Genomic DNA, 288,358 nt, shown 5'->3' on the forward strand with positions numbered 1-288,358 from the left:
TGTTGTATAACGCTGACAGCAGATACGTAGAAATCCAAGAGTCAGTAGGAAATTAAAACATTAATGAAAACACTGATAAAAACATTCAGACTTGGAAAAACTTGGAGAAGCGGCGAAACATACCACCCCAGCGTCCTCTCCTCTTTCTCGGTTTCAGGTCTGAGTTTTAGATATCTTGATGAAAGTACAAAGCCGATGGCGGCTCGGGAGAGGAAAATCGGAGTGTAAGCAGTACCATAGCTGAATATTGTAGTCCAGTCATCACCGTTTCAGGATGTGAAGAAAAGAAACCAGATGAAAAACCGACCACAGATCACAGACACAAAAGTAAAAAAAATACAAAATAAAAAAAAAATAAAAAAAATATGAAGGGAGAGCAATGGCAGCCAAACGTACCAGCGTCCGCATCTTTTAAAATTGTCCAACACACTCCATAGTCATTTAGTATCAACAGTCGCCAAGATTATCTGATGAAAAAGAAATAGAGCAACAGGAGCGATAGTGATAACAGGAGTGTATAAAAAGATGAAAAATAAAAGAAAATATTATATAAATATAATTAAATATGATAACGGTAGCAGCAGCCAAATGTGCCAGCGTCCACCATCACCATGACAACTCCCAATATCCTAATACATTTTGACCAACTTATGCTCCCATATAGATTTTTATGGACATCTTTGCTACTTTCTGCAAAATAATGTCACATTCTACATGTGTTACATAACGTATCTTCTTAATAAGAGGTGCAGGTGCTAGACTTGCCTGCCTGTAGTTAATTAATTTATTTATTCATTCATTGTTTTATCACCGCTTTATCATGGTAGGGCTGCAGAATGCAACAGAAGGTTGGAAGATGTTTTTAACATGAAAAATTAGGATGTCATGTTTCCACAGCTTCCTTCAGCAACAAGAGGTGCAATTCGACACCTTGTAGTCTTAAATAAACTACATTCCCAACAGGCTACCACACTCATAAGCGGCACTATATTAGTGTGAACTTGGATCAACACAGTGCTGAGTCTTTGTCTCACTTTTATGCAGCCGGTAAGACACACAGCAGGTTTGAAATGATCTTATAAATACTGCTAAGTGAAGTACAAAATTGAACCATTCAGAGCTGTCGTAGCACCGAGGGCTGACTGTGTTCACTGGTGTAAATAATTATATCCTTTTATTCACAAATCAATTAGTGTTGTTGGCTTCCCAAGGGCTGAGCATGTTCTTCAAAATAAAGAGTTTTAATTCTTTTCTTTCCTGCGATGGACTGGCACCATGTCCAGGGTGTTACTGTGTGCCTTGCACCCATTAATAAGCGGTTAAGACAGTGAGTGAGTGAGTGAGTTCTTTTCTTTTCTGCACCAGTGACCCAGTGGTTTAGCACAGTCACTAGAGCGTTAGTGCTGGTTTGATCCCCACTCTGGCTGATTGAATTCACATTTTCAGGTCTTGTGGCTGGCAATGGGTTTCTGCAATTGGGTTCTACTAATTTGGGTGGTGAACAAGCAGTCTATATTTATCAAACACATTCCCATACTTACAGAAGCCCTCTGGAGGATGTTATTGAGGAATCATTGTCAGACAGCTGAAACATCCATCATCTTGAAGCACATTACTAAGTACTTAAAGTGGCCTGATGATTTATACATGTCCTTCATCCCCACAAAAAAAAAAAATCCCACCAGCAAGTCGGAGCACTGTAGGAACCCAAGCGCCAAATAATTCTGAATATTTTTCTCCAGAAAGACAAAAAATGTCGGCCACAGGGTAAAGTAGTGCCACAGAGCAAGTAAATTTCAGTTGTTGTGCCTGTGGGGAGGAAGACGTTGCACCTTACATTTATTAAATACCTTCCAAAGGTCATGGACATCCGGTGGAGAGAGAGAGAGAGTGTTCACAACTATTAGCAGAGGCTGTGGGAGTAGCCATGGGCACTGGGGAAGCTTTGAAACAAATCCCCTGCAAGATAATAGCAAGCCAGTCAGTATAATGGTTGAGAGGTTGTAGCCATGGGAACCCCGAGCCAAGTGATAGCTATTAAACCTGCATAGAGAGAAACAACATTCACTTAGTATGCTGACCTATAGGCAAAGTGTTGGGACTATAGCCCTGGAGGTTACAGAACAGCCATCAAAGTACATAATATGCTACAACTGCACAAGATTGGTAACTGAAGTGCCTTAACTAAAATGTGTCGATAAAATGTATCTTGGCTTTGAAGTCCACAAAGCCTCATTATTGTACATTGGCAGTCCTAGAAAAAACTAGCCGTGAAGCTTGGGGGAAATATTTCAGGTTGCATTGCAGGCTGCAGGCTGAGGAAAAAGGACCTGTGACAGACCTAAGCTTTACTAGCAAGACAGAACAACCAGAATGAAAATGCCCTGAACATCTGCAATTCAAACATCTGCCCTCTCACATGCACAATAGGCTGCTTGAGACTCAGGGGGATTTATGGGTGATGGAGGAACTACTCATGTTGGCCCAGGCCATAGGATTACAGACCCTTGCCACTCACAAAGACTGTCAAGTCCATTAAAGCTCCTGAGTCACAACCAATCTTTGCCCAAGTGTGCAAAACCTTTCACAGTCTGCCAAACAATTGAATATAAATACTCATGGTTTTGGAATGGGATGTCCAATAAGCTCATGGTCAGGGGTCCCAATACTTTTGTCCTTTTAGGGTATTTTCCCTACTGCAGTAATAGTCATCTGTTGTGTAATTAAATGTCAGAATACTTTATTACAAATTACAATTGTTATTTTTTACAATTACAATTTTACCACTTAAAAAAAGCAGAATTATAAACAAAAAAAGCAAATAAAGCAAACAGATATAAAAAAGACATTTGGTTAATAATCTCAAATCTTTAAAAATCTTTATTTAAAAGTATAAAATGTACAGAAACAAGCAACACATGAAAAAATAAATATTTATGTTGTTTGCCTGCCTGCATTTTGAACCTAATATACTGTATATACACACACACACACTGATCAGCCATAACATTAAAACCAGCTCCTTGTTTCTACACTCACTGTCCATTTTATCAGCTCCACTTACCATATAGAAGCACTTTGCAGTTCTACAATTACTGACTGTAGTCCATATATTTCTCTACATGCTTTGTTAGCCCCCTTTCAGCCTGCTCTTCAATGGTTAGGACCCCCACAGGACCACCACAGAGCAGGTATTATTTAGGTGGTGGATGATTCTCAGCACTGCAGTGACACTGACATAGTGGTGGTGTGTTAGTGTGTGTTGTGCTGGTATAAGTGGATCAGACACAGCAGCGCTACTGAAGTTTTTAAATACTGTGTCCACTCACTGTCCGCTCTATTAGACACTCCTACCTAGTTGGTCCACCTTGTAGATGTAAAGTCAGAGACGATCGATCATCTATTGCTGCTGTTTGAGTTGGTCATCGTCTAGACCTTCATCAGTGGACACAGAACGCTGCCCACAGAATGCTGTTGGGTGGATGTTTTTGGTTGGTGGACTATTCTCATTCAGAACTGACAGTGAGGTGTTTAAAAATTCTAGCAGCGCTGCTGTGTCTTATCCACTCATACCAGCACAACACACACTAACACACCACCACCATAACAGTGTCACTGCAGTGCTGAGAATCATCCCCCACCTAAATAATACCTGCTCTGTAGTGATCCTGGAAGAGTCCTGACCATTGAAGGACCTGGGTTCGATCCCCAGGTGAGGTGGTCCAGGTGCTTTCTGTATAAAGTTTGCATGTTCACACCATGTCCACAAGGGTTTCCTCCAGTTTCCTCCCACAGTCCAAAGACATGCAAGTGAGGTGAATTGGAGATACAAAATTGTCCAAGACTGTGATTGATATAACCTTGTGAACTGATAAATCTTGTGTAATGAGTAACTACGTTCCTGTCATGAATGAACCAAAGTGTAAAACATGACATTAAAATCCTAATAAACAAACAAACAAACTATATGGTAAGTGGAGCTGATAAAATGGACAGTGAGTGTAGAAACAAGGAGGTGGTTTTAATGTTATGGCTGATCAGTGTATATAGTATACTCTGAAACAAAATAAGAACTAAAAACATAAGTAATTAAATAAACGTGATGTTGCACTAACAGAAAATGCAGGTCAAAGGATTAGAAAAATAATTTCTTATCATGAATTTTCAATGTTTACAATGTTAAGAAGCAGATTAAGTTATACTGCTGTATGTTACACATTTTGCTTATCATTACATGACCTCGTTGTATGGTGGAGGAGCACTGGGTGTAACCTGCATTGTACTCGGCATATACTGCACTGTACTCGGCATATACTGCACTGTACTCGGCATATACTGCACTGTACTCGGCATGTACCGCACTGTGTTCGGTATAGACTGCACTGTGGTACCCGCGTACTGATTACGAACAACGCACACAACCTGAAACAAGAGAAAAATCTAGATGAACTAAAATATCAGATTTTTGAGATATTTTTTCAGTATAGTTTGTGGAGATGCACAAAAACATGAAGACAAAAGAAAATCATAACACCTCACCCGTGCGGGACTGTTGCTGTCACACGTGGCTTTGCAGGCGAATGCTGAGATACAGATGGACAGAATGAACTGCATCACGGACAAAATCAGCAGCACTGCACTGATCCCTTGGGACAGGTGCTAAAAACACATCATTTGGATTTTAGAAACTAGAGTAACTAAATGGAATCAACACATACATAAACCTTTTTGTTCATTTGTTTCTTGCATTTTTGACTTATTGTCTAAATTTATTTCTCGTTTCCTGTTGTTCTGGTGACCTGCTGCTTGCATCCAAGCTGGCATAATGTTACACAGTTGTTATTATTAATTGGTAATATTTTAAATGAATAAAACACAATGTTAACATGTCGCAAAAATGTCTCTGAAACATCTTAGGATGCTTTTCATTTTATTTATTATTATTTTAAAATTATTTTTAGTGTGAAATTAAAATAGAGCTTCTGGTGGACATGAATGTCATAAACAATTTATTCACATTAAGTGAATTTGATGTTGATAGTTTTGTGCAAAGATTGAGATGTTTGGAGACAATGCCTGGAAATATTGTCCAAATGGCCATTTCAAATATCTACGCTTAGCAGTCCTACTAAGCATAACAACAAATCAGAAAAAAAGTTGGGACAGCATGAACACAAGATACTTCTTATTTTGTTGAGTCAACCTTATTTCATTTGTTAATATACATCTATCACTGTATTTCAGGCCTGCAACACATTCTAAATAAAGTTAAGATGAAGGCAATTTAGAGCCAGTAATCAGGTTAAAAAACACCTAAATAATGATGAGATTTCAGACAGGTGAGTGTAATAATTGTTTGGAACAAAAGCAGCATCCACAAAAGGAGGTGTGTTTGAGGAGCCCAGATGGCTAATATCAACAATTGTCAACATACAGTGTATAACAAAAGTGAGTACACCCCTCACATTTCTGCAGATATTTAAGTATATCTTTTCATGGGACAACACTGACAAAATGACACTTTGACACAATGAAAAGTAGTCTGTGTGCAGCTTATATAACAGTGTAAATTTATTCTTCCCTCAAAATAACTCAATATACAGCCATTAATGTCTAAACCACCGGCAACAAAAGTGAGTACACCCCTAAGAGACTACACCCCTAAATGTCCAAATTGAGCACTGCTTGTCATTTTCCCTCCAAAATGTCATGTGACTCGTTAGTGTTACTAGGTTTCAGGTGTGCATAGGGAGCAGGTGTGTTCAATTTAGTAGTACAGCTCTCACACTCTCTCATACTGGTCACTGAAAGTTCCAACATGGCACCTCATGGCAAAGAACTCTCTGAGGATCTTAAAAGACGAATTGTTACGCTACATGAAGATGGCCAAGGCTACAAGAAGATTGCCAACACCCTGAAACTGAGCTGCAGCACAGTGGCCAAGATCATCCAGCGTTTTAAAAGAGCAGGGTCCACTCAGAACAGACCTCGCGTTGGTCGTCCAAAGAAGCTGAGTGCACGTGCTCAGCGTCACATCCAACTGCTGTCTTTGAAAGATAGGCGCAGGAGTGCTGTCAGCATTGCTGCAGAGAGTGAAAAGGTGGGGGGTCAGCCTATCAGTGCTCGGACCATACGCCGCACACTACATCAAATTGGTCTGCATGGCTGTCACCCCAGAAGGAAGCCTCTTCTGAAGTCTCTACACAAGAAAGCCAGCAAACAGTTTGCTGAAGACATGTCAACAAAGGACATGGATTACTGGAACTATGTCCTATGGTCTGATGAGACCAAGATTAATTTGTTTGGTTCAGATGGTCTGAAGCATGTGTGGCGGCAATCAGGTGAGGAGTACAAAGATAAGTGTGTCATGCCTACAGTCAAGCATGGTGGTGGGAATGCCATGGTCTGGGGCTGCATGAGTGCAGCAGGTGTTGGGGAGTTACATTTCATTGAGGGACACATGAACTCCAATATGTACTGTGAAATACTGAAGCAGAGCATGATCCCCTCTGTCTGGAAACTGGGTGTTCCAGCATGATAATGACCCCAAACACACCTCTAAGACGACCACTGCTTTATTGAAGAGGCTGAGGGTAAAGGTGATGGACTGGCCAAGCATGTCTCCAGACCTAAACCCAATAGAACATCTTTGGGGCATCCTCAAGCGGAAGGTGGAGGAGCGCAAAGTCTCGAATATCCACCAGCTCCGTGATGTCGTCATGGAAAAGTGGAAAAGCATTCCAGTGGCAACCTGTGAAGCTCTGGTAAACTCCATGCCCATGAGAGTTAAGGCAGTTCTGGGAAATAATGGTGGCCACACAAAATATTGACACTTCAGGAACTTTCACTAAGGGGTGTACTCACTTTTGTTGCCGGTGGTTTAGACATTAATGGCTGTATATTGAGTTATTTTGAGGGAAGAATAAATTGACACTGTTATATAAGCTGCACACAGACTACTTTTCATTGTGTCAAAGTGTCATTTTGTCAGTGTTGTCCCATGAAAAGATATACTTAAATATCTGCAGAAATGTGAGGGGTGTACTCACTTTTGTGATACACTGTATATGTGGAAAAATGTTCTTAAAAGAAAAACTAAAAAGGAGTTGCATATTTGTCCCTCTACAGTGCATAAAAATATTGAACAATTTAAAGAATCTGGAGAAAATTTAATGCATAAAAGGCAGGGAAGCAAGCCTGAGCTGAACACTTGTGATCCCTCAGATGGCACAACAATAAGAACCATCATTAGCTGATATAACCACATGGGCAAGGGATTACTCTGACAAACCTTTGTCAAGCACAAATGCCACTTAAAACTTTACCGTTCAAAAAAGAAGCGTTATGTTAACTATGTCCAAAAGTTGCGTCAAGTTTTCTGGGTTCAAAGGCATCTTGAATGGACCATCACACAGGGAAAATTTTAGATCTTTTTTGGAAGAAAAGGAGCCTGTGTGCTCTGGACCGAAGACAGAAGCATGTCTTTTGGCTCTCAGAGAAATCCCTTGTGTAGCCTAGTGGTTAAGGTACTGGACCAGTGAACAGAGGGTTCCTGGTTCAAGCCCCACCACTGCCAAGTTGGTGCTGTTGGGCCCTTGAGCAAGGCCCTTAACCCTCACTTGCTCAAACTGTATATTGTAACTGCAATGTAAGTCGCTTTGGATAAAGGCGTCTGCTAAATGCTGAAAATGTAAAAAAAAAAAAATGTAAAAATGTAGGAAGAAGAGTAAGGAAGAACTTTAGCATGGATCCTGGTTGCCTGGCTAGGGAATCAAACTCAGGCCCTACTTGCTGTGAGCCACTACCGTGCCACCATGAGAAGTACAGTGACTCATTTGAAACATTGTCAGGAGTTAGTAATATGATACAAATAGGATACAAACCTTGTAATACTTGTAGTTATAAAAACGGTAGTCTACAGTAAACACTTCCAAGGAGAGCAGAATAATGGCTATACCAGCAACTATAGCACTGATCACGTTCATTTTCAATGAGCTATTAACCTAACAAAAGAAGAAAAGTACAAAGTACAGTAGCAGTTACAAAAAACATAGTTAACACAACTTACACTGTAAATCTTTTTTAAACTTTTTGTTAAACTTATTTTGTTAAAGTTAAACATTTTTGTTTAACTTATCTATTCAGTATATCATTTGAATTAACCTTATGTTTACGTACCAAGCAGTAACTGGCATTGTTTGATGCTGCAACAGCCACAGCGCCAGTGCTAATATACTGTGGGGTGACAAAAATTACAAACAGATTAGTTAAGCATAAAAAGATGATGATGATAAGATGATAAGAAAATGATAAGATTAGAAATGCAGCCCAAATAAAACATACGATCAGTGATCCCCAGATGGTAATTCCAGTTGAAGCAATAAAGGATTCTCCCTTGATAGATAAAACAATGCCAAACATCAGCGTCACAACCCCAATCATGATCTGCACAGTCTGTATAGGAAAAGACAAAAGTGTAGAAATCAGCCAGTGTTAAAATTAAAAGGTTTTTAATTGTATCTCAGGTGTCTAGCTGTATATAAGTGAATCAATGGATTTTTTGTGACAAATATTGACCAAGTATACACTAATTATGTACACTATGGTGTAAACGACATAAATGTAAGGTACAGTAGACCCTTAGTTACGAACCGTTTACCATACCAACATTTGGGGTTATGAACGATCTTTTGAAACTTAATGTATGAACAAATTTCGGATTACGAACCGAAATACGCGAAACACGTGACGTCACGAACAAGTTCACTCAGACCTTCTCTCTCTCTATATATATATACAGTGAGTGAACATTCGGACAGAGGACGATGTTTTTTTCGGTGTTTTTTTTTATATTTTGTAAAATTCAATATTAAAATGTCCTCAAACAAGGTGCAGAGAAAGCCTATAGTGTTGAAAAAATGAAAAAATCTATTACATTTGTTGTTGTATAATTACTCCTGCCAGTAGCTGTCACTGTGTATCAGACAGAGGGGACAGTGAGTGAGAGAGAAGAAGGAAGTCGCTGAGTAAAGTATTCTTTCTTTCATGCAATTACACCTAAAAAATACAACATTATTGAAATAAAGAAGGAAATAATAGAGAAATATGAGAGTTATTGTTGTTTTTATAAAAAAAAGAGAAGGAAATGTATTATGGTGTATGGTACAGCACACGTACCGTACTGAAATGTGATGTGTGTTTTTTTTGTACAGTACTACTGTGTATTGCTGTTTATTATAGGAATGTCTATTCTATAATTTAAGATTTAGGGGGAAAATATACTTGTATTTATAACAAAAAAGACCATTTAAGACATTAGAAAGGTTAGGTAAGGGTCATGTGGGACAGATCAATTCTATTTATATTATCTCGTATGGGAAGGAAGATCAACCCTTCAGTACCAATTAAATTTGTATGTCAAGGGTGTACTGTACATTCAAAAGTGATATTCCTGTGTCCACATACTTTTGGCAATGCAGTGTATCTTACCCCCAGTGCTTTGGGCTCTCCTTTCAGAAACTTTGTGTGAAAGGACAGTTGATGTTGGGGATCTGGTGCAGGGTTCATGGGTACAAAGCCTTGAGCTGTGTTAGAAACAGGTGTAGCAAAGCTTGACATTCCTAATAGTTCCTGTTGAGCTGTAAGCAAAAAATATAATGATATATTTCTAATACCCATCAGTCTACAGTTGCACTGCAAACTGTGGTCAGGTGCATCATGTATGCTATAATTATCCCAGAGACATATCTTGCAATTTGAGTTGATTGCACATAGGCACACCGGGGTCTACAAAATCCTAAATTTATACCGTACCGTATCAAAATTTATACTGGCTAGTTACATCCTGACTGTGAAACATGGTGGTGGTAGCTTTGTGCTATGGAGGTTCATCTCAGGAGCCGTGACAGAAAGTCTGGGGAGTCTGAGGGGAGTGGGGGATAAATGCAGCCAAACACAGGTATATTCTTAAAGAAAAACTAGAGCGGAGACATTAGTTTATCTTTCAACATGACAATGACCTGAAGCATACAGCCATAACAACACTGGAGTGAATCTGGGACAAGTTTAGCCTTACATTCACAACACACTCAACAGGAGATTTCCCAAACCTCACATTCATGGGTCCTACTACTACAATAACAACTACTACTTGTACTACTAATAATTATAATCATAATGATAATAATAATACTGTAATAAAATACCAGTAATAATAATAATAATACAAGCAACAACAACTATAATAAAACATAACACCTCTAACAATGATGATAATAATAAAAAACTAAGTAACATTAGCAGTGATAACAACAATAGTGATAATAATCGCATAATAATAATAATAATAATAATAATAATAATAATAATAATAATAATGATAATAATAATACCAAAAGGAATACCAATAACAACAAAACTACTTCTAATACGACAACTACTTCTACTACTACTACTACTGCTTCTCCTACCATTAATGCTACTATTACTACTACTACTAATAATAATCATAATACAAAAAATACCAATAATAACAACTAAACTACAACTACTACTTATACTACTTCTAGTACTAATGCTAATACTACTAATACTACTAATACTTTTAGTACTAATGCAAATACTACTACTACTTCTAGTACTAATGATAATACTACAATTAATTCTACTATGGCTTCTCCTACTATTCATACTACTACTAATGCTAATAATAATATCAAAAATAATACCAATAACAACAGAACTACAACTACTACTGATACTACAGCTAATACTACTACTACTACTGCTACTACTAGTGATACTACTACTACTACTAGCGATACTACTACTACTGATACTACTACTACTAGTGATACTACAACTAATACTACTACTACTGCTACTACTAGTGATACTACTACTACTACTAGCGATACTACTACTACTGATACTACTACTACTAGTGATACTACAACTAATACTACTACTACTGCTACTACTAGTGATACTACTACTACTAGCGATACTACTACTACTGATACTACTACTACTACTGCTACTACTATTGCTACTACTGCTACTACTAGTGATACTACTGTGATACTACTACTACTGCTACTACTAGTGGTACTACTACTACTGCTACTACTAGTGATACTACTACTACTGCTACTATTGTAATACTACTACTACTGCTACCACTAGTGATACTACAACTACTGCTACTACTAGTAATACTACTACTACTGCTACTATTGTGATACTACTACTACTGCTACTACTAGTGATACTACTACTACTGCTACTACCACTGATACTACTAGTGATGCTTCTACTACTGCTACTACTACTGATACTACTACTACTGCTACAACTAGTGATACTACTACTACTGCTACTACTAGTGATACTACTACTACTGCTACTACTGTGATACTACTACTACTGCTACTACTGTGATACTACTACTACTGCTACTACTAGTGATACTACTACTACTGCTACTACTGTGATACTACTACTACTACTACTACTGCTACTACTAGTTATACTACTACTACTGCTACTACAACTGATACTACTACTACTACTGCTACTACTAGTGATACTACTACTACTGCTACTACTAGTGATACTACTACTACTGATACTACTACTACTGCTACTACTAGTGATACTACTACTACTGCTACTACTACTGCTACTACTAGTGATACTACTACTACTGCTACTACTAGTGATACTACTACTGCTACTACTAGTGATACTACTGTGATACTACTACTACTGCTACTACTAGTGGTACTACTACTACTGCTACTACTAGTGATACTACTACTACTACTAGCGATACTACTACTACTGATACTACTACTACTAGTGATACTACAACTAATACTACTACTACTGCTACTACTAGTGATACTACTACTACTGATACTACTACTACTGATACTACTATTGCTACTACTGCTACTACTAGTGATACTACTGTGATACTACTACTACTGCTACTACTAGTGATACTACTACTACTACTAGCGATACTACTACTACTGCTACTACTACTACTGCTACTACTAGTGATACTACTGTGATAATACTACTACTGCTACTACTACTACTAGTGATTCTACTACTACTGCTACTACTAGTGATACTACTACTACTACTAGTGATACTACTACTACTGCTACTACCACTGATACTACTACTACTGCTACTACCAGTGATACTACTACTACTGCTACTACTAGTGATACTACTACTACTGCTACTACTACTACTGCTACTACTACTACTACTACTGCTACTACTGTGATACTACTACTACTGCTACTACTAGTGATACTACTACTACTACAACTGATACTACTACTACTGCTACTACTAGTGATACTACTACTACTGCTACTACTAGTGCTACTACTGTGATACTACTACTGCTACTACTAGTGATACTACTACTACTGCTACTACTAGTGATACTACTACTACTGCTACTACTAGTGATACTACTACTACTGCTACTACTAGTGATACTACTGCTACTACTAGTGATACTACTACTTTTGCTACTACTAGTGATACTACTACTACTACCAGTGATACTACAACTAATATTACTGCTACTACTAGTGATGATACTACTAATACTACTATTGCTACTACTGCTACTACTAGTGATACAACTAATACTACTACTGCTATTCCTATTACTAATGCTACTATTACTACTACTACTATAACAACAACTACTACTACTAACAGTAATCAGCCTTTATTCTGCATCCTCACCAGTACTCAGTACTGATTACATCATAAAATGCTGTTTCTGTCTTTTCATCTCAAGTCAAGTAAAAAAATACTGGCACTGGATTTTATTCCAAAATATATTTAACCAGCGTCATTTAACTGAAAAGAAGTAAATAAAAATAAATTACCTGATAATGTAATTATAATCTTGGGCACGTCGTGCAGCTTGGCTGCTGCTCTTTGCCTACAGTTGGAGGATTGTATGCGAGTACACACTCTTTATTTAGATTATGCATGTTTTGTGGTGTGATGACCTGATTATGCTAAGATCACCAACAATCTGTTTCCTGTTGTGGTGGGCTAACCTAATTACGGTACGACTGCTAAAGTTTCTCTGCTCCTGCCTTTTTACTACATATGTGTCACTAGCTTATTGTTACACAAGATGAGTAAAATACACAACAAGATTTATTTAATACCCAAATATACAGCCAAAAAAAGGATTAAACCTCTAAAGTTAATACCTGTGTGCACCAGCTGGTAGCACAACATCATTTAAACACTAAAATCATGTATTAGCTTTTTACAGCACTGTGGAGACATTTTAGCTAAACCCTTTGTTAGATGTTAGTTACACTTATGCCCATATACTGATGTCCATCCATAGTATTATTTTACTTCGCACAGCTTACAAGCTGAGCATGCGGTTCTGAACATTGTTTTGGTGAGTTCTTGTTTATTCAAACTCTTCTCCTCTTTGAAACTTTCTCATGTAGTTTAGCCATCACTACACACACACACACACACACACACACATACTCACACACACTCACCCACACACATACTCAGACTCACACACAGACACACACATACACTCACCCACACACATACTCACACATACTCACCCACACACATACTCAGACTCACATACACACACAGACACACATACTCAGACTCACACACATACTCAGACTCTCTCACACTTATACTCAGACTCACACACACACACACACACACACTCACACACACATATACTCAGATTCACATACACACAGACACACATACTCAGACTCACACACACACATACTCAGACTCTCTCACACATATACTCAGACTCACACACACACATACTCAGACTCACACACACATACTCAGACTCTCTCACACATACTCAGACTCACACACATATACACAGACTCACACACTCATATACACATACACACACACACACATACAGACTCACATACATACACACATACACATACTCAGACTCTCTCACACATACTCAGACTCACACACACACACATACTCAGACTCACACACACATATACACTTCTTGTGTTTAAAAAACTCTTTTAACAAACTAAAGCATTCATATATATACATCGAATAAAAGAAACTATACAATTATATAACATTTTAAAGGATTAAAAAAACCCTTTATTTAAAATTATTTTAAAATCTAAAAAAACAAGACACGTTATAAAAAGTTACAAGTTATAAAAAATATTGTCTGATGTCTAGAAATTACAGTTGTTTATCTTTTTCATTTAATAATATTGAAACATAACTGTATGCATTATTAATCTATAAACGTAATTAAATAAATGTGGTCACATACTAATGGAAAATGCAGGTCAAACTATTGTTACAAATATTTTTATTATAAATTTCAGACAATGTTTACAAAGAAGCAGATGAAATAATAAAGCTGTTTTTTCCCCATGTTTTGCTTATCATTACATGACTGTAAACTAATCAGATTGTGCAGCAGAACAGATTTGTAGATCTTTATGGATAGAACTGAGGTTTGACATCGCTGTATGGTGGCGGAGCGCTTGGTGTAGGCTGTACTGCGCTCGGCATGTACTGCACCGCACTTGGTGTAGCCTGCATTGTACACGGTGTAGCCCGCACTTCAGTTGGCATGTACTGCACTGCACTCTGCGTATACTGCATCGCACTCGGTGGAGCCTGCACTGAACTCTGCGTATACTGCATCATACTCTGTGGAGCCTGCACTGTGTTACTCGTGTACTGATTAGGAACAACGTACACAACCTAAAAAAAAAGGAAAAATCTGTTTTGATTGTACAATTTAAACACACATTTTTACAAAATTTTACATTTGACATACTTTGTGTTTTCTAATGTTTTTAATCTAAATAGGTTTAATTAATAAAAACATAATACATAATAATTACAACAGTGCATATACACTGATCAGACATAACATTAAAACCACCTCCTTGTTTCTACACTCACTGTCCATTTTATCAGCTCTACAGTTCTACAATTACTGACTGTAGTCCATCTGTTTCTCTACATACTTTTTTAACCTACTTTCACCCTGTCCTTTAATGGTCAGGACCCCCACAGGACCACCACAGAGCAGGTATTATTTAGGTGGTGGATCACTCTCAGAACTGCAGTGACACTGACATGGTGGTGGTGTGTTAGTGTGTGTTGTGCTGGTATGAGTGAATCAGACACAGCAGCACTGCTGGAGTTTTTAAATACCATGTCCACTCACTGTCCACTCTATTAGACACTCCTACCTAGTTGGTCCACCTTGTAGATATAAAGTCAGAGACGGTCACTCATCTATTGCTGTTGTTTGAGTCTTCTAGACCTTCATCAGTGGTCACAGGACTCACGGGGTGCTGTTGGCTGGATATTTTTGGTTGGTAAACTATTCTCAGTCCAGCAGGGACAGTGAGGTGTTTAAAAACTCCATCAGGATTGCTGTGTCTGATCCACTCATACCAGCACAACACACACTAACACACCACCACCATGTCAGTGTCACTACAGTGCTGAGAATCATCCACCACCCAAATAACACCTGCTCTGTAGTGGTCCTGTGGGGGTCCTGACCATTGAAGAACAGGGTGAAAGCAGGCTAAAAAAGCATGCAGAGAAACAGATGGACTACAGTCAGTAATTGTAGAACTACAAAGTGCTTCTATATGGTAAGTGGAGCTGATAAAATGGACAGTGAGTGTAGAATCAAGGAGGTGGTTTTAATGTTATGCCTGATCGGTGTATTTGCCTATTCATTACAATTATGGCATTTAGCAGACACTTTTATCCAAAGTGACTTACAATTAGGACTGAACTAATTTCAAACAATTGAGAGTTAAGGGCCTTGCTCAGGGACCCAACAGTGGCAAACGGACAATGGTGGGGCTTTAAACCAGCAACCATCTGATTACTAGTACTAGTAACCACTGCCTATGTCATGTTAATGTTAACAATAATAATAAATTAAAATATAGTGACTGAATTATAATAAAACATTTCTATTATAAGTACAGTAAATTTCTTCAACAAAAACAGTGCTACTGTAGCCAGCCTAAACACACACACACACACACACGCACACGCACACACATAAACACACTTAGGGTACTTTGTAATAGCTCCAACTGGCCTGACTGCATGTATTTGGACTTGTGGGAGGAAACCAGGAGAAAACCTTTGCAGACACAGGGAGAACATGCAAACTCCACACAGAAAGGACCATCAAACACACACTTCTCACTCAGAGGCAACAGTGCTACACACTGCACTACCATGTTTCCTACACATGCTTCCTTCTGACATGTATCCAATCTACAGCTGCTTCTTATCACCTGACAGCGTTGGGATCCCACACAGAGCCAGATTGTGTAAGAACAGTTGTGCAAAATTCCATGTACCCCCAACCCCTCTTCCCCCACAGCCAGTTGTGTTTGAGTGGATGCCGGGCAAAGTCGATGGCTCTGAGATTCAAACTTGCAAGTTCAAACATTCCTTAGTGGTGAGTTAGGGCATTGCTGCACCACTTAAATGCCCATTATTGTTATTATTATTAAATATTTCCATGATTATTCAATATATGGTCTGATCTGAAAGGCAGCTGTAAATGTATGTGTTAAGTCACCACTAAGAAGGTATATAATCTGTATGTACGCTTGCACGCCTGGGTAATTACAGTCTTTAGAAGCAGACAGAAACCAAGAAGACAATAGAAAATCATGCAGTCTGTATTAAGTAAAAAACACCTCACCCTTGTGTTGTTGTTGCTGTTGCACGTGGCTTTGCAAGCAAATGCTGAGATACAGATGGACAGAATAAACTGCAGCAGAGTAAAAACCAGCAGCAGTCCAGTAATTCCCCGGGATAACTGCAGAAAATGGACACCATTAAGAGTTTAAAAGCCAGAGTAACTACAGGTAATCAATGCACACAAACATAAAATAATTAGCTTTTTTGTCTATTTAGTCACACAATGAAAATGAAAGTAAATCTGAGGGCCATTTCATTAATAAAATATGATAACGCTATGTGTTGAGTCCTATTCTGGCAAGGAAGCCATAGTATTGCCAAAGCCTGGCATATACTGGAATGTCACAATAAAGACACCTTTTGACAAAGAAATTGAATCTTTTGCCAGCCTTCAACTGGCACAGCATCAAGCCCCCTTGACCGCTGTAGTGCTGATAAAGAACTCATACACTCACTAAGCACTTTATTAGGTACCTAATAAACCCATCTGGTATGTACATTGATTACTTAATTTATAAGGACTTTACAGGATATTACATTTGGAGTTTAGATGGTGGACCATTATTAGCACTGTAACAACACTAACATGATAATAACATGGTAATGTGTGTGTGTGTGAGTGTGTGTGTGTGTGTGTGTGTTGTAGGAGTGCAGGTGCAGCAGGGATTTTTACTGTTAAAGAATACAGCTGCACAGTTAGAGAATATATCTTTAAAGTTAGAGAATGTTAGAGAATATAGCTGTAAAGTTAGATAATATAGCTGTACAGTTAGAGAATAGAGCTGTACAGTTAGATAACATCGATGTACAGTTAGAGAATAGAGCTGTACAGTTAGATAATATAGCTGTACAGTTAGAGAATGTAGCTGTACAGTTAGAGAATATAACTTTACAGTTAGAGAATAGAGCTGTACAGTTAGATAATATAGCTGTACAGTTAGGGAACAGAGCTGTACAGTTAGATAATATAGCTGAACAGTTAGAGAATAGAGCTGTACAGTTAGAGAATAGAGCTGTACAGTTAGATAATAGAGCTGTACAGTTAGGGAATAGAGCTGTACAGTTAGATAATATAGCTGTACAGTTATCGAACAGAGCTGTACAATTAGATAATATAGCTGTACAGTTAGAGAATACAGCTGTACAGTTAGATAATATAGCTGTACAGTTAGATAATATAGCTGTACAGTAAGAGAATACAGCTGTACAGTTAGATAATATAGCTGTACAGTTAGATAATATAGCTGTACAGTTAGATAATATAGCTGTACAGTTAGAGAATAGAGCTGTACAGTTAGAGAATAGAGCTGTACAGTTAGATAATATAGCTGTACAGTTAGATAATATAGCTGTACAGTTAGAGAATAGAGCTGTACAGTTAGAGAATAGAGCTGTACAGTTAGATAATATAGCTGTACAGTTATCGAACAGAGCTGTACAGTTAGATAATATAGCTGTACAGTTAGAGAATAGAGCTGTACAGTTAGAGAATAGAGCTGTACAGTTAGAGAAGAGACAGTTACGTAGATAATATATCAGTACAGTTAGAGAATAAAGCTGTACAGTTAGATAATATAGCTGCACAGTTAGAGAATATAGCTGTACAGTTAGAGATTATAGTTGTACAGTTAGGGAATATAACTTTACAGTTAGAGAATGTAGCTGTACAGTTAAAGAATGTAGCTGTAGAATTAGAGAATATAGCTGTACAGTTAGAGAATGTAGCTGTACAGTTAAATAGTATAGCTGCACAGTTAAAGAATATAGCTGCACAGTTAGATAATATAGCTGTACAGTTAGAGATTATAGCTGTACGATTAGAGAATATAACTTTACAGTTAGAGAATGTAGCTGTACAGTTAGAGAATATATCTGTACAGTTAGAGAACATAGCTGTACAATTAGAGAATATAGCTGTACAGTTAAATAATGTAGCTGTACAGTTAGATAATATAGCTGTACAGTACAGTTAGAGAATATAGCTGTACAGTTAGAGATTGTAGCTGTACACTTAGAGAATGTAGCTGTACAGTTGGAGAATATAGCTGTACAGTTAGAGAATATAGCTGTACAGTTAGAGAATACATCTTTAGAGTTGGAGAATACAGCTGTACAGTTAGATAATATAGCTGTACTGTAAATAATATAACTGTAATTAGAGAATATAGCTGTACAGTTAGATACTATAGCAGTACAGTTAGAGAGTATAGCTGTAGTTAGAGAATATAGATGTACAGTTAGATAATATAGCTGTACTGTTAAAGAATATAACTGTAATTAGAGAATATAGCTGTACAGTTATATAATATAGCTGTACTGTTAAAGAATATAACTGTAATTAGAGAATATAGCTGTACAGTTAGATACTATAGCAGTACAGTTAGATACTATAGCTGTACAGTTAGAGAGTATAGCTGTAGTTAGAGAATATAGATGTACAGTTAGAGAATATATGTGTACAGTTAGAAAATACATCTGTAGAGTTAGATAATATAGCTGTTCAGTTAGAGAATATATTTGTACAGTTAGAGAATTAATCTGTAGAGTTAGATAATATAGCTGTACAGTTAGAGAATATAGATGTGCAGTTAGAGAATATAGCTGTACAGTTATATAATATAGCTGTACTGTTAAAGAATATAACTGTAATTAGAGAATATGGCTGTACAGTTAGAGAATATAGTTGTACAGTTATATAATATAGCTGTACTGTTAAAGAATATAACTGTAATTAGAGAATATGGCTGTACAGTTAGAGAATATAGATGTACAGTTAGATAATATAGCTGTACTGTTAAAGAATATAACTGTAATTAGAGAATATAGCTGTACAGTTAGAGAATATATTTGTACAGTTAGAAAATACATCTGTAGAGTTAGATAATAGCTGTACAGTTAGAGAATATATTTGTACAGTTAGAGAATTCATCTGTAGAGTTAGATAATATAGCTGTACAGTTAGAGAATATAGCTTTACAGTAAGAGAATATAGTTGTACAGTTAGAGAATATAGATGTGCAGTTAGAGAATATAGCTGTACAGTTAGAGAATATGGCTGTACAGTTAGAGAATATAGTTGTACAGTTATATAATATAGCTGTACAGTTAGATAATATAGCTGTACAGTTAGAGAAAATAGTTGTACAGTTAGAGAATACAGCTGTACAGTTAGAGAGTACAGCTGTACAGTTAGATAATATAGCTGCACAGTTAGAGAATATAGTTGTATAGTTAGAGAATACAGCTGTATAGTTAGATAATATAGCTGTACAGTTAGATAATACAGCTGTAGAGTTATAGAGTACAACTGTACAGTTAGATAATATATCTGTGCAGTTAGAGAATATAGTTTTATAGTTATATTATACAGCTGTAGAGTTAGAGAATACAGCTTTACAGTTAGAGAATATAGTTGTACAGTTAGAAAATATAGCTGTACAGTTAGAGAATCTAGCTGTAGAGTCAGATAATATAGCTGTATAGTTAGAGAATATATCTGTACAGTTAGAGAATGTAGTTTTACAGTTGGAGAATATAGCTGTACAGTTAGAGAATATAGTTTTACAGTTAGAAAATATAGCTGTACAGTTAGAGAGTACAGCTGTACAGTTAGATAATATAGTTGTACAGTTAGAGAATATAGCTGTAAAGTTCAAGAATATAGCTGTAGAGTTAGAGAGTACAGCTGTACAGTTAGATAATACAGATGTACAGTTAGAGAATATAGCGGTACAGTTAGAGAATATAGTTTTACAGTTAGAAAATATAGCTGTACAGTTAGAGAATATAGCTGTACAGTTAGAGAGTACAGCTGTACAGTTAGATAATATAGTTGTACAGTTAGAGAATATAGCTGTAAAGTTCAAGAATATAGCTGTAGAGTTAGAGAGTACAGCTGTACAGTTAGATAATACAGATGTACAGTTAGAGAATATAGCGGTACAGTTAGAGAGTACAGATTTACAGTAAGATAATATACCTGTACAGTTAGAGAATATAGATGTACAGTTAGAGAATATAGCTGTATAGTTACATAATCTAGTTTTACATTTAGAGAATATAGCTGTACAGTTAGAAAATATAGCTGTACAGTTAGAGAATCTAGCTGTAGAGTCAGATAATATAGTTGTATAGTTAGAGAATATATCTGTACAGTTAGAGAATGTAGTTTTACAGTTGGAGAATATAGCTGTACAGTTAGAGAATATAGTTTTACAGTTAGAAAATATAGCTGTACAGTTAGAGAATATAGCTGTACAGTTAGAGAGTACAGCTGTACAGTTAGATAATATAGTTGTACAGTTAGAGAATATAGCTGTAAAGTTCAAGAATATAGCTGTAGAGTTAGAGAGTACAGCTGTACAGTTAGATAATACAGATGTACAGTTAGAGAATATAGCGGTACAGTTAGAGAATATAGTTTTACAGTTAGAAAATATAGCTGTAGAGTTAGAGAGTACAACTGTACAGTTAGATAATATATCTGTGCAGTTAGAGAATATAGTTTTATAGTTATATAATACAGCTGTAGAGTTAGAGAATACAGCTGTACAGTTAGAGAATATAGTTGTACAGTTAGAGAATATAGTTGTACAATTAGAGAGTACAGCTGTACAGTTAGAGAATAGATCTGTAGTTAGAGAGTACAGCTGTACAGTTAGATAATATATCTGTACATTTAGATAATATAGCTGTGGAGTTAGAATATATAGCTGTACAGTTAGAGAATATAGCTGTAGAGTTAGAATATATAGCTGTACAGTTAGAGAATATAGCTGTAGAGTTAGAATATATAGCTGTACAGTTAGAGAATACAGCTGTAGAGTTAGAAAATATAGCTGTACAGTTAGAGAATATAGCTGTAGAGTTAGAATATATAGCTGTACAGTTAGATAATATAGCTGTAGAGTTAGAATATATAGCTGTACAGTTAGAGAATACAGCTGTAGAGTTAGAATATATAGCTGTACAGTTAGAGAATATAGCTGTTCAGTTAGATAATATAGCTGTTCAGTTAGAGAATATAGCTGTACAGTTAGAGAATATAGCTGTACAGTTATATAATACAGCTGTAGAGTTAGATAATATAGCTGTACAGTTAGAAAATACAGTTGTAGAGTTAGATAATATAGCTGTACAGTTAGAGAATATAGCTGTAGAGTTAGAGAATATAGCTGTACAGTTAGAGAATATAGTTGTACAGTTAGATAATATAGCTGTACAGTTAGAGAATACAGCTGGACAGTTAGAGAATACATCTGTAGAGTTTGAGAATATAACTGTAATTAGAGAATATAGCTGTACTTTTAGAGAATATAACTGTAATTAGAGAATATAGCTGTACAGTTAGATACTATAGCAGTACAGTTAGATACTACAGCTGTACAGTTAGAGAGTATAGCTGTAGTTAGAAAATATAGATGTACAGTTAGAGAATATATTTGTACAGTTAGAAAATACATCTGTAGAGTTAGATAATATAGTTGTAGAGTTAGATAATATAGCTGTACAGTTAGATAATATATCTGTACAGTTAGAGAATATAGCTGTACAGTTAGAGAATATAGCTGTACAGTTAGAGAATATATTTGTACAGTTTGAGAATATAGATGTGCAGTTAGAAAATATAGCTGTACAGTTAGAGAATATAGCTTTACAGTTAGAGAATATAGTTGTACAGTTAGATAATATAGCTGTATACAGTTAGAGAGTACAACTGTACAGTTAGATAATATAGCTGTACAGTTAGAGAATATACTGTAGTTGTACAGTTAGAGAATACAGCTGTATAGTTAGAGAATACAGCTATAGAGATAGAGAATACATCTGTATAGTTAGATAATATAGCTGCACAGTTAGAAAATATAGCTGTACAGTTAGAGAATCTAACTGTAGAGTCAGATAATATAGCTGTATAGTTAGAGAATATAGCTGTACAGTTAGAGAATATAGTTTTACAGGTCGAGAATACAGCTGTTCAGTTAGACAATATAGCTGTACAGTTAGATAATAGAGCTGTACCGTTAGAGAATATAGTTTTACAGTTAGAGAATATAGCTGTACAGTTAGAGAGTACAGCTGTACAGTTAGAGAATATAGCTGTACAGTTAGAGAGTACAGCTGTACAGTTAGATAATATAGTTGTACAGTTGGAGAATATAGCTTTACAGTTCGAGAATATAGCTGTAGAGTTAGAGAGTACAGCTTTACAGTTAGATAATACAGATGTACAGTTAGAAAATATAGCGGTACTGTTAGAGAGTACAGATGTACAGTTAGATAATGTAGCTGTACAGTTAGAGAATATAGATGTACAGTTAGAGAATATAGCTGTACAGTTAGATAATATAGTTGTACAGTTAGAGAATATGGCTGTACAGTTAGATAATACAGCTGTAGAGTTTGAGAGTACAGCTGTACAGTTAGATAATATATCTGTACAGTTAGAGAATATAGTTGTATAGTTAGAGAATACAGCTGTACAGTTAGAGAATATAGCTGTTCAGTTAGAGAATATAGCTGTACAGTTAGATAATATAGTTGTACAGTTAGAATACAGCTGTAGAGTTTGAGAGTACAGCTGTACAGTTAGATAATATATCTGTACAGTTAGAGAATATAGTTGTATAGTTAGAGATTACAGCTGTACAGTTAGAGAATATAGCTGTACAGTTAGAGAGTACAGCTGTACAGTTAGATAATATAGTTGTACAGTTGGAGAATATAGCTTTACAGTTCGAGAATATAGCTGTAGAGTTAGAGAGTACAGCTTTACAGTTAGATAATACAGATGTACAGTTAGAAAATATAGCGGTACTGTTAGAGAGTACAGATGTACAGTTAGATAATATAGCTGTACAGTTAGAGAATATAGATGTACAGTTAGAGAATATAGCTGTACAGTTAGATAATATAGTTGTACAGTTAGAGAATATGGCTGTACAGTTAGATAATACAGCTGTAGAGTTTGAGAGTACAGCTGTACAGTTAGATAATATATCTGTACAGTTAGAGAATATAGTTGTATAGTTAGAGAATACAGCTGTACAGTTAGAGAATATAGTTGTACATTTAGAGAATATAGTTGTAGTTAGAGAATACAGCTGTACAGTTAGAGAATATAGCTGTACAGTTAGAAAATATAGTTGTACAGTTAGAGATTATAGCTGTACAGTTAGAGAATTTAGTTGTACAGTTAGATAATATAGTTGTACAGTTAGAGAGTACAGCTGTACAGTTAGATATTATATCTGTACAGTTAGAGATTATAGTTGTACAGTTAGAGAATACAGTTGTATAGTTAGATAATATAGCTATTCAGTGAGATAGTATAGCTAATCTATCTTTAGTTTTTTTTATTAGTGGATGCTTTTGATAACGATGCTGTTGGCTTTATAATTTTGGTTGAAGTGCTACCCTCCTCCCAGCACAGAGGTGTTTACAATCCCAACAACACTGGAGCATTGGTGTTAATTATCAAAAGAGCTTTGACTGAAATTTAAGTTAGCAATCAGATACTAACCTGAGAAAGTTCACAATGATAACATTCATAATCATTATAGCAATAACAGTGAACATTAAAAGCCATATCCATGGAGAGCAGAATCAGGGCTATAGGTGAAACAACAGCACTGATAATGTTCATTGTCATTGAACCTTTAACCTAATAAAAAGAAGAAAAAAAGATGAAAACAGAGCAAACAGTTACAAATAAAATGGTAACAACAAGCATCATTAAATCAGTATTAAGACTTTTCTCTTACAGCTTTTATAATTCAGCTCAGGGTTTATGGTTCCATTTGGCTCCTTGTCGCAAGGCGCTAATCACCCTGCCCCAACTCTAATAACTTAAGAATTTTCTTAGCAAATTTAGATGCAGCTGTGGAATTTTCTAAAATCAGGGGTGAGAAAAGGGCCAAGATGTAAGGTACCAGAGAATAAATATATTTTGTAAATAGTTGAGTAGAGCCTCTTTAAGTTCAAGCAAAAAGTCTGGACAGGAAAACAATAGCGCCTGACAGCACACAGAGCTGAATAAAGTATTTTTATTCCTTTCTTTGAAGCAATGTGTTACATTACGGGGCACTTTAGGAGCCAATCAGATTTCAGATGGGGAAATCTAATTTTACATATAAATTAAATATGATTTATTTATCTTAGGTCATGTCTACATACCAAGCAGGTGGAATTGTTGTTTGCTGCTGCAACTGACACAGCACCAGTACTTATATACTGTAAAAAGAATATTACATTAATGAATCAATTAATCAGTTATTTTTGTGAACTGTAATTTTATTACTTGTATTATAATGTTTAAATAGGACAGGAAATGAGATTATAAATGCAGTTTAAAGAAGACTTACAATCAATGATCCCCAGATGGTAATTCCAGTATATGCAATGAATGACATTCCTTGGATGGACAAAACGGTGCCAATCAGCAGGATTACGAACCCAGTCATGATCTGGACAGTCTGTTAAGAAAGAGACATGAAGTGTGAAAAACACCCAGTGTGACTATGAACCACCTATATTTCTCATGTTTTATCATGTTCCACCTGGAACTGCAATAACACATTTAAAAGCTTAAAATTCTTTATATTGTTCAAAACAAAAACTGTAATATTTTAAGTTCTATTAGCTGTGAATATATAGGGTGGTTCTGTTCACATGGGCATTGACAAGACTGAGACATTGGGAACTCAGGAATTCAGCCGTTGGCTTGATGACTTTTGAAATGGTATGCTTATTTATTTAGTTATTATTTATCTATTTCTTTTCATGACTCCTCAGTCACCATTGTTAAATATCCTGCAGTTCATTTCTTCCACCCTCACAAACTACGTATATAATTAATTGCATTTTTATATCATAACATTTTATAATAACAAAAGTAACATTTACAAGTATACCTGCTTATTGTAATAATTACACATTAGCATGGCTATGTTTAGTGCAGCAAATTAATTTAGAATTGTAAATAATCTAAATACCAAACCTACATTAAATTGTTTTAATATTTTGTACAGCATTACAGTGAGCAAAGAGTATTCAAATCCAAAGTTTACATATACACAAATCACATGTAATATTTTGGTGTCCACATACATTTGGCCATGTAATGTATCTTACCCCCAGTACTTTGGGCTCTCTTTGTACAAACTTTGTTAGAAGAGGCCCTTGGTTTTGAGGAGCTGGTGCAGGGCTCATCGGTATGAAGCCCTGGGTCATGTTAGAAACAGGTACAGCGGTTGCCATCCTAAACAGTTGCTGTTGACCTGTAAGGAAATAATAATAATAATAATAATAATAATAAAAATATAATAATTATAATAATAAAAATATAATAATAATAATAATAATAATATAATAATTTAATAAAAATAATATAATAATAAAATAACAATTATAATAATTATAAGCATAATAATAATAATAATAATAATGAAAAGAAAATAATAATAATTTAATTACTATTCAATTTTTACACTGAACCTACACCTCATGCATAATTATTAGTTACCAGTTATTCATTTTATGTAAATTACAAGAAATACTCAGTTCTAGTTTTTCTGTTTGCTTTTATTTTGCTTTGTATTGTTAATTATCTGTTGTATTATGCTACTGGGGCTTTAATTTCCTTTGGGATCAATACAGTATCTATATATAATCTATCTATAATAATAATAATTATAGCAATAATAATAATAAAAACAAAAATTAAAAATAAGAAAATAAAAGAACATTACCTGATAATACTCTTGTTTTCTTGGCTTTGTCCTGCGTTGCTTCGGTACCTTTACTTCCTGAAAGCCATATAGCTGTTTGCTTAAACACTGTCCCTACATAAACTGAAAATAATTTTGTGGGTTGACCTGATTGTGGTAAGAGAACATCAAGCCTTTCCTTCTTGGTCTTTTAACTTATTTAGGTTTATATTTTTGTCACATCATTTAAACAAAACAATAACTAAACTAACAATTCCAAACAAACATTACTACTGTTATTGTTAACGTTTATTTTTAATAATATTATTATAAATATTATGTCTGTGAAATTGCTAACCACTACACAGAGTAAAAATAAAGCATCAGGTGTAATAAATCAAATATATAAAGAAAATTTAATTCTATTTTAATTATACATAGAATTCAATAAAGAAAGAAAATGCTCTTTACTGTTTCAGTATGACTGTGCCACTGTGCACAAAGTAAACTCTACAAAGACATGAAGAAAAGCTCAGTTTAAAGATCAACATCAGTGTCCAGCCATACAAATGCTCTATTGACTTAATGGGCACAAATTCCCACAGACATACCTAAAAGCCTCATGAGAAGCCTTCTCAAATATGTGGCTGTTGGTTATTTTAGGTAGCCAAATACTTTTGGTCATATGTCCCAAGGGGGTTTTCCAGGACCTGTCCTAGATTTTAGGACCTGTTCTTATATCGTCATCTGGTTAAATTTGTGTCAAATAATGTGACAAATCAGATTATTGCTCTGTATTGTGGTGTGGTACATAATGTTTTGATTTGTGGTATACTTTGTACGCTGTGTTGTTATAGTGCTGTATTATTAATGTTAATATTATTAAAAGTATGTATTTTTTATTGCCACCACTGCTTACCTGGTAAACAGGAAATTAATACCAGTATTCTAGTAGAGTGGAGGCTAAGATGTGACCCATATGTGTTGTGTGTTTTTCTTTTACTGATATACAGTTAATAATTGTTTAAAGTATAAAGTTATGTTTGTTATTACCTAAGTTTTCATTGTTTTCTCCTTATTTATTTACGCTATTTTTTTAAAAATTATTTGATATGTTATGGTACATGTGTGCATTTTCCCTTCTGTCTTTTAAGTTAATACAGTTAATTAAATGATCTGGGTAAGAAATGCTTGAGTATATGTTTGAAGCTTCAGTACTTAAGCCTGAGAAACATTTTGCTACTTCACCCACCAGCTATTATTATTTTATAGTTAAAATTGTTTATATGCAGAAAACACATCATAGCCATCTGTAGGTACTGAAGGTGTTTAGCTGCAGGCATGATGTGGGTAACCACATAGTATTCAACTTTGCTCACACTACAGCTTTACAATGTGGTTTACCACCTTTTCCATCCCCACATGTCCTGACAGAATCTTCCTCATTGCTGACAAATGTTCTGCATGTAGCTGCAAAAGTCTTAATTAAGTGGTTCATTTATTTTATTGTTTATTAGTGGTGATTATTTATAAAATAAAATGTATAATGATACCACCCACAATTTGTGGTGCTGACATACAATATACATACAGGCATATACATTATATTATATACATAGGGTTAAAGTTGGGTGAAAATTAGGGTTAGTATAGAGTTAGGGGTTAAAGTTAGATTTGGGTGAGGGTTAGTGGTTAATCTTAGGATTTGGTGAGGGTTAAGTATGAATTGGGTTGAGTGAGGGTTAGGGTAATGTTAGGGTTATTTAAAGGTCATGGTTGAGTGAGGGTTAGGGTTGGGTGAGGGTTAGGATTGAGTTAGGGTTGAGTGAGGGTTAGGGATGGGTGAGGGTTAGGATTGGGTGAGGGTTAGTATTGAGTTAGGGTTGGGTGAGGGTTAGGGTTGAGTTAGGGTTGAGTGAGCATTAGGGTTGGGTGAGGGTTGGGTAGGGTTAGGTTTAAGTGAGGAATAGGGTTGGGTGAGGATAGGGTTAGGGCTGGGTGAGGGTTAGGATTGAGTCAGGGTTAGGGTTGGGTGAGAGTTAGCATTAAGTTAGGGTTGAGTGAGCATTAGGGTTGGGTGAGGGTTGGGTAGGGTTAGGTTTAAGTGAGGAATAGGGTTGGGTGAGGATAGGGTTGGGTGAGGGTTAGGATTGAGTCAGGGTTAGGGTTGGGTGAGGGTTAGGATTGAGTTAAGGTTGAGTGAGCATTAGGGTTGGGTGAGGGTTGGGTAGGGTTAGGTTTAAGTGAGGAATAGGGTTGGGTGAGGATAGGGTTGGGTGAGGGTTAGGATTGAGTCAGGGTTAGGGTTGGGTGAGGGTTAGGATTGAGTTAGGGTTGAGTGAGCATTAGGGTTGGGTAGGGTTAGGTTTAAGTGAGGGTTAGGGTTGGGTGAGGGTTAGGATTGAGTCAGGGTTAGGGTTGGGTGAGGGTTAGGGTTGAGTTAGCATTAGGGTTGAGTAAGGGTTAGGGTTGTGTGTGGGTTAGGGTAAGTGAGGGTTAGGGTTGGGTGAGGGTTAGGGTAAGTGAGGGTTAGGGTTGAGTTGGGGTAAGGTGAGGGTAGGGTTGGGTGAGGGTTATGCCAAATTCACACTACACAACAATTTAGGGTTGTGTGAGGTTAGGTGAGGGGTAGGGTTAAGTGAGCATTAGGGTTGGGTAAAAGTTAGGTGAAGGGTAGGGTTGGGTGAGGGTAGGGCAGGGTTAAATGAGGGTAGGGTTAAGATTAGGGTTTGGTTAAGGTAGGGTTATGTAATGTTAGGTAAAGTAGTGCTAGTGCCTCATAGCAAGTAGGGCCTGGGTTTGATTTCCAGACTGGATAAGCAGGATCCTTTGTGGAATTTGCATGTTCTCCCTGTGTCAGCATGGGTTTCCTTCCACAGTTCAAAGACAAGCAGTCAGTACAAGTGGAACCACTAACATTGTGTGTGTGTTTGGCATGAGATGGACTAGCAGTTTATCTGGGGTGTTTCCTGCTTTTCGTTCTCCCTCCGACGCGTGCACAGTCCACCGACCCATTCTCATTCCCCCATACTTGCACATAAGACCAGTCTTTGGGTAGCAGAGCCACTTTAGCACATCCAATTTCTACCCGTCAATCATCCTCTCACTAATGCTGGTCCCTGCTCCTGATTGGGGAGGACGAGGCTGCTCCACGCCCGCTCCCCACACACGTGCACAGCAATCGAACATCTTATCACCTACACTTGGCGAGAACAGCGCGGCAGAGCATTGCGCACGGAGGGCCACACTCTCTACCGAACTCCTATCCATCTCCATGCAGGCGCCACCAACCAGCCAGCAGAGGGCATAATTGCACTGGTCTGAGAGAGAGTCCCCATCTGGCTTAGTCCCGCCCCTTATCTGAACAACAGGCCAATCGCTGTTCATGTAGCCACTCACCATCAGCCGGCAAGGCAGAGCCGAGATTCGATACGATGTATTTAAGATCTCAGCTCTGGTGAACAGCGTGTGTAAATACTACATGTGCAACAGACGCAACCATCAGCGTGTTTTTGTGACCAATACCAAGAACTGCATGTGAACGCAGCATAATCCGCTACAATTACCATGAGGAAAAGGATCAGCGGTGGGTAAAAATAATCATTACAGTTATTACAGCTGGAAAATTACCAGTTCAAGTAAGGCAGTCAAGTAGCAACTCCCCTCACACACACATACACATACACATACACACACACACACACACACACACACACACACACACAGCAGTACTGTGTTAAAGATGAATGATGGAGCTCTGGCTGAACTCTCTGTTGAAAGCATCCTGCAGAAACAGATTCATCTCAATTCCAGCTGTTAGGATTTTTAGTGAAGCATTTTTTATTCACGAACAGTTGGTGCGGTGCTACCCAAAAACCCTGGGCACGAGGCGGGAATGCGCCCTGCACTGCGGCCAATCCACTGCAGGGCAACACACACATTTATTGTGTGTAACACTCATTCATGCTTGAGGAAATTTGTATGCTTTTGTAATCCATGCCACAATGATTTAATGCTAGTTTGAGATAAATGTGGTTCCTACCCAGTATTAGTGTGGTGTTCCTAATATACACCGATCAGCCATAACATTAAAACCACCTCCTTGTTTCTACACTCCCTGTCAATTTTATCAGCTCCACTTACCATATAGAAGCACTTTGTTGTTCTACAATTACTGACTGTACCATTTGTTTCTCTACATGCTTTGTTAGCTCCCTTTCATGCTGTTCTTCAATGGTCAGGACCCCTACAGGACCACTACAGAACAAGTATTATTTGGGTGGTGGATCATTCTCAGCACTGCAGTGACACTGACATAGTGGTGGTGTGTTAGTGTGTGCTGTGCTGGTATGAGTGGATCAGACACAGCAGCGCTGATTGAGTTCTTAAACACTTCACTGTCACTGCTGAACTGAGAATAGTCCACCAACCAAAAAATATCCAGCCAACAGAACCCTGTGAGCAGCATCCTGTGACCACTGATGAAGGTCTAGAAGATGACCAACTCAAACAGCAGCAACAGATGAACGATCGTCTCTGACTTTACATCTACAAGGTGGACCAACTAGGTAGGAGTGTCTAATAGAGTGGACAGTGAGTGGACACGATATTTAAAAACTCCAGCAGCACTGCTGTGTCTGATCCACTCATACCAGCACAACATACACTAACACACCACCACCATGTCAGTGTCACTGCAGTGCTGAGAATGACCCACCACCTAAATAATACCTGCCCTGTGGGGGTCCTGACCATTTATGAACAGGGTGAAAGCAGGTTAAAAAAGTATCTACAGAAACATATGGACCACAGTCAGTAATTGTAGAACTTCAAAGTGCTTCTATATGGTAAGTGGAGCTGATAAAATGGACAGTGAGTGTAGAAACAACACGCCTGACCTTGAGCATGTAGGACAACACATAGTATGTGATCTTTTGAGAAGGTTTCTAACAAGACTTTAAAGTATGTCTGTAGGAATTTATGCCCATTCAGTCAAAAGAGCATTACTGTGGTTGGTTTAGAAAGCCTCAGTTGATGTTCCAGTTCATTCCAAAGCTGTTCAGTGGGGCCGAGGTCAGGGCTCTGTGCAGGCCACTGGAGTTTCCTTAAACCAAGCTTTTTTTAATGGCTTGATAGAACAGGGGCACAGTCATGCTGAAACAGGAAAAGACCTTCCTTAAACTGTTGCTTTAAAGTTGGATACATATAATGTCCTTTATGTAATTAATTTTTTACACCTGTTAGAAACTGTTGTGGCTGAAAAAATGTAAAAAATTAGAACTGTTTATTGCGATAGATTTGACAAGACTGGTGCAGATTGTGTTGATTCCGGTTTGTTATTCAGCTGAGCGCTGGCTGGAGATCCACTGAATAAATGGTGTGTTTAATCTGAGGCTCCTTCCAAAACGTTCCACTTTTAAATCAATCACAGCACCCAGTGTGAGGTTCAGTCCAAAGTAATAAAGAACTCCAATTCATCTCCACCCTACATCTTATTCCTGCTGCTTATCTGTCCCACTCTGTCCTCATCTTCATCCTGCTCCATCATGGTCACCACTTTAAGATCAGAGTGTGTTCTGTGTTACAAACTTACCTTCTCTAGGAAGAAAATCTCTCTGCTACAGCTTGTCAAAGCCAGCTGTGATATTTTTGAAGCAGATGTATTAGTCACATCATAAATATAACACAGGAGGTACATCCTGAGGATCTGGTTTATACTTTTCATCTTCATACTCAGATGTTTGTACACTGATCAGCCATAACATTAAAACCACCTCCTTGTTTCTACACTCACTGTCCATTTTATCAGCTCCACTTACCATATAGGAGCACTTTGTAGTTCTACATTTACTGACTGTAGTCCATCTATTTCTCTACATAAATTTCTAGCCTGCTTTCACCCTGTTCTTCAATGGTCAGGAGCCCCACAGGACCACTACAGAGCAGGTATTATTTGGGTGTTGGATCATTCTCAGCCCTGAAGTAACACTGACATGGTGGTGGTGTGTAGATCCACCTTTTAGATGTAAAGTCAGAGACGATCGCTCATCTTTGCTGCTGTTTGAGTTGGTCATCTTCTAGACCTTCATCAGTGGTCACAGGACGCTGCCCACGGGGTGCTGTTGGCTGAATATTTTTGGTTGGTGGACTATTCTCAGTCCAGCAGTGACAGTGAGGTGTTTAAAAACTCCATCAGTACTGCTGTGTCACTCATACCAGCACAACACACACCAACACACCACCACCATGTCAGTGTCACTGCAGTGCTGAGAATGATCCACCACCCAAATAATACCTACTCTGTGGTGGTCCTGTGGGGGGTCCTGACCATTGAAGAACAGCATGAAAGGGAGCTAACAAAGCATGCAGAAAAACAGATGGACTACAGTCAGTAATTGTACAACCACAAAGTGCTTCTATATGGTAAGTGGAGCTGATAAAATGGACAGTGAGTGTAGAAACAAGGAGGTGGTTTTAATGTTATGGCTGATCAGTGTATGTCTGCTACATAATGTGAGTCAGATGAGGTAAATAAAGCCCAGACTATTTCTTTTTACCCATATCAGCCACATTGTACCCACATGTACAGACTACATAGCCAAAAGTATGAGGCCACTTGATCAAGAGCTTGTCTGAAATCCCATTCCATAACCATTGGAATTAATACAAAATTAATAAAATGGTTTACCTTTATGGCTATAACAGCCTCCACCAACATTTTGGAGGAATATCTGTAGAGACTAGTGGCCATTCAGGTAAAAACAGCATCCATGAGGTCAGGAACTGATCTTAGTTGAGCACGTAATCAATATTCCAGTTCATTCTGAGCCTATTTATTAGGGTTAAAGTCAGGGCTCTGTGCAGGGCTATGGAATTTTGCCTGCTAAAGTCAAGCCATGTCTTTATGGATCTTGCTTTGTGCACAGGGGTACAAGCATGCTGTAATAGAAAAAGGGCTTCCCTAAACAGTTGCTACATAGTATATAGTTTTTAATTAATTTTATACACATGCTAACAATTGGTGTGAACTTGGTGTGAATTTGGATAATTTGAAGGGGTGTCCACATACTTTTGTCTATAAGTCAACTCACCATGACTGGTGTAATACAGCAATCCCTCTCACTCACTGACTAACTTAAATTTAGAGCTTATTACCCGATTTGCAAACAGGCTCTGTTAAAGTTTTTCAATCCCATGGCTCAATGGGTTTTCCACCACCGGTCCACTCCAATATATTTAAAGTAATCAAGCTCTACCCAGGTGAAACCTGCTCAAATATTGAAACTGACTGTAACTTTGCTCAGGTTGTGCAGCAGTAAAATACTCCAGCTCACTACTGCTGGGATCTAGGGTTTGAATCTCAGTGGTACTATTGGCCGGCAGGGTGATTCTAGGCCATTCTAGGCATGATTGGCAATGTCTGATGGGGATGAATGGCCGAACAGCCTAGTCATTAGGAGGTGCCGATCCCAAGCCCAGATGAAAAAAAATAAAGAGGTTTGTGTCAGGAAGGGCATCTGGTCAAAACATGAATACCCAGGACAGAACTCCATTCCCCCACTCACACTTTACGGCAGTTTATGGCAGACAATCCACCATCTGCATGTGTTCGAAAAGCCAAAGGAATCCAAAGTACCCAGTGGCAAGTTCTTAAAGACACTGTCCAAAGGTAAGAGTTGAATTCGGGTCTTTGGGGATTTGGTTCGTGCTATTTATTAACATGAAATCCAAATATACCAATCTCACTGGCCACTTTATTGGGAACACTACCACTGTGCATGGTCTTGAAAGCATCCTGTTAAGAATCATGCATTTGCTGCATTGTCAGCTACACAATTTTTCATGATTGAAGCCTTGTTGATGAGCAGTCTGCGATTGTAGCACATTCATGCTACCAGCCTGCTTTCCACATGCAGTCATTATCAGAAATAGTTTGGATGTGAAAGTAAATTAAAGTGGTTAGCCAGTCTGGGACAACATGATTGTAACCAGCCTCATTTCAACAGACTGGCCTGGGTTGATGGTTTAAGACCGGTCTTAAAGACTGGTTAGTCTTGTTCTAGCTGGTCAGGTTGAGGGATGAATTTAGCCTGCTTTCACCCTGTTCTTCAATGGTCAGGACCCCCACAGGACCACCACAGAGCAGGTATTATTTGGGTGGTGGATCATTCTTAGCACTGCAGTGACACTGACATGGTGGTGGTGTGTTAGTGTGTGTTGTGCTGGTATGAGTGGATCAGACACAGCAGCGCTGCTGGAGTTTTTAAATACAGTGTCCACTCACTGTCCATTCTATTAGACACTCCTACCTAGTTGGTCCACTTTGTACATGTAAAGTCAGAGGCAATCGCTCATCTATTGCTGCTGTTTGACTTGGTCATCTTCTAGACCTTCATCAGTAGTCACAGGATGCCACCCATGGGGCACCGTTGGCTGGATATTTTTGGTTGGTGGACTATTCTCAGTCCAGCAGTGACAGTGAGGTGATAAAAACTCCAGCAGCGCTGCTGTGTCTTATCTACTTATACCATCACAACACACACTAACACACCACCACTATGTCAGTGTCACTGCAGTGCTGAGAATGATCCACCACCCAAATAATACCTGCTCTGTAGTGGTCCTGATCATTAAAGAACAGCATGAAAGGGGGCTAAAAAAGCATGCAGAGAAACAGATGGACAACAGTCAGTAATTGTAGAACTACAAAGTGCTTCTATATGGTAAATGAAGCCGATAAAATGGATAGTGATTGTAGAAACAAGGAGGTGGTTTTATTGTTATGGGTGATCGGTGTATTACTATATATATATAATTGGCCACATTTTTGAAGTTTTGGAATTCGGACCCCTTAAATTGTCACTCTTTTGGCCACCCCGTTTAGTTGGTTTGCTATTTCAATATCACTTCTGATTCAGAGCCAGGATGATTAATGATCTAGATTTAATGATGAAGTTACTTCATTACTATCTCCATAATGTCATTAGTGAGAGCTAGTTATAAAAGATACACACATCATTAATCAGTTTATTCACAATATTAACATTTAATAAAGGTCAGGACAGGGATCATTTGCCATTCAAATAAATCTGTAAGGTCAGTGACTAAGTAAGAACATAATGATGTAAATGATTGAATTGAGGGTTTATGCTGATGAACAGTGAACTCTTATTAATCCGGTGTACAGGAACATCAGTCCAATCAAACCTTCAGTTCATCAAACAAGACAAAAATTAGAAATTTATGTCTACATTTTTACTTCCACTTTTTTAACAGGATTTCACTGCTATCCGACAGTAGTGTTCCTATAGAACCTTTCATAAGCCTAAATGGCATTAAGCAAAACAAACAAACAAAAAACCATTACCAAACATCTATATAAAATTGACTGGTTTAGAACCCCCCAAACCCCCCAAAAACATTCCAAATAACACACGAAACTGAAAATACCACTAAGATACATGTAGTAAACACAGGAATAAATACACTGATAAATTCACCGCCTTTGTAAAGTACAAACAAAGGGATAAACTGGTTGAGGCTGAATGGTCAGGGATAAACTGGTGTGAGCTAAATTGGCAGGAATAAACTGGTGTAGTTTGAATAGGCAGGGATAAACTGGTGTAGGCTGTATAGGCAGGGATAAACTGGTGTAGGCTGTATAGGCAGGGATAAACTGGTGTAGGCTGTATGGGCAGGGATAAACTGGTGTAGTTTGAATAAGCAGGGATAAACTGGTGTAGGCTGTATGGGCAGGAATAAACTGGTGTAGTTTGAATAAGCAGGGATAAACTGGTGTAGGCTGTATAGGCAGGGATAAACTGGTGTAGGCTGTATAGGCAGGGATAAACTGGTGTAGGCTGTATGGGCAGGGATAAACTGGTGTAGTTTGAATAAGCAGGGATAAACTGGTGTAGGCTGTATGGGCAGGGATAAACTGGTGTAGTTTGAATAGGCAGGGATAAACTGGTGTAGGCTGTATGGGCAGGGATAAACTGGTGTAGGCTGTATGGGCAGGGATAAACTGGTGTAGGCTGTATGGGCAGGGATAAACTGTTGTAGGCAGAATGGGCAGGGATAAACTGGTTTTGGCATGATGGCCAAAGATAAACTGGTGTAGGCTGAATGTGTAGATCTGAAGAGGAAATAGGGAGATTGGGTAAGGATAAACTGGTGTTGGCATGATGGTCAAAGATAAACTGGTGTAGGCAGAATGGGCAGGGATAAACTGGTGTTGGCAGAATGTGCAGGGATAAACTGGTATAGGCAGAATGGGCAGGGATAAACTGGAGTACTTTGAAAGCATAGATAAACTGGTGTAGGATAAATGGTTAATGATAAATTGGTGTAGGCTTGATGGGCAGTGATAAACAGGTGTAGGTTGAATGTGTAGATCTGAAGAGGAAATAGGGAGATTGGGTAAGGATAAACTGGTGTTGGCATGATGGTCAAAGATAAACTGGTGTAGGCAGAATGGGCAGGGATAAACTGGTGTTGGCAGATTGGGCAGGGATAAACTGGTGTTGGCAGATTGGGCATGGATGAACTGGTGTAGGCTAAATGGGCAGAGATAAACTGGTGTAGGCAAAATGTGTAGATATGAAGAGGAGTAGACAGTTGGGCAGAGATAAACTGGTTTAGTTTGATTGGGCAGGAGTAAAAAGGTGTGGGCTGAATGGGCATGGATAAACTGGTGTACTTTGAATTAGCATAGATAAACTGTTGGTAGAATGGGCATGGATAAACTGGTATAGATTTGAATTGGCAGGGATAAACTGGTGTAGGCTGAATGGGCAAGGATAAACTGGAGTAGGTTGAACGGGCAGAGATAAACTGGTATAGATTTGAATGGGCAGGGATAAACTGGTGTTGGCAGAATGGGCAGGAATAAACTGGTGTAGGTTGAATGGGTAGGGATAAACTGGTGTAGGCAGAAGGGGCAGGGATAAACTGGTATAGATTTGAATGGGCAGGGATAAACTGGTGTAGGCCAATGGGCAGGGATAAACTGGTGTAGGCTGAATGGGCAGGGATAAACTGGTATAGGCTGAATTGGCAGGGATAAACTGGTGTTGGCAGAATGGGCAGGGATAAACTGGTATAGATTTGAATTGGCATGGATAAACTGGTGTAGGATGAATGGGCAGGGATAAACTGGTGTAGGCTGAATGGGCAGGGATAAACTGGTGTAGGCTGAATGGGCAGGGATAAACTGGTGTAGGCTGAATGGGCAGGGATAAACTGGTGTAGGCTGAATGGGCAGGTATAAACTGGTGTAGGATGAATGGGCAGGGATAAACTGGTGTAGGCTGAATGGGCAGGGATAAACTGGTGTAGGATGAATGGGCAGGCATAAACTGGTGTAGGCTGAATGGGCAGGTATAAACTGGTGTAGGCTGAATGGGCAGGGATAAACTGGTGTAGGCTGAATTGGCAGGGATAAACTGGTGTAGGCTGAATGTGTAGATCTGAAGAGGAATAGGCAGATTGGGCATGGATAAACTGTGTAGGCTGAATGGGCAGGAATGTCCGTGATGTGTCACCTCTAGGAGGAAACTAGTATTCGGGTCCTGCTAGAAAGAGGACTGGCACTATACTGGTATTGCATGTCGGTTGTTTGTCAGAGACACACAGGAAGCTAATCACAGTTAGCAAAGATTTATGTTTAAAGTATCGACTCCTGTCTCTTGTCTTATAGTGACTGAGAGAACTGATCAGCCATTTAGATAATAGTCTCTCTCTCAGGGAGTGGGTCTTACAAAGCTATCTTACCTCATTAAGTTCTCTTTGTGTGCAGTGAGACCATTCTAGATTACCTATTGTCCAAACCTGTCCATCAAACTGTGTTTCCTGTTCTTATTGAAATGAAACGTTCTCCACGCTGCGTATTTACTGTTGAGGAAAAGAGTGTTTGCTTTATTTGACATTTTAAAAAGCAAAGCAAGGAATAATTTATAATGTAATAGTTTAGAAAAGTGTTTATTTTAAGCACCAGTGAGAGAAGGTGAATTTTAATAATCACTTAATGTGCAGTCTACATTTTGCATGAGGAATAGCAGTGCTGAGCAGAACTGACATTTGAAGAAAAGAGCTCAGGAACCTAATGCAAACTAAAATATTAAGTGAAGCTCGACTGAAACTTAACTTTCCAGTTTGGTTTGTATCAGCATGTGTTTTCAAGCCTGGTTGCTCTTCCAGGGACCAACATCTGGTGAATGTGGGGTTCTCTTTAAAAAGTGAAATCTGCTCCAAATCATTCTGTTCTTCAATGGTCAGGACTCACACAGGACCCAGGACCACTACAGAGTAGGTATTATTTGGGTGGTGGATCATTCTCAGCACTGCAGTGACACTGACATGGTGGTGGTGTGTTAGTGTGTGTTGTGCTGGTATGAGTGGATAAGACACAGCAGCGCTGCTGGAGTTTTTAAACACCTCACTGTCACTGCTGGACTGAGAATAGTCCACCCACCAAAAATAGCCAGCCAACAGTGTCTTGTGGGCAGCGTCCTGTGACCACTGATGAAGGTCTAGAAGATGACCAACTCAAACAGCAGCAATAGATGAGCGATTGTCTCATCTCGACTTTACATCTACAAGGTGGACCATTTAGGTAGGAGTGTCTAATAGAGTGGACAGTGAGTGGACACGGTATGCAAAACTCCAGCAGCGCTGCTGTGTCTGATCCACTTGGACTACAGTCAGTAACTGGTTCAGCTGAATCCAATAACATAAGACCATAAATCCTTTTTGGGTCACCTATGGTCACCAATTGTGATAGTCCTCTTTGTATATAGTGTGTAACTTAGGACATGTTTGCTTTTGTCTTGGATAAACCCAATTCTAAAATGTTGGGCCAATGACATTTTTAGCTCTGTGTTAGTTACATCATCTATTCCTTTTACAATGTTGGGATTTGGAAACTAAAAACAACAATAATTGTTGCTGTAATACTTTCCCCATTCTTGCTTAATACAACACTTTAAATGCTCAATGGTCCTCATATTCTGCGCCTCATAATGGGCCACACATTTTAATGGGAGAAGTTTCCAGACCAGTCTAGCACCTGCACTCTTTTACAGGGAGCTCCTGTTTCCACCCACAGTCCAAAGACATGAAGTCTGATAAACTGGAGCTACTGGGACAGTGGTAGCCTAGTAAGTAGAGCTTTGGGCTATCAACCGGAAGATTGGCGGTTCAAATCCAGGCTCTGCTATGCAGCCACTGTTGGCTCTCTGAGCAAGGTTCACCACAACCCTAAATAAGAGAACACGGTGGTAAAACACACAATGGGCTTGAACTAACAACCTTCCAATTATTAGTCCAGTATCCTAACCCCTGAGCTAGCACTGCTCTATGACCCCACTCCGGTCCACTCTGCACATTACTTTCCTGCAGTCCTTACAGAGGTAACAACAGAACACGCTCTCGAACCACAGCTCGGAAATAAAAGACCTCAAGGTCGCTGCAGCCACCGAACTCTTATTACCTTCCTTATACGAGAGTCCTTTAAATTTCTCATCCAGAAAATGCCTTTGACGATGACAGCAAATGATGTAGCAAAAGTCAAGTACTATTTAACATCCAGAAGGTTGTGAAAATCAACACACTTGCAGTAAGTTTAAAAATGGCTTCTCTTTTTTAATAAGAGCATCAATAAACAAGGCATGCTAGGATGTTCTTCACCTCACCTCACATTATTGTATTTTAGTGACAGTGTATCTTTTCTATTTAATTTAACATCAGACAACTGGTCTTGCAGTTCCAAAAATCAGTTTTGTTTAAAAGTCAGTCGTGTGAAGTAGAAATTGTGATTTTACAATGTCAGTGTAGAAGTAAGGTTTGCATACACATGCTGATTATGGTATACTTTTGATTTCAGTAATATTTGCAACTGATTTGTTATTGTTTGTATTTGAAACAAACCTTTTTGTCAACCTTGTATTCATTATAGCTTTTTTTTTAATGCATTATATGGCTAAAATATGTGGAAACCCTTCCTTCCTTGCGTGTAGGCTTCTGGATGCGTTTGTATTCTGGCCTCTGGGACAGGAGCTGCCCACCCCGAATATAGACAAAGGCGCAGAGCTTAAGGGTTCTTGGTCATAGAAATTTATGGTGATCAGGGATGTTGGGTTGCTGTCGTTCTCTCTCTGCTGTCCGATCACTCAGGTTTGATGATGGTAGGGAGGTTGGCGCTGATGTCCTGTGAAAGCCTTCATGACCTTGTTACCTGCTCGCTCTTTCTTTTAGATATGATGTAATAATTAGAGCTGTCGGAGTCTAACACTACTCTCTGCAGAACTTTCATCTTACTCAATTCACATTTTAAACTACATTTTCTGTTGTTTTACCCCGAGGTGGTTCTGATGGAAACCTGTTTACCTACCCGAGGTTAAGGAATGAAGTTGAGACTGCCATGCAAACAATGCTGCTCCTGCCAGATGTGACGGGAACCTGGCATGTTTGCACCAAAAATGTCAAGAACTCACTCCAGACTTTATCACAGACTGGACTGAAAAATAACTCTTTTTTTTTGCTAGTTATACTTTTAGTTTAATTTAATTTTGTGTGTGTATGATATTTATTCTAATTATTCTCCAGGCCACCCAAAGTATGGGTCCTTGCTGAGTCTGGTTCCTCTCAAGGTTTCTTCTTGTATTTTTAAGGGAGTTTTTCCTTGCCACTGTTGCCCTCGGCTTGCTCAACAGGGGTTTTTGGTCTGTTGGTCCTGGATTCTGTGAAGTGGCTTTGAGAGATGTTTATTGTAAAAAGCGCTATATAAATACATTTGACTTGACTTGACTTGACCTTCCTGGCTACTGAATTCAGGTGTTTTAAACACACCAATGTGTATAAAATAAATGACGTTGATAGATGATATCAAATAGAAATAGATGAAGTTTTTTTTTTTTTTTTTTTAATCTTTTTTGCCTATTCCCCTGTGCACATAGTAAGGACATTACAGACATGCTTGGACAAGTTTGGTGTGAAGAAACTCTGGTGACCTGCACAAAGCCCTAATCTGAACCCCACCGAACCCCTTTGGGATGAAGTTCCACACATTGATAGTCAAGCTCCAATTTCCTCCCACCATCCTTAAGCATGTAGAATGTGGATTTTTGGTAATGTAAATAGGTGAGTGAGTGAATGAGTGAGTGAGTGAGTAAATGAGTGAGTGAGTGAGTGAGTAAATGAGTGAGTGAGAGTAAGTAAGTAAGTGAGTGAGTGTGTGAGTAAGTAAGTAACAGTGAGTATGAGTGAGTGAGTGAGAGAGTAAATGAGTGAATGAGTGGCACGGTGGCTTGGTGGGTAGCACTGTCGCCTCACAGCAAGAAGGTCCTGGGTTCGATTGCCAGGCGGGACGGTCCAGGTCTTTTCTGTGTGGAGCTTGCATGTTCTTTCTGTGTCTGCATGGGTTTCCTCTGGGAGCTCCGGTTTCCTCCCACAGTCTAAAAACATGCAGTCAGGTTAATTGGAGACACTGATTGCCCTATAGGTGAATGGGTGTGTGTGTGTCTGCCCTGCGATGGACTGGTGCCCTGTCCAGGGTGTTAGTGTGTGCCTTGCGCCCATTGAAAAGCTGGGATAGGCTCCAGCACTCCCCCCCCCCCCAAACCCTAATTGGATAAGCGGTTAAGAAAGTGAGTAAGCGAGTGAGTAAATGAGTGAGTGAGTGATATCTTGAACCGGTACCCTGCCCTGTCCAGGTGGCTCCAGACTCACCATGCCTGATTAAACTGAAGCAGTTATTACATGAGGAATGAATCGTTATAAGGTACGGATGGACGTGAACTGGTCTCATGCTGGTTCTTTCGTCTACAGCACCGCTGTGTGTTGGACAGTTCTGGTCTAATTAAAGTCTATCACGTTGGCAGGGTGACGGTGTGAATGGGCATCACATCGACCGCGTTAGAATCACGCTGTTCAGCTTACACCTGTACGACTGATCCAGAAAACCCCAGAGCAGCGTGAAATGTTTTCATTAATGCCAGGATGATCACAGGAGTTTATAGGATGGTTGGAAGAGTGGAGGGTAAACTTACAGCATGATCCTGCAAGGAAAAACTCCTAACAGTCATTAAGATGAAGCTTTAGGAGAACTATTTTCAGAAAGTTTATGCATCACATCAGCACGGTTATAAAGGTTAAGTATGAAACACTCATGGCTGGTGAGTTTTTGCACATTATTAGTTTTTAAGAGCAACGACTTGAGAAGAATCCACGTAATGACTGGTTTACATCGGCGTGGATCAGTGGTGCTCAGTCAGCAGTTCCTGCAAGAAACTGCAGACCAAAGATTAAAGATCTAACAGTGCAGACTGGTATTGAAACACTGACTACAGTTGTTTTCTGCGGACATGCAGTCAGGTTAATTGGAGACACTGAATTGCCCTATAGGTGAATGGGTGTGTGTGTGTCTGCCCTGCGATGGACTGGCGCCCCGTCCAGGGAGTTACTGTGTGCCTTGCGCCCATTGAAAAGCTGGGCTAGGCTCCAGCACCCCCTCACTAGTGCAGGGATCCAGATCTAGGCTTTAAATCCCCAATGGTACTATCAGTCGGTGAAGCACCTACATACAGATGATTGGTCTGAAGTGGAGGAGGTGGCTGATGTTTGTCATCCTGTCCAGGGTGTGTTACTGCATTGCGTCCAGTGCTTCCGAGAAAGAACTGTCCCACCGTGACCTGGAGAAGGAACATAGTTATTCATCACCAATTACCTACAGTCTTTTTATTATTATTTTATTTATGCATTTTCTCTTTACTTATGCATTTAGTGTAGTCAATTTGTCTTCCGCTGCTGGGGGATCCCTCACTGCAGTCGAGGTGGGTATATTGCTGCTCATGCCTCCTCCGACCTGTGCACAGCCCTTAGCGGAACCCTTTTCACCCATGCATTCTGCACAGATACCTCGCTATCTGCTAATCAGGGTCCTTACACGGTGTTTGAAGACCCCATCCACATAGTCTGGTCATCCTGCCCTAGCATAAACGTGTCTGCTGCAGGCACTGCCAATTATGCCCGCTAGATGGTGCCCAGCAGACCGGTGGCAATGCCAAGTTTCAAACCGAGGAGTTCAGAATCTCAGCGCTGGTGTGCTGCGCCACCTGGGCGCCCCTACAGTCTGTTTGTAAAACAGTTTTCGGAGAGATTTGAGAATATGCAAGGTGACATTACTTTTTTGACTTTTTTTTGTTTGCTAGTGGTCCCTTACAACTTTCTGAATGAGTTATTATCAAGACCTTCAGCTCTAAAACTAAAAAAAAAGACAGTAAAAGTGATGAGAATGTGCTGGCTGTACTGTGTTGATAGAAAGACGACTATTAGTGTTTTTCCTCTGTTAGTTTTTCTCACACCGTTTTTACTGTGATTCGTTTTGAGAAATGAGAGAGCTTGAACAGAGAGAGAATGAGACCAGCAGTAGTATAATGCAGCGAAAGACCGATGGCTGTTTGAGAGCTCGAGTGTTGACAGAAACATGATTTTCTGTCATTTGTGTTATTTCTTTACCATTCGTACCCACCGCCTGCAGCTCCGACATGCACTCAGTCAGTGTTAAACACAAATCTGACTAGCACTTCACACTCTGTAAAACACACTGTGGAAAACGGCGTATGAGTCACGACAGATCATCTGCTCTTTCAATGGGTTTGGAAAATACACAAACATTAAAGCTGCCAGAATGCACACACTAAACACAAACACAGCACAGGCGACGTAGGCAGCGGCACGGGGAGGGGGGGGCAAACAAAACCTTAAAAAAATTCAGACATATTCATGAGGTTCATGTTGCCCAAGGACTGCCAACTGTCTGTAAACAAATGTATTTAACCAACAGACCAAAACCTAATTACACCTTAACTTCAGCTCACAGACAGATGACCTCACATTTTACTACAGCATGGAATTCAGAACACGGAATTTTTCACTAATAGCACTTATAGCAGATGCTGGTACAGCACCTTTAGAATATTACAGTACCTCCACTATGTTTGACGGTTGATATAATGTTCATACTATTAATAAAATAAACTATAATAATAAAATATTAACTATCAAAATGTGCCCATATTCTTTTTGCTTTAATAAGTGCAATTATTTTGTATTATAGAAAAGAATGGTTATGTTATCAAACACAACCAGAAATAAAGGTTATAGAGTATTTTCATGCACTAGTATGGGGCAGGTAAACACAACAAGCCACAAAAAATGATCATATGGCATCAATAAACGTCAAACTACAGTCTGTATTTATTAAATGCTGTTCCATACAAACAACTACCAACATAGGAACACCTTCTGAGTACAGTATATGACCAAAAGTATTTGGACACCTGACCATGAGTTTGATGAACCTTTCCAAACTTCCAGTAACCCCTTTAACAGATTTAAATTTACATTCATGGCATTTAGCAGGCACCTTTATCCAATGTGACTTACAACTGTGACCCATACAGTGCAAGCAATTGAGGGTTAATGGCCTTGCTCAGGGGCCCAACGTTGGAAACTTAGGGGTTGTTTGGCCTGAATCAGCAACCTTCAGATCACTAGTCTAGTACCTTAACCACTAAACTACTATTTTCCTAATAATCCAGCTGTATTAAATGTTCTCAGTACCACAATGACATCGATAATTTTGAATAGAAGAAGATTGGCACAACCTTGAAATTCTTAGGGTTGGCTGACTGGGCCATATAGGGAATCCAGACAGGAAAAAAAATACACATCACCAAGCCTATACCATCACTACAGTGAAACATGGTGGTGGCAGCATCTTGCTATAGGGGTACTACTCAGACACAGGGACAGAGAGGCTGGTAAGAATTAAGAGGTGACTCCATGCAACCAAATAAAGGAACATCCTTGGAGATCCTCTAGACTGCACTCAAACCCAGACTGGGGTAACAGAACAAAGCATACAGCCAAAATAACAGTTGGGGAAAGTCTCCAGGTGTACGTGATTGGTCCAAACTCAAACCCCATCAAACATCTTTTGAGAGAGCATCAAATCTGATGAAGGTTACATTTACACTTTTGTGCTTTTATCCAAAGTGACATACAGCACTGTACCAGTATATTGTCTAAGCAATTGAAGGTTAAGAGCCTTGCTCAAGGGGCCTGGCAGTGGTGGGGCTTGAACCAGCAACCTTTTTAAATACTAGTCCAGTACCTTAACCGCTAGGCTACAACTGATTAATAGAATCTACTATGATGAATTGAGATAAATTGCCTAAATTCATATCTTGGATTTTTGAAGTGGGTTTTCTGAAAGTCATCTGAAGAAGTCTTCTTGTATCTGGCACTAGGATGTTACCAGCAGTCCTTTATCTTCTGTACATCATGAGGTAGATCATCCTACAGTGCTTCTAGGGGAAAATAATACACATGTGCATGGTCATGGAAAACAACAGGCTTATCTGATCAGTAGACCTTCAATGGTGCTTTCAATGGTGGACCAGAATTAGCATGGGTATTCTGACTGGTCTGTGACTACGCAACTCCATTTACAAAAGGGTTTGATGCACTGTGTGTTGAGATTCATTCACATCATCCACCGAGATTGATTTGTGCCCAGAACTATAGTCATGCTGAAACCGGTGAGTGCCAATTTAACGTGATTGATTTTATACAACAGTTAGCAGTGGGAGTAGCTGGAACACACAACTCAGTAATTAGGAGAGGGGTCTACATACTTTTAGCCATACAGTGCAGATCATTTTCTCATCTGCAGGCAGGGACCGCGGCCAAAGTCATCAAGAACATCCATTAGTTCTAAATTATAGCTCCATCCGTTTCTCCCCTACCTTTGTCCTCTGCTCTACCAGCTCTCCTTTTGTTTTGTGCTGGATGATGGATGGATGAGGGTTCAAGGTTGATACAGATGTCAGTGTACGAGAGGGTGAATAAAGTGAAAGTGACACACATTTCTCAGCATCGCAGCAGCTTTTTATCTTCTCTCTCTATGAGCGCTGTGTTCTCGTCCACAATTTATAACTTTCATTCACGGCAATAAATTCACACAGCACATTTATCCTGTAGAGATAAAGATGCTGCGGTAATGTCAGGACTGTCAGAATGAACTGTGAGGCAGCTGGAGGAATGGGTGCTGCACTGCAACATGCTTCCTGAGGTCCTGGGTTGATCCTTATATTTGGTAACTGTCTGTGAATGTGTGAGTTTTACCCATTATTCCTTATTAACCAGGGGAAGAGATGGCATCAGGTACTGTAGGATGGCTTCGGTGGCTCCAGATCCTGAGGGGTCTGTGGTCTGGTGCTCTTATGTTTGTCAGATTTGCTGGCCGATACGTGTTGGCTTCTGGCTGCACCGGATCTATCTATCTATCTATCTATCTATCTATCTGTCTATCATCTATCTAGCTATCTGTCTATCTATCTGTCTGAGTTGAAGGACCTTTGGTGGCTCCTGATCCTGAGGGGTCTGAGCAGTCTGATGCTCTTATGTTTGTCGAATTTGTGTGGGGACACTTTCTTTATTTGTATTATTCATTTATTTATTTAATGTGGGATTTGTTTTAAAATTTCATTTCAGTTTTTTTTACACAAAAAGGGAAATGTGCAGCATTGTTTTGCATAGTTTGCACCTACCTCAAAAATAAAAGTGCATTCATTATTTAGATAAATAGAAGATAAGCACAAATACAATATTTTATAAAAAAAATAATAATAAAAGGAAACTGTCATAATTTGTCTTCAATTTTGTTTAAAAAATCGGGAAAAAATCGTATCGTAAACCCAGTATTGTGAATTGCATTGCATCGTGGGTAGAGTTTATTGTCACATTCTTAGTAAAGAGAACTATACAAATAAATTTGACTTGACTTGACCCTTATTGACCGGGTCAGGGAAATGGCAGCAACAAGAGAAAGTTAAGCTCCAATGAATTAATCATTTTTATTAAATGCAACGAAATGCAGTTTAGCATCTAACCAGAAGTGCAATAAGCAGCAAGTGCAGGATAAATTGTATCTATGATATACATTATATACAGGATATGGGCAGTGTTCTGAACAAGATACAGTATGTTGGTGAATATATTATTGAATGTACTATAAACAAGCTAAAGACATAATATACAGATTAAGGTGCAGATTCAGATTAAGATGCAGATTAAGATTAAGATGTTATGAACATAATAGAGGAATGTACTGTATATATAAAACAGATACAGTATAAAGTAAACAGATGTATACAGTATAGATTGAAATCATGTACAAATGAGGTATGAGGTATATACCAATGATATATTATACTAAGCAGAAAAAGGATTGTAGTGCAACCTTTGCCAGGAGGAGAGATGTGGGGGGTTAACGGGGGACAGAGTTCAGTATGGAGACAGCTCTGGGAAAAAAGCTGTTCCTCAATCTGCTGGTTTTGGTCCGGAGGCTCCTGAAGCACCTGCCAGAGGGCAAAAGGGCAAACAGTCCTAATAGCAATGGATGTGGTAGAAACAACTGAATTTAATTATTAGGAGGGTGTCCACATACTTTTGGCCATATAGTAATATTTATTTTCCAATAAAAAAAGTGCATGACAGTTGTACTGAACTATTTTGCATTTGTGCATTTATCACTATTGACTGTAATTAAATGAAATAATAGCTCATCATGGTGACGGCTCATCAGAATGACTGATCATTTGGTTAATTTGTCTGAAAAATAGCAGCATATTTATCACATTTTCACTGCTTTTTAAAGGCCAAATCAGAATAGCCAGACGGCTGAGTGTATCAAACTGCAGATCATTTTAATCCTGGTGATGATTTGAATGTGTTACAACACAGAGGACCCATGTAACTCCTGTCCACTGCCAAAAGCACCTACAATGGGCATACAGGCATCTGAAATGGGCATCGAAGCGATGGAAGAAAGTCGACTGTTTTGATGAATCTTGTTGGCATTTGTGCATTGTTTACTTGCAGAAGAGATGGCCAGGATGAGCCAGGAAATGTTTTCCCTCATTTTGGCCAAATATGAGTGCCATTTTAGGTGTAAATGTGTAGATAATATCAATCAGATTTGGATGGGAAGCAATCAGACTTTCCAGCTTGTGGCTGGTGCATAAATGGCTTTTGAGATTTAGGAAGAACAACAGGCACATTAGAAGTCATGCAGTGTGTCCCTCGATTGATTTCCTTCCTTTCTGGAATATCTCCAGGCTCGGTGATAGGTCCGTCTTGTTTACACAGTTTTATGTATTTCGGTGGCTCGGTGATAAGCACCTATTGCTCGTGTTTTATTCAACATGGCCTTTTCAAAATGCAGCCTGCATTAAAAGTCCATTCTGCTGCTGGCATACACACTCATGGTGAAAACAATGAGTGTGTGTGTGAGCGTTTGTGTGCATTTGTGTGTGTTAATCTTCACATTGTGCTGTGGAGCTTACAGTTGGTTCAGCCATGTAGAACATTAATAATGATAGAAATGGCATTTTGGGACATAGATAACTGGGGTTGCTGGCACACACACACAAACACTCAAACGTACACACTCTTCTCATACACAAACATTGTTTTCACATTTTTTGTTAAGAATTACATAATGGTCATCATTAAACAATGTTTTATAGGGACAAATCAAGACATAACTGTATAAAAATTAGATTGTGGTTTCTTTATTCATCTATAACTTGGCTGTAACAAATCCACACACCTGCAGGGATGGAAATAGAACCCATGTGCAGATATTTAATCAAGGTAGAACAGTATTGTAGCTTAAAAGCTACTAACAAATAAATAAGGTGGCCAAAATAACAGAAACAAAGTAATACATGAAAGATGCAACACATCAGCAGCCTGCAACGGAGAAAGTGGATAGAACAGGGATAGCACAGAACTGAGAACCTGCTAGTACAGCAAATGCACAGGTGGCAGCACCACCCCACAAACTGGTGCACCCCGCACATGTTTATATATTTAAGTTTTTGGCATTTAGCAGACGCTTTTATCCAAAGCAACTTACAGTACTGTGACAGTGTACACCAACCAGGCATAACATTATGACCACTGACAGGTGAAGTGAATAACACTGGTTATCTCTTAATCACGGCACCTTTTAGTGGGTTTTGGGTTAGTGGGTTTTGAGCGAGTTTGACCGGTCTGCAGTGGTCAGTATCTATCAAAAGTGTTCCGGCCAAGGCTCATTGATGCACATTGGGAGCGAAGGCTGGCCTGTGTGGTCCAATCCAACAGACAAGCTACTGTAGCTGAAATTGCTGAAGAAGTTAATGCTGGTTCTGATAGAAAGGTGTCAGAATACACAGTGCATCACAGTTTGTTGCATATGAGGCAACAAAAGGGGGACCAACACAATATTAGGAAGGTGGTCATAATGTTATGCCTGATCGGTGTATATTGTCTAAGCAATTGAAGGTTAAGGGCACAACAGTCCCACATACTAGTCCAGTATCTTAACTGCTAGGCTACAACTGCCCATAAAGCGTGATTGTCTGTTCCAGAAATGGTACACTTCTTCTGGGACACTAAGATCTTCCAGGGTGGTTCTATCGTGCAACCTAAAAGGCTGCGACACTGGTGTAAGTTCCCAGAAAGATACAGAATGCTGGCATCACGCACAAGCAGAAACCCAGACTGGACTGATCAGCCCAGCAGTACAGTTTCAGAAAAAAGCAGGTTTGCCAGACAAGGGAGCTGGTGAAACTGAGAGAGAGAAACCGTGACATATAGAAAAACTTCCACCTGGAGCCATCCACCATCAATCGTCTCTGCCTACGTGCCCACTGTGCCAGCCAAAATAGCAACGCAGGAGAACACAACTATTAATATTGCATTGCATTTATCTGTTCAACTTTGCTTCATCAGTTCAACCAAACATCTGGATTAAGTATTTACATTTTTGGCATTTAGCAGACGCTTTTGTCCAAAGTGACTTACAATTATGACTTAATGCAATTTGGAGCAGTTGCAATTTAAGGGCCTTGTTTACCAGTGGCAACTTGGCGTAACGGGGCTTGAACCAGCAATCTTCTAATTATTAGTCCAGTACCTTAACCACTGAGCAATCACTGCCCTAAGAGTGCACTCTAATTAAAACCTTTTTTTGGTGGCGTGGTGGGTCAGAAGGACCTGAGTTCCATACTCATCTTTGGTTTAAAATTCTAACCTCTCCAAAACATGAAGTAGGTGTATTGGCTGCTCTGAAGCACCCCTATTTCTGTGTAAACATCCTGTGATACACTGGGGGCCTGTCAATGGTGAATTCCCATCCTGCACCCAGTATGTCTGAGTGGAATGAAACACTGATTCATTCAGGGATCAAGGTTATATTAAAGAAATGTATAGGGAAAAAGTGTTTCGTCTTTGGTGAATCATAATCTGTTGGTTTTGTTTTTCTTTTCTATTTATAACACACACACACACACACACACACACACTTTAACAATCATTTAGAGTAGGTTAGCAGCTCTGATTCTCCCACACGTTAACAGCAATAAACAGTTGTGAAAATCTCATTTTGAAAAACTACAGGCCTTAGTGTTTTTTTTTTACCCAGCATGCAGTGCATCTTGGCAGGTTTATTCCCAGTTCAGATTACAATAATTACACCCCCGGCTACTGATATACACAAACAGCCACGGATATTAAAAATCGTACACCAGTACACACTAGAGGAAGGTTTCAAGATTAGTTACAGCAAAGAGGAAACCCAGCAGAAACCAAACTGAATATTTACACCCTAAATGTTCCCTGTAAAGCTCCTGCTTATGATTAAAACGTCTGTAAAAATCCTCCAGAATTTATTTCTTTGCATGTGCACTGACACTATGTGAGCAAAAGTACACTATATTACCAAAAGTATTCACTCGTCTGCCTTCATACGCATATGAATTTGAGTGATATCCCATTCTTAATCCATAGGGTTTAACATGCAGTCAGAGAAGTACTGTTCTCCTGGCAACCGCCAAACCCAGACTCGTCCATCGGATTGCCAGACAGAGAACATTCATCATTCCAGAGAACACATCTCCACTTCTCTAGAGTCCAGTGGCGGCATGCTTTACACCACTGCATCCGACGTTTGCATTGCGCTTGGTGATGTAAGGCTTGGATGGAATGTCTCCATGGAAACCCATTCCATGAAGCTCTCTACGCACTGTTCTTGAGCTAATCTAAAGGCCACATGAAGTTTGGAGGTCTGTAGTGAGTTGGAGACCTCTGCGCACTATGCGCCTCAGCATCCGCTGACCCCGCTCTGTCTTTTTACGTGGCTACCACTTCATGGCTGAGTTGCTGTTGTTCCCAGTCGCTTCCATTTTGTTATAATACCACTGACAGTTGACTGTGGAATATTTAGTATCGAGGAAATTTCACAGGTGGCATTCTATCACGACTCCTGAGAGCGACCCACAAATGTTTGTAGAAGCAGTCTGCATGCCCAGGTGCTTGGTTTTATACACCTGTGGTCATGGAAGTGATTGGAACACCTGAATTCAATGATTTGGGTGGGTGAGTGAATACTTTTGGCAATATAGTGTATGTAGACAATAGAGTGTATGTAGGGTGGCCACCACCATAACCCCAAAAAGAAGGGCATGACAAGGTAGTCAGTACAAAAAATTAAAACCTTAATTGATATAACAATCAAATGAACAATCAAATGAACTAGAAAATTGCCATATTAATTTACATTTTCTGCATTTAGCAGATGATCTTATCCAGAGCAACTTACAGAAGTGCTTCCACAGTAGACATTACCCTACCCTAGTTTAATTAGAAAACAGTCCAAGAACACAAATCTGCTGAAACCCTGTTAGAACAATTTTTAAAGAAATAAATAAGTGTTAGTAGGTAGATGTTAGTTCTCAGCTCAAGTAAAGATGGTGATGAAGGTTTTTAATCGTCTTTTGAAGACAGTGAGAGACTCGGATGTTCGGACAAACAGAGGAAGTTTGTTCTACCACTTGGGTGCGAGTACAGAAAAAAAAAAGCTTACAGCACTCAGTATTCCCAGGCAGACTCCCACCTAGGTACTGACTGAGCCCAACACTGCTTAGCTTCAGAGATCGTACAAGGTCAGGCATTCTCAGGGTGGTGTGCTCAGCAGTGAACATGAAGCTCAGGTCAAACCTCCGGTTAACTGTGGGGACTTACACTATTAACTATCTAGCTTCTTCCCGGCGGGTAGCACTGTCACCTAGGGTGGCCAGCCGTCCGGCTTTAGGTCGGACAGTCCGTTTTTTCAGCTGCCAGTCCTCCGCCCATGCAATGCTAGGACGGACACTTAAAAATCCTCCTTTTGGAGTGAACTGGTTACATTTTTGATCAATATTATCTGTCATTGGCTCAGGTACATGTCAAAACAAATGCTTTGTATTTACAGCCTTATTTGACTCCTTATAGTGCTACCTATAGTGCTACGATTCGTGGCTCGCCCACCACTGGCCAATCGCAGAAGGTCCGCCCTCTGAACGGTAGTCTGTGATTGGGTGGTTGAATTTCGTCCGCTCGCTCTGTTCTGCATAAACCTCTACTCAGTCAATTAGTCAGCTCTCATGCTCAGGAACGCTGTGAAAATGCCAAAAAGAACTTAAATATCAAAAGTAGACACAACATTTTGTGAGTAAAACAGTAATTTGTCATAGAATTCTTGCTTAAATTGGTAAAAAACTTATAAGGGTTATGGTTTCATTCTGTGTGTTGCAGTATCATGTCCCCCTGTTCCTGGTATGGCGTCCTCCTTTTGAGGGGGAATGTCCTCCTTTTTGTGACTATGAATGTGGCCACCCTACTGTCGCCTCACAGCAAGGTTTGATCCCCAGACAGGGTGGTCCGGGTCCTTTCTGTGTGGAGTTTGCATGTTCTCCCTGTGTCTGCGTGGGTTTCCTCCGGGAGCTCCGGTTTCCTCCCACAGTCCAAAAACATGCAGTGAGGTTAATTGGAGACACTGAATTGCCCTATAGGTGAATGGGTGTGTGTATGTGTCTCTGCCCTGTGATGGACTGTCACCCCGTCCAGGGTGTTACTGTGTGCCTTGCACCGATTGAAAAGCTGGGATAGGCTCCAGAACCCCCATGCAACCCAAATTGGGGTGCTGGAGTCTATCCAGCACCCCAAGGACTAAGGAGCTGCCCTAGCATAGATGTCCCCAGGACCTTTGGTGGGTGCTGGGCTTCGAACCCGAGATGCTGTGTGCAATCACTGCTTCAAGCGATAGCGACTTATCCGACTAAGCCATCAGGGAGTATTAATGAATGTTCTACTCACCACATTGTGATACTGTAGTACAAAAAGCATGATATTCATCTTTCATACTCTTTAAAATAAAAGGGTTGTGAGTCGACCAATCAGAGCTGTGCATTGTTTTTCGTTTTGGCAGGTTGACAGCATGAACAGTTTTTAAAAGTTAGTAATTAAATAGCATTTCAGTGCTGGATGTTCTGCTGGATGTTCTGTGGTGGCTTTAAACCAATGCAATACAAGTAATTCCTTTGGACATGTCTGTAAGCCAATGGCAGGCAAATTAATTGATTGTTACAAGAATCCAGTTAGCTTCCCAAGGAGAACAAATACGTGTTCATACAGGCATTGCCCAAGACTGTCCACCCTAAAACTGGACCCTGGATGGTGTATGGGCACCCTTGTAGACACCTTGGACAACAAGGACCAGGCACCATGCTCTTAATCAAAGTAGACATATCAAGAATCTGCCTGACTAGGAGCTCAGTGGTGCAGCTGTGTAATACACCAACCCACCACTGCCAAGGCCAAATTTGAAGCCTTGATGTAAAAACAGATTTGGCCGGGCATTTACTAGCAGTTAACTATGTCCGAGGAAGGGGAGTTACCTCCATGATGCTGCAACAGCCACTCGAATTGTGTGGTTAAGGCACCTGCACCAGCAGTGGAGCAATATAGGGTGAATAATGTGGTCCTATATATGTGGACTAATTTCTCAATATGAGTCTATGTGTGTATGCATGTGCACAAAAGTATATGAATGCCAAGCCTGGCCATAAGCTTGTTGGAAATTCCATTCCCAGACCATGAACAAAGCGATGACGTACTTGTTTGTTAAGTGACCATAACTGGCATAGCCGATGAAGCAAGATTCTGCAACGAGCCCAGCTTGACCTCACGTCTTGCCACCAGTTAAACACATTGCTGGAGCGTTACTGGTGTGTTTGTGGGCAGAGTTTTCCCCTCACATATCCAGAAAAATTGCATCTTCAACCCCATACAATGTGCTTAAGGTCAATATGGAGCTGTCCTGCCTGTAACCGTCTCCACTCTTGTGAAGTCCTGTAAAGCAGCAACCTCCAATCTTTTTTGCACCACGGATCGGTTTCATATAAGATCAAATTTCACGGACCGGCGGGGGTGGGAGGATTTAAAATAGAATAACTATACTACTCACAAATTAGCTTTTTCGCTGCAATGAGACGCTGCTTCCACCTGGGGGTGATATGAGACGATAAACACCCGCGTGTTGGAAATGGAAGCAGTGTTTTCATTGCTGATGTAGCGATCTCTAATTATTTATTATTATTATTATTTATTATATTATTTACTGTTTCTGTGCGGCCCGGTAATAAATGACCCACGGACCGGTACTGGTCCACGGCCCAGTGGTTGGGGACCACTGCCACACTAAATTTTCATGTGTGTCTGTGGGAATTTGTGACAATTCTACCAAAAGATCATTTGTTTGGTAAATTTAAATGACATCTGTTCCGATTTATCTAAAATTCAGTAAACTGTGTATAATGAGCATTGCTTTGTGCACAGGGACTGGAACAGCTCCTCTACAAACTGTTGCCACTACAGGCTGGGAGTATGCAAGGTGTTTTAAATTATTAATTTTATTTCTGTTGGCAACAGGTGTAGAACAGAACAGATGAAATTAGCACCTTAAATCCTAAACAAATGTGCTGCCAATAGCATGAACAATACAAAGCAAAACAAAAACTTCTTTTCTGTGTTTGTATGAAACTTTTTTTTAACTTTAGTCATACATGGTTACATCAGCTCTTTTCTTTCTGAAGGTTATAATAAGCAGTAGGTGCTCAGTAAGTAAAATGGCCTGTTTTATGATTTCATCAGATTGTGGTTCCAATTTGATTTCAGCTGCCCAGTGATGATGCTGATGAAACGGAACACAATCCCCAACGCTACAGCTAGGAAAGTTACAACATCCACACAAATCCACACAGAGCAGCCGGCAGGTCCAGTGTTTTATCACCAGCATGTCTGAAGCGGTACACCACTTACTGACTTTTCCTAACCATCTGCACTATTTATGCACGGTTATTTGATTAACATTACGGGGCGGCACGCAGTGGCGGAGCCAGACAATTTTCATAGGGGTGGCCAGACTGAGACCATTGCTCACATAAGGGTGGCACAGAAACTGATACCTTATTTTTTTTCTATGTGGCAAGTTGCTGTGGATCAAGTAGTGTTTCTTGGTCACTTACTCATTTGCCTATACAGACAGTGAGTGCCATGTAGAATTACTTCACAAGACCTGCTTAATAAGCTTTTTAATGTATTCCTAAACTAATAAAAAAAAGATCTGAAACAGTTGAAATGAGAGCGTTTTTAAATGGTGATACATCTCACAAGATAATTACAATTTACAACACCAGAATATTACAGAAGGCACTTTTATTCTCAAACTGATTTACAAATTTCATTTACAGTATCACAGAACACACTCATGCCAGATTTACAGACATCGTATTCTTCGGTTGCTATGGTTTAAAGCAAACCGATTTATAAATTCATTCATATCAAGTGAAGTTGCTCGTTTAGACTCCACACTCAAAACACCCTGGTTACTTAATCTCTCATCATCCATGGCTGATCTTAGGTCATTTTTAATCAGCTTCAGCACTGAAAAGCTCCTTACACAAGCGGCTGTACTCACAGGCATGGTAACTACCACCATCTGTTTTGGTGAAGAACTACTTGTTTGAGATTGAGCTGTTGAATTGTGTCTCTGTGGGAACACCTGCATACAGAAATGGTTCCCCAAAAAAGTTGCCAGCAAAGCGGTGGTGGGGGGGGGGCCCTGGCGGCACGGTGGCTAAGTGGGTAGCACTGTCGCCTCACAGCAAGAAGGTCCTGGGTATGATCCTCTGGTGGGTTCGAGTCCTTCATGTGCAGAGTTTGCATGTTCTCCTCGTCTCTGCGTGGGTTTCCTCCGGGAGCTCTGGTTTCCTCCCACAGACCAAAAACATGCAGCCAGGCTAATTGGAGACACTGAATTGCCTTATAGGTGAATGGGTGCGTGTATGTGTGTGTGTCTGCCCTGCGATGGTCTGGCATTCCGTCCAGGGTGTTACTGTGTGCCTTGCACCCATTGAAAAGCTGGGATAGGCTCCAGCAACCCCCTGTGACCCTAACTGGATAAGCGGATAAGAAAATGAGTGAATGAATGAATGAATTGTAGTATCGGTTCCAAGCCCGGATAAATAGGGAGGGTTGTGTCAGGAAGGGCATCCGGCGTAAAAAGTGTGCCAAATCAATAATGCAGATCACGATCTGCAGGTGACCTCTAATGTGAGCAGCCGAGGAAATAGAGATTTGATTAACATTATAAAGAGTAGGCAAAATTATTTGGACACCTGCTCATGAACTTGCTGGACATTCCATTTAAAAAACAAATGGTATTAAAATCGTATGATCGTTAAGTGATCTTTCATGCTATTAACAACAGCCACTCTTCTGAGAATGCTTCTTACTTTGAAGTTTGTTTGTGGGAATCAGTCAAAAAAGCATTTATATAGCTGGACACTAATTGATTGATGTTCCAATTCATTTCAGAACTGTTCAGTGGGGCTGAGCTCAGGGCTCTGTGCAGGTCACTGGAGTTTCTTTAAATCAAGCTTTACTTCATGTCTTTATAGAGCTTGCTTTGTGCACAGAGATACAGTAACGTTGGAACAGGAAAAGACCCTCCCTAAACTGTTGCTGATGATAATAAATGTAGTAATTGTTGCAGCTGATTTAAAAAATCAGAAGGGGTGTCCTAATACTTTTGTCTGTTTAGTGTAGTTCTGCAGATGTTTTGTTGCTACATCCGCTGATGTAAGCTCTTAATACGCGCTCAATGGGAAGGCTAATATGTGACCTAAAATCTCAGGAGTAAACCACATGATTATAATAATTCTATTATCACAGTCTCCCCAGCTCTCAACGTGACGCCATCTATCATCCCTACTAAAGTATTCATTTGATACCCGTGATGGATGGCGGTTAGCTTTACCATTAGCACCTCCAGTAGAGATTTTCAAGCTCAAGGACATTTTTCTCTGCAATAGCTTTCACTCTCGCAGTAATTATGTGCTACAGATCATTTCTCAGCATCCTCCTGGGTCAGAGAGAGCAAGAGCGGGCTCAGAGCTCCAGCGTCCAGCGGGGCAAACTTATTACCTGTCCGTCTGACCCGACAAAGTCTTTAATCTCCCTGGAGGGCAAAAGTGGGGCGCTTTTAAAGTGACACATGAGAAATTCAGAGCTGAAAATAGTCACAAATAAAAACACACCAACACCTGAATTTCATGCTGTGTTCTCGACTCTGGTGGTTGTGTGGATTTGATGGGTTGGAAAATTGATTCACACCTTGAGGTCTGAAAGCGCAGCGACCTTGGCCAGGTTATAAAGAAAAGATTGATCAGACCAAGCCCAGCATCACGGCTCCATAGAAAAGCAGGTTTGCCAGTAGAGGAACTAGTGAATGTGTGAGAAATAAACCATGATATATAGGAACACATCCACCTGGAGTGAATTCAAACTCAACAAGGCGACAATAGTTGCCTGTTAGTTAGGAGGCCATAACTGGCATGCATGGCTGATGAAGTAAGCTGGACCTGTTACATCTTGGAACCTGGTAAACACATTACTGAAGTGTTACTGGTGTGTTTTTCCTCACATCACTGGGGAAATTTAATTATATACCCCATACAATGTTCTAATTGGTATTAAAATAGTAATGACTCTAATGACTGTGGACTTGTCATGTATTTATTACAGTAGAATGTAAATTGGGACACAGCCATGAATGCTTGTAAGCTCTGTTTTTTTTCATTTCTTAGGAAATGAATGATAAATAAAATTATGTTTAAGGTAAATAAATGTACGTAAATAAAGTGGTACCTTGAAACTCAATGTCAATTGGTTCTGGGAGTGGTGTTGAGTTTAAAAGGCGTTTCAAGGTAACTTCAAGGTATCTTCTCCCATAAAGATGTTTGGGAAACCTGTTGATGCATTCCATGGCCCCGTGGACTTGCATATATTTTGAGCTTGTGTTAAATAATGGTGTTGTTTTGACACTTACACACTGAAAATAACACAAATATAATATAAAAACACTGAAATAAAAGCTGATTCTTACAATTGCTTAGAACCCCGAGCTGTAACACAAGTTTAAAAGTGAAACAGTGAGGAAAATTCAGCTAAACACAGATACATGTGGAACTCTTAGAGTGAATTTGAGGGTTATTCCACACAAATGCAGATTCGTCTCATATGCACACTTTGATGATGTTTTACTGCAGTGCTCAAGCCGAGCGCTGAAGCAACTGTTCAATGTTAATTTGAAATTAAATAAATACATTAAAAAAAAAAAAAAACTGAAGACGTTGAGTTTAAGGGTACAAATTTCTCGCCGAAGTGTGTTGAGTTTCAAAGATTTTGAGTACCACTATACTACAATTGGGCAGTTTTAAATAAGATCATAATGACAAGGTGTGTTTCATTAAATATTCAAACATGTCACAAATCACAACTTGTTCTTTTGATTGACTTTGCTAAAATCATTAGCAACCAAGTTCATTTAAATGCGGATCTATACAAAGCACAACTGTTTGTATTAACTAAAAGATATGGCTTAAACAAGTAGTAAACAAGGGTGTGAATAATTATGCCGTGTATTAGGAGGTCTTCTGGTTATAATGTAAGCAACTTCAGCTATAACATGGTGGCTCGGTGGCTTGGTCACCTCACAGCAAGAAGGCCCTGGGTTCGATTCCCAGGTGGAGCGATTCCCGTGTCTGTGTGGGTTTCCTTCGGAAGGTTTGGTTTCCTCCCACAGTCCAAAGTAAAGTGTGTGTGTTCACCCTGTAATTGACTGGCGACCTGTCCAGGGTGTTTCCTACCTTTTTCCCAGTTAACTGGACCCCGACCCTGAATAAAATAAAGCAGTGGTAAAACACACAATGATAAATGATGAATATCTAAACAAGTGCTCAGCTTTCATTTTTATTAGTTACATAAGTTACATCACAAACCTACTTTCATAAAAATGTACAATCTGCCTTCAGGTCACTTTGAATAAAAATATTCTTTTGCTTGTCCACGTTGTGCAGATAGTTGCATTTCTCTGTAAGAAAATTTTATTTTTGTCTTGTAAGTGAATGCACGTTACTTTTTACCCATCACTGTTCAACCATGTTGAAGTCCTGGCTGCCATACGATTTCACAAAGGTTGCCAGATCCTTTCTTTTTCACTATAAGAACTCACACGAGTAAAGCCCTGATCTCACCAGAAACTTGCTGCTCGTAAATAGGACATGATAAGGCTGAACATTTTAGCTATGACAAGTTTTTGTAAATCCATTCTGGTATTACAGGTTTTAATAATGCACTTTTATTTCCTTCAGCTGCTCCTGTATATACACTGATCAGCCATAACATTAAAACCACCTCCATGTTTTTACACTCACTGTCCACTTTATCAGTTCCACTTACCATATAGAAGCACTGACTGTATTCCATGTTTGTGTTTAGTTTAGGTTAGCATAGGTCTTGTTAGTTTGTCTGGTCTTCTTCCAACCTGTCTTGTGAACTTCTAGTCTTGTCTTTAGTTATTAATAAAAGTTTTGTTTGACATTGCGTGTGTGCCCCCCCCCGCCCCCTTTTTTGTCTCGTCATAGCCCATAAAGCATTACACTGAGATTTAAAAATTGGGAGTTTGTTGGTAATCCACCTGCTCATGTTGCTGTTAGCAAGCTAACCTAACTTGGCCCTCAATAAAAAGCACAATCATTTAATACAAACATTAACACAATTTATTCTGTTTAACACAGTGTTGTGAACCTTGTTGCTACATTTTATTAAACATTTGAAGATGATTGGGTAATATTGCAGCAGTAGGAGCTTCTGTCAGTCTGGATCGAGAGTTTAACTAATTAAATCTGCTGGTTTCTTGGGTGATTTTTTTTGTTTTTGCATTGGATGTAAATGTGGAAATTGGATTACAAATATCTAGTGTGATCAAGGATTTTCGGTGCATCCAGATCTCCAAGCTGTTCGTGGAGTAGGAAGCGGTCATAACAACTAGACTAAATGTCTTCTCTGAGACTTCACCCATGTATGTCCTGAACATGGACCACAGAAAGACCTGCAGCCTTGTGAAGTAAAAATGTGCTCCCACAGAAAGAACCCCAAAAGGAACGAATCCGTTTGAGTCCTGTACTGTCATAAGCAGTCCCGGCACAGCGCCACCTGGCCTTTGCGGAAGTCCCTGCAGGGGCAAATGCGCCTGTATTTAGGGCTGTGCCCGGCACAGCTAAAAAGCAGAGGTTCCTTTTGTAGTCCACATTCTTGACCTGCCACAGAAAAGGCAGGAAATATGTGGTTCATCTCCAGCTCCACCACCTCGCACTGCACCTCCAACCTGAGCGGAAATCAGAGAAGTGAGACAGAGAAGATTAAAAGCTGGAAAAACAAGAGAAAGGAGCGGAGTGGCAGGGCTGAGAGGAGAAATCGAGATTGGATTAAATGAAGAGAGATGGAGGCTGAGAGGAGGTGAGATATTAAAGGTTAGAAGGGAAGCGAGGGGATAATAAAGAGAAAAACACTTTTGTCTGTTCCTCACCGCTGCTGTCATTCAGGAAACTAGCTACACTACAGAGTCCTGACACCATCGTTTCTTCAAGCTCATATAAAATGATACACAATTTTATTTATGCTTCCTGGAAGATACAGGCTCAGATATGAATTGCTCTTGACGACTGATATAATTTTATTATTTACTAGAAAAGTGTGTTATCTGCAGAAAATGTAATGTGACTGCACAGCTCTGGTATTGCTAGGGTAGCGCTAGACGTTTGCTTGGGTTTTGGTATCTGTTTTGGTTTGGTTTTCTATGTGGTTTTACATTAAATCTCAATTGGTTGCTTAGATGTTGCTATGTGGTTGCTATGGTGTTGCAGTTGCTTACTAGGGTGATGCTGAAATGTATTGGGACACAATTTCTAATGATTGTATCTGTGTGTTTTACATACAGCAGTTGCTAAGAGGTGTAATAAATCAATTATATAAAGGAAATTATATACCTCCAACATGTGCAACAGTTTAGGGAAGGTCTTTTCCTGTTTTAGCATGATTGTGCCCTTGTTTTTTTGTTGTTGTTCGGTTTAAAGAAACTTCACTGAACAGCTTTGGAATGAACTAGAACATCAACTGAGGCTTTCTTGACCAACATCAGTTCCTAGTCTTTTTTGACTAAATGGGCACAAATTCCAACAGACATACTCCAAATTCTGGTGAGAAGCCTTCTCAGAAGAGTGGCTGTTATTATAACTGACAAGATCACATAAAGGTCATTCAATTTTAATTCCATTTGTTTTTGAAATGTAATGTCCAACAAGCTCATGGTTAGGTGTCCAAATACTTTTGGCCATATAGTGTATCTTGTTGTGTATTGTATTTTATGTGGAAAGAAGGTTGTTGCCAAGCAGTTCCTATATTATTTCTAGTGGTCACTTAGTTATTGCTAAGCAATCGCAAGTGGTTAATTAATTGTTACTAGTGTTGTTTATAGATTTCCGGTGGTTAACAGGGTGTTGCTAGTTGGCTGCTACAGTATTACAGCTGGTTATTATGGTGTTGTGGTTGCCTTTGTATCCCAGGTGGTTAATAGGGTGTTGCTAGTTGGTTGCTACAGTATTACAGCTGGTTATTATGGTGTTGTGGTTGCCTTTGTGTCCCAGGTGGTTAACAGGGTGTTGCTAGTTGGCTGCTACAGTATTACAGCTGGTTATTATGGTGTTGTGGTTGCCTTTGTATCCCAGGTGGTTAATAGGGTGTTGCTAGTTGGTTCCTACAGTATTACAGCTGATTCTTGTTAAATCTGTTTATTTAAATCACAAACCCCTCTAATGGGGTGTACAGTGGACACTCACGTGCTTAGCGCCTCTTTGTTATTGATGAAGCCGAAGTAGGCGGGTTCACAAACCAGCTCCAATGTCCTGCAGGCTTCCACACACGACTGCCCCGCCACGGACTCCATGAGTCTGAGAGAGCTCAGCGGTGGCCAGCAGGGTGGCGCCGTCGCGTTTGCAGCCCATGTAACCAGTTCAGAGTCGGGCACCATTCTGAATGGACCTCTGGGCCAGATTTTAGAGGCGTTAGCAGGTGGGAACACAGCCTCTGGGCGGCAAAAGTCCTACACAAAGTAAATATAAATTAACAAATTACAAAGGATCTTGTCTGGTGCCAGCTGAAAACTGTGTGTGTGTGTGTGTGTGTGTGTGGTGTGTGAGTGTGTGTGTGTGTGTGTGTACCCACCTGATTTTGAATGTACACATGAACTCTTTCAAGCATTCCTTCACAGGTGTACTCATAGGGCAAATATGGTTCTACCTGAAATACACACACACACACACACACACACACACACACACACACACATTATACCTTGTAGGTTCACCTATATGACATCACAGCGTAAAAAACCTCAAAACTCATAAGTACTCAAGTCATTTAACCCAAGTTAGAGAAAATACATCCACTATATGGCTAAAAGTATGTGGACACCCTTCCTAATTATTACATTCTGATGTTTTGATCATCATGGATTGCTAACAGGTGTACAAAACTAACTATCTAAAATAATTGTATACTTTTTGGGGCACTTAGGCCCACAACCACTGGGATTCGAACCCCCAGTGGTGCTATCGGCCAGTCTATGAGCGTCCACATACAGACTTGAGTCCTGACCTTGACCCTAAACCCTATTCAATACCAGTGTCCATCATCAGTGACTGACTTCACAAATGCTATTAGACTGAATGGGCACAAATTCTTACAGCCACACTTCAAATTATTGTGAAAAGCCTTCACAGACAATTGGGGGCATCCATGTATGGGCACAAATTCTTACAGCCACACTTCAAAGTATTGTGCAAAGCTTTTCCACACAAGTGGGGAGCTGCTATGGCCACAAAAAGTGGGCAAGTTCATTTTAGAGCCCATATTTTTGGAATAGGTTCTCCAACAAATTCATGGTCAGGTGTTCACATGCTTGTATGTACACCGATCAGGCATAACATTATGACCACTGACAGGTGAATTTAATAACACTGATTATCTCTTCATCCCGGCACCTGTTAGTGGGTGGGATATATTACGCAGCAAGTGAACATTTTATCCTTAATGTTGTATTATGTATCTATTAAAAGTGGTCCAAGGAAGGAACAGTGGTAAACCGGCGACAGAGTCATGGGCGGCCAAGGCTCATTGATGCACGTGGGAAGCGAAGGCTGGTCCGTGTGGTCTGATCTAACAGACGAGCTACTGTAGCTTAAATTACTGAAGAAGTTAATGCTGGTTCTGATAGAAAGGTGTCAGAATACACAGTGCATCGCAGTTTGTTGTGTATGGGGCAGCAAAAGGGGGACCAACACATTATTAGGAAGGTGGTCATAATGTTATGTCTAATCGATGTATGTGTGTGTGTGTGTGTGTGTGTGTGATTGATTTCTGTAATTTATTTCTGTAAAACATTCTCTCATTTCTGAGCTCGTCAGGCCTAATTGCGTTTGGATTTGTGACAGTCAGATTCACTGAGTTGATAAATTACATTTTTCGTTTTCACTGTTCACAGATGTGACTGATCCGTTACCTCAATGCTGCTCTTCAATAAACTCTACACTCAAGTGAACTAATTCTATTTCGCTCTGTCCCCGAATCCAAAGCACAGGAGATAAAAAGCACTCGATCGATGTGACTGAATAATATAGAAACGCTACAGTAGATTCATTAGATTGTGTTCATAAATATTCTAAAAAACTAACAGATATTCAAAAAGGCCAAACAGTGAGCGTCCGCACTGCAGATGCATCGATTTATTAAAAAGATTTATTGATTCATTGTACTTTACAGAACTGCAGAGAATAAACTCCAAACTATCCGCAGAACTGAATCATTTTAATCATCTCTTATCAAAACAGGTACACGAAGATGCTTAGGGGCTGTTTTTCTCTCAAAAACCAACAGACTCTACAAAGAACCAGAAGATTATTAGTAAAAATCAGTCAAACTCTGCAAAAAACTTTAAAATGTGTCGTTGTTGAGTTTTCCAGTAGAACACAGGAATGAATTTCCAAGGCTACAGGACTCCACCGAACCACTATGTGAGCCATGCTGACAAGTGTTAAAAAACCATTTACAAAACTACAGGACTCCACCAAACCACTGACAGCCATTCTGACAAGTGTTACAAAGTCATTTCCAAGGCTCCACCAAGGTCATTTCCAAGGCTACAGGACTCCACCGAACCACTGAGAGCCATGCTGACAAGTGTTACAAAGCCATTTGCAGGACTAGAGGACTCCACCGAACCACTATGTGAGTCATGCTGACAAGTTTACAAAGCCATTTTCAAGGCTACAGGACTCCACCGAACCACTGTAAAACAATCTGACAAGTGTCACAAAACCATAATCTCTTTCAGAAGGGTCAAATTATTGGCATGCATCAAGCAGAGAAAACATCTAAGGAGATTGCTGAAACTACTCAAATCGGGTTAAGAACTGTCCAACGCATTATTAAAAAGTGGAAGGACAGTGGGGAAACATCTTCGAAGAAGGAATGTGGTAAGAAAAAAATCTTGAATGATCGTGATCGGCAATCACTTAAACGTTTGGTGAAATCAAATGGTAGAAAAACTCCAGTAGAACTCAGGGATGTTTAATAGTGAAAGTAAGAGCATTTCCACACGCACAATGCGAAGGGAACTCAAGGGATTGGGACTAAACAGCTGTGTAGCCTTAAGAAAACCACTTGTCAGTGAGGCTAACCGGCAAAAACGGATTCAATTTGCTAGGGACATAAAGATTGGACTCTGGAGCAATGGAAGAAGGTCATGTGGTCTGATGAGTCCAGATGTACCCTGTTCCAGAGTGATGGGCGCATCAGGGTAAGAAGAGAGGCGGCTGAAGTGATGCACCCATCATGCCTAGTGCCTACCGTACAAGCCTGTGGGGGCAGTGCTATGATCTGGGGTTGCTGCAGTTGGTCAAGTCTAGGTTCAGCAACGTTATGTGCCCAAAGAATGAGATCAGCTGACTTCCTGAATATACTGAATGACCAGGTTATTCCATCAATGGATTTTTTCTTCCCTGATGGCACAGGCATATTCCAAGATGACAATGCCAGGATTCATCGGGCTCAAATTGTGAAAGAGTGGTTCAGGGAGCATGAGACATCATTTTTACACATGGATTGGCCACCACAGAGTCCAGACCTGAACCCCATGGACCAACACAATATTAAGAAGGTGGTCATAATGTTATGCCTAATGTGTGTATATATATATTTTTTATTTTATAGTTTATTGATCTGAATCGTACTGTAAACATATGCAATAACAGTGGCAATAACAAAGGGGGCAATTACTTTTTCACACCACTTTCCACATCTTACTGGGTGTTACCATTAGCATCCTGGTTAACCTGGCTCAGTAACAGCTGGCGACATTTCAGTTGACTGGCCCAATCCGAACCCTCTTCAGCATCCCAAACTTTTCACTTCTTCATTTTCATCTCCATCTGTTGCAGTTCTCTGACTCATTCAGCCTCTACAGCACTCAAATCAATGCTCATTTCCTGCAGCTAGCGGGAGCCCAGAGGGGTTCACGGATCGATTGACTCTCCACGCCGGCTGCGAGCCGAGCCGTCCGATTCCAGAGCGGCTAATTAATACGTTCCACCTCCTGATCCGTTTTTCTACCACAGGGGATTGCTAAAGCGGTTTGATTGAGATCTGCGGTTAACTGCTATTTGATCGTGGAAACCACAGAAGAAAGTTGCTGGTAGAAAGCTGGTAAATATTTTAGTCTGAGTGCAACTTCAGTTTGGCTCGCTGTATCTACAGAACGTTCATGAATTTAACATATTAAATATTGTAACCTTAGGCTGCTCAGGTGGTGCAGCGGTAAAAACACACGAGGGAACCAGAGCTGGGATCTCGAATACATCTTATCAAAACTCAGCTCTGCCTGCCGGCTAAGGCTGAGCGTCCACATGAACAATGATTGGCCTGTTGTTCAGATATGGGCGGGACTAAGCCAGATGGAGTCTCTCTCCCATGACTAGTGCAATTACGACCTCTGCTGGCTGATTAATGGCACCTGCATAGAGATTAGAAAAGAGTGCTCTCAGGGTGTGTCTCTCCGTACACAACGCTGAGCTGCACTGTACTCGTCAAAGTGCAGGTGATAAGATGCGTACGGCATGCTGCCCACGTGTCGGAGGGGGCGTGGGTTAGCTTCGTTCTCCTCAATCAGAGCAGGGATCGGTATTGGTGGAGAGGAAGCATGACGCAATCGGGCAATTGGACGCGCTAAAAAGGGATAAAAAGGGGAGAAAACGCATAAAACAATATATATATATATATATATATATATAGTAACTTTAAGGTTTAAGAGTCTTCAAAACATTCACAAAGCCCTAAACTTATTAACCTTGATAGTTCACCTATGTAAAACTGGCAACTTTAATCTACAGCATCTCTCAAAGTGCTTCTCTGTACTTGCACGCAAGTGGTGGAACGGACTTCCCCTGTCTGTCTGAACATCTGAGTTGCTTGCAGTCTTTAAAAAGCGATTAAAAACCTTTATCACCTCTTTACCAAGCACTTAAGCTGATTTGTACTAGAGTAAGGTAATGTTTACTATGGAAGCACTTCTGTAAGTCGCTCTGGATAGAAGCACCTGCTAAATGCCGAAAATGTAAATGTAAACTTTAGAATGGGGGGAAATGTAATCTGATAATGCAAAAACAAACAAACAAACAAATAAAAACAGTAAGCAGAAGTTCTGTGGGTGGAAACACCTTGTCAGTTTAAGAGATCAGAAGAGAAGAGTACGGTAACTCAACCACTCAAGTGAGCAGATACATGAACAGCACATAAACCCTTGAGGCAGATGAACTACCACAGCAGGAGATCACACCAGGTTTCATTCCTGTCAGCCAGGAACAGACAGGGTTACAGAAAACCTATCTACAGAATGTACAGAATCTTGATTTCTGTGATGACATTCAGATTTAGATATGAACACCCTAAATTAATGGAGGTCAACATTCAGGCTGCTGCTGGTGATGTAATAGTGGTGTGGATGTTTGTTTGACATAAAAGGCAACCACACTGGGTACCTTAATACACAATAAAATACTTGTGTACGGTTTAAATGCAGCAGCTTCTGTGGGAGAGTAGTTGGTAACCATGTGCATCCCTTTATGACCATAATTTTCCCTCAGAAAAGGTACAAGTCATCCCAAACTGGTCCCATGAACAATCCAATAAGTTTACTGTACTGTAATGGCATTACAAATTCCTACAGACACATTCAAAATCCTCATGGACAGTTGTTCCAAAAAAGTAAAGACTGTGTTGGAGCAGGGCCATAATTTATGTTGAGTGTTTATGGATCATATTAATGGCTAGAGTTTTAAAATAGGACTTCTAACAGACTCATGGTCAGATGTCCACATAGAGTGTACACTGATCAGCCATAACATTAAAACCACCTCCTTGTTTCTACACTTACTGTCCATTTTATCAGCTCCACCTACCATATAGAAGCACTTTGTAGTTCTACAATTACTGACTGTAGTCCATCTGCTTCACTACATACTGTTTTAGCCTGCTTTCACCCTGTTCTTCAATGGTCAGGACCCCTACAGGACCACTACAGAGCAGGTGTTATTTGGGTGGTGGATCATTCTCAGCACTGCAGTGACACTGACATGGTGGTGGTGTGTTGGTGTGTGTTGTGCTGGTATGAGTGGATAAGATACAGCAGCACTGCTGGAGTTTTTAAACACCTCACTGTCCCTGCTGGACTGAGAATAGTCCACCAACCAAAAATATCCAGCCAACAGCACCCTGTGGGCAGCATCCTGTGACCACTGATGAAGGTCTTGAAGATGACCAACTCAAACAGCAATAGATGAGCGATCGTCTCTGACTTTACATCTACAAGGTGGACCAACTAGGTAGGAGTGTCTAATAGAGTGGACAGTGAGTGGACACAGCATTTAAAAACTCCAGCAGCACTGCTGTGTCTGATCCACTCATAACAGCACAACACACACTAACACACCACCACCATGTCAGTGTCACTGCAGTGCTGAGAATGATTCACCATCTAAATAATACCTGCTCTGTGGTGGTCCTGTAGGGGTCCTGACCATTAAAGAACAGAGTGAAAGCAGGTTAAAAAGGAATGTAGAGAAACAGATGGACTACAGTCAGTAACTGTAGAACTACAAAGTGCTTCTATATGGTAAGTGGAGCTGATGAAATGGACAGTGAGTGTAGAAACAAGGAGGTGGTTTTAATGTTATAGCTGATCAGTGTATACTGGCCAATTTCTCATCCTTATCAAGCCAATAAAAGTCTGATATGTGATTGGTTTAATTCAAGACTGCAATACTATCAATTTTGTGATGCTTAGTGTGTAATTTTGTCCCTGCTGCTGATTTTATGTCTGATTTTATTTTAGTAGCAAATAAAAAACTAAAAAAGTATTTGAGTTTAATGGTTTTTTTCATTGCTGTTTAAATTAGCTGATATTTTTTGAACAGTGTGGCTTAAATTGTACATCCACAAAATACAATAAAAAATAAACAGACAAAAATGAAACCCTTATTTTTAACACATTGATAATTTTTGACCTCACCTTAGTTCTCATAATTTCTCGGACTGCAGTCTCGAATTCCTGGGAGTTGTTGTAGTCAACGGTCATGACGTGAGGACGTCCAATGTACTGCTCAGCATACGGGTGCTGAGACGACACCTGGTTCAGGTAAAATAAATAAATAAATAAATACATCTGGGCTAAATTCAGCTAATCAATCATATCTCGTATGTGTACAAATGTGGTTCATGAATTACAAAGTGGCATTTTTGGAGTGGCATTGTCTTCCTCTTTGTGCACAGAATCGCTTATTGAGGACGGCTGTGGGCTGGCACACGCCACATCTTTACTCTAGCCAGCAGTGGATTCTCAAAGAGAGGCTTAGCAGATATGGAGAACCAAATTTTTCTTCAAACATTCTTTCTCGGTTTGTGCTGGCACCTTGACCAGAAAGTAGGAATTGTGGTTATAATTGTTGCAAGAAAAGGGTTTACCCAATTCGGCCTTTCTCCCTTCAGACATGGCCTGTTGTGTCCACTGACAGGTGAATTGAATAACACTGATTATCTCTTCATCACGGCACCTGTTAGTGGGTGGGATATATTAGGCAGCAAGTGAACATTTTATCCTCAAAGTTGATGTGTCAGAAGCAGGAAAAATGGGTGAGCGTACGGATTTGAGCGAGTTTGACAAGGGCCAAATTGTGATGGCTAGATGAGTGGGTCAAAGCATCTCCAAAATTGCAGCTCTTGTGTGGTGTTCCCGGTCTGCAGTGGTCAGTATCTATCAAAAGTGGTCCAAAGAAGAAACAATGGTAAACCTGGGACAGGGTCATGGGCGGCCAAGGCTCATTGATGCTCGCATCCAACAGACGAGCTACTGTAGCTGAAATTGCTGAAGAAGTTAATGCTGGTTCTGATATAAAGGTGTCAGAATACACAGTGCATCACAGTTTGTTGTGTATGGGGCAGTAAAAGGGTGACCAACACATTATTAGGAAGGTGCTCATAATGTTATGCCTCATCAGTGTAGGTGCTGCACCAAGACTTGAAACAAAGTACAATTTTCTGTTTCTTTGAGCTTTGACACTTCCAACTGAGCAGCAGGAAGAAAGCTAATGGTTTAGCTGAGCATCACTTAAGTTTTTCTGACAAAAACAATTATCTGCAGAACAGCAAAGCATTTCAGAGTAATTTAATGACGTCCCCTTCTCCCCTTTGCAATTTAACTGAGTGAATTAGCCCATTTTCCATTTAATGGAAATCTCATTTAATTCAAATTTGGATAAAATGAAAGTTAACAGGTGCCAATTAGAAAAGACTCATTAGCATAATGCTTCTACTAAGCATTTAAAAACGGTGCTAAACTTTAATTTTGTTTGTCACAGGTGCCCCCCACCTCACCTTACATTAGTAAGGTTGTGCACTGATGTTGGACAAGAAGGGCTGACTCACAGCTGACACTTGTCCCTAATTTGTCCCAAAGGTAGTTAATATGGTTGAGGTCAGGGCTCTGTGCAGACCACTGCTGTTCCTCCACACCAAACTTATCAAACCATGTGTTTATGGACCTCCCTTTGTGTATAGATTTTTACCTAAACTGTGATAGATGATAGTTGTCATTTGTTATATTGTTTAATATAGCTCGTCTGTTGGATCGGACCAAGCAGGCCAGCCTTCACTTCCCATGTGCATCAATGAGCCTTGGCTGCCCATGACCCTGTCACCGGTTTACCACTGTTCCTTCCTTGGACCACTTTTGATAGATACTTTCTTATAAAGTTCGGCACACAGTGCTAAGCCATAACCCATCTTTGCTTGTAAAGTGGTCAGCCAACTGCACCTCTTAAGATTCGAACCCTGGATCCCTGAAGTTATGTTTTCCAACTGAATATTGATCAAAAAAGTTAAGAAGATGGTCCTTTATAGGTGGGTCCAACCCAAGTGTCAAACTCTTTTACTGTAGCACCTTTTTCTTTAAGAATGTTGCACTTACAGCAACCAGGCATAACAAAGCATCTCCAAAACTGCAGCTCTTGTTCCTGGTCTGCAGTGGTCATTATCTATCAAAAGTGGTCCAAGGGAGGAACAGTGGTAAACCGGTGACAGGGTCATGGGTGACCAAGGCTCACTGATGCACATTGGGAGCGAAGGCTGGCCCGTGTGGTCCGATCCAACAGACAAGCTACTGTAGCTCAGATTGCTGAAGAAGTTAATGATGGTTCTGATAGATAGTTCTGATAGTGTCAGAATACACAGTGCATCACTATTTGTTGTGTATGGGGCAGCAAAAGGGGGACCAACACAATATTAGGAGGGTGGTCATAATATTATGCCTGATCATTGTATATCCTTTTGAACCCTTATGTTTAAATAATATAATAGAAGAATTTCTCACCTGTCTGGACGTCGGCTTCCCTCTGAAGAACTCGTGATTGAGTGAACTGTGAGGAGGATGAAACTTGGGTTGCAGATAAATACATCCATTGGCTATTGCTTCTAAAGGGGCGGGTCCTTCATAGGGAAAACCAAAGCCAATGAAGAGCTGTTGTGAAACAACACAAATAAAGTTTGGATAATCAGGATGGACGATCAAGAAGGAACTACAACCAATTACTGGATTACAATGTGCTGTAATCTTCCTTTGGTTATGATGTAATAACTAGGGGTGTAAGAAGTGGCGTGCAGGTTTCATATCACATTTTAACTTCATCTTCTGTTTTTTACACTGAGGTGGTTATGATGGGAACCTGTTTACTTATCGAAGGTTGAAGGCTGCCAGTTTGAGACTGCCGTGCCAACAATGCAGCTCCTGCTAGATGTGATGGACACCTGACATGTTTGCACTGAAATTGTCCAGAACTCACTATTGACTTTATAACAGACTGGACTGAATAATGAACAACTGTTTTTTTCCCCAATAACTTCAAACATACACAATTTTTGTGTATGTTTGGTTTGTTTAAACCCACTTGATTCAAAACTTTCTCCAGGCCACCCAAGGAGGATGGAAGTCCCTGCTGAGTCTAGTTCCTCTCAGTGTTTCTTCCTATAATTTTAAAGGTGTTTTCCTTGCCACTATTGCCCCTGGCTTGCCCAGCAGGGTTTTTTTGGACTGTCGGTCCTGGATGCTGTAAAGTTGCTTTGAGATAATGTCCACTGTAAAAAGCACTATAGAAATAAATTTGATTGACTTCAAATTGTTGACTGAGAGACTTGTGAATCCACCTTGGCTTTGCGCAGAAGCTGTTGTAGCTCCTCTTGGGGCAGTAATCCATGGTTCTTAACGAAAGCAGGAACCTCTGGGGGGCGCTGTGTTTCATAGTACACTGTACCATGGACCTCCATGTAGCGGTTCAGAATCTGCAGGAACTTCTCTTTACCCTAGAGAGATTAAAAGCAAACATCATTTTAAGGGTGCATTGAGTAGAATTATGTGGTTACAAGATGGACATTTTTTTTCTACATGCTAATTGACCTCGTGACACTTGCTATTTAGCGCCAGAGTCTATTTGCATTTAGGTAATTAAGGCTTATTGGCAGCATGTTTATAGAGTGACTGACAGGAGGTTAATGACACATTACCCCTACATCCTGCCCAAAACATCCTGTAAACTAAATGTGTGTATACAGACCCCGCTCCTGACCCCAAACAGATTACTGGGTAATTAGCTAATCTAGGCTAGTTTAATTTTTTAATCATGCATAAATTGCTGATGGCACCAAAACCTAAGAGTCAAAATCCCAGAGACAAACTGTTACATTTTATTCTCGCTAATGCACATTGTTGTTACACCTAAAAGTAAGGTTTACTTTATCAGGAACCATATTTTAACATCCATACTGTATTTTTATGTATTGAAAGCAGAAAGAGATCAGATTAGTTCAATTTAATTCAATTCCATTGTACAGTATAACAAAACACTGTCAGACGGCCTCTTTGGTGGAGATATAAAATACAATAGTGCATAAACAATAGACAATAGACAAAAACATAAGACAAATATGCATATACAGTCAATACAGAATATTTGTGAGGTCTGAGGTAGTATTAAAGTGTAAACTACACCGACTAGGCATAACATTATGACCGCTAACAACGCTAATAACACTGATTATCTCTTCATCACGGCACTTGTTAGTGGGTGGGATATATTACGCAGCAAGTGAAAATTTTATCCTCAAAGTTGATGTGTTACAGGCAGGAAAAATTACCGAGCGTAAGGATTTGAGTGAGTTTGACAAGGACCAAATTGTGATGGCTAGACGACTGGGTCAGAGCATCTCCAAAACTGCAGCTCTTGTGGGGTGTTCCTGGTCTGCAGTGGTCAGTATCTATTAAAAGTGGTTCAAGGAAGGATCAGTGGTAAACCAGCGACAGGGTCATGAGCGGCCAAGGCTCATTGATGCACGTGGGGAGCGAAGGCTGGCCTGTGTGGTCTGATCCAACAGACGAGCTCCTGTAGCTCAAATTGCTGAAAAAGTTAATGCTGGTTCTGATAGAAAGGTGTCAGACTCTGTGCCTCGATGGGTCAGGGCTGTTTTGGCAGCAAAAGGGGGACCAACACAATATTAGGTGGTCATAATGTTATGCCTGACCGGTGTATATCGGAAATAATTATGTAGTCTGAGCAACTGCAGCTTAGGTGTTAGTAGTCCAAGAGAAGGGTAAAAGTTGCAAATGCAGGTCAAGTGCAGGCCTTTCTATTGTAATTTAGTCGTATAGTGTACATTTTTGAAGCTGTAGCTCATCAGACAACCAGCTCCTGGTACCTTCTACTAACTGTCTCTGAAATGAAAAGCTGCTATAAATCAGAGAACCACATGCTGACAAACACTCAAAACAATGAGGGAACCCCTGTGTCCTGTTTTTTTAGTCAAAATTCCCACAGAAATGTAGACATCTAGTGGAAAGCCGTCCTCAAAGAGTAGAGGCTGTTACAGTCGCAAGTGGTTAAGGTACCGGACTAGTAATTGGAAGGTCGCTGGTATAAGCCAGCCATCTGCCAAGTTGCAACTGTTGGGCACTTGAGCAAAGCCCATACCTCTTAACCACATGGATTTAAAAAATTTTTTTTAAATAATTATTAGGATTTTAATGTTTTACACTAGCACTTTCGCCTCACAGCAAGAAGGTCCTGGGTTCGATCCCCAGGCTGGGCGGTCCAGGTCCTTTCTGTACAGAGTTTGCATGTTCTCCCTGTGTCTGCATGGGTTTTCTCTGAGAGTCCAAAAACATGCAGTCAGGTTAATTGGAGACACTGAATTGCCCTATAGGTGAATGTGTGTGTGTGTGTGTGTGTGTGTGTATGTGTATCTGCCCCCCGCAACCCTAATTGGATAAGCGGTTAAGAGAGTGAGTAAATGAGTGAGTTAATTTATTAAAGCTGCAGCTTATCAGACAACCAGCTCCTGATACCTGCTACTAACTGTGCTATGAGAAAAGCTGCTATAAATTGATTGATTGATTGATTGATAAATTGTAAGGTTGCAACTGTTGGGCCCTTGAGTAAGGCCCTTACCTTTTAACTGTGTACATTTATTTATTTATTAGGATTATTAATGCCATGTTTTACACACTTTGGTTACATTCATTCTCCAGTTCACCCATCTGCATGTTTTTGTACTGTGGGAGAGAAAACCCATGCAAACAGGGGGAGAACATGTAAACTCCACACAGAAAGGACCCAGACCGCTCCACCTGGGAATCGAATTCATGACCTTCTTGCTGTGAGGCGACAGTGCTACCCACTGAGCCACCCAGATTGGATTGTATACAGTTATTATAAGTCACTTTGGATAAAAGCGTCTGCTCAATGCTATAAAAGTAAATAATAATGCGCATAGCATATGTCATATATAAAAGTGTAAGATGTCTGAAATCGCAGCGTATGCGCTACAGTGTTATCGATTTCCATTTGCGTCATCAAATATAGAGACACTAACATCTGTCACTGAAATTTAGAAATCATGTCATTTCCACCAGCCACTGAACCACCGGCCGTTCTCCTCCTAATCTGTATTCCCAACTGAAGCTCAGACCACCCACTTAGCCCGTGGGTTAAGTTTCCAAACCCTCTAAATGTCACCTGGCACCACATCAAAGAGACGGCTGCCCCCTTTTACTAAAAGCGCTCACTGTGACAAGCCTCACGGCAGCCTGGGGATCACGGCCGGAATGTTAAGCAGGAGAGAGTTTCTGGATCTGAGGAGTGGTGCCAGGCTCACTTACTTTTTAATAGTTTTATGAAGCAAATACACTAAATGATCAAAAAATATTGGGACACCTCGCATTTTTCTTATCCCTTTTTCCACCGATTTTTAGCGTGTCCAATTTATACCCAATTGCTTTATGCTCTCTACTGGAGCTGACCCCCCACCCCGACTGAGGAGAGCGAGACTGTCACATGCCCCCCTCCGACACGTGTGCAGTAGCCGACTGCATCTTTTCACCCACACAACACGAGTTCATATGCCGTTCATATGTACACCTTGATCAACGCATTATCCCTTGAGTCTGTGCAGACACCATCAATCAGCCAGCAGAGGTCGTAATTCGCTCAGTTATGAGGTCCCTATCCGGCTTTATCCTACCCCTATCCTGCTGTTCATGCAGCATACGATGTATTCAAAATCTCAGCTCTGGTGTGCTAGTGTGTTTTACCACTGCGCCACCTGAGCGGCTCACCTCTTGTAATTTTTGAATTCATGAGTTTCAGCCACAGCAATTGCTAGCAAGTGTATTCAATCAATTATATAAATAACATTAAATGCTTCAGACTTTGCAACAACAGTTTAGGGAAGGCCCTTTCCTGTTTCAGCATGACTGTGCCCCTGTGCATGAAGCAAGCTCTATAAATGCTTGTATAAATGCTTTGGGCAGTTGTAGCCTACTGGTTAAGGTGCTGTAATCAGAAGGTTGTTGGTTCAAGCCCCACCACTGCCAGTTTGCCACTGTTGGGCCCTTGAGCGAGGCCCTTAACCCTCAATTGCTTAGATTTTATACTGTCACAACTGTAAGTCACTTTGGATAATGAAAAGAAGCTTGGTTTAAAGCTTGGCCTGTACAGAGCCCTGACCTCAGCCCCACTGAACAGTTTCTGAATGAACTGGAACATCAAATGAGGCTTTCTGTGCCCAACCATACAAATGTTTATTTGACTGAATGGGCACAAATTCCCACAGATATTGTAAGATACTGTCTTGTAAGAAGACCTCTCAAAAGGCTGAAAAAAAATCACATCTCTGTTTTAATACCATTTGTTTTTGATGAGATAAGATGTCCAACAAGCTCATAATCACATGTCCAGATACTTTTGGTCATATAGTGTATCTCAAGCAATCCACTGGTGTTTCTTTGCCTCTTTTTGGATAAATTAGGATGTGCATTAGCATGATTAGGTAAAGCAGGAGAAAGCTTGTGGTGTAGCCCACCAGATTATTCACAAGCATGATTGATTTATCTTGATCTTTACTGAGACAAGTGAGACTCTTAAGTGTGTCAGCACTCCAGCTCGCCATAATGAGGCTGATCAATGTGTTTACTGAGCTCAAACCAGGCCGAAAAAGCAGCCTGCCAATACTAGCAGTGATTGGCTGCTCTAAATTGTACCTAGGTTTGAATAAGTGGCCACCTATGATGCACTGGTGTCCTAACCATAGTGTTTTTTTCTTTTTTCAGAATAGGCTTTTGACCAACCATAACCCAGATCATTTATTTATTTATTTATTAGAATTTTAACGTCATGTTTTACACACTTTGGTTACATTCATGACAGGACAGGTAGTTACTGGTTACACAAGATTCATCAGTTCAAGTCTTTAATGTCAAACACAGTCATGGGCAATTTTGTATCTCCAGTTCATCTCAATTGCATGTGTTTGGACTGTGGGAGGAAGCCGGAGCTCCCGACACAGGGAGAACATGCAAATTCCACACATAAAGGACCCAGACCATTCCACCTTCTTGCTGTGAGGTGATAGTGCTACCCACTGACCCACCGCTTAATCCAGATCAGAATCAACAGTAGCTGGTAGTGAAGATGAATAAATACAGAGTACAGTATTTGACTAGGGGTGGCAAGGGTGTGTAGCACAGTTCTAGGGTGTATGGTTCAAACCTAAACGCTAAACACAGATAATCCAGACTCCTCGGGTTGTTGACTGTTCGATGTCCTTAGGTTTAAATGATTGAGGGTGTGATAGACTGTAATGGAGGGACATCCTGTCCAGGGTGCGTTCCCACAAATGTAACCCACAGTTCCCTAGACAGGCTGCAAAGTCACCTTGGCCCAAAATAAAATAGTTACTGCAGATCAAAGAATTCAAAGTATGAGCCTACAAAATTACTTAAAATATTAGATATCCAGGATGAGACACGTCTATTGTAACATCTCCTAAACGAAGGCTTTTTTCTCTGGTTCTATTTTTAATTCCCTCCTGTTTTCTGCTATTAGCACTGGAGGGTAATCCCCTAATTGGCTTGGAAAATCTCAGCAGATGATACGATCGATCCCCGCGGCTTCCAATTACAGCTGCGGGCCGTACAATAGATGAAGCTGTAAGCTGCTTAGTACCAACATGGAAGTCAATAACAAGACTTTGATGATAATTTTAAGGATCTTAGTCTTGACTTGATCCAGCAATCCACCCAAAGTCAGCCTTAAGCTAAAACATTTGCATGTGTTTGACCTTCGGCGACTGTTTTTGAGACTGATTGTTTGGAAAGCACACAGAAAAAGTTTCTATACAATACTAAAACACATTTTTACATGCTCCAGTGGTGCAGAATGGGTGCGCTGAAGCATGTATCAAGAAAGACAAAGAAAAGTTAAAAGATATTTGAAGTTTAAAGCTAAAAGTTGCTTTATGCTATGAAAAGAAGAGATATAAGATTCCTCCAGAGGGTCGGAAATGTGTTTTGTACAGCATGAGGGGGCCACGAATGAAGACTGAAGGTACAAGAAGAGAATGTTTGAAGCTCAGAGCAGAACAGCAACTCCATTTTTTTTATTTATTCCTTGGTACTGGTAGAAGGAGTTAGCACACACACACACACACATATATACACCGACTAGGATTAACATTCTGACCACTGACAGGTGAAGTGAATAGCAATGATTATCTCTTCATCACGGCACCTGTTAATGGGTGGGATATATTACGCAGCAAGTGAACATTTTATCCTCGAAGTTGATGTGTTAGAAGCAGGAAAAATTGGCGAGCGTGAAGATTTGAGCGAGTTTGACAAGGGCCAGATTGTGATGGCTAGAAGAGTGGGTCAGAGCATCTCCAAAACTGCAGCTCTTGTGGGGTGTTCCCGGTCTGCAGTGGTCAGTATCCATCAAAAGTGGTCCAAGGAAAGAACAGTGGTAAACCGGTGACAGGGTCATGGGCAGCCAAGGCTCATTGATGCACATGGGGAGCGAAGGTGGTCATAATGTTATGCCTGATCACTGTATATATACACCGACCAGCCATAACATTAAAACCACCAGTGATGGCATAGTTACCTTGAAAAAGTAATCTGATTACTGATTACTCCTTTAAAAAGTAACTTAGTTACTTCATGGATTACTTGATTTTAAAAGTAACTAAATTAGATTACAAGTTACTTTATTAGTTATATAATGCGGTCCGCTAATGTATCCCATAATGCAACTGGAGCTGCGATTGAAGCGGAATAAGAAACAAGAAAGACGCGGAAAACGGAGTCCTCTGTTCACAAGTGTAAGTAAGATAAATAAAATAAAACATTTTTAAAGACAAATAAATAACAAAAAGACAATAAATATCCTATATTTTGGCGAGTGGGATTTGTAATGAGTCTGTAACCATGGTGATATTACGTCATCACGTCCCCACGTCATCACTCGGCGTTGGCCGAGTAGTGCACACTTCCTCCAATCTAGTGCACAATCTGTAAGTAACCGATTCCGGACGCAGCCCGTGACTTAACTGTCGCATAGGCCAGACGTCACTCCCCGAGACGCAAGAAGAAAGCAAAAATATATCTTTTTACTAAGGAAAATGACAAAAATAGTAACGCACAGTAACTTGGATAAGTAACTTTAATCTGATTACTGGATTGGAAATAGTAACGCGTTAGATTACTCGTTACTGAAAAATGCGGTCAGATTAGAGTAACGCATTACTGACCTTCATCAGCTCCACCTACCATATAAAAGCCCTTTGTAGTTCTACAATTACTGACTGTAGTCCATCTGTTTCTCTACATACTGTTTTAGCCTGCTTTCACCCTGTTCTTCAATGGTCAGGACCCCCACAGGACCACCACAGAGCAGGTATTATTTGGGTGGTGGATCATTCCCAGCACTGCAGTGACACTGACATGGTGGTGGTGTGTTAGTGTGTGTTGTGCTGGTATGAGTGGATCAGACACAGCAGCGCTGCTGGAGTTTTTAAATACCGTGTCCACTCACTGTCCACTCTATTAGACACTCCTACCTAGTTGGTTCACCTTGTAGATGTAAACTCAGAGACGATCGCTCATCTATTGCTGCTGTTTGAGTTGGTCATCTTCTAGACCTTCATCAGTGGTCACAGGACGCTGCCCACGGGGCGCTGTTGGCTGGATATATTTTTGGTTGGTGGACTATTCTCAGTCCAGCAGTGACAGTGACAAACTCCATCAGCACTGCTGTGTCTTATCCACTCATACCAGCACAACACACACTAACACACCACCACCATGTCAGTGTCACTGCAGTGCTGTGAATGACCCACCACCCAAATAATACCTGCTCTGTAGTGGTCCTGACCATTAAAAAGCAAGATAAAAGCAGACTAAAAAAGTATGCAGAGAAACAGATGGACTACAGTCAGTAATTGTAGAACTAAAAAGTGCTTCTATATGGGAAGTGGAGCTGATAAAATGGACAGTGAGGTGGTTTTAATGCTATGGCTGATCAGTGTATATGCAATATTAAATTAATAATAAAAAATATTAGTAGTGATATAAATATATGAATAAAACAGCTTTTTCTTTATTATCAGTAATGTTATTCTGCATTTAGTATTAAAGGGAAAACAATTCTCAGACAGACAATTCAACACAGAGAAACATTACAGCTTTAATTGAGGGGCTGAAATGAACAACATAGAACTCAATCTTGTTTCACCTGATATCCAACGAACTCTCTGATCTGTGTCACTGAGAACGCCCCACCGACAGAGATTATTGATTAAGCTAAATTGCACTAAAAGGAGGCAACATCTTAAAGTATTGCAAAATAACGTTTGAAAAAATCAAGCTCAAAAAACCTCTCAAGAAAACGAGATCTATTAAACATTTTACAGGAGATCAATTAAGGTTTTAATACCCAAAGACCACGACGAAGCCTGACAATCAAGAACAAAAAGTGCTAGGCAGGAAAAACATCATGATGTGGATGGAAAAGCTCACTCTACACAGTGAATTGAAACATCTCATGGGTTTAAATAGGTGCTAGACAGCAATTTTCAGCTTTAAGTAGGGATGCCATAAAGTGGGTGAAGGTGGAGTCTATTCCAAGAAATGCAACTAGCCCCGAGCGCCCGGAATTACCCCAGGGAACAAAAACTGTCCAGGAGAACGAAATTCGTCTGAGACGGGATTCAAGCAGCTCTGTCACTGGTGTACCTAGCTGCCAGGATTTATATTCTGAGCCCTGCTGTTTGTATTTGTGGGGACAAAACCTTAATTGCTCTTAGCCAGGCAATTTAACATGAGGATAAATAGAATGCCTGGAGTAAACAGGGCAGAACTCGAGTCTTGTTCCACCTAAAATCCGGCAAACAAACAGAACCAAGCATGGAAATGGATGGATGGATAGATACACCAATCAGACATAACATTAAAACCACCTCCTTGTTTCTACACTGTCTATTTTATCAGCTCCACTTACCATATAGAAGCACTTTGTAGTTCTACAATTACTGACTGTAGTATGTCTGTTTCTCTGCATGCTTTGTTAGCCCCTTTTCATGCTATTCTTCAATGGTCAGGACTCTCCCAGGACCACTACAGTGTAGGTATTATTTAGGTGGTGAATCATTCTCATCACTGAAGTGACACTGACATGGTGGTGGTGTGTTAGTGTGTGTTGTGCTGGTATGAGTGGATAAGACACAGCAGCAATGCTGATGGAGTTTTTAAACACCTCACTGTCACTGCTGGACTGAGAATAGTCCACCAACCAAAAATATCCAGCCAACAGTGCCCCATGTGCAGCGTCCTGTGACCACTGATGAAGGTCCAGAAGATGATCAACTCAAACAGCAGCAATATATGAGCGATCGTCTCTGACTTTACATCTACAAAGTGGACCAACTAGGTAGGAGTGTCTAATAGAGTGGCCAGTGAGTGGACACGGTATTTAAAAACTCCAGCAGCGCTGCTGTGCCTGATGCACTCATACCAGCACAACACACACTAACACACCACCACCATGTCAGTGTCACTGCAGTGCCGAGAATGATCCACCACCTAAATAATACCTGCTCTGTGGTGGTCATGTGGGGGTCCTGACCGTTGAAGAACAGCAGGTGAAAGCAGGCTAATAAGGTATGTAGGGAAATAGATGGACTACAGTCAGTAATTGTAGAACTACAAAGTGCTTCTATATGGTAAGTGGAGGTAATAAAATGGACAGTGAGTGTAGAAACAAAGAGGTGGTTTTAATGTTATGGCTGATCAGTATAGATATACTGTTATATTATAAATATACTTTTGTATTTTTTTATACTAATGTACTTTTAAAATAACAAGATCTGTGTTCTTAACGATTTACAGATATGTCATATGTACAGTATATGGCCAAAAGTATCTGGACATCCATCTGAATCATTGAATTTAACCCTAGTTTCTGCCACATCCATTGCTAACAGGTGTATGCAGATGATATAAGGTAAATTACAGTGTATCACAAAAGTGAGTACACCCCTCACATTTCTGCAGATATTTAAGTATATCTTTTCATGGGACAACACTGACAAAATGACACTTTGACACAATGAAAAGTAGTCTGTGTGCAGCTTATATAACAGTGTAAATTTATTCATCCCTCAAAATAACTCAATATACAGCCATTAATGTCTAAACCACCGGCAACAAAAGTGAGTACACCCCTTAGTGAAACTTCCTGAAGTGTCAATATTTTGTGTGGCCACCATTATTTCCCAGAACTGCCTTAACTCTCCTGGGCATGGAGTTTACCAGAGCTTCACAGGTTGCCACTGGAATGCTTTTCCACTCCTCCATGACGACATCACGGAGCTGGCGGATATTCGAGACTTTGCGCTCCTCCACCTTCCGCTTGAGGATGCCCCAAAGATGTTCTATTGGGTTTAGGTCTGGAGACATGCTTGGCCAGTCCATCACCTTTACCCTCAGCCTCTTCAATAAAGCAGTGGTCGTCTTAGAGGTGTGTTTGGGGTCATTATCATGCTGGAACACTGCCCTGCGACCCAGTTTCCGGAGGGAGGGGATCATGCTCTGCTTCAGTATTTCACAGTACATATTGGAGTTCATGTGTCCCTCAATGAAATGTAACTCCCCAACACCTGCTGCACTCATGCAGCCCCAGACCATGGCATTCCCACCACCATGCTTGACTGTAGGCATGACACACTTATCTTTGTACTCCTCACCTGATTGCCGCCACACATGCTTGAGACCATCTGAACCAAACAAATTAATCTTGGTCTCATCAGACCATAGAACATGGTTCCAGTAATCCATGTCCTTTGTTGACATGTCTTCAGCAAACTGTTTGTGGGCTTTCTTGTGTAGAGACTTCAGAAGAGGCTTCCTTCTGGGGTGACAGCCATGCTGACCAATTTGATGTAGTGTGCTGCGTATGGTCTGAGCACTGACAGGCTGACCCCCCACCTTTTCAATCTCTGCAGCAATGCTGACAGCACTCCTGCGCCTATCTTTCAAAGACAGCAGTTGGATGTGACGCTGAGCACGTGCACTCAGCTTCTTTGGACGACCAACGCGAGGTCTGTTCTGAGTGGACCCTGCTCTTTGAAAACAGCTGGATGATCTTGGCCACTGTGCTGCAGCTCAGTTTCAGGGTGTTGGCAATCTTCTTGTAGCCTTGGCCATCTTCATGTAGCGCAACAATTCGTCTTTTAAGATCCTCAGAGAGTTCTTTGCCATGAGGTGCCATGTTGGAACTTTCAGTGACCAGTATGAGAGAGTGTGAGAGCTGTACTACTAAATTGAACACACCTGCTTCCTATGCACACCTGAGACCTAGTAACACTAACAAATCACATGACATTTTGGAGGGAAAATGACAAGCAGTGCTCAATTTGGACATTTAGGGGTGTAGTCTCTTAGGGGTGTACTCACTTTTGTTGCCGGTGGTTTAGACATTAATGGCTGTATATTGAGTTATTTTGAGGGATGAATAAATTTACACTGTTATATAAGCTGCACACAGACTACTTTTCATTGTGTCAAAGTGTCATTTTGTCAGTGTTGTCCCATGAATAGATATACTTAAATATCTGCAGAAATGTGAGGGGTGTACTCACTTTTGTGATACACTGTATATGTTTTTACCTTTGTGGCAACATTTTGGAAAATGTACTCTCTGATTACATCCCTGAGCACAAAGCAAGGTCTATAAAGACTTGGTTCGACTAGGTAGGTGCAAAGGAGCTCCAGTTTCCTACACAGAGCCCGATCTCAACCTGACTAAACACTTTTAGGTTGAATTAAACTTGGATTGCAAGTCAGGCCTTCTCTTACACAGTCTGACCTCACTGAGTCTATTGACTGAATGGGCACAAATTCCCACAGTCTTGTAAACTGGATTTCCAGAAAAGTGGATTTTACCATTACTAGGGAAAGAGGGAGAAGTTCATGACCAAGTGGCCCAATACTTTTGTCCATATAGTGTACTTTCTGCCTCTGGAAAATCCTTTATAATAAAATGAAAGCTTATTAGACATGGGAACCTCTCAAAGTTCTTTCTTTCATAGCAAACTTTCCTTTGGGTGGTTTGATATTGGGGATTAAAGTCACGTTACAAAACAATAACTGGTCAGTAAGGATAATCACAATGCCCTGCTGTATACTTGAATCTAACCCAAGACCACCAATTTCAGAGGCTCTAAAGACTGTTTTTAAGGACTGCACCTGTGCTTGAAAACTGTTTTTACACTTGCCTGAACATACTGTGGTTTAAATTGTCCCAGATCTGGAATTAAGGAGCAACTGTGAATGTGTCATTGGCTGTGTTACAGACCAAACAGATATAGGATTATGGAATATTGAAATCACTTAAATAAATGAAGTGGAAGCCTTTAAATCGGACTGTTTGATATAAAAGTGCTACTATTAAGCTCGTTACACACAGTAAGTAGTAGACAGGGTCTCACAAAGGAGAACAAAAATTGTCTACTGCTTATTATTTAGATAGATAGACAGACAGATAGACAGTTTCAAATGAATAAATGTGCAGGAAGATGCAGTTTCAAGTATACAGTTGAAAATACAGTTCGAAGTATAACGTTTCGGACCACTGACAGGTGAAGTGAATAACACTGATCATCTCTAAATCACGGCACATATTAGTAGGTGGGATATATTAGGCAGCAAGTGAACATTTTATCCTCAAAGTTGATGTGTTAGAAGCAGGAAAAATGGGCGAGCGTAAGGATTTGAGCGAGTTTGACAAGGGCCAGATTGTGATGGCTAGACGACTGGGTCAGCGCATCTCCAAAACTGCAGCTCTTGTGGGGTGTTCCCAGTCTGCAGTGGTCAGTATCTATCAAAAGTGGTCCAAGGAAGGAACTGTGGTAAACCAGCGACAGGGTCATGGGTGGTCAAGGCTCATTGATACACGTGGGGAGTGAACGCTGGCCCGTGTGGTCCGATCCAACAGACGAGCTACTGTAGCTCAAATTGCTGAAGAAGTTAATGCTGGTTCTGATAGAAAGGTGTCAGAATACACAGTGCATCACAGTTTGTTGCGTATGGGGCAGTAAAAGGAGGGATCAACACAATATTAGGAAGGTGATCATAATGTTATGCCTGATCGGTGTAATGTGCTGTGTTTGTCTATTTTTGAGGTGTTATGACTGGGGATATCAACATTCTAAATTAGTGTTTTAATAAAAAAATACTTTGCTTTGCCGCTCTCAATTTACCGGTCGATCTATGTCCCTATCCTCACCTATGGTCAGGAGCTTTGGGTAACGATCAAAAGAACGAGGTCGCGGATACAAGCGGCCGAAATGAGCTTTCTCCGGTTGGTTGCTGGGCATGAGGAGCTCAGCAATAAGGGAGGAGCTCGGAGTAGAACCGCTGCTCCTTCGTGTGGAGAGGAGCCAGTTGAGGTGGTTCGGACATCTGATAAGGATGCCTCCTGGACGCCTCCCTTTGGAGGTATACCAGGCAAGGCTGACTGGGAGGAGGCCCCGGGGCCGACCCAGGACCCGCTGGAGGGATTACCCACCAGAGAAGCTGGTAGGACTCTTTGCTTGCACTGTTGCCACCGCGACCCTGAATGGATAGGCGGAACAGATGATGATGATGATAAAAAAATACATTTTTTCTGTGAGAGGAAATTTCAGCCTGAGGTAATTATTTGTAAATATTCTGGACCAGGTTTTAATTTGAGAGCCAAATTTAAAGACCCCTGATTTTATCATTTCATTTCATCAGCTAACATTTGATGTTTCTAAAAAATCTTTTTTTTTTTTTTTTTCAAGCATCCCAGCTTTTTCCAAAAAAAAAAAAAAAATTGTTATATGCACCACCCCCATGATGGCTGAGTAGCGCTGTAGTCCAACACAGCACATCCCTGGTCCTGGAGGAACGTTTCATTTCAATATGTACTTGTAGATAGCTGAAATGACAATAAAGCCTCTCTCTCTCTCTCTCTCTCTCTCTCTCTCTCTCTTGATATGATTTCTGTACCTCTGTGAAACTTGTTTTGGTGCCTCATTAAACAGTAGGAGTCGCTGTTGCAATGGCAAGATGTCACGAGACAGTAGTAGCCTAGTGGGTGAAGCTTTGGCCTATCAACTCAAAGGTTGAGAGTTCGAATACCAGCTCTGCCATGCAGCCACTGTTGGGACCTTGAGCAAGGCCCTTAACCCTCTCTGCTCCAGGGGTGCCGTACGATGGTTTACACTGTGCTCTGACCCCAGCTTCCAAAACAAGCTGGGATACGCGAATAAAATAATTCTGTTGTACTGTCCGTCTGTATGTGTATATATGACAAAGCCTTTCTATGCATCCTATGTAAGAAGGTAGATTCCCAACCGGTAGTCCCTTCTCAAATGATCTCTTTCTCTTACGGATGGCCTAATAGATCTGTTTGAATTATAACTGATTAAATGAATTCGACAGCACACAGACATTACAGCTGTTTCTTTAAAATCTTAATAAATCAGAGACTGAGTTATCATTTTTAGCCACACAGACCTGAGATAAAGGGTTTTTGAACCTTGTTTAAATGCTCTGCTTCCAAAATATGCCTGCTTGTGTGGCAGCATTTGTGTACGCTAATGAAAATGGCTTGAAGAAGTAAGTGGAATTAAGTAATACAGCACACTAGCCGACTGCAATCACTGCCAATGTTGAGAAAAGGCTGAAATGACACCAATAATAAAATATCAAACGTGTAGATTGGCACTTACCTGAAGCTGTAATGAAGTCGGCATGAGGAGGGAGGACAAGAAAGGAAAAGAAAAAAAGAATTCAGCTTAGACAACCTTCATTTTTCTCAATGTTTAAAGCTGCAAACAATTAAACAGCACCTGAGAAACAGAACCATCAATCTGCTTGACAATAATAAGCGAGACTCATGCCAACTCGTTTCCACCAAATAATGAGTTTGCTCAGAGAGTTTGGCGGCTTGAACAGTCAGGTAGAGGCTTTGCAAGTTTTTGTCATAACAAGATGTGTTTCTTCAAATCAAACATCAGTCTGAACTAGAATGAGGATTTATTTTTATCTTCGTGAACAAATGAAATTATGTAGCAGACAGATTATTAAAGCTCTAACAGAAGTCTAATGAAAGGTGGCTGTGTTGTTTACTGCTTTTAAACTGGACCAATACCATATCACAACTATTAGCTTGGTCTCCTGTCACATGGTACACTATATGGACAAAGTATTACTGCATTCAAATGTTTCAGCCACACACTTTCTATCAGGTGTAACAAATCAAATCTAATACAAAATAACGTCATGCTTCCAACTTTCTGGGCACAGTTTGGAAAAGGACATGATTTGACCAGTTAGATGTGCAGGAGATGCAGTTATCTGTACAGAGCATTGACCTCAACTATACTGAACATATTTGGAATGATTTGGAACGTTGATTGCAAGCCAGGTTTTCTCGTCTAATATATCACTCAAATGCTCTTCAGAGTAAATGAGCACAAATTCCAACATACATTCCAAAATCATGTAAAAGCTTTTCCAGAAGAGCAGAGGTGGTTATAGCTGTGTTAAAGCTCGTGGTTTTGGAATAGGACGTCCAAAAGGCTTATGATCAGGTGCTTGCAGATCATTGGCCATATAACATATAATAATCAGGGTGGGTAGGGATTTAAACATGCAATTTACTATTAATTCTGTCTGTCTGTCTTTCTGTCTGTCTTTCTGTCTGTATATATGTCTGTCTGTCTATCTATCTATCTGGACAGAAAGGCAGACAAACAAACGGATAGAAATATAGACAGTCAGATAAATAGACAGACAGACAGACAGACAGACAGATAGACAGACAGATAAATAGAAAAACAGACAGACAGACAGAAAGATAGACAGACAGACAGTCAGATGGATGGATGGATGGATGGATAGACAGACAGACAGACAGACAGACAGACAGATATACATATAGAACAGGATTAAATAAAGCTGGATTTGTTTGTAGCATTTTGCAGTGAGGTTCTCACCTTCCACATGCTGGCCTCTTTACCGTACACAACCGCCATGGTTTTCACTTTATTCTGCTGAATGCTGCGCTTCTCCGTCTCATTTAGCTCTTCTGATACAAACCCCATAAACGAGTTGTCTGGAGTGTGAGCTACAAAAAGGAAAAACAGAAAAGAAGAGCAGAACACAAACAAACAATCAAAATCTTCCTTTTATTGAGTTGATTTGTTATATGGACAAAAAATTATAGCTACACTTCAGATCAAGTTTTAGCCCCTTTAAATTACTGAATGTATGTGTTTAAGATGTTTTAGTTTTGGCCACTTGCTGTACACTGTTTTCATTAATGTTATACACCTGTTATACACCGCATTGTGTGAGGCTGAAACACATATACTCAATAATTAGAAAGGGTGTCCACACACTTTTGGCTGTATAGTGTAGTTATTAATAATCAACACAGTAACTACTCTGCTCTCTCTGGCTACTGTTACTTACGGAACATGGTCATATATTGTCTGGAGTTGAGGTTCCAGTATCCCCAGTTGGTCCTGTAACCGTGTAGAGTAGCATACTCCTCATGGTTATACGCCGGCTCTGTCCCAAACGTGTCTATAACCCGAATGTGGCACCTAACAAAACGACAAAAGAGAAATGGTCACATTTTAAAAGAAAATATAAATGTACAACAATAATAATAATTATTATTATTATTGTCTTAGGAAATCAGCAAGACAAACAGGAGCAAAACATTAGCTGTACTTTGTGGTCATGTGGAATTTAACAGGCAGCCATTAACTAAATTAGACTGGGTTTATACTGTATGAGCAGACTTTTTTCCTTTAATAGCAAATCAAAATACCAGACCATGTTCTAAAGTCTCGGCCTGGATGTCGGGTGTTTCATCTAGATGCATTTTCTTTTGTGATTTGAAATGTTAGGTTTTTTGTTTGATTGTTTGTTGGTTTTGGTGACCAGAATCTTCTTGTAGATTGCCTTGGCTGTAATCATGTGGACAGAGACAACATTGAGGATTAAATACTACAAAGGTTTTTTTGAAAGCAGTATGACCAAAGCTATAAAAACAAACAGTTATCACCTTGAAAACACACACTTGTGTCATGTCTTTTGTGTGGAGAAACCCGAGCTGTGATTTCTTGAGTACACTCACTCATCCCGAAGCTGGAATTACAGGTTAGCACCGAGCATCTCGGTCTCAGACGATCACACAATCACACCTTTATTCGTGCCTCGTAAACTCACTCATTCATTCGGTCAGCATGGCGACGCGAGCACACAATAGCGGCGAGCGTACAGCAATACTGCCAGGCTTTCCAATCACCTTCATCTCAGCGCAGGGATTCAACCAGCCATCAAAACAAAAGAACAGAAATGATTTCTCGGGGAGCTTTCTGACAGAGCTGATAGCACTCCATCTGACTTTTATACAGCACTGCTGAGAGATCAGGAACAAGTGCATACTGGCATGCAGCCACCTCATATCCTGCAAACGAGATTTCATATGTCCACAGGCCCAAAACAAGTGTGTGCTTTGTAACTATCCTATATGACCTATTACATACACCGACTAGGCATTACATTATCACCACTGACAGGTGAAGTGAATAACACTGATTATCTCTTCATCACGTCACCTGTTAGTGGGTGGGATATATTAGGCAGCAAGTGATTTGAGCGAGTTTGACAAGGGCCAAATTGTGATGGCAAGACGACTGGGTCAGAGCATCTCCAAAACTGCAGCTCTTGTGGGGTGTTCCCAGTCTGCAGTGGTCAGTATCAAAAGTGGTCCAATGAAGGAACAATGGTAAACCGGCGACAGGGTCATGGGCGGCCAAGGCTCACTGATGCACGTGGGGAGCAAATGCTGGTCTGTGTGGTCCGATCCAACAGACGAGCTACTGTAGCTCAAACTGCTGAAGAAGTTAATGCTGGTTCTGATAGAAAGGTGTCAGAATACACAGTGCATCACAGTTTGTTGTGTATGGGGCAGCAAAAGGGGGGCCAACACAATATTATGAAGGTGGTCATAATGTTATCAACAGGAGAAGCATATTACAGTATGCACTACATACCCAACTGTATGTGGATATGTGTCCAAGATTCTTCCTCATTAGCAATTCATGTGCACTCCTTGCGTACACAGCATAAAATATTTTCTTGACGCAGAATGTGCACTATATGGATCAACGTATTAAAAACACCACCCTAATTACTGTGTTCAGATATTTCAAACACACACATTCCTATCAGATGTGTAAAGTCAATTATGCTAAATAAATTATATGCCTCAGAATATGTGGCAACCCTTTGGGAAAGTCTATTTCTTCTTCTAGTATCCAGTATGAGTTGAGCTTAATCCAGTTGAAAACCACTGAAATTATTTGGAACAACTGCGAGCATGAGTGCCTGACCTGACAAGTGTTACTTTGACTGCGTAGGTGTCAATTCCCACATGCACACTCCAAAATCTTGTGGAAAGCCTGTTCAAAAAAGTGAAGGCTGTCACCAACTTAAAAGAAACCCTTAGATTTGATCCCATTATTTACTCTGTAAACCCGACAGCACAATTAGAATCTGTTCACAACAAATGAAACGTGTGTGTGTGTGTGTGTGTTTACATATAAATCTATTGTATTTGTGTGTACCTGTGTGCTTATATAAATGTATCTTTCTATGTATGTATGTGTGTGTGTGCTTAATGTGTGTATTTGTGCTAATACAAATGTGTTAGTGTGTATATATGTTTATATGTATACATGTGTATGTTTGTGTGTACCTGTGTGCTTATATAAATGTATCTTTCTATGTATGTATGTATGTATGTATGTATGTATGTATGTGTGTATGTATGTGCTTAGTGTGTGTATTTGTGTTCATACAAATGTGTGTGTGTATATACTGTATGTTTATATGTATACATGTGTGTATGTTTGTGTGTACCTGTGTGCTTATATAAATGTATCTTTCTATGTATGTATGTATGTGTGTGTGTATGTATGTATGTATGTGTGTATGTATGTGCTTAGTGTGTGTATTTGTGTTCATACAAATGTGTGTGTATATATGTTTATATGTATACATGTGTGTATGTTTGTGTGTACCTGTGTGCTTATATAAATGTATCTTTCTATGTATGTATGTATGTGTGTGTGTATGTATGTATGTATGTGTGTATGTATGTGCTTAGTGTGTGTATTTGTGTTCATACAAATGTGTGTGTGTATATACTGTATGTTTATATGTATACATGTGTGTATGTTTGTGTGTACCTGTGTGCTTATATAAATGTATCTTTCTATGTATGTATGTATGTGTGTGTGTATGTATGTATGTGTGTATGTATGTGCTTAGTGTGTGTATTTGTGTTCATACAAATGTGTGTGTATATATGTTTATATGTATACATGTGTGTATGTTTGTGTGTACCTGTGTGCTTATATAAATGTATCTTTCTATGTATGTATGTATGTGTGTGTGTATGTATGTATGTATGTGTGTATGTATGTGCTTAGTGTGTGTATTTGTGTTCATACAAATGTGTGTGTATATATGTTTATATGTATACATGTGTGTATGTTTGTGTGTACCTGTGTGCTTATATAAATGTATCTTTCTATGTATGTATGTATGTGTGTGTGTATGTATGTATGTATGTGTGTATGTATGTGCTTAGTGTGTGTATTTGTGTTCATACAAATGTGTGTGTATATATGTTTATATGTATACATGTGTGTATGTTTGTGTGTACCTGTGTGCTTATATAAATGTATCTTTCTATGTATGTATGTATGTATGTGTGTGTGTATGTATGTATGTATGTGTGTATGTATGTGCTTAGTGTGTGTATTTGTGTTCATACAAATGTGTGTGTGTATATACTGTATGTTTATATGTATACATGTGTGTATGTTTGTGTGTACCTGTGTGCTTATATAAATGTATCTTTCTATGTATGTATGTATGTGTGTGTGTATGTATGTATGTGTGTATGTATGTGCTTAGTGTGTGTATTTGTGTTCATACAAATGTGTGTGTATATATGTTTATATGTATACATGTGTGTATGTTTGTGTGTACCTGTGTGCTTATATAAATGTATCTTTCTATGTATGTATGTATGTGTGTGTGTATGTATGTATGTATGTGTGTATGTATGTGCTTAGTGTGTGTATTTGTGTTCATACAAATGTGTGTGTGTATATACTGTATGTTTATATGTATACATGTGTGTATGTTTGTGTGTACCTGTGTGCTTATATAAATGTATCTTTCTATGTATGTATGTATGTGTGTGTGTATGTATGTATGTGTGTATGTATGTGCTTAGTGTGTGTATTTGTGTTCATACAAATGTGTGTGTATATATGTTTATATGTATACATGTGTGTATGTTTGTGTGTACCTGTGTGCTTATATAAATGTATATTTCTATGTATGTATGTGTGTGTGTATGTATGTATGTACAGTGTATCACAAAAGTGAGTACACCCCTCACATTTCTGCAAATATTTCATTATATCTTTTCATGGGACAACACTATAGACATGAAACTTGGATATAACTTAGAGTAGTCAGTGTACAGCTTGTATAGCAGTGTAGATTTACTGTCTTCTGAAAATAACTCAACACACAGCCATTAATGTCTAAATAGCTGGCAACATAAGTGAGTACACCCCACAGTGAACATGTCCAAATTGTGCCCAAATGTGTCGTTGTCCCTCCCTGGTGTCATGTGTCAAGGACCCAGGTGTAAATGGGGAGCAGGGCTGTTAAATTTGGTGTTTTGGGTACAATTTTCTCATACTGGCCACTGGATATTCAACATGGCAACTCATGGCAAAGAACTCTCTGAGGATGTGAGAAATAGAATTGTTGCTCTCCACAAAGATGGCCTGGGCTATAAGAAGATTGCTAACACCCTGAAACTGAGCTACAGCATGGTGGCCAAGGTCATACAGCGGTTTTCCAGGACAGGTTCCACTCGGAACAGGCTTCGCCAGGGTCGACCAAAGAAGTTGAGTCCACGTGTTCGGTGTCATATCCAGAGGTTGGCTTTAAAAAATAGACACATGAGTGCTGCCAGCATTGCTGAAGAGGTTGAACACGTGGGAGGTCAGCCTGTCAGTGCTCAGACCATACGCCGCACACTGCATCAACTCGGTCTGCATGGTCGTCATCCCAGAAGGAAGCTGACGTACAAGAAAGCCCGCAAACAGTTTGCTGAAGACAAGCAGTCCAACAACATGGATTACTGGAATGCCCTGTGGTCTGACGAGACCAAGATAAACTTGTTTGGCTCAGATGGTGTCCAGCATGTGTGGCGGCGCCCTGGTGAGAAGTACCAAGACAACTGTATCTTGCCTACAGTCAAGCATGGTGGTGGTAGCATCATGGTCTTGGGCTGCATGAGTGTTGCTGGCACTGGGGAGCTGCGGTTCACTGAGGGAAACATGAATTCCAACATGTACTGTGACATTCTGAAACAGAGCATGATCCCCTCCCTTCGAAAACTGGGCCTCATGGCAGTTTTCCAACAGGATAACGACCCCAAACACAACCTCCAAGATGACAACTGCCTTGCTGAGGAAGCTGAAGGTAAAGGTGATGGACTAAACCCAATTGAGCACCTGTGGCGCATCCTCAAGTGGAAGGTGGAGGAGTTCAAGGTGTCTAACATCCACCAGCTCCGTGATGTCATTATGGAGGAGTGGAAGAGGATTCCAGTAGCAACCTGTGCAGCTCTGGTGAATTCCATGCCCAGGAGGGTTAAGGCAGTGCTGGATAATAATGGTGGTCACACAAAATATTGACACTTTGGGCACAATTTGGACATGTTCACTGTGGGGTGTACTCACTTATGTTGCCAGCCATTTAGACATTAATGGCTGTGTGTTGAGTTATTTTCAGAAGACAGTAAATCTACACTGCTATACAAGTTGTACACTGACTACTCTTAAGTTATATCCAAGTTTCATGTCTATAGTGTTGTCCCATGAAAAGATATAATGAAATATTTGCAGAAATGTGAGGGGTGTACTCACTTTTGTGATACACTGTATGTGTGTATGTACAGTGTATCACAAAAGTGAGTACACACCTCACATTTCTGCAAATATTTCATTATATCTTTTCATGGGACAACACTATAGACATGAAACTTGGATATAACTTAGAGTAGTCAGTGTACAGCTTGTATAGCAGTGTAGATTTACTGTCTTCTGAAAATAACTCAGCACACAGCCATTAATGTCTAAATAGCTGGCAACATAAGTGAGTACACCCCACAGTGAACATGTCCAAATTGTGCCCAAATGTGTCGTTGTCCCTCCCTGGTGTCATGTGTCAAGGTCCCAGGTGTAAATGGGGAGCAGGGCTGTTAAATTTGGTGTTTTGGGTACAATTCTCTCATACTGGCCACTGGATATTCAACATGGCACCTCATGGCAAAGAACTCTCTGAGGATGTGAGAAATAGAATTGTTGCTCTCCACAAAGATGGCCTGGGCTATAAGAAGATTGCTAACACCCTGAAACTGAGCTACAGCATGGTGGCCAAGGTCATACAGCGGTTTTCCAGGACAGGTTCCACTCGGAACAGGCTTCGCCAGGGTCGACCAAAGAAGTTGAGTCCACGTGTTCGGCGTCATATCCAGAGGTTGGCTTTAAAAAATAGACACATGAGTGCTGCCAGCATTGCTGCAGAGGTTGAAGACGTGGGATGTCAGCCTGTCAGTGCTCAGACCATACGCCGCACACTGCATCAACTCGGCCTGCATGGTCGTCATCCCAGAAGGAAGCTGACGCACAAGAAAGTCAGCAAACAGTTTGCAGAAAACAAGCAGTCCAATAACATGGATTACTGGAATGCCCTGTGGTCTGACGAGACCAAGATAAACTTGTTTGACTCAGATGGTGTCCAGCATGTGTGGCGGCGCCCTGGTGAGAAGTACCAAGACAACTGTATCTTGCCTACAGTCAAGCATGGTGGTGGTAGCATCATGGTCTTGGGCTGCATGAGTGTTGCCGGCACTGGGGAGCTGCGGTTCATTGAGGGAAACATGAATTCCAACATGTACTGTGACATTCTGAAACAGAGCATGATCCCCTCCCTTCGAAAACTGGGCCTCATGGCAGTTTTCCAACAGGATAACGACCCCAAACACAACCTCCAAGATGACAACTGCCTTGCTGAGGAAGCTGAAGGTAAAGGTGATGGACTAAACCCAATTGAGCACCTGTGGCGCATCCTCAAGTGGAAGGTGGAGGAGTTCAAGGTGTCTAACATCCACCAGCTCCGTGATGTCATCATGGAGGAGTGGAAGAGGATTCCAGTAGCAACCTGTGCAGCTCTGGTGAATTCCATGCCCAGGAGGGTTAAGGCAGTGCTGGATAATAATGGTGGTCACACAAAATATTGACACTTTGGGCACAATTTGGACATGTTCACTGTGGGGTGCACTCACTTATGTTGCCAGCCATTTAGACATTAATGGCTGTGTGTTGAGTTATTTTCAGAAGACAGTAAATCTACACTGCTATACAAGTTGTACACTGACTACTCTAAGTTATATCCAAGTTTTATTTCTATAGTGTTGTCCCATGCAAAGATATAATAAAATATTTGCAGAAATGTGAGGGGTGTACTCACTTTTGTGATACACTGTATGTGCTTAGTGTGTGTATTTGTGTTCATACAAATGTGTGTGTGTATATATGTTTATATGTATACATGTGTGTGTTTGTGTGTACCTGTGTGCTAATATAAATGTATCTTTCTATGTATGTATGTATGTGTCTGATTATATATATATAATCATATATATATATAATATATATATACTGTATATATATATGTGTATACTTGTATATGTGTGTGTGTGTGTTTCAATAAAGATTGTATGTTCTCCATGTGTCCATCTGCGTTTTCTTTGGGTGCTTCAATTTCCTCCCACAAGTCCAAAGACATGCAGTCAGGCTTTATATGTATAGTATGTGTATGTGTGTTTGAATGTGTGAGTGTGCATGTGTGTGTGTGTGTGTATGTGTGTTTATATCTGCATGTCTATCTGTGTCTGAGTCTATGTATATATCTTATATGTACAGTATGTCTGTATGTGTGTGTGTGTGTGTGTGTAAAGTGAATGAGTAAAATTGGTGGTGTGATTAAGCAGTGCAGTAATTAAAGTGATTCAGAATAATCATTGTGAAACTGAAGCTGCTCTCAAAAGCGACCGAGTCTATAAGCAGCAATCAGCCAGGAAAAAAAAAAAGAAAGAAAGAAAAGTAGAAGAGAAAAAGAAAAAAAAATCACGGCTCTCCAAAAACTTTCTGTTCTAATTTGTCTGTGCTTTCATAAACGAGTCATAAACACTGAACTTAACTGAGGTTTAAACCCATGTCAGGCTTGACTTTTGAAACACATTCTATGTGTGTTTTAATGTATATATCTATGCACACTATATGACCAAAAGTATTTGGACACCTGTTGAACACTCCATTAAAAAAACAAATTCTATTAGAATAGAGTGATCTCTATGTGATCTCTTCTGAGAAGGCTTCTTACAAAACTTTAGAGTATGTCTTTGGGAATTTGTGCCCATTCAGTCAAAGGAGCATTTGTACGGCTGGGCACTGAGGTTGGTCGAGAAAGTCTGAAGTGATGTTCCAGTTTATTCCAAGGCTGTTCAGTGGGGCTGAGGTCAGGGCTCTGTACAGGTCACTGGAGTTTCTTTACACCAAGCTTTTCTTTATGTCTTTATAGACCTTGCTTTGTGCACAGGGACACAGTCATGCAGGAAGAGGAAAGGGCCTTCCCTAAACTGTTGCTTGTTTATTACCTTGTTCTTATAACAATTTAGTAATTAGAAGGTGTGTCCCATTACTTTTGTTTATATATTATATACACTTACACTGTACATCCCATTTCAATCCCCATTTAGCAGATGTCACAGCTTACACTCTTCTGGAAAGGTTTCCCACAACATTTTCAAAATGTGTCTGCAGGAATTTGTGTCCTTTAGGTTAAAGCATTTGTAAAGTTAGGCAAAAAATTTTGGCCTGCAGTTGATGCTCTGATTTGTTCCTATGGTGTTCAGTAGGGTTGAGGTCAGGGCTTTGTGCAAGCCAATGAATAATAATGAATAATGTCTTTAGTAATTCTGCTTTATGCAAACGGGCACAATCAAAGTGGAGCAATAAAGGGCCTTCCCCAAACTGTTGCCACAAAGCTGAAAGCATAATAAAAGTCTGTAAATAATTGTATACATCTTTTATATACTATAAGCAAGGAATGTGGCTTATACTCAATAATTAGGAGGTGTGTCCACATACTTCTGGCCAATTAGAAACATAATATAGAATATAATATATACTGTATCTATAAATATAATATAGAATTTTACTGACTTGTGTTTCTTTAATGAAAGTCCCATGTGCTGCTTCATCTGCTGTAAGCCGTGGTAGTCCGTGTAGATCAGATCGAAGGGCAGAGGTCCTGTAAGGGGGCAGCTTCCTCTTCCTGGAGGAACTCCCAAAAACCTGCAGGAACAAAAGCAGAGCAGGACGCTGTAGCATGTGATCTGTTTTATCTTGTATATACACTGATCAGCCATAACATTAAAACCACCTCCTCTATGTCCATTTTATCAGCTCCACTTACCATATAGAAGCACTTTGTAGTTCTACAAAGTCTATATGTATATATACACGACCAGGCATAACATTATGACCACTGACAGATGAAGTAAATAACACTGATTATCTCTTTATCATGGCATCTGTTAGTAGGTGGGATATATAAGAGGCAGCAGGTGAACATTATATCCTCAAAGTTGATGTTAGAAGCAGGAAAAATGGGCAAGCGTGAAGATTTGAGTGAGTTTGACGAGGGCCAGATTGTGATGGCTAGACAACTAGGTCAGAGCATCTCCAAAACTGAAGCCTGTGTGTTTACATATATATCTTTTTACTATGTATGTGTGTGATTAGTGTGTGTATTTGTGCTTATACAAATATGTTAGTGTGTATATATGTTTATATGTATACATGTGTGTATGTTTGTGTGTACATGTGTGCTTATATAAATGTATCTTTTTATGTATGTATGTGTGTGATTAGTGTGTGTATTTGTGCTTATACAAATGCTGTAGCATGTGATCTGTTTTATCTTGTATATACACTGATCAGCCATAACATTAAAACCACCTCCATGGCAAGCGTAAGGATTTGAGCGAGTTTGACAAGAGCCAGATTGTGATGGCTAGATGACTGGGTCAGAGCATCTCCAAAACTGCAGCTCTTGTGGGGTGTTCCCGATCTGCAGTGGTCAGTATCTATCAAAAGTGGTCCAAGGAAGGAACAGTGGTAAACCGGCCACAGGGTCATGGGCGGCCAAGGCTCATTGATGCACATGGGGAGCGAAGGCTGGCCTGTGTGGTCCGATCTTTCTTGCTCACATCTAGAGACGTGTAGATTGTGGAGAGATGGCGGAAAGCAGCCAATCATTTTACAGAACAGCGGATGTTGTGATGTACTCTACCCTGTGGCTTCTAAATTAAGACCTGCTAAAAGCTTGAATTGTTCATGTTTTTTTTTACGTAACAGGTTGGTATGATGGCTGCATGCTGCCCATCGAACAAGTGGTATGGTGACTCACTGTAAAATTTCTAACTGGCTGATGGCATCATGTAATTACTTTGGATTTTACAGCGTTTTGTCAATAGGCTTATCTGGCTTTACCTGACCAAACAAATCCTCCCTCTTACATGGCGAGAGTGGAAGAACTATAGTGAGTGTTTAGCAGTAGGATTTACACACAGTAGTACAGAATTTATGTTTGGTTTATTGGCTCAGAGACACATTTTACAAGCTCAAATGTATCAATTAAAGTTAACCAATGACTATATCACATGATTCACCATTCTAATGGCTCCATGTGACAATCAATACCTATAAAAAAAAATCCCAGTATAATATCTGGGTAATATATAATAAGTGTAATAAAACAGGCACAAAAATGTTTCATGTTTTTGGTGGAAGTGGTTCTGTTTAGCCCTGGGCTGACCAGGCGCTCGGGTGGTGCAGAGGTCCAAGTGTCACACGATTTGAGCCTCTGTGTGTGCTCCTGAGGTGCCACGCCCCCCTCTCCATGAGCACACTCTGTCTCCAGCCAGCCTCCCTCTCCTGATTGGTTAGCTGGGGCTAATTAGCCCCAGCTGCTACTATTTAGGAGAGGCTCAGAGAAAGGCTGGTTGGAGACTATTTTCATTGTAACTCTGTTTGCTCTGGTGACTCCTTGCTCCTTGCTCCTTGCTCCTTGCTCCTTGCTCCTTGCTCCTTGCTCCTTGCTCCTTGCCCCTTGCCGTTTCATCCGGTCTGTTTAGCCTGTCCGTTAGCCTGTTTAGTCTGTTTGGTCTGTTTAGTCTGTTTAGTCCTGTTTAGTCTTTGTTTAGCCTGTCCGTTAGCCCTGTTAGTCTGTTTAGTCTGTTTAGTCTGTTTAGTCCTGTTTAGTCTTTGTTTAGCCTGTCCGTTAGCCCTGTTAGTCTGTTTAGTCCTGTTTAGTCTTTGTTTAGCCTGTCCGTTAGCCTGTTTAGTCTGTTTAGCCTGTTTAGTCTTGTTTAGCCTGTTTAGTCTTGGTTTAGCCTGTCCGTTAGCCTGTTTAGTCTTGGTTTAGCCCGTCCATTAGCCTTTTGTTTGTTTAACCTCCATGTGTTAGCTCTGTGTTATCTTGTATTGGTGTGCTTGTCTTTTGTTTATTAATAAATATAGTTTAGTTTATTACATCTCTGCGTGTGTGTCCGCCCCTCCTGTCCGTCTAGCCCACATAACCGTTACAGAATAGTCTCCCATAGAGGACACAGCGAGATGTTTTTTGTCCATGTTTTTCCGGACTTCGGCTCCATGAGGTTTCCTCAAACCTTCCCGCTTAGTAGGCCAGCTCCATATGATGGAAGCGACTCAGGTGTCGAAGGCTTCCTTCTACAGAGCCAGCTCTACCTGCAGAACCTTCTGGACCCCCAGCCAGCTGAAATCGACAGGGTGCGATTTATGATGTCTCGGCTGAGGGGTGCTGCTCGTGAGTGGGCTAAGCAGCTTTGGTCTGACAGGGGAGTTGAGCTGAACTCGGTTAAGGTGTTTAAGGGCCTCATGAGAGCAAAATTTTCCTGCAGCAAAGCGCCCACTGCTAATGTGGTCCGGACTCCAGTGTCTCCAGGGTCCAAACAGCTGACTTCTGACGCATATCCAGGGTCCAAGCAGCTGATTTCGGACGCCTCTCCAGTGTTTTCGCAGCTGAGTCCAGTTTCTCCAGGGTCCAAACAGCTGACTGTTGACGCATATCCAGGGTCCAAGCAGCTGATTTCGGATGCCTCTCCAGTGTTTTCGCAGCTGAGTCCAGTTTCTCCAGGGTCCAAACAGCTGACTTTTGACGCCTCTCCAGGGTCCAAGCAGCTGATTTCGGATGCCTCTCCAGTGTTTTCACAGCTGAGTCCGGTCTTTCCAGGGTCCAAACAGCTGACTTTTGACGCATATCCAGGGTCCAAGCAGCTGATTTCGGATGCCTCTCCAGTGTTTTCACAGCTGAGTGCTGTTTCTCCAGTGTTTTCGCAAGTGACTTCGGACGCCTCTCCAGGGTCCTCACTGTTCTTTCAAGGAATTTCTCAAGGATTTTTGCAGCTGACTTCGGACGCCTCTCCAGGGTCCTCGCAGCTCAGTGACGTTTCTCCAGTGTTTTCGCAAGTGACTTCGGACGCCTCTCCAGGGTCCTCACAGCTGAGTGCTGTTCCTCCAGTGTTTTCGCAGCTGACTTCGGACGCCTCTCCAGGGTCCTCGCAGCTGAATGACGTTTCTCCAGTGTTCTCCCAAGTGACTTCGGACGCCTCTCCAGGGTCCTCACAGCTGAGTGATGTTTCTCTAGTGTTTTCGCAGCTGGTTTCGGACGCCTCTCCAGGGTCCTCACAGCTGAATGACATTTCTCCAGTGTTTTCCCAAGTGACTTCGGACGCCTCTCCAGGGTCCTCACAGCTGAGTGATGTTTCTCTAGTGTTTTCGCAGCTAACCCCGGACGCCTCTCCAGGGTCCTCACAGCTGAGTGACGTTTCTCTAGTGTTTTCGCAGCTGACTTCGGACGCCTCTCCAGGGTCCTCGCAGCTGAATGACGTTTCTCCAGTGTTTTCGCAGCTGACTTCGGACGCCTCTCCAGGGTCCTCGCAGCTGAATGACGTTTCTCCAGTGTTTTCTCAAGTGACATCGGACGCTTCTCAAGGGTCCTCGCAGCTGACTCCGGACGCCTCTTCGCCAGGGTCTTCGCAGCTGACTCCGGACGCCTCTTCGCCAGGGTCCTCGCAGCTGACTCCGGACGCCTCTTCGCCAGGGTCCTCGCAGCTGACTCCGGACGCCTCTTGGCCAGGGTCCTCGCAGCTGACTCCGGACGCCTCTTCGCCAGGGTCCTCGCAGCTGACTCCGGACGCCTCTTCGCCAGGGTCCTCGCAGCTGACTCCGGACGCCTCTTCTCAAGGATCCACGCAGCTGACTCCGGATGCCTCTTCTCAAGGGTCAACGCAGCTGACTCCCGAAGCCTCTTCGCCAGGCTCACCGCAGCTGACTCCCGAAGCCTCTTCGCCAGGCTCACCGCAGCTGACTCCCGAAGCCTCTTCGCCAGGCTCATTGCAGCTGACTCCCGAAGCCTCTTCGCCAGGCTCATTGCAGCTGACTCCCGAAGCCTCTTCGCCAGGCTCACCGCAGCTGACTCCCGAAGCCTCTTCGCCAGGCTCACCGCAGCTGACTCCCGAAGCCTCTTCGCCAGGCTCACCGCAGCTGACTCCCGAAGCCTCTTCGCCAGGCTCACCGCAGCTGACTCCCGAAGCCTCTTCGCCAGGCTCACCGCAGCTGACTCCCGAAACCTCTTCGCCAGGCTCCACGCAGCTGGCTTCTGTTCCCGAGTTGGCGCAGCCCGATGGCGCTCCTGTTCCTGAGTTGGCGCATCCCGATGGCGCTCCTGTTCCTGAGTTGGCGCATCCCGATGGCGCTCCTGTTCCTGAGTTGGCGCATCCCGATGGCGCTCCTGTTCCCGAGTTGGCGCATCCCGATGGCGCTCCTGTTCCCGAGTTGGCGCATCCCGATGGCGCTCCTGTTCCCGAGTTGGCGCATCCCGATGGCGCTCCTGTTCCCGAGTTGGCGCATCCCGATGGCGCTCCTGTTCCCGAGTTGGCGCAGCCCGATGCCGCTCCTGTTCCCGAGTTGGTGCCCCCGGATGGCACTCCTGTTCCTGAATGGGCGTCCCTCGGCGACGCTCCTGTTCCAGAGTTGGTGTCCTCCGACGGCACTTCTGTTCCTGAGTTGGTGTCCTCCGACGGCACTTCTGTTCCTGAGTTGGTGTCCTCCGACGGCACTTCTGTTCCTGAGTTGGTGTCCTCCGACGGCACTTCTGTTCCCGAGTTGGTGTCCTCCGACGGCACTTCTGTTCCCGAGTTGGTGTCCTCCGACGGCACTTCTGTTCCCGAGTTGGTGTCCTCCGACGGCACTTCTGTTCCCGAGTTGGTGTCCTCCGACGGCACTTCTGTTCCCGAGTTGGTGTCCTCCGACGGCACTTCTGTTCCCGAGTTGGTGTCCTCCGACGGCACTTCTGTTCCCGAGTTGGTGTCCTCCGACGGCACTTCTGTTCCCGAGTTGGTGTCCTCCGACGGCACTTCTGTTCCCGAGTTGGTGTCCTCCGACGGCACTTCTGTTCCTGAGTTGGTGTCCTCCGACGGCACTTCTGTTCCCGAGTTGGTGTCTTCCGACGGCACTTCTGTTCCCGAGTTGGTGTCTTCCGACGGCACTTCTGTTCCTGAGTGGGTGTCCTCCGACGGCACTTCTGTTCCGGAGTTGGCGCCCCCTGATGGCGCTCCTGTTTCCGAGATGACGCCCCCAGATGGCGCTTCTGTTCCCACATTGGCGCCCCCCGACGGCGCTTTTGAACTCTCGTCGGCGCTCCCCGACTGCGCCTCTGGATTTCTGTCGGCAGCCTGCGTCCCACCATTTTTATCACGCCTGCCTGAGGACATTTTTAATGACTTCAAATTTACCCCGCAGGGCCCAGGACCTCCTTGTTTTTGTTTTTTTAGGCACTCCAGGTGTAGTGCCTTTGGGAGGGGCATCTGTCACACGATTTGAGCCTCTGTGTGTGCTCCTGAGGTGCCACGCCCCCCTCTCCATGAGCACACTCTGTCTCCAGCCTCCCTCTCCTGATTGGTTAGCTGGGGCTAATTAGCCCCAGCTGCTACTATTTAGGAGAGGCTCAGAGAAAGGCTGGTTGGAGACTATTTTCATTGTAACTCTGTTTGCTCTGGTGACTCCTTGCTCCTTGCTCCTTGCTCCTTGCTCCTTGCTCCTTGCTCCTTGCTCCTTGCCGTTTCATCCGGTCTGTTTAGCCTGTCCGTTAGCCTGTTTAGTCTGTTTGGTCTGTTTGGTCTGTTTAGTCTGTTTAGTCCTGTTTAGTCTTTGTTTAGCCTGTCCGTTAGCCCTGTTAGTTTGTTTAGTCTGTTTAGTCCTGTTTAGTCTTTGTTTAGCCTGTCCGTTAGCCCTGTTAGTCTGTTTAGTCTGTTTAGTCCTGTTTAGTCTTTGTTTAGCCTGTCCGTTAGCCTGTTTAGTCTGTTTAGCCTGTTTAGTCTTGTTTAGCCTGTTTAGTCTTGGTTTAGCCTGTCCGTTAGCCTGTTTAGTCTTGGTTTAGCCCGTCCATTAGCCTTTTGTTTGTTTAACCTCCATGTGTTAGCTCTGTGTTATCTTGTCTTGGTGTGCCTGTCTTTTGTTTATTAATAAATATAGTTTAGTTTATTACATCTCTGCGTGTGTGTCCACCCCTCCTGTCCGTCTAGCCCACATAACCGTTACACCAAGGTGTTGGCACACCACTACAGAGAGTTTGAACTTGCAACAGTGTGACCTGGCTGGGCATCCTCACAAACACAATTGACCATGTTTGATGAAGGGAAAGATGTATGTGGTCTCCACCTAATGTGATCTTTGGGACTGAGAGCTTGCATGCAGCAGTAGGTGTAGGTCACATGGAGCTTAGCATGACTCTCCATAAGTTATATGGCTCTGTATTGGAAGCCAAGACTGACAGGTGATAAGAAGCGGCCGCAAATTGGACTCATGTCAGAGGGGGTGTGTGGTGAGCCGACTCTCCTTTTTTTTATACATATATATTGTTTATGCATTTTCTCCCTTTTTTCTCCCTTTTAGCCAGATTGCGTCATGCTTCCTCTCCACCAATTCCGATCCTCGCTCTGATTGAGGAGAACAAAGCTAACCCATGCCCCCTCCGACACGTGGGCAGCAACCGTATGCATTTTGTCACCCACATTTGACGAGTGCAATGCGGATCAGCACTGTGTACGGAGAGACACACCCTGACAGAACTGATTTCCTGTCTCTGTGCAGGCACCATCAATCAGCCAGCAGAGGTCGTAATTGCATTAGTTATGAGAGAGTCCCTATCCGGCTTTAATATCCCACCCCTATCTGAACAACACGGCAATCGTTGTTCATGTGGCCGCTCAGCCCAGCCGGCAGGCAGAGCTGAGACTCGATACGATGTATTTGAGATCCCAGCTCTGGGATTCAGCGTGTGTTTTACCGCTGTGCCACCTGAGCAGCCCTGTGATCCCACTCTCCTTGATCAGGTGAAGGTTGTGCAAATGGCAGATGATTTACAATCGGGAATTGGAAATGACCAGATTAGGAGATTAAGCAATTTGCGGAAATTAGTAAGTAAAATAGGTAGATAATGGAGAACGAAAACAAAGTCTAAATACAGATCAGATCAGAACTGGTCCAGTGATTTAATATGGTTGGTATGATTAATAATTCCTTAAATGTTTGAACTGTGCATCGAATTCTAGCAAAACCTGAGCCTGTCGTATTATTTTCACTCTGCATTTCTTCCCTGTGAACCCACGATGCACAGAACACCAGTCAGCAATCCAGACTTTGACTGAAGCATCACACAAAATAATGAATGGAAGTGTGAAATCCCACAGAGAATAGAAGTTTTGGGAGAAGGAGATGAAGTGCATGTATTATTGAGCAGGAGCCGAGAGGTTCCCCAAACCTTCCCACTATTCTTATTCCTCTCTTATCCCTCTGTAGTCTTGTTTGAATAGACCAGCCGTCAGCTCTTTTTCTGCTCTGGCAAAAAAAATAATCATTGAGAAACGCACCAGTCAAATACAAAGGTATCAGCAACCACCAGTCATCAAACAGCATCCATATACAGAGAAATCTGACCAGAGGGTGTTTTATACTTTTGTGTTTTAGGGGTTCTGGATGAATGGAAAGACAACACTATGTGGATTCTGGTCCAGTCTCAACCTAAGGCTAACGAATATAAAGTAAAATAATGTACCCTTGCAAACATTCCAGACTGGGAAGTTTGGTCTTAGACTTGCACTCTTATTTTTGGAGTCTTGGTCTTAGCTGGTTGATCGAAGATGGTATCTGGGTTGTTCTTGACCTTGTCTTGGTCTTAGTTAGTATGTGTCTTGATCTTATCATGATCTGGGTTAGTATATGTCTTGATCTTGTCCTGGTCTGGGCTAGTATAGGTATTGATTTTGCCCTGGTCTCTGTTGGTATGTGTCTTGATCTTTTCCTGGTCTCAGTTGGTATAGGTCATAATCTTGTTCTGGTCTGGGCTAGTATGTGTCTTGAGCTTGACCTGGTCTCTGTTGGTATGTGTCTTGATCTTAACTGGTAGAGGTCTTGATTTTGCCCTGTTGGTATGTGTCTTGATCTTGTCGTGGTCTGGGCTGGTATAGGTCGTGATTTTATCCTGGTCTCAGCTGGTATGTGTCTTGATTTTCTCCTGGCCTTGGCTGGTATGGGTCATGATATTGTGATCTTGTCCTGGTCTGGGTTGGTATAGGTCTTGATCTTGTCCTGGTGTCAGTTAGTATAGATCTTGATTTTGTCCTGGTCTCAGTTGGTATGTGTCTTGATCTTGTCCTGGTCTGGGCTAGTATAGATCTTGATCTTGTCCTGGTCTCAGTTGGTACGTGTCTTGATCTTGTCCTGGTCTGGGCTAGTATAGATCTTGATCTTTCCTGGTCTCAGTTGGTATGCGTCTTGATCTTGTCCTGGTCTGGCCTGGTATAAGTCTTGATTTTGTCCTGGTCTCAGTTGGTATGTGTCTTGATCTTGTCCTGGTCTCAGGTGGTATAGGTCATGATTTTGTTTTGATCTTATCCTGGTCTGGGCTAGTATAGGTCTTGATTTTGTCCTGGTCTCTGTTGGTATGTGTCTTGATATTTTCCTGGTCTCAGTTGGTATAGGTCTTGATCTTGTCCTGGTCTCAGCTGGTATGGGTCATGATATTGTTTTGGTCTTAGTTGGTATAGGTCTTTATCTTGTCTTGGTCCCAGTTGGTATAGGTCTTGATTTTGTTCTGGCCTTAGCTGGTATGTGTCTTGATCTTGTCCTGGTGTCAGTTAGTATAGGTCTTGATCTTGTCCTGGTGTCAGTTAGTATAGGTCTTGATCTTGTCCTGGTCTCAGTTGGTATAGGTCTTGATCTTGTCCTGGTCTGGGCTAATATAGGTCTTGATTTTGTCCTGGTCTCAGTTGGTATAGGTCTTGATCTTGTAATATTGTCCTGGTCTGGGCTAATATAGGTCTTGATTTTGTCCTGGTCTCAGTTGGTATAGGTCTTGGTCTTGTAATATTGTCCTGGTCTGGGCTAATATAGGTCTTGATTTTGTCCTGGTCTCAGTTGGTATAGGTCTTGATCTTGTAATATTGTCCTGGTCTGGGCTAGTATAGGTCTTGATTTTGTCCTGGTCCCAGGTTATATAAGCCTTGATCTTGTTTTGGTCTTAGCTGATATCGGTCTTGGTCTCAAAGAGGAAAAAGGGGGTGAAATTTATATTAATGCCCATTTTGGAATAGGATGTTTATCAAGCTTGTGATCAGGTGTTTGCACATTTTGCCATATAGTGTAGATAAAACACCACAATATGAATCCATAAACACTCTAGGGTAGCCTAGGGCTCCATTAAAGTGCCACTGGATATTTGTGTGCCTGTGTGGGAAGTACAAACAGCTTTTAACTTAGCTTGTACCATATTCCCATTAGAAAACACTACACGGTGGTAACGACTTTAGCGATGTTAAGTGTATGAGTGTTGTACATTAATAATAATGCCTTTGGTAGCGTTCCAAAAGTCTGAGTTATTTTGAATGCATCTATTTGAAGGCCTGTGGAGTGTTTGGGTGTTTTGATTATTGTGTGTGGTGTGTGGTCTGAATCCGTTCCGATACACAGCCGGAATAAATCAGTCAGGAAGAGTGTAAGACTGCCTCCAGCAGCACTGCTTAAAAAACATACACAGTCAGAACGGTGCAGCAAACACCACAAATCAATGAAACTGGCTTCATAGTTCAACACACACTAACACGACTAGAAAAGCTATCATGTACAGCTGCAGTCGAAAGTGTACAGTGCACGGCCAAAAGTATGTGGACACCCCGCTTGATTTTTATTATTAAAGTTCAGGTGTTTCGGGTACACTGCTTACTAATACGGATGTAAAAATAATATATACATTAAAATATAAGCTTCCAGCTTTGGGGCAACAGTTTGAGGAAGGGCCAAACTCCTTTCTTATTTTAGCATGACTCTTAAAGGGTAGGTTTGACAGGTTTGGTGCATATGAAGGTCTTTATTTGTCATATATAGACATACACATACACTCACTCACTCACTTTCTTAACTGCTTATCCAATTAGGGTTGCAGGAGGGTGCTGGAGCCTATCCCAGCTTTTCAATGGGTGCAAGGCACACAGTAACAGCCTGGATGGGGCACCAGTCCTTCGCAGGGCAGACACACATACACACACACCCATTCACCTATAGGACAATTCAGTGTCTCCAATTAACCTGACCATGTTTTCGGACTGTAGAAGGAAGACACGGGGAGAACATGCAAACTCCACACAGAAAGGATCTGGACCGTACTGCCTGGGGATCGAACCCAGGACCTTCTTGCTGTGAGGCGACAGTGCTACCCACCGAGCCACCGTGTTGTCCGTCACACAAATACAGTATGACGAAATTATTTTTTCACATATTCCAGCTTCTTGGTAATGCTTGGGTCAGAGCACAGGGTCAGCCATTGTACAGCACTCCTGGAACAGACAGGGTTAAGGGCCTTGCTCAAGGGCCCAACAGTGGCTGAGTGAAAGAGCCAGGATTTGAACCCACAGCCTTTTGGTTGACTTAAAACTATTGAGGATTCTAACACTTTTGTGATGTATTGGAATGCCCATTATAAGCCAGTGCCTGATTTTCCAATGCAGTCCCTCATTGTTCAGTCAGATTATCACTTAGAATTAAGGCACCTCAGTAGGCAGCATTTTAATGCATCTAAGAATTTAGACAGCCTTCCTCTCGGGAGCAAATAGGATGACCTTAAATGCGTCCATGTAGAGAGATCACCAGGTTTTCAGACAGACCCATAGAGTATACACAGCAAATTTAGATCCATCTGTTACTGGTGTAAAAAGTTGGGTCAAAAAATCTTTAAAAAATGTTGATTAATGCTAATGTTGACTCGTCCTATCTTTTTTTTTTTGTGATTTTGAGTGACTACAGTGAGATTATGTTGTGCCATTTAAATAGGGCTAGTTAGTCTGCAGCAGGCACATAGTGCCTAAAAGCAAAACCGTTGTAACATAATGGTGTAGCTATTTAGTCTACTGTTGAATATTTAGAGCCACTGAGGAGCGTTGCTCAGCTATGCTAATAAGAGATAGGTTAGAATAGCCTTTTATTATCCCACAGGGGAAAATTTGCAGCTTACTAGAATATAAAAATATACATAAAATGTTTGTACAGTACACATATTAAAAATAGAAATGTAAAGATATATATACACCAATCAGCCATAACATTAAAACCACCTCCTTGTTTCTACACTGTCCATTTTATTAGCTCCACTTACCATATAGAAGCACTTTGTAGTTCTACAATTACTGACTGTAGTCCATCTGTTTCTCTACATACCTTTTTAGCCTGCTTTCACCCTGTTCTTCAATGGTCAGGGCCACAACAGGGCAGATATTATTTGGGTGGTGGATCATTCTCAGCACTGCAGTGACAATGACATGGTGTGGTGTGTTAGCGTGTGTTGTGCTGGTATGAGTGGATCAGACACAGCAGTGCTGCTGGAGTTTTTAAATGCCGTGTCCACTCACTGTCCACTCTATTAGACCCTCCTACCTAGTTGGTCCACCTTGTAGAAGTAAAGTCAGAGACGATCGCTCATCTATTGCTGCTGTTTGAGTTGGCCAGCCATGGGGCGCTGTTGGCTGGATATTTTTGGTTGGTGGACTATTTTTAGTCCAGCAGTGATAGTGAGGTGTTTAAAAACTCCATCAGCACTGCTGTGTCTTATCCACTCATACCAGCACAACACACACTAACACACCACCACCATGTCAGTGTCAATGCAGTGCTGAGAATCATCCACCACCCAAATAATACCTGCTCTGTGGTGATCCTGGGAGAGTCCTGACCATTGAAGAACAGCATGAAAGGGGGCTAACAAAGCATGTAGAGAAACAGATGTATTGCACATGGTTCAGGTTCACTTTAAATGAGTGCAGATATAAATCCATATAATTATTGTGATGGTGATTGTGCTTGGGGCGGTGCTGATTATAAAGTATATGCTATAAAAGCAGCCTCTTTTTAAATGATGCTTTAATGATATAATTGTACTTTAATGAACCAGTGCTGTGGCTCTCTGGCAGACCTGAGATTTAAACTCATGCTCTTCCGGTGACTAACAGTCAACTCACAGCGGGTATCTTCACTTCTCCTCAGAATTTCTCTTCCCCTGTGCTATAAGATTAGGAAGCTAGACCCGATAAGGCATGAAAAGCCCTCCCTTTCTCACACTAAAGTGTCTTATTTCTCCTCCGCCGTGCTTCAATCAGACACCCTTCTCTTCATCTCCTGTTATTCACACTAATCACAGCTTTACTGTCTCTGAAACCAAATTCCCCTTCTCATCCTGAGGAGCACAATTACCACCTCCTCCACCACCACCCGGCTCTCACTCTGTTATCCCAGCAGCCTTATTGGCTGTCGTTTTATGTGAGCAGTTTCCATCCCTCTCCTACTCTCGGGGTAATGAATGGTTTCAGGTTAATGCCTTTCTGCCCTCTCGCGCCCCGTGTCCGTCTCTGTTCGGTGAGGAATTTAAAAGCTAGCCCGGGTTATAGGACCTGCTCCACACAATGCCGCTCATGACTTATGAGGCAATTTTCTTTCCAGCGCCGTTCACATATGGCTTTTTAAAGCATACTGTTTGTTTAGGAGGTCTAAAAAAACCCTTCAAAACATATTAATAATTCATACCTTAGAAGGGTGTTTGAGGACCGAAATGTGGCAAAAACTGCAGCGTGGACAGACAAAGTGTGCAAGCTGGTAAAAAAAAAAAAGTGAGATATAAACAGGCGAGACGAGCAGAAACGACCGCCGCCCGTCCTCTAGGTTTTATTAATCACGTCTACAATACAACTCTGATTTAGTTTACTCATCATTTTGACATCCAAGTAAGAAAACACATCTTTACAGTCCTGACCTGGGTGTAAATTCTCACAAAGAAACAGCAGTTAACAGGGAGCTACCGTGTATCACTATAACAACGTCTTCTTTTCTGGAGAGGTTTTTTACTACATTTTGGAGTGTGTCTGTGGAAATTTGTGCAATAAAGTCAAAAGAGCTTTAAAAAAGTCCAGGTTTGCAATCAACGTTCCAATTCATTACAAGGGTGTACTATAATGTTGTGGTCTAAATTAGGCCTCGGTCAAACTAAAACAACATTATGCAAAATAGAAGCCATATATTAACTAGTGCTGGCACCGATCCGATACTCTGTCCGATATTGGCCCAAATCACTGGATCGGATATCGGAAGGAAAAAAATGTGTAATCCGAACCGATACTGTTGCTTAATGTAAATAACACTTAATGTAAATAACACTTAATGTAAATAAGACCATTGTTTGTGTGTATAGCAAATAACACACAAAGATACGTTCCAACAGAGCGCCGTTTATTGCCAGCTCACTCAGCAACTGCCGTAACAAGGTGCATCTTGATGACATCATTAACATCTTGTCCCGGCTTGGAGATCTCTCACATCCTCAACGATTAATCCATCAGTGTTATGAAATAAAACAAACTACACCGTTTCCCGTTTAGCCACAGACGTCCTCTTCAAAATCCAGCAGGGTTTAAAAACGTGACAGAACTTCTAACGGAACTAATGGAAAATCTCAACTCTGCATCAATTCTAATTGGTCCATCACGTTTGATTAACATCCACATCTTCCAGTTGTAGACACTTTGGATGACACGCCGTAAAGCGAGATGTGTCACGTGAACAACAGCTCAAAAACAGTCTGAGCATTGTTATTTAGATAGCTATTTTAGATAGCTATTATTACTGCTTAGTTGTTTGAGAGGAGAAATGACGGTATCGGATTGGTATCGGCAGATACTCAATTTTGCAGTAATTTGTGGTATCGAGCCAGCCCTAAAATTAACTGTTAACAATATTAACAAGAAAAGCTCATTAAGACATGGTTTGACTAGGTGTGTGCAAAGAAGCTCCAGTTATCTACACAAAGCCCTTGTCTCCACCCAACTCAACACTTAATTAAAATTAATTAAAATTGGATTGCAAGTCTGACCTTCTCTTCCGACATCAGAGCCCGACTTCACTGACTCTCCTGACTGAATAGGCACAAATTCCCACAGACATACTTCAGCATCTTATAAAAAGCTACAAAGGAAAGAGCAAATAATTCAGTATAAATGCCCATGGTTTTGGAAGGGGATATTTAACAAGCTCAGGGTCCGATGTCCCAATACTTTTGTCTATATGACGTATCTGCAATGATATGAGTATATTCAGAAACACAGAATGGTTTTAACATTGCTTTTCAATTGGTTTGCGTTGTGTGACCCTATGACAGAGTATATCTGGCAACCCAGATCATAGAACACTTAAAGACTATAAAGATGAGTTATAATGTTGCTACAACACTATATAAACAAAAGTATTGGGTCAACTCTTCTAATGATTAAATCCATCTGCTTCAGCCACAACAATTGATAACAGGTGTAATAAATTCATTATATAAAGACAATTATATAATGCAACAGTTTAAGGAAGGCCCTTTCCTTTTCCAGAATGACTGTGCCTCTGTAAAAAAAGCAAGATCTGTAAAGCCATAAAGAAAGGTTTGCTTTATAGAAACTCCAGCACAAAGCCCTGACCTCAGCCCACTGAACAGCTGTGGAATGAACCGGAACATTAATTGAGGCTTTATTGACCAACATCAGTGCCCAGCCATACAAATGCTCTTTTGACTGGGTGCACACAAATTCCCACATGCATGCTTCAAAGTGAGAGAAGCCTTCTCAAAAGAGTGGCTGTTGTTATAGCTACAAATATAACATAGAGGTCATTTTATTTTAATAGCATTTGTTTTTAAAGTGGGATGTCCAAGCTTATGATCAGATGTCCAAATACTTTTGGCCATTTAGTGAATAAAAAAGTTCAGTTTTTTACATTTTTTATCAATTCTGTTTTATATGTTTTTCTTATGTACTATATTAAAGTAATTTATTTGGGGGTGGGATGTCCTTGGCTTTATGGCTGGAATTGTATTTAATGGTAAGTCAAGCAAAGCGCAACTGGCGGAAGTTGCAGGCATAATTTGCATGTTAATACCACAGCTTTAGTAAATTGAACGCTAATACCAGACACAAAATGACTGTGGATTGTGATGTCATAATGGCAGTCCCACCTTTGAACATCTATGGCTCTCCATCAACACAGCTAATTCAGGTTCTTTTAAGTATTGCTCCTTGCTGAATTAGTCTTATCTTACATCCCACTTTCGCCTAACCCTGGGTCTCAGAGGGCAAGGCATTGTGGGTATTTACTACAGTTTCGGATGTGCTCAGAAGAAAGTAATGACGACTGTACTTAACACCCGAGCGGATGATAGCATCCATTAAAAATGTCTCTTTTTTGATTTTAGGTTCTCATGAATGCTCTTCGAGCTGATAATGGACGCCCTCTCCAGCCTTTCTCCTCGTAATGTGTCCAAGCTGATGGCTCTGAAGAGCACTCCTGAGTGCTAATGAGTCACAGGAACGAGAGGAATGGCTGCATCTACTAACACATCAAACAGAACCGACTGTTTTAGTGCCAGCTAACACTCCCCAGCCCTTGGAGACCTGTTTAAAAGCTAATGGAGCTTGTGTGCAGCCTGGGTCACTAATGCCAATGGATGAGGTGATTCAGAGTCCGGCGTTAGAAGTTTACACACACTATAAAGTCCTCTGTGGGATCTGTAACTCCTTTGCTTTATTTGTCAGAATAACTGGCACCACTGGTAAATTTGGGCCCTTATTTTAAACAGATAAGAATGTATTGTTATTGTACCTATACAAAACTAGTCACTGGTCTGGTAGGGCACTATTGAGACATAAAGGGCCGTGTCTGAGGGAGGAAAGGTCATAATGAAAATGACCTCCTTGCTCCGGCAACATTCAAAAAGAATGGTGTGTTTTTCCACATAATTCATGTTCCATACATGCCAATGGCTGCTTAGCAACATGTGTATGTGTGTGTGTGTGTGTTTGGTCGCTAAGCTAAATGGTTGCCAAGCTAAAGTAGGGTAGGGTAGGGTAAGGTATAGTAAGGTAATGCATGCATCTTACTCTTTCTGTTTACCTCTGTACAATCTGATCCTCAGGCGAGGCGGTTCGGGTCCTTTCTGTGTGGAGTTTGCATGTTCTCCCCGTGTCTGTGTGGGTTTCCTCCGGGAGCTTCGGTTTCCTCCCACAGTCCAAAAACATGCAGCCAGGTTAATTGGAGACACTGAATTGCCCTATAGGTGAATGGATGTGTGTGCATGTATGTACAGTGTATCACAAAAGTGAGTACACCCCTCACATTTCTGCAAATATTTCATTATATCTTTTCATGGGACAACACTATAGACATGAAACTTGGATATAACTTAGAGTAGTCAGTGTACAGCTTGTATAGCAGTGTAGATTTACTGTCTTCTGAAAATAACTCAACACACAGCCATTAATGTCTAAATAGCTGGCAACATAAATGAGTACACCCCACAGTGAACATGTCCAAATTGTGCCCAAATGTGTCGTTGTCCCTCCCTGGTGTCATGTGTCAAGGTCCCAGGTGTAAATGGGGAGCAGGGCTGTTAAATTTGGTGTTTTGGGTACAATTCTCTCATACTGGCCACTGGATATTCAACATGGCACCTCATGGCAAAGAACTCTCTGAGGATGTGAGAAATAGAATTGTTGCTCTCCACAAAGATGGCCTGGGCTATAAGAAGATTGCTAACACCCTGAAACTGAGCTACAGCATGGTGGCCAAGGTCATACAGCGGTTTTCCAGGACAGGTTCCACTCGGAACAGGCTTCGCCAGGGTCGACCAATGAAGTTGAGTCCACGTGTTCGGCGTCATATCCAGAGGTTGGCTTTAAAAAATAGACACATGAGTGCTGCTAGCATTGCTGCAGAGGTTGAAGACGTGGGAGGTCAGCCTGTCAGTGCTCAGACCATACGCCGCACACTGCATCAACTCGGTCTGCATGGTCGTCATCCCAGAAGGAAGCTGACGCACAAGAAAGCCAGCAAACAGTTTGCTGAAGACAAGCAGTCCAAGAACATGGATTACTGGAATGCCCTGTGGTCTGACGAGACCAAGATTAACTTGTTTGGCTCAGATGGTGTCCAGCATGTGTGGCGGCGCCCTGGTGAGAAGTACCAAGACAACTGTATCTTGCCTACAGTCAAGCATGGTGGTGGTAGCATCATGGTCTTGGGCTGCATGAGTGCTGCTGGCACTGGGGAGCTGCGGTTCATTGAGGGAAACATGAATTCCAACATGTACTGTGACATTCTGAAACAGAGCATGATCCCCTCCCTTCGAAAACTGGGCCTCATGGCAGTTTTCCAACAGGATAACGACCCCAAACACAACCTCCAAGATGACAACTGCCTTGCTGAGGAAGCTGAAGGTAAAAGTGATGGACTAAACCCAATTGAGCACCTGTGGCGCATCCTCAAGTGGAAGGTGGAGGAGTTCAAGGTGTCTAACATCCACCAGCTCCGTGATGTCATCATGGAGGAGTGGAAGAGGATTCCAGTAGCAACCTGTGCAGCTCTGGTGAATTCCATGCCCAGGAGGGTTAAGGCAGTGCTGGATAATAATGGTGGTCACACAAAATATTGACACTTTGGGCACAATTTGGACATGTTCACTGTGGGGTGTACTCACTTATGTTGCCAGCCATTTAGACATTAATGGCTGTGTGTTGAGTTATTTTCAGAAGACAGTAAATCTACACTGCTATACAAGCTGTACACTGACTACTCTAAGTTATATCCAAGTTTCATGTCTATAGTGTTGTCCCATGAAAAGATATAATGAAATATTTGCAGAAATGTGAGGGGTGTACTCACTTTTGTGATACACTGTATGTATGTGTGTCTGCCCTGCGATGGACTGACGCCCCGTCCAGGGTGTTACTGTGTGCCTTGCGCCCATTGAAAAGCTGGGATAGGCTCCAGCACATCGCATGGATAAGTGGTTAAGACATTGAGTGAGTGAGCAATCTGGTCCCACTTTGGTTTACAAGATGAAACATAAAGTTTCCACAAGGAGGCGATCACGATTAATGTTTTTGTGCTGTTAAAATTCATTTATTTAATAATTTTCTTAATTATTATTATTATTTTTTAATTATTATCATTTTTTGGATCATGGGTCATGACACAGGGTTTGAAAATCCCTTGGGTAAGGTACTGTACGATAAGGTAAAGTAGGGTAACATATAAAACAGATATAGAACATATACAATTCTCAGTGTATTATTGTAACTTCATCTACTTATTGCTATTCCATGTTTATTACATGTACAGTATTTTGTGTAGGGCGGCATGGTGTCTAAGTGGGTAGCACTGTTGCCTCACAGCAAGAAGGTCCTGGGTTCGATCCCCAAGTGGGGCGGTCCGGGTCCTTTCTGTGCAGAGTTTGCATGTTCTTCCAGTGTCTGCCTGGGTTTACTCAGGGAGCTCCGGTTTTCTCCCACAGTCCAAAAACATGCAGTCAGTTTAATTGGAGACACTGAATTGCCCTACAGGTGAATGGGTGTGTGTATGTGTGTGTATGTCTGTGTGTCTGACCTGCAATGGACTGGCGTCCAGGGTGTTAGTGTGTGCTTTGCGTCCATTGAAAAACTGTGACCCTGACTGGATAAGCGGTTAAGACAGTGAGTGATTGAGTGAGCAATCTGCTCCCACTTTGGTTTACAAGATGTAACATAAAGCATCCACAAGAAGGCGATCATGGTTCGTGTTTCTGTGCTGTTAAAGTTTGATCCCCAGGCAGGGCGGTCCGGGTCCTTTCGGTGCAGAGTTTGCATGTTCTCCCCGTGTCTGCGGGGTTTCCTCTGGGAGCTTCGATTTCCTCCCACAGTCCAAAAACATGCAGCCAGGTTAATTGGAGACACTGAATTGCCCTATAGGTGAATGGGTGTGTGTGCGTGTATGTATGTGTGTCTGCCCTGCGATGGACTGACGCCCCGTCATGTGTGTCTGCCCTGCGATGGACTGACGCCCGCCCCCAAAAAAAAATTTCTGCTCGGAAAATCTCAGCTCCACCACTTCTACTAATAGAAAACTAAAAGTACACATGGTTTTCTACTTATTGTGTCTTTTACCAACTTGGAGGTGTTTTTCAGCTCGACCTCTGCAGGATCACATCCAGCTTAATGCATTCGATTGGTCTGAAAGCGTTTTCTCTGTTTCCCTGCTTCTCATTACGCTGGTGAAATAAGTCTGTAGGTTTTGAATTGCATTAGCGGCTGTATAATTGAGTCACCGTGTCTGAGCCGAGAGATTTACGAAGCCCTCGGCATTCATTCCTAAAAATGTGCCATGTTCTGTAGCGCAGAATAGCTCCGAAAGAATGATGGGGCTCTTTTAATTGTATTATATCACACAGATCCTGAGAGCGAAGTGAGAAAAACTGAATATTATTGTGTATAAGTGGAAATAAAGATGTGAGATGATAAAGTCGCTGTGTAATCTGATCATAAATCACTTTCAAGAACTCGGTGTAAAAAATCCCATTAAAAATAATGAATGTCTGGCAGATGGAGTTTCCACCAGATTACAGTTAAATTAAGGTGAACTGTCATACTTATTAACATATTACAAATCTGCACATACACACCGAATATTATTATTAAAGATTATCAAACCGGAACTTTCCATTTGGAGAAACAGTCCAACCAAAATGACCATGTGTTCTATTTTCCAGTGTGATGTTTTCTACAAATGGGGTCCAGGGATTTTCTAAAGAAAAAGAATGCCTTAATTTGTCATATGTACATATACTGTACACCGATCAGGCATAACATTAAAACTACCTCCTTGTTTCTACACTCACTGTCTATTTATCAGCTCCACTTACCATATAGAAGCACTTTGTAGCTCTACAATTACTGACTGTAGTCCATCTGTTTCTCTACATACTTTTATAGCCTGCTATTACCCTGTTCCTCAATGGTCAGGACCCCCACCGAACCGCTACAGAGCAGGTATTACTTGGGTGGTGGATTATTCTTAGCACTGCAGTGACACTGACATGGTGGTGATGTGTTAGTGTGTGTTGTGCTGGTATGACTGGATAAGACACAGCAGCGCTGATGGAGTTTTCAAACACCTCACTGTCACTGCTGGGACGACTGAGAATAGTCCACCAACCAAAAATATCCAGCCAACAGCTCCCCTGGGCAGCGTCCTGTGACCACTGATGAAGCAATAGATGATGAGCGATCGTCTCTGACTTTACATCTACAAGGTGGACCAACTAGGTAGGAGTGTCTAATAGAGTGGACAGTGAGTGGACATGGTATTTGAAAAGTCCAGCAGCGCTGCTGTGTCTGATCCACTCATACCAGCACAACACACACTAACACACCACCACCATGTCAGTGTCACTGCAGTGCTGAAAATAATCCACCACCTAAATAATACCTGCTCTGTTGTGGTCCTGTGGGGGTCCTGACCATTGAAGAACAGGGTAAAAGCAGTCTAAAAAGTATGTAGAGGAAGAGATGGCCTACAATCAGTAATTGTAGAACTACAAAGTGCTTCTTTATGGTAAGTGGAGCTGATAAAATGGACAGTTGTGTAGAAACAAGGAGGTGGTCATAATGTTATGGCTGATTGGTGTATACATGAACAGTACAATAAAATTATTTTTCCGCATTTTCCAGCTTGTTTGGAAGCTGGGGTCAGAGCGCAGGGTCAGCCATTGTACGGAGCAGCCCCTGGAGCAGACAGGGTTAAGGACCTTGCTCAAGGACCCAACAGTGGCTGCATTGTAAAGGCTGGATTTGAACCGACAATCTTCGGATTGATATCCCAAAGTTCTACCAACTAGGCTACCACTGTCTATATTATGCATGAGAACGATCATATTCCATTGCTTGATGTTTCTGAAAGGGCTTTAGCAAGATTTCAGAGTGTATTCTATTATTTATTTTATTTATTAGGATTTTAACGTCATGTTTTACACACTTTGGTTACTCACAATAGATGTCAGCTCATCTAAAACTTAATCCCAGCAAGACAGAGTTGTTACTTACTCCTGGAGATCAATCTCCAACCCAGGACCTAGTCATCTCTTATGATGGCTCCCAGATCAGATCATCTGATAATGTAAGAAGCCTTGATGTTGTCCTGGATAACCAGCTGACCTTCTCTTCTCATGTAGCCAGCATGAGAAGAGCGTGCCGGTTCCTCCTCTACAACATCAAGAAGATTCGGCCATTTCTCTCCATGAAGCCACTCAGATCCTTGTGCAGTCACTTGTAATCTTACAGCAGGACTACAGCACCTCCCTCCTGGCAGGTTCTCCTATGTTCACTATTAAACCCTTGCAGCTCATTCAAAATGCAGCTGCTCGCCTGGTTTTTAACCAACTTAAACACTGCCACATCACCCCACTGCTGCGTTCTCTTCACTGGCTTCCTGTAGCTGCACGCATTCAGCTTAAAACACTGATGCTCGCCTACAAAGCCAAAAATGGACTAGCCCCGAGCTACCTTCAAGGTCTAATCAAACCGCGCTCTGTACCACGCAACCTCCGAGCCACTAGTCTTGCTCGACTTGATCCTCCACCAGAACTCGAGAAGGACAAGCATCAAGGCTCTTCTCTGTACTTGCACCCAAGTCGTGGAATGAGCTTCCCTTGTCTGTCCGAACATCTGAGTCTCTTGCTGTCTTTAAAAAACGAATAAAAACCTTCATCACCTCTTTAATAAGCACTTACGCTGACTTGTACTTACTAACTTACTAATGCTCTTATTCATTTCTTGAAGAGAAAGAGAAAAAAACAAAACACTTTGATTCTAACAAGGTTTCAGCAGATTTGTGTTCTTGGACTGTTGTTTACTTAAACTAGAGTAAGGTAATGTTTACTACACTTCTGTATGTCGCTCTGGATAAGAGCGTCTGCTATATGCCAAAAGTGTAAATGTAAATTCATACATACATACATGACAGAACAGGTAGTTACTGGTTCAACAAGGGTTAAACACAGTCATATAAAATTTTTTATCTCCAGTTCACCTCACTTGCTTGTCTTTGGACTGTGGGAGGAAACACTGGGAAAACATGCAAACGCCACACAGAAAGGACCCGGACTGGTTCACCTGGGAGTCGAACCCAGGACCTTCTTGCTGTGAGGCGACAGTGCTACCCACTGAGCCACCATGACACCTGATTTTGGAGTGGGTCCTTTTAGTCCAGAGGACACTGGTGTTGGACGAGAAGGACTGATGCACAATTGACGTCCCAGTTAATCCCAAAGGTGTTTAATGGAGTTGTAGTTAGGGCTCTGTGAAGGACACTGGACTTCCTGTACATCAAATTCATTAAACCATGTTCTTATGGAGCTGGTGCAAAGGATTAGGACAGGGCCATGATTCAGTAACAGAGCTAGTAAACTATTTAAGCTGCCCATACTGTCCTCTTCCTTCAAAATGCTGCACTCGTGGTGAATGGCTGTGTTTCAATCAACACTCACACTATCTGTCGCATAATCATTAAGTACAACAGATCAGCAGCTTTTCTTAGTTTAATTCACTCTGACTATCTTGCACACTGAACGGATCCAGCTAAGTTTAGACTGCACATGATACAAACGCTGATAATTAGCACACTGATTAAAAATGCAGGAGTTCGGATTTAACGTAGTGTCACATTAGTGTAAGGGAAGAGGATATTTACCTTGGACCAAGGCTCTTTAGTAAAGGTTGTACATTTTTCACACAGGTGGATGCTGAATCAATATTTTACTAATTCTAGTGATTAAGAAAAAAGGGTCAGGAGCTCCACTCTAATACTGAGTAGAATCCTATTTGCTGTCATAACAGCTTCAATTGTCTATAGCATGAATTTCCTTTGTGAAAATGTCCTTTGCAAATTCGGGTCCATGCTGACATGACTGACATCACACAGTTGTTACCGATTGTCAGCTGCACCTTCATGCAGTAAATCTCCCAGTCTAGCATCTACTAAATGTTTAAAATGTAAAGGTAAAATTTGGACAGTAAGATATAGTTTAACAAATCCAAACCTTTACATAAATAAATAAATAAATAAAAAATCTAGCACCCAGGTGTAGCAGCGGGATAGTCCACTAGCACACCAGCACCGATATTCTGAACTCTTCGGTTCGAAACTCGCCGCTGTCACCGGTCGGCTGGGCGCCATCTAGCAGGCATAATTGGCAGTGCCTGCAGCAGTGGGATCCCTGATTGCAGTTGAGGTGGGTATATTGCTGCTCACGCCTCCTCCGACCCGCGCGCAGCCAGGGTTTAAAATAATTTTTTTCTCAAAGTGCTAATGCTATTTTGGTTGGAGTCTAATGACCTCATTTGCTGTTTTTCAGTCCTTGTTAGATATTTTTTGGATATCACAAAGCTGCAGCAGACATGGTTCTGCTAGGGCGGGATGACCGGACTATGTGGGTGGGGTCTTCAAACGCTGTGGAAGGACCCTGATCGGCAGGTAGAGAGTGCCTGTGCGGAGTGCATAGGTGAAAAACGGTTCTGCTAAGGGCTGCGCGCGGGTCGGAAGAGGCGTGAGCAGCAATATACCCACCTCAACTGCAATTAGGGATCCCACAGCAGCGGAAGACAAATTGACTACACTAAATTGGGTAAAAATGGGAGAAAATGCATCAATAACATAGAAAAAAAAAATCTTCTTTTGTTTTTTTGGCTGTTCTTGTTATCTGTTAGTTTAGTCATTCTCCCTCTGTTGCCCCAAATACCTGAATATCCTCCCTCACCGTATCCATAAATCCATAACTCAACACTCCTCTTTTCTCCTCCTCCGGCCTGGCGGCTCCATCCTCAGCACCCTTCTCCTGATATAACGCTCATCCCTCATCTGCACCTGCCCAGATCATCTCACCAGATCATCTAACCTCTGTAACTTTGTCTCCAAAGCATCCTACCTGTGCTGTTCTCTGTATATTAAACACTCTTTCTAAAATGAATGGCTGCAACACTTTCTATAAAGGTTAAAACAGGGCATGTGTACAACTGTGATATATCAACCTTCCTCCAAACAACATTCTGTTATAGTTTGGAAGGTAAGGTCAGTTAAAATATTTGCTAGTCTGGAGTCTGTGCATATTGTGTTCATAATATCACCACACATTTTAACAGCAGACAGCTCAGAATTGCAGCCAGTCTGTTGTAACACATGCAAACTGTAGCTTGGCATTGTCCCACAAAAACAAGCAGGGACGTCCCTGAAAAATACGTCGTCTCGATGGCACCATATGTTGCTCCAAAATGTGCATGTACCCCTCAGCGTTATTGGTGCTTTCAGATGTAAAAGTTACCCATGGCACTAACAAGCAACCGTAACGTACCAGATGCTAGATTTTAATCTTTGTGACAGGGTCGTTTTCCTTTGTCTCATAGAACATAAAGTCCAAATTTCCACTTTTCATCAGTCTGTATCAGATGACTAGTGGCGTTTCTGGATGTTGTTGATATGTGGCTTATGGAATCTTGATTTGTGTTTGTAGATGCAGAAATGAACTGGGTTTACTGGGTTTTTTAGACCAGGGGTAATTCAATTTAGCAAGGGGCCAGATGAGAAACTGGGACTGTATTGGAGGGCTGAACAAATAGGCTAAATTTTATTCTGATTAATACTTATTTTCTATTTAAAAAGCAGAAAATTGTATGTTATCATATTGTATGATAAGCTTTTAATGAGAGTAGGCAGATTGAAAACATCATTATTTTACAATTTTATCAACTTTTTAGAAAACAATCGTGAACAAAATGTTCAGGTTTTTAAATTCATTGTACTTAAAGTGCTGTTGCTATTTTGGTTGGAGTAAAATGACCTAATTTGTCAGATATTTTTTGGATATCACAAAGCTGATATTGACATCTTGACTGTTCCAGTAGTGGGGGATTAAAACTTTTTATACAGTCATGTGAAAAAATTAGGACACCCTATGAAAGCCTGTATATTTTTTTACATTTTTGGACATTTGGATATTTAATATCAATTTGAACAATACTGAGGGATCCAAGTAATATGACTAAACAATTAAAAATTAAGAAAGGCCTTTTTATAACTTTCTGTAAAATGTTATTTAAAAAGAATGCAATTTCTGGTGAGGAATAAATTAGGACACCCCTACATATTGTCCCACTTAAAATAGTTAAGATCACACACAGGTGTATCACACATCAGGTGCACATGATCAGAACATCGTTACCCAGAATTTTGAATGAGGCTTGCCCTATTTAAACCTCAGAAAATTAGTTTGGTGTGTCCCTGACTGTTGAAGTGAGAGTGAGCACCATGGTGAGATCCAAAGAGCTGTCTGAGGCCCTCAGAAAGAAGATTGTGGCTGCTTATGAGTCTGGTAAGGGATTTAAAAAGATCTCAATAGAATTTGACATCAGCCATTCCACCATCCGGAAAATTGTTTACAAGTGGAGGACATTCAAAACAACTGCGACCATGCCCAGGTCTGGCCGTCCAAGCAAGTTCACCCCCAGAGCAGACCGTAAGATGTTAAAAGAAGTCATGAAAAATCCAAAAATTTCATCACAGGACCTACAGCAGGCTCTTGCTACTGTCGATGTGAAAGTGCATGACTCAACTATCAGAAAGAGACTACACAAGTTTAATTTTCATGGGAGGTGTGACCCAAACCTTTGCTCTCTAAGAAAAACATTAAGGCCAGACTGAAGTTTGCCAGAGAGAACGCAGACAAAGACCATGACTTCTGGAATAATGTTCTTTGGACAGATGAGTCTAAAATTGAATTATTTGGACACCAGAACAGAAGACATGTTTGCATTCCAAGAAAAGAACCTCATACCAACTGTGAAGCATGGAGGTGGAAGTGTCATGGTTTGGGGATGCTTTGCTGCAGCAGGACCTGGCCAGCTCACCATCATTGAATCCACCATGAATTCTACTGTGTATCAGAGGGTGCTTGAGGAACATGTGAAACCATCTGTAAAAAAATTAAAGCTGAAGCGGAACTGGACCCTGCAACATGACAATGACCCAAAACATACCAGTAAATCCACCAAGGACTGGCTGAAAACTAAGAAGTGGAGAGTCCTGGAATGGCCAAGTCAAAGTCCGGATCTTAATCCCATTGAGATGCTGTGGAGTGACTTAAAACGGGCTGTACATGCAAGAAACCCCTCAAACATCTCACAGCTGAAAGAATTCTGCAATGAGGAGTGGGGCAAACTTTCTTCAGATTGATGTCAGATAATGGTAGATGGCTACAAGAAGTGTCTCACTGAAGTTATTTCAGCCAAAGGGGGCAACACTAGTTATTAGAGGGTAGGGTGTCCTATAATATGCATTTTTGTTCATATCTTTTGTTTCATGAGTAAATTGCAATTAAATCACTTTCTTTTCCAGAAATAAACAAAAACAAGATTGGACATTGATATGTGAACATTTCTTAATAAAGAGCTGCCTATTTATTGGGGTGTCCTAATTTTTTCACATGACTGTATGTATATATATAATGGCAAGCCAAACAGGAAATATATAGCAAACACTGATATATATGGAATGAAAACTGATATATATACATTTATTTCTCTCAGCTGCATCCTAAATTGCATACTAATATACTGAACAGTACGCGGGAGCGGCGAAGATGTCAAAATACGTAGTATTCATTAAACTGTACGCAAAAAGTACTGTTACTGTTTATGTATGTGATTTCGGACACAGCCCTCGGCTTCTTCACGTCACCTGCTCACAGCGTGAATGCGTTGTGCAAAAGTAAAAGTCGTCCGTGCGAAACACCGTGAGCTCAGCTGTATATAGTTGTATGGATTAAACGCTTCGATGCAAAAAAAAAATTGCATCGATGATTTTTAGTAATCGAATTACTTGAGGAATCGTTTCATCCCTATCCTAAACTCTTTTACTATTTTACTCATAAAGATTTAGCTAAGTGCCAAACCATGACTTTTTTTCACCCAATCATAACAGCCTTACCTGCTACATATTTCTCTCTTTATCTGTGGAAATGCCTCAAACAGGTGTTTGTATTTTATTACTTTATATTGCCCATGTCTCAACTCATTTCTAATTATATTTTAAAGAGATTACAAACACACAGAAAACAGAAATGGATAAACAGAACAGATAGAAAGGACGTAATAATTTAGGAGTTTGATTTGCTCAGTGAAATCAGAAGTAAAGACGATGCGCTTAGTTTAATTTCACACTCGGGTGCACTACACTGGTGCTCTTCACCTGAGGTACACGCCGACCTACAGGTACTTCAGCGCAACTCAATCACACCATCCTACTACTAAAAAAATACTCATCCATGAAGTGTTTACTGAAGAGGGGTGGTGAGCGCATATTGCTAATTAGAGCGATTAGAGCACAGCCACTTAATGAGAGCTGAGTAGTTTACAAGTGAGTTTCTTTTTTAATAAACCCCAGATTCAAGTGGAATTTCAGCTTCTTCATAAATTGAACATAATCACAGTTTAGAAATGTGTTGCTGTACTTTCTAGAAAGAAATAGGGTCCAGAGTGTAACCAATTCCTTACTTGAGGAGTTGAGGAGGGGACAAACACTTCCAGATCATTTGCTCTGTCCGTCTGTCGGGTGGCCTGACTCTGTCCGTTGTTCCTGACAAATGCTTGTTTGCCTTGTTTTGATTTGAATTTGACTTTGCTTTTGTCCTGCCTTTGTCTTTGCTTGCTCGTCTTTTCCTTTCCTCTGCACGTGTGTCCGCCCTCTTGCCTGGTTATAGCCAGTGATGGGACGTACTGTGCCGAGGCTTCAGAGCGTGTATGAAGAAATCCAGCAAGTTTTTTTATGAATTGTGTATCGAGGCTTGTGTCTTTAAGGGTGAGTGATGTCACCGATGACGTGTGAAGCCTTGCTGTTTCTGTTTGTGTTGGATGATAATAATGACATTGACAATACTGATACTATATTCATCACACACATATCAAAAAATAAAAAAAAAATTGTGCATGTGCACATGTTAATGTAATCACTTCTGACATGCAAATACTGTAATTAAACCATAACCTAATTTTATTTTTGCACTGTTAACATTATTATGCACATGTATATAAAATGTGTATATATTGTATACACATTTATATATTGCATTATTCTCTGCACCTTACATGCTTTTTGTAATTCAGATTGGATGCTAAAGTGAATTTCATTGGTGAGTACTGTACTTTTCAATGACAATAAAGTTGAATCTAATCTATGATTGTTAGAGACACATAGCCATTCAGCATAGTTCAAGAACAGTGGAAAAAATACTGTTTCTTAATTAAAGTGAATGAAGTAAACATCACCCCAGTATGCATAAGCACAATCACTGTCCCATCTTTGGAAAGCACTGCAATCAGTTTTGTGTGCACATGAAGCAATTGGATTTTCTTGAACCAATTGGATGGAAAGCTTCAAGCCTTTATGAGGCTTCATCTGGCCATCACTAGTTATAGTCCATATTGTTACACTTTTACGCAATGAGTCACAATCATGATACAGGTAAAGTAGCTTTCTAAAGCTACTGAGCCACAGCAAACACCTTAAACATCTCTGTTAGTACAGCTGGTTCAACAATCCTCAAGTGAAACATTAATGAAACCACATAGCTAGAAGAAACACACACACACATACACACACACACACACACACACACCATCATGTCTGCTGTGCTATAATTGGAATCTGGCAACCATGCTCATAAAGTCAAACATTCCGTGTTTAAATATTAGTCAGAAACATCCTCTAGTGACCAGCAACCAGGTGAATAATCACTGCTAGTGTGAAGGTTGGCTGATTGGTGTTTATTTTGTGCTAGTTGGTGAGTGTTCTGTACTTTTTTTAATAGAGTGAGTTTGATGGCATTGCGGTTCCCGATTCAACCCCAGTCCTTTCTTTGAAGTTAATTTTGACCTACCACAGAAAGAAAAGAGAGATGCCAGGCTCAGTAAAGCTCAGTAAAGCGTAATTCTGTATTTTCATGCAGATATAATCACAGATGTTGAACCTCTGATTACTGCTGCTTCATCTGTCTGATTGCGATGCCCCAGTAAAGAATTGTCATCTCTGTCTCTGTCTGAGTGCAAACATGAAAATTAAAAAGCATCAGCAGCTTTTTTTTAAACTGCAATTCAAAAAGATCTGCTGTTCTGTCACTCCACTGCTCCAGTAAACAATTTTATACATGCTATTTCAGGCTCGAGCATCTGTTCTGTATTATATAGCGCTTCCCTAAAGTTACATACAGATGCTGGGAGGGGATGCAGTAGTGCGTGATGAACCCGAGAAGTCGGGAGTGATAAGGTGGCAGGAAAGCATTTATTTGCTCACCTGGGGCAACAGCAACATTGAAGATTCACGATGAAATATTGTTGAGTCAGACCAAAACTGATTTGTGGCTTTTATTTGTAACACAGCTTGCTACATGCCAGGACATGTCCAAGCAGGACAAAATAGGACATATGGTGAGCAAAAAGAGAAAGAAATGGCACAGACATTAAGAGAAAATGATTAGATAAGAGATATAAAGATAAAAAAGCTGCGAAACATAAAAGTAAAAGAGAATTGAAGGTGATGTAAGGGGAAGGAAAGGACATAAATAAGAAAAAGGAAGGAAGGAAAAAGGAAATAAAAGGAATAACATGAAGGAAAGAAATGGGAAGTGATGGAGAGACTGGGAATGAAAGGGAATGGAGTTTTGATGCCATGTTTCACACTTCGGTTACATGACAGAAACAGTAGCTACTCACTACACAATATTTATCAGTTCACAAGGTTATATCAAACACAGTCCTGGACAATTTTGTATTTCCAATTCACCTCACTTTGCACGGACTGCCCCACCTGGGAATTGAACCCAGGACCTTCTTGCTGTGAGGCGACAGTGCTACCCACTTAGCAACCGTGCCGCCCAAAGGGAATAAAGTAGATGGAAAGTGGTGGAAATGGATTTGATTAAAGACCCACCTATTAACTAAGCAGTTAGGCTTTGAACTAACATGCACCTAGTAATCCTCTAAAGCGTCTATAAAGATTAAATGGCTGCTCAGGTTGCGCAGCGGTAAAATATGCTAGCACATCAGAGCTGGGATTTCTAATACATCATATCAAATCTCAGCTCTGCCATCCAGGCTGCGCTGGGCAACTGCATGAACAACAATTGGATGTTGTTCTCAGGGTGGGAAAAGCCGGACCAGGGTTCCTCATAACTGATGCAATTATGCCCACTGTTGGCTGCGCAGAGTTGGGGAATAATACTGATCAGGGTGTGGCTCTCCGTACACAAGGCTGATCCACACATGAACACGCCTCGTGCAGGTGGAAGGACGCAGTCGGTACTGCACACATGTCGGAGGGGGCGTGTGTCAGTTGCAAGGCTCCTCAGTCAGCAGTGGAGTGTTGTATCAGTAGAAGTGAAGCGTAACTCAACCAGGGTAATTGGATACGATTAGATTAAGGGAGAAAATTGGGGGAGAAATAAAAGAAAAAGAGGAAATTAAAAAATATATATATAAAAAATCTGTAGATTTGTATCCTTGGATGATTGTCTACTGTTTACTGAGGAAGCATCTGGGTACGAGCGTCTCTTGTGTAAATGATGGAACAAAAGCGAGAAGAAAGAAAAAGGATCAGGGTGGAGAAAAAGGATTGTTGCAATGGGATGCGGTCAAGTGAAAACGAACAAAACAAGTAAAGTATAGAAAGAAAAGCACAAAAAAGATATGGCTTGCTGTTTTGTAAGCGTTGTGGTAACATGATGCATAAATATTCGTAAAATGATCTTCCAATCACCCCCCCCCCCCCCCCACACACACACATCTGTTCAGAATGAGAAAAACATTATAATTATGTAGAATCCAGGACTAAATAATTTCAGTTCTTTTCGTATGGTCACACAAATACGGGTGCATAATGTCATTCTGCAATCAGAACAGCGTGATTGTAAGTTAAATGTCAGTTATAAACATCCAGCCTCTGGTGCAAGATTACGGTACGATCTCGCTTGGTTTAATTAACCCCCATAACCCTTCGAAAGAATCCAATTAAAGAAAATTTATAACACTTAGAAATATGATGCAAAACATTTACAGCTTATAATGAGTCCAGTGGCTTGATCCAATTCCTAGTATACACTGATCAGCCATAACATTAAAACCACCTCCTTGTTTCTACACTCACTGTCCATTTCAGCAGCTCCACTTACCATATAGAAGCACTTTGTAGTTCTACAATTACTGACTGTAGTCCATCTGTTTCTCTGCATGTTTTTGAGCCTGCTTTCACCCTGTTCTTCAATGGTCAGGACTCTCCCAGGACCACAACAGAGCAGGTATTATTTAGGTGGTGGATCATTCTCAGCACTGCAGTGACACTGACATGGTGGTGGTGTGTTAGTGTGTGTTGTGCTGGTATGAGTGGATCAGACACAGCAGCGCTGCTGGAGTTTTTAAATACAGTGTCCACTTACTGTCCACTCTATTAGATACTCCTACCTAGTTGGTCCACCTTGTAGAAGTGAAGTCAGAGACAATCGCTCATCTATTGCTGCTGTTTGAGAAGGTCATCTTCTACACCTTCATCAGTGGTCACAGGACGCTGCTCACAGGGTGCCGTTGGCTGGATATTTTTGGTTGGTGGACTATTCTCAGTCCAGCAGTGACAGTGAGGTGTTTAAAAACTCCATCAGCATTGCTGAATGGAATGGCATCCTGTCCGGGGTGTGTACCTGCATTCCACCCAATGATTCCAGGGACACCAGATTTATTGTGACCCTGATTAGAAAAATGTAAATCAGGAAAATAAAATATTAATAAATTAATAAAGAAAATTAATTTGTGCTTTGATAGAGCTTTAAATAGTGTAATTAGTGTCCAAAATCTCTTGCAGAACACAGTCTGGGTTAAAATTAGATTTTTGTCCTCATGGCTTAGGGGTCGCCACAGTGGATCTGGTCTGCATTCCAGACCTGGTACAATTCTTATGTTAGATGCCCTTTCTGACACAAACCTCCCATTTTATCCTGGCCTGGAACCAGCATTAAGAGCACACTGACAAGTTCACCTCCCAGTAGTTACAGTGTTTTGACCTTCCCTTTTAGACACTAGCCAATTAGTCTAGACAAAAGCTTGAACGGTCGATAGTACCACTGAGATTCAAGTCACAGATCCCTGGATCATAGCAGTAGTGTTCTGGGGCCTGGATTAAAACTAGAATTATAATTTTATGCTTTTATAGCCTTTACATCTCAGTGGGGTGGCATAATGGCTAAGTGGGTAGCACTGTCTGGATTCGATCAGGTGGGGCGGTCCGGGATTTTTCTGTGTGGAGTTTGCATGTTCTCCTTGTGTCCGTGTGGGTTTCCTCTGGGTGCTCCGGTTTCCTCCCACAGTTCAAAGACAAGCAAGTGAGGTAAATTGGAGATATTAAATTGTTTATGACTGTTTGATAAATCCTTGTGAACTGATGAATCTTGTGTAATGAGTAACTACCGTTCTTGTCATGAATGTAACCAAAGTGTAAAACATGACGTTAAAATCCTAATAAACAAACAAACATCTCAGTGCTTCAGGTATGAGTAAGAAACTTAAAAGAAGCAGAATTGTGTCAGTCCTCGTTCGTTTATCACAGAGCAGTATGAGCGTCTGTTTATATTGTACACATTCTATATTTAGCAGCACAAATATATCAGACTCAGATCCTAGGAGACAGGCGATACACACCAGCTCCCCCTGGGAAACCACAAATCAGGCTTTATTTAGATGATACAGTTTTATTATTCACACAGGCGCCTGTTCAGCACAAACCGAGAGAGTTTCTTCATTCTGAGAGTGTGATCTAAAATAAAGCTCCTCTAAATGAACTGTTTTACACACACAGCATCAGCAAAAACAAGAACAGTGGTCACAAGTTGAAGCTCAGTGATGGGAACTGATGCCACTTTACAGCACTGGTACTAAAAACTCTAAAAGAGCCAAAGCCACAAAAATACCCACAGATTTAAATGAGAACATCCACAATTATGTCCCAAAAAGCTTTACAAAGCTGGAATTCAGGGCAGAGCCACCATTAAGAAATGTCTTTAATATTTTTTTTAATCAAACCTACACTAGAAGAAGCCAGCAAACCTGACCAGACCAGTGACCGCACATTATATTAAATTTATTAGTATTAAAAAGGGTGCATCATTTTATTGTGTTTATGTTCACCAAAGACCGTTCATAATGGTTAGACAAATAAATGTCATGTTTTATTGGTTTATTTATTTTATATATAAATATCACATTTTAGTTGTATTAATAATTGAATTTCCACCTACTGCTGTTAGACTTTATAACCAGCACCGTCCCAAACACAGACAATCACCATCACAATAACCTTTCAAAAATAGTACAATGTTTGGTAAAGACTGTTATTCTTTGTAATTTGATTAGATTTTTATATATACTTACATCTGTATTGTTTTAATATATGAATAACACTCATATCTCTATATTGTTGAAAGCTGCTGTAACAATGCAAATTCCCCCCTGTGGGATAATAAAAAGCTAACTTATCTATCTATCTATCTATCTATCTATCTATCTATCTATCTATCTATCTATCTATCTATCTATCTATCTATCTATCTATCTATCTATCTATCTATCTATCTTATATAGATATGTTTCTCTGCATGCTTTGTTAGCCCCCTTTTATGCTGTTCTTCAATGGTCAGGAACCCCACAGGACCACTACAAAGCAGGTATTATTTAGGTGGTGGATGATTCTCAGCTCTGCAGTGACACTGACATGGTGGTGGTGTGTTAGTGTGTGTTGTGCTGGAATGAGTGGATCAGTCAACGCAGCGCTGCTGGAGTTTTTAAATACCGTGTCCACTCACTGTCCACTCTATTACATACTCCTACCTAGCTGGTTAACCTTGTAGATGTAAAGTCAGAGATGACTGCTTATGTATTGCTTCTGTTTGAATTGGTCATCTTCAAGACCTTCATCAGTGGTCACAGTTTGCTACCCACAGGGCGCTGTTGGTTGGATATATTTTTGGCTGTGGACTATTCTCAGTCCAGCAGTGACAGTGAGGTGTTTAAAAACTCCATCATCATTGCTGTGTCTTATCCAGTCATACCAGCACAACACACACTAACACACCACCACCGTCATAGTGCAGTGCTGAGAATGATCCACCACCCAAATAATACCTACTCTGTGGTGGTCCTGACCATTAAAGAACAGAATGAAAGGGGGCTAACAAAGCATGCATATACAGTATATTAGCTAAACAGAATCTAGTGGCTCAGTGCCATCCAATATAGTAAAATAAACAACAAAGCATGACTGCTCATTCTTTATAAACCTAAAAATGATGGTAATCGAATGTAGCACATTAAGCCGCTCCTAATAATGATAAAGGCTAGAATGAAGAATGCTTGCTGTTAATCCCATAGAGAGAATCCATCATGCAGATCTTATTTTGGTTCCTCATTTTAATTCTACTCCATTTTCATCTCATTAATGATATTACATCTGCTGAATGGAGCTCTTAATTGTTTTTGACTCTTCAAAGCGATGGTTATGTAATAGCCGCAATCCGCCCAGCGGCGATTGATAGTGTGTATCAGTGTTGTGTGGGTTGATAGTGGGATTTAATTTCTGGTGTTCAGATTGGGTGATAGATAAAAGATTCAGTCTTTTTTCTTCTTTCTTAATTTCTCACCTCACTAAGAGTCGCTCTGTCTTTTTTTTTAGAATATAAAATGTGTTAATGCACGCTTTCATGCTACATCAGGCTCATGATTGAATGTTAAAACAGCAGCGGCGTCTAATTGGTCACCAAGGGGCCGATTAACTGATTAAACCAAGCAGCTAGAGAACATTGCCTTATTTAACTGATGGTTGGAAACACTGTCTGTGCAACCTCTTTACCAAGGGCTGCCAACCGGAGATTTGTGGGCTACGTGTGGTCTACGATACATAGAAAAACAATTCTATTATTTTAATCCAATAAGGTGTAAAGTCCCCTTAACATACACTGATCAACCATAACATTAAAACCACCTCCTTGTTTCTACACTCACTGTCCAACCAAAAATATCCAGCCAACAGTGCCCCGTGGGCAGCGTCCTGTGACCACTGATGAGGGTCTAGAAGATGACCAACTCAAACAGCAGCAATAGATGAGCGATCGTCTCTGACTTTACATCTACAGGGTGGACCAACTAGGTAGGAGTGTCTAATAGAGTGGACAGTGTGTGGACACGGTATTTAAAAACTCCAGCAGCGCTGCTGTGTCTGATCCACTCATACCAGCACAACACACACTAACACACCACCACCATGTCATTGAAACATCACTGAAGTTCCACGCCATGAAATAACCATCAAATCCACTCTAAAAGCTCCACATGTATCTGTGTTTAGCTGGATTTACTTCATGTGTGGTGTTTATGCAGCTCGGGGTCCTGAATCTACAAAAAGCTTCACCTAAATAAAGCGTAACGTGTCTAAATGTACTAAAAGTACGACACAGAAACACTCAATTTCTTTCCGTTATTACTGGTTATAAGTGCTCTGTACTGGTTATAAGTACTCTGTGCTGCCCAAATTCATAGGTCGTTGTTTAAGTACAACAAGCCACATTACGCTTTATTTTTCATGTTAAGCGTTGTTCGTACTGTCCGGGTCACTTTTACCACGCTATATCACACAGTACATCACTTTGAAAATCAGGTGAATTTAAAAAAATGAAAGTGCAGAGCAACTTTCTCATGTAAAAGCACCCAAACCGCTACACTTTGACACGCCCACAGATGACGTCAAGGTTCGCACTGAAAACCAAGTATTCTCTGGTGCCAGATTAGAACGTAGTTCACTCTCTGGAACCTCTTTTTTTGGTGAAAACACGCGGAACTGGTTCAAAATCAAGTTCCCGAACCGGAACGGAGCCGGATCCGCGTCGGTGGAAAAGGGGTAACACTGGACGCTTATCTTTTTTTTAACCAATGAAGTAATTTTCTATTTTTTATCCTTTTCTTTGCTGGTTTTGCCACATTTAGCTGGCTGCTCCTCCTGAGAACCAAACAGAGAATATAACAGAGAATGCTCAGTCCAATGTGGGTACAAACCAGCTGAATCTCCACTAGCAGTCCAGCGCCTTAGAAAAGTGCAGACTGTGGCTATCAGAGACCTCCTCAACCTCACATTTTTGCTGATTTATGCTGTTTGAGCTTATCAAAAAATAATATATCTATACTCTCAGCATGCGTTGGTCTTGAATATTAGAAGTTTCTCTTGATTTTGCTTCGTAGGCGCTGATATATTACCCATGATCCCCCATAACTCGAGCTAAGGGTCGGCAAAGGGCTGCCATTCATCTCCGGAGAATGAGCCTGTCAGCCGCTACACTGCACCATGAATAACTAATGCCATCAACATCCTGTACGCTGCCATATCAGCCTCCATAAAGCAATGCCAGTGTTCACTGGGCCTCTTAGCCGTGACTTATGCTAGCAATCGAAAGCCAGAGCCCACCCACCCCAATGATTCATTTTATCGGCTAAAGCCAGCACCCACGCTAACTGATGCTAGCACTAAAAATGGCCAACTGAGTGGGTTCAGAGAGTCTTGATAATTGCTCCTGCAGATATGAAGCATCACAGTTTTGCTTTGACAGCATGAGAATGCTAACATCTGGTAGTTTCATCAACCCAGACTAGCAAGCTTTGATAGGTTAGCGTCAGTTGGTTAGCACTGGTATTGCTGTGATGCTAAATAAAGTGCTACTGAAGAACAGACCTATAAGCTGACTTTTTTACAACACTGCTGAAGCCTTAACACAATTTTAGAAAGTGTTGCTAGATCTAAAAGTTTCTGTTGTGTCCAAATCCTTCTGATCATCTGCAACAAAAGATTCAGAGGCTTTTTAAAGGCTACAAAAGCACGAAGGTTCCTTTAAAAAGATCAAACAGAAACTAGCCGGCAGAAAGGAGCCAAGTACTGCCTGTAGTCAGCAAAATGAAAAAACAACAACACATAAAAAGAAACAGGAAACAAAAGAAAAGCAATTTCAGAAAAGGTCTTTTGTTGGTAAAAAGACAACTGTACAGAAAATGCACTATATGGACAAAAGTATTGGGACACCACTTGAATTAATGTGTTTCAGCCACAACAATTGCTAACAGGTGTAATTAATCAGTTATATCAAGGAAATTATATACCTCCAACCAGAGATCGAGTCCGAGTTGCACGTAAGTCGCACACACAGCGACTTCAGACTCGTCTCGGACTCGTCCCATGACTTGCAAAAAAATGACTCATAAACAACAAGAGTCCCTAGCGTCAGCAGGTGTTAACATTAGTTACGTGTGACAATTATATTTAAAGTTCACTTTATTTGAACATTTTCGCTACCTTTAGATTGGAATCTCACTTAAAATGGTGGAATACCCTACTTAGTGCACTTCACAGGCACTAATGGTTGAAAGAGCGCTTTCTGAACCAATCAGACCTTCTGATTTTAATTTTTAATAAGAAATGCTGTTATCTGCATTTATTCAGTTTGTGTCACACAGATGATGTGTGACGAGTTCGTGTTTTACTTCACAACCGGGAAAATTTGGGAGGTTTTTAATTATAAGCACATTTACAAAATAACGAATTATATTCCTAATGAGACACACGGTTATACATTTAATAGCATCTGAAAGATTGTAAGCTAAGGTAAGCAGTGGTTATAATTTTTTTGCTGTGTTTTGGATTTTGGCCGCTGTGCTGTGATTTATCGCACACTTTTGTTTTGCAGTGAAAACAAAACGTATCAGTTGAAGCTTTTAACTGGTACCTTCTTTTTACATGAATTACATTAATTTGTACAATGACTAGGAAAGTAAAGGCATTAAAGTAAAACGGCAAAATACAGTCGCTAATCTGTTGTTTTTTATCTGAACTTACAGGTTATTTGTTTATTTCTATGCTACATTTCCAGTATATGTTTTGTGTAGATTATATTGACTCATGACTTGACTCTGACTCTAGCCCAAAGACTCGTGACCTGACTTGGACTCTAGCCTAAAGACTCGTGACTTGACTCGGACTTGTATTTTGTGACTTGTGAACATCTCTGCCTTCAACTTTGCAGCAACAGTTTAGGGAAGGATCTTTCCTGTTTTAGCATGACTGTGCCTCTGTTCACAAAGCAAGATCTATATAAGAAACTCCAGTGTCCTGTACAGAGTCCTGACCTCAGCCCCACTGAACAGCTTTGGAATGAACTGGAACATCAGTTGAGGCTTTCTTGACCAACATTAGTGTACAGCCATACAAATACTCTTTTGACTGAATGGGCACAAATTCCCACAGACATACTTCAAAGACTTGTAAGAATTCCTCTTAGAAGAGTGGCTGTTGTTATAGCTAAAAAAATCACATAGTGGTCACTGTACAGTGGTACCTTGTAACTCAACGTCCCCTAAACTCAAAATCTTTGAAACTCAGCGCCCTTCATCGAAAAATTTGTACCCTTAAACTCAACGTTTCCCTTAAACTCAACATGCTCAGTTTGTTTTTTAAAAACGTATTTATTTAATTTCAAATTAACAATGAACAGTCGCTTTGAATATGAGACGAAACTGCATTTGTGTGGAATAACCATCAGATTAACTCTGAAAGCTCCACATGTATCTGTGTTTATTTGGATTTTCCTCCTGTTTCACTTTTAAACTTGTGTTACAGCTCGAGGTTCTGAGAAATTGTAAGAATCAGCTTTTTATTTCAGTGTTTTATATTATATTTGTGTTATTGTCAGTGTATAAGTGTCAAAAACAACCCTATTATTTTACATAAGCCGAAAATATATGCAAGTCCACAGGACCATGGAACACATTAACAGGCTTCCCAAACATCCTTATGGGGAAAAAATACCTTGAAACTCAATGCCTTTTAAATGCCAGTCCCAGAACCAATAGACGTTGAGTTTCAAGGTACCACTGTATTTTAAAAGCATTTTTAATGGGATGTCCAAAGGCTCATGGTCAGGCGTCCAAATAATTTTGGCCATATAGTGTTTAAAATGTCCAAAGGATCAACATATCTGTTAGATCTATCAGTTTCACCAGCCAGCAGATGAATTACAAGAATAAACTCACCCCTGCAGCTCTTTGACTGACACAGATATCTTGAGGTTGTGTCCTAGGACGTACAGGGCGGTGAGGATGTCGGCCCATTGCACCATCTCCCCTAGAGGACCTCCTTTCAGCACTTTAGGACTGAACACGTCACCAGATTCCTCCGTCAGGAAGCCCACGTGTACCAGAATCTGCAGAATGACAATTTTGGTTCATATTTAAAACAGAAAAGTACACAAAACATTTGGGACACATTCTGTCTTATAAATTCTTGATGAGAACGTAAGGTCATCTGTCTGTGAGGCTAGCCTGAGGTGTAATTAGGTTAAGCAGCAGGTCAAAGATCCAAAATCTAAAACCAGACTCATATCTGAACGGCTTTGAAGAAACAGAATGACAGTTTTGCAGAGACCCTGTGGAGATGCTGTGGAGACCTGAAACAAACCCCTGATGACTGTAAACCAGCAGTGTGTCTGGTTTACAACAGAAAGAAGCTAAAATGTCTTCACAGTGAAAAAAAAAATATATAAAATTATAGAAATTATTTCAATGCAGTTAGAACAAATATACAATAACAAAGGCTGCTGAAAGGGGGGCATTAACTTATTTACACCACCACACTCTATCCTCGCTCTGCAGAACTGAAGATAAAACAGAATTAACCTGAAGGTCAAGTTCAGTGACAGCTCTAATCAGCTGTGTGTGAACATATGTGTGTGTGTGTGTGTGTAAGTGCATGTGTTCATGAGTATGTCTGTGTGTGTATATATACAGGCATGTGTTATTGTGTGTGTGTCTGGGTTTGTATACGTTATTGTGTGTGTATGTGTTTGTATACATATGGTATTGTGTGTATGTGTTTCTGTATGTGTTATTGTGTGTATGTTTCTGTATGTGCTGTGTGGATGTGTTTCTGTATGTATGTTACTGTGTGTGGATGTGTTACTTTATGTATGTTATTGTGTGTGTTTGTGTGCAAATGTGTGTGTGTGTGCATGTGTATATGTGTATGTGTGTGTATGTGTGCAAGTGTGTGTGTGTGTGTGTATGTGTTCATGTTTAGGTCTGTGTGTGTATATACAGGCATGTGTTATTGTGTATGTACAGGTTCATGCATGTACTGTATGTTATTGTGTGTGTTTGTGTTTCTACATATGTGTGTGTATGTGTTTGTGTATGCATGTGATTGTGTGTATGTTTGTGCAAGTATGGGTATGTGTGTGTTTCTATACAAGTGTAATTGTGTGTGTTCATATGTTTATGTGCATGTGTATGTAAATGTGTATGTATATGTGTGTTATTGTGTACAGTACAGGCCAAAAGTTTGGACACACCTTCTCATTCCTGTGGTTTTTCTTAATTTTTTTAAATGTTCTACATTGTAGATTAATACTAAAGACATCCAAACTATGAAGGAACACATATGGAATTATGTAGTAAACAAAAAAGTGTTAAACAAACCAGAATATGTTTTATATTTTAGATTCTTCAAAGTAGCCATCTTTTGCTTTAATGACAGATTTGCACACTCTTTGAAATTTTCTCAAACAGCTTTATTAGGTTTCCACCTGGAACGGTTTTCAATGAATGTTTGTGCCTTGTCTAGAGTGAATTTTTGGAATTTGTTGCTTTTTTAATGTGTTTGAGACCATCAGTTGGGTTGTGCAGATGGTTTGTTTAACACTTTTTGGTTCACTACATAATTCTTCAGAGTTTGGATGTCTTCAGTATTAATCTACAATGTAGAAAATAAAAATAATCAAGAAAAAACATTGAAGAGAAGGTGTGTCCAAACTTTTGGCTGGTGTGTCCAAACTTTTGGCCTGTACTGTATGTGTTTGTATACATGTGTTATTGGGTGTGTGTACATATGTGTATGTGTGTGTATGTGTGTGTGAGCATGTGTTCATGATTATGTATGTATGTGTGTATATACCGCTATGTGGTATTGTATGTAAAAATGTGTATGTGTTTGTACATGTGTGTTATTGGGTGTATGTGTATGTAGTATGTGTGTTACTGTGTTTATGTCTGTCTGTCTGTATGTTTGTGTGTGTGTGTTTGAGTATGTATGAGTGTGTATGTTTGTGGATGTGTGTGTGTGTATAGCTATGTGTTATTGTGTTTCTATGTGTTACATGTGTGTGTGTGTGTTTGAGAGTGTTATTCTGTGTGTGTGTGTGTGTGTATGTTTGTGTATGCATATTATTGTGTGCGTATATTTGTGTGAAAGTGTGTGTATGTATGTGTATGTATGTTTGTTTGTGTGTTTGTGGATGTGTGTATATATAGGTATGTGTTACTGTGTTTCTATGTGTTACATATGTGTGGGTGTATTTGTGAGTGTTATTGTGTGTTAGTGTGTATGTGTGTGTATATGTTCGTGTATGTGTATTATTGGGTGTGTGTATTTGTGTGAAAGTGTATGTTTGCTGTTTCTGTGGGTTTTTTTCAGAGCGGCATACAACTAACCAAATACAATGCAAGCAACTGAGAGTGCTCAGGGGCCCAACAGTGGCAACTTGGCAGTGGTGGGACTTGTACCAGTAAGTATTTATCCATTCAATACCTTAAACTACCACTGCCATTTGTTTGTGTGTGTGTGTGTTTGTGCACATGATTATATGAGGTGGGTGTATGTGTGTGTGTGCGCACTGTGCTGTGTTCGCTGAATCTGCAGTAAATCTGGGTAATGAGTGAATGTAGCTGTCGTATTGAGGTGAAGTTATTCCACTGAGGTGATTTAAATCTTTCCACTCCACAGAACATTTACGTCCTGTATGTTTATCTGAATAGTTTTATTATTTAATTTCTATATTTTACCTCAGCTTGCTTTGAACGTTAATTTTAAAACTTTACACATCATTAAACTACCAATACAAAAGCTGCCTGCTAATAACAAAACCTCATATACGATCATCGTTGATGGTCGGATCAGTAATTACAGTCATTTTAATACAATCTGGGATAATAACATCCATAAGAATAAGACAAAAAATTCATAATTCACTGCTGATGCAGTTACACTATGTTGCCAAAAGTATGTGGACACTCATTCTGCTACATCCATTGCTACCAGGTATGTAAAACATTCATTCATTCATTCATTTTCTTATCCGCTTATCCAATTAGGGTCGCGGGTGCTGGAGCCTATCCCAGCTTTTCAATGGGCGCAAGGCACACAGTAACACCCTGGACGGGACGCCAGTCCATCACAGGGCAGACACACACACACCCACTCATACACACACCCAGTAAATAAAACAATATAAGGTAAATGATGCACTTTAACATTGTGCCAACAGTCAGCATGATTATGCCCCTAAGCACAAAGCAAGGTCTCCAATGACATGGTTTAAAAAGTTGTGAGCAAAGAAGCTCCGATTGCCTATACACAGAGCCCTGGTCACAACCCAACTCAACATTTTTGGGGTGAATAAAACTCAGCTTGCAAGCCAGGCCTCATCCTCCGACATCAGTGCCTGATCTCAGTGATACTATTGACTGAATGGGCACAAATTCCTACAGACACGGTATTGTAGAAAGCCTTCCCCAAAGAGTGGATGATATTAAAGCTACAAATGAAAGAGAAAGCAATTCAATACAGATGTCCATGGTTTTGAAATGGGATGTCCATCAAGCTCATGGTCAGGTGTCCCAATACCTGTCCCACTATTTTTGCTCATATAGTGTAGTTCATTATACTCTCAGACATGGAACCACTAAAGATGTGTTTGGTGTAGACGCAATCTAGTGGTCTGCACAGAGCCCTGTAACATATAATGCACACCAAGCCTTCTCACCTAAATGCTCCTTTGACTCTTTTGGCACAAATTCCCACAGACAATCTACAATGTCACTCTCTTTATTCAATATTACTGCAAGATCATATTATTGCCCATGGTTTTAATATATGTTGACTTATAAGCATATGTTCAGGTATCTACCTACACATACATGTACAGTCACCTGATTTCGAGAAACTTCCTGTCAGCCAGAAGAGTGTCTGAGTTTACTTCTTGACCTTGACAAGAAACTAGTTTTCCATGTATTTTTTTTTATTTAACACCACCAGATTATGCGTCAAATTTGTTGTACCTCTTTGGTGGAGAAACTTGAGTGTACCTAAAGTACCAGAGAGCGATACCATCTAAAGATGTTCTCCTGGCATAGTCACCCATGATGTAAAGTTTAAAGATAAGGTCCCAGACAATGAGCAATCACAACCCCACCCATGAGGAACTAGAACTGTGGATTGCAGAGCAGTTCTTGAAAACTTTTGGTGTGAGTTTTGACAACAAGGCTCACGCTGGATCAATCTAGCACAATGTTGAGTGGGCTGCAGGGCTGACAAGAGATTGGGATGCTCAGTCAGTCTGATCCCACAGAGCACAAATGAGCAGTCGCAGAAACAATGCCATACTGGCTCGGACGTCACCCAGGATAAAAAGATCAGCGGTACCCACTGTGAGAAGTCGACTGCTGGCGCTGGATTGACGGCATCACAACATGGATTGCATTATTAGGGGCTAGTCTGCTACAAGCAACATGAGAGAGAAGGCACTGGGGAAAGCAGAGCCATCTGTGCAGCCAACCATTGCAAAGTGCAGTGGTGTGACAAAAACAATTATATTACTAGATTAGACTTATTATTAGTAGTAGTAGTATTGTTATTATTATTACTATTAGTATTATTGTCATATTATTATAACTAATTTTATTAATATTATCACTGTTATAGTTATAACTTTATTATAACTATTATTATTATTATTATTATTATTATATCATCAATTTTATTATTATTATTATTATTATTGTTTTGTTGTTGTTATTATCATCATCATTATTATTAATATTAGTAGTAGTATCAGTTTTAGTATTACTATTGTTATTATGATTATAAGTATTATTATTATTATTATTACTATTAATAGTAGTAGTATCAATTTTATTATTATTATTATTATAAATTTTATTATTAGTATTATTGTTGTTATTAATATTATTTTTTTATTATCAGTATTATTATTATTATTAGTAGTAGTAGTACTAGTAGTAATAGTATCAGTTTTATTATGATTGCTCTTAGTAGCAGTAGTAGTATGATTATTATTATTGTTATTATTATTATTATTATTGTAATAGTATCAGTTTTATTATTGTTGTTATTATTATTAGTAGTAATAGTACCAGTTTTATTATTATTGTTATTATTATTATTAATAGTAGTAATAGTATCAGTTTTATTATTATTGCTAGTAGTAGCAGTAGTAGTATGAGTATTATTATAGTTGTTATTATTATTGTTGTTGTTATTAATATTATTATTATTATTTTAACTCTGTATATAATTTTTAACTGTATACATTTTTCAGGAAAAGGTGCACAGGCAATTGGCTGGTCAGGCATCTACACTGACTTGATTGGCTGAGGGGGACAGATGGAAAACATTACAGTATATAAAATAATACTCAGACAGATTTGCTAGTCTGAGTCCACTGAGGCCCATCCTCAACAACTGTAAGGAATATTTTTAAAAATGTAATAGTAAGCCAGCTTCATGATTATTTAACTTCCATGTTTTCTTTAAATAAATCTCCACCCCATAAATAACAGATTCTGTGTACAAACGCCTTCATTTGTCTGAGTCACTGTGTTCTCCAGAGAGAACTGGGAGAAAAAGCAAACCAGAAAGCAAGGACATGAGAGCGTACTCACAGATTCGTCTGATTCTTTATTCGTTTGTTTTTGTTCAGTTGTTTCAGATTATTGGACTCTCATGGTCTCACTCTCACACCTCTTTTTCTGTTTGCTCAGTGGGAAAGAAACCTGACCTTTCTCCTCTCAGGTGGAAACACATGCCGTGAGCTACGCTCGCTTTCTGATTCACTTTTCCACTCTGTGCACCACGTCCTGGTAATTAAACAAACTGCACTTTCTAACTTTCTTCATAAGAAATGATGAACTGTAGTCTCGTTGTTTAATTCAGTCTGAGGCAGATGGTCTGAATCTCTACCATCTGTTACCACAGGGCTGATACCACACAGAACCACCAGCAACAGAAATGAATCATCAGTCACTGCTCGCATTCTCCAGAATTTACACTTTATTTTAGGAACAAATCTCCATCCATCATCAGAACACTGCAGGTTCAAATCACTTGTAACAATGTGACAAGCTTCCATCAACAGAAGTCTGTGAGAGCATAAGTGGCTCCGCTAGCTGGTTCTATTTTCCTGACGTTTGCACATAAGCCACACCTCCTTTACTGAAACTGATCAACCATGCACATAAACCACGCCTTCTTTACAAAAACTGATCAATCATGCCCATAAGCCCCACCTTCCTTACCAAAACTGATTGATCATGACATAAACAATTAACAGATCCTGCACATAAGCCGTGCCTTCTTTACCAAAACTGATCAATTATTCCTACAGGACACGCCACCTATGCTAAAACCGATGATCATGCACATAAGCCACACCGTTCCTTACAAAATCTGATCAATCATGCACATAAACCACGCCCCTTTACTAAAACTGACGATCATACACATGAGCCACACCCCTTTATCAAAACTAATTGATCATGCACATAAACCACGCCCCTTTACTAAAACTGATCAATTATGCTCATAATCCTTTATCAAACTGGTAATCATGCACATAAGTCACGCCTCCTTTATGAAACTGATGGATTATGCTCATAAGCCACTTCTCCTTTCCTGAACCTAATGATCATGCACATAAGCCACACCTCCTTTACTGAAACTGATGAATAATGCTTATAAGTCACGCCTCCTTTATGAAACTGATGGATTAGACTTATAAGTCCCGGCTTCTTTATTAATACTGATTGATCATACACATAAGCCACACCCCTTTATTGATTATGCTCATAAGCCACACCCCTTTATTGAAACTGATGGATTATGCTCATAAGTCACACCCCTTTGTTGAAACTGATTGATTATGCTCATAAGCCACACTCCTTTATTGAAACTGATTGATTATGCTCATAAGCCACACCCCTTTATTGAAACTGATGGATTATGCTCATAAGCCACACCCCTTTATTGAAACTGATGGATTATGCTCATAAGCCACACCCCTTTATTGAAACTGATGGATTATGCTCATAAGCCACACTCCTTCATTGAAACTGATAGATTATGCTCATAAGCCACACCCCTTTATTGAAACTGATGGATTATGCTCATAAGCCACACCCCTTCATTGAAACTGATAGATTATGCTCATAAGCCACACCCCTTTATTGAAACTGATGGATTATGCTCATAAACCACACTCCTTCATTGAAACTGATAGATTATGCTCATAAGCCACACTCCTTTATTGAAACTGACTGATTATGCTCATAAACCACACTCCTTTATTGAAACTGATTGATTATGCTCATAAGCCACACCCCTTTATTGAAACTGATGGATTATGCTCATAAGCCACGCCTCCTTTACTGAAACTGATCATGCAAATAAGCCACACCTTCATTACCAAAACTGATCAATCAGCCACGCCTCCTTTATTGAAACTAATGATCATACACATAAGCCACGCCTCCTTTATTGAAATTGATAATCATACACATAAACCACACCCCTTTATTAAAACTGATTGATTATGCACATAAGCCACACCCCTTTATTGAAACTGATGGATTATGCTCATAAGCCACGCCTCCTTTACTGAAACTAAAGATCATGCAAATAAGCCACACCTTCATTACCAAAACTAATCAATTAGCCACGCCTCCTTTACTAAAACTGATGATCATACACATAATCCACGCCTCCTTTATCAAAAATGATTGATCACGCACATAAGCCACACCCCTTTATCGAAACTGATTGATCATGCTCATAAGTCTCAACTCCTTTTTTAAACGATTGAAGGATCATACAAATAAGCCACACCTTCTTTATTAAAACTGATTGATCATGCACATAAGCCACACCTCCTTTATCAAAACTGTTTGATCATGCACATAAACCACGCCTTACTTATCAAAACGGATGATCATACATATAGGCCACACCCCCTTTATCAAAACTGACTGATCATGCACATACTCCACATAATTCGCTCCTTACTGAGAATGATCAACTGTGCACATAAGCCACATCTTCTTTATTTTAAGTGATAATTATATAAAACTATCATAATCCTTCCTTATTGAAACTGATTGAACACTCACACGCCACGCCTCAGTGTATAGTGTTTATGTTAATCACTGGAACCCCTCGTGCATTAATCACCACTTCTAATGGTGTTCTAATCAGTTGTGTTGGAACAGCGGTGGCAGTGAGAACAGAACGAGGCCGGTGTTTTTCTCCTCGCCTGTAGAGCTCAGGTGCTCGTGTATTCCCTCAGTCATATTCCAGGCTGAATCGATGATCGCCAGCGTGAGTACAGCTGAGACCTATTGAATGATGTAAAATCAATGCTAGATGTTCCACCACAGTGCTCCCTTTGCTGTCAGACACCAGCTTTTTATTTCTGAATTCCTTATTCAGATGTTGCAGAACCCGCAGGAGTTCAGCGCCACGGTGCTTCATGTGGGTGAGGAGCACAATGAGTGAAACTTTTATTTCCTCTACATAACCTTCTGAAGTGGAAAACACAGATCTGCTGATTTCCTCCACACTTTCTCTGAGGTGTGAAAGGAAACGTGGATGACTTTACTGTACACTGGAAGTTCTCACCCATGAATTGTTGTGGGATAAAAATAACTGAATGCTGTGAAGTTCTGACATCACACATAAAGATTTTTCAACCAGTTCCTTCGAGAAACACAACACAGACGGATCTGCCAACGTTTGCGAGGGAGCGGTTTGCAGCTGGATGAAGATGTGTATCTTTACAACTGATCGCTGAAACATTTGCTGAAAACTAGGGTTGCTGTGGGGACAGTGGCACTTGGAAACACTGAACCCAGGGCAGAAGTACATCCTACAAAGCAACACACACAGGGTCTGTCTAAAAACTTAGTGAGCTCTCTACATAGACAACATTTTACATCATCCTACGTGCTCCAGAGTAGAAGGCTACACAGAGGTAGATGTTAGCTGGCATGCTAGAGGGTTGTGCCACCTCAGCCCATTGGGTTTTTTTTCTATTTATTTCTGCATTTTTTTTAGCTGCTGGGAATCTCAATTGCATCTGAGGAAGGTGTATTTGCCTGCTCCACACGTAGTCCAACCCCTTCTTTTTCACCCGTGCTTACGTATATTTGTACATGCGGATCATCCAATTCTGCACAGGCGCCTTGGTCTGCTAACCAGGGTCCCTGCTCAGCGTTTGAAGACCCCACCCACTTATTCTGACCTTTTCCCACCCAGCAGACTCGGTGGCCAATTTTGTCTGCTTTAGGCACTGCCAACTGTGCCCGCTAGATGGCGCCCAGCCGACCGGTAGCAGAGCCGAGATTTGAACTGGGGTGTTCAGAATCTCAGCTCTGGTGTGCTATCAGAATATCCCACTGCACCACCTGGGCCCATAGCCCATTGGTTTGAATGACCTGTGAGTTTGGTGTTTTATTAGAATCCTCTCTACTTAGGCAGCTACATAGGTAGGCAGTAGGAGTAGGGAGCAAGGCAGCTCACTAGGTTTTCAGACAGACCCACACTCTCTCATTACATTTACAGCATTGTGACCGTCTGTATACAGTCCAAGCAATTGAGGTCCAAGCAATTGCTCAAAAGCCCAAAGGTTTGAACCAGCAACCTTTCGATTACTAGTCCATTAGCTTAACCTCTGAGCTACCACTGCTGAGCTACTTACTCACCCACATCTAGAAGCAATTTAGAGCAGCAAATCCACCTTTGGCACAGTGTGAGGGATGCAGAGTAGGTACAGAAAAGTCACACGGACATGCAAAACCTTCCACAAATATTCATCAGAGATCAGGACCAATACCTGTTGGTGCTGCTCAGTAACATGGGTTCTGAGAATCTGGGTTCAATCCTTGCCCTCAGGCCCTACTGTACACCTGAACTGGTGTATAGTAAGTAGGTGAGTTAATGTGTGTGTGTGTGTGTGTGTGTGTGTGTGTGTGTGTGTGTGTGTACTTTACTTTTCTATCACCAGTCATGTAGAAGGTGGATTGGCTGGTCTAATTTTTCCCTAGGTGTAAGCAAATGTGTGCATGTGTATTGCCTTCAATGGACTGCCATCCTGTCCAGGGTTTTTCTATCAAGATAAAGCAGTTAGTAAATATAAATGAATGAATGAAGACTTATTTCACCTTTTGTTCTGACCTCAGTGCCCACCATGGTGAGTTTTCATCATTTGTAACAACTCATACAATAATACAAGTGCTGATCTTTGTCCATTTCTATCAAAAACCTTTCTGGACTAGCAGTCTCACCATCGTAAGATCAATAATGCCAAGCCTGAGTGCCTGAGTGCTGTGGAAGACCAGCGGAGCAGTCATATAAGAACGCTGTATGAAGAAGATAAGTTATCGAGAACACCACAAGAATCATCTGAGCTGATCAGCAACCAGCTCGATACACCTCGGCACTCCTGCCCACCGCTGACCTTTCATATTTCTGACAGTTTGCTTGAGCTGGATGAGGAATATTTTCTGGTGAAGAGTGTGTTATGAACTGTAATAGCTCAGAAACCCACAGGTCAGTGTTGCTTGTTGTAGATAATGATCTGGACCAGATCGAGCCTGGTGTCACGGTTTCAGAGAAAACATAGGTTGCCAACAGGGGAGCCTGCAAATCTGTAAGGAAGCAACAATAATAAATAGAAACACTTCCACCTGAAGCAAATTAACGACAACAGGTGACTGACAGCTAACTCCCTCTGACAGCCATATTTAACAAGACAGAAGGACATGATTTCCTAACCGATCCCCCCAGACAGTCTCCACAGCAGGTGGTCCCATTACAAGCTGTCTATGTTAAATATTGCAAGAGGTGGGCAGGCACAGCATCTGCTGCAACCTCCAGAGAAACGTGGCACATCAAACAGGAAATGATGTCTCAAAACTTCACTTGGTGCTCATGAATTCTCCACATGTGACCTGAGTCTGACTGATTGCATGACAAATCAACCTTGAATACTTGCACAGAGAATTCCTGTCGTCAGAGTGTTTTTTTTAATTATTATTTATTAGATCACGTATCTGGAGGTCGTGTCAGTATGCAAGTAGACTAACCTCAATCAAAAACTCATTAGCAGCTTGTCAACAGGATTTGGCGGTTCAGAAATGTGTGTTCTTATTAACGCCATGGATTTGATTAACTAAGATCTTAAACAAACACTGCTAATTTGCCTACACAGTCTAACAGCTTGAATGTCAACAGTAGGGCGTTGTAGTTATTTACTTAGAATGACTGTGCAGTTACAAATAACTCAACACTTCATATTATTCATATTATTTATTTATAAATATTTAACATCAACTTGAGTTAAAATTTTCTGTACAGGTTTGTTTAAGCACGCAACATTAATGATTTCTGGACATTACCTGCTTGTTTCAGGTTATATAAAAGCATCTCTATTTGGCTCAGGTCAAAAATTTGGCCAATCTAAGACTTTAATTGTGTTTATGCCTTTTAGATGTGCTGTTTTTACATTTTGGATCATTATCCTGGTCATGATTGATTTATAACCATCCTTGTAATCAGAGATGGGTAAGTAAGTCGCACACACAGCGACTTCAGACTCGACTCGGACTCATTTTGAATGACTCAGACTCGACTCTGTCCCTAGCGTCAGCATGTGCTAACATGAGTAACGTGTGACAATTTTATTTATATAAACACATGCATCTCCGCACATATTTTGATATTTTGATTTGGGACACAGCCTCTTCTTTTCACGCATCATAAAATGGTGGAATACCCTACGTAGTGCACTTCACAGAAACAGCTGGGGTGAATGGAACGCTCCTACAGAATTGGCACTAATGGTTGAAAGAGCGCTTTCTGAACCAATCAGACCTTTTGATTTTAATTTTTAGTAAGCAATGCTGTATTTGCATTTATTCCGTTTGCGTCAGACAGATGATGTGTTAATGAAACGCTTGATTGGCTTTCTAACGAGTTCGTGTTTTACTTCACAACCGGGAAAAGTTTGGAGGTTTTTAATTATAAGCACATTTACAAAATAATGGATTATATTCCTAATAGGACACACGGTTATAAATTTAATAGCATCTGGAGGAACATAAGCTAAGGTAAGCAGTGGTTATGATTATTTTTTGCTGTGTTTTAGATTTTGGCCGCTGTGCCGTGATTTATTGTGGGCTTTTGTTTTGCAATGAAAACAAAACGTATCAGTTGAAGCTTTAACTGGTACCTTCTTGTTACGGAAATTACATTCATTTGTACAATGACTAAAAAAGTAAAGGCACTAAGTAAAACGGCAAAATACAGTCGCTAATCTGTTGTTGTTTTTTATCTGAACTTACTTATTTGTTTATTTCTACACTACATTTCCAATATATGTTTTGTGTGGATTATATTGACTCGTGACTTGACTTGGACTCTAGTCTAAAGACTTGTGACTTGACTCAGACTCTAGTCCAAAGACTTGTGACTTGACTCGGACTCATATTTTGTTACTAGTGAACATCTCTGCTTGTAACAGGGCGGGTAACGCCTCGGCACCGTCAAAAATAAAATGAACCCAAGTGTTAATGTTTAACCAAAGTAGAAGAAACTGTAGCTAAAAAGTCACTAACACAAAACAGAATGATCTGAAATAAATTAGGTGGAGAAATTAATAAAAACCAAGTAACAAATGACAGATACAAAAACATCTGCAGCTGCAACTGGGAAAATGGATAGAACAGAGATAGTGCAGAAGTGAGATATAACAATCACAATATGCTCCATCTCCAAGAAAGAGAAGTTTCAGAACTTGCTGATGTAGCCATGCAAGAGTAGAACTCAAACCCAACCATCTGACACATGAGATGGATATACAGTGGGATCTGCTCCAGAAAAGGGACATCACGTCACCTCTGGGGCTATCCGCTCTACCAGGGCAGTTCCATCAAGATGCCCAAAATGCAGTGACACCAAGGTGAGTGCTGTATCTTTAGATATAGAATGCTGGCCTCGCACACCAACAGAAAACAAGACTAGACCAAGCAGCCCGGTGCCACTGTTTCAAAGAAAAGCAGGTTTACCAGACAAGGGAGCTGGTAAAACTGAGAGGGAGAAACCGTGATACACACCGATCAGCCATAACAATAAAACCACCTCGTTGTTCCTACACACTTTGTCCATTTTATCAGCTCCATTTTCCATATAGAAGCACTTTGTAGTTCTACAATTACTGACTGTAGTCCATCTGTTTCTCTGCATGCTCTGTTAGCCCCCTTTCATGCTGTTCTTCAATTGTCCGGACTCTCCCAGGACCACAACAGAGCAGGTATTTGGGTGGTGGATCATTCTCAGCACTGCAGTGACACTGACATGGTGGTGGTGTGTTAGTGTGTGTTGTGCTGGTATGAGTGGGTAAGACACAGCAGTGCTGATGGAGTTTTTAAACACCTCACTGTCACTGCTGGACTGAGAATAGTCCACCAACCAAAAACATCCAGCCAATAGCGCCCCGTGGGCAGCGTTCTGTGACCACTGATGAAGGTCTAGAAGATGACCAACTCAAACAGCAATAGATGAGCGATCGTCTCTGACTTTACATCTACAAGGTGGACAAACTAGGTAGGAGTGTCTAATAGAGAGTGGACAGTGTGTGGACACGGTATTTAAAAACTCCAGCAGCGCTGATGTGTCTGATCCACTCATACCAGCATGACACACACTAACACACCACCACCATGTCATTGTCACTGCAGTGTTGAGAATCATCCACCACCTAAATAATACCTGCCCTGTGGGGGTCCTGATAATTGAAGAACAGGGTGAAGGCAGGTTAAACAGGTATGTAGAGAAAAAAATAGACTACAGTCAGTAATTGTAGTACTACAAAGTGCTTCTATATGGTAAGTGGAGCTGATAAAATGGACAGTGAGTGTAGAAACAAGGAGGTGGTTTTAATGTTATGGCTGATCAGTGTATAGAAGAACTTCCACCTGGAGCAATTTAACCCTTATGAGGCGCAGGCGATTATCAATCAAGAGTTCACTTCCCTGCCCACTCTGCCGGCCAAAAGGCATCACAGAAGGACACGACTCTTAACGTGGCTTACAGCCTAATTCATTCAGTAAATGAACCACATTACATATCCTGCTATTAAGGCTAAAACCTTTCTGCTGTTAGTCAGCACATTTTTATTGCACACAGTTTTCCACCAAAGTAGTGTTTGTGTACGTTCTTACCTCTGAGTACAATGTTACAAAGTGTGTAGAACTTTGTGAACGTCTCTCCAGTGGTTTCAAGGGCTCAGGCTGGTAAAAATGACCTGTTTGTGCAGCCTGGCACCGCGGCTAATGATGCTCGACGAGTTAGTCCCTGACCAGCTGGATGCGTCCACAAACGTGGGCTATTGGGAGCCATGCAGGGAGTGTGTGTTCTTCACCAAACACACCTTCATAATGAGAATGGATGGTTGTGTTTATATGAAAAAAAAAAAACACCTCCCATCTGAATCTGCCTCCACCGACTGAGCTCGGTCTAACTCTCTCCATCCTGCTAGCCAGTACGCCTAATGCTAATCAGCTCAGATTAATCACTTTGCTTGTACGTTTTATGATCTATAAAAAAGCTTCCTGGTCATGAGGGATGCTGGGAAATGGAGTGCAGCGAGGCCTGAATGGCTTCCATAAATGTCGGGCATGGTTAACGGCAGGGGCGGCCCCATAAATCTCTTTACTTCTGTGGCGCCACTTTCAGACCCTGCTAGGCTTCTCAGTAATGGACTAAACGCCAGTGCTCGGAGAATGGAAGCAACACCCCCTTCACGCTTATCTGGTGCAGGGATCTCATTTTGCAATTACACCCTATGTTCCCCTTCCAGACTGATCCGTTATCTGCAGCAGACGGCAAATTGGCCCTGACTCAATGCCTGTACCTAATTGCGGATGATAAAGAGCGTTGGACAGGCAAAAGAAAGCAGACGTTACAGCTGCTGTTGAGATAGCACATAGGCTAAGTGGATAAAAAATCAATTTTGTAAATCTGGGGAGAGCGACCAGGGCAGGCGGCACACATTTTAGCATTGTTAACTTGTTTACAATGTCCAGGCTATTGAGCGATGCAACAAACAAGAGAACTTTAACTTAAAAGAACCAGACCCTAACTTTAGTCTGGACACCTGACAGTGAGCTTGTCGGACACCATATTCCAAAACCATGGTCATTAATATGGAGTAGGTCCCCCGTCTTTGTGGCTATAAAAACCTTTACTCATCTGGAAAAAGTAGCATTTGTAAAATCAAGCAGTCATGTTAGATGAGAAAGCCTGGCTACATTCCAATTCATTCCAAAACTGTTCTAAGTGTTTTAAGGTCTAAGGGTTCTAAAGTCTGTGTGGCCTATTTTTATTATTATTTACTGAGGGTCTGTGTGGCCCCCATTTATTGATATTTACTGAGAGTCTGTGTGGCTCCCATTTATTGATATTTACTGAGAGTCTGTGTGGCTCCCATTTATTGATATTTACTGAGAGTCTGTGTGGCCCCATTTATTGATATTTACTGAAAGTCTGTGTGGCTCCCATTTATTGATATTTACTGAGAGTCTGTGTGGCTCCAATTTATTGATATTTACTGAGAGTCTGTGTGGTCCCATTTATTGATATTTACTGAGAGTCTGTGTGGCTCTGGGTCTGTGTGGCCCCCATTTATTGATATTTACTGAGAGTCTATGTGGCTCTGGGTCTGTGTGGCCCCCATTTATTGATATTTACTGAGAGTCTGTGTGGCTCTGGGTCTGTGTGGCCCCCATTTATTGATATTTACTGAGAGTCTGTGTGGCTCTGGGTCTGTGTGGCCCCCATTTATTGATATTTACTGAGAGTCTGTGTGGCCACCATTTATTGATATTTACTGAGTCTGTGTGGCTCTGGGTCTGTGTGGCCCCCATTTATTGATATTTACTGAGAGTCTGTGTGGCTCCCATTTATTGATATTTACTGAGAGTCTGTGTGGCTCTTGGTCTGTGTGGCCCCCATTTATTGATATTTACTAAGAGTCTGTGTGGCCCCATTTATTGGTATTTACTGAGAGTCTGTGTGGCCCCATTTATTGATATTTACTGAGATTCTGTGTGGCTCTGGGTCTGTGTGGCCCCCATTTATTGATATTTACTGAGAGTCTGTGTGGCTCTGGGTCTGTGTGGCCCCCATTTATTGATATTTACTGAGAGTCTGTGTGGCCACCATTTATTGATATTTACTGAGTCTGTGTGGCTCTGGGTCTGTGTGGCCCCCATTTATTGATATTTACTGAGAGTCTGTGTGGCTCCCATTTATTGATATTTACTGAGAGTCTGTGTGGCTCTTGGTCTGTGTGGCCCCCATTTATTGATATTTACTAAGAGTCTGTGTGGCCCCATTTATTGGTATTTACTGAGAGTCTGTGTGGCCCCATTTATTGATATTTACTGAGATTCTGTGTGGCCCCATTTATTGATATTTACTGAGATTCGGTGTGGCCCCATTTATTGATATTTACTGAGAGTCTGTGTCCCCCCATTTATTGATATTTACTGAGAGTCTGTGTGGCCCCATTTATTGGTATTTACTGAGAGTCTGTGTGGCTCCCATTTATTGATATTTACTGAGAGTCTGTGTGGCCCCATTTATTGATATTTACTGAGAGTCTGTGTGGCTCCCATTTATTGATATTTACTGAGAGTCTGTGTGGCCCCATTTATTGGTATTTACTGAGAGTCTGTGTGGCCCCATTTATTGATATTTACTGAGAGTCTGTGTGGTCCCATTTATTGATATTTACTGAGAGTCTGTGTGGTCCCATTTATTGATATTTACTGAGAGTCTGTGTGGCTCTGGTTCTGTGTGGCCCCATTTATTGATATTTACTGAGAGTCTGTGTGGCTCTGGGTCTGTGTGGCCCCATTTATTGATATTTACTGAGAGTCTGTGTGGCCCCATTTATTGATATTTACTGAGAGTCTGTGTGGCTCTGGTTCTGTGTGGCCCCATTTATTGATATTTACTGAGAGTCTGTGTGGCTCTGGGTCTGTGTGGCCCCATTTATTGATATTTACTGAGAGTCTGTGTGGCCCCATTTATTGATATTTACTGAGAGTCTGTGTGGCTCTGGTTCTGTGTGGCCCCATTTATTGATATTTACTGAGAGTCTGTGTGGCTCTGGGTCTGTGTGGCCCCATTTATTGATATTTACTGAGAGTCTGTGTGGCTCTGGGTCTGTGTGGCCCTCATTTTACTATATTTTCTTTTAGTTTTTCATGTTCTTAATTTTTATCTCTCTTATTTTAATTCTCTTAATTGTAACTAAATGTTTGCAAGAAGTCATTCTGAGATTGTAGATCTCAGGAATGTTTTAATGCTTTTAATTTTTCCTTTTGTAAAGCACTTTGAATTGCCACTGTGTATGAAAGGTGCTATACAAATAAACTTGCCTTGCCTTGCCTAAGGGTTGAAGTCAGAGTTATGTGCATGCCACTGGGGCTCAGAGATGATCGCTCATCTATCGCTGCTGTTTGAGTTGGTCATCTTCTAGACCTTCATCAGTGGTCACAGGACGCTGCCCACGGGGAGCTGTTGTCTGGATATATTTGGTTGGTGGACTATTCTCAGTCCAGGAGTGACAGTGAGGTGTTTAAAAACTTCATCAGCACTGCTGTGTCTTATCCACTCATACCAGCACAACACACACTAACACCACCACCATGTCAATGTCACTGCAGTGCTGAGAATCATCCACCACCCAAATAATACCTGCTCTGTAGTGGTCCTGGGAGAGTCCTGACCATTGAAGAACAGCATGAAAGGTGGCTAACAAAGCATGCAGAGAAACAGATGAACTACAGTCAGTATATGGTAAGTGGAGCTGATAAAATGGACAGTGAGTGTAGAAACAAGGAGGTGGTTTTAATGCTATGGCTGATCGGTGTATGTTTAAAATTTTTTGCTACACCTATTACTAACAGAAAAAAAAACATGCAAAACAAATTATATGCCTTCAAATTTGCATGAACAGTTTGGAAAAGTCATTTTCCTGTTCCAGCAAGTCTGTGATGTCCATACCACAATCTATTTAAATTGGGATTGGGAGTTAGGCTTTCTCACACAACGCCTATGTCTGACCTAGCAAATGCTCTTTCGAATAAATCACACAAAAAAAAAAGCACAAATGTTCACAGACACAATCCAAAACCCTGGGAAAAGCCTTTGCAGAGGAGTGGAGGCTGTTACAGCTGTAAAGGGGGATCCATATCACTGCCCATGGTCCCTGGTTCCCACCACTGTTGGACCCCTGAGCAACCTTAACCCTCCATTGCTTGACTGTAATTAGCTATAACTGTAAGCAGCTTTGGATAAAGGTGTCTGCTAAATTCCATAAATGTAAAACGCATTTTTGAGTCCACATACTTTTGGCCATTTTTGGCCTCTTAAACAAGTGTTCAAAGGAATAAATCATCCTACAGTTCAGTTATTTAAAATGTAATTTCTGCTTCTGACCTAAAACTTGTTTTACTGCCTGAATCACACGCCTGCTGGGTAAAACCAATCACAGCACCACATCTTGGCAGTTATAGAATCAAACTGCAAGAGAGAAAAAAACATGTCTTACTTTCTTTTGCTCCCTCCAGCGTTGGTGTAATTTTAGATCGAGTCTCTGGGCGGCTGTGGCCCACTGCGATGCCAACCTGCGAATCCGTCGCTTCATGAAACTCAGGGACTCTTTTCCTGTGCCAACCTGGCCCAACAGAGCGCTGAGATCTGTACGAAACGCTGCCTGAAAATATAGAAGAGAAACATGATCATCATATTGTGGTCATTATAGAAGGTAAAAATGTGTATGGGACTGAATGGGGCAACAGTTTAGGGGAGGACCTTTCCTGTCCCAGCATGACTGTGTCCTTGTGCACAAAGCAAGCTCTATAAAGACATGAAGAAAGCTCAGTTTAAAGTAACTCTAGTAGCCTGCACAGAGCCCTGACCTCAGCCCCACTAAAGAGCTTTGAAAATACTTGGAACATCAGTTGAGGCTTTCTTGACCAACATCAGTGCCAAGCCATACAAATGCTCTTTTGATTGTATGGGCACAAATTCCCACAGACATATGACATGTCTTGTGAGAAGTTGTTTTCAAAGGAATGACTGTTGTTAGCTAAAAAGGTCACATAGAGGTCACACTATGATTTTCAGACTTGCGACAGGTCTGGCTTCACTGGAAAACACTGGACGCAAGGAAGAAATACCCTGGACACAGTGCCAATCCATCACAGAGCTTTGGCTATTCATCCACCCCTCAGACCAATCATGTCTGTGTAGATGACCAAATGGCCGAAAGCCCTGCTGGAATCTAGGTGGGCTGGTATAATAGACCGCTGTGCCATCCGAGCGACACAAATGCTCTTTTGACTGAATGGGCACAAATTCCCTACAGACATACACCGATCATCCATAACATTAAAACCACCTCCTTGTTTCTACCCTCACTGTCTATTTTATCAGCTCCACTTACTGTACCATATAGAAGCACTTTGTAGATCTACAATTACTGACTGTAGTCCATCTGTTTCTCTACGTACTTTTTTAGCCTGCTTTCACCCTGTTCTTCAATGGTCAGGACTCTCCCAGAACCACTACAGAGCAGGTATTATTTGGGTGGTGGATCTTTCTCAGCACTGCAGTGACACTGACATGGTGGTGGTGTTAGTGTGTGTTGTGCTGGTATGAGTGGATAAGACACAGCAATGCTGATGGAGTTTTTTAACATCTCACTGTCACTGCTGGACTGAAAATAGTCCCCAAACCAAAAATATCCAGTTAACAACGCCCTGTTGGCAGCGTCCTGTGACAACTGATGAAGGTCTAGAAGATGACCAACTCAAACATCAGCAATAGATGAGCGATCATCTCTGACTTTACATCTACAAGGTGGACCAACTAGCTAGGACTGTCTAATAGAGTGGACAGTAAGTGGACCCGGTATTTAAAAACTCTAGCAGCGCTGCTGTGTCTGATCCACTCATACCAGCACAACACACACTAACACACCACCACCATGTCAGTGTCACTGAAGAGCTGAGAATGACCCACCACCCAAATAATACCTGCTCTGTGGTGGTCCTGTGGGGCTCCTGACCATTGAAGAACACGGTGAAAGCAGGTTAAAACAGTATGTAGAGAAACAGATGGAATACAGTCAGTAATTGTAGAAGTACAAAGTGCTTCTATATGGTAAGTGGAGCTGATAAAATGGACAGTGTGTGTAGAAACCAGGAGATGGTTTTAATGTTATGGCTGATCAGTGTATGACAGTCTTGTGAGGTCTTTTCAAATGAGTGGCTGTTGGTAGCTGAAAAGGTCACATAGAGGTCACTCTATTTTAAATCCATTTGGTTTTGAAATGGGATGTCCAACAAGCTCATGGTCAGGTGTCTAAATCCTTTTGGCCATGATGTTTGGTCAAAAAACATCTACTCATCTGACTCCAGCTGAATTATGCCATGTTAAAGTAACAGTTTACCGTTTACTTACAAAATAATAAAATCCTTTACCTGCCGTTTGGGTGAGTTTCTCTGCACTGGAGGTGTGGTGCTGTGGTTTCTCCAGGCCAGCGGGGGGCAGAACCATTCCACCTCACTGAGGTAAATTAGGAAGGAGCAATCAGAGCCGTCAACGCCATAAAAGGCGTAGCATGGATCGGATGTCCATCGTGCTCGCATCCACTACATCGTGAGAAAGAATCAAAGCAGTTATAAAAATGTCATTATATTGAGTGGTTGTTCTGAAGACTTTGCTTATCAGAAGTGTTTTTATTTGTCCGTCATTAATAATTTTTTAGATTTTTATGTTTTTTGATTTTTAGATCTGACTTCTGTTGAAAATGTATTGTGCAACATGACAAAGATAATCGGCTGACAACGTACACAGACTTTTGAGCAGCTGAAGTCTCATATCAGGCAAAAATGAAGAATAAATCCACCTGCAACACGGCAACAATTCATGTCCTCAGTTCTCAAACCATTAAAACATTTGGTTAATAAGAAAAGGGAGTAAACACACCTCTGTCCTAACTCTTTTGCAGTGTATTGCAGGAATCAATTTAGTTCTTAAAATTAGACCTTTTTAGTAAGGTCACAGGCTACATTCAGGCAAGGTCATAATCACTATATACACCAACCAGGCATACCATTATGACCACTGACAGGTGAAGTAAATAACACTGATTATCTCTTCATCACCTGTTAGTGGGTGAGATATATTAGGCAGCAAGTGAAAGGGCCAAATTGTGATGGCTTTGTGAGCATGTGTGTTGTGGTGGTATGAGTGGATCAGACACAGCAGCGCTGCTGGAGCTTTTAAATACCGTGTCCACTCCCTGTCCACTCTATTAGACACTCCTACCTAGTTGCTCCACCTTGTAGATGTAAACTCAGAGACGATTGTTTGCTGCTGTTTGAGTTGGTCATCGTCTAGACCTTCATCAGTGGCCACAGGACGCTGCCTACGGGGCGCTGTTGGCTGGATATATTTTTGGTTGGTGGACTATTCTGAGTCCAGCATTGACAGTGAGGTGTTTAAACACTCCACCAGCGCTGCTGTGTCTTATCCACTCATACCAGCACAACACACACTAACACACCACCACCATGTCAGTGTCACTGCAGTACTGAGAATGATCCATATAACACCCAAATAATACCTGCTCTGTGGTGGTCCTGACCATTGAAGAACAGCATGAAAGGGGGCTAACAAAGCATGTAGAGAAATAGATGGACTACAGTCAGTAATTGTAGAACTACAAAGTGCTTCTATATGGTAAGTGGAGCTGATAAAATGGACAGTAAGTGTAGAAACAAGGAGGTGGTTTTAATGTTATGGCTGGTCGATGTACATTTACTACTATGTAATAACAGTTTTATAAACCAATAGTATGTGCATTTTATTTTATCATGTTTATTTTAGGCCTTAAAAATAAAATACACTTCTGCACATTGTACACAGCTGTGTATACTTACATCTACTTTACTAGCACAGTCGGGGAAGTGTGGATCTTTGGGAACTTCACACTGACTCGATGTTTCATCTCTTACAACTGTGGAAAGAAAATATTTTGGGTTTTTTATCATCAGAAAAAAATGAACACAATTTAAAAGTGTTAATTGGTGTGCTGGGGTGGTACGCCACCTGACTGGTTGATTGCTCAACAGACACAACGAGCCATATCAGTGGTAGTAAAAGCCGGATGGGAAATTTTCTAATCGCCGCTGTACCAGCGACTCCTATTGAGTTGTGTGTGTTCTTCTCTGTGTGTGTTACAGCTCTTTTTAGAAATTATTTCTGACCGTGGAGTGTCTGTGTGAATCAGACACCTGCTGTGTGTTGTGCATGATGAAAAGGGTGACAATGCAGTGGAGGGAGAGAGGGTGCTAGAAATGTCCACATTTATAATAAGAAAACAGATACAATTTACTCAGATATTACTGTTAAAAGTTTATTCAGAAGCTGTTGTCTCCTCTTGGCTATAGTTATTCAAGTTTTTAAGTTATTTTCAAGTTTTTAAGTTATTTTGTAGATAATTGCTGTCATTGTGGTTCAGTGGAATCCTACAGCCTGCAGTCTTCTGAAGTCTACTTCATGGTAAAGTTCCAGTACTAGAAAATACAAGTACAAGAAGGAGACTTGCACATGAGACGCCATGAACCATCCATAATTCATCATGACAACATAGTAATGGTGGACAAAGCGTCTCATCTTTCTGTTCTATTTAAAACAAGAAGGCGAGAAATGGATATGTCATGATGACTAGACACCTAAGCAGGGATTCAGTTTCAGAGAATATTGATCAGTTCCAAATCACAGGTCCACATGTTTATTCCCAAGCAGCTTCAAAGTCAAATAAAGGCAAACAGGCAATTCAGGAAAATCAGAATCAGACAAGTGGAAAGAATCAAATCCATGTCTACTGGACCCATGATGCTCCATGATGACCACCCTCCAGTTGCATCACTATGATGCCATTCAAAAAACATAAAATATACTGTACATTTATTTTTATTTGCAACTGTTCTTCTATGACTGGATGATTGGAACACAAAACCTTTACCAATCTCCTTTAAAGTTTATTGCAGAAAATACAGAAAGTGGGAAAATAGATCACAGACCAACTTTGGCTCCAGAGATTATGTATACAAAAAACTTCCATAAGTTTTAAGTACATGGAACAGTTGTCTCTGTAACTTTATTCTGAGTAAAATTTTGGTAGTATGTTCATTAATTCAAGAACCACCAGGAAAAGGTCTGCCATAAATAGTAAGATGTCAAAATATGTGTCAATGTACACAATCCAGCACAGCAAGCTCACCATGGATTTTATAAATAGGTAAATTAATAAATAAATGATTAAATACACCAACCAGGCATAACATTATGACCACTGACGTGAAGTGAATAGCACTGATTATCTCTTTATTACGGCACCTGTTAGTGGGTGGGATATATTAGGCAGCAAGTGAACATTTTATCCTCAAAGTTGATGTGTTAGGAGCAGGAAAAATGGGCGAGCGTGAAGATTTGAGCAAGTTTGACAAACTCAGCCAAGACTCATTGATGCACATGGGGAGTGAACTCTGGCCTGTGTGGTCCGATCCAACAGACGAGCTACTGTAGCTCAAATTGCTGAAGAAGTTAATGCTGGTTCTGATAGAAAGGTGTCAGAATACACAGTGCATCACAGTTTGTTGTGTATGGGGCAGCAAAAGGGGGATCAACACAACATTAGGAAGGTGGTCATAATGTTACGCCTCATCTGTGTATAATAATAATAATAATAATAATAATAATAATAATAATAATGATTATAATAATAATACAGAATTAACTTAACTGTGCACAGTATCACCTACTCTATATGGACAAAAATATTTGGACACCCTTTTAATTCTTTTCATTCATGTTTCAGGTGTCCATACACTTTTATTTGTACAGAGTATGTTCAGGCAGCTTTTGGTTTATACCAGACCTGTTTGATGCAGATTTTTTGATTATATCGGACAAATTTCCTTTTAGCATAAGGGGAAAGTTGCTGGTTATTTTTCCTGACCTTAAAAAAGAAACCATCATTCCACATACTTTATAATGGCTACAGTCTGTAACGTGTTAGGGCTAGACAAGACAAGAGGGGGCGGACACACACACAGAGATGTAAAACAAAAGATATTTAATAATAACAAAAGAAACAAGACACAATACAAAATAGTCTCATATTTAGGATCCATAGCTGCCTTTTTATATACCCTATGCATCACCCCTAAACAATGTGCAGCTGTGGTTAATTACCTGGAGACCAATCATAATTGAGGGGGCGTTTACTTATCACAAAAACAAACACTTCAAACATGTGCTCCCGGAGTGGTGGGCGTGGCAGGTGCACCCCAGGAGCCCACAGAGACTGTATTTGTGACAAAGTCAAACTAGCACTATTTATATAGGCACAGAGAAGTCACACTGTATAACTGTTTGTTTGTATATTTTAGACCCAGTGGATTTTCAGAAGACCTAATAAAATAGTAAGAAACAAATATTAATGAATATTTTAGTTTTATTTGGACCTGCAAGTCTACATTAATGCCTCTGCAGACTGAACTCACAGTTCCTCCAAGCAGAACACCCACATCCCAACATTATTTACATTCATTCAGATCTGCACTTTTTTTATAGCGTGATTAGGTCAGAACAGTGGCCGTCGGCTCGATCAATAGCATCTGGAGAAGCAATAAAATGTAAATGTGAATTAAAAGCTTTAAATCTGCCTGGTCTGACCGAGCCCCGAACGCACTCTGCTTAATTTCGCTCTGCGGCTCGACGCCTACCATTTATTTCCATGAAACGTCCATGAGACTTCAAACCTACAAATCTCAGGCTGTGCGTCACTGCATAGTGCACTGCGTTATCACAAAGCAGAACACCAGTACTCGATTACATTTCACCAAACGTATGTATGCACATCCAGTATTTTTTCTGTACTGTTATCAAGGCTTACTTGATACTGTAGAGGTCAAAAGTTTAAATAAGTTTAAATACATGCTGGAAGTCTAATGATTTGTTATTTAATGTGGGTTTAATAAAACCTTTTGGATCAAAACTTTGCATACTGCAACTTGAAAAGTTCATTATTGTCTTTTACCTTTGTGGCAGGTCCTTAATTGCTAATTGCTTCCTTAGTATTTTATATTGACCATCATGTTATAAATACACCAACCAGGCATAACATTATGACCACTGACAGGTGAAGTGAATAACACTGATTATCTCTTCATCACGGCACCTGTTAGTGGGTGGGATTTATTAGGCAGCAAGTGAACATCTTATCCTCAAAGTTGATGTGTTCGAAGCAGGAAAAATGAACGAGCGTAAGGATTGAAGCGAGTTTGACAAGGGCCAAATTGTGATGGCTAGATGACTGGGTCAGAGCATCTCCAAAACTGCAGCTCTTGTGGAGTGTTCCCGATCTGCAGTGGTCAGTATCCATCAAAAGTGCTCCAAGGGAGGAACAGTGGTAAACCGGCGACAGGGTCATGGGCGGCCAAGGCTCATTGATGCATGTGGGGAGAGAAGGCTGACCTGTGTGGTCCAATCCAAAAGACGAGAAGTTAATCAAGGATCAAGGAGGGTTTATTGTCATTCACATCACATGTGGTACATGAGGTGGAACGAAATTATGACCCAAGGTCCCAGTTACACCCAATAAAATATCTAATATATACAATACAAAAGAATAATCATAGTATGAAAAATATTTACAAATAAAAAGTAGAAGTAAATGTAGCAATGTAAAAATGTAGAAATGTAAAAATGTAGAAATGTAAAAATGTAGAAATGTAGCAGCAACATGAACAATAAGAGTGCATTTAACTTATAAGCATGGGTAGTAGAACTGAGTAGCAGCATAATAAAGTGACCAAGTGCAAGGTGCAAAGACAGTGCTGGTTCTGATAGAAAGGTGTCAGAATAAACAGTGCAGCAAAAGGGGGACCAACACAATATTAGAAACGTGGTCATAATGTTATGCCTGATCGGTGTATAAACAATGCTAGACTGACCATGTCCATTAAACAATCCTACATGTGTTACAGTGTATAAGTCTAGAGAACTTTTAAAATACTTTTTAAAGAATAATAAAGTTGTCACATGATCATCTGGAACAGGGGCTTGAAGGTTGTTGTGCATGAATGAAGCCTAAGCTCCAAAATCAGCCCCTAAAGCTTAACTAAAAACTCTTTCTAAAAGCCTTCTGGTGGAAAGTTAGTGGCCGAGTTCTAGTGGCGCTCGGGTGGTGCAGCGTTCTACTTTGCTAGCCCATCATTGCTGAGATCTTGAATACGAATACCAGAAAGTGGTATCAGCCTGGCCTGGTGTCTAAACAGGCATAGTTTGTTGTGCCTGAGGGAGGTCCACTGGGACCCCTGTTGTCTGGTTGAAGTGCCTGCACTAGTGGTGGAGTATTAGCGGAGTACACCGTGTGTTAGACTCCATCACGAGCAAGTGAAAACAAGCGGCCTGTGACTATGAGCATGCCAGAGGGGACGTGTCACAGTCGGCTCTCCTCGGCCAGTGTGAGGGTGGTACAAGCAGCAAGAAAATTGCAATAGAATTAGCAATGATTAAATTGAAGGCAAAAAGTTAGTTAGATCGGGCTTTCAAATGACTCAACACCCAACAACACTGTACCTACGGCAGTGTACTCAAGGCTCTGTCCACTCCAAAGTTTGATATAAAGCCAGAACACGGAATAAATTATACTGGCATTAATGGTGAATGTTACCTCTTGATGCTGCCATGCTTTTCTGAAAAATCTGCTCCACTCGGACTGCCATGTTGGATACGTTTTGAGCGATGGCCTGAATTCTCTCCACCAGTCCTGCTGGCTGGATCCTGAAATGTAAACACACACCCACAAACACACAAAACAAACACACCCCTGAACATAATCCCACTGTTCACCGCATCTCAGATAGAAATGCTCTTTGTACAAACCTAAATTCCAAAGAAACATTGGGACAGTATGTAGAAATTAGAAGGTAATGTTTGGTAAACTATTTTAACATGTATTAAATAGAATAAGAATACAATAAGTAATGCTTTACCTTTTACTCTATTTTTTTAATTTAATATCTGCAACTGGATCCCTGGATCACAGTGGTAGTAGGCTAGCATTCTTTACCACTGCATCACAATCATAATAATAATTAATAATAACAATAATAATAATAATAATATTAAAAATAATAATAAGAATAGTAATAATAATAATAGTAGTAATAATAACAACAATAATAATTAATAATAATAGTAATAATATTATTAATAATAATTATAGTAATAATAATAGTAATAATAATTAATAGTAATAATAATAACAATAATAATAGTAATAATAATAATAATAATAGTAATAACAGTAATAATAATAATAATAATAATAACAATAATAATAATAATAATAATAATAATAATGATGATAATAATAATAGAAGTAGTAATAATAATAATAATAATAATAATCATAATTATTATTATTATGAAGCATTCTGAACAGAATTCCCAGGCTGTCAGATCACCCACTTTGGGAACCACTGATTTATACTGTGCTTATTTTTAATTGGCTGGCACAGGACAGCTCTATAGTGTAGCTCAGGGATGGTGACAGTTGTAGCTCAGTGGCTAAGGTACTAAACTAGTAATCGGAAGGTTGCCAGTTCAAGCCCCACCACCACCAAGTTGTCACTGTTGTGCCCCTGAGCAAAGCCTTTAACCCTCAATAGGTCAAATTGTATTCTGTCATAAATCCAGTCAAAGTTTACAACTCTAAATCATTGTGTCTGGCCATATAGTGTACGTATATGAAGTAGATGAAGGAAATAAAATTATAATCATAATAAAATAAAGCTGGGAGAATCCAGACAGGATTGAATGTCCTTGGTAGTGTGATGATCATTATCATGGTTGATCTAGCTGTTAGATGTGGACATGTTTCTGCCTGAGGATTTAAAGGCTTAGGAGAATAATCAGTCTAAAGGGAGAGGATAATTACTTTAGGGTTTAAAAAATCTTCAAAGTCAAGCACCGTTCAATGATATAACTTTAATATGCATTAATATGATATAAATTAATATGACATTTATTGTGGATGCACTTGTGTTCTGTCCTTTCTGGGCATATTTACATTTTTGTTAATCAGATTTTGTCTGATTAAGTCCCGTTGATCAGCAGACGTTTGGCTGCCAGGTCTGTTTTGAGGTCTGTATTGACATGTATAGACACATGATGCACCTTCCCTATACTGTTACTGATTTCCTTTACATAACTGATTAATTACACCTGTTAGCAATTGTTGTGGCTTAAACACATAAATTCAATAATTAGAATGAGGGTCCTAATACTTTTGTTCATATAGTGTATCACTCAATCAGGAATATTGCTTACAACATTAAGGGCTCAAACCCTACCACCACCAGACTAACACTTTTAGTCCCCTGAGCAGGGCAATTAATCTTTAGATGCCACCCATATGTCTAAGTATAAATATAAACAGACAGAGAAAACACAGCTAATTACTGAATTTACTTTATTTTCACTGTCTGATTTAGTGCATTATAAGACCATACAAGCTGCTAATGAGGTCTGTGAAAGTGCTTCATAATTACATGGTAGAATCTGTGATGCCGTTGTCTCTGCTCCACACAAGCGCTCGCTATTACCGAGTTCAGCTAATGAGCAGCCAAGAGTGGCTAATCATGAATAAAAGCTAGCAGAAAGCACTTAGCACAGTCTCACTTACACAATCCTAAGTGTTCACACACTATTAACAATGTTTGATGTTTAGACTAAATATATGGCTCTATCGGTCGACCTTTCATACTGTAAAAGTGCTAACAGCTTGCTACAAAAGTTCATCAGCAGGAACCGTTATTTAGCTTTAAAGCTAATGAGCAATAAGCAATAATAATTGTGAGTGAAAACTAGCTGGTAGCATTTTACACAACAAAGTTCTAACAAAGTAAAAATGTAAATATTAATGAATATGTCTGATAATTCTAATTAGAGCAAACATGACATTTGTTACTATTTTATAAATACTGTATATATGAAATCATCCTGAAACCTGATGTAAGGGACTCATGAAAATGATCACTGCTGTGATTGAGCTTTACACAGGAGCCGAAGGCAATTGTCATGGATTGTCACATGTGTAACCTACAACCTACAACCTGCAATGTTCCATATCCCTTTTGGCAGAGTAAAGAAAATTGTTAAAGAAACCAAAGTTTAATAATAACTTTTTAACTAATTACAATCTCATGTTTCGCTTGATCTTGGTCAGAATAGAATAGAATAGAATAGAATAAAAATAGAATAAAATAGAATAGAATAAAAAAGAACAAAACAGAACAGAACAGAACAAAGTAGAACAGAATAGAATAGAACCTGAAATGTTCTATGACTTTATTACAACAGTTTGTCAAAGTAAAGAAAATTGTTAATTAAAAAATTTTTTTTTTGTTTGTTTTACTATTGCTTGATCATGGTTAGAACAGAACAGAACAGAACAGAACAGAACAGAACAGAACAGAACAGAACAGAATAGAACAAAACCTGGAATGTTCTATGACTTTAATACAACAGTTTGGTAGAGTAAAGAAAATTGTTAATTAAAATAACCACATATTTAAGTTTAATCATTAACAATTATTGTTATTATTAATGATAATAATAATAATAATAACTTAATTTCATTTTTCATGTTTTACTATTGGTCAAAATAGAACAGAACAGAGCAGAACAACACAGAATAGAACATAATGTTAATAATAATAATAAAAATAATAATAATAATAATAATAATAATAATGATAAGTTGATCATGGTCACAATAGAATAGATAGAATATGACACCTTTATTTGTCATATATACACCTGTACAGTACAATAAAATTCTGTTTTACATATCCCAGCTTGTTTGGAAGCTGGGGTCGAGCACATGATCAGCCATTGTATGGCTTGTAGGACCTTACTCAAGACCCACTGTCAGGGTCGCGGTGGTCTTTTTTCCGCAGGACCATTGGGCACAATGCAGTAACACACCCCGGACAGAACACCAATCCATCACGGGGCCTCTTAGTTTCTTGGCTGATGAGATTGAAATTATTAAAAGCAAAAGTTTCCAGTATTTGCTCAGTTCACAAACAGAAACAAATTAACTCAGTATCGCGCGTCAGCAGATCCAAGCTCCGTCAAAGACTTCCCTGTCTCATACAAAACACTTGAGTAATCTCAGTAACGAGCTTGTCGATTGCACTGAGCAGAGTGAGTTCACTTCATGTCTTTAGAAAAGTCCAAAGTCAGCTCCCCTCGCTCTGTCTGATCGATCACGGCTAGCATCTGTTAATCTTTTGCATATTAGTGCTAACACACTGCTGAGTAGCAGGGATGCCAGGGAGCAAAGAGGGACTTCATTAGAGGGTTTAAAATGAAAGATACAGGCAACAAACAAATAATTAATGTTTAACATCACAGTTAAAGTCAAGGGTTGCCATACTGTACACTTCTGAGAGACCTGTAATATCAAGGCAGGTTGAGAACTTAACCATTTCTGCAACTGTTCTGTTTCTGTGACTGAATGATTGAAACACACTCTTTTATAAGTAGAGCTTTTTTATAAGCATGTGTGTGTGTGTGTGTGTGTGCCCTGTGATGGACTGGCAACCAGTCTGGGAACTGTCCTACCTTTTGCCTGATAAATTGTACCCACTGCAACCCTAAATAAGATAAAGAGGTGATAAAACAGACAATGAATGAATGTATGTACAAGGGATCTTTAAAAGGTTTCCTCACTTTTATAGTTTGGTTGGAAGCAGTGAGGGTGGGAGGGGTAGTAACTGGTCATGTCTGAAAGACTGAGAGATGCTTATAGTTTGGATTTAGTGCCATCTGATTTCCACCTTTTTGGATGCTCAAAGAAGCTTTAAGGGGAAGAAGATTTTCATGTGACAATGATGTGAAAGCAGCGCTGCATTAAGCTGTGCTCAACCAAAAACATTTTTGCTGATGGCATTAAAAATTTCCCCTTCCTTCCCTAACAGTCTCATCATCTATTTTCATTCATTAGTGAAAGCCTGCACTCGTAAATCAACCTTTTAAAGAGTTCAAAGAGTTTAAACACTCCTGACCTCAGCCTTACTGAACAGCTTTGGAATTAACTGGAACATCAATTGAGGCTTTTTTGACCATTATCAGTGCCCAGTGCCCCTAAATGGGCACAAATTCCCATATATAAATTCCCAAAGTCTTGTGAGAAGCCTTCTCAAGAGAATGGCTGTTGTTACAAATAAAAAAATTGCATACTGTAACTGTCACTCTATGCTAAGGAACGGCCAACAAACCAGTGCCGGTTCTAGACCATGTGAGGTGGGGGGGCCAGGCAGGGGCCAGAGGCTATGTTAGAGGGGCCAATTACTTTCTGCCCAAATGTGCATTGTGGAAGAGGAAACAGTCGATATTCAATAGAATTCAACATTTTATTTATGCAGTTTTCAGTCTAAAAACCCCTTAAAACTGTCAGACTGGAAAATGTGGGTTACTTGTCGCCGTGTGTTCGCAAGAGTGAGGTGACTTACTCATTAGGGGGGCCGTAGGGGGGGCCAAGCTGGTTGTCACAGGGGCACTGGCCCCCTCCTAGAACCGCCACTGCAACAAACTCACGGTCAGGTGTCCAAATACTTTTGGCTGTTTAGTGTATGTGTAATGATAATAGCTTAAAAAATTATATGTTTATAAGTGTATATTTTAAGCCTTTGAATTGTCCGATGATGCATTGATTATAATTTTAATCATGACTTACATATAGTGTATTATTAAACAGATTGGAACATCTCGTTACATTTCTCTAGCATGTTATTTAGAGTGCGTTTAATGCTCTTGTTTTACATGTAAGCGTGTCAGCGTATTCCCTGACAGGTCCATAGTTACGAACAACCCCACTCTCTAATCTGTGTCTCTACATGCTGTAACATGCAGAAAAAGAAGCTTACCTCACTGACTAATTTGTATCGACGGGCTTTGGGATTTTTCTATTTCACGCTCCAACCAAGTACCATGTAATTAGAACGTCTGCTGCCTGTTAACACTTTTCATCAGATTCAGAGAGACAGAGACAGCGAGACTGAGGATGAGAGTAAGGACGTTAAACCATGTTCATCAGTACATTTCGCTGGGCTTTACATCGTCATGCTCTTAAAGGCTGCTGTGAAAAAATCCCTGGTAAAATCAGCACTTCTAAACTGGATTAATGTTTGTTGCTGATCACAAAGCCTGCACAAATTTCCACAGACATACTTCAAAGTCTTGTGAGAAGTCTTCTCAGAACAGTGGCTGTTGTTAAACAGAAAAAAATCACACAGGTCGAGTATTTTAATACCAATTGTTTTTGAAATGGGATGTCCAACAAGCTCATGATCAGGTGTCCAAATATTTTTGGCCCTATAGTGTTCATACTTTAAAAGTGTATGCAAAATGTTGATTTTAACTAAACTTACACCGATCAGGCATAACATTAAAACCACCTCCTTGTTTCTACACTCACTGTCACATTTTATCAGCTCCACTTACCATATAGAAGGACTTTGTAGTTCTACAATTACTGACTGTAGTCCATCTGTTTATCTACATACCTTTTTATCCTGTCTTTACCCTGTTCTTCAATGGTCAGGACCCCCCACAGGACCACCACAGAGCAGGTATTATTTAGGTGGTGGATGATTCTCAGCACTGCAGTGACACTGACATGGTGGTGGTGTGTTAGTGTGTGTTGTGCTGGTATGAGTGGATCAGACACAGCAGCGCTGCTGGAGTTTTTAAATACCGTGTCCACTCACTGTCCACTCTATTAGACACTCCTACCTAGTTGGTCCACCTTGTAGATGTAAAGTCAGAGACAATCGCTCATCTATTGCTGCTGTTTGAGTTGGTCATCTTCTAGACCTTCATCAGTGGTCACAGGACGCTACCCACAGGGCGCTGTTGGGTGGATGTTTTTGGTTGGTGGACCAGCAGTGACAGTGAGGTGTTTAAAAACTCCATCAGCGCTGCTGTGTCTGATCCACTTATACCAGCACAACACACACTAACACACCACCACCATGTCAGTGTCACTGCAGTGCTGAGAATCATCCACCACCTAAATAATATCTGCTCTGTGGTGGTCCTGGGAGAGTCCTGACTATTGAAGAACACCATGAAAGGAGGCTAACAAAGCATGCAGAGAAATGGATGGACTACAGGCAGTAATTGCAGAACTACAAACTGCTTCTAAGTGGAGCTGATAAAATTGACAGCGAGTGCAGAAACAAGGAGGTGGTTTTAATGGTATGACTGATCGATGTACAGTATATCATAATTAACTGGGCAGTTGTTTTTGTAATAAATAATAAAATTAATATCATGATTACACAAAAATAAATATGCAAAGTTAAAGGGCTAATGAATGAATCTTACTACTACACTTAGATGCTAATGTAACAAGCCACTAGCACTTGTATTCTAGCCACTAGCCACAAATAGTAGTGATGTAACGAGCCACCAGTGTGAGGTCAGACTATGCTAAAATCAAACATTCAACATCTTTAATAGTGTGTGAACACTTTTAGCATTGTGTAAGCAAGACTGTGCTAAGTGATTTCTGCTAGCTGTTTTTTCATGATTAGCCACTCTTGGCTGCTCATTAGCCAGTACACAGTAATAGCGAGTGCTTGTGTGGAGCAGAGACGAAGCCATTACTGATTTTACCATGTAATTATGAAGCACTTCCACAGACCTCATTTACAACCTACAAACAAAAACCTTTATCAATTTGATCCGGGCTACATCTTCAGATTTTACAGCATTATTATTATATATATATTATATAACAAGATATTAACTTTCATGAATTTATGTTAATAATGATTCATATAATCAATCCAGTTCACCAGCTGTTACACACAAAAAAGTGGTAGTTACAATTTGGGAATAAATGATACATTTCTGGACTACTTTAAAGTGTCTTATGTAAAAGAAATAAACACAATTGACCAAATGCTGGTTTTTTTTTGTTTTTTTTGACTGATGTAAAGCTAAATGTAAGCTAAATGGTTATTGGCTTTGGATGCAGATAAGCCCGCCTTCTTTGGGGTGCATATAAAATGCCCCACAAATTATTATTAATAATTATTATTTATTAATTAATTTATAATAATACTTAAATAATAATAATAATAATAATTAAATACTAATTAAATAATTTATTAATAATAACAATAATAAATAATTATTATTAATAATTTGTGACACATGCAGAGATGTTCAACAAAAGTATTTAATAATAACAGACATAAGACAAGTTTCAACAGAACCAGACAAACACATGACCTATGCTAAACGCTAAGCTAAATGATAACGCTAATCTAAACATGAACAATGCTAAAGCTAATCTAAAGGCTAACCCTAATACTAAACATGAACCCTAAGCTAAAGCTAAACATGAATTAGACTACAACATGGGACAAGACAGAGTTACTAAACACACATGAAGCTAAACACAAAGCTAAACAAGAACGAGACTAAGGCAAAAAGGAACAAGACTAAACAAGGCATGAGTAAGAGCTAACAGACAGGAGCTAACGAACAGGAGCTAACATAAGCAAGGAACCGTCTCCAATCTCCAATCCCCCGCTGCTTGCTTAAATCCTCTTAGCTTATTACCTCAGACGAGGTGCAGCTGTGGATAATTGTCTGGTTCCTCTCAAGGTTTCTTCCTGTAATTTTAAAGGAGTTTTTCCTTGACACTGTTGCCCTCGGCTTGCTCAACAGGGGTTTTTGGTCTGTTGGTCCTGGATTCTGTAAAGTTGCTTTGAGACAAGCGCTATATAAATAAGTTTGACTTGACTACATTTTCAGCATGTAGCAGATGTTTCAGCATTTAGCAGACGCATTTATCCAAAGCAACTTACATTATTGTGACAGTATATTGTCTAAGCAATTGAGGGTTAAGGGCCTTGCTCAAGGGCCCAACAGTGGCAGCCTGGCAGTGGTGAGGCTTGAACCAGTGACTTTTGAATAACTAGTCCAGTACCTTTACCACTAGGCTACAACTGCCCTGACTAAATTAGCCGGAGACCAATCACAAAGAGGGGGTATTGGCTTAGCACTGAAAACAAACTTTCCTCTAACATGTGCTCCTGGAGAGAGGGGTGTGGCACATAAACACACTCCAGGAGCATAGAGGCTTGATTCGTGACATAGGCCTGAATCCAAGTGCAATGAATGATTAGAAGGGTTAAAATAAACACAACATAGACCCTTTTCCTGACTCTAACCTTCACTTTGTTCTAAAACCTCCAGGCATCGCTTTGACCCCAAAACGTCTCATCTGGTCCGTATCAATCCGCACTGATGCGAGAAATTTGATAAAGCATCTGAGTCTCTACTTGTTATCTATCTCACCTGCGCTCTCTCGATCTCTCGTCTCATTTTCGACATTTCTTTATAGTCCTGACTCATCTTCCACTCAGTCTGTCTCTTGAAAAATGGAAGCTCTTAGCCGGCATCTGCCCTGAGGCTAAATCATCGACATATGAGTCGACCCATCAGAACCAAATCCTTCGTACAGTGAGAAGCGGTCGAGATCGTAATCAGGACTGCAACAGCTCTCTCCGTTAGGAGTTAGGAGGGGTGTCTACATACATATAGGGTCTGTCTGAAAACCTGAGCGCTCTCTACATAGACTGTATTTCACCTCAGCCTACACGCACTCTCGAGAAGAAGGTTGTCTAAATTCTTAGATGCCCTAAAATTATGCCTACTAAGGTGCCTTAATTCTAAATGACAATCTGACTGAATAATGAAGCAGCATCCGATGCTTCCATGGCGGTGAAGGCAATCCCAGCATTCTGTGGCGTAATCACCATAATTGCTGTCTAAGTAGTGTGTCTAAATAATCTGCCTTGTGAGTTTGATGTCTTATTAGAATCTTCTGTATTTAGGCAGCTGACCAGGTAGGCAATAGGCAGCAAGGCAGCTCACTAGGTTTTCAGACGGACCCTATGTAACAGTTTTTGGTACACAGGTAGGCAATAGGCAGCAAGGTAGTTCACTAGGTTTTCAGACAGACCCATAGGGGTCATAGCTGCCTTGCTGCCTACTGCCTACCTGGGCAGCTGCCTAAATAGAGAGGATTCTAACTGACATAGAACTTTATAACAGCTTATTTAGACGCACTACTTAGACAGCGATTACGTTACCGGCTGTCCTCGCCTATTATGGCAGTGTTAGCTCACTAAGCTAACAGAGTTAGCCTCAGGCCATTCAAACCAATGGGCTGAGACGACTCGACTTGCTAGCATGCCAGCTAACATATCCCTCTGTGTACCAAAAACTGTTACATATAAATTACACTTATACACATTTAAAAAAAATTATAAATTACTGAGAATTATTTGTTATTTACCGCACTGAATGCTGGGATTGCCTTCGCAGGTAAGGAAGCATTTAGAGCTCCCTCGTTATTCAGTCAGATTATCACTCAGAATTAAGGCACCTCAGTAGGCAGCATTTTAATGTATCTAAGAATTTAGACAGCCTTCTGCTTGGGAGCACGAGTAGGATGACGTAAATTGCTGTCTATGTAGAGAGCTTACTAGGTTTTAAGACAGACCCATGGTCTACGTGACCTAGAACCGGCTTGACACATACACCGATCAGGCATAACATTATGACCACCTTCCTATAATATTGTGTTGGTCTCCCTTTTGCAGCCCCATACACAACAAACTGTGATGCACTGTGTATTCTGACACCTTTCTATCAGAACCAGCATTAACTTCTTCAGCAATTGAGCTACAGTAGCTCGTCTGTTGGATCGGACCACACAGACCAGCCTTCGCTCTCCACGTGCATCATTGAGCCTTGGCCGCCCATGACCCTGTCGCCGGTTTACCACTGTTCCTTTCTTGGACCACTTTTGATAGATACTGACCACTGCGGACCAGGAACACCCCACAAGAGCTGCAGTTTTGGAAATGTTCTGACCCAGTGGTCTAGCCATCACAATTTGGCCCTTGTCAAACTCGCTCAAATCATGCTCGCCCATTTTTCCTGCTTCTAACACATCAACTTTGAGGATAATATATCCCACCCACTAACAGGTGACGTGATGAAGAGATAATCAGTGTTATTCACTTCACCTGTCAGTGCTCATAATGTTATGCCTGATCGGTGTATAATGCATACATTTTTGCATATTTTACTATTAAACTTAATTTAACCATGTACAGCTAATTATGGTTATTTCTCATGTTCCTTTATTTTGCTTAGCCAGTCCTCCACTTTTTGACTTTGTATCTTTGCCCCATCCTTTGTTCTCTTATTCTGATAAATTTTCAGCATGCCAGGAGCAGTGAGGAATCAGATGAAGAACGTTCGATCTTGTTGCCACAGGCTCAGTGTGAAACTCACTGATAAAAACACGAACGAGGAAACAGCCAACGGTGGAAATTAGCCACTGCTGAGGTGCTGGCAAATCATACGCTGTGTCATTTTTCCAGCTTTAAAAAAAAAAAAAAAAAGATCTATTATATCAGAAGGGGGTTGGAAATACTCCCTGAAGCTGAGCATCTTGTTCTAGTGCAGCGATTCAAACAATTACTCTATCGGAGCTATGGTGCAATCAGATTCAAAAGGCTGAATCCACCTGGAAGAAATACTTTTATTACTCTAATTTATCAAAAAGTATCATTTTTTTTCAAACCTGGTTTGAACTTTTCTTCTTGATCCAAAGTACCAGTAGATTTCAAACAATGAGAAAGCTTGTTTGTGCTGGTTTACACCTCTCATTAAGCATTGAAGACTGATATACTATAACTTTTACAACTTTTTGGGTGCATTTTGGATGTTCCAAGGCCTCGCAATGAATTGCAGTCCTGTCTGGAGTATGACACTGCATTGCACCCCATGATTCAGGATGGACCCAGCAACCCAGACCAAGAACAACTGATTGTATAGAAGACCTTCATTTTGATCAATGTTTGCTTTTTTTTGCTAAACTGTTGTAGAAACTGTGACCAAACCGTTCACCATGAACACTTCCTCTCATCTTCTAAATAGCATGGTTTGTCATCAGAATCAGTATCAGAATCAGTACTACTGAGCTTTACCTGCTAATGGCAGAGCTGAGCTCCTCCAGACGTCGTGAGTCGTTGGTGTTCTCTAGTTTGGACAGATTATCCATCCTCTTCATGATGACCTCCAGCATGTCACTGATCTTCCTCAGGATGCCCCGCGACTCCACCCCTCCGAACACTGCACACAAACACACACAGTGGATCACATAGTATACATAGTATAAAAAAATTATTATAATATTGTTTTTCATTTTACTCATTTTTAATTCTTTATTGCTTTTACAAATACAAATACCTTTATTCTTATTGTACAATTACAACAAGACTCAGTGTGCTATTCTTAGTAAACAGAATAGATATATACACAAGTAATCCAGTAGAGAAACGCTTCATTTGTACATACTGACAGGCATGACATACGTACGTGTTAAAGTGCAAATTAGAAATACAGTGGTACCTTGTAACTCGACATCCCCTAAACCCAAAATCATTGAAACTCGACCTTCGTCGAGAAATTTGTACCCTTAAACTCGACGTGTTTGCAACCGCCGCTTTGTTCAGCACTTGGCTTGAGTGCTGCAGTAAGACGTCATCAAAGTGTAAATATGAGACAAATCTGCATTTGTGTGGAATAACCGTCAAATTCACTCTGAAAGCTCCACATGTATCTGTGTTTAACTGGATTTTTCTCCTGTTTCACTGTTAAACTTGTGTTATAGCTCAGGGTTCTGAGAAATTGTAAAAATCTGCTTTTCTGAGAAAGTCTAAAATGCTTATTGTTTAAAAAAAGCTTAACATGACAATGTAGTAAGAACGATATAGAAACACTGAAAATCTTCTAATTATTACTGCTAATAAGTTCTCTCCACTGATGAAATTCCTCACTTGTTTTAGTACAATAATTCACGTTAAGCTTTGTGCACCGACACACTCCACAGGAAACAACGGCACAGTCAAAGCAAAAGCGTCTCATGTGAATGCGCCTTTACCGAATGGAACAAAGTATTCCAAGATCAAGCATCTCCATGATTAAGAAGCATAAGAAAACAATAGAGAAGTAAAGATAAAATGCAGGTTTTATTGCATTTATTTTCTATATTTATAGATTTTTAACTGTTTTCAATTGTATTTCAGAGTTTTTACATTATGTTTGTGTTTTCAGTGTATAAGTGTCAAAAACAACCCAATTAATTTAAAATTAGCCTAAAATATACTCAATGCCTTTAAAACTCAACACCAGTCCCAGAACCAATTGACACTGGGTACAATTGGTTCTACCCACTGATGGTCTGTAACGCGTTACTTAGTAATCTGACCACATTTTTCAGTAACGAGTAATCTAACGCGTTACTATTTCCAATCCAGTAATCAAATTAAAGATACTTATCCAAGTTACTGTGCGTTACTATTTTTGTCATTTTCCTTAGTGAAAAGATATTTTTGCTTTCTTCTTGGCAGGGGCGGAGCCAGGGGGTGGCCAGTGGTTGCCATGGCCACCATAAAGTAATCTTCGGCCACCCCTCTGGCCCCCCCACCACCGCTTTGCCGGCAATCTTTTTGCGGAAGCATTTCTGCACGCAGGAGCAGCGCACCTCAGATGAGTAGTTCTTCACCAAAACAGTGCAGTAATACACTCAACATAAATGTCAACCACCAACACCATTACAGAAGTACAGTAGTACTATTTAGTAGTATTCGTGGCGCGCTACGAGTAAAAGCGCCAGATTCTCTGCGCATTCCAGTGTTGCCAGATTGGGCGATTATCCGCCAAATTGGGCGGATTTTGTTGGAAAACAATTTAATAGCAGGTAAATAACACTTCTATTTAAAAGAAAATCTTCCGTTTTAAGAAGCTCCAGCATTGTAGAAGGCTATTAAAAGTAAAGTCAATTTTCAATGCTGATTTAGCGTAATTTTGTTTTCCATGCATTCACACTAGCATGTTCTGGGATTCAATTGAGTCTCATCAGTACACACAAGTTGGCAGCCAAATGATAAAGTATTGCAAAGGAATATCTTTGAAATATTCCGCATTATATAACTAATAAAGTAACTTGTAATCTAACTTAGTTACTTTTAAAATCAAGTAATCCATAAAGTAACTAAGTTACTTTTTAAAGGAGTAATCAGTAATCAGAAATCAGATTACTTTTTCAAGGTAACTATGCCATCACTGGTTCTACCACTGTATGAGGTAGTAGTAAAGGATCGTGGTTTTCATATAAGGTGTCACGTGCATTAGTAGCAAGGCAATATAGCAATGGCAGTACCAATGCCATCAACCATGTAGCTCGGAATACTGTTAAAGTGAACGCTGTGACATAGATTATACAATACTTCGCATAATATACCATATGCACAAAATGTAAGTCCAGGATGAGTTTCTTTGACAGCTACACACACAAATTCACGCAAAAAAAACACAAGAACGCTGTGATGTCACCACTGGACAAAACTTAAGTCCAGGATTCAGGTGTGTATTGGCAGAAAAACAAAATGCACAAGAACAAAAGGGGTTGAATACTTCTTTTACCCACTATAGGTCTGTGTGTTATAGCAGGACTTTGCAGGTTTCTCACTTGCTATCATTCTTGTGCATTAGGCTAACTACTAATTTGTGTTCCAGTGTAGCGTGCTATTTTATTACTTTGGACTAATTACCTAAATTTATGGTCATTAAAGCCACTAAAATGAGCTGAAATAAAAGTGATGTGTTTATGTTTCATCAGGACGATATGGAATTATAGTACAAGATACTTTGATTTTATTTACAGAATATGGATCACAGTCTACAGTCGGCCTGGTGTAAACAATCACTGCTCTAAACAATTCTCCACACTTACATAATCGTTTTTTTATTTAATGTATTACTAATTATTAATATATTTTCTAAATGATTACTAATGTATATATGGTCTAACTCATTTTCATTTACAGGTGTAAATGGATTTTAATGTAATTTTAATGTGTAATTTTTATTCCCACTGATGACCCTGAGTATAAAGCGATAATTCAAGGTCAATAGAGATGTAATTTGCAGTTTTGCATACAAAAGCAGTTTTAAATTAGTGAGTATAACAGTGTGGTGAGAACAGCAAGAACAGGGACTCAAAAGTAAAAGGCACAAATAACAAAACATATTTTTGGATCCGCCTGAAGCGGGAATCAATACCACACCATGCAGGGTGAGAGACAGATGCTCTATAGCCTACACAACACGGTGACCCAGCACGCTATAAACAAAGGCGAGGACTTAAAAGAGTGAAACAAAAGAGTTGACTCTTTCCTCACAGCAAGATTCTGTAGAAACACAGAAACCAGCTAGCGAGAGAGGAAGCACTAAGTGGGGCAACGACCCCGGTCAGCAAGCCAGCTACTCAATCCACCAATTAGGTACACTTGTGATGCTTCACTCTCAAGACTACATTAGAAAAGGCAGTGAGCAAGAGAAAAACATCAAGAAGGTGGTTTGAATAAATGATTCTGAAAAACAGTTTTAAAAGTACACATGGCTTCCAGGAAAAGCGGAAGCAATGTTTATCAACAGCAGAACAGCAAAAGAACACAACATCGTCCAACTACTTCACTGGCTAAGCTGTGTCTAGTGACTAAGTCATGACAGCTAGTCAGCTACTCAATCCACCAACCAGCTGAAGAGTGCTTGTGATCCCAATGCCTCACTCTCAAGAGTAAACAAGAAAAGGCAGTATCTATCTATCTATCTATCTATCTATCTATCTATCTATCTATCTATCTATCTATCTATCTATCTATCTATCTATCTATCTATCTATCTATCTATCTATCTATCTATCTATCTATCTATCTACTGGCTGAGCTTTGTCTAGTGACTAAGCCACGACTCCTGCCAGCAAGCCAGCTACTCAATCCACCAACCAGCTGAAAAGTGTTTGTAATCCCAATGCCTCACTCTCAAGACTAAATAAGAAAAGACAGTAAGCAAGAGAAAAACAAGGAATCGAAAAATGATTCTGAAAAAAGATTCAGAAGTACACAGTGGCTTCCAGGAAAAATAGAAGCAATGTTTATTAAGCAATAACGATTACTGCTGAGAACTGCAAAAGAATGCAACATTGGCTGACTACCTTACCAGGCTGAGCTGTGTCTAGTGACTAAGCCACAACTCCTGCCAGCAAGCCAGAAACTCAATCCACCAACTAGCTGATGTACGCTTGTGATCCCAATGCCTCACTCCCAAGACTACATTAGAACAGGAAAGGCAGTAAGTGAGAGAAAAACAACAAAAAACTGATTCTGAAAAAAGATACAGAAGTACACAGTGGCTTCCAGGAAAAATGGAAGCAATGCTTATCAAGTTATAGTGATTACTGCTGAGAACAGCAAAAGAACTTTTTTGCTGAAAAAAACAACAAGCAGGTGGTTTGAAGAAATGATTCTGAAAAAAACAAGTACACAAGGTGGCGGAAGCAGAGTTTATCAAGCAATGATGGTTACTGCCAAGAACAGCAAACCAACATAACATTGGCCAACAACCTTACTAGAGCTTTGTCTAGTGACTGAGCCAACGACCCCTGCCAGCAAGCCAGCTACTCAATCCACCAACCAGTTGAAGAGTGCTTGTGATCGCAATGCCTCACTCTCAAGACTATTCTCTGGGCTTTGTTTAAATAGCCCTGGAATCAGTGAATTAGCATTCATTAGAGCTACATCTACTGGGATTTGTTGTCTGTTTGGGACTACAGCGAGCCAATGACTGCTTTCTACCGGAGTTCTCTGAGTTCTGCAAGCAGGGAAAGATTTTTAAATGCTAAATGCTCCAGGACTCAAGTTCTGTTAGATTTTTCAGCACTATGGCTGAGCTGTTATTGCTCCTAGACATTTCCACTTTATAATAACTGGATCATCATGACAGTGGAAATTTTAGCAGACCCAAAATTAACAAAAAAAATAGCATTTTATGACAGTGTCATGTTTAAAGTTACAGAGGTCTTCAGTATCATTTCCTTCCCAGTGTTTGTCTTGAGAGGTCACATGGCTGTACCCGTGATTGTAATGTAGATGCATGGCTCTTGTCTGCTGTGTGTTTTTCCCACTGGCCTGAATAAAAGTCTTAAATAAAAGCATTACGGTGTGTATTGGACCCCCCTGGATATTTCGGCATTGCTTTAACCTTTCATATCTAATAGCGAGCTTTGCAACCCAGCTTATGAAGATGGAGGGGAACAAATTATGTTGACGTTCCCCTCCTTCGGCAAGCCTGAGTCAATTACAGAGTCCACGGAGGAGCTGAGGTGATGTTATTGCATTCACCTGCTAAATTACATTCACGGCGAGACAGGAACCTAACCAGACGAAGAAAAAAGCTATATAGCCCTGACCTTCATTCTTTCTTCCACTTTATCTCAGAGTGCTTCGTCTCAGATTGAAGAAGGGCATGGTTCTCTCAGCGCCCAGCATCACCTAATCAGACCTTTAAGCAGCGGATTGAAATGAAGCGGGAGATTAAACCTGAATAGAATCAGACTGGGTTGTTACGCTGTGAGGACACTTACTTTAACCTACATTACTCACACGGCATGGATTCTCCAGGACGATCCCTTAGGTGTTCACCTTAAAAAATTAATAATAAAACTCTATCGGTCACGACCTTCATTTAGTTAGAATGTCTCCAAAGTCAAACTAACCACAGAAAACCAGGTCAGGAACAAACACCGATCAGGCATAACATTAAAACCACCTCCTTGTTTCTGCATTCACTGTCCATTTTATCAGCTCCACTTAGAAGCACTTTGTAGTTCTACAATTACTGACTGTAGTCCATATGATTCTCTGCATGCTTTGTTAGCCCCCATCATGCTGTTCTTCAATGGTCAGGACTCTCCCAGGACCACTACAGAGCAGGTATTATTTAGGTGGTGGATCTTTCTCAGCACTGCAGTGACACTGACATGGTGGTGGTGTGTTAGTGTGTGTTGTGGTGGTATGAGATCGGACACAGCGATGCTGATGGAGTTTTTAAACCCCTCACTGTCACTGCTGGACTGAGAATAGTCCACCAACCAAAAACATCCAGCCAACAGCGCCCTGTGGGCAGCATCCTGTGAACACTGATGAAGGTCTAGAAGATGACCAACTCAAACAGCAGCAATAGATGAGCGATCATCTCTGACTTTACACCTACAAGGTGAACCAACTAGGTAGGAGTGTCTAATAGAGTGGACAGTGAGTGGACACGATATTAAAAACTCCAGCAGCACTACTGTGTCTGATCCACTCATACCAGCACAACACACACTAACACACCACCACCATGTCAGTGTCACTGCAGTGCTGAGAATCATCCACCACCTAAATAATACCTGCTCTGAGGTGGTCCTGTGGGGGTCCTGACCATTGAAGAACAGGGTGAAAGCAGGTTAAAAAGTATGTAGAGAAGTAGATGGACTACAGTCAGTAATTGTAGAACTACAAAGTGCTTCTATATGATAAGTGGAGCTGATAAAATGGACAGTGAGTGTAGAAACAAGGAGGTGGTTTTAATGTTATGGCTGATCGGTGTATACTTTATGGACAAAAGTCTGTAGACAACCTGACCATGACCTTGTTGGACGTGTATCTCGCCTCTATCTCGCTCCCTTGCTACATGCACCATTCACATGCTGGCTGAGTAGAGCTAAACACTCTTAAGCATGTGTGCAGTCACCAGCGATCCCGCTACACCCACAGTAAATCTTCCACCCCAGTGCAGGCACCTCGTCCAAAAAATAAAGGTGGAATTTCTGCTCCAGCAATAGGGAGAAACCTCATCCATATTCCTGGCCTCAGGCATGGCCAATTGTGCCGGTTGGACTCCCGCCCAGGTTGATAGCACCAGTGAGAGCCGGGCTATCTGTGCTGGTGGGCTATTAGGACGCTACACCACCTGAGTGCTGTGAAAATTTTAATTGAGATATAATTAAACTCTGATGGAATTGAATAGATTTCTGTTGTGCCAAATTTAAAATCATAAAAGGGGTTATGAAAATCTAAGTGTGTGTGTGTAAGCATGTGTGTGTAATAGTGTAGTGTAGATAGATGACAGCAGAGTAACTGAGCAAATCATGAGTGTTGTCAGCAGCTTCAGCTCTACGATGGACTCAATTACAGCCGAAGCAGTGGTTTAGAGACCTGCACCCATCATCACCCCCCTACCACCTCCGAAATGAGAGAGAGAGCCTGAGAAAGAGTGTTTGATGAAAAAGTGGAGAAAAATATCCTCATACTCAAAACCCGGTTGTGTTATTATTGGTATTTCTTAGCAATGAAATTTTTATTTGTGTCATTCACACTTGTAGTCTTGATGTGATAATCTACCGAGCTGCACTCAGTCTCTTTGGGCTGTGTTCACTTGGACCTTCCAGGCATCCATAAAAAAAAAACACATTTCTGTGTGTTGCTGGTGTGTTTGTGGACTGATTTCCATTTTCCCCAGCGCCCATTCTGAATTGTATTGAAAATAGTGAAGATACGAATAGCTCTGTACTAATTTGTCATTCATTTAGAACAGCATGAATTGAATTGGGACACAGCCATAAACACTTGAAAGCTACCAGCTTCCATCAATAAACTTTGCCCCCCCCCTCCCTTTTCTCCCAGACTTATGCCTAGATTTTTGCCCTGGATTGACTGGTCAGCAGTAGATTTGCCAGCTAGGGAGCAACTCGGCATTCACTCTGCGATCGAAACTCGCCTCTCAATCGCTATGTGTGAACTACTCAACAACTCGATCTGAGCGGCTCGCTGACCGAAGAGATGAAGAGATATCTAGTTGCACAACTGGCAATGAGTGCTATGTTGAACAGCCAATGAGAATGCAAGATACGGTGTGAGGGGAAACGCAGGGCTGGAGTTGTAAAAAGGTGGGACAGGGGGATAATATCGTTTATATCAGAATACATCAGAACACACACAAGGTTTACAGTATTTCTGACCTTATCGTTCTCTACAAAACATAACACCAACGTTGCATTGCAAAAAATAATTATTAACCTCCAACTGGCCATAGAACAATCCCTGCTGTTCCTATTTTTCCTACTTGATTTTACGCTGCACATCAGCGCACAAACTTTGATCACTCGCTATTTGTTGACGTGCATTTTTGGACGTGGTATCATTAAACCCATCGTCACTTCTCACGGTTGTTTTCATGACAAAACCTAGTTTAGGAGACCAGAGAAGCGATTCCAGTTGGTGAGAGATGTAGTGTGAAACCCCCCATCACCAATCAGTCGTGTAGTGTGAAAGCCACAACGACTTGAAAGACTCCCGATTACAAGAGATCCAGTTGTGTAGTGTGAACTGTACAGCGACCTGACGACTTGGAAAGTCGTGTAGTGTGAACTTGGCACTAGCCAACCATTAGACTCATGGCCGACCGATAGCACCGCTGAGATTAGAACCAGCTCTTCCACCCGAGTGCCCGGAGCATCGGCCTTGTAAAAATAAACAACATCATTGTGTTTTTAAAAGCTGTCAAGAACATCCATGTGAGTTTGAGCACCACAGGCTGTGTTCAGATGGGCTACTCGAGTTATTTTGACATATCTCATTTAAAGTACACATTTACAGTCTTGACAGCAAAAAACATGAAATGTAACATGTTCTGACTGATTCAAGCCATGTTTGAGTATGGCCTCTGGACAAGTGACTCTATTCGACTGGGCTTATAAGACTTCATCTGTGTTTACACACCAGTTGGCGCACAAAGCTTCATTAGTAACAGTAGTAAGTTCATTAGTAGGTTCAATATTTATAGTACACTATATGGACACGTATGTGGACACCTGACCATAAGCTTGTTGGAGTGACCTCTATGTGATCTTTTTAGCTATAACATCAGACACTTTTTGAGAACTCCTCCCACAAGACATTGAAGTATGACTGTGGGAATTTGAACACAATAAGTCAAAAGAGCATTTGTATGGCTGGGCATTGATGTTGGTCAAGAAAGCCTTAATTGATGTTCCAGTTTATTTCAAAGCTGTTCAGTGGGACTGAGGTCAGGCCTCTGTGCAGGTCACTGGAGTTTCTTTAAACCGAACTTTTCTTCATGTCTTTATAGAATTTGCATTGTGCACAGGGGCTTGGTCATGCTGGAAAAGAAAAAGGACTTCCCTAAACTGTTGCTGCAAAGTTGTAAGCATAGAACTTCCTTTATATAATTGACACCTAATTATTATACCTGTTAGTAACTGTTGTGGCTGAAATTCAAAAATTATAATGAGTGTCCCAATACTTTTGTCCATATAGAGTATGTTAGGCATAATGTTCACTTCTGGGTAAAAAAAAAAAGTGCCATAACTGATAATGAATATGGCATTACTTACTCACTCACTTTTATTTACCACTTATCCAATTAGGGTCACTGGGGGCCTTTCCCAGCTTTTAAATGGGCACAAGGCACACAGTAACACCCTGGATGGGGCACCAGTCCATCGCAGGGCAGACATACACACACACCCATTCACCTATAGGGCAATTCAGTGTCTCCAATTAACCTGACTGCATGTTTTTGGACTGTGGGAGGAAACCGGAGCTCCCGGAGGAAACCCACGCAGACATGGGGAGAACATGCACACTCCACACAGAAAGGAGCCGGACTGCCCCGCCTGGGGATCAAACCCAGGACCTTCTTGCGGTGAGGCGACAGTGCTAGACGGGGGGTTAGAAACAGGTAAATTCACTGGAATAGTCTTGAGTCTTGTATGTAAAGATACATTCATGAAAAGATACATTTATGTGGGATCCTGCAAACACTGAACCTATACCAACCTGGTGTAAGACAGACACACACAGCACAATTCCAGCATGATTTCAGCATGTGTGTCAAAATCGAGCTTGCCCTTTTAACAACCTGCCATCTGGAATAGAGTTCAGATTAATGCCCCTTTCAACCTGTACATAAACATGATTAATCCTGAACCTGGCTCTGCATCAGACACAGCAGGGTATAAAGAACCCCACCATTCTTCAGATGAATGGAGATGACCTTAGCCAGCAATGGAGAAACCAACATAAAAAACAAGAGGAGCATGAGGAATGCCAATCTGAGCTCAGAATGCACCCACTTCAGGCTCAGAACAGTGACTCAGGAAACTAGAAGAACACAGTGAGCCAGAGAAGGTTTCGATGGATGAAGACATCTAAGTTGGAAATACTAGTCACCCTTGGCAGTGCCTGTCAGCTGTTTCTATAACAGGAACTGTACTGAAGAATGATGGTGGTGAAGTTCACTGTCTAACACATCGTTCCAGTCTGCTTATTCTGGTCACATCAAAAGCTACATGATTTCTCATGAAGTTCTCACTGAGCCCTTGTGCCCTGTCAGTGTGAGCCTGTTGTCATTAAAACTTTCTTTTCGAAACTCTGCTCTTAATCGCTATGTGTGAACCAACAACTCGATCCGAGCGGCCCGCCGAGTGCTCGACCGAAGCGAGATTTCTAGCATGTCAGCTATCTCAATCTGAGTTGCCCGACTGGCAATGAGTGCTATGTCGAACAGTCACTGAGAACGCAAGATACAGGGTGACGGGAAATGCAGGGAAGGAGTGTAAAAAGGTGGGACAGGGGCATAATATAGTTTCTATCAGAATACATCGGTACACACAAGTTTTGCAGTTTCTGACCTTATCATTCTCTACAAAACATAACACCAATGATGCATTGCAAAAATATTAATTAACCTCCAACTCACTATAGAAGAATCCATGCTGTTCACTCAGATTCATTTATTTTTCCTCTTTAATTTTACGCTGCACATCAGCGCACAAACTCTGATCACTCGCTACTTGTTGATGTGCATTTTTGGACGTGGTATCATTAAACCTTTCGTCACTTTTTGGGTTTGTTTTCGTGACAAAACGTAGTTTGGGAGACCAGAGAAGCTCGCCTGCAATTCCATTTGGTGATAGATCATGTAGTGTGAAACCCCCTATCGCTGATCAGTCGTGCAGTGTGAAATACACACCGACTTGAAATACTCCCGATTACAAGAGATCCAGTCGTGTAGTGTGAACTGTACAGCGACCTGACGACTTGGAAAGTCGTGTAGTGTGAACTTGCCATAAGTCTGTCTACCTTCTTTTGTGCCTTCGTGGTCCTTGACTTTTTTTGTATCTTTGTATTTTAAATAAAGTTGTATATACAGTAGTTCTCTGCATTTGCTCCCTGTTAAATAATGTGTCTCTGATGAGCAGACTATCATAACACTCTCCACATATTTTTTACACCTTTTTATGTACTTACATGTTTTACTTAGTTGTATTTATTTATTCAGTGTACCAGTTTTTAAGTTCGTGTGGTGTGTCTGAGCCTTCTGGCAGACTCCACTTTAGCACTGCACTAAACATTAAAGGAACCACAGAGCTACAGAAGCTGCAGAAAAATGGTAGATGCTTATCAAAAGCAAGGGCAAACGTGTTTCATGTGTGTGTATTTTGTGTGTTTGGACAGACAGGCACTGAATTTGGCAAATAACGAGATGTTTATCAGCTGAGAGAGAGAGAGAGGGCATTGCCAACTAGTTTATATTTGTTCATCTCCTCTGTCAGCCACCGTATCTATTTACCAACAATAAATAAATACAGCAGTGAAGTATCACAGGGAATGAGAGATGGGACGAGACAGACAGACAGAAAGAAAAATGAAAGAGGGAGAGAAAGAATTGTAGACACGGAGGTCCCAGTGAAGGAGCAATGGATTCTTTATGTCAGTCCCAGTAAAGGTGGAATGGATTCTCTATGTTAGTCCCAGTGAGGGAGGCATGGTTTCTCTACACCAATCCCAGTAAAGGAGGCATGGTTTCTCTAAGTCGGTCCCAGTAAAGGAGGCATGGTTCCTTTATGTTAGTCCCAGTAATGGAGGCATGGTTTTTCTATGTCAGTCCCAGTGAAGGAGGCATGGTTCTTCAATGTAAATCACAGTAAAGGAGGCATGGTTTCTTTATGTCAGTCCCAGTGAAGGAGGCATGGTTCTTCAATGTCAGTCCCAGTGAAGAAGGCATGGTTCCTCGATGTCAGTCCTAGTAAAGGAGGCATGGTTCCTCTACATCAATCCCAGTGAAAGATGCATGATTCCTCAATGTCAATCCCAGTGAAGAAGGCATGGTTCCTTGATGTCAGTCCCAGTGAAGGAGGCATGGTTCCTTGATGTCAGTCCCAGTGAAGGTGGCATGGTTCCTAGATGTCAGTCCCAGTGAAGAAGGCATGGTTCCTTGATGTCAGTCCCAGTGAAGAAGGCATGGTTCCTCTACGTCAATCCCAGTGAAGAAGGCATGGTTCCTCTACGTCAATCCCAGTGAAGAAGGCATGGTTCCTAGATGTCAGTCCCAGTGAAAAAGGCATAATTCCTCAATGTCAATCCCAGTGAAGAAGGCATGATTCCTCAATGTCAATCCCAGTGAAGAAGGCATGGTTCCTCTACATCATTCTCAGTCAAGTCAAGTCAAATTTACTTGTATGGCGCTTTTACAAGAGACATTGTCTTAAAGCATCTTCAGTGAAGGAGGCAAAGTTCCTAGACATGTCCATCCCAGTAAAGCAGCTTGTTTTTTTTTCCTTTATGCCAATCCCAAAGAAGAAGGCACAGTTTCTCTACATGTCTGTCCTTGTGAATGAGACATGTTTTTTTCTATGTCAGTCTCAGTGAAGCAGTTTGGTTTCTCTACATGTCTGTCCCAATGAAGAGAGCATAGTTTCTCCTTATCAGTTCAAGTAAAGCTTGATTTCTCTATGTCAATTCCAGTAAAGCAGCTTGGTTTTTCTTCATGTCAGTCCCAGTACAGGAGTCACGTTTTTTTCTAAATATCAGTCCCAGTAAAGGAGTCATGTTTTTTTCTACAGCTCAGTCCTAGTAAAAGAGACATGGCTTTTCTACATGTCAGTCCCAATAAGGGAGTCATAGTGTTTCTACATATCAGTCCCAGTAAAGGAGGCTTGGTTTCTTCACATGTCAGTCCTAAAGAAAGAGTCATCATTTTCTACATATCAGTCCCAGTAAAGGAGTCATGGTTTGTTCTACATGTCAGTCCCAGTAAAGGAGGCTTGGTTTCTCCACGTCAGTCCTAAAGAAGGATGCATGGTTTCTTTACATGTCTGTCCTTATGAATGAGACACGTTTTTACTATGTCAGTCTCAGTAAAGCAGCTTGATTTCTCTACAAGTCTGTCCTAATGAAGAAGGCATAGTTTCACTTTATCAGTCCCTGTGAAGCAGCTTGATTTCTCCACATGTCAGTCCTAAAGAAGGAGGCTTGGTTTTTCTACACATCAGTCCCAGTGCAACAGCTTGATTTCTCTACATTTTAGTCTTAATGAAGAAGGCATAGTTTCTCTTCATCAGTCCCTGTGAAGCAGCTTGATTTCTCTATATGTCAGTCCTAAAAAAGAAAACCTGTTTTTTCTGCATGTCCATCCCAGTGAAACAGCTTGATTTCTCCACATTTCAGTCTTAATGAATGATGCATGATTCCTCTACATATCAGTCCTAATGAAGGAGACATGGTTTCTCTACATGTCAGTCCCAGTAAAGCAGCTTGATTTCTCCACATATCAGTCCTAATGAGTGAGGTATCAGTACTAGTCAGTGGATATGTCCTAGCTTTTGTACATGTTCCAGTGAATAAATGAAATCATTAATTAATTGTCCGTTTTATCCGATTCAGGGTTGCGGGTACGACAGTGCCATCCACCGAACCACTGTGCCACCCTTATTGACTCAGAGTAAAATGCAGTATTTGATTCCAACACCGTGACAGCATTTTGAGAAAGGGCCTTTACGAAGGACCAGACTTTTGGGTTTAATTGGAATGCTGATTGAGAGCTGGGCCTTCCTGTCTAATGTCAGTGACATCACAAATGTGTCCTTTTAACTGAAAGCAGACATACTCCAAAATTGAAAAGCTTAAGTAGAGGTAACTGCATTTTAATGCCAATTGAAATGAAATGTCCAACATGCTCATCATCAGGTGTCCACATACTTTTGTTCATGTAGTTTGAAGACTTTTTCACTAGCTGTACATATAAATAATGCAGCACAGCTGGGTGATGTGATTATACGGAGGGAGGTACTTAGTAGAGACATGATTGTTTATCAGAGCGTGATTTTATACCCACATGAACACAAGCCAGCCGTTTCCCTCCAGTTGGACAGAAGTGGCTAAAAAGCCCTTCACAGTGTGCTCTCTTTGTCTTTTCATGCTCATTTGTGTTTTAACGCCACATGGCTTGTCATGTTTAGCCCGAACAGGCTGTCATACACTGCAGGGTGTTTCAAATTTCAAAAACAGCACCAAAAAAGGTATAAATACTGGCACTGGTATTTACTTGGGTTCTGGGCACCAATGCTGACTATACTCAGATTTACTCCCACCTTCTAAAGTATAAAAAAGGTGCTCTAAAATTATCCTTGGTGTTACAGTGTAAATGTATGATGCTCTGGAGTGGTGCCAGACCCACCCCAACCCTGGCCAGGACAAATCAGTGGTAACAAATAAATAAATGAATAAAAATATGTTTAATTATGGTGTTTGCTAACCCTGCACATATTGTTAGCTATGGTATACAGAGATAACAGTTTGGAAAAGTTGCTATTCTGTGCCATCATGATTGTGACCTTTGGACATAAAGGAACTCCTGTGGCCTATACAAAGCCCTGACTTCAACCCAACTGAACACCATTGAGATTAAGTCGAACATCTGTTGCGAGCCTGGACGTTTCATCCAAACTCAGTACCTGACCTCACAAATGCCCTTTTGGAGCCTGGATATTTCATCCAAACTCAGTGACTGACCTCACACATGCCCTTTTGGAGCCTGGATATTTCATCCAAACTCAGTGACTGACCTCACACATGCTCTTTTGACTGAATGACACTTTAAAAGTTGAGGGAAGTCTTCCTCAGAGAGTGAATGCAACATTTTAAGGCAACAGGCTTTAGATTAACAAAGGCCATGGTTTTGAAATGAGTGCAAATTCCCACAGGCATACTTTAGGTCTGAGAAGATTTCTCAGAAAGGTGGCTGTTGTTATAGCTGAAAAGATCACATAAGGTCACTCTCTTTTAATACCATTTGCATTGGAAATGGGATTTATATTTCCCTAACCACTAGGTTATTACCCTAACCACTAGGCTATGGGGCAAGCCATAGCCTAGTGGTTAGGGTACTGGACTAGTAATCAAAAGGTTGCTGGTTCAAGCCTCGCCACTGCCAGGTTGCTGCTGTTGGGCCCCTGAGCAAGGCCCTTAACCCTTAATTGCTCAGATTGTATACTGTAACTGTACTGTAAGTCACTTTGGATAAAGGTGTCTGCTAAATGCTGAAAATGTAAATGTAAAAATGTAAATGTCCAACAAGCTCAAGGTGTCCAAATACTTTTGGCCATATAGTGTATACCAGCACAATAGGTCTGTCTGAAAGACCAAGTGAGCTGTCTTGCTGCTTAAGTAGAGAGGATTCTAATAAGACATCGAACTCATAAGGCAGATTATTTAAACACAGTAATTAGTCGGTGATTACAGTGTCACCGCAGTGTTAGCTTACTAAGCTAAATCAGTTAGCCATTCAAACCAATGGGCTGAAGTGACACAACCCGCTAGCATCTCCCTCTGTGTACCAAAAACGGTAAAATTGTCCCTGACAAGCCCGAATTTGAAAATAAATGACATTTGTTTAAATTAAAAATCTGTGAGAGTTTATTTACAACTGAAAAGAACTCAGTTCTTTAGTCCACATTTGTCTGCCATATTTGTTGTTTTTTTTGGGAGAAAAGTTATGCCGCACTGAATGCTGGGATTGCCTTCACTGCTAAGGAAGCATTAGATGCTCCCTTGTTATTTAGTCAGATTATCGCTTTGAATTAAGGCACCCTAGTAGGCAACATTTTAATGTATCTACGAATTTAGACAACCTTCTTCTCAGGAGCGTGTGTAGGATGATGTAAAATGCGTCTGTGTAGAGAGCTCACTAGGTTTTCTGACAGACCCCCAATCACCCCCACACATTGGTCCTCATGCTGTCTGATATTGACAGTATGATCCTAAAACAGTAATACAGATTCCTCATTGGTATTTCGTCAGTACACAGAAGCATGATGAGGAAATTGTGTAAGACCTTTGGTGTTGCTGATTCATTGCTTAAAAAAGCTTGAAATCTCATTAGTTGACACATTAAAATATAATAATATGCCCCTGCTGAACCCAGCATTTATTTTTTGATAAATAACACCCTTTCTTTGCAGCCTAGTAGCTCAGCTTGCACACAGTGCCACCTACTCAATAAATACCTGGTCACAGTAAAAACCTGCTATTCGTGTTGCTGTGCAAACTGGTCATGATCGTTTTGAGACTGGAAGATTAGGGAACCTGGGGAGGAAATTAGCCACCATGGTGGTCCAGGTAACCTTTCAGCAGTGACTGCATTCTAGCTAATACTAATTGGTAATATGGGAAATCATTCAGGTTTTACAACCTTTAAAAATACAACTGAATGTCTCAAAATGAACTCGAGGGACAAAAATCACGTCCTATTACAAGAGCGAATCCTATTAAAATAAACCTAATTCAGTGCACGCAATTCAGAGCGCAGGAATGAAGAGAATACTGATGAACCACTGTCAAGGTACAAGCAGTGAATTGAAATGCTTTTCAATCTACAGGACTTACAAGTCACATGATGCAGCATAAACCATCCTAATTAGAGCGTCCAATCCAATTTTTGCATAGTTCAGGCCTTCGTACAACATGCGACCCACACACATAGAAAATAAATCAAAACTACCCATAATAAGCCGCTCAGGTGGGGCAGCGGTAAAATACGCTAGCACACCAGAGTTGGGATTTTGGATACATCGTATCGGATCTCAGCACTGCCATCCGGATGGGCTGAACGGCTACATGAACAACGTTTGGCTGTTGTTAATCCAGGGAAGGGAGCCGGATAGGGACCTCATAACTAACGAATGATTTCCCATATTACCAATTAGTATTAGCTAGAATGCAGTCACTGCTAAAAGGTTACCTGGACCACCATGGTGGCTAATTTCCTCCCCAGTCTCCACAATCCTCTGGTCTCAAAATGATCATGACCAGTTTGCACAGCAACACGAATAGCAGGGTTTTGCTGACCTCTGCTGGCTAAATGTTGGTGCCTGCACAAAGAGAGGAATAATGTGGACAGGGTGTGGCTCTCTGTGCACAAAGCTGACCGGCATATGAACTCGTCTCGTGCAGGTGAAAAAATGCAGTCACGTACTGCTTACTGAGGGGGCGTGTGTCAGTTTGCTCTCCTCAATCAGGGGCAGGGGGTCAGCACCAGTAGAGAGGAAGCATAATGCATTTGGGTAAAAATTGGAAGGCCTGAAGGATCAAGGATCATCTGCTGTGCCACCTTGCCGCCTTTAAAATGTGACAATCGTAATTTATTTACCAACACTACCCCAGAGAGGAGAACTCTTCCATTTAAAATATTATTACTATAGCACGAGTTTCCTCTTCATTTTCCTCCTTCTAATTTCTGACAGGTTAGATTTTTTTCTGCATAAACTGAAAGCTGATTTATCTGTAGGGAGCTGACGTGCCCTCCAGACATTTCACATCTCAACCACCTGAAGGCATCTGACATTCGACATGAGGTGAATTTATTACCCAACCTACACCAGAAGCATAACAAAGACACCCGAGAAGCTAAGTCCCCACTTCACTGTAACGTTACTAGCGTTCATTCTCACTTTAGGCTGTTTTAATATGGAACTGCCTGATAGACTGACACAACGGTTTAAGAGTAGAACAAGCAGTGCTAAAGGCTAACTCTCCACACAGCACTAATCCTGGTTATACCGGAGTTCAAATGTGTCTAACCACAAATTAAACTGAGCACTAATGTGGCTAACGAGGAACTGGGGGCCAAAATGGTTCAGCACCTGCATATCTTGCAGATCCTCAATTGCAGTAAATCCACTTTATTAAGTTCTTGTTATTCTATAGGATTACTTGCTTCTCATTTGTTGGAATTCTTTTTTAATTTGCTTCTAAATTCTGGAAGTGTCCCAGTGGATTTTACAAATACAAACTTCAAACGTCATGTCACTACTCCAGCAGTGCTTTGTGATGTTTGGCTGCACAGATGGGTCAGCTTTCTCCAATGCCTTCTGTCTTTCAATCTAAATTTAATTTAATTTTTTTAAGAATTTAATTAGTTCAAAAAGATTTTTAATTTATTAATTACTGTCATTTTAATTAAGTCATTTTCTCAATATATTTTCCCATGAATAGTATGTATATTCATTTATTTATTTATTTATTTTTGCTGATGTAAAACATTTTGGACTCAAATTAAATGGTGCTATACAAATAAATTAATATTTCATTGCAGAAGAAGAAAAAGAAGAAGAAAAAAGGAAAGAATTAGAAGATGAAAAGAAGAATTTGTTGTTCTTCTTCTTATTATTATTTCATGGGTCAGAGTCGTGGTGGGTTCATCTGCACACTGTACAATAGGATCAAAATGTTGAAACCTCAATTAGGTACCAGCTCTCTGCATCCTGATCAACATCAACAGTACAAACAAGACTAGGCAAAAATAGAGCTCAGTGTTGGGTGGCACGGAGGAAACTGCTGCAAACCAAGAGAAACACAAGTGCTCATGTGCAATTACACTTACATTTACATTTCTGGCGTTTAGCAGATGCTTGTATCCAAAGCAACTTACAGTACTGTGACAGTATATTGTCTAAGCAACTGAGGGTTAAGGGCCTTGCTCAAAAGCCCAACAATGGCAACCTGGCAGTGGTGGGGCTTGAACCAACCTTTGAATTACCAGTCTAGTACCTTAACCGCTATTCCACAATTGTCCCCTATTCCTAACTGTCCCAATTATTTACAGAAAATTAAATGGGAACTCTTTGAATTGATCGAAAATACAGTATGTCATAGTGAGAAAATTATATTAACAGTTAATTCACTCTAAAAAAGAATATACTGGATCTAAATTATGGTAACAATTTGCATGAATTTTTACGTAATCTCAACTAGAATGTTTTAAGTAAATGCAACAAGCCTTTTGCTGTTAGACTAACTTAACTACATTAGGTAATATCAACATGAAAATCTTCAACACCATCAGGCTAAATTAATCTGAACCTACTTAATTTTAATTTCATTTTTTTTGTTCCACTAACCCAAATAAATTAGGTTCCGCTAACATGATTATGCTGAATATTATGAATCTTATATAATATGGAAGCTTATATAATTTGGACTTACTTAACAATTTAAGTTGTTCTAACATAAAATTTTATTTCTGTTCTACTTAAAACTGTATATGAAACCTTTTGTATTAATTACATGACAGTTAAGTTAAAGAAAATAAAAGGCACATTTGGAAATTCCATATTTTTTTATTCAAAAGTTCTGCATAACAAATGCTGTAACAAATTAAAGCATCTGCTTTGTACAAAAACAATGCAATTTGTTTGCATTGTTTGTTGCAAATCTCTAAACATTGCTACAAGGTGGTCATGGTGTGTGTTGTTGCAGAGGCTATTTCTGTTAGGACCTAAACCACTTGCTGTTCACATCTGAATGGCTAAAAATAAACATTATTAAGGTTCTGAAGATGCATTGTCAAAGCCCTGACCGGAGCTGAACAGAAATGGTGTGGTGAGACCTCAAGTGAGTAGCTGATGCTTGAAAACCAGCCATTTGTCTGATAGTTATTGGTGTAAAATGAAGTATGTAATAACAGGCAGCCAGAAAGGCAGCTTTTTTGGGAGTTATTACTTTAGTATTAAACATTTAATGAAACACACAGACACACAACCTTGGAATTGTCAGATATTTATTAGTGAGGTAATTAGAAAGGTTCCTTTCCTGTCTCTACTCTCTTGGGTTTCTAGAATCTAATCAGCATTTCCTCCAGACCCCTAATTAGAGCAGATCAGATCACAGCAGATCAGATCAGACACTCTTTGCTCTCTGATACTTAGGGACTTTGTTTTATTTAATTAGTGAATGTCAGACGACTTCCTACCCTGGATTTTTTTTGTTAGCCTGTCTAATTAAAACATATCCAGAATGTTGATATTACAGATCATAACAAATATAGAAATATATGTATATACACTAATTAGCTTAAAATGTCCTGTGATGGACTGCCGACCTGTCTGAGATGTTAACTATGTGTCCAACATGTGTTCACTTGCATGCTAAAACTGTACTTATTGGTATACAAGTGCAATTAAATGTGTAATATAAGAAAATAACTGTGACATTGCTGTTACATTGAATCTACATGTACCAAAATACAAAATGTGCAAGCAAAAGAAATTCAATCGATTTGTTAATATTAATACACAAATTATTTATTTAAAATATTGGATTATTTAGCCAGGTTTTTTTTGGAATATGCTGTTCTCTACAGTAATGGGGTTTTGGCTGGGTTACAAAAGTTTAAAAATTTTAAATTGGGGCCAAAAAAGTTTGGAGTTCTTACCATTATATTATTATTATCATTATTAACAGTAATGATATTAATGGGCGGCACGTGACTAAATGGGTAGCACTGTCGCCTCACAGCAGGAAGGTCCTGGGTTCGATCCCCAGGTGGGGTGGTCCAGGTCCTTTCTGTGTGGAGTTTGCATGTTTTCCCCGTGTCTGCGTGGGTTTCCTCTGGAAGCTCCGGTTTCCTTCCACAGTCCAAAGACATGAAGTCAGGTTAATTGAAGACACTGAATTGCCCTATAAGTGAATGGGTGTGGGTGTGCATGTGCGTGTGAGTGTATGTGTGTCTGTCCTGCGATGGACTGGCACCTGATCCAGGGTGTTACTGCGTGCCTTCCGCCCATTAAAAAGCCGGGATAGGCTGCAGCAGCCCCCAGTTTCTTCTCTCCAGAGGACACGAGGACTGTGGTGTCTGGTACGGACCAACAAAAGAACTACTGTGGCTTAAAGTGCAGGTTGTTTTAATCCTGGTGATGAGGTGAATGGTCTGACTCATCTGTGAATTTATATAGAATTGATCAAATTTGGGCGAGGTTTTACTAGCACATTTTGGACTGTTAACAATTAAAATAATTAAGGATAGGCTGAGATTTAAACTTCAGAACTTTGATGCTGACTAAAAAACGTTTAAATAAATAAATAACTGTGAATATGCACAAGTTCATTATTTGTAGGTTACAGAGTGGGCATCAGTACAGTCGTAAACTGATCCCCTACTGTTTTTTGTTAGTGTGCTTTTAATTAGCAACTAAAATATTTATCACATGCAGTCTGATTCCAAATTTTATTCTTCTGAAATGACTCAAATTCACACAGATATAAGATATATTTTTTCTTTCAGCTGCCCCCGTATTGCCACAGCAGACTCGGTCCACATAACAGAATTGGGGCACAACCCTCCTATCTTTGTCCAGGCTTGGGTCCGGCACTGAGAGTGCAGTGACACATGCACTTACCAATGGCTAGGCTCTTTCAGTCCCCACCCCGCCGAAGAAAGTAGCCAATAATGTCCATGCAGTCATCAGACTGGCTTCCTCCGCTGCGTATGCATATAATCAACTCCCTCTTATTCACCCATACTTCAGTGGATTTGCGTCTGAGGACAGTCTCACACATGGAGAGTCATGCACTGATCTCCTCATTCCTTCACATCTGTACAGGCGCCTCGGGCTACTAACAAGGGTCCTTACACAGCGTCAAAGACCCAACCCCTTTTTATGAGTTTGGTCTTTTCCCAACCATCGGACTAGTTGCCAATTTTGTCTGCCGCAGGCACTGCCAATTGTGCTTGTTGGGGGCGCCCAGCCAACCGGTAGCAGAGCTGAGATTCACACTCAGAGAGTTCAGAATTCCAGAGCCGGTGTGATCGCGGAATATCCCCCTGTGCCACCTGGGCACCCCTTGCTTTTCTAATCTCTAATCTATTTCCTCGGCTGCTCCCGTTAGGGGTCGCCGGCGGATCGTGATCCACATTAGTGATTCGGTACAGTTTTTACGCCGGATGCCCTTCCTGACACAACCCTCCCTATTTATCCTGGCTTGGGACCGGCACTACAATGCACTGGTTTATGCATCCTCGCGGCTTGATACCTATAAGACAATTCAGTGTCTGCAATTAGCCTGGCTGCATGTTTTTGGATCACGTAGACACTGGGAGAACATGCAAACTCCGCACAGAAAGGACCTGAACCGCCCCACCTGGGGATCGAACCAAGGACCTTCTTGCTGTGAGGCGACAGTGCTACCCACTTGCCACCATGCCACCCTCCTTGCATTTCCAATAAAGCCCTGTTTAAAACCCCTGCATGTACAGTGGGTTTGGTGTTTTTGGAATCGTACCCACAACCCTTCAGCTCTGTATTATATTATTTAAACACTGTTTTGAGTAGCATTTGTAGGAAGTCTCAATGAGCATTGAAATCCGGGTCTGGATTCCCTCCAAATGAAGCTTTAAAGTGAGAAAGAGATGGTTCGACCCCTCACTCAGGGGAGCTTGGGTTATTAAGAGGTGCTATTACAAAACCACATTTTAATGAACTGGCTTCCAGCAATCGATGCACTTTCAAATTACTGTCACCTCCAACCAACCCCAACTTCTCCATCACTTCCACATGCCTGGAAGAAAACATCTCCACCACTCTGTTCAGACTGGGCGAGATGCCAACCAGCCTGTAATTACTGTCTCTTGTTTCAGAGTCAGACTAAATGAATTCTTCCTGAGGGATTCAAACCCATGATTCAACACTCCAACCCCATCAGCCTCTGGTTTAGGATTTGTTCACCCAACCTGGAACTTGATACACAGTTGATACGAAGACGTTTTTGCACAACTGGCAACACATACACACACACACACACACACACACACACAAACTAAAATTAATTCATTTATTTATTTCACTAATTGCTTTATCTTGGTCAGGGCCACAGTGGGTCAGGTGACACCTGAAAAGACTGGTTTCTCTCTCTCTCTCACACACACACACACTAAAAACAATTTAATTCTATCATTTATTTGTTTCACTAATTGCTTTATCTTGGTCAGGGCCACAGTGGGTCAGGTGACACATGAAAAGACTGGTTTCTCTCTCTCTCTCACACACACACACACACACACACTAAAAACAATTTAATTCTATCATTTATTTGTTTCACTAATTGCTTTATCTTGGTCAGGGCCACAGTGGGTCTGAAAAGACTGCATTCACACACACACACACACACACACACACACACACACACACACACAAACACAAACACTAGATTAATATGTGTTTAGTGGCTTTTTGAGAGATCATTCAGCACTGCAATGACTAACACAGTATTAACATGGTTGTGTTTGTTGCTCTGGTACGGGTGTAGTAAGTGCAGCAGTGCTGTTGGGATTTTTAAATCATCTTTAAAGATACTAGCGCTGGTTGTAGGTGGACAGTCAAAGACACAATGTGTGTTTGTTCATTTTTGGTTGAAGTGCTATTCTCCTCTCACCATTAACACTTATGTGTTTAAAAATCCCAACAACACTGCTGCACCTGATACACTCCTACCAGTACAACACACACATTCATATTCATGTGTACAATCCAAATAATATCTCTTCAGTGGGCATCCTGTAGGGGTCCCTTTCATACATAAAAGGAGTACGTGGGTAGGGGGGTCAAAGTGTACACAGCAACAGCTGGGTTACAGTCTGTAATTGTATACCCATACACAGGGTACATGGAGCTTATAAAATAATCAATAAATTTACCATACCAGACTGGTGAACCTAATAAACTGCTCAATTAGGCCAACTTTTTTCAGCGGCTGTGGTATTTGTGTATGGGTGCTGGTGTTGATTTAGAGGCGGGGTGCAAAAAGAGAGGATGTGATTACTTTACATCACGTATATGGGTACAAAGATGTTGGCATTCACATATTTGCCAGCTCACACACACACACTTCAGTAGTTAATAGGTACAGAGCAGATCTCTTCAGGCTGCAGCAAATGAGCAGTTAATTAATCATACACACACACACACACACACACACACTCACTTGCACCTGCTTGGTATAAACATCACACATCAACACAAAACACACTAGACGTTTAATAATCTTACACATTACATATTTCCAAAAATATGTGGACACCCGATCATCTGATCATGAGTGTGTTAGACATCCAATCACGGCCTCCACTTTTTTGGAAAGGTTTACCACATACTCAGTCAAAAAGCATTTGTGAGATCAGAGCCCTGGAGTTCCTTCACATCAAACTCATCAAAGCGTGTCCTTACAGGGACGGTTTTGTGCACAGGGGCACAATTATGCAAGAAACAGGAAAGGGGCCTTGACTAAACTGTAGACTGAATGGACATGCATTCCCACAGACACACTAAAAATAAGGGGATGTGGCGGGAGCAAGTTTATGGTTAGGTGTCCACATACTTTTCACCAGATTATGCAGGTGATAGACGGAAACACACACGCACACACAGTTGCACCTACTTGGTTTTAACGTAGGACCCATCCAAATATACACACAGCAACACACAGAACACACAAGACGTTTAACAATCTTACATGTTAAATATTTTCAAAATTATGTGGACACCTTATCATGTGTATGTTAGACATCCCATTACAGCCTCCACTCATTTGAAAAGGTTTTCCAAAAATTCAGTCAAAAAAGCATGAAGGCTGAACGAGATGTTCCAAGTAGCCCTGCACAGAGCCCTGATGTTCCTCAAAACCAAACCCATCAAAGCTTGTCTATATGGAGCTTTGTGCACAGGGGTACAATCATGCAAGAAACATGACAGGGGGCCTTGCCCAAACTTTTGACTGAATAGACACACATTCCCACAAACACACTAAAAATAAGGGGATGTGGAGTGGGCAAGTTTATGGTTAGGTGTCCACATACTTTTGACCAGATTATGCAGGTGATAGAAGTAAACACGCACACACAGTTGCACCTGCTTGGTTTTAATATAGGACCCATCCAAATACACACACAGCAACACACAAAACACACAAGACGTATAACAATTTTACATGTTAAATGTTTTTAAAAGTATGTGGACACCTGATCATGTGCGAATTAGACATCCCAATACAGCCTCCACTCTTTTAAAAGGTTTTCCACATGCTCAGTAAAAAACTGTTGACTGAATAGACATGCATTCCCACAGACAAACTACAAATGAGAGGGTGTGGAGGGAGCAACTTTTATTAGTCCAGCAAGTTTACGGTCAGGTGTCCACATACTTTTGGTCAGATTATGTAGGCGAAAGAAGTAGAAGTACACACACACACACACACTGTTAAAAGTAAGAAGCAGCCTCAGGTTCAGACTGAAAGATGAGAAGTGTCTCTCTCACTCTCTCTCACACACACACATACAGCAGCTCAGAACTATAGCCGTTGGATGATAAAGCATAATATCAAACACCACACTAAGACAGGTGACATGGGCTTCAAATCCCCCTGCAGCACATCATGTAATGAGATTTCCACTATCAGGAGACAAAGCTCTTCCTCATCCGTCCCTCCTCACCTCCATCCTCATTCATCCATCTTTACTTTCTTTTCTATACCTCCTCAAACTCTTCTGTCTTCTCATTTTTCCTCTCAAGCTACTTATCTGGACTAGACACTGTCCATAACGACATATGAAGTCTGAAAAGGCTTTCAGGCTTAAAGTTTTAAGAAACAAAGTCTCATTATGATGGATCATATCACACGTGTCCTCTCAACACCTACACTGATTACCAGTGTCATTTACATTTACAGATGCATTATTTAGTAGAGGCTTTTTATCCAAAGTGACAGTGTACTGTCTAACCAGTTGAGGGTTATGAGCTTTGCTCAAGGGCCCAACTGTGGCAACCTGGTATTACTAGCCCAGTATCTTAACCACTAGGCTACAACTGAATTGATTTTACTTTTACTAATGTAATAATTTAATAAAGGCCCTCATGGTTTTGCTCAACAGTACCTCAGTGACATGGTTAATATGTATGTCCCATTAAGAGCCATCAGATCAGCCCATAGGAACATGCTGGCCGTACTGGTCACTCTGCACAGAAATGGAAAGATGACCCCATTTTCTCATTATGGCGCTAATCTATAGAATTCCCTTCCTATTACCCTGAGGTAAGACCAACCTGTTTAGATTAGCTTTTAACTAATTTTTTAAACTTTTAAATGGCTCTTTTACTGCTTTAAAATGTTGCGCTTTCCACTCACTGTCCACTCTATTAGACACTCCTACCTAGTTGGTCCACCTTGTAGATGTAATGTCAGAGACGATCACTCAACTACTGCTGCTGTTTGAGTTGGTCATCTTCTAGACCCTCATCAGTGGTCACAGGACGATGCCCACCGGGCACTGTTGGCTGGATATTTTTGGTTGGTGGACTATTCTCAGTCCAGTAGTGACAGTGAGGTGTTTAAAAACTCCAGAAGCATTGATGTGTCTTATCCACTCATACCAGCACAACACACACTAACACACCACCACCATGTCAGTGTCACTGCAGTGCTGAGAATCATCCATCACCCAAATAATACCTGCTCTGTAGTGGTCCTGGGAGAGTCCTGACCATTAAAGAACAGGGTGAACAGGGGCTAACAAAGCATGCAGAGAAACAGATGGACTACAGTCAGTAATTGTAGAACAACAAAGTGCTTCTATATGGTAAGTGGAGCTGATAAAATGGATGGTTTTAATGTTATGGCTGATCAGTGTATGCTGATGAACTGGACCACCAATAAGCCAGTCCTTTTTATTCATCACCAGAATGCAGGCTGTGTTTAGTCACAAGGTGGTGGGGTGGTGTGGGGTCTTCATATTAATGCCATGGTTTTGGAATAGGATGTTTAACAAGCTTATAGACGGGTGTCCAGATACTTTTGTCTATATACAAAATAGGTTTCAGACTGATCAAACTCTGCATTCTGAACTAGCTGAGCAACTGCTTTGTTCTTTAAGCTCACAGGGACTGAATTCACTGCTGTTTCATTTTAATCTGTACTTTGGTATTTATATCAATTTATATTTATTGTTTATTAGCGTTATTGCTAAATAAAATAAAAAGCCTCAATACAATTCTAGACACATGCCCCATTTGGCAGATGCATTTTCCCAAAACTAGCTTGAATGAACTGCTGCAGGTCCCAGTGTTTGAAGTGAGCCAGTCAGTTCTCTGACTTATACCCACAAATATAAAGTATTCTCAGGTTAAAGCATTTCCGTTTAGGCTCTAGGCAGCCATTTGCTCATTATAGACCCTAAAAAAGAAAAAGCTTCTGAAGCTCCGATTCCCCGCGGCTAGGCAGAGGCTCTTTAACCATGACCAGAAATAAACCCGCTCCTCCTCTAACAAGCTAAAATGCCTTAAATCAGTGCTGATCGAGACCTTAAGCCGTCTCAGATACCAACCCCCTAGGGCTGTATTTCAAAGCTTGTGAGTGTAGGAGTTACCTTCAGTCCGGACGGTGAAGGGAGAGTCGGTGAGGCGCTTGGCAGAAAACTGGCCGCCTAGAGAGGTCATTAAAAAACACAGGCTGAAGAAGCCAATCCCCAGCACGAAGATCCTAAAAGAAAACATAATGAGGGAAAAGGAGAGGTGTAAAAATATAAAAATGTATTAAATTAAATTAATTTATAGAACCCAAGAAAACACACGCAAAAACAAACAAGAAATGTTTTAGCGGGAGTTCCAAGATGGCGGAGAGTGAGTAGGACGCTGTGTGCTCTACCTCCGGTGCATTTTCTTTTAAAACAGTCAGTTCCCTCGATTCCCATTGTGCTTTTCACTTTTTTTTACGTTTATATTTAGTCTACGCACATCGAAAGTTCCTTCTTTCTATTTTCATTATGGCGAAGTCCTCAAAACAAACTAAAAAAGATCCCGCTGTTAGACTGGAATCGCCGGACGCTTCAGACCAACACGTTAGCCCGGCGCTGCTAGCCACCCTGCTCGAGGAGCATCGCGACGCTATATGCGCTGACCACAGACTTGCTCTCGCTGCGTTGGAGTCTAAATTGGTACAAGTGCAATCCACAGTGACCGATCACGGACAAAAAATCTCATCTCTTGAAAAAAACTCAAACTTGTTGGACGAACGGGTTTTAGCGCTGGAACAGACCTGCTCCATGCTAAAGGACGCTAATGCTAAGCTACAAGCTAAAGCTATTGACTTAGAGTCTCGAAGCCGACGCAATAACATTCGCGTTATCGGTATCCCGGAGTCCGTGGAAGGTCCTCGCCCCACTGTCTTCTTTGCCGAGTTCTTATCTGAGGTATTTGGTGAAACGTTTTCGTCCCCACCGGAGATAGACCGAGCCCACCGAACTCTCACCACCAAGCCACAGCAGGGCGAAAGGCCGAGACCCGTTATCATTAGGCTTCACTATTTTCAAGCAAAGGAGAATATCATCCGTGAGGCACGCTCCAAGAGAGGTAAATTACAGTTTCGTGGTCAACCCATCTCCATTTACGAAGACTATGCTCCCGAGGTGCTTGAGCAACGTACTAAATATCGCGATGTGGTTAAGAGGCTGTATGAATCAGGCCATAGGCCCGTGTTACGGTTTCCTGCCAGGCTGTTTATTTCATCGCCAAACGGTGGCAAGGTGAGACTCAATACGGTCTCAGAAGCAGAGGACTTCCTCAAAACTACACAGCCCGGCAACGAAGAACGTCAAAATTAATAACTGTCTTGGATTCAAGCCTGGTTTGTAGCTGCCTGATGGACGGTGACATGTATGTGTATATATATATATGCACATGTATATATATAACTTTATTTTTATAGTTATTATTAACAGTCGCAAGGTTCTACCCAGTTTGGGGCGATTTTGAAATGACTTATGCCATGTTTTAGGGCTATAGAACACTTTTTGCAAGTTGTAATGTTTTCTTTCAAATATCAAAATTAGAATTGTAACAGTTTCTCGGTGTACTAAATGAACGTTATGTAGATTATGGGTCGGGGGTTCTGTTTTTTGTACTCCTAACTTTTACTTGTATGCACGGAGGTTGAGCTATAGTAGGTATAGCCGTGCTTAGGGCCTTGGCGCTCATCCTAGTGGATTATATTTGGGAGGGTTTTGTGTTCACATGCTGTGTATCAAAAGGATTGTTTTGTGTTTTAGTGTTTTATGGGTGTGTTTTTTTTTGTTTTTTTTGTCCCCCTGCCTCTCCTCTCTTTTATACATTGTCAATTTTTCAGGTCAGGTGTCGGTGTTATGTTGGTATGTGAAATTGCGCCATGACGGCTAGACCCCATAGTGTGCGTGTGATCTCCTGGAACACCAATGGTTTGAATAATCCCGTTAAAGCAGGTAAGGTGTTTTCACGACTTCGACTTCTCCAGGCCGACATAATCTTTTTACAAGAAACCCACCTTAAATCCTCAGAGATCTCCCGTATCAAGAAACCCTGGATGAGCCACCTTTTTCATTCGAAGTATTCTGAGCGGGCGAGGGGAGCAGCCATCATTATTCACAAAAACATTATGTTTGACCCAACAGAAACTATAATAGACCCCTACGGTCGCTTTGTGATGGTCTCTGGCATGTTACAGGGCCTCCCAGTTACAATGGCTTCTATTTATGCTCCTACCTGGGATGATGTAGACTTTTTTCCAAAAAATTTTCTAAGTCTTCCTAACTTAGATACCCATCGCATTATAATCGGGGGCGATTTTAATCTGGTGTTGGATACCTCCCTAGACAGATCCTCCCACAGACAAGTAGCCATGTCCAAATCAGCAAATTTGGTTTTAAAATACGCTTCCCAATTAGGCCTGACAGATCCATGGAGAGCCAGCCATCCCTTTGATAAAGCTTTCTCATTCTTTTCGGGCGTCCATCATTCTTACTCTAGGATTGACTTTTTCCTTTTAGATAATAAATTGATCTCGCAGGTTACCTCACCATCTTATCATCCCATAACCACCTCCGACCATGCACCAACATCAATTGACATTTGCTTTCCTATTAACAAGCCCTCACAGAGACAATGGAAATTTAGCTCATATATGCTGTCTGATAACGACTTTAGAAAGTTTATAATTTCTCAGATTGAGCTCTATTTTTCTTTTAATGACACCCCTGAGATTGGTATTCATTCGCTGTGGGAGGCCTTTAAAGCCTACATCCGGGGTCAGATCATCTCGTTCATCTCATACTCCAGAAAGTCAGAAAAAAGACGGCTGTCGGAAATCTTGGAGGAACTGCACAGGGTAGACTCTGCTTATGCTGTGGGTGCCTCTCCCGCACTTTACAAAAAACGCCTCCAGCTTCACTCAGAATATGATCTTCTAACAACACAGAAAGTGGAAATTAAACTCAGACAATCCAAGCTACACTTTTTTGAACATGGTGATAAAGCAGGAAAGCTCCTAGCATACCAGGCCAGGTCTGTTGGTGCTTCCAGACTGATCCCAGTGATTAAGTCCTCGTCTGGCAACATGGTTTCTGATACTACTCAGATTAATCAGACTTTCTTAGAATATTACACTAGTCTTTATACCTCAGAGTCTGACTCCTCTGTGCAGGAGACCTTCTCCACTCTTGATGCCCTGGCATTTCCTCAGATTACACCTGCACACTCGGATGAGATGGGCTCCCCTATTGTCATTTCAGAGGTTCTGGAGGCTATTAGGTCACTACAGTGTGGTAAATCGCCGGGGCCGGACGGATTTACAACAGAATTTTACAAAGAATTTACTTCCCTTCTCGCTCCAATCTTGGTTAGGCTTTACAATGAATCCTTCCTCACAGGCTCCATACCCACTTCAATGTCGAATGCTACTATTTCTCTTTTGCTTAAAAAGGATAAAGACCCTACACTTTGTGGTAGCTACAGACCGATATCACTTCTTAATGTGGATCTTAAGATTTTGGCCAAGGTCCTTGCTAGTCGTCTTCAACTAGCGCTTCCAGACTTGATTGACCTAGACCAAACTGGGTTCATGCAAGGGAGACACTCCTTTTTTAATACCAGAAGGCTTCTCAATATTCTTTACTCCCACCCATCTGAATCCCCTGAGGTTGTGGTGTCTCTGGATGCTGAGAAGGCTTTCGACAGAGTGGAGTGGGACTATTTGTTTTACGTCTTGAATAAATTTGGCTGTGGTTCTAGATTTAAATCCTGGGTCCGTCTTCTATATTCTGCTCCGACCGCCTCTATCCACACTAACGGTATTTTTTCACCTCCCTTCCCTCTCCAACGTGGCACACGTCAGGGCTGCCCTCTTTCCCCATTATTGTTTAATCTGGCCATTGAACCCCTGGCTATTTGGCTACGCCAACACCAAGGTTTTGAGGGGATCACACGATTCAATTCCATGCATAAACTCTCCCTATATGCTGATGACCTCCTCTTATATATTTCCAACCCCACTTCTTCCCTCCCGCCAATATTAGACATTCTACAACAGTTTGGCAACCTGTCGGGTTACAAACTAAATCTCCAAAAAAGTGAACTTTTCCCCATTAACACGGCAGCATTGTCTCTACCTCCAACCTCCTTTCCTTTTAAATTAGCAAATACAAAGTTCAAATACTTGGGCATCATTTTTACCAATGCATTTACAGCTATATTTGAAGAAAATTTTGCTCCCTTGCTTGATACAGTTGTATCCTATTTAGACAGATGGGCCGCCCTCCCCCTGTCTCTTATTGGATGCATTAATTTGATTAAAATGAAACTACTACCTAAATTTTTGTACATGTTCCAGCACATCCCGATTCAGTTAAATAAAGCATTTTTTAATAAATTGGACAGCATACTCACTTCTTTTATTTGGAGTAATAAACCTCCACGTCTGAAAAAAGCATCCCTTCAACTTCAAAAGTCAGATGGTGGATTGGCCCTACCAAACTTTCGCCATTACTACTGGGCTTGTAATATTCAAAAGCTTATTTACTGGACCAAGGGTTATTCATCCAGTGATACCCCGCCGTGGATACAGCTTGAACTGTCTTCATCAAGACATTCCCTTCACGCTATACTTTGTTCCCAGCTTCCCATGCCGGCCAACTCTTTCCCCACTAACCCAGTGGTTCGGGACTCTATCAAAATCTGGCTCCAATTCAGGAACCATTTTGATTTTCGCAGGGGTGCAGTTTGTTCCCCTATTGTGGGTAATCGCCAGTTTTTGCCATCCTGCACAGATCATGCCTTTCGGACGTGGTCTGGGAAGGGCATTGCAACCATTGGTGACTTGTACTCAGAAGGAGTTTTTATGTCGTTCCCAGATCTGATGACGAAGTTTGACCTACCTAAAAGCCATTTATTCCGCTTTTTTCAAATTAGACATTTTATACAGCATCTTTTTCCCCACTTTCCCAATCGCCCACCCGAAACTAAAATCGATCACTTGCTTGCTTTGGACCCAACTCAGGCGAAGCTAATTTCAAACATTTATAACACAATTGGCACTTTAAATAGTGGCCCTACTAACCCTTCAATAAATTCTTGGGAACAGGATCTAGGCATATCTATCACCGAGGGTCAGTGGGAGCTTATTTTAAAAAGCGTACACTCATCGTCCATCTGTGCTAGACACTGCCTATTACAATTTAAAGTGGTACACAGGTTGCATTTCACTAATGCCAGGCTGGCAAGAATGTTCCCGGGTAGGTCTGATGCGTGTCCCAGGTGTGGCCACTCACCAGCCGTCCATTCGCACATGTTTTGGTCCTGCTCCAAATTAATGTCCTTTTGGTCCGAAATTTTTAAAACGCTTAGCCAGGCCCTAGAGATTACTTTAGACCTGTGTCCTACTGTGGCACTGTTTGGGGTCTCTTTAGATCATCAGTTCCCAGCAATGAAGCAACGGGTAATAGCTTTTAGCACCCTACTGGCCAGACGTGCTATTCTTCTGAGATGGAAGCTCCCCTCCCCGCCAACACACAACTGGTGGCTCCAGGAGCTTTTGAGTAACATCAAACTGGAGAAGCTGCGTGCTTACAGATTGGGTTCACTACAAACCTTTCATAAAACATGGTCACCTGTCCTTAATACCATTGCGGATTACTGCATCACCCCTGAGTAGAAGAGAGAGAGACCTCCCCCCCCCCCCCTCCCCGTGAATGTCCCCCCCCCCCCCCCCCTTTTTTTTTTTTTTTTTTTTTTTTTTTTTTTTTTTTTTTTTAAATCTATTTCTTTATCTATTTCTTTTAATTCTTTAATTACTTATTATTATTTTATTAAGTATGTATGTGTATGGGTGTATGTATATATATGTATACATATGTGTGTGTATATGTATGTATATGTGTCTGTATGTGTGTGTGTATATGTATGCAGGGTTGTTTTACTTTTCTACAGTCTCTGTTGTTGAATGAGCATATTGTCAATTTGTTTCTTATCCTTTGGAATGTACTGTATGCTTTGGTTTGACATAAGAAAATCTCATATGTGTTGGGATAAAAAAAAGATATGGGTCTGAAAATAGATATGTAACAGTAACAGATTCCCAGCAGTCTCAGCATGATGGAGGACCATGCTACTCACTCAGAATTTTTCCAACCAGACACCTCAACCAGACACTGCCAATTTATTTTGTTGCTATCAAGACTCAAACTCGAGACCTGGCAGTGGTGGGCTACCATACTACAGTTTTTCTGAATTTTTCAAAACAACTTGTCAATGCTCCACATCATCTAGTCACTCTGTTTTTCATTCACTGTCTATTTGTAGCATTTGTAGGGGATTTGTAGGGGACAGTGGTAGCCTAGTGGGTGGAGCTTTGGGCTATCATTCGAAAGGCTGAGAGTTTGAATCCAGGCTCTGCCATGCTGCCACTGTTGGGCCTTTTAGCAAAGCCATTAACCCTTTCTGCTCTAGGGGCGCCAGACAATGACCCTTTGCTCTGACCCCAGCTGGGATATGCAAAGAAAGAATTTCGTTGTACTGTGCACCTGTATACACTGATCAGCCATAACATTAAAACCACTGTCCATTTTATCAGCTCCACTTACCATATAGAAGCACTTTGTAGTTCTACAATTGTAGTCCATCTGTTTCTCTGCATGCTTTGTTAGCCCCCTTTCATGCTGTTCTTCAATGGTCAGGACTCTCCAAGGACCACTACAGAGCAGGTATTATTTAAGTGGTGGATGATTCTCAGCACTGCAGTGACACTGACATGGTGGTGGTGTGTTAGTGTGTGTTGTGCTGGTTTTAGTGGATAAGACACAGCAGCACTGCTGGACTGAGAATAGTCCACCAACCAAAAACATCCAGCCAACAGCTCCCCGTGGGCAACATACTGTGACCACTGATAAAAGTTTAGAAGATGACCAACTCAAACAGCAGCAATAGATAAGCGATTGTCTCTGACTTTACATCTACAACGTGGACCAACTAGGTAGGAGTATCTAATAGAGTGGACAGTGAGTGGACACGGTATTTAAAGACTCCAGCAGCACTGCTGTGTCAGATCTACTCATACCAGCACAACACACACTAACACACCACCACCATGTCATTGTCACTGCAGTGCTGAGCATGATCCCCCACTTAAATAATTCCTGCTCTGTAGTGGTCCTTGGAGAGTCCTGAGCATTGAAGAACAGGGTAAAAGCAGGTTAAAAAAGTATGTAGAGAAACAGATGGACTACAGTCAGTAATTGTAGAACTACAAAGTGCTTCTATATGGTAAGTGCAGCTGATAAAATGGACAGTGTGTAGAAACAAGGAGGTGGTTTTAATGTCATGGCTGATCAATGTACAGTGTATCACAAAAGTGAGTACACCCCTCACATTTCTGCAAATATTTTATTATATCTTTTCATGGGACAACACTATAGAAATAAAACTTGGATATAACTTAGAGTAGTCAGTGTACAGCTTGTATAGCAGTGTAGATTTACTGTCTTCTGAAAATAACTCAACACACAGCCATTAATGTCTAAATGGCTGGCAACATAAGTGAGTACACCCCACAGTGAACATTTCCAAATTGTGCCCAAAGTGTCAATATTTTGTGTGACCACCATTATTATCCAGCACTGCCTTAACCCTCCTGGGCATGGAATTCACCAGAGCTGCACAGGTTGCTACTGGAATCCTCTTCCACTCCTCCATGATGACATCACGGAGCTGGTGGATGTTAGACACCTTGAACTCCTCCACCTTCCACTTGCGGATGCGCCACAGGTGCTCAATTGGGTTTAGTCCATCACCTTTACCTTCAGCTTCCTCAGCAAGGCAGTTGTCATCTTGGAGGTTGTGTTTGGGGTCATTATCCTGTTGGAAAACTGCCATGAGGCCCAGTTTTCGAAGGGAGGGGATCATGCTCTGTTTCAGAATGTCACAGTACATGTTGGAATTCATGTTTCCCTCAATGAACTGCAGCTCCCCAGTGCCAGCAACACTCATGCAGCCCAAGACCATGATGCTACCACCACCATGCTTGACTGTAGGCAAGATACAGTTGTCTTGGTACTTCTCACCAGGGCGCCGCCACACATGCTGGACACCATCTGAGCCAAACAAGTTTATCTTGGTCTCGTCAGACCACAGGGCATTCCAGTAATCCATGTTCTTGGACTGCTTGTCTTCAGCAAACTGTTTGCGGGCTTTCTTGTGCGTCAGCTTCCTTCTGGGTTGACGACCATGCAGACCGAGTTGATGCAGTGTGCGGCGTATGGTCTGAGCACTGACAGGCTGACCTCCCACGTCTTCAACCTCTGCAGCAATGCTGGCAGCACTCATGTGTCTATTTTTTAAAGCCAACCTCTGGATATGACGCCGAACACGTGGACTCAACTTCTTTGGTTGACCCTGGCGAAGCCTGTTCCGAGTGGAACCTGTCCTGGAAAACCGCTGTATGACCTTGGCCACCATGCTGTAGCTCAGTTTCAGGGTGTTAGCAATCTTCTTATAGCCCAGGCCATCTTTGTGGAGAGCAACAATTCTATTTCTCACATCCTCAGAGAGTTCTTTGCCATGAGGTGCCATGTTGAATATCCAGTGGCCAGTATGAGAGAATTGTACCCAAAACACCAAATTTAACAGCCCTGCTCCCCATTTACACCTGGGACCTTGACACATGACACCAGGGAGGGACAACGACACATTTGGGCACAATTTGGACATGTTCACTGTGGGGTGTACTCACTTATGTTGCCAGCTATTTAGACATTAATGGCTGTGTGTTGAGTTATTTTCAGAAGACAGTAAATCTACACTGCTATACAAGCTGTACACTGACTACTCTAACTTATATCCAAGTTTCATGTCTATAGTGTTGTCCCATGAAAAGATATAATGAAATATTTGCAGAAATGTGAGGGATGTACTCACTTTTGTGATACACTGTATATAGACAAAGCACAACACAGCAATACAATTTCTGGAAGAAGCAAAGGAGTAAGAATGTGTGGAGGAAGTGTAAGCAGGTGAAATCTAGAAAGAAGCAGAGGAGGCTGTTGGCATGTTCCTGATGAAATAAGGGCCACAATTGTGGACCATGTAATCAATTATGGTCCTACAATGGCTGAGGCTGGTCAAAGGGAGCAGTCGAATATTGGAAGAAGAACTGTGTCCTCAATCATTCAAAGTTCTTGTAGAGAGAACAGGTGTGTAATCCAACTATGTATTCTTTACATCCACTGATGTAAAACTTTGCACATTTACATACATTCATTCATTGTCTGTTGCCTTACTGCAAGAAGGTCCTTGGTTCAATTTCCACGGTCTGGGGAATGGTCTGGGGTTCTTTCTGTGTAGAGTTTGCATGTTCTCCCTGTGTCTGTGGGTTTCCTCCCACAGTCCAAAGATATGCAGTCAGGTTAATTGGAGATACAAGATTGCATATTACATATACGTATGTATGTGAGTGTGTGTGTGTGTGTGTGTGATTGCCCTGTGATGGACTCGCGACCTGTCCGTGTTTTCTACCTTTCGCCCAATGCATTGTACCCACTGCAACCCTGACCAGGATAATGCGATGGTAAAATATTCAATGAATGAAGGAATGAATTTGAGAAATGCACCAAAGTGACTGAGAAAAACTGTATTACTAGATAATAGATACCATAAAGCACCGGTAATCCTAAACTGGTTTAGTGCACTTCAATAGCTTTCCTAGTCACCAGATCTGAATCCAATCAAGCATCTTAGAGGTGTGGTAAAACAGAAGCATGGCAGCATGAATGGTTTCATTGTACACATTGGGTCCACTTATACACGTTCATTATGGTTTTAACACCACAGTCAATCTAAGTGTTGTTGCTGAGCGTGTAATTTCGTTTATGGCCAAAGCTTAGCATCTTAAAATAGCAGAGCAGCTTCTCTCTGCCTCCATTAAATGACAAAGACCATGATTCTTAAACAATCCAAAATGAAGAGTCTGCATTCCCATCCAGCCCTCCTCCAGCTCTCAGGTGTTACACAATGGTTCTATCTAAACAATAGCTTTAAATGATCTATAGCTTCTAGTCTCTCTAAGCTCAATATCATTATGTTAAACATTTTAGCTTCAAGAGTTTCTCACACGTTTCTAACCGTGGAGAAGCATGGAATAAACTAGAGGAACAGACTCTGGTTTTATTATTACTGCAGCACCATCTGCTTCTGAATGATAATAAATCAACATTTATTCAAACATCGCCGGTTAGATCTCAGAATAATCCAGGGCTCGCTGAAGGTCACCCCTGAGATTAGAACTTAAATTCCATAATCTTCTTTCAGATAGATAAATGATGACTATATTAATATTAGCAACAGAGAGAAATCTCATGTCAAGAAGGCCCTGGGGGAATGTGGTTATCCCAACTGGGCGTTCGTAAAAGCGGGAAAAATGCTCAAACACGGCTCCAGTGGATCGAAGGGAGGAGAAGGACAACCGTGGTCTAAGCGCAAACCAGTGGTGATTCTGTATGTGGCGGGAGTAGCAGAACAATTGAGACGGATATTCTCCAAACACCGTGTTTCAGTTGCTTTCAAACCCCAAAACACGCTACGCCAGAAATTAGTTCACCCCAGAGCGGTAGAGAGAACAGAGTGGCGACACTCCCATAGGGAACCGTTGGAAAGGGGGCGGGACATTTTTTCTGCGCAGCTTCCGGGTTGTGGAGCTCTGTATAGTTCCAAACATCCCATAGAGCCCCATTCATTTCCACTACTTATCAAACATTTTTAGCTGTATGTTGCTTTGTTTTAAAAAAATTATGAATTTAATGTCATTAATATACTTAATACTGTTATTGTTTAGCATTTGCTCAGCACTAAATGTTACATGTTTATCTTAATTAATAGGTATAACCCAATTTAGCTTAGTCAGTTAAGCTTAATTAATGACACACGAGTCTTTTCACCTAAAATGAGTTGATTAATCAAGAGTCTTGTTACAGAAATGATCATAAAACATTAGAACCACAATAAATCATTATACTTTTACTTTCATACTTAAGTACATTTGAAGGTAAATTTAGTTTAGTACTTTAGTGGAGGTAAAGAGTATTTTTACTTTTACTACTACTTTTACTGGAGTAATATGTTACCTTGGATATCTCTACTTTAACTCAACTAAATGGTTTGTGTACCTTGTCCACCACTTACATTAGACAAAATGAACTAGTGCATATTCATAATGAATTCATTAATGTATTACATGTAGGAATCAATTATTAATCACTCATGAAATAAGAGATGAATGAATGCTTTTTCATGTACCTGCACTATAATGTTTTTGGTACGGTAATGTGTTTATCAATCTGTTCATTCAGTGCAGGTAAACCTTATGAATCCAGCACATGGCTTAGTGTTTAGCCAAAATGATTATTATTATGAATCCTCAGGAAAGTGAAGGGAGATTAGTTTATGCAAAAAACAAAACATAAAAAACTTTAATGTCTATACTGTATATTGTCTCTACTACTTAATGATATCGCATTATGTAATGTATGCTATTATAATGTACTGTGTGTTAACAAGAACGACCTATTAACAAGTCATTATAAACATCAATCTTCCACTTTATATACCAAATTGACATTAAAGCAGATGCAGTAAATGTAAACGCAGTTGAAAATACCCAGAAATTGTACAAATGTTTATTATTTGCCGTTTAATATTTCATTTACTGCTGCCTGTCCCATTTGAGAACATGACAGCGCCGGGTTTGTTTGGAACTATTGAGGGTTACATGAACCACGTGACCGCGTAGCGGCGAGATCAAGGAGTGTCGCAACTCTCTCTATCTACGGCTCTGGTTCACCCTAAGGACCGGGTTCCTCGACACAAACAGAGTAATGTAGTGTATGCTGTTAGGTGCCGGGAGGATTGCCGGGAACTGTACAACGGGGAAACTAAACAGCCACTGGCTAAACGGATGGCCCAACATAGAAGATCAACCTCTTCTGGCCAGGACTCCGTGGTTTACACTCACCTGCAAGCCAGCGGCCACTCATTTAATGATGAAGATGTGCAGATCCTTTACAAGGAGAAACTCTGGTTTGAACAGGGAGTCAAAGAGGCCATCTTTGTGAAGAGGAAACGACCATCCCTGAACCGAGGAGGGGGCCTGAGAGTACATCTCTCACCATCTTACAACGTCGTAATAGGAGCTATACCCCAATCATGTGTGAAAGGCACACATGGCCACTGTAATTAATGGTCATTGTGATTTGCATATGGACCTGATCACCGGTTCCATTGTTATGCAATGGGCAGTGATCGGTCGTTATGCAAATCGGCTGCATATAAGGTTAGGGTATTCACCACCAGCTCAGACTGAAGAAGTCACTTGGATTGAGTGGCGAAACGTATCTCTACAACAAACTTGTGTCCAGATGAACTGATTCAGCTTTGTGGTTTAGCAACAGAATTCAGTTTAAGCACTGTGTGTAGAACTGTGAAAAAAATGGCCCCTTGTTTAATTGTTTTTATTATTGTAATTTAATATAATTCTATTTACAAAGGCACGATGAGTAAAAACACCTTAACTTTTGTTGTGAAGTCAAAGCTACCATTTTGGTTGCTTAATAAACCAGTTCACCTATCGTTGTAAATAAATGTGCAGTAACATAATTTCATAATAATGATAATAATAATAATTCTTTTGGCCATGTGATGAGGCACTTCACTTGAGGGCAATGTTTGTTTGTTTTTTAGGATTTTAACAAGTTTTACACTTTGGTTATCTTCATGACAGGAACGGAAGTCACTCATTACACAAGATTCATCAGTTTACAAGGTTATATCGAACACAGTCATGGACAATTTAGTATCTCCAATTTACCTCACTTGCATGTCTTTGGACTCTGGGAGGAAACCAGAACTAAACCCACGCGGACACGGGAAGAACATGCAAACTCCACACAGAAAGGACCCGAACCGCCCCACTTGGGGGTTTGAACCCAGGACCTTCTTGGACCGTGCCGCCCCACTTGAAGGCAATGATAGAACATGTGGAAGAGGAGGAAAACCAACAAAAAGCTGTATTGACAACATCATTAAGTGGATGGCATTATAAGTGGTTAGTCTGCTACAAGCCACATGAACAGAGTGAGTTGGAGAAAGCTAAACCATCGCAAAGTGATGACAGCGTAGTGACATGATAATAGTAATAAGAAGAACTATTAGTCAGAAAATGATTACAGCAATTACAGTGTCATTTCTAAGGTTTCAGGACTCCATAGAACCACAGTGAAAGTCATTATCTCCAAATGAAATACAAGGAACAGTTTTTACCCAGTATTTACCCAGGAGTATTTTTTTATGTGACGCTCTGCATCGTTCTTGTATTTCTCTGTGTTTAGTACTGTAATGAAGATTTAAAACCTAGATTTAAATTGTGATCATTTAACAACTTCAACTAAAAGTTCAGTTAATAAAAAAAAAATAGCAGTTTCTTGATGCAATACAACAATCCTGTTGTATTGCATGTGTGATGTACATTTATTTACGTCTGATTTTTAATTGCCACTGACCTTATGCCGGCTGGTTGTGGACAGCCCGCCGGCCGTACAAGGTGTGACTCCTTTTCCAAAAAAAAACAAGCTGAAACTGAATCTTTTGACAATATTATGCATAGAATATGATGAAATGTGTAATTGTTGTACATCCCATTTAAAAAAACAAATTCTCTCAAAAGAGTGATTTTTTTCAACTATAATAACAGCCACTCTTCTGAGAAAGCTTCTCACAAGATTTTGAAGTATGTCTAGGGGAATTTGTGCCAATGCAGTCAAAGAAACATTTGTATGGCTGGCCACTAATGTTGGCCTGAATTGATGTTTCAGTTTATTCCTAAGCTGTTCTGTGGGGGTGATGCACAGTCATGCTGAGACTGGCCTGGGAATAGTCATTTCTAAACTGTTGCTGCAAAGTAAGAAGCATATCATTTCCTTTATATAAATGATTGATTGCACCTGTTAGCAATTGTTGTTGCTGAAATACATGAATTGTGATTGTGAGTGAGTGAGTGAGTGAGTGATGCTCTATGAGAAACTGAGTTGCTGTCATGGGTTCCAAACTCACTCTGACTTTTACCAGAGAAGACAGTTTACTAAATCGAAAACATTAATTTTTTTTAGCTTTTGCTTGAATCTGCTTCAGCAGTGCTACAAAGCACCAGAATCCAGGGGACCCGGTTCAAATCTTATCCCTGGTTATGTCTATTCTCCAGGTGTTTCCTCCAGGTACTTTGTTTTCTCCGACCTCCCTAAAACATGCCATATAGAATAACTGGCTACTTGAAATGGTCCCCAGGTGTAAGTGAGTGAATTTGTGGTTAGTGCCTTGTTTCATATTCCTGGGGGCAATTACTTTTTCACAGCACTCCACATAAACAATTCAAGGGGAAAAAAAGATCAATTTACTTCTCTCTGTCTATGCAGAAAAACTAAGCAGTTTATCATTTGTGATTAATTCTTCCCTGTTTGGTGTTTAGAAGTGTTTGAAGACCTGGAGGCATGCAGATCGGATCTCGTCTAATTACCAGATTTAGAGTAATTGCTTCGGTGCGTTTTCGGCTCACAGCAAAGATCTGCCTACTCTTAATTGGTTTTACGGCCGAGTGGGTATCAGATATCAGTGGATTGGTGACTGCTGTAAAATGTTTCTAAGGATTTTGGCCTGTGCTTTCAATTGAGGTGACATGAAAGAATAAAGAGGAGGTGTGTTTGTTTTAAATACTAAAATAAGTACAAATAATTTTCTCTTCTTTTCAGTAATTTAATACACTGAAGTATTTGGACACCTGACCAGGAGCTTCCAATTGTAAACAACCCATTTTAAATCTATAGACAAATATGATATATGGAGCCCCTCCCACCACCCACTGCTATAACTGTCTCTTATTTTTTTGAAAAAGCTTTCCACAAGTGTTTTGGAAATATGTGGGAATTTGTGCTTAGATATGTAAAAGATAACTTGTAATGACAAAGCCCTTGCATACAGTCAACGCTTCACCGGACCCATTGTGACCCTGAAAAGAATAAAGTTGTTAGTGGTACTAAATGTATGAAAGAATTCAGTGGCGTCTCTGGCACAGAAAGCCTGGTGGGTCATAATAAACTCTGTGGTGGGGTGCTGTCCCACAGGGTAGTATCCAAATCGTCATTAAAACTACACACAAACCTACATGCTTAATGAATTCAAACACAAACTCACCTCATTAATGAAGTCACAAACGCACACATTAATGTAAAGCAGGAGTTAGCAATAGTGGAGACCGGAATATGAGTGACATCACCAATAACGGCATTAGATCTTACACAACTGGTTTATTACCTTCCTATAAAGCATCACACTACAACTCCAAAGTTATTAAACAGTAACAATCATTGTGGTCTGTGACTATAATAACACGTCCAAAGCAACATTTCCAAGCAGGAAAACCCAAAACTTTCCATGCCGTAACCTCCAGCCAATATAAAATGCCTCTAATTGTGCAAAACACTAACCAGTGACGTTTACTGTTTTTAAAAAATCTGCCGACCTTTTATCTGGGCAAACTTGTTGATAACTTTTCTGTCAAAGTCCAAGACCAATTGAATAAATTCATCTTCAATTTAATTTTTTTTTTTTATTAAAAATGTAACTTGTATCAAAATGTCAGCTTCATCATTTTGCCTTACTATTAGAAGTGGCTAACAGAACAGTTTTCTAAGAAATAAACTGTACATAGACAAACTATCAGGAGCATATTACTACTGGCTTGTTTTCTTTGAGGCACAGCACAGACTACAGAGATATGATCACGTGTGTAGCACACTTTTCCATTATGGACCAAAGGGACAAAATGCACCCAATACGTAAACACGTACATCAAACATCATCAGCACACTACAGCACAAAACTTAATTGTCATATAATTGCTAGGACTGCCTCATATTGCATTTTTGCGCCTCATATTTCATACACTATGCAAAGGAAATATGTTAAATTGCTAAACACAAACCTTACATTTTGATTTTTACAGCAAATTGCATATTACAAGAAAAATGGCTTGTTGCATGGTCCATGATGCATTTTTTTTACGGTTGTGAATTAGGTAGGGGCTTAGTTATAAAAGAGCAACAATATTAGAATACAATTATTATTGATTATGTAGTGTGTTGCTTCACAGTGACATCTGCCGGTGCCAGGCCCTATCGGCCCCCTAATGTAGAGACATGCCTGTATCAACAACCACAATTGAGCTATACAAACAAGCACAACCTGTGCATTTTTATTTCATTCTTTAGCTTTTCAAGCTCCAGACAGACTTCATAATTATTCACTGAGCTGCTAACAGGCGTATTAGAGCGTGATGTGAAAAAAAAGGTTCAGATTCCCCGTATCTGAAACTGAGAAATTACACCGTATGTTCGGAGATTTCACGACTGGAATCTCAATTGGTTTACACCGCCTTATATAGGTATGAAATAATGGATTGCACCTCCTCTGTAGCTACTCTACGCCTCAGCAGTACAAAGCCATTAGGGATTTGGGTTCACATTCAGCAGCTGTGTTAGACATCTCTGGGAGAGCGGCAATGCCACAGCGGTGAGGAGGAGAGGAAAGAAATGCCACACTCCTTCACTCTGCACCATGGGACATTTGAGATCAGTGAAGCGTAGCGTGAAACTCAGGCACTCGTGGGACAAACATATGTTTCAGTCTAATCTAATGCACCTATGTGGAATCAGAGATCAGAAAAATGGGCCAAATCCCAAACGCCTTTCAATTACTCACTGCAAATGCATACTTTTTATTTAGTGCACTTACTGTACATACAGGGAGATTTACTCTAAAGAGGCCCTGAATATTCTGTAATAACTATCGCTAGAACAAAGCAATCTGAACAAAACAACGTGCTCTTCAGTATATGGAGCTTTGAACAAGCCGGGATGCCCCTGCCTCGGAGCGATGAGGTCAGCCGTCGCAACGTTTAACCTCCGTTTGCATACCCAGTACCCCTTCACTCAGTCACTCGACTTCTCATCAGGACTGTGGTGTACAGTATTGAGCAGCGCGTCTTCATGGTGCGAACCTATTGGGTCACCAATTCGTTTTAGCAATGTCAGAGTGAATTTAGGAAGAAATGTGGTGTTCGTAACATACTCTAAAAAAGTTTAATTCAGAAGATGGTACAGAAACTGGACTAAACATGTTCAGGAACATGGAGCGCCGCATCAAAATGTGTCTGGCAGAAAATGGAAATCACTTACAGCATCGAATGTAATTAGGGATGTAACGATACACTTACCCACGATGCGATACGATTCACAATACTGGGTTCACGATACAATTTTTCCCCGATTTTTTTAAACAAAATGATATTAAAGACAAATTATGAAAAAAATAAATAAATACTGTATTTGTGTTTATCTTTTATTTATCTAAATAATTAATGCCCTTTTATTTTTGAGGTAGGTACAAACTAAGCCAAATAATGCTTATTGTATAAAAAAAACTTAAATGAAATTTTAAAACAAATCCAACAATAAATAAATAAATGAATAATACAAATAAAAAAAGTATTCTCACATAAATAAATCTGGCTGGAAAATCCCCTACCTGGCAACTTTGTGAAGTGCCGTCAACCAGGTGAGGTGAATAGCGCCAGCGCCCTCTGCTGTTTAAAGTGAATATAAATTCATCTACCTACTTAGCTAATGCAATTTAGAATGACCACTTTATCTCTACGTAAATGAATACATGTCAAATGTATTCATTTGTTTGCAGCTGGAAAAAATCTAACCAATCCACCTTCTGCATGTTTTGGAAGGTTGGAGGAAACCAGAGTACCCAAAGGAAAGCAGCACAGATGGAGAAAACATTCTTAAATTCCATAAAGACTGTGACTAAAAGCAGAGATCAAACACAGGTCTGCTGTACAAATGTTGCTGTACAGCACCCCACTTATTTACAGCACCTTACTAAAAAGTACTGTCCCTTTTGTTACGGTAATTAAAATTGAGCTATACAAATGTGTACATGATGTTAAATCAACAGTCCAAAACCTTTCAAATGTATTTAAAAAAGAACTATTTTAATAAAAAAAATCATACCACTTTGTAGCTTTGATTTGTTTTCCTTTGATTTTCAAAGAAAACTTAAGGAGCGTCTGTTTTTATTTCCTTTACCATGATAAATTACCAGTGTCTGAAGGAGATCCACACAACACAGTAACCAAAGGCAAAAGCATTGTGTATCTAATCCTATTGCACTGAATATACCCGAGAGCTCAAATATAAAACAATCATCAAATTGCCTAGATCAGGCCGCCCTCTACACTGTCACATCAGTTCTCACTCTGAATCAGAAAATTGGGGAATTCAGATTGGACATACTGTTTGTGCATCAATCATTTGCGTAACTATGGTGTTACACACACACAAAAAAACATGACAGAGCCTTTTTATCAGTGGCTTTATCAGGGGCACAGCAGGGCCGGTTCCATGGGAAACACTGGGTGCCCAGGCAGGAACACCCTGAACAGACGCCACTTCATAGCAGGGCTTCAACCATCTCTTCCCTCAGACCTAGCCAGTTATGTTTGTATAGACACCCAGTCGGCTGACAGCATAGCTGATTGGGACACCACTGGTGGTACTGTCTGATAGTTCCAAACTTAAAGCACATTAACAACCCTGACAGTCCAGAAGCCTAGCAATCTTATCAGGGCAACAAAGATAAACCCCTGTGCTACTAAAAAAGACTTGCACCATGACCTCATAAAAGATGGCCCAAATGTGTCAGTAGCAGGTCACTAATAAATAAAAACTAGAACTGTCTGGCCATGTGGATCGGCAAGTTATGACACAAAGAATACTACCCACAAGGTCAAGCAAGGAGGTGGGTAGAAGCAATTGGAAGTGATGATATGCGGAAGGTTTCCTGCTGCAGGAAAGGGCAGTCTTGCCTGAGTGAATGGCATGAATTCACTAAAATATTAAGCCATTCTGTGGTGAAACTGAACCTTGTTGGTGATCCCAAGTCAACCAAAGCCTGGTTAAGGAATCAGTCCTGGAATATTCTGAAGTCCAGATTTAAATGATATAGAAAATCTTTAGTAGGAATTAAAGAAAGCAGTTACAGCATGAAAGCCATCAAACCTCAAGGAGCTGGAATCTTTTGCATTTGAAGAATGGGCGAAGAGTCCGAAAGAGAGGAGTCAGAAGCTTGTTAGCATCTAGTGAATTCACTTATTAGAGGTTATTAGAGGTTATTAGAGGTTATCCAGGCAAAAGGATGTTCAACCAAGTGCTGAAACTGGGGGTTAAATAATAGTTCACATGGACATTTGTCAAGACGACTAAATGACTAGTCATGTTTTACACACTTTGGTTACATTCATGACAGAAACGATAGTTATTCATTACACAAGATTAATCAGTTCACAAGTTTAATGTTAATTTTGTGTCTCCAGTTTACCTTACTTGCATGTCTTTGGACTGTGGGAGGAAACCCACACAGACATGCAAAGAACATGCACTCTACACACAGAAACAACCCAGACCACCCCACCTGGGGATAGAATCCAGGACCTCCTATCTATCTATCTATCTATCTATCTATCTATCTATCTATCTATCTATATACATACACGGACTAGACATAACATTATGACCACTGACAGATGAAGTGAATAACACTGATTATCTCTTCATCACGGCACCTGTTAGTGGGTGGGATATATTAGGCAGCAAGTGAACATTTTATCCTCAAAGTTGATGTGTTAGAAGCAGGAAAAATGGGCGAGCGTAAGGATTTAAGCGAGTTTGTCAAGGACCAGTGGTCAGTATCTATTAAAAGTGGTCCAAGGAAGGAACAGTGGTAAACCAGCGTCAGGGTCATGGGCGGCCAAGACTCATTGATGCACATGGGGATCGAAAGCTGCACCAGCTACTGTAGCTCAAATTGCTGAAGAAGTTAATGCTGGTTCTGATAGAAAGGTGTCAGAATACACAGTGTATTGCAGTTTGTTGCGTATGGGGCTGCATAACCGCAGACCAGTCAGGGTGCCCAATATTAGGAAGATGGTCATAATGTTATGCCTGATTGGTGTATGTATACATAGTTTAGCTTAAAAAAAATTATAAAGGTTAAATTGGTGAGATAAAGTCTTGTACTCTTGGTTTCAATATAGTTTTAATATAGTTTAAAAAGGGATGAATATGAATGAATGAGACATTCATGAAAATGAATAACTGCATGAGTTATTTAATGCAATATTCAGTTATTACAGCTTTAAGTACTTGAGTAATGAGGATGTTTACGCTCGTGAACAGTACAGGTGTTTCTGTACGATTACAGGTCAGTGTGCACTCATGCACGCGCATCTTTGCTCACCTGAACGGTTTGATACTCAGCAGGCATCTCCTCACCATTATTCCCCCGGTCCGAGCTCGCGCTCTTCACCAAATCCAAAGATCAAATCCAATAACGAATCCGATAACGAGTCCAGTGTCAGTTCTACAACCCGGTGCGTGTCCGGTAACTAATCCAGGAGCGCGTGCGGTACACATGCTGCATGCACCTTTTCTCAGAAATGCACCCGTACCGTACAGAGTCGCGCGCACTGCATCTCCATCAGTTTCACCTGATCCGCTTCACGCCTCGCGCTCTTCCCGAGGTGCACCGGCGACCCAGCCTCGCGCTTTACGTTCATTTCGGCTCGGGCTCAAACTCTGACCAACTTTGCACCACATGACAGGATTACTGACGCGGTTATTTCACAAATCAATCCCCAAATTTACACACAACCCCAAATGATGCGCAGCTTTCAGCACCTGCTTTCAATAGAAAAGAGGTGGTCCGTGGGGATCCGTGGGGGTCTGTGACGGTCTGTGGAGGTCTGTGGATCCGTGATGCTTTTCTAGAAGTTGCTCTGTGATGACAGAGCTATCAAAAATGCATGCAAACACCTAGGAGCAAACGACCGGACCCCCCGCTGCTCAATACAGAAGGAAAGAGCCTCAACAATATGCAGGGTAAAGTGATGCATAGTTGGTATGCTCAGGAGCTACTAAAGCCCTGTCCATAAGAATCTTTCTTCCCCTCAATCCTCAGGGTCGTAGCACAAGTCTTTTTCGTAAAGCTCATTATCAACACCAAATCTCTGTTTACACGACATCCTCAACCAACTTACCAGGTGTATAAAACCAGTTGCATAAATTAAATCATATGCCACCAACTTAGATTTTTCATTCCACCCTGATTGTGCATTCATGATTTATGGACAAACATGGTTTATTGAATTTGGTGCAAATAAACTCCAGTGGCCTGCAAAGAGGCCAGATCTGAATACTGAACAACACTGGGATTAATTGGAATAATAACTGTGAGGACATCTTGTGCCTGACAGTGCAAATCCATTATTGACCAAATAAGCACAATCTTCCACACCCACACTCCAAATTCAATACATCCCAGAAGAGTGAAGGATGTTATAGCTGCAAGAGGGAGGGAGTTCGATAATGATGTTTAAGGTTTTGGAATGGGCCCCTCAATGGGTTGCCGCCCTGTTCAGGGTGTTGCTCATGAAACACTTTTTTTATTTAGTCCCCTTTAAGTTGGGTTATATATTTTAATTGTTCTTCGGTTGACCTAGTGCACTATACTGTAAACAACAAATCTAAATTTGGGATCTGTAGACAGAAACGAACATAATAAACTGGAACTGGATGAACACCAGCATTTTTAAAGGAGAACTGCTGAGTAAAAGTAATGTTGCTTTTACAGCTGATGTTAAACAGCATGAAGTTAAAGTAGCCAGAATGTAAACATCATATTGTGTATTTAGATTTTAAATCATCCATCTTTAGAAAGCCTAAATAGGTAAATATTCAGGTGGTAGAGCTAACACACATATATGTAGAAAAAAAGTAAATAAACATATATTGGTTGATTCTGATCTGATTATACTGAAGACTTTAAATATACTGTAGATACACACATTATAGCGTGGCTCTTGCAAATGAAATGATTTAGATCCACCACTGCATGTTGTGTTGCAATTTTTGTGTTGCTTATATTGCATATTGTATCTGGCAGTACAATACAGTAGACCAGTGAGTCACGAATGGTTATACAAACATTTTGGGTTACGAAAGATCTTTTTCAACTTAACGTATGAAAAAATTTCGGATTACGAACAGAAATTCGTGAAATACGTGACGTCACGAACAAGTTGACTCCGACCGTGTCTCTCTCTCTCTCTCTCTCTCTCTCTCTCTCTCTCATATATATATATATATATATATATATATACAGTGTATCACAAAAGTGAGTACACCCCTCACATTTCTGCAAATATTTTATTATATCTTTTCATGGGACAACACTATAGAAATAAAACTTGGATATAACTTAGAGTAGTCAGTGTACAACTTGTATAGCAGTGTAGATTTACTGTCTTCTGAAAATAACTCAACACACAGCCATTAATGTCTAAATAGCTGGCAACATAAGTGAGTACACCCCACAGTGAACATGTCCAAATTGTGCCCAAAGTGTCAATATTTTGTGTGACCACCATTATTATCCAGCACTGCCTTAACCCTTCTGGGCATGGAATTCACCAGAGCTGCACAGGTTGCTACTGGAATCCTCTTCCACTCCTCCATGATGACATCACGGAGCTGGTGGATGTTAGACACCTTGAACTCCTCCACCTTCCACTTGAGGATGCGCCACAGGTGCTCAATTGGGTTTAGTCCATCACCTTTACCTTCAGCTTCCTCAGCAAGGCAGTTGTCATCTTGGAGGTTGTGTTTGGGGTCGTTATCCTGTTGGAAAACTGCCATGAGGCCCAGTTTTCGAAGGGAGGGGATCATGCTCTGTTTCAGAATGTCACAGTACATGTTGGAATTCATGTTTCCCTCAATGAACTGCAGCTCCCCAGTGCCAGCAACACTCATGCAGCCCAAGACCATGATGCTACCACCACCATGCTTGACTGTAGGCAAGATACAGTTGTCTTGGTACTTCTCACCAGGGCGCCGCCACACATGCTGGACACCATCTGAGCCAAACAAGTTTATCTTGGTCTCGTCAGACCACAGGGCATTCCAGTAATCCATGTTCTTGGACTGCTTGTCTTCAGCAAACTGTTTGCGGGCTTTCTTGTGCGTCAGCTTCCTTCTGGGATGACGACCATGCAGACCGAGTTGATGCAGTGTGCGGCGTATGGTCTGAGCACTGACAGGCTGACCTCCCACGTCTTCAACCTCTGCAGCAATGCTGGCAGCACTCATGTGTCTATTTTTTAAAGCCAACCTCTGGATATGACGCCGAACACGTGGACTTAACCTCTTTGGTCGACCCTGGCGAAGCCTGTTTCGAGTGGAACCTGTCCTGGAAAACCGCTGTATGACCTTGGCCACCATGCTGTAGCTCAGTTTCAGGGTGTTAGCAATCTTCTTATAGCCCAGGCCATCTTTGTGGAGAGCAACAATTCTATTTCTCACATCCTCAGAGAGTTCTTTGCCATGAGGTGCCTATAGTCATGTCTATAGTGTTGTCCCATGAAAAGATATAATGAAATATTTGCAGAAATGTGAGGGGTGTACTCACTTTTGTGATACACTGTATATATATATATATATATATATATATATATATATATATATATATATATATACAGTGAGTGAACATTGGGACAATTTTGTACAATTCTATATTAAAACATCCCCAAAGAAGGTGCAGAGAAAGCTAAGTTTTTTGTTGTTGTATAATTACTCCTGCCAGTAGCTGTCACTGTGTATCAGACAGAGGGCACATTGAGTAAGAGAGAAAAAGGAAGTTATTCTTTCGTGAAATGACACCTACAAAACAGAACACAGTACTATTGAAATAAATAAGGAAATAATAGAGAAATATGAGAGTTATTGTTGTTTCTGGTAGATACATTTTATAAAAAAAAAGAAGGAAATGTATTATGGTGTATTGTACTGCACACGTACTGTACTGAAATGTGATGTGTGTTTGTGTACAGTACAGTACTACTGTGTATTGTTGTTTATTATTGTTTATTACAGTATTATCTATTCTATAATCTAAGATTAAGGGAACATATAGTTGTATTTATAACAAGAAAGACAATTTAAGACATTAGAGAGGTTAGGTAAGGGGGGGTTGGGAGGTCTGACACGGGTTAATTCTATTTACATTATTTCTTATCGGAAACATAGGTTTAACTAACGAACATTTTGACTTAAGAACAGCCCTTCGGAACCAATTAAATTCGTAAGTCAATGGTCCACTGTATTATGCAAACGTGCAGTCCCTCTGCTCAGATTTGACCTAAAAATCATCAAAACACGAATTCTTATTTGGAGCCTCAGCCTTTTGAATTAGACTGCACAGCTTTACAAAATTGACATATTGGGGGGAAACAATAAACAGCAGTTGTAAAATAAAATGTAATAAAAAGGATATTATACATCGCAAATTGAGAAAACTTTAGTAACAGGCAATAGAGCATGAATCAACGTGCCAGTGTTGAACCATTTCACCCTGCATACACTCCAGTGTCCTGTGATGCGCGTGTCCTCGGGGGTTCCGTTTAATCTGCGCTGCATAATTAAACTGCGCTTTTGCATAAAACTAAAAGTGAATTACTCAGACTGGTTATTAATATACAGTCTGATATTTGCATACAATTATTTTACTGCTTTAAAGGATTACATGCAAACACTTTCATACGATGTTATCTAGAGTTTCTTCTAAATCACATTTATTTTTAGTAATTGCAATGTATCAATATTCTAAATAAGGAATAGTTTACAGTTAATCATGATTCTGTCATTTCGGATCTTGTACAGCGGTTAGATTCTTTAATAAGATTAACCATCCTGAACCATTTCAGATTTATTTCATATTAAAATGAGTTGTTTTACATATAGAACCAATTTCAAAGGTTCATTAAAGAATCATACACAGTCAAAGTCAAAAGTCTGAAAACTGTAAATGATAACTGCAACTTTTATTTTTCTGTTCCTGAATGAGTGAAACATACTTCTATGTTCTTCAAAATCCCTGCTATGGATTATGACTACCTATAGATGGTGACTTTTCTGTGCCAATTTAAATAGGGATGGTTGGACCAGTGATAGCTCAGTGGTTAAGGTACTGGACTAGTAAACACAAGGTTGCCGGTTCAAGCCCCGCCACCACCAAGTTGCCACTGTTGGGTCCCTGAGTAAGGCCCTTAACCCTCAATTGCTCAGCAAGTGTTCAGCTCATTGTGTAAGTCGCTTTGGATAAAAGCGTCTGCTAAATGCTGAAAATGTAAATGTAAATGTACACAGAATAGTGGTCAGTTTGCCAAGGTTTAAAAGGAAACCTATACTGTCAATGTATAGTATGCTGGGACAAACTTGTTGTGGTCGGTCAGATGAATCCAAAATCCACAAATCACATCAGACAAATTAAAAGCTGCTGAAATATAAGTAACACTGTCCACAGTCAAGCATGCCTTACATCACCATGGGCTTAGAGGCTGCTGTGCAAAATGGAACTGCTCCAGTGTAGTTTTTATTATCACAAATCAAATTGTTGATTTAAAGCTTGGCTAATGTCCTCTGTTTCCCAGCAAGTGAAATTGTGAATGTTTTCTCAAATATACTATGTTTTAATACACATGTTGAAACAATTTTGTATCAAGTTATTTCTACTTCAAACGGTTTTTCATTTCCTTACAGCTACATGTTTTATTCTGACAACTAAAAGGCCGGTCACACCAGAAACTTGCTATTTGTGTTGCTTTACAAATTGAGCGTTGTCAGCCTAAGATCCTCTTAGAAGTTTAATAAATAAAATTTTACACCCATTAATTACCTTGAGGTATAAAATTAGGTCCGATGCGTACATGAAGCTTTGTATCACACATTTAAAATAAATAATAAATGATAACAAATTTAAAAAAAAAAAAACACACAAGCTTAAGTATACTCACACATTGGCCTTTCGGATCAGCTGTCTATAAAAATTAGGCACCCAATCATTATTTAAAGTTTGTCCATCATTTTGTGTTTCTGTGGCTAATTGCATTAAGAATAGAAATCCCATTCAAATAAAAGTAATTTAAAAGTGCAGAATTGACATTCAGAAACCTATTTTACTCTTACTGAACATTATTCATGTTATGTCACCAAAACATCCCCTGCTATTAATATATTGCTCTTTAATATCGTAGTGTTAATTGTGCTTTGTTTAATTCCCTTTAAACATAGCTATGTACAAAAAAAAATAACCCTTTTGATTCACTTTTAGCAAACAACAAAGTAACTTTTAAGCTTGTAATTAAGCCACCACTAGATATAGGGGCTGTGGTTGCTCAGTAATGGACTAGTAATCAAAAGGTCGCTGTTAAGCCCTTAGAATAGAATAGAATAGAATAGAATGCCTTTATTGTCATTGCACAGTGCACAACGAAATTTTTTGAGCATCTCCTTGACGGTACATGTATGTACACACAGACATATATATACACATGTATTTACAAAATAAACATATACACATCTAGATACAGAAATAAACGTGTGGTTTTAAGAACTTTCCAGAAAAGAAAAGAAGAAGAAGGTTATTGCACGGTCTCTATAAATTGCACATTATTTCCTAGGATGTAAAGTTTGATAGTTTAGTGTTTTTATGGCGGAGGGGTAAAAGCTTTTCAGGAGTCTGGAAGTACGGGCCTTGATACTCCTATAGCGCCTACCAGAGGGCAACAAGGAGAACAGGTTGCAACAAGGGTGAAATGAGTCCTTTATGATGTTTGTGGCCCGACGCAGGCATCGGGTTTTGTAAATGTTCTCTAGTGAAGGCAGCTCAGTGTTGATGGTTCTCTGAGCTGATTTGATTACCCTCTGAAGAGCCTTCTTGTCAGCCTCAGAGCAGCTGGCATACCACACCAGAATGCCATGGGTGAGTATGCTTTCCACCGTGCTGCGATAGAAGGACACCAGTAGCTGCTTGGACAGGTTGGCCTTTCTTAGTGTCCTTAAAAAGTAGAGCCGCTTCTGTGCTTTTTTCACTAGAGAGGTGGTGTTGGTGGTCCATGTGAGGTCCTGGGAGATGTGTGTGCCTAGGAATTTGAAATTAGACACTCTCTCTACTGTGTTTCCTCCGATGTCTAAGGGTGTAGGTTCCTCTCTCCGTCTCCTGAAGCTGATGACCATTTCTTTTGTTTTAGAGGTGTTGAGTGCCAGGTTGTTAATGGAGCACCATTCAAACAGTTTGAGGACTTCTTCCCTGTAGGCAGACTCATCTCCATTCTGTATTAATCCAATTACAGTGGTGTCATCTGCAAACTTGATGATTGAGTTTGTGCTGTGGGTTGGTGTACAGTCATGGGTGTAGAGGGAGTAAAGAAGAGGGCTCAGCACACAGCCCTGTGGAACTCCAGTACTCAGTGTCAGAACAGGGGAGAGATGGGCCCCCATCCTAACAGACTGTGGGCGGTTTGTTAAAAAGTCCTCAATCCACCTGCATGTGTGCTGGCTGACACCCAGGTTTAGCAGCTTGGATACCAGTCTGCTGGGAATAACTGTATTAAACGCAGAGCTGAAATCCACGAACAGCATCCTCACATATGTTCCCTGATGTTCCAGGTGAGTCAGTGCCACGTGGAGAGCAGTGTTGATGGCGTCTTCTGTTGACCTGTTGCCTTTGTAGGCAAACTGATGTTGGTCCAGGGTGGGCGGGAGTGAAGACTGTATGTGCTTCAGAACCAGTTTTTCAAAGCACTTCATCACCGTGGAGGTGAGAGCCACCGGTCTGAAGTCGTTCAGGCTGTTGATTGTGGCTTTCTTTGGAAGAGGCACAATGGTGGCAGACTTGAAACATTTAGGGACAGTGCAGTGGGACAGAGAGAGGTTGAAGATGTTTTTGAACACCTCTGCCAGTTGATATGCACAGTCCTTAAGTACCCTCCCTGAAATTCCGTCTGGGCCGGTCGCTTTCCTGGGGTTCACACTGCGGAGCACTCTCCTGACATCCTCTGTACTCACAGTAAGTGCTAGGCTGTCAGCAGTTTGCAGTGGTGCTGTCCTGTTCTCTGCTTCCTCCACTGCAACCCCCTCAAAGCGTGCAAAGAAATAATTCAGTTCCTCCACTAGTGAGTCACTGCTACTGGTGATTGTGTTTTTATTGCCTTTGTAGTTTGTGAGGTGGTGGATGCCTTCCCATGCATGCCGGGGGTTGCCATCACTGAAATGGCCCTCAATCTTCAGCCTGTACGCTGCTTTTGCGTCTTTGATGGCTCTCTTCAGGTTGGACCTGGCAGTGCTGTAAAGTTCGCCATTTCCCGACCTGAAGGCTGTGTTGCGGTCCCTCAGTCGGCACTTAACCTCCCTGGTCATCCATGGCTTGTTGTTTGGAAAGCATCTGATGCGCTTGTCAACAGTGACATTATCCACACAAGACTGTATGTAAAACAGGACAGTGGATGTACAGTGTATCACAAAAGTGAGTACACCCCTCACATTTCTGCAGATATTTAAGTATATCTTTTCATGGGACAACACTGACAAAATGACACTTTGACACAATGAAAAGTAGTCTGTGTGCAGCTTATATAACAGTGTAAATTTATTCTTCCCTCAAAATAACTCAATATACAGCCATTAATGTCTAAACCACCGGCAACAAAAGTGAGTACACCCCTTAGTGAAAGTTCCTGAAGTGTCAATATTTTGTGTGGCCACCATTATTTCCCAGAACTGCCTTAACTCTCCTGGGCATGGAGTTTACCAGAGCTTCACAGGTTGCCACTGGAATGCTTTTCCACTCCTCCATGACGACATCACGGAGCTGGCGGATATTCGAGACTTTGCGCTCCTCCACCTTCCGCTTGAGGATGCCCCAAAGATGTTCTGTTGGGTTTAGGTCTGGAGACATGCTTGGCCAGTCCATCACCTTTACCCTCAGCCTCTTCAATAAAGCAGTGGTCGTCTTAGAGGTGTGTTTGGGGTCATTATCATGCTGGAACACTGCCCTGCGACCCAGTTTCCGGAGGGAGGGGATCATGCTCTGCTTCAGTATTTCACAGTACATATTGGAGTTCATGTGTCCCTCAATGAAATGTAACTCCCCAACACCTGCTGCACTCATGCAGCCCCAGACCATGGCATTCCCACCACCATGCTTGACTGTAGGCATGACACACTTATTTTTGTACTCCTCACCTGATTGCCGCCACACATGCTTGAGACCATCTGAACCAAACAAATTAATCTTGGTCTCATCAGACCATAGGACATGGTTCCAGTAATCCATGTCCTTTGTTGACATGTCTTCAGCAAACTGTTTGCGGGCTTTCTTGTGTAGAGACTTCAGAAGAGGCTTCCTTCTGGGGTGACAGCCATGCAGACCAATTTGATGTAGTGTGCGGCGTATGGTCTGAGCACTGACAGGCTGACCCCCCACCTTTTCAATCTCTGCAGCAATGCTGACAGCACTCCTGCGCCTATCTTTCAAAGACAGCAGTTGGATGTGACGCTGAGCACGTGCACTCAGCTTCTTTGGACGACCAACGCGAGGTCTGTTCTGAGTGGACCCTGCTCTTTTAAAACACTGGATGATCTTGGCCACTGTGCTGCAGCTCAGTTTCAGGGTGTTGGCAATCTTCTTGTAGCCTTGGCCATCTTCATGTAGCGCAACAATTCGTCTTTTAAGATCCTCAGAGAGTTCTTTGCCATGAGGTGCCATGTTGGAACTTTCAGTGACCAGTATGAGAGAGTGTGAGAGCTGTACTACTAAATTGAACACACCTGCTCCCTATGCACACCTGAGACCTAGTAACACTAACAAATCACATGACATTTTGGAGGGAAAATGACAAGCAGTGCTCAATTTGGACATTTAGGGGTGTAGTCTCTTAGGGGTGTACTCACTTTTGTTGCCGGTGGTTTAGACATTAATGGCTGTATATTGAGTTATTTTGAGGGAAGAATAAATTTACACTGTTATATAAGCTGCACACAGACTACTATTCATTGTGTCAAAGTGTCATTTTGTCAGTGTTGTCCCATGAAAAGATATACTTAAATATCTGCAGAAATGTGAGGGGTGTACTCACTTTTGTGATACACTGTATATTCCTCTATGTTTTCTTGTGCAAATAGGTCCCAGTGAGTGCGCTCAAGTACAGCTCTTAATGCCATAAATGCTTGGATTGTATATGTATATATCGATTTGTTCAAAATTGTCTACTAAATGTAAGTGAACATCAGGGCAAGTTGCTAACTAATATAAAAACAATGTATTTTGATGTTTAAGTTTATTTAGGACAAAATTCATAACCAACACCCCCATATGACTCTCATGCATGGCTGAAAAGCCTCTGCAGCGCATGTTGTTCTGAAACACTCTTCCAACGTTTCGAGTTCCTTATCAGCAAAAAAATGTAATAGGAGCAGAAACAGACGAGTCATCTGTGCTGAATCTCTGTGGAGTTGCAGCGATATTAAAGTTTAAAAAAGCAATATGAAAGTTTGACCCAGTCCTGTCATGCTAAAACTGGTGTTGGTTGCACAATGAAGCGCTGATAGTTGTTCTGCATTATTAGATCCGCCGGTGCACCAATAAAGCTCCCTGCAGCTCAGGGATCGGGATCGGGATTAAAGAACTGGGAAAATAGCAACCTAAGTAAGCTAGAATTACTGACGAGACTAAAAAACTGTGCTCAAAATGAGACGGTAAGGACAACTGCAATTGAGAATGAGTCCTCCTGGTCGTAAAGATTATGTGGATTATCAGAGGAACAATAATAGAAGACACCTTAAAATATTTGTGATTGGTGATTTAAAATACAATAATTACAATAATGGGTTTGAAATTGATGTCAGATAATTACATGTGTGTAAAAAGTGTCAAGACCATTTAAAAATCTCAAGATAAAACACTTGCATAGAATAAACCAATCAGTATTCTATTTCGAGATATGCTGCAGGAAGGCTAATCAAATACATTTGTACTTTGTGCACAGCCTTGTTGCATCATATTAAGCAATATGGTGACAATGATCACTTTTTTAAAAGGTTTGATACCTGTAGAATCTCACACTGCAGTGGCAGTTGAAGCATATAGACACCAGGTGGCACTAAAGCCCAAGCTCTTACATAGACAGCTCCATATGCTGCTAAATGTATCCAAGTGCTGTGTTTTATAAAGCAAAAATGTGTTAACCGACTGAAACTATTTATGTTATTCTATTACTATTATTAGCAACAGTTCATTTTATGAATAGTGTTTGATTCCGCAACAAAGCATCTACACACAAACAACTGCATCGATTTTGCTTTCATTTTAGCTTCACTTTACTCAGGCTGTAATATCATGACAAAAAAATCTCAAACCAGTGCTAAAAATGCAGCTGCACCACGAATTTACTTTGTCGATAAAATGTTTCATTTACTGATTCTAAAGAATAAAGTCCCCCCCATTCCAAAACAACAATAAAAGAAGAAAAAAAAGCAGTGACAATGACATGGTGGTGGTGTGTTAGTGTGTGTTGTGCTGGTATGAGTGGATCAGACACTCACTGTTACTGCTGGACAGAGAATAGTCCACCAACCAAAAATATCCAGCCAACAGCGCCCTGTGGGCAGCGTCCTTTGACCACTGATGAAGGTCTAGAAGATGACCAACTCAAACAGCAGCGATAGATGAGCGATCGTCTCTGACTTTACAAGGTGGACTAGCTAGGTAGGAGTGTCTAATAGAGTGGACAGTGAGTGGACACAGTATTCAAAAACTCCAGCAGCACTGCTGTGTCTGATCCACTCATACCAGCACAACACACACTAACACACCACCACCATGTCAATCACTGCTGTACTGAGAATGATCCACCACCCAAATAATCCTTGTCCACAAACTTTTTGAGACTATATGGGCAAAAGTATTGAGATACGCTTTCTTATTATTGAATTCATATGTTTCAGCCACAACAATTGCTAACAGGTGTAATACATCAACCATGAGGAAGTGTTATGTTGCCAAATATGCAGCAACAGTTTAGGGAAGGCTTTATAAAGACCAGTGTCCTGCACAGAGCCCTGATCTCAGCCCCACTGAACAGCTTTGGAATTATCTGGAACAACAGCTAAGTCTATGCACAGATCCCTGACCTATTTCGACTCCAGGATGACACTGATGTACGATCTTTCTCTCTTTCTCTGTCTGCATAATACAAAGTGACATCAAAAACATTCACTTTTTAAAGCTCTGTCACTAAACCGCCTTTTCTGAACACATTTAATGGTTCCCCTTCAAGATGCATTGTAGTTTGTCCTACTCCAATTCCAATTTATTATGAAACAAATGCCTCCAGAGATCAGTGGTGTCCCAACACTGACCCTCTTCAAAGCCCAGCTTTAATGTTTCTTCACTAAGACATAAAGTTTAGGATGACCAATCGTTTTTCAGAAGTGTGCAGTGCTGCTCGGCTGTGATAATCACTGTTCACCATGCTTCGTTTTAGAAAGACTAAATTGATTTGGGTGCCTGAGCTGGTGCTCTGTTTTGCTACCTGGTTTGAACTCAGAGTTGAATACAGCTCTGTAATTTGAGGCACTGACCTGGTCGGAAAATGAAACATTACCTTAATAACCAGCATTTTCATTTTGTGGGCCATGTCTGTTTTGCACAGGCATTTATTACCCTCAATTTTTTTTTTTGAAAGTACAACAAAAACAGAATCTGAATCTAAATTTGTAATCTTGCGTTGAGAAATGTTCTCTTTACAAAATTTGGTACAAATTAATGAGCCAGGACCCATATTCGCTGTTCCTAGATCCTTTGGTGGATCCTCTTTTTATTCTCCATCATGATACCCTCACCCGTAACCAATTCATCTGCTCGTCGTGGTGTGTTACTTGAATATTTTATGAACTTTTTATTACATTACAAAATGTCTCATCTTTACCAGAAATAAGGTTTGTAAACATAATGACTTATGATTTGTCTTACAGCAGAATTAAAGCTTAAAATCTGACTGCACCAGGTTTTTATGTGCAAAATTCTTCATGATATTTAGCTGAGTACATAATTTTGCAACATAAATGTCTGGTCTGAATAGAATTCTTTTGAGTGCCTGGTGAAATTCTGTGCAAACATAATAACCAGTAACAAACTTAAATTAAATGTTCACTATCAATCAGAAAGCTAAATTTGATGGATTCAAATGTTTAAATGTCTTTTATGTTGAGTATTTGATTGTTTACGGTTGCTGGTTTTGCTAACATTAGCACAGACCAACTAACACTATATGGGCTATGACAAGACAAGAGGGGGCAGACACACGCAGAGATGTATAACAAAATATATTTAATAATAACAAAGACAAGACAGGTTATAACAAGACAAGACAAACGACCTATGCTAAATACTAATGCTAAAATGTTAATGCTAAAGGCTAATGCTAATTAACTATACACACAATGCTAAAGCTAAACTATACATGACCCTAAGCTGAGACTGCTAGAGCTAATTAGCTAATGCTAATCTAAACTAAACACACATGAACAAAGCTAAACAGGGCTAGACAGGGCTAGACAGGGCTAGACAGGGCTAAACAGGGCTAGACAGAACTAAAAGACAAAAGCAAACAAAACAGGACAAGATCAATTCAAAATAACATGAGCAAGCCGACATGACGAAAGCAAACTCATATTCAAATCAAAATCCAAACAAAGTTCAAGAGCAAAATAGTCTCCATTGTAGAATTGGCAACTGCCTCCTTAAATGCCCTGAGCTTATTGTCTCAGACAAGGTTCAGCTGGGCATAATTAGCCAGGGACCAAACACAAAAAGGGGCGTTGGCTGGAGACTGAGAGTGCTCCCAGAGAGAGGGGCATGGCACATTGGCACTCTCCAGGATCACAGAGGGGCTGAATTCGTGACACCAGCAGAGCAGGCAGTGGTAGCTTGGTGATTGCAATAGACTGATTGTCAAAAGGTTGCTTGTTCAGCCCCACCACTGACAAGTTGCCACTGTTGTGCTATAAAATTTTTGCTACATGCTGTAAATGTAAAATATCTTAAATTCTCAGTGTATAAAACTTTGTGTAGACTTTGTGTAGAATTTTAATATTCAAACTGGATTTACAGTGGTGCCTTGCTGTGTTATGACATTTTTCTGCTATTAAGGCAGCAAAAAATTCCACTAAATAAATTCAATGAAACTATGTTTTACAAAATGTGTTGTATTTTTACTCTGGTTCCTGTTGTGTAAAACTGTTTAGTTTAATGATTGTAAATTCTTCAGCTTGACAAATAGGCAATAATGACAGTTGTTACAATGAGCTACGCCCCCCCCCCCCCCCTCCGTGAGCACATTGTCTCCTGCCATGCCTCTCACCTGATTGGTTTCCCAGGACTAATTAGCTCCAGCTGCCCTCTATATAAGAGGACAGCTGACCAATAAACATTGGGAACTGTTTTGGCTCGGTATGGATTCTGTTCCTAGTCATGTTTATAGCTCTCGTTCCTAGTCATGCTTCTAGCTCTTGTTACTAGCCATGTTCCTAGCTCTCATTACTAGCCATGTTCCCAGCTCTTGTTACTAGCCATGTTCCCAGCTCTTGTTACTAGCCATGTTCCCAGCTCTTGTTACTAGCCATGTTACTAGCCATGTTCCTAGCTATTGTTACTAGCCAAGTTCCTAGCTCTCGTTACTAGCCATGTTCCTAGCTATTGTTACTAGCCATGTTTCTAGCTCATGTTACGTTAGCTATGTCTAGCTCATGTTATGCTAGCTCTTTGTGTTGCCATGTTTGCCTTAGTTAGTTTTGTTTAGATGCGTTTCTCCTTGTTTAGTCCTGTTTGTTCTGTTTGCCCTGTCTTTTGTTATTTAATTAACCTTTAGTTTTAGTTCATCTCTGCGTGTGTCTGCCCCTTCTGTCTCGTCCTTAGCCCCGCGTTACAACAGTGTATTAGGGCCACTGTAAAAAAATATTTCTAAATTTTGATTTCGAGAATAAAGTTGAAATGATTATGAGAATAAAGTCGAAATATTATGGCCAAAGAGTGTGCAGCCATTGTGGGCTTGTCAGTTCAGAGAAGCATGGGTCTCAGTACCTGGATCGGCACCCAAGTGCTGAGGGCAGAGTTCAATGTGCGTTACTGTGGTTATCTTTACTTTTGGGTGGTGGTTTGTATTGTATGCTTCTATTCACATGACATGATGACTAAACCCGTCGATGCAACCATTTATAGCGATGTCATACGGCTTTAGTTTATCGTACGAGTCCACAAGACTCGGTTGAAGTACTGGCAACGACGCAGTGGTGCACATTCTTCTAAATAAACACAGTTTATTGCAAAGCCATTTCAGCGTCCTTATGCTAATAACAAACTGGTGCTGAAGTGCAGGAGATTGAGGATTTTTTTATTTGTGAAACCGATACAAAAGTATAACTTTACCAAATCATGAACATCCCTCATTGTAACACAAGGAGGTTGCTATGGCCATAATATTTCCACTTTAATCTCAAAATTATTTTGACCTTATTCTCGAAATCTAAATATTTTTCTTTAAAGTGGCCCTAATATGCCGTCGTAAATAACATAGGAAACCAAAAAGGGGCACTTACTTTTTCACAGCACTGTATCTACTGTTACACAAAGGTTAAACTACTAACCTCCAACACAAACACCGTGTTGCTTGACTGAGGAGAATTGTAGCTCAGTGTTGCCTGACAGAATACTGACTCGGTTCTTCTTCAGGTCGTGTCTTTTGTTTCTGCATCAGCAGCTCAGCTGAACAAAAGCAGTGATAATTAGGTGTCTGAAGTTCAGTCACAGAGGAGCAAACAAACAAAACCAGCTCATTAACTCAGAGCCGCGGCTGAAAAAACTAAACACGAAGCGCCAGGGCTGCATTGTTAATTATTCTGTAGGTCATCAATTTTACCCCACTGTATCTCTGACGCACACCCACACATTCCACCGTTCATTCAGCCAATCCAATTTCTACACTGTTTGTTTTTCATGTGCATCACAGGCACGGCTTTGCTTAACAAGCCGCCCATGTGGCAGTGGCACAATGCATTAAACCATATGGATAGGAGTTAAGATCTGTATTTATTGTTTATATCAAAATGAAGGGGGGGGGGCTTAGTGACAATGACCTTAGAGACTTTGGCTGGCTGGCTGGTCGTTGGTAGCAGAAAGGCTGGTTTGAGTAAGTAACTGCAGATGATTTGGGATTTTAGGCACATTAGTCTTTAGGATTTACACAAAATTAGGCAAAAAAACATCCAGTAAATGGCAGTTTGTATGTCAGTAAGGCTAAGCTAACTCACAAAACATTAGGTTTAAACTTCTTTTGGTCAGTGCTTGTATAGCACAGAGGTGAAACATACTAGCCCACCAATGCTGAGATCTCAAGCTTTTTAGTTTGAATCTCAGTTTGGCTATCAGCCAATTGGGCACCTACACAGACACATGATTGGTTGCCTGTCTGTAGGGGGTGGGACAATGCCTGAAACAGGGTTTATCATTGCTGGGCTGTTACAACCTCTGCTGACCAGTCAAGACTGATCATGGATGGCAGGAGGTACTGCGGTTTGCGATGACCCCACCCCCAGCAGGTGAAAAGAAATGATCAGGGGCTGCACGCTTGTCGGAGGAGCATGTGTGGCATGCTCATTTCCTCTGCTATATCCAATCTCTAGTACTAGTCCAGGTGCACAAATGGGGAGGGAGGTGGTCACTTGGAGCTTAGCGTGGCTCTCCATAAGTAATACAGCTCTGTTTGGGAACCCAACATCGATCAGTGATAAGAAGTAGCCGCATATCGGACACGTGTCCGAGGGAATGTCTGGTGATCTAATTCTCTTTGGGGGATGGGGGTTATGCAAGCGGCGGCAGAATCACAATCGGGAATTGAAAATGACTCAATTGGTAGATTAAGGGAGGGGGAAATTCAGAAACAAACATTTTATAAAAATAATTTAAAAATAAATAAATAGTCCAGCTGCAGCTCAGATTCATGATCAGAGACACAAGAAGTCTGCCACAGCTCGTCTCTGTCTACTAATTCTGTCTCCAATTTCCACTCGGATTAATCAGTCTCTCACTTTCAGATGGGAATTGCAGCTCTGATGTCTTTAAATTCGTATCTGCAGCATGTCAAATCGCATCACGTCCGAAGGAACCATCCAGGGAGCAAGAAGAAAGATGCTAAGCATGTTTAGCATTCCTAGCATGAGCTGGAGATAACGTCCTTCTCCAGAGTTAATTCTGCTGTCTGTGTTAATAAAAGCAAACGGGGAGTCGTCACACGTTGGTAACGGATTATAGTCAAGTGCAGAAAGGGTAAAAACAAACATGTTGTTTAGAATATAAGACGCACATTTGTGTTGCAACTCGAGTAGAATGATAAAAAACAGGCCTGTATTTGTCGTATATATACAGTATATATGGTACAGTACAATGACATTTTTTCCCCACATATGCCAGCTTGTTTGGAAGCTGGAGTCGAGCACAGGGTCAGTCATTGTTTGGCACCACTGAAGCCTAGAGGTTTTTGGGCCTTGCTCAAGGGCACAACAGTGGCTGCATGGCAGAGCCTGGATTTGAACTGGCAATCTTTTGATTGATAGCCTAAAGCTCTACCCACTAGGCTACCACTGTCCCATGCTAAAGTTCTGAAGTATTCAAGTACAAAATGTATTTTACATGCTTTATGTGCAAATACTAACTTTACATTTACACACAGTGTCTTTCAACTCTCAACTACAATTATACAAATATACGAAAAATACAAATGTGTATTTAAAAGCATATCTATCTATCTATCTATCTATCTATCTATCTATCTATCTATCTATCTATCTATCTATCTATCTATCTATCTATCTATCTATCTATCTACCTATCTATCTATCTATCTACAATTATAAATAAAGCTGTGTATTTATAAGCATACATAAATATTTATTCATTTATTTTCTTATCCGCTTATCCAGACATACATACACACACACCCATTCACCTATAGGGCAATTCAGTGTCTCCAATTAACCTGACTGCAGGTTTTTGGACTGTGGGACATGCAAACTCCGCACAGAAAGGACCCGGACTGCCTGTCTGGGGATCGAACCCAGGACCCTCTTGTTGTGAGGCGACAGTGCTACCCACCAAGCCACCGTGCCGCCCTACATAAATATTAATATGTACTGTATATTAATTATATATATGTAGCAGCGAATGACCAAAATGACCAATGAAAAGATTAAAAATCACGCACTCTTTAACGGGTATCTCCATTGGCTGCTAGACCTGTCCATCAAAACCGCGTATCTCCTCCTCCTTCCCCTCGGTACTGTTTGAGAAATGCGTAATGTTTGATCTAAAAAGTTTATTCAGGTTATTTAATTACATGGTTGTAAACATTTATATTTATTTATATTTATATTTGTACACGTAAGTCCATTGTACAGTACATATGAAACCGACGGACTGACGACCTGATAAAGATATATTTGTATTTCTGTGCTGAATTGTATCTAAATGTCGCCATCTGTGGTTTGTTTGCACCTTTACTGTCAGGGGATATAGTGTTTTCAATTCCTTTGACTTCATTGCTTGGTTTCTGCTCTGATATGCACTGTCAATTGTGAGACCTTTTATAGACAAGTGTGTGCCATTCCAAATTATGTTCAATCAACTGAATTTACCACAGGTGGTCTCCAATCAAGTTGCAGAAGCATCTCAAGGATGATCAGTGTGAACTGGATGCACCTGAGCTCAATTTTGAGCATCATAGCAAAGGGTGTGAATACTTATGTACCTATTATGTTTAAATGTTTACATTTTAAAAAGATTTACAAAAATGACTGAAAACATGTTTTCACTGTGTCATTATGGGCTATTTCGTGTAGATTTTTTAAAAGAAAACTATACTCAAATCGGATTTCGAATATGTCTGTAACGTAAGAAAATGTGGAAAAAGTGAAGGGATGTGAATACTTTCTGATGGCACTGTGTATATATATATATATATATATATATATATATATATATATATATATATATATATGGGGTATATGAACCAACAAACCTTCTGCTTAGTAGTCCAGTACCTTTTTTTTTTTTTTTAATTTTCTATTTTTCCCCACTTTTTCTCCCCTAATCTAGTCATGTCCAATTACCCTGACTGCATCCTCTATACTGATTCGACCCTTCACCGCTGACTGAGGACGCCTCTCAACTGACTCTCCGGCATGTACAGTCAGTACAGACTGCATTTTTCACCTGCACGAGTCGAGTTCATACACTTGATGGGCACTGTGTATGGAGGGCCGCACCCCCATCAGCATTATTGCTCAGCCATGTGCAGGCGCCATCAGTCAGCCAGCAGGGGCCGCAGTTGCACCAGTTATGAGGACCTATGATCCGACTTTTTTAACCTCTAACCCTGAACAACAGCCAATCGTTGTTCATGCTGCCGCCCAGCCCAGTCAGAAAGGCAGAGCTGAGATTCGATGCAATGTATTCAAAACCCCAACTCTGGTGCGCTAGCGTACTTTACCGCCACACCACCTGAGCAGCTGTAGTCCAGTACCTTAACCGCTAGGCTACAACTGCCACTCTCTATAAAAGAACAGTTATGTATTCAGACACCACAAATAAATCATATTAGTATTTTGTTGTTGGTAATTATAGCTTTGAGACAACTATATCAAAAAATCACTTTCTGCAGCATCATGGTTTAGTTTTTGACCTGCTACTATTTACAAATTGTCCAGAATTCAAAGCTACAACTGATGGACTCGTAGATTGGTTAGGCCATGCAAGCACCTCCACCTTCTTTTTAGTCGATTCCACCAATAACAAATGGTCTGTCCACCTATTATTGGCCATTTAGTAAACATAGGAGAGTTGTTTTCTCCAAGCCGACAGAAATTGCCATTTTAACTACCAGGTTCATAATGATCGCAAACAGAGCAGGTGGGCGAGCGTAGCTCTTCTTTCCCCACCTCTCAGTTTATGTTTTTCCATCAGTGTGTGAAGCCTGAGGCAGATTAAAATACACTTTCTGAAAATATTAGCGCACTCTGAGACTCCCAAACCTCAGTGAATAATGATCCGTCACACCCACGCACTCCTGAATTCTTCTCAAGTGCGGTGTTTCTCAGTAATCAGGCAAAAATTCTTTTTAAAAGTTCTGAAACTAAAACATTTTCTGAATTACACAGCTGATCAAAGCACTACAGTGGAACCGACGACAAGCTGAAATGGATTTTTTAACCACTCGGGAGGCTTGTTTTTCAATTTACAGAGTCCATTACAGGTAGAAATGCCCTCAGATTCCTTATAAAGCTTTAAATTAAATCAGGCTCGAAACATTTTCCTATTTGTCAGTTCCTTTCGCAATAACATATTTAATATTCTGTACAAATATACAAGATGCCCGGAGCTGGTGCACGCATGGACATGACTAAGTGCTGGCAATTTATTTAATCTAAAAGTGGTGAGCAGGGAAATAGAAACGCTTGTTTGCCCCCACAAACTGATCTAAGCTGAGAATGAGTGTTTTAATCCTAGATTAGGTTACAGAGTCATTGCAGGAACTTGAATGATTAATATAACAAACCAGCTTGGTATGGTGTGATGTTAACCAGGTCTGTAACAGTGTGTACATTAAAAAAGCTATTCAATTTATTACCAAACAGACATTTATTTTACTGTACGTTCCATAAACAAAACATCTTTTTCCAAATAAAATGATAGCAAATTTTTACTATCCAGGTTTATGTACAACCCCAAATCTTTTATTTCATTGCAGACAGGATGAACCTGAGATATTTCATGTTTTATCTGCTCAACTTCATTTCATGTATTAATAAACCTTCATGCATTTCAGGCCTGCAACACATTACAAAAAAAGTTGGGACGGGGGCAATTTAGGGCTGGTAATAAGGTGAAAAAACTAAATAATGATGTGATTCCAAACAGGTGATGTCAACAGAACGAATTGTGACAAATTGTGACAACGACGACCCCAAACTGTTACACATCTTAAGACGTGTTTGCAGGAAGAATAGGACAAAATAAAAGCTGAAACACCAAATCACTTGGTCTCCTCGATGCCAAAACGTCTTTTAAGTGTGACTAAAAGGAATGGCAACATTACAAAGTGCTAAACGCTTTACTGTCCCAACTTTTTTTGAAAAGTGTTGCAGACCTGAAATGCAGGAATGGATGTTTATTAATAAATGAAATGAAGTTGACCAGACAAAACATAAAATATTTCAGGTTCATCCTGTCTGCAATCAAATAAAAGTCAAAGTAAATGTAAGAAACTTTGTGTTTTTTATGATTTGCATTTTCCATGCTGTCCCAACTTTTTCTGATTAGGGGTTGTACTATTTACTGGGAGGCATGGTGGCTAAGTGGGTAGCACTGTCGCCTCACAGCGAGAAGGTCCTGGGTTCGATCCCCGGGTGGGGCGGTCTGGGTCCTTTTTGTGCGGAGTTTGCATGTTCTCCCCGTGTCTGCGTGGGTTTCCTCCGGGTGCTCCGGTTTCCTCCCACAGTCCAAAGACATGCCGCTAGGCTAATTGGAGACACTGAATTGTCCCATAGTTACCTAGCCGCTGGGATGCACAGACCAGTGCATTGTAGTGCCAGTCCCAAGCCCGGATAAATAGGGTGGGTTGTGTCAGGAAGGGCATCCAGTGTAAAACTGTGCCAAATCCCACCGGCGACCCCTAATGGGAAGAAGCCGGAAATGCCGACCCCGTAACCGAAAAACGGGACAAAGGCTGTGGAACAAGAAGAAGAAGAGGAGGGGTTGTACTATTTACTGGGTGCTTAGTGATGTTCACAGCTACAGTTTCAAGCAAAAGTAAGTGAGCCCTTTTTTATAATTGTGTAATCAATCGCTTTATTTTGTTTAAGGTCGCTGTGGGTCTGATTAATTGGGAAAAAGAAGGGAAACACCCCAGACAGATCACCTGTCCATCACAGGACAGATTCTTACACACGCACAAATTAAGTGCAGTTTTTAGTAGCTCCAATTGCCCTGTGGGCGGGAACCAGAGATCTGTCTGAAAACCTAGTGAGCTGCCTTGCTGCCTACTGCCTACATAGGCAGCTGCCTAAATAGAGAGGATTCTAATAATTCAGTGATAGGGCCAGTGATAGCTCAGTGGTTAAGGTACTGTAAACAGAAGGTTGCCGGTTCAAGCCCCGCCACCACCAAGTTGCCACTGTTAGGTCCCTGAGCAAGGCCCTTAACCCTCAATTGCTCATTGTGTAAGTCGCTTTGGATAAAAGCGTCTGCTAAATGCTGAAAATGTAAATGTAAATGTAATAAGACATCAAACTCATAAGACAGATTATTTAGACATACCGCTTGGACAGTGATCATGTTGATTACACCATTACAGTTTTCGCTTACCAAGCCAACAGTTATTTTAAGGTATCTAAGAATGTAGACAGGCTTCTTATCAGGGGAGTGTGCAGGATGATGTAAAATGTTGTCATTGGGTTCTCCAGAGCACCAAGAGGGACCCACACAGGCGGAACACGAAAACTTCAAACAGAAAGAACTCTGGCTGTCCGGCTGAGGAATAAACCCACTGTGTTACACACTGCACCACTGTGCTGACCACTGATATAACAATCAAATAGAATTTTATTAGCAAACAATGCAGAAAAATTCAGGTAATTCCAAACACAAACTAACGAATAACACAAACCCTTGTACTTTTTGTGTAACATCCACAGTGCAGGGAATTTAATAATTTAATTTAATAATTCAATTTATTATCTTGTAGATCCCTCTATAGCAGATATCACCTCCAACAAACATTCCACCGTGCAAATGCATTTCAGTTTATCAATATATCTAGTAGGCAAAGCATGCATAGCACTCTTCAGGTCATGCCACAGCAACTGGCAAGACTTTAAGTCTAGAATCTTTTTCTTTTTCATCAGTCTTTAGTTGATTAAACAATGTAATTTGAGTTGTTTTATTGCTGCATCACCCAGCATCTCTTTAGCTTGAGATCATGAACTGCCATCGTTACATTTTATTTCCATGGCTGCTCCCTGCTCAACGGCAGATCTTGATCGTGATTTATTGATTTGGCACAGTTTTTACGCCGGATGTCCTTCCTATTTATCCGGGCTTGGGACCAGCACTACAATGCACTGGTCTATGCATCCTAGCGGCTAGGTACCTATAGGACAATTCACTGTCTCCAATTAGCCTGGCTGCATGTTTTTTGGACTATGGGAGGAAACCGGAGCTCCCGGAGGAAACCCACGCAGACACGGGGAGAACATGCAAACTCCACACAGAAAGGACCCGGATCGCCCCACCTGGGGATCGAACCCAGGACCTACTTGCTGTGAGGCGACAGTGCTACCCACTTAGCCACCATGCCGCTCAACTGCCATTGTTACATTATTCTGTAAATTGTATGTGTATTGATAAAGATATTTGAATTCATCGTTCCTTTGATTATCGCAATATGTCTAGTTGCTGAGGCAGTAAAGCAGCTGTAAATCATGATTGCCAATAGCTAATGAAATCAGTGCCAATATTATAAGGACTAGTTGACCTGAACACATTACAAGATGCATGAAACATTGATCTATTTGCCAAGGTTAGCAAGAAAGCATGCTGAAAGACATTTATCTGAATGGTCAGGTGTGTCCAAAGAATTAAATTAAAAGCTACTAAAACACAGTGATCCAAAAAGTTCGTGGTCAGTTTTACATACTTTTGGCAGTTTAGTGTATTTACAATAGTCCAGAAATAGTGCTTGGATTAAATTCTGTGCCGTATGGATTTACATAAAGTGATCAGACGAGCATTAGAGAAATATCTGAGGCGTGAAAAAGTGGCTGATGAATCTAAACATAGCCTCACTGCTCTGCTGTAGAAAGTTGAAGTTGATTACATCTTGAGATGCTTAGTAGCAAGAAATCATGCTACTGTAACTAGGACAAATAGTTGAAGTAGAAGAAGACAGAGTGGGGGCGCTATGGCAACATAATTAAAGATGTGAATCATAATCAGAATGACAGATGGGTCACATTGAGCATTTTAAAGTTCTAACAGTGTGAAACGTCTATGTATAAACAGCTAAGTGGGACTGAGAAAGGTCATGGTGATGAACCAACTGCTGGAGCTGCATGACTCTTGCTGGGATTCAGGGTTTAAATCCCCAGCTGTACTATTAGCCGGTCAGAATTGACTATCTGTGTCTGAAAAGGGATGTCCGAAGCCCTGGATGGATTGGCATTGCAACCCTGACAGGTGGTAAAAACAAAGCGGTGGTATTTATTATTTATTTATTCAGATTTTAACGTCATGTTTTACACTTTGGTTACATTCATGACCGGAACGGTAGTTACACATTACACAAGATTCATCAGTTCACAAGGTTATATCAAACACAGTCATGGACAATTTAGTATCTCCATTTCACCTCACTTGCACGTCTTTGGACTGTGGGAGGAAACCGGAGCACCCGGAGTAAACCCACGCAGACACGGAGAGAACGTGCAAACTCCACACAGAAGAGACCCGGACCGCCCCATCTGGGGATCAAACCCTGGACCTTCTTGATGTGAGGCTACAGTGCTACCAACTTAGCCACCGTGCCGTCCCAAGTTTAATGTCATGTAACAGTCATGAACAATTTTGTATCTCCAATTCATCTCACTTGCATGTCTTTGGACTGTGGGAGGAAACTAGAGCTCCAAGAGGAAACCCACGCAAACACCCACCTGGGGATTGAACCCAGGACCTTCTTTCTGTGAGGCAACAGTGCTACAAAGTGGTGGTAAAAATGAAAATAACATTTGTTCAGTAGTACTGTTACAAAGGTACAGTGGCAAAGCTGGTAAAGTGGATGGTATGCAGCAGCATGGGTGTAAGTACCTCACCCCCTCATTTTAAAAGAACCCACTCCTTTCCACTCCTCTTCAGAGTAACATGCAGAATTTAGATTGCTTACTTAGATGTAAATTAGCAAAAGTAAAAGTGTCACCCACCATGCATTGTTTATGAATAAGCGTATAAACATTATTATTATTATTATTATTATTAATATTATTATTATCGTCATTCAAAGTTCATGAAAAAACCCTAATCTAGTCGTATCCAATTACCCTGATTGTGTTACGCTTTACCTCTACTGATACAACCCTCCACTGCTGACTGAGGAGCTTCGCAACCGACACACGCCCCCTCCAACACATGAGCAGTACCGACTGCCTTTTTTCACCTGCACGAGGCGAATTCATATGCGGATCAGCCTTCTTTACAGAGAGCCACACCCTAATCAGCATTATTCCCCAACTCTGTGCAGGTGCCATCAATCAGCCAGCAGAGGTCGTAATTACACCAGTTATGAGGAACCCTGGTCCGTCTTTCCCATCTTGAACAACAGCCAATTGTTGTTCATGTGGCCACTCAGCCGGATGGCAGAGCTGAGATTAAATACGATGTAGTTGAAATCCCAGCTCTGGTGTGCTAGCGTATTTTACCGCTGCACCACCTGAGCGGCCAAACTTTTATTTATTTAATAAACATGAAAAACTGAAAACCATGAAAACCCCTCTGTTTTAGAAAAATAGAATCACTACAATAATCAATACACATCAGGCACTCTGTGAAGTAACTTTTACTGGCGTTTCTTTTTATCGTTATTCAGTAGAATCAAGCCCAGACAAAACTGCAAACTGGTTGGAACAAACAGTTCAGGATGTTTTCATTTGTGCTGTGGAAATCTTCTCGCCTGCAGCAAATGAATTTCGTCAAGCATGAACGTAAGAAAGGAATCTGTGATTAGTTTAGTCTCTTGAATATTTAATAACTGTTAAAAGTGGAAAGAATTCTAGTGTTTTACTGATCAGTTTCAGTGTAGTTTGTAAATACACTGATCAGCCACAACATTAAAACCACCTCCTTGTTTCTACACTCACAGTCCTTTTTAACAGCTCCACTTACCATATAGGAGCACTTTGTTCTTCTACAATTACTGACTGTAGTCCATCTGTTTCTCTACATACTTTTTTAGCCTGCTTTTACCCTGTTCTTCAATGGTCAGGACCCCCACAGGACCACCACAGAGCAGGTATTATTTAGGTGGTGGATCATTCTCAGCACTGCAGTGACAATGACATGGTGGTGTGTTAATGTATGTTGTGCTGGTATGAGTGGATCAGACACAGCAGCGCTGCTGGAGTTCTAAATACCGTGTCCACTCACTGTCCACTTTATTAGACACTCCTACCTAGTTGGTTCACCTTGTAGATGTAAAGTCAGAGACGATCACTCATCTATTGCTGCTGTTTGAGTTGGTCATCTTCTAGACCTTAATCAGTAGTCACAGGACGCTGCCCACGGGGCGCTGTTGGCTGGATATATATTTGGTTGGTGGACTATTCTCAGTGACAGTGAGGTGATTAAAAACTTTATCAGTGCTGCTGTGTCTTATCCACTCATACGAGCACAACACACACTAACACACCACCACCATGTCAGTTTTACTGCAGTGCTGAGAAAGATCCACCACCCAAATAATACCTGCTCTGTAGTGGTCCTGTGGGGGTCCTGACCATAGAAGAACAGCATGAAAGGGGGCTAACAAAGTATGTATGCAAATTTATGCAAAATTATTCATGCAAATTATTTTACCACCTACTGCTCATAATATTGTGAAAAGATAGAGGGAATCTGTAAAGCAAGAACAGAAACCACTCCTGAATGTGAGTGACCTTTAAGCCCTTAGACAATATTGTGTGGGAAGCTGTCATGCTACTGGGCTTGGAAGTACTTCAGAAAACTGTTGTCGCTTAACATAGTCCGCCACTGCATCAAAAAATACAACCTGAAACTTTTATACAATGAGAAAGCCAGACAAAAAGCCAGACATCAATTCTATGCAGAAATACCACCAGACCAGAAAATTCTGGAGGATGTGGTCAGATAAGTCCATGGTTCATCTTGTTTTCTGGGAAAAGCACATTGCGTTCTCTGTGACAAAGATGAAAAGGACCATTCAAACTGTCATGAGCAAAAGCTATAAAAAGCCAACATCTGTCATGGTGTGGGGGTGCATTAGTGTCCACTGGGATTATTGGTATGTCCATAATGATCAATGTATGAGATAATGCTCACTGTCAGGTGCCTATATACCAGGGATATCGTATAACTCATATGCTGGACAGTCTTTGCAGGCCTGAACAGATTCTTTAAAGCAAACTGCTAAGGATATCAGTTTTACTGTCTGTTTACTGAGTTTCCTTTGCTTGTTTTGGCAGATACTTTGGCTCTAGTCCATCTATTACTAAATGGCTTCTATTCAGCTGCATACTTTTATTACCAGAAGCACATTAAGAGCCTGCTCTGAGGCCTCTATTGTTTAACTGTTAAAAACTTAAATCAAACTGGTTTATTATCACCAACATTAGACCTGAAACAGGTAACATTCCTGTTACATGTCAATCAATGATACATTGGCTTTACCGAATAACCACAATAACACTCACTTTATCAATATAAGTTAATGTCTTTAATGTGTGTCGAAGCCATGCTTTATTATTTAAAATAAGTGAACAAACTCAGTACAACATCCTCCTGGGATCGCTGTCAGTGGTACTTTATACATTACATTCCAAAATGCTTTGTTTACTAACAACATTCTAAGTTTTCTGACATGTATAGGGATTTTAACTGAAAGAAACACTAAAACAACTTCAAGTTCTACACTTCTGAGTGTAGAAACAAGGAGGTGGTTTTAATGTTCTGGCTAATCAGTGTATAATCCTCACTCTTGTACAACTATGGCTGCAAAATCAAGCAGTCACTGTTTTAAAATGAACTAAGAACGTTATCAGGAGCTGAGAACTTTTAACTTTTAACAGGTTGTCTGTCTATGGGCTGAAGCTGAGGTGGAACTTGTCTGTGCAGCAGGACAGAGATCAATGATACAAAAGCAAAGTTCAGCTCTCAGTTCAAGCTCACAATAATAGTGGTGTGCGATACTGCAGAATTTGGTATCGATCCGATACCAAGTAAATACAGGGCCAGTATAGTCAATATCGATCAGATACCGATACTTTTTAATAATTAAGGTAGATGCATCATCACATTGCTAAATCTGAATGAATTTTCATGACCTTTAGGTGTATTATTGTAATACATAATTTTTGTAAGTAGCTGCTCTCAGTAGGGTTGCAAATAAATTCAGATGTTTAAAGCGGTCCGATTTTTTGTTTCTGGTGCTTTACTTTCTCACAACATTACCATCATGGCGTATCACCACCAAGCAGCTAACTCATAGTTGTGTTTGCTGGGTGAATACATTTGTAAATTTGACTGAATACATTTAAAATAAAAATCGATGCTATTCTGTTTACATTTATCAGTCAAAAGAAAAGAGCTCTCATTCACCAAAACACGGAATAAGAGTTTTGCTCCGATTCATTTGCGTAGGGTGCGCAAAGTGCGTAAGGTGCGGCCGTACTTTCCGTACACATAGCTTACACTATTATTTCCATAAAATTGCCCCAATTTCTGTATCTGCAAAGCAAAGTATTCAAAAACTTATAATCTTCCTATGCCTACCAATGTATTGATGTCTGTTAGGATTTTAACAACATAACAATGTGATGGTACCACAACAAAACACAGCACAGCAGGAGAGGAGGAGCAAGCTGTGCACATAAGATGTGAGAGGAGCTGAGTCTGTACACACATTGTCTTTACTTTCTGACGAAACGAGAGAAATGTGCTAAATGTTGCAGAGAAAAAGTAAAACTAGTATCGATCCCATCACACTAGTATTGATCCGATACCAATACCAACGTTGGTATCGATAATATCAATATTTGGATCGATCCGCCCACCACTACACAATAAAATTTTGAAAGGTCCAAATCAAAATGCAGAGTTAACTGTGACAAGTATATACTAACAGTCTGATTCAGAAAAGGGCTTTTCACTTTTTACCTCAGTATGTGAGAAGTTTTTGTCAAATGTAGTTTTTTTTTTTTTAAACATTACATAGCTACAGTATATTTCAAGTAGTAACTAAGTAGCTACATTTACAGGCAATTAGTTTGGAATTCACATTAGACAATTATGCAAATCTCTACCAAACCCACAAAAAGCTGAGCCACTGTTTGTCCTACTGGCCACGCTATTAGATTCTGAAATTAGCTTTTAATTTACTTTTAATTGGCACAGTGGGATCCACCTTCACTCTCCACATGAGACTGTGAGCCACTCGGATGGCTCTATTTTTAGTTTTTTTCATTAGGTTTAAGTTTCAAGAAAAGTGAAGTAGTTGCAAAATCCTTGCCATGGTCTGTAAAGACTGATTCTTTGGTGGATCCTTCTTTTGTACCCAATCATGATTCCCTGATCTATCAATTTACCTGCTTATTGTGGAAGCTGTAACTGGAATATTCCATAAACCTTTTTCCATAAACTTCTTATTTTGCATCTGTCCTAATTTTTAAAAGTGTTGCAAGGAGCAAATTCTAAATGTGTTTCTATTTATTACATTTAATTAAGTTGGTTAGTAAAAACACTAGAAATCGCCACTCAGGTGGCACAGTGGCAAAATACGCGAGCACACTAGAGCTGGGATTTCGAATACATCGTATCGAATCTCAGCTCTGCCATCCGGCTGGGCAGCTACATACATGAACAACGATTGGCTGTTGTTCACAGGGTGGGATGAGCCGGACCAGGGTTCCTCATAACTGGTGCAATTACAACCTCTGCTGGCTGATTGATGGTGCCTGCGCAGAGTCAAGGATGTGGCTCTCCGTACACAAGGCTGATCCGCATATGAACTCACCTTGCGCAGGTGAAAAGATGCAGGCGGTACTGCACACGTCGGAGGGGGCGTGTGTCAGTTGCGAAGCTCCTCAGTCAGCAGTGGAGGGTTGAATCGGTAGAGGTGAAGCGTAACGCAATCTGGGTAATTGGATACAACTAGATAAGGGGAGAAAATTGAGGGGAAAAATCACTAGAGAAAAAACACTAGAAATGTTTTCTTTCTACTTTTGTCAGTTAAACAAAGATTCAGAAGAATAAACATATCACAGATTCTTCTTTTTAGGCAAGGCAAGGCAAATTTATTTGTATAGCACCTTTCATACACAGTGGCAATTCAAGTGCTTTACATAAGTGCTTTACAAATACAAAAAATTTAAAGCATTAAAACATTCCTGAGATATAGAACCTCAGAAAGACTTCTTGCAAACATTTAGTTACAATTAAGACAACATGAAATTCAAACAAGAGAGATAAAAAATTAAGAACATGATAAATTAAAAGAAAATATAGTAAAATATACCCTACAATTTAGGAAATATGAAAAATTTACAGCTTTTTACACAATGTCCCAACTTTTTTGGTTAGGATTTGTATTAAACAGAAGGGTAAGGTTTGTCCAGGGCAGCTTTAATACATCTCAATATGGGCTCGTGCAAGACTTGACAAGTTGCGGTGGAAAAATTCTGTGGATGTTTATCAACCATTAAACCTGATAAATACAGAGGTTTGGAAGAGCTTGACTACTCAGACAAGTTTAAACAGTGAGTTTAAGACAATTATCTGGAGAATGTCTGTGCATCATCATCAGATAAGAATTTTCACACCATAACATGTACCTGGTTATTTTTTCTCATCTATGTGTTGGCTGTTTTCATGTCATCTCACTACACTATCATTGCTTTGTGATGGTTGGCTGCACAGATGGGTCAGCTTTCTCCAGTGACCTACAGATGTCTTGTTACTTGTAACAGACTAACCTCAATAATGCAGCTTATGTTTGGTCTTCATTATCTTCTGAATCCTTGCACAACACTCCATTAATGTCATGTGGGTGCTTCATCACATGCCCAAATAATATTACTTGTGGGACTTAATGTGGTTCAGTAGCCCCTTACTGTTCTGGCCATCCTGTAAATTTACTCAGTGGTCATCATCTTCCTCCTTGAGATTTTCAGCAGTTATATGATGCACTTGTCCTCAAAAGCACCTCTTCAGTGTTCATGAAATTTTTTTTGCTGCATTAATCAGCATGTTATACAGTATACACCGATTAGGCATAACATTGGGACCACCATGTTTCCACACTCATTGTCCATTTTATCAGCTCCACTTACCATATAGAAGCACTTTGAAGTTCTACAATTACTGACTGTAGTCCATCTGTTTCTCTACATATCTTTTTAGCCTGCTTTTTCCCTGTTCTTCAATGGTCAGGACCCCTACAGGACCACCACAGAGCAGGTATTATTTGGGTGGTGGATCATTCTCAGCACTGCAGTTACAATGACGTGGTGGTGTGTTAGTGTGTGTTGTTTTAGTATGAGTGGATCAGACACAGCAGCGCTATGCATTTTAAACACATTAATGCAAATCCTTAATGCAGACTAAAACTCCAAACAAAAATAAAAACACAACCGTATTCTATGATCAGAACTAACTGTAGACCTAATTCCTAAAGTACTGTATATAGCTAGGCATAGAGCTATGTCATTTTTTCATAATACCCTGTAGAGAAATGTAACTACATACGAAAACCCACACAGGCAGGTGGTTGTTTTAAGGGGAAGCTAAAATTTTGCACCAGGTCTGCAGTGCCCACTGAGACACATGACAGTTTTGGAGATCTTTTTATCACCATCAGGGAGAAGAGAGGCAACATTGGTGTCAACCTCAGGTCACATTCCTGCTGCACAACCCAATTATACCTAAATAACTGACCTTATGTTTACTGTAAGCATTTCCTGACAGGAAATATAATTCAATGTTTACAGTTTGTTTAACTGCAAGCTGTTTAGGTACTGATACAGCAAAGCACACCCACACATCACAACACCACATTTTTTTAAATGTAAACTGACATTTTGTGAATGTGGAGAGTTTAGGTAAACTATTATTACATCAAATATAAATGAATCCTGGACCAGTTTTTTTAAGTAAAGGTTTAAATCTGTACTGACTTTAATGTATACTTTTTTTCTTTTGGGTACCTTGTATTGAGGGGACACTCCAGTGGATTTGGACCACCTTGGATACCTTTCATGACATAACTCTCATTTTATCTGGGTTTGGGACCAGCATCAGGAGCGTGCTGACAAGTGCACCTCCCAATGACTGGGCTGTTTCGGCCATTCCCCCAAACTCAAACATTAGCCAGTCTAGTCCATGCAGACACCCAATGGCCAATAGCACTGCCAAGATTTGAACTCCGGAGCTCAGTAGTAGTGGGCTAGTGTACTTTACCACTGCGCCAACTGAGCACCCCCACTTATGATCCAAGCTTTCTTACATTTGAACCTTGTGAAACACAACCATATTTACTATCCACACTCACACCCATTTGTATCAACCTCCCAGAATGTGAATTATTATTACATCAAATGTAAATAAATCCTGGACCAGATTTTTAAGTAAAGGTTTACATCCTTACTGACTTTAATTGATACTTTTTTGGGGGGGGAGTACCTTGTATTTATGGGTCACTACAGTGGATCTGGACCACATACCAGACTGACACACTTACACTTGATGCCCTTCGACGCAACCTTCCTATTTTTATTTGGAATTGGGTCCAGCATCAGCCAGTCAAGTCCATGCAGATGCCCAGTGGACGATAGCACTGCCAAGATTTGAACCTCAGATCTCAGCAGTAGTGGGCTAGTGTACTTTACCACTGTACCACCTGAGCACCCTTACTTAGGATCCAAGCTCTCTTTCTTACATTTGAACCTTGTGGAACACAACCATATTTACTATCCACACTCACATACAGTATCAACCTCCCAGCATGTGGCAGGGGTTTCATCACCCAGAGCAGTAGGAGGCAACCGAGAGCAGTATGAGACTGGAGCTTTAAGTGGAATATAATGTTCAGCAGGACAACAAAGTTTCAAAGTGGTAAGACCTCCTTCTGTCAGCCTGAGTTATTCTGTAGCTTTAGGTTTCACAAAAATTGGGTGTTCAGGCTGGGCTATTATAATGTATCAGAAGGTCAGGACAATTCCAGAGGCCCTGGATTGAGGCTTCTAAATACAGTACTATAGCATTTATATTTGTTGCCTCCAGTCCAGGGCCCCTGGAATTGTCCTGTCCTTCTCATACATATATATATATATATATATATATACATACACACACACACATATACATACAGTATATAGTATATATATATTTATATATATCTATATCTCTATATCTCTATATCTCTATATCTATCTATATATCTATATCTATATCTATATATAAATATATATCTATATATAAATATATATCTATATATATATATATATATATATATATATATGAGGATGCTTCTGAACTGGCACTGTGCACGGAGAGCCATACCCTGATCAGCATTATTCCTCAGCCCTGTACAGGCACCATCAATCAGCCAGCAGAGGTCGTAATTGCACCAGTTATGAGGACCCATGATCCAGCTTGTCCCTAACCCTATGAACAACAGCCAATCCTTGTTCATGCAGCCGCCCAGCCCAGCCGGGTGGCAGAGTTGAGTTTCGATGCGATGTATTCAAAAACCCAGCTCTGGTGTGCTAGCATATATACCTGAGCGGCTACAGCATTTATATTTGTTGCATATATACAGGGGTTGGACAAAATAACTGAAACACCTGGTTTTAGACCACGATAATTTATTAGTATGGTGTAGGGCCTCCTTTTGCGGCCAATACAGCGTCAATTTGTCTTGGAAATGACATATACAAGTCCTGCACAGTGGTCAGAGGGATTTTAAGCCATTCTTCTTGCAGGATAGTGGCCAGGTCACTACGTGATGCTGGAGGAGGAAAACGTTTCCTGACTCGCTTCTCCAAAACACCCCGAAGTGGCTCAATAATATTTAGATCTGGTGACTGTGCAGGCCATGGGAGATGTTCAACTTCACTTTCATGTTCATCAAACCAATCTTTCACCAGTCTTGCTGTGTGTATTGGTGCATTGTCATCCTGATACACGGCACCGCCATTGGATGCACATGGTCCTCCAGAATGGTTCGGTAGTCCTTGGCAGTGACGCGCCCATCTAGCACAAGTATTGGGCCAAGGGAATGCCATGATATGGCAGCCCAAACCATCACTGATCCACCCCCATGCTTCACTCTGGGCATGCAACAGTCTGGGTGGTACGCTTCTTTGGGGCTTCTCCACACCGTAACTCTCCCGGATGTGGGGAAAACAGTAAAGGTGGACTCATCAGAGAACAATACATGTTTCACATTGTCCACAGCCCAAGATTTGCGCTCCTTGCACCATTGAAACCGACGTTTGGCATTGGCACGAGTGACCAAAGGTTTGGCTATAGCAGCCCGGCCGTGTATATTGACCCTGTGGAGCTCCCGACGGACAGTTCTGGTGGAAACAGGAGAGTTGAGGTGCACATTTAATTCTGCCGTGATTTGGGCAGCCGTGGTTTTATGTTTTTTTGGATACAATCCGGGTTAGCACCCGAACATCCCTTTCAGACAGCTTCCTCTTGCGTCCACAGTTAATCCTGTTGGATGTGGTTTGTCCTTCTTGGTGGTATGCTGACATTACCCTGGATACCGTGGCTCTTGATACATCACAAAGACTTGCTGTCTTGGTCACAGATGCGCCAGCAAGACGTGCACCAACAATTTGTCCTCTTTTGAACTCTGGTATGTCACCCATAATGTTGTGTGCATTGCAATATTTTGAGCAAAACTGTGCTCTTACCCTGCTAATTGAACCTTCACACTCTGCTCTTACTGGTGCAATGTGCAATTAATGAAGATTGGCCACCAGACTGGTCCAATTTAGCCATGAAACCTCCCACACTAAAATGACAGGTGTTTCAGTTATTTTGTCCAACCCCTGTACATGTCAGGTTTACTGAAATACTATTGGTGTAATGACATAAAGATAAGGTTAAGATACAGTTTAAGTCAAAAGTTTACATACAGATGTAAGTGTTTTAAGTGACAGTTTTAATTTGATTTAAATAATATCTACAACCTTACTGTAACTGCAACCTTTTGGCAAGCCGTAGCCTAGTGGTCACCACTGCTAGGTTGCTGCTGTTGGGCCCTTGAGCAAGGCCCATAACACTCAATTGCTCAGACTGTATACTGTAACTAAGTTGCTTTAGATAAAGGTGTCTGCTAAATGCTGTAAATGTAGCTAAAAGATTTAAACAAATACTGTTACTAATTTTAGTTTTTTAAAAATGTGTTGGGCGGGGCAGCCTGGGTCCTTTCTGTGCGGAGTTCGTATGTTCTCTCCGTGTTTGCGTGGGTTTCCTCCGGGAGCTCCGGTTTCCTCCAACAGTCCAAAAAATGCAGTCAGGTTAATTGGAGACACTGAATTGCCCTATAGGTGAATGGGTGTATGTATGTGTGTCTGCCCTGCGATGGACTGGCACCCCGTCCAGGGTGTTACTGTGTGCCTTGCGCCCATTGAAAAGCTGGGATAAGCTCCCCCCCTTCAAGACCCTTATTGAATAAGCGGTTAAGAAAGTGAGTGCGTGAGTAAAATTGTGTTTCATTTTATTTATTTATTTATTCATTAATTCAGTTAGTTAGTTATTTGTGTTTTAATCCCACACACATTTATGTTATTTTATGGCATTATTGGTATTATTATTTTTTTTTTGCTTATTGTATTTTGTTTGTATATTTTGTATTTACATTTTTATAGCTGTGAGGAAGGTTAAAACTGTTCTTTTGTTGTCATATGTAAGATTTCTTATGGCTCCAGGCATGTGCAGTTGTTGACTGTCCTTGGTGTATTTAGGGCATTCTATCAGGATGTGCTTTATTGAGGCAGGTGTTTGGCAGATTTCACATGCTGGGGGGTGTTGGTGGGTTATTCTAGTGTGGCCGGTTCTGCATCTTGTGTGTATGACTTGGTCTGTGTCTCATCCTTGGTGTGTCCTTGGTTTTTAAGGCGTTATTCAAATATTCTGGGTCAAAAAATGCACACAGCAACTTTTGATGGAGAATTTTTATAATGTTGTGATTGTCTAGAGCTGGTGACTTCTCTGTGCCTATATAGATAGGGCTAATTTGACTGCAGTTATTAAAAGTGATATTTTTGCTGAGCTCAGGAAGAGAACCCAGACTGGCACCTTATGCTAAATGAATGGTCAGATGCCAATTAAATTAAAGACCAGCCAACAATAGATCTGCTATAAATTTGAAACTTTAACATTAGTGGCAGTGTCCACATTCAAGCCAGCTTTACAAAGCCATTAGTTAAAAGGCTACCATCGGCTGCTCAGGTGGCACAGCGGTAAAAACACGCGCTGAACACCAGAGCTGGGATCTCAAATACATCGCATCGAATCTCAGCTCTGCCTGCCGGCTGGGCTGAGCAGCCACATGAACAACGATTGGCCTGTTGTTCAGATAGGGGTGGGACATTAAAAGTCGGATAGGATCTCTCTCATAACTAATGCAATTACAACCTCTGCTGGTTGACTGGTGGTGCCTGCACAAAGACAGGAAAAGAGTGCTGTCAGGGTGTGTCTCTCCGTATACAGTGCTGGTCCGCATTGCACTTGTCAAAATGTAGGTGACAAAATGCATAAGGCTGCTGCCCACGTATCGGAGTGGGTTAGCTTCGTTCTCCTCAATTGGAGCGGGGATCGGCATTGGTGGAGAGAAAGTATTACGCAATCGGGCAATTGGACGCACTAAAAAGGGAGAAAAAGAGGAGAAAATGCATAAACAAAATATAAAAAAGGCTACCATCCAGCACCTTTCATTCATGCCAGTTAATTTCATTAGGAAGTACTGTATGTGCTTTAATTACTTAGTCATAGAAAAGAAAACAGTAGAAATAGACTTCCTGACTTCCTGTTATCTGGGTGAGTTTGGGTATTTCAGCTACATCTATTGCTAATGTTTTATTTTATTTTCATCAGCTGCTTTATCGTTGCAGGGGGTTTACCGGGAAACACTGTGAGTGCAAGGCGGAAATACCCTGGGCAGGTTAATAAAGGTATTAAAAGTAGAGTTCATTCAGAAGCTATAGCCATTCAGCAAAGTGAAAGTAAAATGAAAGAGGTTTTGTACTGTAGGCATTGCTGGAAACCCCCTGGCTGTCCCTCAAAGCTGTTTAAAAGCACCACAAATAGTGAGCAGCAACTAGGATAAAGCATCTGTGTGGATGGATTCTTAGTGAAGGTAAGCACATGTATGTCTTCATTTCTGTTTATCTTTTATGTGACTGACTGTTATTGTGTTATTGGAGCAGTTGATTTGTTCCTGCATGGCATTATCTAGAAATTGCTTAACTGTAGCCACTGACTTTAGCAGTCTTTAATTTTTAAAGGTTCTTAAATTCCATCTGACCATATGGACAAATTTCATTTTAGCATAAGGTGACAGTGTCTTCCTCTGAAGCCTGGCAAAGAGACTACTGTTCTTTGTACTTTGCACTTATGGACAGCTGCTTGTATAGATGAGCTTGGAAAATATAGTAAAAGTCATTTAGAAATGGTTCAAGTGACATTTCTGAGTTGCGAAATGATCTGAAAAAATCTGCTGGCTGAGATCTGTGCACGTTCTGAAGACTTGTTCATTGTAATGCTTGTGTCTCAGTCCAATGGGTGAGGAAAACTAGCCTTACATATTTAAGTGGAGAGGTACAGCTGTAATCATCAGCAATAAGGAATATGAGGACAACTTCATAATCTTCAAAAATTTCAGAAAACTGTCTGAAGGAACTTCAAATGACCATGCCATACATGCCCCTTACAAGTGTATTTAAATTTTTGACCTCAAATGTAACCTGAGCTGTTGTTTTAGATCAGGGGTGTCAAACTCATTTTCACAGAGGGCCACATCAGCATTATGATGGCCCTCAAAGGGCCGATCGTAACGTATCCTGCTGTGATTGCAGTCTGCCTTTCAATTCTTGGACAATTTGTTGTTTTTCTCGGAGACTAAATTCTGTATTGGGTGTAAAAATGCCAAATTTATACTTCTTGAAGCACAAACTTGCATTCACTTTCACATTTTTCATTAAATTACCTCCTTCTGCTTTAATTTTCTCTTCTTGTACATTTTGGGATTATTTGTAAATATTTCTCAACATCGTCTAGTGGCGGGATGCGGTCACTTTTGCAGGTCACAAAATCGGCATGCATTGTGAGAGATGCAGTTAATGTACGATTTGACAGTGTATTTTAAGACAATTGTTCTACCCTAGCCAAGTTTTCCCCTTTTCTCAGCTAGACAGACAGACAGACAGACAGCTTCTTCCAAAATACAGTTAGGTTGGTTTTATTTGCTTCCCAACTGTACACTGTGTGCATCAGAACTGAGTAAAACTACAATATACAAACAATAAAAACAATAAAAAATGTTAACCAAACGTAAAATATCACTAACGAGTTAGCATTTTGTGTAAAATACTAATTGCTGTAGTAATGGTAATAACCATATTTAATTACAAAATTACGGTAAATTCGTAACTGAAACGCTGTAGCATACTCGCTAAACATTTACAAACTACTGAGAGTATAAACGTCTACTACTTACAGGTGATGATTCTGTATTGGATTGCAAGAGAATTAACTTCTATTTATTATTGTTAACGCTACTGACTACGCTACCCAGCTTTCTTTTGCCGCTAAAATGTAAAAGTGACATGACTTCTTAGCAAAGTTGAAGTTAGTTGTCATTACTATGATGTCAGCGGTTGCTGCTTAAAGGTGCAGGTGTCCCATTAAATTATAAGTACGTCTCTGTAACTACTCGAACTATCACAACAATCATACATCTTTTAAGCTCTCGCCGGATTTGGCCCACGGGCCTTGAGTTTGACACCCCTGTTTTAGATCCTGCAAAAATTTGACAAACTGCTGGTTCTGCATGTGGTATTTTGGCAAAGCTTAGTGTGTTCCCTGTTCCAGTTATCCAACTCATTTACTGAAAGTGAGAGTGGCTGGACCTGATCTACAGTACATCTTTTAGTTTTGGGAAGAGATCAGGAAATGATTGTGGCTCTCTGCTAAATCATTCGAGCTTAAAGGGAAGCTGAGATGTAAACTCCTGCATAGAACAGTGTTTAATTTGAACTCAGAGGTCAGCCTTTTGTTTTGGGTTTGACCTCGAGGTCTCTCTTCCTTTCAAAGTTGGGCTGTTTGTGCAAGAACACTGAGCTATAAAACCAGATACACAGACTGCACCAGGCTGTTGGATCCACTCGTCAAATCCACATGCTTCATCGTGTATCCTGTAGATTCCTGGAGGTACGGAGTCACTAAACTAAAGGTAAGCCAGATAGAAGACTTGTTATCGACATATATATATATATATATAAAAATACATAGAATATAAACTGTGTATAATACGTGAGCTTGTCTAAAGAAGTATTTAGTTGCTGATTTATGCTTATTACTCTATCACAACCATAACTACAATGGAAACTCTGGTACCAGGCAGGAATACATCCTAGACAGGGTGACAAGCCATTTCATATGCATGTTGTAAGAAATCAGAGGAAACTAAACTCCTCACAGACAGTGACTGGGGGTGAGGATTAAATCCAGGTCCACCAATACACCACAGGGCAACAAGTATTCATTAACACCTAGGGAAAATAGCTAGTCCACCTTGTGAGTTTTCATTAAAGTAAGAACATGCAAATTTAGGACCCAGGTTGCTGTGCTGCCACACATCTTATTCATGTGTTTGTAGTAATTGTTGATTTATTTAGAAATGTATTGGTTCAAGTGCTGTCCAGGTAACACAGCAGTCATATACACTAGCCCATCACTGCCAGAACTTTACTATACAAATGGTTAAAATGACTCAAACCTGTCATACAATGATGAGCCAAAAATATATTTGATAACAATGGTGCATGTGATGGACAGGGATTATTAAATGTTGGGCTGCTGGTCGTTTCTCATAGTCCATGAGTTGAATGCAATGGATATAATTAGCATAAAGACCTAAATGACTTTGATAAGCCCTATATTTATAAGGTCAGACAATTGGGTTGAAGTATATTCGAACCAGAAATGGGTGCTCACGGGAAGCTGTAGTGAGAACCCACCAAAATGGTATGAGGAGGACCAATCAAAAGCCAGATAGGCTGTTGGGTGGCCAAGACAGGACATGAAGGCTTTGGTGAATGGCACCAACCAATACATGTATAGTTACCCGGTACAAAATATGTTTAACTAATAAATCAATAGCAGCTAATAGTGTGGCATAGCTTGAGACACCAAGTCTGATCCTCGATTTTGGTTTCCATCCCTGTGGACTTTGCATGTTGTTTTGATATCAGGTTTCTACACCCACTGTCCATTTTATCAGCTCCACTTATCATATAGAAGCACTTTGTAGTTCTACAGTTACTGACTGTAGTCCATCTATTTCTCCACATACTTTTTTAACCTGCTTTCACCCTGTTCTTCAATGGTCAGGACCCCCACATGACCACCACAAAGCAGGTATTATTTGGGTGGTGGATGATTCTCAGCACTGCAGTGACACTGACATGGTTGTGGTGTGTTAGTGTGTGTTGTGCTGGTATGAGTGGATCAGACAGTGGAGTTTTTAAGTACTGTGTCCACCCACTGTCCACTCCTACCTAGTTGTCCACCTTGTAGATGTAAAGTCAGAGTCAATCGCTTATCTATTGCTGCTGTTTGAGTTGGTCATCTTCTAGACTTTCATCCGTGGTCACAGGACACTGCCCACAGGGGATATTTGGACTATTCTCAGTCCAGCAGTGACAGTGAGGTGTTTAAAAACTCCAGCAGCGCTGCTGTGTCTTATCCACTCATACCAGCACAACACACACTAACACACCACCAGTGTCAGTGTCACTGCAGTGCTGAGAATGACCCACCATTTAAATAATACCTACTCTGTGGTGGTCCTGGGAGAGTCCTGACCACTGAAGAACAGCATGAAAGGGGGTAACAAAGCATGCAGAGAAACAGATGGACTACAGTCAGTAATTGTAGAACTACAAAGTGCTTCTATATGGTAAGTGGAGCTGATAAAATGGACAGTGAGTGTAGAAACAAGCAGGTGGTTTTAATTTTATGGCTGATCAGTGTAGTTTCCTGTGAATGTGTGGGTTTGGTCCCCCAAGTACTATCATTTCCTCTCACCCACAAAAACATTTAGAGAATGGATCGACTGCTCCGAACTGTCTCTAAATAAACAGGTGAGGCATTTTTGTGCCGACAGACCCATAGTGGCATTGCCCTTGATTAAGTGGTGAGCAAAATTTAAATGAATGAATGAATAAATGGTATTAAAAATATGATGTGTTTGTATTTTAGTGCATAAAGACACGAGTGCACTTTTTAATGGACACCAAAATTTCCTTCTAGTCCAGACAGTAATGTAGGATCTTTACCTTCACATATCCTAACCATCAATCTAAAGACTTCAAACTTCTCTTGAAACTTTTAAAAGCTTCTGCAGGAGTCATGCTGCTGCTGTAATTGAGTCAGCTGTGACAAAAATGTGCACTGACAAAAATGTTGTAATATTGGCAGCCATGCTGTTAAAAACAGCTCTCCAGCTGCTTCAGAAATACACCAGTATCCACAGAGGACATGCAGCTTCATGGTGTGTCTCTATATAATATATGTTTATTCTGTCACCAATCGGGTCACCGAGGTGCGGACGTTGATGGAGAGGGTCGTTTGCTCATTATAGCACTGTGCCTGGAACGGCTCGACATATTGAATGCCCTTAATGGACAGCGCCATCAATTTTAAAGGGTTACACTCCTATTATCAGCAGGAAAAAGAGCCGAACGATTTGCCTTGGTGCTTTTGTTTGAGATATAATGCAGGTGAAAAAGTCTGAACCATAATGAGCTAATCTCAGGGTCGAGTAAAATGCTGCCTCCAAGTGCTTTTTGAAAGCTTTGACTTTACACGCATTAAGTGGTAAAACGACCTGTTGTGTGTTTTAATGATTTCAGTTGGACATGAGATGTACGCCTGCGAATATTCACATTTTTGAGTTAACTTTATTTTTAAATTGTTAAAAAGGAAGGTCATTTTCCTAACTGGAAAAAACAGATAGCAGAAAATATCCTTGTATTTTTCTATTCATGTAGGATTTGATTGTAATGGCGTTTTGTACTTGGATGTTTGAAATAGGTCATTGAAAAATATTTTATTATATAGAACAAGTTTTTAAAGACACTACTGAATAATAGAAATACAATCTGTGATGTACCAACCTGCCATGGCCACTCCAGCTGGTGGGGGAGGAAAATAGGGCAGCAATTTTAAAGAAAAGTGGAAATGTATTCCAAAAAAAACGTTTCCCATGCCAAGATCTATCTTTTTACTGGTACTGTTGGTGGAGAGCTTAACTTTATTGCTTTACCACCTGAGTTTGAGCCCCTTTGTTTACTTCTCTTGATTTCTGGTTAATTTTTTGTGGATAAATGGTTTGCTGTGGCTCCCCTGAATAAAAGCAGCCGAGAGGAATCTTCTATTCTTTCAATCAATCAATAAAGTTGCATTTTAAAAGCTACCCATAGCAAGAAATGGTGTTTGTGGATAGAAAAGCCAAGAGTTAGACTAAATTGACAGTCATGGTTTGATTTGTTTATCTCTAGCCTGTTGTTAAGCTGATGGAGGAATAGATGTTTATGGGCCAATAAGTAGTCACTTTCCCAGGAAGGATGGGTTGGGTTCACTCCATGTCTCCATGTTTGTGTTCCTTTAAAAGATGCAAACAGTGGACTGGCTACATTGTTAAATTGTCCCTAAAAAATACAAAAATACCAACCTGTTATGGCCACTCCAGCTGGTGGGGGAGAAAAATAGGGCAGCAGTTTAAAGAAAAGTGGAAGTGTACTGGGCAGCAGTTTTTGGAAGTGTATTCCAAAAAAAAACGTTTCCCATGCCAAGATCTATCTTTTTACTGGTACTGTTGGTGGAGAGCTTAACTTTATTGCTTTACCACCTGAGTTTGAGCCCCTTTGTTTACTTCTCTTGATTGCTGGTTAATTTTTTGTGGATAAATGGTTTGCTGTGGCTCCCCTGAATAAAAGCAGCCGAGAGGAATCTTCTATTCTTTCAATCAATCAATAAAGTTGCATTTTACAAGCTACCCATAGCAAGAAATGGTGTTTGTGGATAGAAAAGCCAAGAGTTAGACTGAATTGACAGTCATGGTTTGATTTGTTTATCTCTAGCCTGTTGTTAAGCTGATGGAGGAATAGATGTTTATGGGCCAATAAGTAGTCACTTTCCCAGGAAGGATGGGTTGGGTTCACTCCATGTCTCCATGTTTGTGTTCCTTTAAAAGATGCAAACAGTGGACTGGCTACATTGTTAAATTGTCCCTAAAAAATACAAAAATACCAACCTGTTATGGCCACTCCAGCTGGTGGGGGAGAAAAATAGGGCAGCAGTTTAAAGAAAAGTGGAAGTGTACTGTGAAGAGCTTAACTTTAATGCTTTACCACCTGAGCTGAGCCCCTTTCTTTACTTCTATTGTGTCCTAGTTGCATTTTTTGTGGATAAATGGTTTGCTGTGGCTCCCATGAATGAAAGCAGCCGAGAGGAATCTTCCATTCTTTCAATCAATAAAGTTGCATTTTACAAGCTACCCATAGCAGGAAATGGCGTTTGTGGATAGAAAAGCCAAGAGTTAAACTAAATAAAGCCAAGAGTTAGACTGAATTGACAGAGTCATGGTTTGATTTGTTCATCTCTGCCTTTTGTTAAGCTAAAGAAGGAATAGATGTTTATGGGCCAATAGTTAGTCACTTTCCTAGGATGGATGGGTTCGGTTCACTCCATGTCTGTGTTTGTGTTCCTTTAAAAACATGCAAACAGTGGACTGGCTACATTGTTAAACTGTCCCTAAAAAATACAAAAATACCAACCTGCCATGGCCACTTCAGCTGGTGGGGGAGGAAAATAGGGCAGCAGTTTTTGGAAGTGTATTCCAAAAAAACGTTTCCCATGCCAAGATCTATCTTTTTACTGGTACTGTTGGTGAAGAGCTTAACCTTAATGCTTTACACCTGAGCTGAGCCTCTTTCTTTACTTCTCGTTTCCTGGTTGCATTTTTGTGGATAAATGGTTTGCTGTGGCTTTCCTGAATAAAAGCAGCCAAGAGGAATCTTTCACTCTTTCAATCAATCAATGAAGTTGCATTTTAAAAGCTACCCATAGCAGGAAATAGTGTTTGTGGATAGAAAAGCCAAGAGTTAGACTGAATTGACAGAGTCATGGTTTGATTTGTTTATCTCTAGCCTTTTGTTATGCTGATGGAGGAATAGATGTTTATGGGCCAATAAGTAGTCATTATCAAATGTCAGAAATCAATCAATTTCTTCTTCATATTATTAATATTAATATTGTTTTCATATATTTTTTGTTTATGCATTGACACCCCTTTTTCTCCCGACTAGTTTTTAGCATACCCAATTGCATTATGTTTTCTTTCTACTGATGCCAATCGTGCTGCACGGTGGCTCAGTGGGTAGCACTGTCGCCTCACAGCAAGGTCCCGGGTTAGAAGCCCAGGTGGGGCGGTCAGGGTCCTTTTTGTGTGAAGTTTGCATGTTCTCCCTGTGTCCACAGTCCAAAGACATCCAAGTGAGGTGAATTGAAGACACTACATTGTCCAAGACTGTGTGATATAACCTTTTGAACTGATGAATCTTGTGTAATGAAACTACCTGTCATGTCGTAATCAAAGAGTGTAAAAACGTGTTAAAAGAGATGTTAAAACCCTAATAAACAAACAAAACTGATGCCAATCCCCACCCCGATTGAGGAGAGCGAGACTGACACACCGCTGTGCCATTCATATTATTATTATTATTAATATTATTAACCATTATTATTATGATTCATTAATTAACGTAATTAGGTTCATTTCATGGGCACGGTGGCTCGGTGGGTAGCACTGTCACCTCACAGCAAGAAGGTCCTGGGTTTGATTCCCAGGTGAAGCGGTCCAGGTCCTTTCTGTGCAGAGTTTGCATGTTCTTCCCGTGTCTGCCTGGGTTTCCTCCCATAGTACAAAAACATGCAGTCAGGTTAATAGGAGACACTGAATTGCCCTATAGGTGAATGGGTGTGTGAGTATGTGTGTGAGTATGTATGTGTGTCTGCCCTGCGATGGACTGGTGCCCCGTCCAGGGTGTTACTGTATGCCATGCGCCCATTGAAAAGCTGGGATAGGCAATAGCACCAGACCAAACCTATACCAACCCTAATTGGATAAGCGGTTAAGAAAGTGAGTGAGTGAGAGGTTCACTCCATGTCACCATGTGTGTTGTCTTTTAAAAACATGCAAACAGTGGACTGCTGCACTATTAAACTGTCCCTAGATGGATTAGTGCTCTAATCAGCATGTGTTCCTGCTTAGCTGGCAGTGTTTCTAGACACTTCATTTAAAGGTTTCACCTACAGGTCAGGTTTTCATCCTCGTTAAAAATCAATATTATAGTTGGCACAACCCCAGATAGCTGGTTAACCAGAACTGCCGCAGAGGATCTTGCATTGATCTTTTCACAGCTCTGATTTGTCTTCCTGTTTCTGGTCCTGTATCCTGTTTCAGTGTATATTGTTTTCGGTACTGACCCTTACTTGTGTTTGGATTTATGATTATGGATCTGCCTGTGATGACCTTGTCTGTCGGTTCTTTGACCCCCTCTGACTATGATCTCAGGGTTTGCTATAATAAAAAGATTGCAGCTATTACGAACAAGCACCCCTGCCTCTTGGCTCGCTCGACATTTCACACACACACATAGCACTGCTGCTGGATTTAATGGTGGGGTAGGCTCAGTAAATCACATCTGATCAGTTTATGTATAGTGTTGTGCACTAATGAGGTGCTGATGACCTGGGGGTTTCACTGTTGCCATGGAAGCAAGATGATTTCTACAACAGCTCCAAGCCATCAACATATTTGTTTATGTGTATGTGTAAATTGTATCACTTTATTATTTACAATCTGTGGCTTGTTCAGAGTCCTGGGAAAATTATTTATTCATTTATTTTAAATAAACACTTCATCCTGATTAGATTTGCAGTGGGTCTCTTGCAACCCGACAGGGCAAAGCCAGAGTATTTAAATGAAACTCCTACAGACATGAGGAGATAATGCCAATACCTGACAATAACTGTAAGCATAGTTTAAGTTCAGGTCTTTAGGTCCCTGAGGCTTATGGTACCTACCACATTGTGCTATCATGTCAAATCATCTGAGCTATACACACAGTGCAGGGATAGCATCATTTTTTTGTAGTCATGCTGGATTAAAGTCTGTATATACACTGATCAGCCATAACATTAAAACCACCTCCTTGTTTCTACACTCACTGTCCATTTTATCAGCTCCACTTACTTCTACAATTACTGACCATAGTCCATCTGTTTCTCTGCAGCTTTGTTAGCCCCCTTTCATGCTGTTCTTCAATGGTCAGGACTCTCCCAGGAACACCACAGAGCAGGTATTATTTGGGTGGTGGATCATTCTCAGAACTGCAGTAACACTGACATGGTGGTGGTGTGTTAGTGTGTGTTGTGCTGGTAGGAGTGGATAAGACACAGCAATGCCGATGGAGTTTTTAAACACCTCACCGTCACTGCTGTATTGAGAATAGTCCACCAACCAAAAATGTCCAGCCAACAGCGCCCTGTGGGCAGCGTCTTGTGACCACTGATGAAGGTCTAGAAGATGACCAACTCAAACAACAGCAATAGATGAGCGATCGTCTCTGACTTTACATCTACAAGGTGGACCAACTAGGTAGGAGTGTCTAATAGAGTGGACAGTGAGTGGACACAGTATTTAAAAACTCCATCAGCACATACCAGCACAACTAACACACCACCACCATGTCATTGTCACTGCAGTGCTGAGAATGATCCACCATCTAAATAATACCTGCTCTGTGGTGGTCCTGTGTCCTGACCATTGAAGAACATAGTAAAAGTAGGCTGAAAAAGTATGTAGAGAAACAGATGGACTACAGTCAGTAATTGTAGAACTACAAAGTGCTCCTATATGGTAAGTGGAGATGATAAAATAGACAGTGAGTGTAGAAACAAGGAGGTGGTTTTAATGTAGAACATTAAGGTAGAACAATACTAACAAAAGGGACACCTGAAAATTAATAAGCTATAGTAAGCTATAATAAGTAATAGACCAAATATACAAACACATCTGCAGGCAGTAACGGAAAGGGAAAACTGAATGCTCACAAGACACTAATGGCAACAATAAATGTGGCCTATTGTCAAACTACTTCAGCAGCTGCCATGTTACATTGTTACACTGTCTGTAGGAGGTTTTGCATGATCTTTACATGTGTGCACAGGTTCTCAGATAATGTGGTTTCATCCAAGGTGGACTGGCTGCTCTACAGATCTAAAAAGCACCTAGGTAAGACTGAAAATTGCACTAATCAATAACAGGGCATGTTCCAGTCCAGCCAAGTGGTGATGGACTCACAGCAACCCTGACTAGGATGAATGCTAAGAAAAAATGAATAAATAAGGATGTAAACAATAATAGCACAGTGATGCAAAAGCACTATTCAGCATTTGGCTCTGGATCTCAGCCTCACCTTTCTTTTTAAGTGATGCTAAATATTTATAATTGAATCCATTTTCAGCACAATGTGATGTGCACCTTGCTTTTTGGGGGCTTTTTCAGAAGGCCATGGTTCAAATGGAGGCTGAATCAAAGTGAGGTGCAGATGAGGACAGCTAAAGGATAAAAGACCTGAATTGCTGTGTTTGCACCGAAACAAATCAAGCCTCTACCCTGTAATAGCCCCCATACTGAGCAAAAAGAAAAATGGTGGAAAAAATTAAATGGTAACGAGAGGGGGGAAGGGGGTGGAGGACTGACAGGCCTTTTCTGAGGTTATTTTGATATACACACAGGTGGCAGATTAAAGGAAAACTCTACAGAGAGGTGGATAAAAGTGCTCTGAAGTGCTAGGTGAATACGTAATGCACCAAAAGAATGGTACCGGTCTTAATGCTTGACGCTTAAGCTCACCTGCTCATCATAAAACATTTGGCTGGATGAAAATAATGTCAGTTATAATTTATAAAATTTCAAAAGTCACTGGAACTAAATTAACTGGGTATAAATCAAACAATCTAAGAGGATTTTTAAGTGACAGTAATAGAGTGCTCTGCACCATCATCATCAACACACTAATTAAACACAGTAAAGCCAAAGTTCTGGCAGTTTGTTGAGTCCTTAATAAGACTCCTTAGTTGTTTTTTTCCTTTAATTTGTTATGTCTGCAATTAAAAACACAACTTTTGTAGAAATGCTGTCTTTAGAGTCTAAGAGCATGTTGTGAAGTCTAGTGAGTTGCACTTGTCCAAGCATGATTTGTGATTTTATGTACTTTCTACTCATAGATTAAGGAGCTAGTCATAGTGGCATGGATGTATGAGGTGTTTGCTGTAGCTCTTAGACCTTTAGGAAGCTATTATTGCATAAACAATAAAATTTTTATATTCAAACCAGGAATAACCCTCCTTTTGCAGTATTAATATCTAGAATCTGATTTATTTAATGTAATCTTTCCATGTATACATTTATTTAAAATATAGTGACTAAATACCATCGCAAGCAACATCACATTTAGTAAATGTGTTTCAATTCCATAACATGATGTTACTTTGTCCATTAGCTTAAAGTCATTAGACGTACAGGACAAATGCGGAGATCGAGGGTGTGTTAGAAAACCTAATGAGCTCTCTACATAGACGGCATTTTATGTCATCCTACGCACGCTCCTGAGAAGTAGGCTGTTCGAAATCCTAGATGCCTTAATATGCTCACTAATAAGGTATCTTAAAATTTCAACAGTATTTTGACTCAAGAACGAATGAGCATCCGATGCTGCCTTAGCGGTGAAGGCAATCCCAGCATTCAGTGCAGCACAAGTTTTCTCACAGAAAAAAAACATGAACTTAAAGTACTCATAACTGCATATAAAAACATTATATGTATAGAATACTAAATTGTTTAGTTGTAGATAAGTTTATGTCTAAACTGGCAGCAATGCCACATGGCAGTGGCCATAGGTCATCATTTCTTCTTCAACTGATTTGAGGTGGCCATAACCAATCAAAGTCAAGCACTCTCTTAAGCAAATACATCATGTCCCCTACATCATTTTTTACTGTGGAGGTACAGAAGATTGGGCTTCTCGGGGGGCGCAACAATGCCAGTCCCAAGCTAGGATAAGAAGGAGGGTTGCATCAGAAAAGGCATCCGATGTTAAACTGTGCCAAATCAGGTGTGCAGATTTCGGACCTCTAAAATATATGGGAGCAGCCAAAACGAAAAAAAAAAAATAAAATAAAATAAAATTCTATATGTACAAATAGTACCAGAACTTCAGTGAATTCAGAAATATTTAGACCACTTGTGGACATCTATTTTATTGTGGATTTGATTTTGAATGGAGAAAGTTCAACTTTTTATGCATCTGTTTACAAATAATAACCCATAATGATGAGCTACGTTTTTAAAAATCAATAAGAATAAAAATTTAAATAATTTAACTTAATAATTGAAATATATTGATCCTTCTCTGTGGCACTCAATTATCAACAGGTGCATCTTGTTTGCTTTAATTATTTTTAATTTAAATTGAGTCCACCTGTTGCAATTGTCCAGTTTATAAATACACACACCTTAAAACCATAGGAGAGACCTGAAGTTTGGAGTTCACAGATGCTCATCATCCAACTTGATGGAGTTTGAGAGGATTTACAATAAAAAAAGAAGATAAACAGCCCAAATCCAGATGTGCAAAGCTTGTAGAGATGTATCTTCAGACCTGCGGATGTAATTGTTGCCAGAGTGGCTTCTATAAGTTTCTGAATAAAGGGTATGAATATTTTTATGAATAAGCTGTTTTAGTTTTGGATTCCTGGGAAAATCAAGACTGTTTTCACTTCATTATGGGTTATTATGAGAAGACTAATGGGTAAATGCTAATTATATCCAAATCCACAACACAATAAAGGGGTCAAAGTGGTCTGAATACTTTCTCATTTCTTGTATAATGATAGTTTAATAGCTGCTGTGAATCAAATTCTTACTTTCATGGTGACTTCAGTGACAGCATGTTTATTTTCCAGCTAGGTTGTAAGCTTGCTTGTAGAAAGTCATACTTTTAGCCTGTATGCAAATTCCCTGAAATCTTGTAGCATGCTAAGCTTAATACGAGCAAATCAAAGCATGTCAACATCAGACACAGTGATCAGAGTCACCACTAGTAAGTCCATTTATATGCCATGCAAAGAAAAACAGCATGTTTGTGATGCCTGTCCTGTTGGAGATTAGCCGGGATTACAAGCAGGATTATGCTAATCACATGCTAATCAGGTAATGATTGTGGTATATGCAGTCAATCAATCCTCATATTGCTATGAGCGCCAAGGCTGCTGTGCAGGAACAAAGCCCCTGCTTAAAAATCTGATACTAATCTCATAGACAAAGCTAATGAATAGCAGCCTTTACATCCTGGTGATGTGAAGCTTGCTTGACTGTAGACAGAAACACTCTTTGTTTTAGTAGCTTCTAATTCAGGCAGACTTATATATTAAAGGTTTTTGGATACTTGGTTCTTATCCAGCTGGTTTCTTAAATCAGGTGTGTTGCTGTACAGAAAACACATGGCCCCTCCAAAAGCCCAGCTGTGTTGTTTTGGGAATCCTGCCATCCTGGAGTACAGAATGAAAATTCATCTATATTCAAATTTATGTAAACAAGTGAGAAAAAAGTTCTGTACAAGCTCAAAAAGATCTGCTTTTCACATCAGCTCTGAAGCTGCATTGTGAGTTGGTTCTACTGGGTGTCACCTCACAGCAGACAATGTCTTCAGTTAAACGAAAAATAGCCCAATACCACGTTATTGAATTCAAATACATTGGACGTACCTTTAGTTATAAAAGTCTTGAATATGAAAACAGACTTGAATAATGAATTCGATTTATTTATTCAAGATGCAGTTCCAGCCACACAATCTTGAAAGTTAAATGTTGTAAGCTTGCTGTTGTATTTAACAACAGTTTATTTTGGTTGTTTTTTCACCATATCTGTGTCATTTAGTTGACCACCAGTTATTGACAGCTTAGGTAGATTCATATAAAACTGAAAGATTGATACATTGGATACCTTGACTTGTTCAAAGTTAAAACTTATATTTAAAATTGACATGAAAAACACTCACTCACTCTCTTAACCGCTTATCCAATTAGGGTCGCGGGAGGGTGCTGGAGCCTATCCCAGCTTTTCAATAGGCGCAAGACACACAGTAACACCCTGGACGGGGGCGCCAGTCCATCGCAGGGCAGACACACATACACACACACACACCCATTCACCTATAGGGCAATTCAGTGTCTCCAATTAACCTGACCATGTTTTTAGACTGTGGGAGGAAACTGGAGCTCCCGGTGGAAACCAACACAGACACAGGAAGAACATGCAAACTCCTCACAGTAAGGACCCGGACCGCCTTACCTGGGGATCAAACACAGGACATTCTTGCTGTAAGGCGACAGACAGTGCTACCCACTGAGCCACCGTGCCGCCCCAGATGAAAATAATTTTACCTTTATTTAATTAAATCAGTACACTGACAAGATACACTATATGAACAAAATTTGTGTGTCTGTAACAATTGCTAACAGGTGTAATAAGTCAATTATATAAAGGACATTTGGAGAAGGCTCTATCCTGTTCCAGTCTGACAAAAGGCTTGGTTTAAACAAACCTGCACAGAGCCCTAATCTCAGCCCACAGAACAGCTTTGGAAGATCAATTGAGGCTTTCCTGACCAACATCAGTGCCCAGCCCTACAAATTCAAATGAGCACAGAGATGCCTTTATAGAAGAGTCCATTGTTATGGCTAGAATCATCACATAGAGGTCACTCTATTTTAATAGCATTGGTTTTTAAAATGGGATGTCCTCATGATCATGTGTCCAAATACTATTGGTCATAAATATATAAATATGTGTGTTAGTGTTGTGCTTTACATCTTTACATCTACAAGGTGGACCAACTAGGTAGGAGTGTCTAATAGGGTGGACAGTGAGTGGACACAGTAGTTAAAAACTCCATCAGCACTGCTGTGTCTGATCCACTCATACCAGCACAACACACACTAACACACCACCAACATGTCAATGTCATTGTAGTGCTGAGAATGATCCACCACCTAAATAATACCTGCTCTGTGGTGGTCCTGTGGGGGTTCTGACCATTGAAGAACAGGGTGAAAGCAGGTTAAAACTGTATGTACAGAAACAGATGGACTACTGTCAGCAATTGTAGAACTACAAAGTGCTCCTATATGCTAAGTGGAGCTGATAAAATGGACAGTGAGTGTAGAAACAAGGAGGTGGTTTTAATGTTATGGCTGATCAGTATATATATATTACATATATATATATAGGTTAATGTTTCAACAGGTATGTATAAACTCATTACACATTCCATGACTAACACTTTCCAAAAATCTTGGAACTGAGGCATGTTTAAAACCATGTCACATCATTTTATCTGTCAGCAGTGTTCTGTAATCATTTGGGAACTGATGACACCAGTTGTTGTAGTAGAACAGAAAAAAAAAAAATTTTTGCTTTTGCTTGATTTTACAATTCAGCTTCACTACACTCCGGGGTCTTTGTTGTCATGTACTACATCCCATAATGTCCCACAGGTTTTCTATGGAAAACAGGTCTGGTCAGCAGGAAGGCTGATTTAGCACCTGCAGTCTATTACAAACTAAGCCACACTGTTGTAACATACCTCACAGAATGTGGCTTGGCATTGTCTTTTCAAAACAAGCAAGGACATTCCTTAAAATGCTTAAAACAATTAAGACTGTTTCCCTTTGTGTCAGTCTCAGATGACCTTAAACCTGGAGAAGGCATTTCTGGATGTTGTTAATATACAATTGTCTGATGTTTTCCCAAGCCCACATGGTTATGTCCATTACAGAAGCATGATGATTTTTATTGCAGTGCTGCATCTGCTTTCTATAAATCCTATTTTCTATGGTATTTAAATCTGGAGACTGAAAGGTCACTCCAGGATATTCCTTTACCAAGCTGTGGTTGACACCGTCATGATGGAAAGTCCACTTACCAAGATTAAATTCCACCACTGAAGGCGTAGCATTCGTCCACAAAATGCATTGGTATTTTTGTGAATCCATGATGCCGGTCACACGGTCAATATTGATAGCTTCTGCAGCAGAAAAACATCTCTACAACAGTAGTGACATGCTTGACCTTCTGGATAATAATTCTTTAAGTCATAAGCCTGCTGATCCAAACAGCTAAACAGTTCCAGTTTTAATTCATCACTCCATAGAACTGTCCCAGAACTCTGCAGGCCTATCCAAATGTGCTACCTGGTCAATAAGGGATTGAGTCATGGAGCCTGGTGCTAAAGTCCTTTGGTGTCAATTGATCTTTTTACCGTTGATACTGACACTTCTGTTCCAGTCTTTATAAGTAATGTGAGTTTTTTTGTTGTCCTGTCAAAATGTTGGGCTTTTTTCCATAGCCAGGCAGATTTGCTGCTGCTCCGTAAGTTTGGAACTTCTAGTTAATACTCCCTGTGGTGTCCCTAGGACTGTTTAAGGTCTCGTACATTTTCTTATGCATGATCCGTCTTCTCCCTTAGCTTTTGTGAAAGCTTCTAGTTTTTACCCTGGTTGCAACACACCTTGAACACTTGAATCGCTGAGTGATGTTTATATAATTCGCATCACAGCTGAAGCAGTAGGTTTTAAGATCAGCAATATTATACTGATCGGCCATAACATTAAAACCACCTCCTTGTTTCTACACTGACTGTCCATTTTATCAGCTTCACTTACCATATAGAAGCACTTTGTAGTTCTACAATTACTGACTGTTGTCCATCTATTTCTCTGCATGCTTTGTTAGCCCCCTTTCATGCTGTTCTTCAATGGTAAGAACTCTCCCAGGTATTATTTGTGTGGCGGACCACTCAGCACTGCAGTGACACTGACATGGTAGTGGTGTGTTAGTGTGTGTTGTGCTGGTATGAGTGGATCAGACACAGCAGTGCTGCTGGAGTTTTTAAATACCGTGTCCACTCACTGTCCACTCTATTAGACACGCCTACCTCGTTGGTCCACCTTGTAGACGTAAAGTCAGAGACGATCACTCATCTATTGCTGCTGTTTGAGTTGGTCATCTTTAAGACCTTCATCAGTGGTCACAAGATGCTTCCCATGGGGTGCACTTGGCTGGATGTTTTTGGTTGGTGGACTATTCTCAGTCCAGCAGTGACAGTGAGGTGTTTTAAAATTCCATCAGCATTGCTGTGTCTTATCCACTCATACCAGAACAACACACACTAACACACCACCACCATGTCAGTGTCACTGCAGTGCTGAGAATGATCCACCACCCAAATAATACCTGCTCTGTAGTGGTCCTGGGAGAGTCCGGACCATTGAAGAACAGCATGAAAAGGGGGCTAACAAAGCATGCAGAGAAACAGATGGACTGCAGTCAGTAATTGTAGAACTATAAAGTCCTTCTATATGGTAAGTGGAGCTGATAAAATGGACAGTGAGTGTAGAAACAAGGAGGTGGTTTTAATGTTATGGTTGATTGGTGTATGTAGGGGTTTAATTTTGACATGGCAGTATTAACCATATATCCTGCTACTCTAAAATACAGTATTACATAATTGAGCTTTATTCATTTGGTGCATCAATCAACTGATAAAGACTTAAAGTTATGAAGTTATACCTTTGTAAGGTAATGAATCCCTATTTTCTTTGGGGTTAAATTTCTGATTTCTGGTAGCTGCTGTATTATTTAGTACACTAGGAGGTCTGAAATAAATTTTAGCTATGCCCGTTTTTTTGTTCTTCAGACCCTTCAAGAACAGAGCTGTTTAAACACTAGTATAACCCAACTCAGCACTATTTTCTTTCTGAGCGGTTTAATGTTTATTTTATTTTTTTAAACTAGGAAAACAATTGGAGGAAATGGGAAACAAATTACACGCTGCTGTTCCTAACAGCCGTACACTTCCTGAATATATGATGTCTCAACACTATTAAAAGAGCATGATCAGTGTCAATGTGCATTCTTTTACTCTTACTTCTTCTAAAACACCACAGAGCCAAATTATGTAGACAGTCTTGCAACTATTCACCTCTGTAACTTTATCTACTGATATTGCACAATTAAACAAGAGATAAAACATTGGCACTAGAACAGGTCACACAGAAAGCTAAGTGACTTACTATGGCATTGCAATAGGATCTACCTTTTAACACATCAGTCATCACCTTTTTGACCTGCTAGCTACCCCAGTCAATTGTAGGTGCTGTTATTGTTAAACATAGGTCACACAAGATCACACACACTCACTAAAGCGCACAGCACAATAACAAAGGATGTGTGTATAAATTAGGAATACAACTCCTAATCCATTAGGATTACATTTTAGGCCAAAGTTTAACACTGTATTTGTGATAGCATTGTTTGCACATCAGCTAGACAGTTGTTATGTTGTGTCTGTACCTTTAGCCTATGCAGGTTTGATCAAGCGTCTTTGAGTATCTTGAAAAGCGCTATATAAATAAAATGTATTATTATTATTATTATTAAGAGAGCATCTAATAAATGCTGCAGGGCTTGACTAAGATTTTATGATTCATCAATGGTGGTAGTAAACTTAGCACCAAAAATGTACCACTTACTAGAACTATAGTGCATTTGTGTGATTTGAGTGGTGCATCCCAGCAGAGTGGGCATAATTTGCCCTCTGCTTTTGCATGGCAGGAGGAAATAGCATAGGGGTAGCATCTGTAAAGGTGGCATTCCATAGACGTTAATGGAGCTTAGACATGGTACAGTGCACTGACAGAGAGCAATGTATATCTAGCTGAACCTCCACTAACTCTGGCATTTATCTGATCACCTATTACATAAAAACCACACGTCTCTACAGGAAAGGTCTTAGCAGGAAATCGGCCTTTATCAAACAACTGCTGCCAAACAAATGAATAACTCCTTCTGATAACCTGTGGGTGAAATTCAGAGTGAGTTTCGGTGGCAGAGCCACACAATACAACATGACATGATAAAGCTTATAGAGTTAATTATTAATATAACACTGCAACAATTTGACTGGTTCCGAACGGTAAGTGAGTAAACCTTAACAGCACTTACATAATACAGTGTACAGTTAAAATTATGATGAATTTTAGCTAAGAAAGCTAATCACGCCCTTAAATGCTGTAAACATAACTGCCTTCTTCATATTTTCCTGTTATTACAGATTTTCTTCCTACTAGATGATTTCAGATCATTGCACAGAATAATCTGTTACACAAAGGGACACTAAGTAAAAGCACTACACATTTTCTAAAACATGATTTACTTAATTAAATAAACCTTAAGACGCATTAGCTGTGTAAAATGAAGTTATGGTTTCCTTAATTTGCCATTAAGCTAGAAAGCATTTTCATTCTTTCTTTAGCAAAACACCACAGAGCCAAATGTATGTAGACGCATTTTATCTGTTGCATATAGATGAATAAACAACCTTACATCTTGTGACATCAGTAGACAAACAATGGCACTAGAATGGGTCATAAAGAAAGCTTACTGACTAAACATGGCAAAGCACAAATCAGTCATCACTACTAGAGCTTCCCCAGTCAACTGTAGTGCTATTATTTATTTATTATCACACATGTTTTAGATCATCAAAGTACTTTTAATATCAGACAAAATGCTTCTTTTAAATGATGATTTAAATGCTGCACACCCCTACCTGGCCCTATGTGAATGAGTACTTGTGCCCGTAGCTACTCAATTAATTAGTTATCCAAATTTCAATTGAAAACTGGGTTCAATTTTACTACCCACACCCAGGCATGATTACTACCAGACATGTTGAATCTAGAACCAATCTGCCAAAGTGAAGAGGCAAGAAGGTCTTAAAGCCAGCACATTAAGGACTCCAGCAAACCACAGTGAGAATCATTATTTACAAATGGAGAAAACTTGGAACAGTGGTGAACCTTCCCAGGAGTGGCCACCCTACCAAATCTTTACCAAAAACACACTAACTTCTTATCCTGGTCATCACAAAAAAAAAACCCAGATGAACATCTAAAGAACTGCAGGCCTCACTTGCCTCAGATAAGGTAAATGTACATAAAATGAACCTTTAAAAAATACAAATAAAAAAATCAAGCAGTCCCCTTAAAGTTTCTCCAAAAACACTATCGTACAATTCAATGAAATCCTAGAAATGTTGTAACATTTGTCAGAGAAGGGTTACAAAGGTTACTACAGCTAAAGCCATTATCTCCAAACAGAGAGAACTTGGATAAGTGGTGAACCTATTCAAGCATGTCCAGTCTGCAAAAATTAATTCCTTGAATAGTAAATACAGCATGATAAAACAGAACAGAAAGCAGAATACTGTAAGTCCTGACTTGGACCCAATTCATGTTGTGGCAAGATATTTCATTTAGGTTTCATGTGTGTTTAGGGTTAGCATTTAGTTTAGCTTTGTTCTTGTGTGTTTAGATTAGCGTTAGCTTAGCAATTAGCATTTAGGTTAGTTTTAGCATAGGTCATGTTTGTGTCTTGTTCAATCCTGTTTTGTTTCTTGTCTATTGTTTAAAATAAATCTTAGTGTCCGCCCCTCGTCACGTCTTGGCCCATTCGTTACAATGGTGGCAATCTGGTCCCACTGTGGTTAACAAGATGTAACATGGGGGTGTATGTGCACAAGTTTATTTTTATGTTTATTTTTCTCTTCTATTCTTTCATTTCATGTTTATGAACAAGGAATGCAGTTTGCTTCTTTTAAAAAAATTACAGCAAGTCTCCTCCAATATTTTTCTTTCTGAATGTTTTCATGATTGTGTAACTTATAATCGCTCTTATTTGGACATATATGCATGTTTTTATTGGAAAGTACCACGATTTTTTCATCCACTGCTTGATTTGAGTGTATTGAACCAACTTGTACTAAATGAGTCATTCACAGTTCAGAAGAATACAGATAACACTCATACATGTTGTTAATGTTTAACAAGTCCCTATGCTAGAATATTTTCCACATAAAATCACAGTTTGATTAAAGCTAACTTTCTATTATTATTAAGAGGGCAGCAATCCATCACACACATTCTCTCACCTACTTGCTCAAACCTAGGGGATATTTAGAGTAGATAGTCCACCTTCTGCATATAAGAAGATATAGGGAAACCTGCAGTGGAACAAACACAAGAAGATCCTCACCAACACCAACTGCAGAGAAGACTTTTATAATGTAATGTGGCATTCACTTACCACCACCAGGCCACAAAGTATGAAATCTTACTAACATCTAAATCATATTAAAGAATACAATGATTAGCCAAGGGTCAGAGGAAACATTTATTAAACATTTCTTAATTACTATTCATAACTTACATGGTCGAGTCACATTCAAGGAGTGTGATTCCTTTATTAGTCAGAGCTGTGGGCTACGTGTGAGCTAAATATAGACTTTCAGATATTGACTTGGACCCAATTCATGTTGTGGCAAGATATTTCATTCCTGATCAGTGTTTAAGTCTAAATTCCTAAACAGCAGGTTGTAAAAGATTTTTTATCAAATAACGGAAAACAGGCTAAATGACTTGTTTTGTGCTCTACATGTCAGTTTGCATGTATGATGTTGGGTTTTGTAGATCAGCGATTTACAACCCCCAAGCCCCCTGTGTTAAAAAAAAAAATCTGGGACCCCTTGACACAGGTAACTATAATTCTTACACTTTCAACGAGGGTGATGAAATATATTGTGTTCTTGATACTGGAGAATTTGATGAAGATAAATATCTTGATATTTTTATGATTTTGGTTGATTAAGTATGTTTACTTCTGGTGAACTGGTGGTAGGAGCTTCCTCACCTGGGTCTGTTTTAGCAGGATCCGCAATAACAACTGAATCTGAATCATTCGTAATCACCATTCGTTGACCTTTGCACCTTAGAACTTTTGAAGTGGCCGAATCAAAAACTTGTTCATTTTCAAAGACCCAACAAAGACTAGCGGTAGTATAAAATAGATCTATATGATATCACAAGAGATCACCTGTATGCTCATAGCCTGTTGATTTTCCCGTCCCATCATATTAAGTGCAACAGGACTCCCCCCCCCCCCCCTTTTAGCTTACTAAGGCCCCCCAGTGGGTCCCTGCACTTTGGTTGAAAACCGCTGTTGTAGAGCAGGTTTTTTCAAACTTTTTTCCAAGCGACCCACATTTTGTTCATGATTTTTACTGTAACCCAGGCAACACAAACAATGCAAAATGAAACACAAAATGAAATATACTTAATTAATGTGCTCCTGGAACTCATGTGCACCTGCCACACCTACCTTTCCAGGAGCACATGTTAGAGGAGTTTTGTCTTCTATGTTAAGCCAACACCCTCCTCATCGTGATTGGTCTTCTTTTAATTAACCACAGCAGCACCTCATCTAAGGTAATGTGCTCATGGCATATAAAAAGGCAGCTGCGGATCAGTCAGAGGAGACTGCCTTTGTCAAGTTGGTCTGCTTCCTAGCTCATGTTCTTTTGGTTTGATTTGGAATTCTATTGTCTAGTTCATGCCCTTGTTACTTTGCTCATGCTTCTTGTTTAAGTCTTGTTTAGTTCATGTTTAGGTTTAGCATTCTTAGCGTAGGGTCTAGTGTAGTTGAGTCAGGTTGCATGTGTGTTTAGGGTTAGCATTTAGTTTAGCTTTGTTCTTGTGTGTTTAGATTAGCGTTAGCTTAGCAATTAGCATTTAGGTTAGTTTTAGCATAGGTCATGTTTGTGTCTTGTTCAATCCTGTTTTGTTTCTTGTCTATTGTTTAAAATAAATCTTAGTGTCCGCCCCTCGTCACGTCTTGGCCCATTCGTTACAATGGTGGCAATCTGGTCCCACTGTGGTTAACAAGATGTAACATGGGAGTGTATGTGCACAAGTTTATTTTTATGTTTATTTTTCTCTTCTATTCTTTCATTTCATGTTTATGAACAAGGAATGCAGTTTGCTTCTTTTAAAAAAATTACAGCAAAGTCTCCTCCAATATTTTTCTTTCTGAATGTTTTCATGATTGTGTAACTTATCGCTCTTATTTGGACATACAGTGTATCACAAAAGTGAGTACACCCCTCACATTTCTGCAGATATTTAAGTATATCTTTTCATGGGACAACACTGACAAAATGACACTTTGACACAATGAAAAGTAGTCTGTGTGCAGCTTATATAACAGTGTAAATGTATTCTTCCCTCAAAATAACTCAATATACAGCCATTAATGTCTAAACCACCGGCAACAAAAGTGAGTACACCCCTTAGTGAAAGTTCCTGAAGTGTCAATATTTTGTGTGGCCACCATTATTTCCCAGAACTGCCTTAACTTTCCTGGGCATGGAGTTTACCAGAGCTTCACAGGTTGCCACTGGAATGCTTTTCCACTCCTCCATGACGACATCACGGAGCTGGCGGATATTCGAGACTTTGCGCTCCTCCACCTTCCACTTGAGGATGCCCCAAAGATGTTCTATTGGGTTTAGGTCTGGAGACATGCTTGGCCAGTCCATCACCTTTACCCTCAGCCTCTTCAATAAAGCAGTGGTCGTCTTAGAGGTGTGTTTGGGGTCATTATCATGCTGGAACACTGCCCTGCGACCCAGTTTCCGGAGGGAGGGGATCATGCTCTGCTTCAGTATTTCACAGTACATATTGGAGTTCATGTGTCCTTCAATGAAATGTAACTCCCCAACACCTGCTGCACTCATGCAGCCCCAGACCATGGCATTCCCACCACCATGCTTGACTGTAGGCATGACACACTTATCTTTGTACTCCTCACCTGATTGCTGCTACACATGCTTGAGACCATCTGAACCAAACAAATTAATCTTGGTCTCATCAGACCATAGGACATGGTTCCAGTAATCCATGTCCTTTGTTGACATGTCTTCAGCAAACTGTTTGCGGGCTTTCTTGTGTAGAGACTTCAGAAGAGGCTTCCTTCTGGGGTGACAGCCATGCAGACCAATTTGATGTAGTGTGCGGCGTATGGTCTGAGCACTGACAGGCTGACCCCCCACCTTTTCAATCTCTGCAGCAATGCTGACAGCACTCCTGCGCCTATCTTTCAAAGACAGCAGTTGGATGTGACGCTGAGCACGTGCACTCAGCTTCTTTGGACGACCAACGCGAGGTCTGTTCTGAGTGGACCCTGCTCTTTTAAAACGCTGGATGATCTTGGCCAGTGTGCTGCAGCTCAGTTTCAGGGTGTTGGCACTCTTCTTGTAGCCTTGGCCATCTTCATGTAGCGCAACAATTCGTCTTTTAAGATCCTCAGAGAGTTCTTTGCCATGAGGTGCCATGTTGGAACTTTCAGTGACCAGTATGAGAGAGTGTGAGAGCTGTACTACTAAATGGAAGACACCTGCTCCCTATGCACACCTGAGACCTAGTAACACTAACAAATCACATGACATTTTGGAGGGAAAATGACAAGCAGTGCTCAATTTGGTCATTTAGGGGTGTAGTCTCTTAGGGGTGTACTCACTTTTGTTGCCGGTGGTTTAGACATTAATGGCTGTATATTGAGTTATTTTGAGGGAAGAATAAATTTACACTGTTATATAAGCTGCACACAGACTACTTTTCATTGTGTCAAAGTGTCATTTTGTCAGTGTTGTCCCATGAAAAGATATACTTAAATATCTGCAGAAATGTGAGGGGTGTACTCACTTTTGTGATACACTGTATATGCATGTTTTTATTGGAAAGTACCACGATTTTTTCATCCACTGCTTGATTTGAGTGTATTGAACTAACTTGTACTAAATGAGTCATTCACAGTTCAGAAGAATACAGATAACACTCATACATGTTGTTAATGTTTAACAAGTCCCTATGCTAGAATATTTTCCACATAAAATCACAGTTTGGTTAAAGCTAACTTTCTATTATTATTAAGAGGGCAGCAATCCATCACACACATTCTCTCACCTACTTGCTCAAACCTAGGGGATATTTAGAGTAGATAGTCCACCTTCTGCATATAAGAAGATATAGGGAAACCTGCAGTAGAACAAACACAAGAAGATCCTCACCAACACCAACTGCAGAGAAGACTTTTATAATGTAATGTGGCATTCACTTACCACCACCAGGCCACAAAGTATGAAATCTTACTAACATCTAAATCATATTAAAGAATACAATGATTAGCCAAGGGTCAGAGGAAACATTTATTAAACATTTCTTAATTACTATTCATAACTTACATGGTCGAGTCACATTCAAGGAGTGTGATTCCTTTATTAGTCAGAGCTGTGGGCTACGTGTGAGCTAAATATAGACTTTCAGATATTGAGATACATATAAGTGGGTAAAGCAGCCCTGCAGGGCTCACCTTTGATCAGGGGAGAACCGTGAAATGAAGTTGACTCGAGGGAAGCCTGTGTGATCCAAGTGTCATTATTTTCACTTTTTAAACTGCACCAAAATTAGACTGAAGCTGTATGGAAGGGGATGGACATAACGTGGGTGGCTGTATACGTATACAATATAAAATAGGGCCAAACACATATGGATGCTTGACCATTAGCTTGTTGGAAATCCCTCTCTTTCCCTTTGTGTCTATTGCAAACATCAGTTTTTTGGTAAAGACTTTAAATATATATTCTATTTATTTATTTGGATTTTACCATCATGTTTTACACACTTTTGATTACATTCATGACAGAAACAGTAGTTACTGATTATACAAAATTCATCAGTTCAAGTTTAATGTTAAACATACTCACTAACTGTCTTAACCGCTTATCCAATTAGCGTCAGGTAACAACCTGGAGGGGGCACCAGTCCATAGCAGGGCAGACACACACACACACACACACATTCACCTATAGGGCAATTCAGTGTCTCCAATTAACCTGACTGCATATGACATTTTTGGACTGTGGGAGGAAACCAGAGCTCCTAGAGGAAACCCACATAGACACAAGAAGAACATGCAAACCCCACACAGAAAGGACCTGGGCTGCCCCACCTGGAGATCAAACCCAGGACATTCTCGCTGTGAGGCGACAGTGCTAGCCATTGAGCCACTGTGCCGCCCCATGTTAAACACAGTCATGGACAATTTTGTATCTCCAGTTAACCTCACTTGCATGTCTTTATACTGTGGGAGGAAACCAAAGCTCCTGGAGGAAACCCACAGACACAGGGAGAACTCCACACAGAAAGGACCCGGACCACTGCACCTGGGAATCGAACCCTGCTGTGAGGCGACAGTGCTACCCACCGAGCCACCCTATACATATATTCCCACTAACACAAATTAAATGTGTGTTAGTGGGAATGTTTGTTTATTAGGATTTTAACATCATGTTTTACACTTTGTTACATTCAGGACAGGAACAGTAGTTACTCATTTCACAAGGTTCATCAGTTCACAATCGAACACAGTCATGGACAATTTAGTATCTCCAGTTCACCTCACTTGCATGTCTTTTGACTGTGGGAGGAAAGCGGAGCTCCCAGAGGAAACCCACACAGACACAGGGAGCACATGCATGGGGATCGAACCCAGGACCTTCTTGCTGTGAGGCGACAGTGCTACCCACTGAGCCACCATGCCGCCCTAGTGGGAATGTACAGTATGTATAAGTACTTACATACATTACATACAGTGGTGTCCAACACCATTAACTTGATAAATCAAAGTTTTTAGTAGAAATGCTTTTTCTACATAGCAAAAAATTTACTTGAAAGTGTAGTAGAGTATTGAAAACAAAACAAACCCAACAATTAGAACATGCATGCCGTTCATTCTGAGTAATCGAAGCATTGATTGAAAGGGGGTTGTTCAAAATAATAGCAGTGAGGAGTTCAATTGGTGAAGTCATTCATTCTGCAGAAGAACGGGTGTCAATTTTGGCCCTTATTTAATGTAGGAGGGTGGCAAATGTTGCACAGGTTGGTCATAGTTCATTTCCTTCTGAAATACTGGGTAAAATGGGTTGTTCCAGACATTGTTCTGATGAACAGCATACTTTGATTAAAAAGTTGATTTTAGAGGGGAAAAAACATACAGAGAAGTGCAGCAAATGATTGGCTGCTCAGCTAAAATGATCTCAAATGCCTTAAAGTGACAACCAAAACCTGAAAGATGCAGAAGGAAGCGTGGAACTACTGTTTGAATGGATCAAAGAATAGCCAGAATGGCAAAGGTTCAGCCAGTGATCACCTCCAGAAAGATCAAGGAACATCTGAAGTTACCCGTGAGTACAGAAGATGATTAAGTGAACCCAATTTACCAGCAAGAACTCCTTGCAAAGTCCCGTTGTTAAGAAGAAGACATGTCCTGAATGGGTTCAAATTTCCCAAAGAACACATTGACTGGTCCAAAGAGAAATGGCTCAACATTTGTGGACTGGTGAAAGCAAAATTGTTCTTTTTGGGTCAAGTGGCCATAGACAGTATGTCAGACGACCCTCGAGCACTGAATTCAAGCCAAAGTACACTGTGAAGACAGTAAAGCATGGTGGTACAAAACTATGATATGAGGATGTTTTTCATACCATGGTGTTACGTCTATTTATCACATACGAGGGATCATGGATCAGTTTAAATATATCAGAATACTTGAGGAGATCATGTTGCCCTATGTCGAAGAAGAAATGCCCTTAAAATGGGTGTTTCAACATGACAATGACCCAAAACATCTTGGTTACAGACAAACAAGATTGAGGTAATAGAGTGGCCAGCCCAATCCCCTGACTTCAATCCCAGAGAGAACTTGTGGGCTGACGTCTGAAACACGTTTTTTGGAATGTAGTGTAATCATCCTGGACTGGAATACCTGTTCAGAGGTGCCAGAAGTTGGTCGACTCCATGCAACACAGATCTCGGAAACAATTGTTATGCCACTAAATATTAGTTCAGTAATTTAAAGTAAAGTGAAACCTCAAACATTTTCAGTTTATAGATAATTTTTTGAGTTTTTAATTAATGTTAATGTTTTGATTTAGAATTAAAAGTGTAGTATTTTCAGTGCATTTGCATTTATGGAAATAAAAGTTATTATAATGATTTTGTGCTTTATTCACTTTTTTAAAATCACTGCTATTTTTTTGAACACTACTGTACTTACATGAGTTTGTGCATTTATGTTGAATGAGAAGACCTGGCTCATAATCATGTTTTTATAGACCTTGGTTTATGCACGGTCATGCTGAAACATGAAAAGGCCTATCCCATATTGTAGCAACAAATATAAAAGCATAAAAATTTATAG

General features: G+C 40.5%; 2 protein-coding genes across 2 annotated transcripts; both read right to left on the reverse strand.

The window, feature by feature from the left end:
• Window positions 1–1,981: 1,981 nt before the first annotated feature.
• Window positions 1,982–9,567, reverse strand: LOC134316716 (membrane-spanning 4-domains subfamily A member 4A-like). The gene is made up of 7 exons (XM_062997146.1): window positions 9,490–9,567; window positions 8,344–8,454; window positions 8,179–8,235; window positions 7,884–8,003; window positions 4,540–4,659; window positions 4,347–4,422; window positions 1,982–2,043 (listed from the first exon to the last, which is right to left on the reverse strand). Exons 1-7 carry the CDS (start codon window positions 9,565–9,567, stop codon window positions 1,982–1,984), a joined length of 624 nt encoding a protein of 207 aa, XP_062853216.1.
• A 50,864-nt stretch (window positions 9,568–60,431) lies between these two features.
• On the reverse strand, window positions 60,432–223,427 carry LOC134316862 (alpha-1,6-mannosylglycoprotein 6-beta-N-acetylglucosaminyltransferase B-like). Its single transcript, XM_062997371.1, has 17 exons — window positions 223,300–223,427; window positions 202,971–203,083; window positions 175,520–175,664; window positions 164,098–164,207; window positions 159,293–159,369; window positions 157,829–157,999; window positions 155,893–156,057; window positions 137,186–137,355; window positions 97,737–97,868; window positions 88,810–88,943; window positions 88,311–88,462; window positions 72,630–72,785; window positions 71,800–71,946; window positions 69,445–69,561; window positions 63,048–63,122; window positions 62,663–62,925; window positions 60,432–61,152 (listed from the first exon to the last, which is right to left on the reverse strand). Exons 1-17 carry the CDS (start codon window positions 223,335–223,337, stop codon window positions 60,954–60,956), a joined length of 2,364 nt encoding a protein of 787 aa, XP_062853441.1. The 5' UTR covers window positions 223,338–223,427; the 3' UTR covers window positions 60,432–60,953.
• Between the last annotated feature and the right edge of the window lie 64,931 nt (window positions 223,428–288,358).

The sequence above is a fragment of the Trichomycterus rosablanca genome, chromosome 6 (assembly GCF_030014385.1).
Source record: "Trichomycterus rosablanca isolate fTriRos1 chromosome 6, fTriRos1.hap1, whole genome shotgun sequence".
Taxonomy (NCBI): Eukaryota; Metazoa; Chordata; class Actinopteri; order Siluriformes; family Trichomycteridae; genus Trichomycterus; species Trichomycterus rosablanca.

Coding starts and splice junctions, on each gene's coding strand:
- LOC134316862 (XM_062997371.1), bottom strand. CDS start 223,337: ATGGTGAGGAGATGCCTGCTGAGTATCAAACCGTTCAG. Junction 164,208..175,519: donor CTCAGCTCTGCCATTAGCAG/GTAAAGCTCAGT, acceptor TTTACATTTCAG/GATCCAGCCAGCAGGACTGG. Junction 156,058..157,828: donor GAAACTCACCCAAACGGCAG/GTAAAGGATTTT, acceptor CTATATTTTCAG/GCAGCGTTTCGTACAGATCT.
- LOC134316716 (XM_062997146.1), bottom strand. CDS start 9,567: ATGAACCCTGCACCAGATCCCCAACATCAACTGTCCTTTCACACAAAG. Junction 8,455..9,489: donor GAGAGCCCAAAGCACTGGGG/GTAAGATACACT, acceptor TTTCCTATACAG/ACTGTGCAGATCATGATTGG. Junction 4,423..4,539: donor ACAGCAACAGTCCCGCACGG/GTGAGGTGTTAT, acceptor CTCTTGTTTCAG/GTTGTGTGCGTTGTTCGTAA.